The 277,466-nt window shown below is 49.6% G+C and overlaps 2 protein-coding genes across 3 annotated transcripts; one reads left to right on the top strand and one right to left on the bottom strand.

Moving 5' to 3' along the window:
• Window positions 1–14,827: 14,827 nt before the first annotated feature.
• On the bottom strand, window positions 14,828–74,318 carry Tubgcp3 (tubulin gamma complex associated protein 3). Of its 2 annotated transcripts, XM_032918747.1 has the most exons (22): window positions 74,170–74,318; window positions 64,035–64,142; window positions 61,420–61,487; window positions 57,416–57,493; window positions 56,278–56,483; window positions 54,635–54,804; window positions 52,856–52,974; window positions 52,235–52,360; window positions 48,895–48,963; window positions 48,450–48,582; window positions 47,426–47,592; window positions 41,897–42,007; window positions 41,497–41,605; window positions 40,303–40,492; window positions 38,561–38,696; window positions 37,611–37,679; window positions 33,285–33,420; window positions 25,967–26,055; window positions 25,752–25,883; window positions 22,469–22,609; window positions 16,526–16,642; window positions 14,828–15,837 (listed from the first exon to the last, which is right to left on the bottom strand). In XM_032918747.1, exons 1-22 carry the CDS (start codon window positions 74,243–74,245, stop codon window positions 15,679–15,681), a joined length of 2,709 nt encoding a protein of 902 aa, XP_032774638.1. In that variant the 5' UTR covers window positions 74,246–74,318; the 3' UTR covers window positions 14,828–15,678. The 2 variants fall into 2 exon arrangements, with proteins under 2 accessions (XP_032774638.1, XP_032774639.1); XM_032918748.1 differs by lacking the exons at window positions 14,828–15,837; window positions 16,526–16,642; window positions 22,469–22,609; ... (1 more) ...; window positions 25,967–26,055; window positions 38,561–38,696 and having other exon boundaries at window positions 33,399–33,420.
• Window positions 74,319–159,980: 85,662 nt separating this feature from the next.
• Atp11a (ATPase phospholipid transporting 11A) lies at window positions 159,981–273,476 on the top strand. Its single transcript, XM_032919443.1, has 30 exons — window positions 159,981–160,288; window positions 210,259–210,381; window positions 217,461–217,550; window positions 218,398–218,478; window positions 221,916–222,023; window positions 224,899–225,027; window positions 227,133–227,236; window positions 227,526–227,576; window positions 230,488–230,552; window positions 231,052–231,133; window positions 232,550–232,700; window positions 233,532–233,729; window positions 236,620–236,793; window positions 238,093–238,262; window positions 240,298–240,369; window positions 240,805–240,878; window positions 243,465–243,568; window positions 248,001–248,182; window positions 249,562–249,813; window positions 251,137–251,314; window positions 252,441–252,543; window positions 252,689–252,834; window positions 253,815–253,874; window positions 254,892–255,019; window positions 256,937–257,072; window positions 262,218–262,283; window positions 263,415–263,518; window positions 264,386–264,551; window positions 268,473–268,576; window positions 269,647–273,476. Exons 1-29 carry the CDS (start codon window positions 160,250–160,252, stop codon window positions 268,563–268,565), a joined length of 3,429 nt encoding a protein of 1,142 aa, XP_032775334.1. The 5' UTR covers window positions 159,981–160,249; the 3' UTR covers window positions 268,566–268,576; window positions 269,647–273,476.
• Window positions 273,477–277,466: the final 3,990 nt, after the last annotated feature.

Genomic DNA, 277,466 nt, shown 5'->3' with positions numbered 1-277,466 from the left:
TCGAGGATCCACAGTGGTTCCATCACTTCTAAATCCCAGGGTTACCCTCACACGCTGTGCTGTCACAGTGCGTCACAGACAAGTTAGAACACTGTGGCAGTTGGGGTCCTCTGCATTTTCACCCCATCCCATCAACATGATGAGCCTGCTGTACCTACTGCCCTCCTCCTGCATGGGTGCGAACCAGATTTGGGCCTTGGTCTCTGGACTACTCACCTCCACTCAGGATGACCACTAGGGACTGAGTAAATACCCTAAGAGGACAGGCAGGTCACGTGGCAGGAGTCACTTCACACACACTTTCTTTGGGGATCTTGACACCTGGAATCCTGAGTGTGAACAAGCTTGAATCACATTGCTGCTCCTGCCGTTGCCCTGAGCTCCTGGGAAGCTACCAAGCCTTGGGAGGTGAGTCCAGTGTCAAGTGGGCATCAGTACATTCCCCTTCTGAGGCTCGACCCTCGTGGCTTCTCTTTGTAAGACAGACAGACAGATAAATATATGATTGATAGATAGATGATAGATTGATAGCTGATAGATAGCTGATATCTAATAAATGTATATCATCCATCTATCACACAGTTTTCTGCTTTCAGCAGAATGACTAGACCAGTACAAACCAGTTCCCCATTCCAGAATTGGGACTCTATATTGACCCTAGCAGCTCAGACAGTATCGACAAATAATAAGTGAAAGAAAAAAAATTCAAAGGAAAACTCATGAGACCTGGCTATTTCCAGTCCTAAGAAAGGGGCTGGTGTAGGGGAGGGGCTGGTATAGGGGAGGGGTTAGTGTAGGGAGGGGCCGATGTAGGGGAGGGGCTGATTTAGGGGAGGGGCTGATGTAGGGAGGGGCTGATATAGGGAGGGGCTGATGTAGGGAGGGGCCAATGTGGGGAGGGGGCTGATATGGGGGGGGCTTATGTGGGGAGGAGCTTGTGTAGGGAGGGGCTGATATAGGAGAGGCTGATGTGGGGAGGAGCTGATGTAGGGGGGGGCTGATGTGGGGAGGAGCTGATGTGAGGGAGGGGCTGATATAGGGAGGGGCTGATGTAGGGGATGGGCTAACCTAGGGGTGGGGCTGATGTTGGGAGGGGCTGAGGAAAAGATTCCTCCTTATAAGTGATATTCTTTTTAACCTGGCTCCCCTGAAGGGGAGCACTGAATTACTTCCTAAAGGGGAATAGATTTCCTCGGGGTCACTCACTGACTCCCCACCTTGGACTACGAGAACCAAGAGTTCCTTGTCCAGCAGGCATCATTCTTCAAGCATCCTGAGACTGTGATGGCTGAAAGCTAGGCGAGATGTGCTGTAGTGCTTGCTCAGTGTTCCCCGGGAGTGGTGGGGGAGAAGGAAAGGATGCATTACCAGAGCTGCTGCAGGCCAAGCTCACAACTGTGTTGGGGGGGGGCTGGCGATTCAGAGCAGGGAGGATCCTGTTTGACTTGGTTTGTTGTGAATTTGTCATTGACTACCTACATCCAAGAAAAGTGGAAGGCACATGATGAAGCAGAGGAAGAGTTTCTCCCTGCTCTGATGCAAAACAAGTGATTCCCAGGTACAGGAGATCAAAGGGCATGGTGCGATGTGTCGATGTGTCTGGATTTAGGTTTCTCCTTTAACTGTATAAACGGATTTTAACTGGCTCAAAGCAACTGGTTGAGAACTCTGGATTACAAAGCAAAGCACAGATACTGTTTGATTTATTTACATTGTGTTCCATCCCCCAAACCACCCTTAATCGGGGAATAAGCTCCCTCCTGCACAGCACAGCTGAACAGCACAGGACACAGCACTCAAAGCGTATACATCAGAGTCCCATGGTCCCTGTGCCCCTAGAGGGTTGTACTGTGTATTGCCAGCTAAGGAAAAATTCAAAACTCAGTATACAGTTCTTGCTGAACGTGTATCATAAACTCAAAACATCATAAGTCCAAAACCATCAATATGCAGGCATTTACTAATCAAAGTATCTTCCTGATGGTATGCAGACATGATTGCGATGGCGGGCCTGGGCTCCACTCCTGCCAGCACAGCCTTACTCGGGCTTTGATGCACACACTCATTTGCCACAAGTGCACACAGCAATGTCTTGGCAACCCAAGTGTCCAAGGTGTATGGGCACCCACTTTGCCAGGTCTGTTTAGCATCATCGATGATTACAGGTCTGGGTGGATTTGCAAGTCTTCATGGCTATGATGGTTAATAACATCAAGGGATCGAGAGTCACCATGGAAACAGATCTCCAGGAATGTCTGTAGGGCACTCTCAGAAAAGGCTCAACAGAAGAAGTTAGATTCACGTTAAACGTGGCCAGCTCCATCCCGTGGCACGGAGGAAGTGAACTCAATATCAGCACTCATCTCTCTCTCTGAATGTGATGTGGACGGTGTCTCACCACAACGGCCGGTCACACCAATGATTCCAGGAAGGGTGAGCACGCAGGTATCCTTTGCGGGGCCTGGAAGGGGCAGCCTCTTTAACAAAGGCTGCTGCTTAGGATGGCTGAGTGCTGTGTCCCCATTCCCTCATCTGTTTGGGCTTCCCTAGTGACCTGCACTGGAAACAGCTCCCCGCAGAGTCAAATCCATCTGTGGGGCAGGGCGGGGATGGGAGGCGCTCTGCCCCTGGCTCTCACTGAAGTGCTCATGGCTTCTTTCTGGAAGGATTTTTCTCACTGTGTTCTCAGCCTTCCCTCTTTCAGGGATAAAGGACATGGCCCAGGGGGCACCTTAGCCTGCCTGGCCACTCTCCCATTGAAGGCTTCTTTCATCTGGATAAGTACACACCCTACACATGGCACAGGCACATACTCATGTGCACACTCCCTGCCCACACACTCTGAGCTTCGTGCATAAACAAATCCCTCGGTGCTCCCTTCTGTGATACATCCTGGACCTGCCCTCTCAGACTTCTCAGGAGGCCAGCGCTCACAAATCCTGTGTGACCTACATAAGGCCAGCCTTGGTGTGGTGCTGTCTCCTGCCCTCAGAGACATGCCCCGTTCAGGGCAAGGCTCGGGATAAGCTTTCTGAGCCAGAGATCACGTAAGGCTCTGCAGCTCAGCTCTGGGATGGCAAAGCTAGGGACAGGACATGAAGGTGAACGGGCCTGTGTCTGACGGGCTCTATTTCGGCTGACTGAGTTGAGGAGAAGCTGCAAGCATGGCCAGCTCTGACAGAGTCCGGGAGCTTGCTCAGATAAAGGAAACGCCTAGATTTGCACGGGAACTTTAAGTTCCGTGACTTTCCCAAACACTTCAAATGTGTGGGTCCCCAGAGTGGATGTTTTAGTAGTATTCGATTTTAATTTAAATCTAAGTGACCAACTGGCTGCTTGCTCTCCAGCTGCTATGAACGGACAGTTGGGAGGCAGCTTTACCTAAGCCCACTAAACATGCTCCTAGGTTAATTGGCTGGCTGTGGAGCACTGAGATGTTCCAGGTTGGAGCCAAATTCCCTTTCGTCTCCTGAAATGTCCATTTCTGTGTCTGATTTAACATCCACGTGACTACTGGGCAAATCCTTTTGAAACATACTGACCTCTGACTTCTGCCAATTCAACAGATAAGGGTGTCATCGACAGCATCTGAGGCCTGTCACAGAAGCTTCCCCACCTTCACGTAACCCACGGGCTTGGTTAGGGTAAACTATCGCTACAATAGAGCATCATGACCAAAAGCAAGTTGGGGGCTGGGGGAAAGGGTTTATTTGGCTTACACTTCCATATCGATGTTCATCACTGAAGGAAGTCGAGATAGGAACTCAAACAGGACAGGAACCTGGAGGCAGGGGCTGATGCAGAGACCATGAGTGGTCTGCTGTTTACTGGATTGCCCCCCCTGGATTGCTCAGCCTGCTTTCTTATAGAACCACCAGCCTAGGGGGCGCCACCACCCACAGTGGCCAGGGCCCTCACCCATGTAGCATTAAGAAAATGCCCCCACAGGTTTGCCTACAACCCGATCTCATGGGGGCATTTTCTGGATTGAGGCTCCCTTCTCTCAGATGAATTTAGTTTTGAGTCAAGTGGATATAATACTAGCCAGCATGACTGGCCTCTTGTCAGCTTGGCACACAAACACATCAGTGGTAAACCACATTTCCCTTCTTGTTCATCCCCAAGATCACACACTAATAAAGAGATAAAACATTGTACAGATTTTAAAAGTCCCACTGCCTTACAAATTCAAACGCCTTAACGATGGTTAGCTCTTTTAAAATATCTAGACTCTTTTAGAAACAAAAGTCTCTGTGAAACTCCCAAATCTCTTTTGAAAGTTTGAGTCTCTCAACTGGGGGGCTCCTGTAAAATAAAAAAATAAATTACTTTAGGAGAGAACTAGGGGGCAGTCACAATCTGAACAAAGCAAAACCAAACTTCAACAGCGTAAATAACTCAATGTCCACTGTCTGGGACTCACTCATCATCTTCTGGGCTCCTCCAAAGGGCTTGGGTCACTTGTCTGGCTCTGCCTCTGTAATACACACAGATTGTCTTGTGGGCTCCAGCTGGCTCCACTCCACCATGGCTACTCTTCTCGGCAGTCATCCCATGGTACTGGCATCTCCAAAATGCCGGGGTCTTCGGCTGCTAGTGGGCTACTCTCTCACCAGCAGCTTCTCCTGTGCTCTCTTCATAGCTCAAAGCCTCAACTTTTCTCAATGACCCCTAGAAATCCTGAGGCTTTAACTGACACTCCAGCTGCCCCTTTCACTAATGGCCTCTCCTAGCCTCTCACGGTGCCAAGCCTCAGCTGCTCTCCACGATCCCTTCGTGCCTTCAAAACCAGTACCACAGTTGGCTGCCGGCATGAGGTACAACCTCGGCCACCTCCGGACCACAGCTTCTGTGTGCTGGCCCTGAGCAAACACTTCCTAGAAGATTTCACCTCAGCCATGCTGGTCTCTCCTTAATCACTGCCAGTTTCTCAGCTCCAGCTGACCAGCACCTGTGTCCCAGTAAAGCACATGTTTTACTTGCGTGGTTCTGGATTCTTGTTAACCGCAGCTGAGTCTTCAGGTCCAGCTGACCAGAACCACAGATGCCTCACAGAACAAACCTGGTAGAATCTTTACTTTCCCCGAAGCTTCCTAAACCAGTCAGTCCTCTGTAGTCTACACGGCCCTCAACATTCCTGTCTTCCAAGCTCCTACAGAACAGCCACTGGCTTTTCTACCCCCACGTTCCTTCTGCAATCCTCCCCCAAACTACGTGGTCAGGCCTGTCACAGCAGTATTTCACTGGTGCCAATTTCTGTCCTAGTTAGAGGTGTCTTGGGGAGGAATGGGTTTATATAGCATGTCCAGAGCCATGATCCATTGAGGGAAGCCAAGACAGGATCTCAATCAGGGCAGGACCCTGGAGGCATGAACGGATGCAGAGACCAGGGAAGGGTGCTTCTCACTGGCTTGCTCCTCATGGCTTGTTCAGCCTCCTTTCTTATAGAACCCAGGACCACCAACTCAGGGGGGGTGCCACCCACAATGGCCTGGGTCTTCCCCGTGGACCATGAAGAAAATGCCCCACAGGCTTGCCTCCAGCCCCGTCTTAAATGGGGGCATTTTTCAGTCGAGGTTCCTTCCTCTCAGTCATCTTTAGCTTGTGCCAACTTGACATCAAATTCGCTAGCACACTTAATCTCAATACTTGAAATATTTTTAATTATCTGTATGCGTTCATCTGAGGGTTTGTACATATGAGTTCAGTACACACAGAATCCCCGTGTGTGTGAGTGCAGTACATACGGTATTAAATCCTCTGGAGCTGAGGTTACAGAAATGTGTGTGTCACCTGACTGGGGTGCTGAGAACTGAACCCCAGTCCTCTGCCAGAGAGGCACGCACCTTAACTACAGAACCAACTCCGCAATCCTCTTTGTTCTGCTGCTGCAAACATTTCATGAAACACTTACCATGTTGAAGCATGGGTACTGGGGTCTCCTGGCCCAGAGTGAGAATAAGCTCCCTCTCTGCCCTTTGTTAAAGTGGGGGCTTCACTTCCCATGTCCATGCTCCCCAGCACCTCTAAGCAGTTACTGTGCCCCACAGGGCCCCACGGCTCTCCTGGGACAAGTGTCATGGGTCCTATCCACTGCACCAGATGTTTTCCAGTTGTGTCTCCTGTCCTTAGAATTCCTTGGACAGCAGAAGCAGCCGCACTGCTTCCTATGGAAGACAATTTTCATCTGGATCTCAAAGGCTAAAAGCGTCGGGCTGGCGAGATGGTTTAAAAAATCCATCCGGCTGTTCAAAGTGGCTGACTACTTGTAAGAAGAGCTTTCTAGTTGAAGTTCCCGTGTTACACTCCGCAGCTCCGTTACAGTCGTGGGGATGGAGTGTTACAGAGGGCGGTTCTCCTGTAACAACACGCCATAAGCAAACATGGGCCTCAGGCACGTGGCTAGACGGGGTGTGTCTGGGAGGGGACTTCGAGGCAGCCCCAGCTCCCTCACAGAGTGACCTACATGCCTAGCCGACACGGTAACCTCCGAGCAGAGTTTGTCTTTCCTCAAGACTAGAGGTGACAATTGTGACTGTGAGAACCAATATAGACTGAGAAACAGAAGTGACACAATTAAAATATAATTGTAATAACTAATAGGAAAACTGGCGGGTGGCTTGCTAACTGCTGAGGCCGGCAGGTTCGACGTGGGGGACATGAACAGCCAGGCTCTGAGCTACAGTCACAGAAAGGAGACATCCCCTTCCTGAGGGTGACAGTCTTTCCCTCTGCTTGTCTAGTAATATTGTTAATTTGGGGACATCCAACTGGGATCCGAAAAAGAAAATACATGGCTGCTTTGAGCTAGCCGTGCGGACACAGGGACCTTCACGTGGCCCAGCTGCCCACAGCCCAGGTCACGGACTGGCACCTGAGACAAGCCAGCACTCTGCTTCTGATCCAGGCGCTGCCCTTGTCCAGGACCTCAACCACTGTCCTGCACTGCCTCCCCATGGATCCTCCAAAAACAGCAGCCACGTTGCCAGTCAGGGAGGTCGGATCTGGCAGGAGGCCACTAGAGGGCCACAGCTCACCTGGTCCTCTGGGTCCCACACTCCCACCTGAAGGCTTTTCATACCTGACAGGAGGCACAGGGCCTCCAGCACTCCTGCCCCTCAGCAGCTGTCAGGAGGACCTGTTGCTTCACATCCTGGCTTCCCAATCCTATCTCATTGTGTCTGCACCAAAGTTCGCAAGGGAGACAGAACAGCCCGCAGCTGACCCTGAGAGACCTTTAAGGACTTAGGGCTTGTCTGGTTTGCAGATGGACCTGGTTTGAGACCTTCCCCATCCCATCCCCAGAGACATGCTTTCATGGTGGGAAGGACCAGAACAACAGGCCCTGTGGTCGTCAGGTGCATCTAAGGGGTCAAGACTGGGAGGAGTCACCAAGGATGTTCCCCTGACACCATCCTTCCAGCTCTGTACACACCACCAGATGGAACCATGAAAAGTGATGCCAACATGGCCTTCAAGAAGGAAAATGGTTGAAGAGCTGGGAGCAGAACAGGGAAGCTGGAAGGTAAGAGCTAGGTGTCACTGGATGACCTATAATGATGTTTTCCCTCTCTGGGACAATGCCCCCTTCATTATAGCATAAAACCTAACAGGGACATAGGACAGCCCCATGGTGGACACCAAGGCTTTAGTGACATCCTCAGTGTGTCTACTCACTGCTGGGGATGGGAGTGGGGTTGGGGGACACTCTGCAGAACTCAGAACCTTCAGCAGGGGTGCTGGACACCTGGACAGGGTTCTGGTGATCGGGTCCTCCCAGGGTAACCCTGACCCTGTGGACTGTCTCACAGGGAAATAGGCAATTCTGGTCTCATCCTGCCTGTCTGTGACCTTGGTGTTCTCTCTGCAAGGGTACCCAGAGCTGAGACAGCTCTGAGGTTTTGCCCTCTGGAAACAGTGAACTAGCTGCCAGAGTTTCAGGGGTGCAGGCAGAGGAGGCTAGACTCCTCGTCACTCGGACAGAGGTACCCTGGTAGTTTCAGGGGTGCAAGCAGAGGAGGTCAGACTCCTCACTCGAGCAGGAGGCAAAGGCACCCCAACCTCCTGATGCAGAGGACACCAATTCTCTCTCTGAGTCAGCCTTAAGAATTAGAAGTCACCATCTCACTTTCTGAGCAACAGATGTGGCTGGACGGGGTGGGGGACATGCTCATAGGCCTGCTGGGCTGATCTGGGCACAAAGCCAAGGGGAGCCAGTTGCTCCATGTGCAATGTGGCATGAGCTGCAAGTGATCTCCATGATGAGATTGTGGCAGTGCCTGCAAGGACAACCTAGGGTCCTTCTACACTAAACATGTCCTCCTGGGCTGGGTACCTGCACATGGCCCCTCATACCCACTGCACTCCCAACACGTCCAGTTGTCCCTGCAACCTGGGTCTGGGTGCCAGTTGAAAGCGGTAGCTGTCCCTGCACTGTTTAGTGGCAGATGGAGCAGCCGTGCAGAGGGCTCCTGGTCCGCACATATTTCTCACTGTGTCTGCAGCACACAGCAGGTGTATGAGGACGGCAACCTCTCCTTCTGATGACTCGTGAAGGCTTCCAGCCTCTGAAACCCCACATTGCAAGACTTCCCCCATTCTGCCCCTGCCCAGCATCTCCTTGTATTTCTTGTCAAAGACACCCTGGTGTCTCTTCCCATTGCACTCCCTGGGGACTCAGGCCCCAGTCCATCAACCTTCCCCACCTGTCACTGAATACATGAGGACCTCCACACAGTTTCTACAGCTTCCATCAGAAGAGTTGGGTAGGGCACACTCTTACCTCCCCTAAGAAGGTCTGGGTAGTTTCTATCACGTTCGAGTCTATGGCTGAAAGTCTGTAACTTCAAGGATCTTAACACACAAAGTGAAAAAAAAATTGGCAAATCACAGTAGACCCTCGCTGATGTGCTATCTATCACAAAAGCTGTTTCCCCCAGATTTGTCAACTTAGATGCTTGTCAATGTGTTGCACAAACACAGCTCTGGCTGGTGCTGCAGTAAGGGGACGCCTGAGAGGAGCACGCAGATTTTCTGCTGCCTCCAGATCCCACAGGCCACCGTGTGCTGTAGGGACTCTACCCTAACCCCGTGTGCACAGACCTCCAAAGACCCGGCACTGGCAGCAGAGTTCCATAGAAACTCTCTTCGCTCCGTTCTTTCTCCTCAGGGTCCGTTAATTTGAGCACCATCTTTCTCAGGAGGGTCTGCTCTGGGCCTATGACTCTGCATCACCCACCAGGTTGGCCCCCAAGCTCATCAGAGAGAGCAATTCCACGCCTCGTCAGACAGGAAAAAGACACGTGGCCACGGTTTCAGCTTGGAGTTAAAGAAAAGGGCAACTGTTTAAAACATGCTCCCCTGAACGGAGACATACAGCAAACATGCTCTCCTCAACGGAGACATACTGCTCACTGCTGTCTGCCATACAGAAGGTATCTGTGGGTGTGAGACCCCAGGAGCCCTGGAAGGAGCATCTCCATCCATGGAGCCTGCGCCTCCCCTCGCCACCATTCAATACCCGATGGGGGCATTGACACAGCGCTTTGAGCCCTTGTTCTATTTTTAAACTCTCGATCTGCGCCTTCTCGGTTGGGTCTCATTCAGCTAAAGCCCGCACTGTGTGCTCAGCTGAGCAAGGGTAAACATCCCCGGGGCTGTGGCAATGTGTTTGCACAGACCTCAATTACAAAATTAACAGGGCAGATTGTACTGTCTGTTGAGCCGAAGAGATGACAATAAAAACCTCTAATGAAGGGAGACATGAGAAATAAGACCTAAGGACAAATACTCAAAAGAATGGCCTGTTTATTTATCAAATCCGATTTACTAGCCAGCTGTGTGACTCCAGTTTAGAACCCACCCACCCCAGAGAGAAAGGCCTCACTCCACTGCAGCAGAGCCCCAGCCTCAGTCAAAACAGGAGGGAGGGGAGAGGGAGGGCTGGGTCATACTGGCCCAGTGCAGAGCGTCACGTGAGACCTGACGCACTGGACAGGCCTGCCTGATGTAGTCGTGGGTCACAGGATTGGAGGGAACAGGACTGAGGCTCATTCTCTCTGGTGCACTGAGGTCAGGAAGCCTGGCTAAGAGAGCCATAGATTCCACAGTCCCACTTCGCAGTCCTGTCCAGAACGCCTCTCAGACTCAAGTCACAGAGGAACGCAGGTCAGGCAGGATTGGAAGGTACCCAGGAGCCTGACTCCCCACAACGGGGAGGACTGCAGGTCCAGCCCCAGTGGCATGACGGGAGCACACGCCTGTGTCCCGGGCCCCTAGCTTCAGGCTGCTCCATCCTGGCATCTCAGGAGGACCCAACTGAACTAAGTGGATGTTCTAGAGACATCCCAGAAGTTGGTCTCCTGAGTCCCTTCAGACTAGGCATCCACGCGGTCCTCTGAATCGCCTGATCACAGGGCGGCAGAGATCCTGATTCTCCAACTCCCCAGGACTCAGCCTGTGAGGGGGAGGCTGATCGCGGTGTCTGTAGACATAAAGAACACGGTCTCCGAGCCTCAAGACCGCAGCCTGTAGAGCCACAGAGCAGCAGGGAAGGCATAGGCTTGGCAAGGCGAGAGCTTTGTTCTCGGAGGTGCCAGGCCGCTCTCTGCTTAGCAGGAAATTAATAAATGTGTGTAAACTACACCAAGAGCCCCTCTGAGCAGTGAGGGTTTGAGACGAACTGTGGGGGAGCTGCCGGGTGCTGACTGCTAAGGTGTCAGGGACGGGGGGGCAGGTTCAGCAGGGACGTCCCCAGATGGACATTCCATGAAGCCAGCCAAACTGGTCTCCATCCCAAGTGTGGAGGCTCCACGGCAAATTAGGACACAAGACTGCTACCTAAACTGTACTACGTGCCTGTGTTCTCTATCCCATCCCGCGAATCCACGCGTCTATTCCTGTCTAGCATCATGGTATCTTGCCATGACTCCCCCTTGGGGACAGACAGACCACTGTTGGAAGTTATGCCTGCAGGCTGCCAAGACTCACATTCGTAACTGTGTGGACAGCAGTCTTCACTGGACGGCTGACTCTCAGAACGCCTCAGCGTGGTAGCTCTTCTTAGTTCTCTACTCCAAGCCCAGACCCCAGTCTGGGAACCGACTCATCCTGGGGTCACCTGCTTCACTGCCACGCACTCCTGACCCCTCCCCTTTGCTGTATGGACACCACTTCCAAATGCTCCCCCAAATGCCAGGTCAACATTTCCCAATTTCATCTCCAGGAAGAACCCCCCCGCCCTCCTACCCCAGCATGGCCTGGGTAGCCCAGTGGATAGATCACCTTCGTGTTCTCCATGTTCTATGTTCATCACATAAAACCCAAAGGACATCTCTGCCCACTTCCCCCTGCCTCAGGGACACCACCTGCAACCTCTGAGCCCTGCTGTGCTGCTTGGGGCGTATCCAGTCCTTTCCCAACCTGGAGCCCTTCCTCCGGCCTGAACCCACAAACACAAAAACACAGGGTGGGCCCAAAAAGGTTCTCCTGTGCACGGAGGGAAAGACATGAATACCGGGCCCACCACCTCCTGTGACTGTTCAACCCTGCTTGGACGGAATGAATGCACGCACATGTATGGGGCTGGGGACACGGGGCAAAATGAGCGCCATCATACCAGGTACCTTCGGAAAACAGGGGGATTGGAGAGGTGGCGATCTTGTGTGTATCTGGTGACAAGGAATGCAGCCATGGGTGACTTCAAGGTCTGCCCATCCAGGTGGTGCTTAAGCCCATCTCAGTGATTAAGCCAGGACGATGAGACTCAAGTCTGGTGTCACAGATGAGAAGAAAACAAGGGTTTGAGGTGACAATGTGTCCCTGGATACTTCATGAAGTGCGTTCCCACCTGCATGCATCAGATATGGAGGCCTCCAAGCTCAAAGGTGTCCCATAACCAGCTCCCAGGGCATCTTCATGCAGGCCCACTGGTTCCATCCACACGAGCCAGGTTCTGCTCACACAGAGGTGTCACCAGCCTAGTAAATAGTAGCTGTGTCTCCCGATGCCAAGCCTACACTGAGGACAACTGACTGCTCAGTCTAGCGAGACCGCATTGAGCGAATCAGCACCGGTGCACAGGAGGGAGATGTGTGCAGATGCCTTACCCTGCACGTTCCTGCAGGGTCTGAATGAACCATTAGGCCCCAAATACATCCAGAGTCCTGCTGACCAAGGAGGTGGGGACTGGGACAGGTCTTTCCCAGTGTCCGGCCTGAGATTTCTCCCATACCCTGAACTTCACCAAGAAAAAGGTCGGAACAAACATCGAAAGGGGAAGTGTGCTGCTCTCAGAATGGCCCTTGTCTGTCCACTCTGCCTATGGAGAACAAGCCACAGGGTGGCACGAGCCACAAAAGCCTGCTGCCTGTTGCCTGCAGTCATGCAGCGGCCATCGTCTAGAACATAAGGAGAGACAGAAGGTAGGAGACTGTACTATTTAACATTACCAATTCAATATAAAGGGGAGGAGTAATATCTTCCCTGCGGAAGAATCCTCACACTCCTGGCCCAACCGTTGCCACAAGCTCTGTAGGGACAGCTGGCGGGACGGTGACAGTCTGACTGCTCCAGCTTAGCACACTCTCGCTGAGTCACCCCACAGACAAGCGGACAAATACTGCAACCTATGAACACTGGGGTCCTGCAGTTCACCCCTGGAAGGTCCCAGGGTTGGGACTCAGGCCAGTAGGCGACAGACCTTCATACCAATTTCATGGGCATCATGGCTGCAGGCTTTGATACACTCTCCCCCAGAGACACATAGCGGGCACCGCCACCCAAGCCTCCCTCATCGCCCTGGCAATCTGTCCGTCCCTCAAGGGGCTTCTGGGGAGATGTCAAGGAAGGGCTCCCTGTTCAGGTTACACAGCACAGGGAGGGGACCACGTGCTTCTGGATAGCCCCGGCTGAGACGTCTGCCCCTGTGGGACACAGAACCCCATCCTCCCAAGATCCCAAACTGACTGACTGCTTTGAAAAATGTGAAGGCAGGGCTGGCACCCGGCTGTGGTCCTGGCTCCAGGGAGGCCCAAGGAGAAAGAAGGGCAGCGAGTTTGAGGTTGAGTACAGGAAAGCGTTTGTCGCAAGAACTGTTAGAACGATACACACACACACACACACACACACACACACACACACACACACACACACACACACACACACACACACACACATGCTACTGAACTAAAACAAACCCCCAGAGGACAAAGACGAAATTTTAAATCTTGTTAGCCGCCATCATTTCTTCCTTACAGGAAAACAAGAAGAGCGAGTTTAGTGGGAGCTGTTTAGAGGCTTTCCTGTCAGACACACCTGGATTAACACTGCAGCAGCGCATGGTGTGGACTGACTGATACGTCAGGCCAGTGGGTTTTACTCCTTGGTTCCCGTGACTGTGATGCCTCGGGGGTGGGGGTACGGCTCCCCAGAAGGACGGAAGGCAGGCCAGAGGAGTCATGCCTCAGCGACTGACTGTGCTCCAAACTCACCAGGTGTCCACCCACACCGCCAGCTCTGCTGGGCCTGTGTTGAATTGGACCAGTAAATATATCTATGCTCTGAGGTAATGTGCTAAGCTATAAATTTTGACAAGTAGTGGCAGCTACCAAAACTCACTGCCTTGAGCGTTCTGAATGAGTTTTAAAATTGCATTTCTGTATTTCAGAAAAGGCAGAGACACACATCATCTTTATCAAAAAAAAAAATCATAAAATTTTGTTTCTGGAAAACCATTTTCAGAATGTTTCTCATAGAAATGTGTCTGTCTTTTGAGAGGTGTTTTCTTCCCCGTTCACTGTCAAACCATCACCTGTAGCATCTACCCAGGGGAGGGGGATATGGTGTTTCCACGTTTTTCAAAACATCTGCCCAGGGGTTTACTCACGGTGCCATCTGCTACACACATAAGACTGGTGGTTTCTTTTCTTCCACACTTAGGTTCTGTGAGATGAAATGCCTGTGGCACGGCTGTCTCCTTGCCATGCCACCATGAGGCCGATGGCAGACCTGTTGCGTGCCCAGGAGAATGTCGAACACCCTCTCTGAGCCCGCACCTCCCTCTCTGTATGGTGAAGGTGTGTGTTCTTGTAGATCTTAGAGAGCAGTGGTCATTGGTAAACCCAGGTAGTGCATAGTCCGGCTGGGCCAGCCAGCCTCTCCCGACCCCTTGCCCCAAGGTTGCCTCTCAAGAGCAGGGCGTGGGGCTGTTATAGAGGACTGACCCCAGAGCAGCTGCGGCCAAGACAAAAGCAGTGCTCATCACAGTCGAATGACACTGGAAATTCCTTATGGAAATAAACCACACACCAGAATTTCTGGAAGGTCTTGCAGTAGGGAAACTTGCTTCTAAGTTCTGATTTTATGATTTTTTTTTCTCTTGAGGTCTCGTGTATCCCAAAGGTTTTCAAACTCCCTGTGTGGGAAAGGGTGATCATGAACTCCTGGTCTTCCAGCCGCTACCTACCAACTACAGAGGGCACAGGCACGTGCCTCCACACCCAGCTTTGCATTTGTAAAGTTTTAAGGTAAAATTAAATTAAAGCTATGTACTAAGAACTCCTGGTCTTCATCATGGATTCACTACTGGAATACCAAGACTTCCCAGTGCCCTGGAACTTTACACAGAGCTGGGCGTGCAGTCAGCTGGTGGAAGGGACCAGTGTGCAGTAACGACTGCTTGTGCTCCATCGACATTCCAAGTGATATACGAGTTTCACAAGTTATAAACCACTCCCCACTGTAGTACAGTCGATCAAACTCCATCACTTCCCATCCACAAGCCCAGCAAGTAGACAGTTTTTCCAGACTACTCATAAACCACGTGAAACACCTGAAAGATAATGGTTTTTAATTCTCTAAGTTATCACTTATGCAACATAAAAAAGGCATAATTATGTGACTGGATAAGACATTTTTACAAAAAAAAAAACAGTTCCCTCCATCATCTGGTCAGTAGTATATAAATATTTACAATGAAAAAATAGGCCAGGAGAAGGAAACCTTCAATATCCAAGCTGACTTCTTCCTAACACTCATCAGAACTTTGCCTGGTTCACACCCACTCAGCTGGTGGCCTGTGGCTGGGCGATCGAGGAAACCTCCCTCCACAGGGCTCCCGCTCTGAAATGTTTACGTGTGATCCGAAGGGTAAAGTAAATATAAAAGTGTAAACTCTGGGAGGGAGTGACAACAGTGGGGGCGACGCGTGGGTGGGTGTCCTCACGCAGTGTTCTAAACACTGAAGCCAGGTAAACAGCCTGTGTATTTCTCAGAGACATGTTTCATTTAGTGTCATGATAACAAAAACTGTCTCTACAGAATGAGAAAGAATAGCGGTGACATTACCTTAGTTTATGAACACACCACTGACCTAGCTTTTTGTGGCAAGAAACAGTTTGTTGTTGTTGTTGTTGTTTTTAACTGACAAATATAAATTACGTGGTGGAAGTAAGATGTTCCAACAAATCACAGCGTCTTTCGACTACGAAGACTACATGGTAGGTAAGTGGTCTGTTGAACTCGGTGGTGTTACAGACACGCAAGTCCAGTGGATAACAAGACTTCTTCCAGCGGGCATGGTGCTGAACACTGTGGCCTGTGTGCAGACAGGAGGCTCCTGCAGCTCGCACCAGCCTGAGGGTCCCGGCTTGAGTAAGCATCTACTAGCCCGAGCCAGCCTCACGTGTGGGAACTGCGCCGCCCCCGACTGCCCAGAGAAACCCGCAGCCTGGGTTCTCTGGCTTTGTAATGTTCATTGAAGTCCAATCTGAAGCTGAGAAACTGGAGACTTTCATCAGAGCTGGTTGTGAGCAACACCAGAAACTGCTGTACCACACCCTGGGATGGAAGCACAGGGAAGTCAGTCAGAACACTGCCCACCCACACATAGCCCCTCAAGACACACTGTACCAACAGGCCTCCAGCAGGAATGAGCATGGAGCCCAGGGGTTCACAGAGCCTGTGTTGCTCTTCTCGGATGCCGTCTGCACAGAGAGGTAAGCGGTGCACACATTCCGTGTCAAAGTGACTGACCACCTGACTTCCTCTGCACTCGCACACTACAGGATTAAGGATTAAGCAGTCACGGATGCTAAGCACCCTCCTCTGTGGTGAACAGAAATCTCAGGGCTCCCCTGCTAATCTCGTTCATCTCACTGGCTGACTAATGTGTGCTCAGCCATCATCTAGTGGGGGGGCAGACTCCAGGCCACTGTGAAAAGCAGCCTTCCTGTAAGACATAAGTTCTGACAGATCGTGATTTAGTAAAGTACTCATGGCTCCGATCTCTCACTGCCCACACACTGCCTGCACCATCCAGGCAACGGTGCTCTGAAGAGCATACGTCACAGGTCCCCAGTGCCTATCTCCCATCGAGGCTCTCTCATCCCAGCTGCACGGCTGCCCCGAGGAGAGCCCAGCACAAGGGCACCGCCCCCCAGGAACTCCATCCCTAGTGCTGCACATCCCCAACCTCTGGACACAAGCACTGGTCCCAGGAGACGACACACGCCTCACACTTACTCACCTGGTAGAAGTGCGTCAGTATTCGCAACTGGGAACACATTTTTGGTATGGAGTCCTGGAATTCTCGGATCCTCTTGTTCTCTTCCTCTTCCTCTGCCGCAGTCACTCCCCACTGGCCCTGGTTGATTGGAAGCAGCAAGTTTAACTGTTGGATGCCTCCTTGCTTCAGCACAATGTCACTGTGAGATCTTATCTTTGTGGCTTCATGCATCGTGGTACAGAGGGCCCCGTGTCCCCCCACATGCCCTTATTCAATGGGCACAGAGGGACTTGTCAGTTCTGAGTGCTGGCAGCCTGACTATCGTAGTAACACCAGACAATCTTACTGGACCTCACTTGTTGTTTCTGAGACATACACCTACTCTCCTTCTAAAAGGCCATTTTCAGTCAGACATGCATGTAGCCCACACCCACAATCCCATCGGAGGCACGAGAATGGTTAAGATGAGGCCAGACTGGACTATCTACAGTGAGACCATATCTTAACGCCCTTTGCCCCTCCCCTCAAAAAGAATGTTCAGTGAGTGGTTCAGCCAGCCTGTATGGGAGTTACCAAGTTCTCTTTTCATCTGTGAACACAGCAAATGCCATTTACTAGGTTCAAGATCTGAACCTTGGCATTCCTGGCATACACTCTGGTCTTGGGAACCTGTTCCTTTTGCTAGGGCCTCTTACTTGCACGCTATATGAGTTGCCCATTGGTATTCAGAACTCAGACTTGTTCTTTCTGAGTCTCACTGGCCTCCTCAGGTGCTTCACAGTCTGGCGTGGCCCTGTTGGAGCTGTGGCCTCACGGGAGGGTCCCCAGCAGGGCCAACTGTACTTTCAGCAGCTCGCATCCCCATAGCACAGCTTCCTGCAGCCCACTCTGGGCACCCGTAGACCACCCGTGTCCCTCACAGACAGCACTGTACCTCCATGCACTTAGGGAACTGACATGCTAGTCCTTCCCACTTTCTTACACGCGCACTTTCACCTCTTACTAGGCCTTAGACCAGTTCACAGCTTGTTTACCCACTCCCTCCACAACCCAGGCCTGGCTGCTGAGGCCTCCAAGAACAAGGACTGTGTGGACATGGGCCAGGGACAATCCTATGATATTTCCGTAAGAATCTGGCTTCATTTTGCCACCACCTTGAGATCTTGACTGAAGCCGAATTGAAGATAATGAACTATTCGTTAGAAAAGTGTATGGACAAGCTTCAAGTCTTTGACAAGGAAGTGCAGACAACAGAGCAGCTACAGGGATCAACACCATGAGAAACCTGGACATCTGCACTGGGACTTCAGGAAAATGTCTTCTCACGGTCAGCACACACAAGCTCAGAGAGCTGTGGTGCATGGTGGCAAGGCTGCACCTATAAATGGTGGCTCTGTCTGTGTGCTGTTGGTCTTGAAAGTGTGAAAGACACAAGAAGGAAGGAGTGGTGGAGAGCAGCTGGGGTCAGGCACCGTATGCAGTGTCGAGGTCCCCAGAGAGAAGCTTAAGCTGTGGTAGAGACCTAAAAGTGTTGGGGATGCCAGGATCACAGGACATGTGCCAGAGAAGCTCAGGGCTGAAGTGGGGCTGTCTGAACCCTCTGGAGCCCAGGCAGTTTCACCATGAGCCCAATGCTGGACAGGACGGCAGGGTTTCACCATGAGCCCAATGCTGGACATGGGACGGCAGGGTTTCACCATGAGCCCAATGCTGGACATGGGACGGCAGGGTTTCACCATGAGCCCAATGCTGGACATGGGACGGCAGGGTTTCACCATGAGCCCAATGCTGGACATGGGACGGCAGGGTTTCACCATGAGCCCAATGCGGGACATGGAACAGCAGGGTTTGGTTTGGCCACATTGGATGGGGATTTGGGTGATTATCCTCGCTGTGCCCTTGACTGTTTCACTTTAGAGCTGGATGTTCAGTCTGTGCATTGTATGCCAGAAGTGTGCAAGTTCATTTAATCTGTTTAATCTGTGCATTATATGCTAGAAGTGTGCAAGTTCATTTTGATCCTATAGGAGTTCACAGTTCAGTCTCTGAACCTCTAAAACATTGGAAAACTATAGAAACTTAAATTGAACTGTATTTTACGTTATGAGAATAACATAAGATTTTGGGGAGAAGGGGTAAATGGTGTGCTGGTTAATTTTATGTCAAATTGGCACAAGCGCTTGTGATCTGAGAGAAGGGAACCTCAACTGAGAAGATGCCTCCATAAGACAGTGCTGTAGTCAAGCCCGTGGTGCATTTTCTGTTAGCAATTGACGGGAGAGGGCCCAGCCCATTGCGGATGGTTCCATCCCTGGGCTGGTGGTGCTGAGTTCTACAAGAAAGCAGGCTGAGCAAGCCATGAGAAGTACTCCTGTAAGCGGCACCCTCCATGGCCTCTGCGCCAGCTCCTGCCTCCTGGCTCTTGCCCTGAGTTCCTTTGGTGACACAGTGATGTGGTAGTGTAAGCCAAATGAGCCTCCAAGTTGCTTCTGGTCACAGCAATAGTGACTCCAACTATGACAGAAAGGTGTGGCTTAAAGTAATGTGTCCATGTGTCGGGTGGACAAAGCAGGGAGTTGTAATGAGTCGTTCTAGTTATCAAATTGACAAACTGTGTGATCGCCTGGGTGTCAGTGAAGACCGCCTAGACTTGGCTGGTCTACAGGCAAGCCTGTGAGGGGTTTTCATTCAGTGAGGTGGAAGGGCTCCCCTGGCTGTCAACAGCACCCTCTATTTGCTGGGCTGATGCACAGGAAACCATGCACTGAGCCCTGGGACACACACGCTCTTTGCTCCCTCAAGCTTCTACCACTGTGACTTCACCGCTGAGAAAGGAAGCTGGCCCTGTGAGCTGAAGCTAACCCCTTCCCTGAGTTACTTTCATCAAAGTATTTTGGTCCACAATTGGAAAGGAAACTGAAGAGCACCAGGACTACAGCGGGATGGGCCCAGGCCCTGCTGGAAGCAGCCATTTGCGTTTCTTATCGGATGTGCAGGCTACATTGGTTTTTAGTGGCATTTCTTTTAAACTTTCATCCCAACTGCTACTGATACAAAGAAAACAGACTGTTGCATATTTGATTTACAGATACCCGAACAAACTCACTTTTACATTCCAATAATTCACCTCAAGGTTATTTTAAATTTTACCCACAACCAACTTTTGCAAAAAAAATCTGTTTTCTCTGTCCCGCTTCCCCCCCATGCATACACTGGCGGGACCAGCAGTTCCCACTCTCGCTCTCATCTTGCTCTCAGCTCTTCAGGATGAGCAGACCTGCCATACAGCTCTTTAATCGGGTTTACTTGGAATTGATTAACTTTTCTCCTTTATTTTGCAAATGTGGGTTATGACAATTATTAGACCAATCAAAGAGTTCTGTATTCTTGGATAACTTTGAACATTCTGTAACCTGTTTCCATTTGGTACTTCAAGTAGTAAAAGTCTTGGAGTTTCACATTCATGTTCTGCTACACAGAGAGCAACAGAAATGACGACAGGATAACGCTGCAGAATCACCACTACACAGGACAGGGTTATGTGGACTCTGAGCACACTCACCTGGCAGAGTAGCTTCTCAGCAAAGTAATACTAGTCACTGGATTTCAATCACGCAGCTGGTGCTGCTTCCTGAGTCTACTAACAGGGGCGTGTACAGAAGTGTGGGCGTGAAAGGCAGCAGGAACTAAGTATGCTAATGCTAAAACCCGGAGTGTCAACGTATAAAATGTATTTTTTAAACTAAAAGAAGTAAAAGCCCTTCAATCCTAAATTTGAATTGGAAATATCATAATAACTGAAGGTTTTGAGAAGAAACGTGGGAAGAGAGTGAAGAAGAGCCATGAATTGCAGAAGGAAGGCCTCTGGGACTGCCCCGCCAACAGCAGCATGACAGAGTGCGGAACCCAGCCCCCGTGCGAGGCACTCAGGATGCTGAAGCCCTGCCGGGAGCCAGCTCCGCCTCTCACAGGCTCAGTGGACCCACACCTGAATGACTGCTGCACACTATTTCACCTTTTGAATTTAAGTTTTGCAGGTGGTTTCAGCTTTATAGCTCTCCCAGGCAACCACGCGTCTCCGAATGAAACACAGCGGATGACCTGCACTTGGTGTGTGGCTGTGTCCCTTCTGTGCTGACCGCTGACATCAGGTGAGACACCACTGTGCACACAACTAGCCACCATGCTAGTATCACAGCGGCAAATCGTGTTTGTTTGTTTGTTTGTTTGTTTGGTTGGTTGGTTCTTTTAGGACAGGGTCTCACTATATACCTCTGGCTGACCTGGAACTCACTGTGTGGACCAGGCTGCCCTCAGACTGGGAGCTCTACCTGCCTCTGCTTCCTGAGTGCTGGGGTTAAAGGTGTGCACACCACCACTGTCTGCCTAGAACAACAGACTCTAAAGGTTGGTTTCAGTAGGTTATAATATACAGTAAGAACTTTCTAGAAGGGTGACAGTGAGGTCACACTGAGTATCATGATTACAAGTCATACCACCGATAAAAACTGTCACCATAGAGACGTAAATGATAGCTAGGGCAGAATCCTGGGTTTGTTAGTCACACACAGGCTGGGCATGGATCAGGAGCTCATGTGTGTGGAACCCCATGGCTCCTTAGGGTTACTCACAAACCTCTGCAGTCAAGAGCTATACCAGCAGCACCAAAAGGAGACACACTTCTGCTTCCAAACGTCACGTTCTGGCGCCTGTGATGTGGCTGCTAGACACGGCTGCTCACATGGGCACTGTTACTGCGACAATGCTCAAAAGTAAAACCAACCTGACTGTGCCAACCACACAACTTGCCTTCCACTACCCCAAGAGCAGGCGTCCAGAGAGAGAGAGCAGAGACCCAGAGAGAGCAGAGACCCAGAGAGAGCAGAGACCCAGAGAGAGCAGGTGCCCAGAGAGAGCAGAGACCCAGAGAGAGCAGAGGCCCAGAGAGAGCAGAGACCCAGAGAGAGAGAGCAGAGACCCAGAGAGAGCAGAGACCCAGAGAGAGCAGGTGCCCAGAGAGAGCAGAGGCCCAGAGAGAGCAGAGACCCAGAGAGAGCAGAGACCCGGAGAGAGAGAGCAGAGACCCAGAGAGAGCAGGCGCCCAGAGAGAGCAGAGACCCAGAGAGAGCAGAGACCCAGAGAGAGCAGAGAACCCAGAGAGAGAGAGCAGAGACAGAGAGAGAGCAGAGACCCAGAGAGAGCAGAGACCCAGAGAGAGAGAGCACCCAGAGCGAGCAGAGACCCAGAGAGAGAGGCAGAGACCCAGAGAGAGCAGAGACCCAGAGAGAGCAGAGACCCAGAGAGAGCAGAGGCCCAGAGCAGAGACCCAGAGAGAGCAGAGGCCCAGAGAGAGCAGAGGCCCAGAGAGAGCAGAGGCCCAGAGAGAGCAGAGGCCCAGAGAGAGAGAACAGAGACCCAGAGCGAGCAGAGACCCAGAGAGAGCAGAGGCCCAAAGAGGACCTGAGAGAGAGAGAGAGAGACCAGAGAGAGAGAGGCCCAGAGAGAGCAGAGGCCCAGAGAGAGCAGAGGCCCAGAGAGAGCAGAGGCCCAGAGAGAGCAGAGGCCCAGAGAGAGCAGAGACCCAGAGAGAGCAGAGACGAGAGAGCCCAGAGAGAGCAGAGGCCCTGGCTAGCAAGAACAAGAACCCCCATCAATTCCAGGTCACTGGGAACACACAGAAACGTTCTACGGAAACATAGCTCATGTGTGAGCCAGTAAACAAGTCAGGGTCCCTCAGCTTCAGGTAAGTGACAGAGCAGCAGGCTGACTGGAGGCTGCAGTAGACACTGGGGCACCACCTTTGTTGGTATTCTGAAGCTTGACGACAGCAGTGAGGGGAGCACTCACTGACAGCACGCAGAACTTCAGTAGACACAGTGGACCGCATGCTGCCTCAGCAGAAAAGCTACTGCCACCGCTCGCGGTGACTGGCCAGCCATGAGAAAGCATGAGTTAAAAACCTACCTCAGTTTCACGCTGTTTCTTCTTCTCTTCAAATTGCAGCCGCCTCTGCAGCTCCTCCAGAGCAGCTCTGTACATTGTGTCTTGGGCGTTCTGAAGTTCAATGATTTGATCAAACACAGCTCTCAGTTGGTTTAAAAGCACCTGAAAAACCAGCATTTTAAGTGAGCCTCAGATGCTAGCAAGGAGTCTCTGCTTAAATACACATGTGCTTTGGGGCTGTCTCCTCTAACACTCGGGGAGACACATCCCCAGTATAGCCATGCTGGAAGAGTGGTGGAAGAGTGGAAGCACTGGGCCATGAGGCCTCCACCCTAACAAGGCAGCTGATGCCGTTCACAGGTGGCTCTCGACGCTCACAGAACTGAATTCTGACTCTCGAGAGTGGACCACTCTAAAGTAACATCTACTGCACAGAGTGTGAACTGAGGACATAGACATACTAATACCACATGTGTGCCTAGACTTGTGTACACATCTCCAGAGCCTCACAGCAACACAAAAATGGACAAGTTCCTCCTAGTCCTTGCTTTGTGTCTGACACTGTTCTGTTGCTGTGTGGAGACACCATGATCAGGACAGCTCATGAGGAGTTTAATTGGGGTTTGTTTACAGTTTCAGAGGGTTAGTCTGTGACTAACATGGTAGGAAGCAGGCAGGCATGGCACTGGAGCAGTACCTGAGAGCGTTACATCCTGATGCCAAGCAGCAAGCGGAGTGGGGGACACTGGGCCTGGCATGAGCTTTTTGAAACATTGAAAGGCACTCCCAGTGACATACCTCCTTCAACAAGGCCACACCTCCTAATCTTTCCCAAACAGTTCTACTAACTGGGGACCAAGTCTTTGAGCACATAAGCCATCCTCATTCAAAGCACCACACTTCTCTCTAGCCAGCCTAGTCCTAGAGAGAAGGATATCCCACACTCCAGTTAATGAGCTATTCCTAGCACCCACCTCTAGGCCACAAGAGTGCCCTGTCTGTTGAGATGTCAGGCAACACCAATGACAGCTGAGCTACCTGTGTACCCAAGTGAGACCGCAACTCTGAGAGCATGATAACCTAAGAACACAGGTACTGCAAAGTGACCAGTGCACAGTTCTCATTTACTGCAATGCACTTGTGTGAAACAGGGCCTTCAGCCTGCACAGTAATGCAGGGAGATAGAGGGCCTGATCAGGTGATGCCACTGCATGACACAAGCCATGTGGATCGTGCTGAATGCAGGCTCAAGCAAGTGTCCTGTTCTCTGTCTAGAACACTGCGTTACCCCAAGGTCACTAACTGATACTTCATTTAAGTGGAGTATACGCTGTGGGCTTCTTCGTCTGCTCCAAGGGCCTGAACTGCACACTCTGAGCTGCCCTTTATACTGTGCTGCACAGGTTTTCTCCTCAATGTTGCACAATCAAAAGGGTATCTGCAACTGGATCATGACAACTGATTTTTCTCACAATATGAAAATATGAAAATACCATATTTAAAATTAATACGTCCAAAACAGATTGCCTTGTTTTCTATACTAGACTTCTGTCCTAGGAACAAATAATGACAAAACAGTCCAGAGCCAGTTGCGTGGCTCATACCTATAATCTCGACCCAATGGAGGCCAAGGCAGGAAGATCACAGGGCCCAGGCCACTCTCAGACCCTGTTTCTAAAGCAAGCAAACGACACCCAGTTGGGTTACTACACAGCCATAAGGCACAACCTCAAGGCTAATGGAGTCTAGGGCAGAGCTCCTTCAGTGCAGCTGGCTGGGACATGGACTTTGCTCACACCCACAGCTGTTCTACAAACTCAAGAACTAGGATGACCACCTTGGCTCACACAGACACTGCCCAATCGTGTATGAGCTCAGCCCCGCAGGTTAGCAGAGCCGTAGGGTACAGTGGGCCAGTGTGGGTGCAGTTCTTAGAATTCCAACATTTTCTGAAAAGCAATACACCTGGTGACTTTCACACCTGCTTCCTATGCAAAATGACATAAAATGTGACTTGTGCAGCTTGAAAAGAGAAGCTGCTACATTTATGAGTTGGTTACCATGGTATCATATAATTTAATTCCCACAAGTTTACACTGTGCCTCTGAAGACAGGAGAATCCTGGAGTCACAGCAAGAGGCTGGCATCTGCCTGAGCGCTGACTTTGACCATGTATGGGTGCTTCATGTCTTTGGCACAGAGAATGGCCAGGACCTGTGGGACCATTATGTGCTCACCACCATACTGATGTCCTCACCTTCATAACAAACATGGGTGCCAGGTAACAGATGTGAAACCCACCGTACTATCAACCTCACAGAGAGTGGACTTAGTAAGAATGGACAGCAGGACCCAGGCGACTTCAGATGCCCACTTCATGAGTTACTAATTCTGTTCAAAGGATATTAGCGCTCTATGCCACCTTTTCAGCATCTAGAAAGCAAATTCCGTACCTTCAATCACTAGACACTGATATACAAACTCTCTAATAATTAAGTTTAATCCAAACACTTCTCCCCAGCATAGGCTAATGCAGACGAACAGAAGACAAACAGAAGTCTTGGTAAAGTAGGCAGAAGCTAGACAGAGACCGGGAATGTGTCTCAGGCAGCTCACACAGTGAGAAATGCTCTCAGGGAGTCAACCTGAGGCAGTTTACCTGCCTGATGCTCAGAATGTGTTCTCTCTCAACCCAGACCTTTAAAGAAAATCAGAACTCCAGAAAGCCTTGCTACTCAAAAACATGCACCTTTCTAGAAGAGGCTCTCTACAAGAAAAGAAGCCAAGCCAAAAGCCCTGAGCTATCAGGTCCTCACAGCCCTGTGCACACAGTCTGTTTAAATTCAGGCAGCCACATGCCATTACCTAAAACACCACTATCCCTAGACTAAGAAAAGGAAAGCAGGAGTAGGTCACTGTGAGAACGCCTGTCTAGGAGACACACGGCCCTAGGACAGAGCCCAGCATGAAGGAGGAGGAAGATGCCGGAGCTCTAGATGCCTCCCTTTACACAGGCCACCACCTGTTCTGGTGTTTCGATGCCCTTCAGCGTCCATCCTGTCGCAGCTCCACAGGGTGGCATTTCCCATGACTCTCCTACTCCACACGCCATCAACAGTGTACTGCTGCTTGCCATGATGTCACAGCCATGTCAGATGTCAGAGCACACTCACTCACTACCTTTATTCCAGTTCTGCTAGGAAGTGATTCTCAAACCCCAGTTTAACAGACCTTCCTCAATCACTGACGCGGCAGCCCCGGACAAATGGCAGTTTCAGTCCTGGCAGGCAGGACTGAGCCTTACCCTGGAGTTGCTGTCCAGGAGACAGCGGGATGTGATGGTGTCCAGGAACGCCTCGTGTGCCGCAATAATGTGGTCCAAGTCCTGGGCCTGCTGCACTCTGTTCCAGAGCTCATCCCAAGAGCACTCGAGAACCTGGAAGGACAAGCTGAGACTGTGGGAAGGGCCTGCTGAGCTCATACCACTGCACCACACTGCAGGGCGGCAAGCTGACTCACCTCAAAGGTGATGTAGTACTGCATCTGATGGATGAAGTGCACCATCTCCGAGGCCAGGATGTGGCACTGGTGAAGCACCCCGGAGAACTCTGCAAAAGATGAGTGTCATCAGGGAAGGGGGTGCTGGTGCTTGTACAGACCCCTATGCATGCAAGCCTCCCGCTAACAAGGCCGTAAGTAAGCCTTACTCCAGATGTCAGAGACCAGAAGCTCTCCGCCCACTCTTGTGCCTTAGCGAAAGGGCTGGACTAAGAGTACTTGCTTTGAAGGCATGTGGACTTGACTTCACACCCCAGTACCCATGTAAAGGCCTGAGCATGGTCGTGCCCATAACTCCAGCATTGGAGGGTCAGGGAAGATCTCAGGGGCTGGCTGGGTGACAGCCTAGGGAATAAGGTGCAGCGTGACAGAGAACAGCACATGTCCTCTTCCTCTTCTGGGGCTCGCTCACTGTCACATGCATATGTATGCACACACACACACGCATATCTCACACACACACACACACACACACACACACACACACACGGCTAAATAGGAAAGTTTGAAATATAGAAATGAGCGCCATGTCTAACTAGAAGCCTTATTTTATGTTATCTGCAACTAGTCCATCTACCACGCAAGGAATGGCTATTTCTCCCTATTTATTCAGAGACAAGAGGGTCTCGGGTGGGCCCTAATTCAGTAGGAAGAAAAGGGAGGGATCCCAGGGAGCGGCCCTGCATGTGCAGCCCGAGGGAGCAGAACAGTACTGGCTTCGGCTGCACTGTGGATCTCTGGCCTATAGAATGTTTAACAGGATGAACATCTGACGGTTTACGTGACCCAGCTTGTAGTGCTGGGCCCTGATAAATAACGTCAGTCTTCACAAGTGACTATTAGGTGACAGGTGAGGGGCTCTGAGGGACTGCGGCTCCCAGAGAGAGGATGACATCAAAGAAGACGCACCTCTGGGGACAGAGACCAAGAGGCACTGCTGTCCTAGGGCAGTGAGCACATTTGCTCAAGAGAGGAGAGATCAAAACACAACCCCAAGTTTAAAACAAAACACAAACAAACAAAAACCTTAAATTCTTCGGTGACTGTACCCAGAGCGTAACACAAACCAGTGTGTGCACACAGACTGCACATGAGTGCACAGTCACAGGGACAGGCAGCAGCAAGTCTGACCCTAACGAATCTGATGAGGGGTCAGGGAAGCAAGCCTTTAGAAAGTGAGGGGGAAACACAGAAGGCGGACACTGCTCTCCTGGGCTTCCTGATGAGGGTGCCAGACACTGCAAAACCACCCTCTGGCCATGAGTGGCCGGTGCCATTTTCAATCAGAGCAGCTGTCATTAGCCAGACTCTCACAAGGTGAAGCCCACCAACAGCTCCTAGGGAACAACAGTCTACAACCTGCACTGAGTGTTTTCAGCCCTTCTCCAGGAACACAAGCGGTTACCAATCGCTGGAGGGAGAGGAACTCTTCTTGTTTAGCCACATGGAATGTGCCCTTACTCCTGGGTGTAAGTTCAGTAAGTTCAGTGATTCACCCACCTAGACTTCAGGGAGATTCTGCAGCAGCCTTCTCTGTCTGGGGTGAAGAGACTGCCCAGGAAGTGTGAGGCAGCAGATGGGCACAAGGTTTGTACAGAGGCAGGCAGTCCAAGGACTCCCCACTGACAGGCCCCAGGGTCCCCATGCTTCCCTGGTCAGAAGTCACAACTTAGTTGTTAGAAATGTATCTACACCTTCCTTAGCAAACACCAGAGTCCTCAGACCGCTCAAGAGAGCTGTGTGCCCACACCATAGGTGTCATTCCCCCGTGGCTATTAGTCGCCTTTGACCAGAAGTGTGGCCATCCAGCACAGGACCCTCAGAAGAGCAGCACACTCCACAGGTCTCCCCCACAACTTGGAATATCTATCAATGAATACAGCTGATCTGCAGCAATTTTCTTTGAATAGAAACAGTCCCAGCAGACAGAGGAGGGACATGAGACAGTTAGCAAATAAACTTTCACAGTCCAGGGAGGCTGGGAGGCCCATCTTTACAGGAGCAGTAAACAACTGGCCGGGAGGAGGCCTGCCAACCTGTTGAGTGGCCTGCATGTCGACAGGGTGCAGGCTCCAGGAACAAGCTCTGGTTAGTGGTACCTAAGCCAGGATGGGTTTTCAGTGATGCAGCTACATTTGAGTCACATGTGCTCCTTCAAGTAGCCTCTCACCAGTACCAACCCTAATAAACTCACTGCTTTGCTACGCTGGACTCAAGGTAACTGTTACTTTGGTCTGTCTTGGTTCCCTGTCTGGAGTGAGCAGACATCCGTTCCCATCTCCCTAGGAAAATGTCACACAATGATGATCTGACAAGGAGGGTACGCTTCCCAGTTCTCTTGAAGGTCTAGAACAGTGTGGTTTTCTCCATTGAAACTAGGCTATCTAACCCAAATCTCTAGTCATACAAATGACTTCTGTTTCCCACACAGAGGACATAGCCACTCTATAGGCATATGTTTTACAGCCTACTTTAACAAGGGCTCAACCCGCCCTCTTGCCCACCACCCACCAGAGGTTATTAGGATACGGGGGAAGTGGACCTGTTTAGAAATAGTTCTTTGGGGTGACTGCAATCTTTGTTGTCAGGATATCAGCAGTCCGGTCCTCTAGCAAACACCAACACAGGTCGGCAGCAGCAGAGCCTACTCAGCCTGATCACCACCCAGGGATCAGCAGGGCAGTTCAACCACAAGAAACCATGAGGCTCACCAACCCACCAGAGACCACCGAGGAAGCGGTAAGAAGCCACAGAACCTCACGAGAAGCTCTTCGGCCAGTTTCTCTATATAACATTACCACAAGCAGAGCTCAGCAGCACAGTGTAAGGCGAACCAATACATGTGTGTAGGTTAGAGAAGAACAGCGAGGCAGAGCAGAGCAAACCAATGCATGAGCCCCGTCCCCCATTGTCTGTCAGTCATATTTATGTTCCTTCTAAATATCACGTGTCCTTTCATGTGTCTGCTATAGCAAAACATCCTTTCACCCGCGTGCCCCAGCAAAACATCATTCGACATAACTAACTTCCAAAGAAACCGGAAGTTTCCACTTTACCACCCTCTGTCAAGAGGCACTCAGTTATGCACGGCAGTGCTCAGTTATGCACAGCAATGCTCAGTTATGCACGGCTGTGCTCAGTTATGTATAGCAGTGCTCAGTCACGCACAGCAGTGCTCAGTCACGCACGGCAGTGCTCAGTTATGCATGGCAGTGCTCAGTTATGCACAGCAGTGCTCAGTTATGCATGGCCGTGCTCAATTATGCATGGCCGTGCCCCCAGAAGAAAATACTCTGCAGATCTACTGTGAGTTTTCACCAAGAGCCAGACTTGGAAAGGAGTCTGCCTCTCCCACTTTGATGGAACTGTTCCAGGGGATCCTGAGCACGGCAGTGCACCCTAAAACTTCCTTGTGTACTGGGGTATGTCACCTCACGTTTGTGTACGGTGAGGTTCTGCAGCAGCCTCCAGGCTGGGCGATCCCTAGGAGAAACTATGCGTGCACATTCACCCCAGTCCTCAAACCCCGCCCACAGACCTGCGTGACAGAGCCAACACTCGTGCTCGTCCTTCAGTCTCCACTACGTGATGGACATGGTTTTCTTCCTAGGAAAACCTGTCCCTCAGCCCGTGAAGGAAACTGCATCGAGAACATGGCCCCCAGGCATGACTGCAGTCTGTTACCCTCGTAGCTGTCCTTGTGGCAGCTCTGTAGGCTCTGAGGACCATGGACTTGATTCAAAGTCCTTTAGCCCTTGAGATATAACCTGTTATCCCTTAACTCTCTACCCAGCGTCCTGAAAATGCGTACCAAATGCATGCTTAAAGAATGCTTCATGACTGGCCCAGAAGAACGGTCTTGGTCAACAGCCCACTGAGGGACAATGAACACACAAGTGTGCCCCACTGGCTTACCACACGGCTTTACACACAAACTTAGGAATGTCTATGGGGGCTGGAGACATAGCTCACACTTGTTCACCAGGTTCAACACCCACATGACAGCTCACAACTGTCAGTGATGCCGACTTCAGGGGAGCCGACTCCCTCATCTAGTTCTGAAGACATCAAGCACACACGCGGTGCACATACACGCATGCCAGCAAATGCTCATACTAAAATGAAAACAAGGACCATCCTTCCCTTCCGCTTACATAGCTAGAGATGGATTCATTCCTGGTTGTCTACCGCCCTCTAAAGGCCACTGAAAGACCTTCAGTGGGAGCTGAACCAGCAGCTCCGTGGCCCAGGCATGTTCAGCAGGACAAACCTGCAGCAGGAGACACATTACCACCCAAGGCCCAAGATTTCAGTTTAAAGAAATACCTTAAAGTAGTTTCATCACAGCTTCCAAATCTCCTCCACAACCTGCACTTCCCGTGGTGCTGCTCGTTTAAGGTGATGAAATAAAGTCCTGTCCATTTTCTTTTCCAAAGCTTTGGATTTAAAAGATGCTTTAAGAGCCAGCACTTTTCCGCATGTCTGCAGTTCAGCCCCCCTCACCCTCGTGCCCGTCCTAACGGCATTCGGCGTGTGAGAATTACAGGCAAGTGCCACTCACAAAGACAACAGCTCACTGTTGGGCTCAGACTGGGTCTGAGGACCTCTTTGCAAGTTTAATCCCAGCGACCCAAGGCAGTGACACTGTCAGAGCCAAGGCAGGCACAGAGAGCTGATTCAAATCTCCTTAGACGACACCACCTTTGTACGATGTGTGAGAAGGATCATCACTAAATACATCACCACATCGCCACAAAGGAAACAGCTGCCCAGAGGGCTGGTCTGTGCTACCCCCAGTCTGCAGCTCAGCCACTGCTCAGCGCCCGCCCTCTCCATGCCGCCATCAGTAATGCACACTGCCCTTCCTACACCATGGTCTAGAGCCATTGTGCTGCCTTTCCAAAGGCAACGGCCGAGGCTGCAGCTCGGCAGCAGCAGACACACCCTGAGAAGTAAAGGCAGAGCAACCATGCTTACTTCAGAAGTGATAAACTGTGGTTAAAGGAAAACCGACAGATGAATGTGGAGAGCTAACCCTTGGCTGCTATGGTTTCCGATTTCACCTTCCAATAGGCTTGAGAGTCGACCCTACATACAGATATGCAGCAACAGGATCCTGGGCCAATCACTTCCCTTGCTCAACCTTGGACTATTGTCCACTGGAAGGAAAGAAATGTAACAGTGAGGTCTCTACGACGCCTCCTGGGAGATGTGACTGACGGACAACGCACCTGAAGCGGTGCCTCCAGGGCAGACACAACTCTCAGCAGACAGCCAGCAAGAGCGAGCGTTATAGTGCAGTCAGAAAGGTCAGAGAGAGAGGACCATGTGGTACTTCATACACGTTATTGCAAACAAATTATTAATTTCTTTAGATTTATCTTTACTATTTAATGATTTGCTATTAATTTAATCATTAAAAGTAATTTATTAATTTTATTATTATTATTTTCTTATTATTGCACAGCTGTTCTTCCTGCATGTATACACATAGGCATCGTCAGGTACCAGAGGCTGTCAGAGAGAGTGTGGAATCCTCTGGGGCTGGATGCTGGGAAGTGAACCTAGGTCCTCAGGAAGAACAAGAGCTCTAAACCACAGCCGACTCTGCAGTCACTTCCACCTCTGAAGCTCACCGAGTTCTGCAGTCTGACTGCACTGCACTCACAGACTACACCCACCACCCAGTGGATTTCGTCACCAGCCACCCCAGAGGACTAGCACTCTCCTGCACTTCTCTAAAAGCCCTGTGTCTAGACACTTTTCATCTCAACAAGTAAGTGGGCAGTTTAGACAGAAGGAAATACAGCTGCAGGGTCAGACTTGGGGGGCGGGGAAGACCCACGACACCTCACTGCACAAGTCTTGCCTCACCTCCACAAGAAGACCTTGTGCTCTTTGACCTTGAGGACCTAGGAGACCATTTTCTCTGTGGAGAGAAGGCTCTGAAGAAAACCAGTTTGCCCACCACGCTGTCAGTCACCATGTCAAACAGGCAGAAAGCTACATTTCCTTACTTCCTTCTTGGCCACCAACAAGGAGCCAGCCGTCAGTGAGTACACAGAGTGGTAAGACCCAGGTAAAGGCCACTCTGCTGTGGCCATGCTGGCCTGGGTGGCCGCCACTGCCTGCAGTCTGCTGTAGCTGTCCGGACCTTTGGTATTTTAGAGTTAGCCTATGACCCGCCGAAACAGTAGCGACGAGGGAACCTCTTCCTTCAGACACCGGTTCCACGTTATCTGTAACAACTGTTTTATTGATCGAAGGGCAGGTTCACCTTAGTTGTTCCTTAGAGAGGTTTATGAAATGCTCTAGTAATCAACTTCCACATAACGAACTCAAATCATTCATAATCGAAGTCATTCAATATTGTAACATTAACAAAATCTTGACTGTCTAAACTATGATTCTAAACTATAAAATATAAAACACGTCCACATACTGGAGTATGCTCAAAAGAAAAATTCACAGCTCAAAGAGAATATAATTAAAGCACTAAGTGAATTTTGAATAACCCAGGGACCTAGTGAAAAGCATTCCTTCTTTGAAAATTGGTGATTAAAAAATTGAACTTGGGGCTGGAGAGATGGCTCAGCAGTTAAGAGCACTGGCTGTTCTTCCAGAGGTCCTGAGTTCAATTCCCACCAACCACATGGTGGCTCACAACCATCTGAAATGGGGTCTAATGCCCTCTGTTGGTGTGTCTGAAGACAGCGACAGTGTACTTATATATGTAAAATAAATAAAAAAAACTTTAAGGAAAAAAATTATACTAAGGACTAGAGAGACGGCTCAGTTTAGATTTCCAACACCCACATGGCAGCTCACAACTATCTGTAAGGCCAATTCCAGGGCATGCAATTCCTGCTCTGGCCTCCATGTGTACCAAGTGCATACACAGATTCAGGCACTTATACATGTATTCATCACCTTCATCATCATCATCAAACTACACCCATCGTCATCGTCATCATCATCATTAAACTATACACATGATCATCATCATCATCGTCAAACTACACCCATGAACGTTAGTGAAAACCAAATGCAATTTTAAAAGAAACTTCATGTTGTGAATCCAGTGTGACTTAATTTCCTCTTTGTAATGAAGTCCAGGCAAGGATACAAAGAAGCCCTCATAAACCAGACTCACAGTGCAACAGTGAGTCCGTTCCCTCGTGAGCCCGTTCACTCGTGAGCCCGTTCACTCGTGAGCCCGTTCACTCGTTACTTTAAGGCTTTAATGTCTGATGCAGACTCAGTTGGCCTCTGAATTTACCTGGCATGTTCCTCAGGAGTTTCGCATTGCACATGTGTCCTTTCCGGATGTCAGTGAGGATGTACTCCATGCGCTTGGCCCTCCACAGGAAATTAAACACTCTCAGGTAGTGGCTCATGCACTCTCGTGTGAACACCTAGAAAGACAAAAGATGGGTGTGGCTCTTGTGCAAAGAAGCTCCTAGCCCAGGCCCTAGCCTTCCGATAATCAGCAAACACAGTTCCAGCCTGGTCCACACAGCACAGAAGGAAGGAGTTGACAACAGCCACCTCGTGTCTTAGGTGCACAGCAGAAGCTGCCAGGTATGTCTGCTCAGGGTGGACACAGGGCTGAAGGTGGTGGGAGCACAGCTCAGTGGGACTTCTTCCCCTCCAGTTCTCTGTCCTGGAACTCGTATGCAGACCAGGCTGGGCTCCAACTCAGAGACCCGCCTGCCTCTGCCCACCAAGTGCTAAGATTAAAGCATGCATCACCATGCCCAGCTTTCTTTTTGTAAACTGTTTTATGCTTTGTATTTGCCGATATGTATGCCAATGTGCCACATGCATGCCTGGTCCCCTTGGAGGCCAGAAGAGGACAGTGGATCCCCTGGGACTGTAGTCACAGACAGTTGTCAGCCACTGTATGAGTACTAGGAGTAGAACATAGGTCCTCTGGAAGTGCAGTGATCTTCCTAACCCCTGAGCCAACCCTACAGCCATAACTCTCCAGGGCTTTAGACCCAGCCCACATCGGTCTAAACTTAAACACTTGACTGTAACCCCCAACCTGTAAGAGACACAGGCAGAGGACTCGCTTGCTTTAGTGATAACATCTCCAAGGGCAGAGGCAGGCACAGCAGCACTCCACCCTGACAAGTCTCAGGTCCCTGTCACAGGCCTATGGACTCAGTACCACAGACATGGCTTCTCAAGCAGGTGATGGGTCCTGGTATAGAGACTGTCTTCAGCCCTCCTGTCAGCCCTCCTGTCAGCCCTCCTGTCAGCCCTCCTGTGCTGGCCAAGTTTTCAAAGGAAAATACTTGCTATCCAATTATACTTCAACATCAGGAAACCCATGAGTAGTTTAAGTAAGTGCCCTTCACACTAGACAGTGAAGGAAGACACACACACACACACACACACACACACACACACACACACACACACACACACACACAGAGCTAATGACAGTTACAGCTGCCTGCACTGACTCTGCCATGGGACAAGGGCTCATTCCATTCTGAAGGAGCTCTGATCTCCAAGAAATCTTACTGCGCCCATGTCTGTCCTCAGGCCTTTCCACAAGATCCTGAAGTGCTCACCCTACCTTTTCACTTCACCACCTCCCAGTGAGCATAGAACTCAGCCAGTGAGCACAGAGCATTAATCATCCTTGCTCCTTACACTTTAGCTTATCTTGTTCTTCTGTGTACCTCATGCATCTGTGTAACAAGGACTACCTATGCATCCTCCCCTCTGACACCCAATGGTAAATCTGGGAAGGTGCATGATGAAGACGATGACAGACAGACAGACAGACAGGCAGACTGACAGACAGACAAGCAAACAATGAAACTGCTCTGAAGTAATTCCAAAATCAAATCTAAGGGGATTATCCTAGGGGATTATCTGTGTACTGCTTGCTTCCTACACTGTTATCACTCTTGTGATTACAGAATTAAGGATGGCTGATTCAGATGTTACCAGTCAGTCATGGGATTCTTCTCTATAGCCATGATACATCGTAGAGTAGTCTTTGAAGTTCCATAGTCCTATTGATTTCAAACGTTCAGTGAAGCCGTGGTCCTTTAAGCACTAACTATGTAAGAGGAAGACGTCTACTGCTCTGACCTGGAGCCACAGCAGTTTTACCAGGTGGCTACGCAGTTCACTTAAGGGAGACTACAGTCCAGAGATACAGTAAGCTTCAGACTCCTCATCTGCAGAGACCTCAACAGCAAGAAAGTCTCCAGCTTGTTCAGTGTGGGAGAGCAGCCCTGATGCGGCCCTGTTCTCAGCCTCCCTCACCAACCTCAGGCAACGCACACAGCAAAGCCCTCCAAATCAGTCTTCTGCAGCTGGAATCGAGACTCCGTGACCTCGCCACTCTTAAATCTGGATGGACTTTACCACAAATAACTTGAGACTCATGAAAAGCAGGGTCAACCAGAAATACTGCACATAGTTAACGAGCTGCATTTAGCTAATGCGTTCTTCTGCAACCTGGGTTGTGAATTTCACAATGTCCCAAATTAGACTAACCCAAAAATCTCACTGACATTTTACATCTTAGAATTAGTAGAAGCTAATGCTGCTATTATACGAGATATAATTATATGATTGCTACAGGATATATTCCTACTATAATTAAATTCTGTTCAAAAAATGACAACCTCAATTAATGAGAATAGAACGGAAACAGGTAACACACAAATTAACCAAGGGAAAAGCAGAAAAGGCTGTATTTATACACTAGGCTTCCCTTATCTTTTGTGTACGTTTTCCTTCTTGCATGTGTGTACATGCCTGGACATAGCTGCATGTGCATGCAGATGCCTTCACCTTCTACTGTTGAGACAGAGTCTCTCTCGTCCTTGAACCCAGAGCTCACTAATTCTGCTCAGCCACACAGTCCGCCCATTCTGGGGATCTCACTTCTGCTTCCTGTGCACTGGGACTGCAGGGGACTCCAGAACCACTCAGCATCTCCATGAGAGCTGGGGACCTGGACTGCAGTCGTCAATCCTGTACAGCAAACTCACTTAGCCGACTTCCTACCCCTCCTTTCCAGCCTCAGTAACATCTACAATTAAACCTGACAGACAACCACTAATGCTGGTTTGAACACATGCGCTTTTGCAATAATAAGCCCATGAGGATGGCAATGGCAAACTAATTCACCACCCACAAACAGAAACAGCACAAGTCATGCAGGAGAACGCGCCCCGCACTCTGGTCCTGACTAAGCTACCACACCACCCCTTCTTTTTCTCCATCTGGCAGACCAGGCTGCTGACACAACCAACTCAGCTGGTGTCTGAATGGATACCAGGGGGCCAGACTGGGCTGTCACAGATATGTCATAAAATGTTGTTCTTCAGTCCTGCTAAAGATGGATTCAAAACCTGAGTTTCGGCTATCCACAGTACACGATGTGCAACTGTGGCATGCCAGTGAGGTGTGTGACACCATCAATAAGTAATGGCCTGGGGATGGAGCGTAGGAGCCACTCAGACACACTAGGGCAGTGCTCCAGTACGGAGCTGTACCCTGAGCCTTACTGTGTCCTTTATGCACACAAATACAATACTACAGCCACAGTCTAAGAAAGCACCTATCAGTCCTAACTTGCTGACGTAGCACACAGCTGTGCACAGTCCACCACACAGAACAGCAACTCACGGCACAAGCCCAGGGCCACACTGAATATGGTAGTGGGTAAACTTAAGAGCAATTGTGGAGTTAAACTAGCAGCTCTGACCTGATCAAAGTCAAACATGGAATCCACGAGTCAAAGAAACCTCCTGAACAGCTCTCGGGCCCCGTGGACTTACGACACAGCTTTGGGTGGCACTCTGTGAATGTGGCCTCCACAGAATCATCATACCAAGGGACGCGACTTATCACACAGAAGGGACAGTCATGAAGCCACCTGCGACACCCACTAGAGAAGGGATTTTAGAGCCCAGTCATGCTTAGCAAATGTCCCCAATAATAAAGGAAATGTAATCTATTTCCCTAGCGTTTCAGACGCAGAAATGACTAAGTCTCAGTTAACCCTACAGGGCGGGAACACGAGCTGGAGGCGTGTGGAGGCAGCTCCTCCAGCCGACGCTCCGTGCCGCAGAGCAAACCGCCCTCCTCAGTGAGTGAGCGAAGGAGCGCCAACTACGGGACAGCTCTCGGCTCATCAGCCTAGATGAATGCTAGGTATCAAACTCACCTAAGGAGAAAAAATACGATTCTCCTAAAATATACTTTATGCTCCCTTTCAAATTATCCTACATTACTTGCTACAGTCTAGGAATAATGGCATAAAATGAACAATGCGTTTATTAAGCACCTGCTGCAACCTGTGACAGAACAATGATATTTCTAAGAATTCTTAAAATCACCGAGCGTTTCCGCTCTCATTAATAACTCTCTGAACACAGCCTTGGCTTATGCAACCCACTCAGCGGGTAGACCCTGACATCACAATTCCTTTGAACCTTAGCTTTTAGAAAAGAAAGCCAATTTGAAACAATAAAAAGCCCAGCAATCCAAACACTGCGCACACGGCACACAAGCACACTGCACACAAGCACACTGCACACAAGCACACAACCACACAAAATGGCCTTACAGTGGCAATTGGTCCATCGACGTGGTAATCCAGGCTGAAGACATCCCACCCAGTGTCACCAGGAGAGACCTAAGAGTAATAAAATAAAACAACAAATACTGGAGAGGCTTTGTACTCACTGCCTAGGAACCTGCCAACTGCTCTAAGGAAGGGGAGTACAGGAGGTGCAGGCTTTAAGACCAGGAAGCGCTCTGCTGTGGGATCAGGGATCTGCCCGTTGGCACCAGCTTGGAGTGAGCAAGGGGAGAGTAGAGGAGCACATCCCAGGCGCTCTGTGGTCATGTGGGAATCAGTGGCACTGTTCTGAATGAACAGTACAGACACACGCTCGAAGTTCAACCTTCGAGCCACACTGTCTCCTATCAAGCTCAGAAACTTAAGAACAAAAAGCCACTGGGTTTAGTGATGAGGCAGATCAGGCAGTGAAGACTCATGCTCATGCTAAACACAGCCCTCCTACCAGACCAGCCCCAGACTCCAGTGGTCTGAGGAGTAGACACAGTCCCCGCCTGCTGACCACGTGCATGCATCACCTCCAATGTACCATTAAATGTGGCTCACGCCACTAAGCACCGTGATGCTCCCATGACCTACGGGGACCTACCCCCTCAGAAAGATGTGCACGCTCACACGCCCCCAATACGCTCATGCACCCCAGCACCCTCACACGCCCCCAATACGCTCATGCACCCCAGCACGCTCACACACCCCCAATACGCTCATGCACCCCAGCACGCTCACACGCCCCCAATATGCTCATGCACCCCAGCACGCTCACGCCCCAACACGCTCATGCACCCAGCACCCTCACACACCCCAGCACCCCCTCACGCCCCCAGCACCCTCACGCCTCCCCCACCCTCACGCCCCAGCACCCCTCACTGCCCCAGCACGCCCCCAGCACCCTCACAGCCCCCAGCACCCTCACAGGCCCCAGCACCCTCACTTACTTCCAGCAGCCTCACATCTAGTCTCTTAAGGATCTCCGGGCTGTCAAACTGGGCATTGGTGGCTCTTACAGCAGTTTCAAGAATTCCCGTCAAGTTATGCTGATACAAAGTTGTTGCGGGCCGAACAAGTTCTGGTCTTTTAAAAAGGTGTTCAAAATTAAAGATACTATTACTTAAAGTTTTAAAAAAATTAATTAAAGAAGTAAAAGCTCAGAAATGGAAAAGGAGAACAGTTAGACATAGTTATGAAAGCACCATGGTCCCAAGCAATTGCTCTGTGGTCTCATTCAGGTTTCTGAGAAGGCTCTAAGAGCACCGCTCCAGACCTTGTATATGACCACTGCAAAGACAACAGAGAGACCCTCTGAGGCGCCCACACCACGCTTTGGAGTGTTTTATCGTCTTCCTGCATGCTTCTTTCTCTTACCCGTGTTCACAATTTATTAACATGCTTTTAAAAACCTCAATTCTGCTTCATTAAGAAAAGCTCATGATATTAACTGCCAATAAGGTTGTAGAAAGCACATTTCTTCAATATTAAAAACATTAATTTTCATTCAGCTTAGGCTGAGAGTACTTATATGTGCTGTAGCATTGTGACAGTTTTCAAATTATGGCTGGCCTACTACAGGATCGTTACAAATTCCTACAAAGACCCTAAGTCTAGGCAACTAAGTATGACATCATAGCTCCAGGAGCACGCCGTCATCCCAGCACCCAGGCACACATCCTCAAATAGACCTGCAGCCAACAGGAGACAGGCTGATGGCTCTGAGGAGAGAGCAGTGCCCCACAGATGACACACCAGGAGGGGAGACAGTAGCCGGGGAGCGATGCCCAGTGCCAAGCAGACCTGCGCTCTGCTCCGCCTGGCTAGGCGGCCTGCACTTGTCCACTCTGCACACCCAGGCCTGTGACTGCCACTGTGGGCCAGCACTACGAGAGCATCTCTCTAACAGCTCGCGTTCTCTTTAACTCTCTGAGGACCCCTCCTTTCCAGTGTGGAAATGCTCTACACTCGTGGGCTTGCTCCAGGGCACTACCACCCAGACTCCCCGCTGGATGAGACAGGACAGCTGGGGACATCCTGGGAAGTCAGATGAACCTCGAGGTCACAGGCCCAAAACATCAGCAAGGTGTAAAGGTTTCTGCCATTTATTTGTTCTGAGGGGAACAACTTATTATTAAGTTATTAAATTATTATTAAAGTGAATCCTGAGACACAGCAAGGATGATGCCCTTCAAAGGCTTCAGTGAAAGCACTGGACCTACTGTGACCACATGAGGCCACTCGCCATCAGCCCTGTGCAGAGCCCTGGGCTACCCCAGGTCTGGATGCTCCACAAGAGGAGGAAGGCCACGGGCAGTGAAGTGGGCAATGCTGTCAAGCGGCATAAAGCATGGACTAAGACACCAATGCAAAATACTTGTCTATCAAATTAATTTCAAACATTAGCCAAGCTAACTGTTACAAGCTCCTGACTCCACCCACGCAGGGAGCCACTGCATACATCGTGATATTCACAGGGACGTGAGGCCTCCCGTGAACTTGGCCTGGCACACATCTGATGGTCTGCTGGCTGCCCGACACAACTGTAAGGAATTAATCCATGAAACTCTTATCTATGTGGAGCTTGCTTTAAACACTGATTTGTAAAATCAACTCATTTCCCCCTGATGCCACTTGTTCCTTTAAAGAAAACCCGTTAGGTCCTTATCATGTAAAAGACGGAGCTTCTCACTTTAGCAGATCCATTAGGTGCCGTATGAAGTCTCCTTGGCCAAGTAGCAGGTACCGGCGCATGGCCTGCATGTGCTCCAGCAGACTGTACTTTCTGTTGAGGACATCCAACAGGTATTTGCTGGTCTCAAAATAAGCAGCATCAATTTTCCCTTGAAATGCGTTTTCTAAGTCTGTGAATAAGTCCGCAGCTGTAAAAACAAGAGGGACAGGCACACGTCCATATGTAGCATGTATCATAACAGAGGAACAGTAAAGGCATTATGGAACCCAAGCCAGCCCATCAATGTAGACCCAACCCAGGCACGGTCAACAAAGGCATAGCAGTCATGAGCCCAACAGGCCAGCGCACCTTGGACCAAGAGCAGATGCTGGCACTTGCTTTCCAGGAGGAGCGGCCCCAGCACTGCGCATAAGCGCAAGGCTCACCCTGCAGGAGGTAGCTAAAGTTGTCTCACTTATCTTGTCTCACAACCACAGAGCATCAGAGTCCCAGCAGGACTGAGACTCTGGGGGCCACCTGCACCTCGTGCACGATCTAAGCATGGTGGAAAGGTCATAACTCCAATACTACAATCTTCCAACTTCTTAACTGTCTCTATCTCTTAAACACAGGGATCTGCCCCAGACTCAAGATAGCAAGAACACTAGTAACCTGGAGATAAGCTGCTGGGAAAACAGAGGCTGAGGCAGGAAGCAAGAGAGAAGAGGGAGAGGGACGGGTGGCAGATTTCCACCAGCTGCCAAGGGAACCTGTAAGCTGCGGCAGGCGGATCCTGGAGTCACGCCTCCCACCTGCCTTACCTATCGACCGTCTTTTCATCCTCACGGGAATAAAGCCATGCAAATCACTAAGGAGGTAACAGCTTGCTTGATTCAATGCCACTAACTCCATGTTAAAAAATTTGAGTAACCACACAGTAATAGTTATTTCACACGTGTTCACATACACTCTGTATGAACGTATTTTAGTGGTCCAGGTATACAGATGCTATGCAGGAAAGAGCTTTAAGCAACATTATCATGGTTACCACTAGGGTTCCTACCACTGTCCATATGACCCTCTCACACCATCATAACCACATGACCAACCCACCCCATCCCTACCACCCCACCCCATCCCTACCACCCCACCCCATCCCTACCACCACCACCACAATCACCACCACCGTCACAACCACCACAGCTGCCATACCGTCACGAGGTGACTCTGCCGACTTGGTCACGGCTATCATTTTTGTAGTAGGTGTCTGATCGTGACAAACTTGGTGCAAGAAATTTATTGACTTTCCTATCAAAAGGACCTAAAAAGAAAAATAAGCTATGATTCATCTTTACACAAGTTAATGATCCAAACACATCGAATATTCCCACATTCCACATTAGCTACGGATTTTAAAACAAAGGACATAAGCACTGGATCTCCACCAGGTAAGTTCTAGGAGCTCAAACAGCACACCAACAAACACACATCACCATGGCCCACCAGCAGAACACAACCAAACTTCCTTAAGTGACAATCAGCTGCCACCCACCTAGTCCAAGCACTGAGCAATGGTGGTCAACACTGAATGGGGGTGTCCTGCCCCTCCTACCTTCCTAGACTGGTCCATCGTAATAAAGGAAGGGATCATTGATTTCCTCAGGGTGTACTTGTCATGCCACAGACGGTCGGTTTTAACTGTTGGATCTGACGCCACAAAAAACTAAGAGTAAAAGAACACCGGGCGTTAGAAATAGCTCCGAAAAGACGTGGTGGTGCACACCTTTAATCCCAGCACTTGGGAGGCAGAGGCAGGTGGACTCTTGAGTTCAAGACCAGCCTGGTCTACAAGATAGTTCCAGGTCAGCCAGGGCCAAACAGAGAAACCCTGTTTCAAAAAACCAAAAATTAGAATGAAGAAATACTTGTGAAAATACTATAGTAACAAGGACATTAATATAGTTACTCTATAAGTAAGTTCTTCAGACACAAAGAGTCCACTCACTTACACAATAAACTTATTTAACAAAGCACTCTGGACGGAAAGCTAGGCTGTGTTCCAGATAATTTAAACCAAACCACAACAAAAGCAAGTTGCACTTCTCCGAGAGGACTCAGGAGTTAGATCCAGAGTGAGGGCAGTGAAGCCTCTCCCTGGCAGCCTCCAGGACCCGTGTCCCGAGGGTTCTGCTGCCGTGGCATCTGCACGAAGCTCCAGCACTTTCTCAGCACTCAAGGCCAGGGGCCCTCGTTTGTGTGCTCATGACCACCTCCACCTCAGAGTGCAGTGCCACAGGCTGGAACAGCAGCTGAGCACAGAGTCCACAAACTGACAACACAAGACAAGAGTCCAAACACAAGAGCTCTCATGCCAAGGCCACCAGCAACCAAGCAGCCAAAGGGCGCTAAAGAGACTTTCTTATGAGCCTCTCCTGGCACTACCTATGAGAAACACACCTTCTACCTCATCCAAGTCACAGGAAGAAGATCCAGCGGCCACTGCCTCCCTTATCTACAGTACAAAGAGACCACTTTCAGGTGAGCTACGAGGCTTAGTACCACTGCTCTGATCCCTACCAACTCACTCTCCAGAAGCAGAACTGACGAGTGAGTTATGTCCAATTTCTATGTATCTGACACCACACACTTGTGTGCTAGCACGCCCACCAGCAGGGCACCTGTATTCTATACCCTTAGCTAAATGAAACTGAGCAGACGGCCACAGTGCTAATGCCCTTTCGTGGTTTCCTCCTGTGCCCTGATCTGGTTTGGTTGTTGCTGTTATAACTATAAGCTTCCTATTCTCAGACAATCATCCCACTTTTCAGATTACAGAAATAGCATTCAATGTACTTTTACCATTTTATTTTGTTCTGTATTATATCTATCATTATTTACCTTCAAAAAATATTATCCTTTTATTAGGAAAGCTTTTTGATTGAAATACATTACACTCTAACATGCTACTAAATGTCAAAAGCAATCCAGGGTAGTACATGCTTTAATCCCAGCAATTGGGTGGTAGACATATCTTTGCAAGTTCTAGGCCAGTCAGGACTACATAGCAAGATTTTTGCCTCAAAAATAAGTAAGTAAATAAATAAATAACCTGTAAGTGAGAAACTACTAGATTAATTAACTCCAACAGTGGTTTATCTTGGGTTTTGTATTTAAACAACAACACAGTTGATAATAAAGCCAGTGTTGTTGGGGAAATGCCAAGAACAAGCGAGCATGCCAATGACCCGTGACGACCATGTGAGCACTAACACAGCCTCCTACTTTGTCACAGTTTTCCAAGGACTCAAAGAAGAGTACCAATCCTTCCAGGAAAAACAAGATGCAAATTTACATTTATAAATACAGGGCATACTAACAGCTAGTCAGGATTTCAAAGGAACTTTATAAGAACTGGATGAAGAATAGCTGAGTGTCAGAAAGTGATACTCATCATTTACTTCCAAGAAAAAATGAGGTAGGACATGGTGCACAGTCCATGTGAAACTGAGAAAACACAGCATACTCCAAGTCTAACTTCTGCTAGAAGTGCTTATACCAGCAAGACATTTAAATTGCACAACTGTGTAAACCAGAAAAGCTTAATAACTGAACCAGATAAACATTTTGCTGTTTTTGTTGTTTTAGATGGCATCATTCTCTCAGAGCAGTTAACGAGTTTTCTTCTGCAGAAATCCACTCTGAGATGAGTAACTGTCATTTAAGATGAGGTCTCACCCATGGGTTTGCAGGCCAAGCTTTTGAATGCTGACACTCTTGTGACCAGAGAGAAGAGATTATTTGTTTCTAAGTAACTAATCTAACTTACACTCTTGCTTAAAATACATTACGGAGGCAGCTTGGAGAAATAAACGCTCCGTTAGGATGAGGTTATCATGTAGCACATACTGAAATAGGAAATGCTCTAAACCCACCGTAAGCATCTCCCTGGCGACCTTCACCGTGCCACCACTGCTCTTTGGCTTCCCATTCAACAGATTAGATTAATTGCATATAAATTATATTCCTGTGATTCACTTAACCACAAGAGCTAGTTTTTATAGACAGCACACCAATTCATCCTGATAGTTTGAGTGCAGCTGGGTTTCCATCAGTCTGAACAATAAGAAATTTTAATTTAAACTATTAAAAACCTCCCAGGCAATTCAGTCATCTTTGGAAGTCATGAACACATTGCTTCATCTAGGGCAGAGGAGCGTGCAATCACTCTACGAGCAGCCAGTGGCGAGCACAAAGGGTGTGCTCATCTTTAGAATATAATGAACTCTGTGAGACATATATGGTGGCAGAGGAAGGACCAAGGTCGGGATATAATTGCATAAGTCTGCACTGTAGTGATGCACTGCCCCTCAAGGTCCTTTAATTTCTACCATTGTGTCAATCACAGAAAGAATCTAGGAAAAAATAAAACGTCATTGTACCCTGATTTCTCATTAACTGCTAGACAAAGGCACACTCCCACCCCAAACAGGAGCAGAGGGGTGATCCTCAGCGTGCAGCTTCATTTCTAGGAACCAGACACATCGGCAGATGACAGAGGCTCCCACAGCAACCTCCCTGCTCCAGCACCCACCCGGGGCTCCAGCTTAGTTCTTAAGAGAGCTCACAGCCCCTTCCGAGGGTGAAATTCAGCAGCTTCCTGATCACAAAGGTCATGGACGAGGCAAATGCTCACAGAACAGTACTCAAAGGGCTTGGTGGGCTAAACTCATCCCGAAGCATCTCATGTGTGGGATGTGAGTGGAGCTGTTTTCTTTATGCCATGTTGGCAGCATTTACCGACATAGAGAAACAAGGGTTTCGGTCACTGTCTGATGGTCCGTTAGTCTGAGCACCTCCCTCCCCATGTACTTCCACACAGTGCTCGCCTAGGGTTTCCTCATGATAAGACCACGTGACCTAAGACGGGCTAAGCTGATTTCTTCCTGTCTTTTCTCCCAGACTGGATCCCTCTCCACTCCTGTCTTGCCAGAGTGAACACAGTGCTGAGTAGGAGTGATGGCAGCATACACACTGTCACGTTCTTCAACCAGAGACAAGGCGGACAGCCTCTTACCAGTCAGACTGTAACTGACTGTCCCAAAGCCAGACCTTTTCTGGTGAAGGTTTTACCACCCAATTGTGCTAAACGTCAACAGACAATTCTCTAACATCAACAGAGTAGACAGGGCCCCTAAATTCTTATCATGCCTGTCAGGATGGTAGACTAAGGTCCACACCTATGTAATGAATTACTGGGATAAATCTCCTTTTGGTAACAATGTTTTCAATATGTGGAATTCTAAATTCTGCTTTTAGAGGCTTCTACATCTAAGAGAATAGTCACACATTTGTCTTGTGTGGTGCTATGATGGCCTCATAAAATGAACTTAAACCTTCCTTCCTGTTGTACTTTCTTAAGTTTGATATGCAAACAAAGGGACTGGCAGACAAAGGACTAGGGACCTTGGTCTTGCCGGTGCCCTGTGTGAACTCGGGTTAGACATTGGTCTCTGACTGTAGAATCTTTAGTGTGGGGAGGTGTGGGTAAACTGATGGATCAACAGAGGAAGATGCTAGCTCTTAGCTAATCCAGGAAAGGGTCCAGGAGATATTTGCAGAACTCATGGAACTTTCTTAAACTAACTCAAAAGAAAAGCATGAAAACAATATAATCTTGCCGAGGGATGAGAACTAATTTTATGCTTGCTGAGTGCAGAGATGGACTAACTCTGGCACTCAGCAGGCAAACACGCTCACTCAGTAACACATAAAGCCCAGGGCTGGAGCCCTGGCTCAGTGAGGAGGGGCAGCTCCGAGCTTAAGAGCAGGTGTCACAGTTGCAGAGGACGGAGTTGACCCCACCACCCACAGTGGACGGCTCGCAACTTCCTAGAGTTCCAGCTCCAAGGAGCCAGAGCCCCCTTCCGTGGACACCGCCCTCACCCACACACAATTTACAAATGTGAAACAAGGCTCTTTTTTCTTGGTCTCACAGTCGTTTGCATAAGTGTTACGGTTTCCAATGCTGTTGTGAGATTTCTGTCTGTGCCTCTGCATCTTCATGTCCCGTGTCCTTCCCTTGGCTCCTCTTCTTCTGTTTGTTCACTTGTTTCTCCTATTCCAGCATATTTGTTTTTATTTTACCATATTTTATTATTTTCTAGATGCCAATTTGTATTCTAATGAGAGGAAAGGGTGGGAGAGGAGGTAGGGAGGACCTGAGAGAAGCTGGGGAGGGGAAACCATAATCAGAATATATTATATGGAAAAAATAGAAAAAATAATACTATCATTAAAAAACAGAAGCAAACACCCTGGATATAGTGACACATACCTGCAATCCACATACAAAGACACGCATGCACCCATGCATGCTCACAATAAATCAAGCCTTAAGTCTTACTCGTATTTCAAGCAACCAGGCATCTTCAGAAAAATACCCCACATGTATACCTACAGCGAGCGCATCAGTCTGAGAAACGTAATCAACAATTGTGTACGCACATTTCAGAAATCCAGACAGAAGCTTGGTGATACAGGTCAGTGGAGCGTTTGTCTAGCAAACATGGCCTGGATTCAACCCACCTCCCACCTAAAAAAAATCTTCTCCTACACCCACTTCTGTAGCAAACAGCAGGGTTTCTGCCATGAGTGCTGTACATTGTGTCTGTGCCTCAGCCTCTCAGCATACGTGGACTTACGATACAGCTCTGATCGTGTTTCCATCCTTCCTTTCTTACTGCTGCGGACAACACTTTCGAGTGCGTTGTCCCTGTTCCCCAACGGCCAAAGTCCTCTGGTTTACTACACGGTCTGTGCCAGGTATCTTAGGAGCTTATATGTTGCCTCACACGTAACTACTGTTTTCAAAAGGAAAACAGACATGAATGCAGTAGCTTGCTTTACTCAATCAGCAGCACCAAGGGACCAGGTTTATAAAACAGCCATGTAAGAAGACCACTGCCCTGGGCTGAGTCGCCAGGCCCCGGGAGAGCCGCCCTCCCTGTGCCATCAGTCCGCTGACTCCCAGCACTGACACTGGAGTGCGGGCACATTGCAGTTCAGAGGGGGGATAATGGCTGAGAAAGGCACACTGCAGAGGTGGTAGCCATGCCCCGTAGCCCCAAGCCCCCATACTCACTTCATGGTAAGTGTCCTCCAACTCCCCGTCGTATATCCATCGGTAGAGGAAGCTCAGGACAGGGTGAGACACTAAGCTCAGAATGTGCTGCACCAGGGACTTCATGTAGGGGTCCCCTGTCTTTGTATAGGCGTGGACAGCAGAGGCCAGCTCACCCCCTTTCCGTCCTAGGGGAAATGAGGGAAAATACACAGAAATAGCCAAATTTGAATTCATGGCACAAACCAATCACTAAACACTAACCAAAGACAGCCAAGTAGCAGAGATAAAATGCACCTGCTTTCTTCAGTTAGCGAGGACTTCCTATATTCAACACGGCAGCAGCGGGCCATGCACACGGCCTGGGCACTAAGATTCAGAATCTGGCTTTATACAGAAATACTCAAGGGAGAGTCAGCCAAGAAGTCTGTCAGTTGTAAAACCAGCTGCCCAGCCTAGACACTTGAGTTCACACTTCATGTTGCACTTTAGTTCACATCTAAGTACCCATGAGACGCAGACGGTGTAAGGATCAGGAGTGACAAGACTTGGGCTGTGGCACACAAGGCCCAACTCCCTGCAGTGCAGTGCAATGGTTAGTGTGACACTGTTCAGCAGGACCCTGAGGAAGGTGCAGAAGCCACAGAACTGGGTCCCGGCAACACAAGCACAGCAGTCATCAGTTTGTGTCAGAAGCTGAGGGCTTTGCATGGCCCCTAGTTTTATACAGACTGCTCTGATGTGCAAGTAAAGGAGTATGAACAGACACCCAGGATTCCAGGAGCAGGTCTTACAGCAGTGTCTGCGAAGACCAAACAGGACAGACAAGACTGCTGCAAGACACAGAGCAGCCTCACACAGAACACCTCCTTCCCAGCGTCATCTCAGGCTAATGGCAGGCTGCCCTGGTCCCAGGTTACCTTCCCTGTGAGCCTGTAGCTATGATCTGCAGTACCCTCAGCCAGAGCAGAATCACAGGCCCTACCTACAGACAAGTTTTCACTCAAGCATGTCTAGAAGCACAGAAAAGAGGAACTCAGGAGACCTTGGCAGTGATCTACCAGCGCAGCAAGGGTCTTTAATCTTATTTTGGGATCATATGTCCAAACCAGGAGGCGCCGCAGTGTGAGGCTACTCTCCAGTCCCACATTCACACCCTGATCATCTTCTAGCTGGAGCTAAAAAACAACAGGAAAGGTTAAGCAGAAGTGAGTGAGTACAGCCCATCACCCCTAAACCCACACACGGTGAGAACAAGGCCTCAGCTACCCTAACAATAACGTCACAGTCGTTTGTAAAACTACAGCACTCCCAGGCTACATATGGTAGATGGGCCCGGAAATGGACAATTAATTGGCTCTAGGCTGTAATGAACAGATCTGATACTATGGAAGCCATTACTCTTGTATACGTACAAAGTAACAAATCCTCTCTACATTACTGATTTTCTAACTCTTGAAACTTGAAGGACTCACAGGGGAAGTCCTTACCTGGGAGTGCAGAACAGAGAGGAGCCGGTAGTATTCTTTGAGCTCTTGGTGCAACGCAGCACAAAAACTCTGTGAGGGAAGGACAGGCAAGGTTAAAACACACACACACACACACACACACACACACACACACACACACGCCTCACTCTGCAAGAGGAGACGACGCCTTCCCACGGAGCTCAGTGCAGCTGAGATCCTGGACCTGTAGCATCTACTTTGATAACAAGAAGCTTGAACCTTGCAGAAGAGAAATGGAGATGTGTCGGGTTTTCATGAAGCTGCATGTGTGGGTCACTTCAGAGGACGGCCCTTTAACATGGCGTCCTTTCTAAGTTTTAGCAGTTACAATAACTTTCTTCAATGCTTTCCCAAGCATTAGGAACTTCTGCCAGCCTCAGTGTTGACCCGATTTACTTTCCCATGTAGAGCATTGAACACTGCCTGCTCTCTGCATCTCTGACCTGAACTAAACCGACTCTGTCAGAAGTGGGAAAGAAGGACCCGCTGGCCTGCATCCAGTGAAGTGTCCTCTGGCATGAACCCGAGGCTATAGACAGCACACAGTCCAAAGTGTGTCTGCAAGACATGCTACCATAAACAACCATAAGGCCTGAAGCCTTACCCCATTAAATAAATATGTGGGCTCCATGGCTCCCCACAGACCATAGGGCAATGCACCAGCTCATAAATCATGGGCCTGTTTTACCACTCAGAAGAATGAAATGCCCTTTTAGTTTTAAAAATAAACATAAAATACAAAATACCCTTCTGGTTAAAAAATGAACACAAAAGGAACATTTTAATGTCCTATAGTTATAAAAATAAGCTTTGCAAAACACACCAGCCTTGCAGACACACAGCAACACTTCAAAGGTCAGACTTGCAAGATGAACTGCCCCAACCTAGGGAACCACAAAGACCTCAGTGAAGTGCTGGGCTCCCAAGGAAGGCTGACACTTCCAAAGCTCCCACTCCCACAACCACACGCACACACGTGGACAGGTTTTATATACAGAAATAACTAGCATGGGGCATAGAAATCCTCACTGACTAGCAGTTTCACTAATGTTCACAGAGGCAGCAATACGGAATTTGTTCAGGTACAACATCTCATTTTACAAAACCACCACCCCAGAGTCCAAAAGGACAGAACCACAAACATATACAAAGGTTAAAAAATAAAATATAAAAATTTATCAATGATCAAGAGCTCACGTTGTAGTCTGACATGGAGAATGCAAACATGCAGACTACACAGCTGAAATTACTAGTGGGTCCACATCGAAATGCCATACAGCAGGGTTCTCTGAGCACATTCCTCTCCCACAGCCAGAGGGAGCCAGCTGGGCTGCCTGGGCTTGCCAGAGGAGGAGCAGAGCTGAAAACTGTCCTAGGAGCCAGTGTCCCTCTGCACAACCCGTCCCATGTTGAGTCTGAGAAGAGCTCTGCTGAGGCCTCAGGGAGAATGTGCATAGCAACGACCAAGACAGGCACAAAGAAGACACTCCAGCAGGAAGATGGACCCCCCAACAAGAGCAGTCAAGCAGGCTAACACGGACAGCCATAACTCCTTGACGGCAGCAGCAGCAGAACAACAGATAGAAAAGGCTTCATTCAGTACAGGAGTCACATCACCCTCCAGTGTCAGAGCACTCCAAGATGAACGCTGGTGCTGCAGCTCATGCTCTGCACAACAGTGGTAACAGATGTAAGACAACAGGACTTCAATACCTGTGCTGTGAGACGCTTATGATGCTACTACAGTGGTAAAGTATCTAAGATACACATCTGACAACTTGTCAATACCCAGGCTGTATAAAAGGGTGGAGAGAGCCACACTGTCTGAGTTTCAAAAGAATAGAACTGGACATTTCTCAAAAGACAAAGCCAATAAGCATATGAAAAAAATGTTCAAAATCACTAATCATCTGGGAAATGCAAATCAAAATGTGAGAGACACCCTAATTCCAGTAAGAGCCGGAATCATCAGGCGGACGGGGAGAGAGGGAGCCAGCACACTGCTTGTTGGGGCGAACCCTGGGTCAGCTACTAAGAGGCTCCGCAGGTAAGTACCCAGCACAACTTCAAGTGGCAACACGCCATGGGCCCTGCGGACAGTCAGTGTGCTGAGGGGACAGCGGCACTGTCCATCCTGGCTGCACTATTCACAACAGCCGAACGTGGACATGGGTGTCACAGACAAGACACACCACATCTTCCACACGACCAGAAAGGAGTGAGACTGTCATACAGTGTCATACATTCTCCTAGACAGGACTACGAGTGAAGCAAGGAATGGACTCTGCCTCTGTGCTACAGGCCCTGGCCCAGGCAGGCCTGCTTCTAATATCAGCCCTCAGAGGAGGAGAGGAGCAATGGCCAGCAGGCCAATTCCCTAGGCAGAACCAAGAGGAAACTGCTAGGCTCAAGGCCAGGGGCTAACTACGCAGTCTCTCCCCACCTTCAGTGATAGAAAGAAACTATGTGTAGGGGGACAATCTGTGCTGTCAAACCTGATGCTTCCAAGTCCTATTCCTGAGCACCAGCCATGCTGCCCTCCCATGCTCCTGACCACCAGCCATGCTGCTCTCCCATGCTCCTGACCACCAGCCATGCTGCCCTCCCATGCTCCTAAGCACCAGCCATGCTGCCCTCCCATGCTCCTAAGCACCAGCCATGCTGCCCTCCCATGCTCCTAAGCACCAGCCATGCTGCCCTCCCATGCTCCTGACCACCAGCCATGCTGCTCTCCCATGCTCCTGACCACCAGCCATGCTGCCCTCCCTTGCTCCTGAGCACCAGCCTCACTGCAGCATCTCTCCGTGCTGTCTCTGAGAGCCTCTCAGTAAATTTCTGTCAGTAACACCAGCAGCAATTCCTACCTAAGAGTCCAACTGAGACCAAAAGCATGGACCACTAAACCTGTCCAAGAGGCTGGGGCTTTGGAAGTACCCCACACTCACATTTTATTCTGCTGCTGCCTTAAGATCCAGCAGTCAAGAGACAAAGGTGCCTGCTTCAAGTGACACTGCAGTAGGTCCCTCAGTGCCCACCATGGACACCCTGGCAGTGACAGCTGTAAGTCCCCACTTCCCACATCCATGGCATTAGAAATGGCAGTGATTTCTACAGGGCAGGCCCAAGCTCTTCCACTTCAAAGTCCCTCCCCTTCTCAAGCTCTTCCCTCTGGCCTTGAGGGACCTCCCTCTGCCATCCCCTCACCAGTTTCTGCACACTCCCGGTGGCCCCTGACTGACACTTTCCTCAAGAAGAGCGCTGACGGTGCCTCACACTCGGACCTTACGTAGATGAAGCACCTGCCTAACGAGGATGAACATACCTGCCCTACAAGTCCAAACGAGCGGTCCAGACTCCTCTGGTCAGCATACTTCCTGATTTTATTATGCAGCCACCCCAACTCAGCAAGCCGGACCGCCGTGTCCCGCAAGGACTTACTTAGGTTCGCCTGAAAAGTAAGCACAGATAAAGTCAAAACTCAAAGAGAGCGGTAGGACTCATCGTCAGCCCTGCCACTTGTCCTAATCTTCTCACGTTAAACACGAGCACAAAAGGTGGTTAAGTCACCAGCACACCACAAGCTGAAGAGAGCACAGGAACAGGGAGGCCACAGAGAGCCTCCAGGCTCCCGCTGTGTGGCTCATGCAGGACCACTCTGGGATGCCCACCAGGAACCCTGATAGTCCTCAGAGACTTGGGGACGTGATGACCTCTGTCCTGCTGAGAAGAGTGGGGCAGACTCTCGTGGAGCAGGGATGTGGGAAGACTGCATCAGAGAAGCACGGCCACAGAGGGACTGTGACCTCAGCCACAAATGGTCACAAAAGAAGTCAAACCGGGCTGCGAAACTTGTTTACTGCCAAATCTGCCCAGCCCTAGGCACGGCACTGGGAAGACTGTGTGGACTCTGTCTCTGGACGATGCAGCGGGGCCTGCCGCTTACCTTCGCTTCCACTTTGTAACAGTTTTCAGTGCTGCTCATTTTGATATTTTTGCCATCAATGCCCTGGAATACGTAGAGAATGTCTCTCACAAGAGCTGCTTCAGTAACTTCCGATGTGCCTGCAGAATGATTGGAAAGACTGATTAGCGCCTCTTACACATCTGCTCCCAGATCACATAGACCAATTCGGGAAGTGGGCTCAAGAAACAAAAGAAAGGTCAGATTTCGGAAAGGTGAGGGCTTTCTGAGGGGCGGTGCTCCTACAGGGACCCCAGAAGGCCTCTTCCTGTGACCATCAGACAGGCAACAACATAAATGAACCAGAAGGAGTGTAAGATAGGGAGCTTGTCATACCAGCTTACTACATGGTGACATGGTGACAGCAGGACAGGATCCTCCTAACGCCACTACAAATGGAGTTCCGAGTTCAGAGAAGACATCGGCCTCCCCACTTCTTCTGAACAAATATCACAATAAACTTAGGGTGTTAGCCAAAAATGAGGGCAAAGAGGCACAGCACCCAGAACCCAGAACCTGAGGGAGCCCGAGACGGTCAGGAGTCAGCACTCAGAGCCATGGCAGAGAGAACAGCGGGGACACATCCTCACGCTGTGGAGAGGGCTGTTAACCCTCCATCAGGTTAACGGCGCCCTTCCCATCTCACATGGCCCTGTCCAACCCCACTGGGGCTCAGCTACTGAGAAGCAGCTCACATGGACTCCTCTGCTTTCTTTTCCCTGCTAAAGCTCCTTCAAGAGGAAACGTCCCTGTTCTAAAGGCCCACCTACACCTCGCTGCTTCAAGTCTCTTCTACAGAGGCTCTGCCCCTCTGTGGGTAGTTTCACAAGCATATATCATCCACCCATTTACTTTTAACCTGTTTGCAACTCTCTACTCAAAATATATCTCTTGTACGCAGCAGGTACAACTCTGGAATTATTTTTTAAAACTGTCATTGAAGAGAAGTATTTGTGCCTTTAACAAGTACACCTAGGTTAAAGCAGCCATATTGCTGTTGTTCCTACTCACCCCACCTCCCGCCCGCCTGCCCATTTCATGTAGTCCACTCTGGCTATATAGGAAGCACAGGTCTGAGGGCTGAGGACAGGCCACTGGTTTGCTCCACACACCTGAGTGCGCACCCTTACACACTGCAGGATAATGTGGCTGAGAAGCTGCATGAGGACAGCTGCACGGGCAAAGGCTTTCATATACCTTGAGCTACAAAGGGCACTGGCCCCTTGGTTACTCTTGAGGAGAGGAAGCAGCAACCCCAGCCTCAGGATCAGCAGACCATGAACCAAAGCAAAGCCCATTTCACAGTACTAGTGACTCAGAACAGGTGACCTGCCAAACACTGCTACATGTGGCACTCATGAAAGACACAACTCCCTGACAGCCTAACGCAATGGTAAAACCCTTACAGAGAGAGGTCTTCATCTCACGCCTCAGAAACACCTATGAGTTCCCTTCACAGTACAGGCACTGTGATAATCCCCACCCCACAAACGAGGTGGATACCACCCTCCTCAGACACAAGCAACCTTCCTGACTTCCTGTGTGGCTTCCCAGGAGGGATGACAGACAGACAGAGATGGGAAGGGGACTGGGTCAAGGAGGCATCAAGGACAAGAGAGGGAATAGACCAAGCAGACACCAGTGATCAACAAAAAGTGACCTCACGAGGCATCTGCCCACAGGGACCCCGGGTTTCAGTCCATGAACACTAAGGAATCACTACAGATGGGGTGCTGAATTCTAAATAACAAAACATCTTACCACCCGGATCCCCTTCTCTCCTTGACCTTGTCAGGTTTCGAGAAAGAGCATTTGGGAAAGCCTTGGAGGTAGGGGTCTGTGAAGGCTGATTTCCAGTCAGAGTCCATGCTAGACGAGGCCCCAGCTGCTGCCGAAGGCCGTCACCCACTCCTGGAGCTTGATGAGACTGTCTAGAGAGTAAGAAAGAGACATTTGTGGCTTCAGCTAAGCAGACTACCCACGAGAGAGAGAAACGTTCCAGGGATTCACCTATGTTCTTACACTAACTGCGTTACTTTATAGATCTGATACAGGGCTCTCCAGCACCACATGTCCCCATAACAGTTGGCTCCAGTCCCCTGCACTGCCCCGGTTTGCAGACCTACTCCTAACTGGGCATCTCGTCTGACATCCATACTTCTCCACTCGAGTCCTCTACAAACACACCACGCCTACACAGACAAAGTTTGAAACCCTAGTTTAACTACAAGATCATGGCCTTTCATTCATTCGACATTTCCCGAGCTGAGAGGTCTTAACACCTGGGCCCTGTCCCATCTGTGGTCACCAGCCCCCACCCCACCCTGTGTGTATACTATGAAAAGTGACCCTGCAGTTTAATCCATTTGAAAAAATATACAAATACATAAAATGAAAGGCAAAAGGAACCCAGAAAATATAGTCGCTCTGTGAAAATCTAAGAGCATGTTTATGTTTAGTGATAACTGTAACAAAACTCCTGCTTCTCAGGACTGAAACAACCACAGGCATTCACGGCACCTGCTCTCCTAGGGGCCTGCACACAGGGGGCCCGTGTACTGGGGACCCTCCGTATGACAACTACCAGGCCTGTGCTACCCTACACTCGGTGGGCACAGGCTTGGCAGCAGCATTCAGTAATACTGTGCATCTGAAAAAAAGTATAAATGAAAATGAAAGCCTAATTCTGCTCAGAATTGTCTTTACAACTTTTCACAACAGCAAAAGGCACTCCAAAGTCCAAGGTCACAGATGAGACGCTCTCAGCCAAACATGGTCCTTGGGTCAGCTGTAACTGCTGTTGATCAAGGTGACAGGCTTGTCACAGAGCAATCTGTGTGTGGTACACACAGTCTACCCTCAATACCATCGTGCAAGTTTAGGACTCAAAGTGACATGTGATTCCACTGTGCTCACGTGGAGAGCATCAAGCCTTTGACGCTTATTCTCTGGTCAACGCTCCTCTGGAAATCACCCAGCTCAGTCCTGTCACACTGTGATCACCAGGAGTGACAATGGCATGAAGCTCACCCTGCCCTGCTTGGCTGCACATCGATGGCTGCATCCTCTTTGCTCACAGCACCAACTGGGAGTCTGAGAACCTCAGTCTACGGAGGACTCACCTGCTACTTAAGACTTGAGTTCAACAAGAACAGCTTGCTAAAAGCCTGGGAACAGACCTAAAACACTGAGAGCCACACCCACACCCTGGCTGGTTTGTGTGTGCGTGTGTGCACACGTGTGTGCGTGTGTGCGTGTGTGCGTGTGTGCGTGTGTGCGTGTGTGTGTGTGTGCGTGTGTGCGTGTGCATTGTGCGTGTGTGTGTATTTCTGTCTGTGTGTGCATGTGTGTGCGTGTGTGTGTGTTTCTGTCTGTGTATACGTGCGCACGAATGCTCGAGTTACCCGGGGAGGAAAGGCTGCACAGGTGTGGGGCCGCTAAGGCCACACATGCCGATACTGCTGATGCCGCTGCTGCCCAAGCTGCCGGAGCTCTGTGTGCTGCGGTCCTGGTAGTTCAAGGGGAGGGTCTGAGGCCTGGCACAGTAGTAAGGCGTCGAGTGAGCATCTCTCGGTAAGGCTTGTGCAAATAAGGAGGCATAGCTAGTCACCTGGAATGAAGCGCACTGTAAGCACATAGGTCAGAGACTGCAGGGCAGCTCGCCCAACCCACAGGACTTCACATGCCTGTCCCATGCTATCTCTGCAATTGGATTTGAATTTCACACTTATTCAAACAAGTCAATGAAAATGCTCCTGAAATTCGTAAGTGAAAGTATCAGACATTCTCTAAACGCCACCATAAAGCACAAACAAGTTTATAAGTATACCCCAGCTACACTATGAGGAGGTTGGAGTGAATCCTCCAGTCAAACATCTGCAGAACGTTCTGCTGTGCTGGACCCCACAGCCGGGAGGAGCCTGAGGCTCAGGTAAATCCAGCATGGCATTCACAGCAGGAAGCCTGCTGGTAAGACAGGGACAGGCTCTCCCAGCTCAAGAGCTGCAGACCTTCCAGGCTGATGGTCCTAACATAAGTGTCAATTCTCTGACCACTCGGGCTGCTCAACGACACTGCTGCATCAAAAAAACAATTTTGAAACACATCTTCTGGAAGCTGCCGCTGGAAAAGAAGAAATGACGTGGCTTCCAGGGTTGGTGGGCCTCTTGCTTTGCTCCCGCTATTTTCCTTCCTATAGACTCCCAGAGCTCCCAGGGACTAAACCACAAATCAAAGAGTACACATGGGAAACCCATGGCTCCAGCCGCAGATGTAGCAGAGGATGGCGCTGTCTGGCATCCCTGGGAGGGGAGGCTCTTGGTTGATGTCGCAGTGTAGGGGAATGCTAGGGCAGTAAGGTGGGAGGGAGTGGGTGACTGGGGGACACCCTCATGGGGAGAGGGGGATGCAATAGGGGGCTTGCAGAGGGGAAACCAGGAAGGGGGATAACACTTGAAATGTAAATAAATAGAATGATCGATAATAAAGAAGAAAAGAAAACACGGTATAGCATGCCACAGGACTCTGCCCTCCCGCACCCACCTTGCTGGCTTGCTTCCGAGGATCCTCACTAAGGTTCAGCAAGAGGTAGAGGATTGACCATTTATTCTTCAAAACTCCCTGTTTAGGTAAAAATATCACAAGAGCAATTGTATCAACTTTGCTTTATTCTCGCTTGTACTTATCTCTGAAATAGAAAACCATTCTAAAGTCTGCCCATCAACAGTCACTCCATGGGTCCCGCATGGGACCACCCACAGCAGACTGGATGCTTCAGTCTTTTCTGGGGCCAGCACCTGGTCCTTCACTCCACAGGAACAAGCCCCAAGGTTGCCTGGCTTTGGATTAGCAAAGCCCCCCAGACGAACTCATGGCGAAAGGAGTATCAGCAAACAGCCATGGGTGAGCTGGGCATGCTGGTGCACACTTTTAATCTCAGCACTTGGGAGGCAGAGATAAGCAGATCTCTATGAGTTTGAGGCCAGCCAGGACTACTGTCACCTGTCTCAAGGGGGAAAAGTGAACTGGTTTTCTTGGTTTACACCCCATTTGGAGCAAGGAGTGTCAAGGGAAGAGAAGACAAGAATGGAAAGAACTCCGCCCTGGTGAGCACCCTGATGCTTCCAACAGAAACAGACATGCAGCAAATCACAGAGCTGGAGAGGGTCCTGGAGAGTCTCTAGAACTCGGCCATAAGGAGCAGGAACCATGAACAGATGCGTAGACTACAGCTGGGGCCCACACAGAAATCCAACGACAGGATCTGCATGGCACTCAGGGAAGGGCTGGAGCCGCTGCCGTGCTCCTCAGGACGGAGGGCTTCATCCAGCATGGGAGTGCGTGGAGGGCTACAGCAGCCTGAAAGGTGACAGGCCTCACAGGTCAGTGACCTGCCAGGACCTGTCTGCCCACGCAGTCCTCTCTCTCCCTCCCTCCCTCCCTCTCTCCCTCCCTCCCTCCCTCCCTCCCTCTCTCCCTCCCTCCCTCTCCCCCTCTAAGCTCATCTTCCCTCTCTGCCTCCCCAGTTCTGGGATACGGGAATGTGCAGTGTGCCACCACACTGGCTTAAGAGCAGCTCCTTTTAACACAGGGACAGGTGTGGTCAGCCAGGTGAAAAGGAACAGAGAACAGGAAAGGGGAACTACCATTCCAAGGAGCCAAGATGGCTTCGCCAGGGCCATCATCAAGCCATGGTTCACCCTCACCTCCATCCTCCTGACCCAGCTACCTCCCCGGGACTACAGCCACTCCCTGCTGAAGCTCAGATGGTAGCGAGCAATCCAATCCGCCTGAGGGAGCAGAGAGTGAGGACAGACACTGCGCTCCCACAGCCAGCCTCAGACCAGACACCTCAGACTCCTATAGAAGTGCCTTGGTACAGACACGGCTCCCTGCAGTGTGTCCACTTGATTCTCTGTGTAGACAGAAGCATCACCCTAACGTGAAGGGATATGAAAGCAAAGGTTTACCCAGCAGCACCTGCCCACTGCTGCCTTAACCCACCACACCACCCTGCCCCACCACTGCTGCCTTAACCCACCACACCACCCTGCCCCACCACTGCTGCCTTAACCCACCACACCACCCACCACCCTGCCTCAACCCACCACACCACCCTGCCTCACCACTGCTGCCTTAACCCACCACACCACCCTGCCTCACCACTGCTGCCTTAACCCACCACACCACCCTACCCCACCACTGCTGCCTTAACCCACCACACCACCCTGCCCCACCACTGCTGCCTTAACCCACCACACCACCCTGCCTCACCACTGCTCCCTTAACCCACCAAACCACCCTAACCCACCACTGCTGCCTTAACCCACCACACCACCCCGACCCACCACTGCTGCCTTAACCCACCACACCACCCTGCCCCACCACTGCTGCCTTAACCCACCACACCACCCTGCCCCACCACTGCTGCCTTAACCCACCACACCACCCTGCCCCACCACTGCTGCCTTAACCCACCACACCACCCTGACCCACCACTGCTGCCTTAACCCACCACACCACCCTGCCCCACCACTGCTGCCTTAACCCACCACACCACCCTGCCCCACCACTGCTGCCTTAACCCACCACACCACCCTGCCCCACCACTGCTGCCTTAACCCACCACACCACCCCTCCTGCCTTAACCCCCCACACCAACCCGCCTCACCCCTCCTGCCTTAACCCACCACACCACCCTGCCCCACCACTGCTGCCTTAACCCACCACACCACCCTGCCCCACCACTGCTGCCTTAACCCACCACACCACCCTGCCCCACCACTGCTGCCTTAACCCACCACACCCCCCTGCCCCACCACTGCTGCCTTAACCCACCACACCCCCCTGCCCCACCACTGCTGCCTTAACCCACCACACCACCCTGCCCCACCACTGCTGCCTTAACCCACCACACCACCCTGCCCCACCACTGCTGCCTTAACTCACCACACCACCCTGCCACCCTGCCCCACCACTGCTGCCTTAACTCACCACACCGTCATCCCCAGCTCCACACAGGGCTCACTCCCCAGACAAGCCAGCACCCACGACTTTGCTGCAGGCCACACTGGAACTCAGCTCTACTGGCCTGCCTTATGCCACACCAGATCCTCCCTGCTCCAGCTCTGAAAACAACCGCACCCTGACCCTTCCTCCCATGGCATACACAGCGAACGAGAAGCCCTCACTGAACAGAAAACAGGACAAAACAGTATCAGGGAGCCTTGTACTTTGAAGAGCTGTATGCTTTTTTTTTAATCAAAAAGATAGACTATTTATCTGGGCATATTTCCTGCTTTAGTATTACACCATTGTCTCCCAGTTCTTAAATAATGGTCCATCTCCAGACTGAAAAATTCAACTAGGCTTGTTTTGTGGGCTAGCTGTGGGAAGCTGGCCACCGTTCACAACAACGCTTAGGAGCCAGGTGAGGTGGCTTCTACCTGTAATCCCAAAACTCAGAGACTGGAGCAGGAAGACTTCCATGAGCTCAAGGCCAACCTGGGCCACACAGAGAGCTTCACACGGCCTGGGTTAAACAGACATCTAAGGAGGGCAGGGAGAGCCAAGCCAGCAAGCAAAGGAATAAACAGAGCTTCAAACGAACTTAGAAAACAACCTTCTTAATTCAATTTCCCAAGTGCACCTCCATCCTGCGGCCACAGTGACAGGCAGGACAGGCTTTGCTTCATAAAACTATCTCCGTGATCCCATCGGGGCCAAGCAGCAGCCCCCCACCAGCACACTCAACTCCTGCATCACTGCTCGGGTGCAGAAGTCATTCACAGTTGCAGAGACGGAGACAAGCAAAAGCCATGCTACAGGGCTGCACAGAAAGCTCGTGCTGCTCACTTCCTAAGCTCTGCCAAGATGGAGACGTATTCCTCTCCAGTGAGGAAGTAAATGAAGCTGCACTGAGAATCAAAGCTCTCCGCAAGCACGGAGCCCTTTCCAGGGTGCGAAGAAGCAAGGACTGGGAGAACCCTGGCTCAGTCTCCACAGCCCGGGCTGACAGCACTTGCCGAGCAAACATTAATCCTCCAGGCCCTTATTCTCTCTGCAGAGGTGGGGAGAACGCTGGGTGTACTCAGTTCCTTATGGTGAGAAGCCACAACATCTACCTTATGGTACAAGTAGCTCTTTGACCGAAGCTGAGAAATCTTTATCAAAACATTAGATTGGGAAAATCTTCCCTTTGGTTACCATGACAGCAATGAAATGAGCTCAGAGACAGCTGCATCAGTCATGGGAGCTTCTGCGTGAGGGGCCAGGTCTGGACATCCACCAGCCTACTCCTAGCAATGCCATCAAGGAATTGCAATGCAAACAGGAGAGTCCAATACCTACCCAACGGGACACACATCGGGAGTTTGACAGGAAGCCCAGCTAACACTTACTTCTAATACTGAACCTCCCAAATGGAAGCACTCTCTACGACTAAAAGTCTTAGTGATCGCAGGGAGTTTTAAAGGATAGCACCCAAGGGCATCCAAGCATTCTAGAGCCACTCTCCACTCACAGACTCCCAGAACACCTCACTGTACCTGCGAATGAAGCTTTCTGTGGAGCTCTGAAAACAGTGCGGCGTCCGCTTCTCTCCTTTGTCGAATAACTGAAAGTTTAGAAAAGGAATTAATTAAGCCTGTTAGTTGCACACCCCATGACTCAGTGTTAGGAAAGTAAAACATATGTAAAACATGGAGACTCTCAGGCTGGGAAAAAGACAGGTCTGTCTACACATACGGATCCACAGTGAGGCAAACTACCTTCAACCCTCCTAACTGGTAACAGGTACCAGGAGGGAGGGATGGAGAGTGAAGTATAATTCACAGGCTCAGCAAACATGACTTCGTCTGACTTAAAAAGCCACACTGTGGGCAGGTGTGGCACTGCATGCTTTAACCGCAGCACTCCGAAGGCAGAGGCAGGCGGACCTTCTAAGGTCAAGGCCAGTTCTACTGACCAGCACGGCTACACAGGGATGAGACCTTGTCCACAACAGAAGTCACATTCTAACATTTTTCCCCAGATATGCAGAAGTATTCCATCTTGCTTCAGGATAAAATAGTCACTGTTTCAAACTAAATGTCAATTCATTAATGTCATTATTAACTTTATTTTCGATATTATTTTTATCCATTTATCATTCTTGATTATTATGTGACTTCCTTGGTACTCTACAGTAATGACTTCATTATGACACACACTGGCAATAATCTTACCAGGAGGTCATGAAATCAGATTCACAAAGGAAATTATGATTATATGACACCTAACAGTCAGGGTTCTTGGTAGTAAGCTAGAGCGTAAGCAGTTTGGAGTTCACGAAAAGAATTCACATTTCCATGAGAAACTCGACAGGCAGAAAGGGAAAGTAAGCTTCAATATTGAGTAGCAGGCCAGATACCCACTGTTATTTCTACTTATTTAACCGGTGAGATAGGGTCTGAGAGCCAGGCCTTGGGGTGCCTGTAACCTCCGCCTATGCCAAACCCCAGTCTTTCAGTTGCAGAGAGCACTCTGGTTTGCTTTAGCATAACTGATTTACAGGGGTCAGTATCATTATGCGTTGGGGCCTCTAAGAAAAACAAGGCAGCCCACATGGGTACCTCCCTAGCTTCTGGGGAGGCAGCCTGGCTATGAGAAGCACGGAGCACTGACAACAGCCCTGGCTCTGGTGACTGAGAAGGTAGCAACAAGACTCGTGGGACAAGGTAGCAGCGCACAGAGCATGGGCATGCTGAGCAGAGATGGCCCCTAGGCCAGCAGGCAGCACACAGAGCATGGGCATGCACAGAGCATGGGCATGCTGAGCAGAGATGGCCCCTGGCCGGCAGGAAGCAGTGGGGTGGGTGGTATGAGATGTCGACACACACATCCTCAGGATGATAGGCCAGTTACAGTCTGTGCGCCATCTGTTTCTGGGGTGTATTTTCTCACCACTACTTTCCAACCATAGTGGATTATGGGTAACTTAAAACCACACAGTACAACAGCTGACAAAGCAAATGACACTGTAGGCTGCCATGCCAGCTGCTGGGTCCTTAGAGTGACCCTGTTCAAGTCCTCAACAGGCAAAGGCACTGGATCAATCATCGTGGGGCCACAGCCTCCACTCTGTCACCAGCCAGCACTCCCTGGCTCTGGTAAGCTCTGAAAGATAACATCCACACAGATCTCTGGTCCTCACAACTCCTAATGCAACAGCTCAGGGCAGGATACTATGCCATGCAGAACGACTTCCTATGAGTGCTGGGGCCAAACTGGCAAACATTTAGAACCGAATTTGAAGTCCACTTCATTTGGGAAGTTTAGCAATAGGAAGAAGCTGCAAATATCCAAGGCCTGTTTTAAGTCCCACTAAAAGGCCCCAACTGCACATGCTCACACACCCACAAAATACGCTCTCCAAACCAGGACCACGACGGCGCTCCTACAGACTGCTGAGGACTGCCTGCCACTCGGAGCCTAGACTCCACGAAGCACTCCAGGAGCGGAGAGGGGTGACAGAGCCAGGCTCACCCAACCCAATCCAAGCTGAGTGGAGGGGAGCCTCTCTCTCCAGGGGCTACTGCTTGAGAGAGCCTGAAGTGCCATCTCGGAAGCGAGATGCTCGCACTGCTCTAAGTGCTGCAAGTCTGACGGTGACAATGAAAGCGGCAGTGATGCCTCCGAGAGCAGTTAACTGTTCCGTTAGATATCGCAGATCGGAGAGGCAAGAAGTGACAGTGAGTCCTTTCATCTTTTGTATTCAAAATTAAATTACAGAGTTATGACAGTTAAAATAAACCTCCACTGTGTTTTAATAATTATAATGCCAAGGAAAAATTAAACTGCCCTTATTTTTAATAGTATCTATAATTAAAACATACTTGAGAATAGCATACACTCATAGCACATGCATATATGGGCATGCATGCAAACACGTGTAGACAGATATGTACATGCATAAATGTGTGGATTCACACATAAAGCCAGATAGACACATAGACATACATATGTATATATACGTATAATACACACATATATGTGACCACACATACATAGACACACATGTGCACATGTATACATGCACAAATACATAGAGACACACATACACATGTCACATAGGAATTCTTCAGTTTTTACAAGTTACATAATAGTTAAGAAAAATACATACGTTCTTTCTTGATTTTTTCGGCTACTAGAAATTCATCTCTTTCAACAGTTGGAGCGAAGTTGCTTCCGATGACTCTCACAGCAAACTGGAACTGCTGAGCAACATCGGCTGGAGGGGAGTGAAAGGGGCAAATTATAACCCGACAGTTGTCATCACCAGGGCATACGGATCAAGAGCAAACCACCCTCCCCAGCCTTAACAAGTGGGGAAGCCATATGAAATCAATGACCTGAGCAAAAGAGTTCTATAGAATTTGTAAGAAGAGAGCAGAGATATGGAAAACTCTAGAGGAAAATCAAACTGGACCCATAGCCATTTTAAAAGGAGCGGTTGAAGTCACAGGTCAGACAAGGGCTTAGAAAGGAAGCCTGGTAAAGAGCCTTTGAGCAGCCCTCAACTCCAGGAAGAAAGAGGCAGAACTTGTGTACGTGCTTCTAGTTTATGAGCTATGACATAGGTTTGTCTCTGCCTTCTTTTAAAACACACATGCACACACACACACACACACACACACACACACACACACACACACACACACACAGAATAAAGCAGCTTAAATAAGGTCATACACTTACCAAGGCAGAAGCGAAGGCAGAGAGAAAACTAGAGAACAGATGGACATGTGGCACTGACTCAAGGAAACCCAGTGTCTACAAGGTCAGGAATGGGAAGGGGAGTGGGACTGTCTTTCTTTTTGGTTTCCTCAAATACTGTAGCAAAAGTAACTCAAGGGAGAATATGTTTATCTGACTCAAAATTCTAAGTTACAGTTCGTCACTGCAAGGAAGTCAAGGGCTAGGGACTTCAACTGGTCACATTACATCCACTCAAGAAAGCAATGAATTTAAAATTGTATGCCCAGCTCCCTTTCTCTGCTCTTAATAAACCCATGATCCTCTGTTTAGGGAATGGTGACACCCACAGTAGGCAGGACTTCCCACAAATCAAGATAATTCCCTACTGACATTCCAACAGACCAACCTAGACAATCTCTCATTGAGACTGGCTTTCCAGATTATTCTAGACTGAGTCAAGATGATAAATAAAACTAATCATCACAATTTCATCTCTTGCCAAGCTGACCACAAACATATCATTTTAATCTACACCCTTCTTCTCTTTGTCCCCAAAGTCTAACGTTACCCTCCATGATAGTCTGAATAGAAATGGCCCCCAGAGGCTTATATACTTGAATGCTTGGTCATTAGAGAGTAGTGCTAATTGAGAGGAGGAATTAGGAGGCATGGTCTTGTTGGTTTCAGAAGCCCAAGCAGGAAATGGCCCTTGCTCTTCCTGATGCCTACAGATCCAGCAGTAGAACTCTCAGCTCCTTCTCACATACCATGTCTGACTGTCTGTAACCACAATTCCCTCCATGATGATAATGAATTAAACCTTTAAAACTATAAGCAAGCCCCAGTTAAATGCTTTCCTTATAAAAGTTGTCATGGTCATGGTGTCTTGTTTTACAACAATAGAATACCAACTAAGACAGAAATTGGTACCAGAAGTGGGGTATTGCTAGGACAGGCCTGACCATGTTGCTTATTAGCAGAATGTGGACTTTGGGATTTTGGACCAGGAAAATAGTTGAATGCTTTATGTGGCTAGATGGGCAATATTAGTAGAAATGTGATAGATAGTAGTGCTGAGAGCAATGGAGATTTTGACAGCCCACCCAACTCAAGAAGTTTCAAGAAGAAGAATATTAGTAAGTGTCCTAGAGACCACTTAATGATATTTTGGCCAAAAACATGGCTGCTTTTTGCCCTTGTCAGAAAAATCTTCCTGGTGGTAAATTAAAAAGTTTCAGATTAATGGCACTGGCGGGGAGATTTCAAGACAGTCTTGCATTGACTGTTGCATGGTTATTAGTAGCTGCTCTTATACAGATCTATAATGAAAAGGAGCATGCTGAGCAAGGAAAACTACAAACTGTACAGTTTGAGGAGAATAGGAGCACCAGAAAGTATAATGGAGCTAAGTCCCATGCTCAAGGAGATGAAAAACTTTAAGAAAAGCATGGAATAAAGGGAGTGGTGATCTCAGGATAAAACTGGACACAGTTAAGCTTCCAACTTGTGAAAAGGAACTAAAGAAAAGCTGAAGCAGTGAAGAAAACCATAGAAAACAGGAATCTGCTGAAAATACATTTGAATAAAGGGGCCAAGTTCCAGCCCTGGCAGCTTCGGCTATGTGGTTCTAGCTTTAGAGTCAAGGACAGAAAGGGATGTTATGGAATCTCCCTCCACAGTCAAGGAAAGCTGCAGAGGCCAGGCTCGTGTCAAAGGTATGCCTGCATGGAGACCCAGAGAGACCACTGTATAAAGCTATGAGAGTAAAATCTGGATTGCCCCAATTGGAGACCCTAAGATGTTGGAGATAGCAAAGCCATGGGGTGCCTGCAGAGGAAAGCTGCTATGAGGGAGTATAACTAGCCCAAGAAAGAAAGAGAAAGAGAGAGAGAGAGAGAGAGAGAGAGAGAGAGAGAGAGAGTGTGTGCTGAAAGAAGTTGGAGATCTGAAGTGCCTTTTAACATCAGACTTGGAGATGCAGAGTTTGGAGTTTGCCATGCTTGTTCTTGGTCTTGCTTTGGTCCACTCCTCCCTTTGGAATAATAATGTTTATCCTGTGCCATTGAATGTTGGAAGTACATGATCTGTGTTTTCATTTTGATTTTATAGGTGATGACAGTTAAGAGATTGGCATGAGTCTCAGAAGAGACTTTGGACTTTTGAAGTTGAACTGAATGCATTTTGCACTATGATATGACTACAAGCCTATGGGGGCCAGGGATTAAAATGTGCTGATTTGAATAGGAATACCCCCTCCATAAACTCATACAGTTGAATGAGGCCATTAGGTCATTAGAGCCTAGTGCTGCTTGAGAGGGATTAGGGAGGTGTGGCCTTGTTGGAGGAAGTGTGTCACTGGGGATGAACTCTGAAGTTTCAGAAGCCCAAGCCAGACCCAGTGGCTCTGCTCTTCCTGCTACCTGCAGATTCTTCCCCTCCACCACGGCTGCCTGCCTGCTACTATGCTTCCCCCCATGATGATAATTAGGGCTTAAACCTCTGAAACTATAAGCAAGCCCAAATCAATTTTTTTTCTTTATAAGAAGTGCTATGGTCATGGTATTTATTTACAGCAATAAACACTGACATCTTCATACTGTAAATGTAACACGCAGTCCAATTTTAAGTCTCCAAAGTCTTGAAAATTTTCAATATTTTAGAAATTTAAAACATTGAATATGGCCAAAACCAAATCCTGCAGTCCCATGTCCAGCATTTGGGCTCATGGAAGTGGCTGGGCTCCAAAGGGTCCAGACAGCCTCGTTCCTTCAGCTTCTCTTTCAAACTTAGTCCAGCTCCACTGCATGCCTATAGCTCTTCCTGACACATGTCCCATGATCCTGGCATCCCCAACACTCCTAGGTCTCTACCACAGCTTAAGCTTCAACTTCAAGCTTCTCACAGTGGCCTCTGAGGCCTTGCTTCTCTCAGGGGACCTCGACCCTGCACACAGTGCCTGACCCCAGCTGCTCTCCACCACTCCTTCCTTTTTGTATCTTTCACACTTTCAAGACCAACAGAGCCACCATTTAGAGGTGCAGCCTCGCCACCGTGGGCCACAGACAGAGTCACCATCTGAGGTGCAGCCTTGTGTGTGCTGACCGTGAGGAGACATTTTCCTGAAGTCCCAGTGCAGATGTCCAGGTTTCTCTCTCACGGTGTTGATCCCTGTAGCTGCTCTGTTGTCTGCACTTCCTTGTTAAAGACTTGAAGCTTGTCCACATACCTTTCTAACAAATAGTTCATTATCTTCAAATTCAGCTTCAGTCAAGATCTCTCACAGTGATGGCAAAATGAAGCCAGATTCTTACTGAAATATCATATTGTCTCTGGCTCATTTCCTGACACAATCCTTGTTCTTGGAGGCCTCAAGATGCAGGCCTCCACTGTCCTCATTTCGTTCAGCTTGTTTTCCAAGCTTTTAAGAGAAAGCCCACTAAACTCCACTCACAGCATTCAATGGCTTTTCTAGCCCCAAATTCCAAACTCCTCCACATCCTTCCCACAAACAGTTCCAAAGACCCAAAAGCCACATACTCAGGTTTTCCACAACAATATCTCCCATCCTTGGTACCAATTTCTTAGCTTCTTTTCCCTTTGCCATGATAAAATACTTTTACAAGTGCAATTTAAGGGAGAATGGGTTTATTTTAGCTCAAAGTCCAAGGAACAGTCCACCACAGAAGGAAAGTCCAGGCAGCAGAGGAACGGGATTCTTTACATTGTACCACACTCACAGTCAGAAGAGATGGACATGCTAGTGTTCAGCTCACACTCTCCACTCTTAGACACTCCAGGAGTCCATGTGTAGAGGATGGTGCCACCCACAGTGAGCAGGTCTTCCCATTTCAATTAATATAACTAAGACAGTTCCCTACAGTCGTGCCCATCCGGTACTGACACTCCCTCCCCAAGTGAGTCTATATTGGGTCAGGATGACAATTAAAACTAACCACCCACAGGGACAAATGTCAAGAAGAGTCGTTATACATTCTGCAGAAGCCCAGGTGGCTCAGCAAGGAAAGGAGTGCCACGTCTCTCAGGAGATATGTACCAAGGGAAGGAGCTGTCTGTGCGCAAGAACAGCCAGTGCCTGCCCAAGCCCAGGACTCCTGACAACCACTGGTCCCATTCAGGTAAACCTCAAAGGATACAACACACAGCAAGTCAGCAAAGAACGATCAGTCAGAGGCTGACCTCGGAGACTAAGGAAGCCAGGAGAAAAGGCAGTGGCAGGTGAGGCTCCAGCACCAGCTGGGCTCCCAACAATTCCACTACAAAGTATGACAGCCAGAAAAGGCTGCCCTGACCACCTCCATGCTTAAATACATTTGAGGACAGCACACAGAACAAAACAACGCTTCGTACAGAGAGGAGAGGGAAGGGAGGGAGGGAGGGAAAGAGGAAGCTCCTGGGCCAGCCTGGTGAGCACAGAAGCAGAGAGGTCATGTTTCAAAAAGAGAGGGAGGCAAGGACTGGAACCACAGGTTATCTTCTGATCTCCACATATGCATGTGTTCTCATTCTCACACATGAATGAACATGCATATCAATATGTGTGTGACTGTACACACGGGTGCATACAGAGTTTTAAAAAGTAACTGCATTAGCAATCATACATTCTCCAACACTAACAAGGTTACCCTGGACATCAGAATCAAGTCTGAAAACAAACCACCGAGTATATCAGTTAGGCTTATGATTGCTGTGCCATGACCAAAAGCAGCTTGGATAAGGCTTACAGTTCCACAGCGCTGTCCCTCAATCAAGGAAGTCAGGGATGGAACCCAGACAGTGCAGGAACCTGAGGCAGGAGCTGATACAGAGGCCATGGATGGATGCTGCTTACTGACCTGCTTCCCAGGGCCTGCTCCTCATGGCTTGTTCCACTTGCTCTCTTATAGAACCCAGGACCACCAGCCCGGGATGGCACCACCCACAATGGGATAAGTCCTCCCACACCAATCAGTAATTAAGAAAATGCCCTACAGGGTTGCCTACAGCTCCATCTTAAGGAGGCATTTTCTCGATCAAGGTTCCCTCTTTCAGGACTACAGACTGTGTTAAGTTGATACAGAACTAGCCAGTACACCAAGTATTTGGAGGTCAATCAATTCATACTATACATGCCCCCCCAAATCATAAAATTCCGAAAATAAACTTAATGAAAATGAAAGTCTGATATACTAGACACTCTTAAAGTCAATAATCTTTGTTTAATTAATAATAATAATTTGTTTATACAACAAAATCTACAAACCACACCTAAACTGAAAGTGTGCATTAGGAAATAAAACTATGAGGGGATAGTGGCACTGATCCCACAGAAACCTGAAAAAAGGCGTAATGTTAATATTCTTGTGGAAACACCCACACCAGGCAGAAAAGCCAAATGCTTGGTCAATGAGAGCAAAGACGCCTGCCTGAGTGAAGCTGTCAGGGCCAGCATTAACAGTGACAGTGACAGATCATGCTATGCTTGCCACCGTGTGGTGAAAATGGCACTCAAGGCCCATAATTTCCATCCCCAAGACAGAATCCCACTCAATCACTGGGAAAATATCAGACAAGTCTACAATCTCTAATCTTCAGAATTGTCAAGCTCGCCAAACAAAAATGAAACAAAACAAAACAAAACCAAGAAAGATCCAAGTCCAGAGGAGCCCAGGGAGACCTGAGTAAGAATAACAAACTAAGAATAAGAGCACGTGGTCTCCCACCAGAGAGAGCCCTGAGTACTAAGCAACACCTGAAGGACACTACACAGCACGCAGCGTGGTCAATACTGAGACCTGAACTTCCCAAGAAAGTCATGCACAACCATTTTAAAGACTACAAGGCTGACTGACTAATTAGACCTTCTGTGATCACAGAAAGCTGGACAGAACGTTGCAGGTCTCAAGCTAATATGCTGTCTTGGCCATCTATCCTTAGCCTTCTTAAAGGCCATTCACTGTCCACCTGTGTCGGGACTACTATTCACCCTTGAGGCTATTAGGTAAGTATTTGGAATGTAGAGAACCCAGCCTCCACCAACCCTGACATGAGACTGTCATCAAATAGTACCTGAGACCGATAACAGAGATTCCCACTTTGCTTAAACCCACCTACATTATGTTCACGCCAATATATTTGAAAAGTACCTTGATTTATGACTTTATGTTATTCTGTTACTAAACTTCATACAACTGTTAACCATGTTGGGATAAGGCATTAGGTGTAACCTGATGAACTAGAACTGTGTTCCTAGACCACAGTCACTTACAGTTCCAAAATAAATCGCCTCTGACTTCCTTTGAAGTGACAACTGTGTTTCTACATCAACCATATCAATGTATTAATCAACGTATTACTGACTGTGACACTGCAGCTCAGTAAGCGAGACACCGAGACCAGGAGAGATGGTGCTGGGCAAAGGAGAACCATGTGTGTATAGTTTTCTTGTAAATCTAAACCATTCTAAAACTTCATGTGCTTTTAAAACATGCGCTGGCATCAGGCCCTCTGCTTCACAGACACTGGCTCTTACTGGTCTGGAATGGACCATGCTATCAGCATTCTTTAAGGTTCCACTTCAACACTTTGTTTTCAAGACAAGAGTAAGACAAGCATAGTTGAGGGGAGGTGGGTCCTTGGGTAAGCTCAAAAGGAACCTCAGCTTGTACCATACAACAAAAAACTAACTCACACTGCACAAGACAATAGAATATAGCCTCCTCATATCGCACATGACAATAGAATATAGCCTCCTCATATCGCACATGACAATAGAATATAACCTCCTCATATCGCACAAGACAATAGAATATAACCTCCTCATATCGCACAAGACAATAGAATATAACCTCCTCATATCGCACAAGACAATAGAATATAACCTCCTCATATCACACATGACAATAGAACATAACCTCCTCATATCGCACATGACAATAGAATATAACCTCCTCATATCGCACAAGACAATAGAATATAACCTCCTCATATCACACATGACAATAGAACATAACCTCCTCATATCGCACATGACAATAGAATATAACCTCCTCATATCGCACAAGACAATAGAATATAACCTCCTCATATCGCACAAGACAATAGAATATAGCCTCCTCATATCGCACATGACAACAGAATATAACCTCCTCATATCACACATGACAACAGAATATAACCTCCTCATATCGCACATGACAATAGAATATAACCTCCTCATACCGCACATGACAATAGAATATAACCTCTCCTAGGGAAAAAGATGAAAAGAGAGAGATCTTTATGACTTTGGAGTTCTTCATGCAACACCCAAATCATAATCATTTTAAGTGGTTTTTTTTTTCCTCTTACTTCCGGGGAAGGAGTTGGGGGGCAGAGTAAAACTCAAAGGATTGCTTTTGGGGATCTATTCTTGCCTCCCTCCTTGTGGAGAAAGCAGCCTCTCCTGCTGTTTTTATCATTGGAGCAGCAACTCCAGGCTAGCTGGTTCTTAATGCTCTCCTGTCCATCTCCCATACTTCCTTAGGATGCTGTTATTACAAATGCACGCCACCATGCAAAGCTCTTCCATGGGTTCTGTAGACTGGAGAGCAAGTGCTCTTACCTGCTGAGCCATCGCCCTGCCCCCTCCCCTTTCAATATGGATAAACTGGGATTCATCACGATTTTAGGGCTAGGGAGAGGGCTCCACTTAAGAGCACTATTGCTCTTCCAAAAGAGTAGCATCCAATTCCCAGCACGGGGCAGCTCACAATCATCTGCAACTGGGTTCCAGGAGATCCTGCACCCTCTTCTGACCTCTGCAGACAAGGTGTACAGACAGATGGACAAGTAAAACACCTGTACACATAAATCTTTTTCAAAAATCTCAAAAAAAGAAAAAAAAAGCCTTTTAAAAAGTTTACTCTGCAAAGGAAAAAAAACTGTTAAGAGTTAAAATACTGGAAGGGAAAAAAAGTTTTCAAAACTCAAAACAAAGGACTTGGGCCCATATAAACAAAGAACATTAAAAATTTTAAGGGTAGGCAATCTAGCAACAACATAAGTTATGAAAAAAAAGAGACAAAATACAACCGTAGGGAGACCTGAATGGCCAAAGAAGAAGTCATGAAAAGACGCTGGACAGCATCAGGGAAGAGATGAAAACAGTAAGCTATTGCTACACACCTGTCGGAACAAAATGGCAACAAAGTGTGTGAGGACAGAGAATCCGGAAGACTCTGTGTCCCTCAACCCCATCAACAGCCAAGGCAGCATCATCCTTAATGAGTTTTACAGAATATTTTATCCTGGATCTCTCTGAAAGACCAGTGATTCACAAGACATGATCACAAATTGGGGGTGGGAGAATGGGAGGATGCCAAATTTCAAAGTGGCATTTCAATCACCTGTAGGCTGTGACGCTTCTATCAAAAGGGATCTTAGTGTAAAATTCAAATTTAGAAATTCATACTGAATAACTTCAAAATCCAGTTATAACCGCAAGGTTCTTTCTGGAAGGTAAAAATTCTGGACCCAGTGCAATAAAGGAAAAATGACAGTATGGTGTGTTAACTCATACCTTAGCTATCTGATTTCGCCTACGACTGGGTCACTTCCATCAGAAAAGTTAACTGTCCTCTCCACTCACACTCTCCCCAGATGCTGGAACGACCCTCACTCACTCTTACCGGGTCGCTGGAATAGGGGCTTAAATTCCCCATCTTACTTACTTTCCCCCCAAAAGACTTCCTTTCCCTCTAAGCTCCTCCTATCCACCCACCCCCAGCGCTTTATCTCTTATACTGTGTTCACCAACGCACTAGTCACATTCCCTCCATTAGATAGGAGCATTTCTTATGGCATAATAGGGGCGAGGGAGACTCAAAGATTTCTTACACGAATAAACTGCACAGTGAAACACTACAAGGTATAAAGCAAGAACTGTGTTAAGTCAACGGTTTAGTGGTGACAGAGTAATTCATCCTCTACCCCGACAAGTTGTTGCAAATTATGAAAGATCAAAAGGTTCCCTGAGTTTTTAAAACGCAATTCTGTTTAAAGTCTTCCTTGAAAACCGGAGCAATTTGTCTCTAACGTGTAAGGAACTTGTAACCCAGTCACGTCAATTACTAAAGCCTTCTCTCATTACGCGTCCCCATTCAACTCCAAAATGAGCTTCAAGAAACCAGATCCTTGACATTTTTTCCCCCAACTACCGCGGCAACAGTACGGATAAAGTAAGCAGAACTGACTTGGGGGTCTGGCTTCTTAGAAGCACTATTCGCTACTTGAACTCTGCAGGAATAAGCTAGCACCATCCAACCTGGACTCATCACCAGAGGCAAAGGTGACAGCAGAATGGGAAGCACGCAGAAGCAGAGCTGCAAGCCACGGTGTTCTCTGGACCCGGGAGCAAAAAAAAAACCAAACCCTGGTGCTAGAGCAGTTCCCGCCCTGCCCCTCAGGGCAGGGACAGCCCGCGAGCCGCACCCCTTTCCTTCCAGGGGGCCCGGGAGAACAGCACCCGGCCGGCGGGGGTCATGGCGCTCAGCCTCCACAGTCCTCGGCCCGGCTGCACGTACCTTCGCTCCGGCCTAGGATCCGGCAGCACAGGTTCTGCAGCAGAACATTGGGCGACTTCTGATCCGGGGTCGCCATTACCGCTCCCGGACTGCGCACTGCAGCCTCCCCGTACCCCAGGATCTCGCGCCCTGACTACGGCGCCGCCATATTCGCGGAAGCGGCAAAAGCGCGCGCCTCCCATAATGCACCGCTTCCCGCGCGAGGCGCGCATGCGTCTCCTCTGCGACTGCGCTGGCAGCTTCTCCGCGCCGGAAGGGTCACGGCAACGCCGGAGCGGTTGCTGGGCGACGCTCGCGGTAACTAGTTCCCGGGACTGCCGTGCGCTTCCGCAGCTTGCGGTCTGGGCGCCTCTTGTGAACAGCACTGGTTGGAGTTACATCTGGATGCCGAGTCCGAGCGCGCTTGAGCCCCAGGACAGTGACAGGAGCTAAGCTGCTACGCAAGGCTCTCACAAGTGAGTTATCTGGGGTCTGGAACCTCAGCACCTTGACGTCACCAGCAGGTAGTCCTGGAAACGGGGAGTTCTGAGATGGAGATGCTTAATGGAGATGCTCGCGGAGCTGTGCTGCAATGGAAAAATCGGACGCAGACATGAGAAGATCCATGGTGTCTGGAACGCAGGAAGAAGAGAGTCCTCTTCGCTTGGGAACCTAGCTCCGCCGCTCCTGCCGGGGTGCTCAGTGGTCGGCAAATGAAAGCTCCTTTCTTGGCCACTGACTCGGGACTATGATGGCAGCGGAACTCACAGGGAGTTTAATGGAGAGCATGCCCTTATTCTTCTTTTGTTCGCAGACCGCTTAGCCACCCTTCCCTGTCCGCTCTGTGATATACAGAATGCTAACGCACTCCTTGGACAAATGGTACCTAGTGGGGGCTCAGCCTGTTGAAGCCAACGATGGAAAACTGCAAGAGGAGACTTCCGGCTTCAGCCTGGAATCTGACTATGACTCTTAACAAGCTGAGACTCAACGCCTCTGCTCTCAGCCCATTCTTCCTCGCTGCAACCTACTTTGTATCACCCACACAGGTGATGCCCCAATCAGAAGGTCTAGAATAAGGCCATATGACTAACGTCAGGCTTTCCTGGTGTTTCCTCCACTCCGGGAGCAAGAGCAAACCTTCAGGTGTTCCACTTTTGTTTCTATCAGCCACATAACCAGATCTCCATCCGCCGTCTCTGTAGACTTTGTTTTGTTGACTGGGTCCTAGCACCTCCCTTGGTAATAGGAGTGATCCCAGCAAGAAGTCTTAGCATGGCTTTCTGAACTGAACACCCCCATATCTAACTGCAGATGTATTGACAATCTTTTGATTGAGTCAGGAAAAGCAAGAGTGGTTTGCTAGTCAGTGTGGCTATTTGAGGTGAAATGTCAGCTGGTAGATGAAAACACTTAGAAAGTTAAATAGCTGCTCCAGGCAGGCGTTTGGATAGGAACATGGTCTTGACGGCAGTTGGCGGCTGTCGTCACCAAGCCTGATGACTTGAGTTCCTCAGGAACCGTACTGTAGGAGAAAAGCAACTACTTCAGTTGGTCCCCTGACCTCCACACACACAAAATGAACTTTAAATTTTTTTTTTAAAGTAATGACCACATGACCTAGCAGGAAAATAGAAATGTGCATGGGCCTAGTCATGGCTTCAAAGAGCATGAAGCAAGAGAGGCTTTCTAGACACAGTGGATTAAAACATCATCAGACCCTCCACGCACAGTCCAAGTCAGGCAAGTCAGGTCAGGACACTGTAAGTCAACTAAGACAGCAACAAAAACGCTAACAAGATTTGGTGGCACATGCCTTTAATCCCAGCACTTGGAAGAGGTGGGTGATCTCCAAGGTCAAGGAAAGTCTGATCTACATGTTGAGTTCCTAGACAGCCAGAGCTACAACACAGAGAAACCCTGACTCAAAAATAAACACATGCATGCACACATGATGGGCTGGGGAAATGGGTTAGGGCTTAAGAGCACTAATCACTCTTCCAGAGGACCACATGGTGGCTCACAACCATCTTGTAATTCTAGTTTTATCTGTTGCCCTCTACCTCAGGCCTGCACCAGGCATGCAGGTAGGCAAAACACATACATAAAATAAGTGATTAGATCTTTATATATGTGAATATATAAAGCACTAGCAGCCCTCTTGGCTGGCTGCTCCAGCCCATCTCAAGACACAGTTGAGGACCACACTGTTTCCCAGTGGTCAGACTTGGCCCACAGTAAGCAGACTGAATAAGGGACATGTGGTCAAAGGTTCAAAGCTGTCCTAGAGAAGAAAGGCTTGCTGGGAGACTATAGATGCTCCAGTCCATAGTCAGAAGGACTTGCCCAGAACACACAGTCCTATCGGGGTCTTCTTGTTGGTTCCAATGGCTGGGTTCAGCGTCAACATGGGAGCTTCTCTGGATGATGTAAACCTTTGAATCAGCATTCCACTGCTCTGATAAAACACGTGAGAGAAACAATTTTAAAAGAGGAAAGATAGGTTTTGGCTCATGATTTCAGCCCAAGTTGCTTAGCCCTGTTGTTTTGAAGTCTGGAAAGCAGTACATTATAGCAGGAGAGGGCTGTTCACTTCATGATATCCAAAAGGCAAAGCAGGAGAGAAGAAGGGGAGGGGCACACCAGCAGTGACTGACTTCCTCTACTAGGCTCCTCCCCCCCAATAGTCCATTAAGCTATTGAACTCCACTGATGGGTATCATATTTCCTTCATCTCTATGATGAAATTTCCTGACTATAGTAACTTATGGGAGAAAGGGGTTTGTTTATTTATTTATTTATTTATTTATTTATTTAGAGTCCATTCAATGGTACAGTCCATCATGATCATAGGTCCTTGTGGCAGGAACTTGAAGCAGCTGGTCACATTACGCCAACAGAAAGCAAAGGTGTGAATGTCCGTGCTAAGATAGCTTTCTCCTTGATCCCAGTGTAGGACCCAAGCAGAAAGAATGGTACCACCACTTTGGGGGTGACTCTTCCCACTTCAGCCAACCCAATAAAATACATAGTCTATCACAGGCATGACCAGGGGCGTGTCTCCCAGGTGACTGTCGATCCTGTCAGGTTGACAATGAATATTAACTTCACATCCATTTACTGAGTCCTAGCCTTTGCAACCGCTTCTCACCACCGCTTTCATCGGACGCCAAGCCTTCAACAAGTGCGCTCTGGGAGGACATCTAAGATGCATGGCGAAGGTCTTTGAATAACATAGATCCCATCTCCCAGAAGAGTCATGCTTCATTCATCCCCCTGAAAACCTGAATAAAAAGAGCAAAAAGGGCTGACCTAAGCAAGATGGCTTCTACAGAGACCATCTATGCTGCAGTTAGCCCCACATGGCAGAGACAGTACCTTAAAATAGTCTCATACGCTTTCATACATGAATGTCTGAGATGAGCACCCCATAAAGTGGGACATGACTGGGACATCAGCAGGACAACAGACTTAAGGGAGACATAAGGCTCATTTGACCGTGTTCTAACCCACTCACGGAGCTGTCAGTGCAGAATGAAGTCACCCCAGGCTCTGCCTGAGTCAAGACATAAGTGCACAGAAGCTGTGCAGACACCGGAAAGACCCGAGAAGCCAGGTATAAAAATCAGATGAGAGTCTAAAATGAATGCAAAGAGCAGTCACCCAACACAAGGTACCAGTTATGCAGTCTGAGTCCAGGAAAAATGGTGTAAACTCACAGACACATGGCGTAATAATAGCCGGGGCAGCGTGGGTGTGGGGCTCAGCCCAGAGGCATGGAAATGAACACTGAGGACAAAGCCATGGGCACAAGCTACACTCCAGGCAAGTATACGGGTCCTTAAGTACACAAATGCCAGCCAAATAGGCAATAAAATCAAGAGAGCAGTGAGGTGCTGTGGCAGCCAGGGCATGAAGTAGGGCAGGCCCACCCAGAGTCCTAGTCAACCAGGGAAACAGGACATGAAGTAGGGCAGGTTCACCCAGAGTCCTGTTCTTTCCCATGAGGTCTCACTTCCCAGTCTCCATAGTCTTCCAAAGTAGTGTTACCACCAGCTGGTAACCAACTGTTCAAACACAAGCCAGCAGGTACCTTCCACATCCAAACCTCAAAATCATAATGTGCTTTTACGAATTTTAAACCTCAGACAAATATACAATACTGTCTCATTTTATTGGCCATATATACACACAATTCCTTTAAAATAAATGTCTTCCCACCAAACAACACATGTGCACTGATGAATTAGAAAACCAAATCCGGAAAGCTGAAGCAAAGGGTTCACTGTGAGTTCAAGGCCATCCTGAACCTATAGAGGTTAAAGGCTAGATTCAGCGGCTACCGAGGTTCTGGCACAAAACCACAAGACCCTGGGGAGATCTCCAACACACAGAGAAATGGAAAACCGTAAAAACCTGAAAGGTTAAGGCACAACCATAACCAGGCAGATGCCCACTGTGAAATTAGGTTTCACAGACTCTCCACGTGTATATATACACACATAATTATATTACTCAGAACATTCTAACTTTCATGTCTAAGATATTTCATATTCCTGTGTCATCAAATAAGGTAAGGCCTGACGGTTAATGATCCACAACATTTCACTGAATGGGTAAACTGTGATGTATAGGGCTGGTTGCTTTGCATTCTCAGGCACTTCCTGGGCTTCAGCATTATACACACACATAGACACACACAGACACACGCATACACACACAGACACACCATAGTCACACACAGACATACCACCATAGTCACATAGACACACGTACACACACACCATAGTCACACAGACACACACACACAGACCCACAAAACACACACACCCACACACACAGACACACACACATACACATATACACACACCATAGTCATATACATACACACCATAGTCACACAGACACACATATATACACATATACACACACCCTAGTCATACACAGACACACACACATACACATATACACACACCATAGTCATATACATACACACCATAGCACACACAGACACACATATATACATATACACACACCATACATACACATACACACACACCATACACACACATACACACACATAGACACACACAGACACACATATACACACACACCCTAGTCACACACAGACACACACACATACACATATACACACACCATAGTCATATACATACACACCATAGTCACACAGACACACATATATACACATATACACACACCCTAGTCATACACAGACACACACACATACACATATACACACACCATAGTCATATACATACACACCATAGTCACACAGACACACATATATACACATATACACACACCCTAGTCATACACATACACACACACCATAGTGTCACAGACACATACACACACATAGACACACACAGACACACATATACACACACACCCTAGTCACACACAGACACACACACATACACATATACACATACCATAGTCATACACATATGCACACACCATAGTCACACAGACGCACACACACACACACACCACATAGTCACACAGATGCACACACACACACACACACACACACACACACCTAGTCACACACACATCCACATCCACCTGTGGAGTCTCGAGGCTGTAGCTTCTCTCTTCCAGGTTTCTGGGTCTGAATCACAACTGTTTCTCTGAAGATGAATCCACCAGCCAGTGCAGACGCCAGGACAAGAGGGAGCAGCCCTGCCTTATGTGAGCCTTTGGTCACTCGGTCCCGTTCCCCTGTCAGCAGCACTGGGAAGTGGAGAGACAGTATTCAGGGAGGCACACTTATTCCTACTCCACCATCACCCTTCTGTGTGGCTGTCACAGGTAAGTACCCTGAAACATAGCTAACAGAGCTGTAGTGTGACTGCCACCAGCACTGTGACAGTTAATCCAAGACCTACTAAACGGCGGTGGAAACTGCGTCCTAACAGCCAGAACCTCCACTTTTGAATGCATCGCCCCCTGAGGAAGACCTGCAGGTGAGACTGTTTCTCTCAGCAAACACGGAAACGCAGGCCTCATCCTGTTGGACTTGCCTGTGGGGAGCAAGGGCTCCTGTCCTGGCAGAGCTCAGCTTCCTCGATTGGCCAGATTAACATGACCACCACAGCACAGCACAGCACACCGGAGGGGAACCGTGCCGCAAAATAAAACACCAAGAGTTTAATTCTAAAGCCCGCATGGAAGTCGCGATTGGCTATACGATACAGCGCTTCTCGTTGTAACACATTAATAATAAATTAGAAGCTGAAAGGAAAAAAAAAAAAAAAAACCTCACCAGGTGACCTCACCGTGACCCAGAGCTATGGGTGCTGCTCAGAGTTCTATAAAAAGTAACATGCGATCTTCCCAAAGCCCTCTGTGTGCTGCAAGGAAATTTCAGGTCCCCGCAACTCTTTTCCTAGCTCCCACATGTAGCCTTGCCATGATCAGAACTATTTTGGAAAGATGTCCTTTAACACAGTTCATGCATGGAAACCCCACACTCCAGCTACAACAGGACGAGGCAGAGAAGACCTGCTTGTGGTCCAGAATCTTCTTTTGTCCCATCTCCAGGGTACACCAGAAGAGAAGGAGACTTACCGTCTTGTAGAACCTGAGCTGTTGCAGCTGGGCACACCCACCCTGAGCAGGTTCCGTGGCTGCACCACTCTGTCCTGCTTCACACAGGTGGCTGAGGCTGGAGGCAGAGGCTCAGAGACTGATCCATCCATCAGCTGTCCTGTGCTGCCCTCTGCCGGCCGGTGGGGGACGATCCACCCATCAGCTGTCCTGTGCTGCCCTCTGCCGGCCGATGGGGGACGATCCATCCATCAGCTGTCCTGTGCTGCCCTCTGCCGGCCGATGGGGGACGATCCATCCATCAGCTGTCCTGTGCTGCCCTCTGCCGGCCGATGGGGGACGATCCATCCATCAGCTGTCCTGTGCTGCCCTCTGCCGGCCGGTGCAGACGATCCATCCATCAGCTGTCCTGTGCTGCCCTCTGCCGGCCGGTGCGGACGATCCATCCATCAGCTGTCCTGTGCTGCCCTCTGCCGGCCGGTGGGAGATGAACAGTCACCTAAGACAAGAGACCCTGAATAGGAGCCAGCTGACTGCTTTTACAAACAAACTGGTAAGAACCGGTTTTCGAAGGAGTTCTCTAACACGTGAGTCTTGGTCTCACAGAGAAAGGGTAAGGCTGGGAAAGCGACTTCTTTTAGAAAGTCTGTGAGGCCCTTCCACTCTGTCGCCGAAAGGGAGATCAGGAGGCAGCAGTGTTCTGAGAAGCCCTTTAACTATTGATTTCCAATCTCCCCATCAGTGGTAAAACTCCCAGAAGGCCGCAGCTTCGAGATTCAGGTTTTCCACCTTTAAAACAGAGGCGATTGTGAAACTGTGGGATTCTAAGAGGGTGAGAATTTCTGAAAAGTGCCAGTGAGGTGTGCAAGCCCCCTTCCCTTGGTGAGTGTAGCTGCCAGCGCTCATCAAAGAAGCCTCTCCTTACAGCTAAGGGAGACCATCCCAGAAGACTGCGCGATACAATGCAAGATCAGCAGATCCCAACAGATACATCTACACCACAGCTCCTGCATCTACGGCTGAGGAGACTTGGAGGAAGTAGTCGTGGGAGGATCTTAAAAGCCCAGCACCCCTGTCAGACTCACAGCCGCCAGTAACTGCAGACCCAACACCCTCTCTGGCCTCTGAAGGCACTTGCATTCAATATGCTCATACCCCACATGGACATGTTTTTTAAAATAAAGCAAATTTTTAAAAGAAAGAAACATATCAACACAGGGGTGGGTGTTATACCATTTCATGTATTAAAAACGGACCAAAGATAACTTAAAATGCAGCCAAGAACCTGCACCGGTGACCTGACTGTAATGGTGGGGTCAGCCAGCCCCGACTGGATGACAACTCCCAGACTCTGCCAATGACCCTAGTCTTGTGCACATGTCCTGGAGCCTTCAAAAGTCACAAATGACCGTCACATTGTCTTGGGATTCCTACTGCAGTGATGAAACGCCATAACCAGAGCAACTTGAAGAGGAAAGGGTTTATTTGGCTTACACGTCCACATCACAGTCGATCATTGAAGGAAGTCAGGACAGGAGCTCAAACAGGGTGGGAATCTGGGGCTGATGCAAGGCCATAGATGGGTGCTGTTTACTGGCTTGTTCCCCATGACTTGCTCAACCTGCTATCTTATAGAACCCAGGACAACCAGCCCAGAGATGGCACCACCCACAGTGAGCCAGGCCCTCCCTCACCAATCACTAACTAATAAAGTGCACTGCAGGCTTGCCCACAGTCCAAGCTATGGAGGAGGCATCTTCCCAACCGAGCTCCCTCCTCCAATGACTCCAGCTTGTGTGTAGCCGATATAACATTAGCCAGCACAGCTGTTATCCCGTGCACCTAGACCTCGGGTCTCCCACGAGCATATCATGCGTGAGGCCCACATTCACACTGAATTTTAACTTTTGCGATTGTCAGAGGTGCTGGGGCTTGCATCTAGGGCCTCATGTACGGCAGCCAAGTACTTTTAACTTTTGCAGACACAGCCTCACTAACTTGTCTAGTCTGGCCTTGAACTCTCTCTGTAGTCCAGGCAGATTTTCAGTCTCCAGAGTAACCTCAACTCTGCTGAAATATGACGTACAACCGCCAGGGCCTGGAACCTAAATTTGTCATTTTAGTTAAGGTTCCCCCAAAAGGAGTGCTGGATAGTTTCATGTTAAGTTGACACAAGCTAGAGTCATCTGAAAGAAGAAAACCTCCACTGAGAAAACGCTTCCGTAAGATCCAGCTGTAGGAAATTTTCTTAATTAGTGATTGATGGGGAGGGGGGGCTCAGCCCACAATGGGTGGTGCCATCCCTGAGCTGGTGGTCCTGGGTTCTATAAGAAAACAGGCCGAGCAAGCCAGGAGGAACACGAGAGTAATCGGCACCCTCCATGGCCTCTGCATCAACTCCTGCTTTCAGGTTCCTGCCCTGCTTGGTTCCTGTCCTGACTTCCTTCAGTGATGGACTATAATGTGGAAGTATAAGCCAGATAAACCTTTCTTCCCCAACTTGCTTTTGGCCACAGCGTTTCGTCGCAGCGACAGAAACCCTAACCAGGGCAGAAGCAGATACCAGGATTAAGGGATTTTGCTGTGTCAGATGTGACCATGTTGTTTGGGGGAGGACTGTGGAAGGACTGTGTAACTTTGGGTAAGAAAAAACATTGAGTGTTCAAAGCTTGATGAGCCGGTCTGTGGGAGTGTCGGAAGAAATCCAGACAATGAGAGCCTGGCTTGTGAAGTTCCAGAAGAAAGTTTGAGAGCTAAAGAGTTTCAGACTACTGTGTATTTGCTACGTGATTCTGGTCAGCTCAGGCCGAATCAGCCATGATTAACAAGAGACCAGCATCGCTGAGGTGAAATCTTCTGGGAAGTGTTTCCTCAGTCAGCACACAGTTGTGCCCCAGAGGCAGTCAAGGTTGTACTTTGCACTGGCAGCCAGAATTAATAGCGTAAAAGTCACTCAGGTGGCACTGATTTTGAAGGTGTGAAGGGGGCACGGAGAGCAGCTGAGGCTGGGCACTGTGTGGCAGGGCCGGGTCCCTGAAGAGAGGCCAGAGGGTGCTATTCTCTCACAGCCCAGTTGCGGCAAGAGCCCACGGCGTTTTGGAGGTGACAGGGTTGTGGAATGGCCACCAAGGGCAGCAGAGGTGCCACGGAGCCTGACTGAGCCTGGAAGACCAGCTGTGTGTTCTGCAGAAGGAAGGGCTGGAGAAGTGACCGAAGTCCCCAGGAGGAGCCCATAAGATCCCGAGGGAGTCCCAGACACGGGACATCGAGGTTTTACATTGTTAGGGTTTTGTTTCGCTCGATGGTGAGCGACAGCGCCCTGGCGCTTCCCTCTTGAGGTAAAGCTTTTAACTTATTCGTTATCTTACAAGAAGCCCCTACGTGAGAGACTTCGAGCGTCTAATGAGATTCGGGAATTTTACATAGAACAGTTAATCAAATAACAAACCTTTTTGGTAGAATTATCTGACCATGTGTTTAAAGGAACCATTTTTTTTTTTTTTTACTTTTTTTTTCTTTATTAACTTGAGTATTTCTTATTTACATTTCGATTGTTATTCCCCTCCCTGGTTTCCGGGCCAACATCCCCCTAACCTCTCCCCCTCCCCTTCTATATGGGTGTTCCCCTCCTCATCCTCCCTTGTTACCGCCCTCCCCCCAACAATCCTGTTCACTGGGGGTTCAGTCTTGGCAGGACCCAGGGCTTCCCCTTCCACTGGTGCTCTTACTAGGATATTCATTGCTACCTATGAGGTTGGAGCCCAGGGTCAGTCCATGTATAGTCTTTGGGTAGTGGCTTAGTCCCTGGAAGCTCTGGTTGCTTGGCATTGTTGTACGTATGGGGTCTCGAGCCCCTTCAAGCTCTTCCAGTTCTTTCTCTGATTCTTTCAACGGGTGTCCCGTTCTCAGTTCAGTGGTTTGCTGCTGGCATCCACTTACGTATTTGCCATATTCTGGCTGTGTCTCTCAGGAGAGATCTACATCCAGCTCCTGTTGGCCTGCACTTCTTTGCTTCATCCATCTTATCTAATTTGGGTGGCTGTATATGTATGGGCCACATGTGGGGCAGGCTCTGAATGGGTGTTCCTTCTGCCTCTGTTCTAAACTTTGCCTCCCTATCCCATGCCAAGGGTATTCTTGTTCCCCTTTTAAAGAAGGAGTGAAGCATTCACATTTTGATCATCCTTCTTGAGTTTCATGTGTTCTGTGCATCTAGGGTAATTCAAACATTTGGGCTAATAGCCACTTATCAATGAGTGCATACCATGTGTGTTTTTCTGTGATTGGGTTACCTCACTCAGGATGATATTTTCCAGAAAGGAACCATTTTTTAAAAATGTTTCAACAAGTTAGATACTAAATCTAGTATTCCAGAGCCTGAGATAGGAAGGTCAACCTGGGTCACACAGAGAAACCCTATTTCAGAACAACAACAACAGTGCTCCAGTGGCTGGCCTCTGTCCAGGGACCCCAGCCCCAAATTCTGTTGAAAGAAAAGAAAAATTGGAAAAGCTTAGGTAAAAAAAAAATAAGTTTTTAGAAAGGACCAAAGTATAAAACTAAGCCTGTGGATACAAATTGGTGGTACAGAGCTTGTCTGGTGTGCACAAGGCTGGTTTCAACTCCAGTATCCACAGGAAACAAAGTACAAGACTGAGCAGCAGAGTAAACAGGGAAGGCATGTGGAGCGAGCCATGATGAGTTAAAGACCTCAGCTGTCAGAGCCAGTGGTCCTGACCACACTCTACAGGATTCACTCAACCCAAGCAGAAGCCAGAGGGCAGGTGGACACCCAGGACCCTGCTCCAGGAATTTGCAACACAGTAAGAGGAAATAAAACTCCATATCTGGGATTGGGGACTTAGCTCAGTGGTAGAGCGCTTGCCTAGTAAGCGCAAGGCCCTGGGTTCGGTTCTCAGCTCCGAAAAAAGAAAGAAAGAAAAAAAAACCTCTATATCCTTGGAGTCTGATAAAGTGAGGAGAAAGGAAACTGCCCCTGAAATCTTCCAAGTTTGGCAAAAGACGCGAGCAAACAGACACAAGAACCTGTGTGAGGGAAGCGCAGAGGAGAAAGCCAGTATAACTCACACCCAGGCACCGTGAACAGAGCATCTCTGATGCTGTAGACAGAAAAACAAGCCCAGAAACAGCCATAGAGAGCTGCTGCAGAGAAACCCACCCAGACCAGACTAGAGCCGGTAAGGACCAGAGTCTGGGAGGAACAACATCCACATGCCAAGTGAAAAGCAGAGCTCAGCAAAGTAGGCTTAAAACAAAATGGAAGCAGCCCAGCTACTCGCTGTTAGAAACTTGTACAGAGTATTCACAGCGATGGGTGAGGGAGACCGGGAGACTGGGCTGGAAAGGACGAAAGACCTCTAAAGAGCAGGTGTGTCTTCAGAGCAAGGAAGTCGCCACAGAGAAGAGGGATACACACCGAAAGAGGCCTGGCCACCAAGAAGGCACTCTGTTCCTAAACGTGTGGACACTGGAGAAAGGAACTACGAAATAGCAATACACAAACACGGAGGTCTAAAAATAGCCAAACCCAAAATTACTTCTCAGGGAACTCTATGTCTCACATGCAAACGCTGACAAGAAGCCAGACAAGAATCAGCAAGGTTTAGAAGTACTGCCCTCAAGCAACAAGGTGTAGCTGATGCTCCTGAAAGCCAGCTGTAACCATCACAGGATGCACTCTCTCTGTAAGCACCATTCCACTCTGTCAAGATTAACCACAGCCTAAAGCTGTATCCAATCAACGCTGCTCAATTGATCCCAGAAGTGGCAGCGCTCCTCACTGCCACCCCAGTGTTCTGGGTTCTCGAACGAAAGACACATATATGCACATGTTATATCTTGATACATCTAAAACAGCTCAGTGGCTGGACCACTTTCTGATCTCTATGTGGCTAACCTACCTTCTGATACCCCCAACTCATCTTTCACTAAAACCTGTATCCATCTTGGCTGCCCTGACCCAGACCCGCAGCCCTCTTGGGCCATATTCCCCAACACCTACGTGTTTGCTATGTTCTCTGTCTTCTGCACCCCTTAGGTGGGGTGTCTCTCTTCCTTCCCCAACATAGCGGCTCTTTCTTTCCTTCCTCCTTCCTCAGTCCCTTGTCCAGGAATCCTAAGTCTTACCTCTGTCTCCCTGCCCAGCCACTGGCCACAAGCAACTATATTTCCCAACCAACTGGAGGCAGGGTCCCTCGGTGTCTTGTGTACAGATGTGCAGATTCTCATGTAGTTTGGGGGGGCAAATTGACATAATAAAAGCAGCATTAGGCTAAACCCACTAGACGCCTAGGTCGCAAACCTGACCCCAGTGAAGTCCATGGAACCACTGTAACGACAATAGAATTGAATCAGAGCTCGGCAGGGACAGGAAAAACTCCAACACACAGAAAGTAAACAACAGAACAATGGAAGGGTCAGAGGAACTTTCAAAGGGAAATCTGAGTCAGGCTTGGTGGACGTGCCTGTCCTCCTAGCACTAGGAGGCAGAGACAGGAGGGGTACCTAACGCTCTTCAGAAATCCTCTAAAGAAAACAGAGAGGAAGGAAGAGAAGGAAAGATAGGGGAAAAGGAGGGGGAGAGAGAGAGAGAGGAAAGGAGGGGCGGGGAGGAAATCTTGAAAATACATAAAACCATATAAGGACAAAAATGCAGCCGTTCAAACTCGTGAATGAAGCTGAAGCCGATGGGCTCAGACAGCTGTCAATGTTGATGTGGTAGGACTGAGAGAAGGCTGAGGGAAGGCTGAGAGGAGGCTCAGAGGAGGCTGAGAGGAGGCTGAGCCTCACAAACATGAAGGTTCCCCAGCACCTATGTTAAAAGCCAGGCACAGGAGTCCATGGCTACAACACCAATGCATGATGGGTAGAGACCGGTTGCTCCTTGGAGTCAGTCTGGCTGAATCAGTGAGACCAGAGTTCAATGACAGACCCCCTCCTCCAAAAAAAAATAAGGTGGAGAACAACTTAAAGACACCCAGTGTCCATCTCTGGCCTCTACTTGTGTACACTGTGCATTCGTGTGCATACGAGAACACACACACACACACACACACACACACACACACACACAAAATGTTTATATTGTAAAAGAAAAGAAATTGCAGTAATATAAGTTTCCAAGTCAAGAAATCTGGAAAAAGAAGGCAAAAATAAATCCACAGCCGGATGGAAGGAAGAAAATAACAAGAAATCAATAGGATTTTTAAAAGGAAAAAGGAGAAAACTGATAAATTATAAAGACAATTCTTTTTATAGAAAAAATCAATGGGCCTCTGGAAAGGCAGCCTCAGCTCACCAGCGCCAGGTGCCCGACAGCGAGCGCAGCTTCAGCTCCTGCAGCCACACTGCACGCATTCCTGCAACACAGAGCCAAAGCGGACTTTGGGCCCTACTTTGCACTTGCTAGAATGGCTGCAACCCTAAAGACCGATAACCTCTAACGCTGCCTCAAACACGAGGCAGCAGAACTCTGGCTGTGTTAGGACCATCACACGGGCACAACTACTGATACATGAGTCATAGTTTCGCACTAGACAGAGCATAAATAAAACAGTCACGGAGACAGGGGTGCTCAGAGCAGCTCCATCTGCAGCACCCCCAAAGTGAAAATGATACAGCGCCATCCCCAGGAGAACAGGTCAGCAGAGTACCGTAGATCACACGGGACCCTGCTTGGCGATTTAAAGAGAGAGCACAACAAACAAGCCACACGCAACAGTGCGCGCTCAAGTGGCCTTTGCTTGACCTTGACAATGACCCGCATTTCATCAAGGGTGGCAGGACTCAGAACTGGTGCTCATAGTAGGTGCAAAAAAACCTCTGAGGAGAAGTCGGGGTTCATCTGGATTGCGTGGATCCTGTGAGACACGCCTTCGCCAACCCAGCACTGGGTGTTGTCTGGACCAAGTTCCAGTTCCTGGTGTTCCCAAGTTCTTGATGTTTTAAAGAAAGACGTGGAGAATCTCACAGATTGCAAAGTAGCAAGAAAACGTTCCCCAGAAGCAGGCGGATGGCACCAACCACAAGCAAGCCCAGGGATCCTCCAGTCAGAGTGCTCAAGGGCCCCAGGCTACTGTTTGGGGGTCTCCATTTATGAGGATGGTTCTCTGCATTGAGAGGCTTGGGTTAGTTTTCTCTGCCTGTCCTTTCCCATAATGCATCTGACCTTAATCACGTACACTCCCAACTACACACAGATACGAAAGAAGATAAAGGTTTTCCCCCTGAAAGTTCACTAGGTGGACAGTTTGCTGTACCGCGCATGCGCCAAGACCAGCTCAGGCCAGCTTGATGCCTGCCTCCCTTACCCAGATATGTTCTGGGATACACGTGAATGGAAACCAACCTCCAAAGGGAAAGTTACTGTTCTAAAGGCTGCCGGGATGGAGGAGCTCCTTCTGTGGTTTAAAGTGGGCAGAGGGGCCTCAGGTTGCAAGGAGCAACATTAGGAGAAGAATATGTTTATTACCCAAGCTGTGTGGAGCCCCAGGCTGCTAACTCTTCCCCAGGCTTGCCTGCTGCAACCCTCTTGAGGACTAATGTTTTTCACCCGTGCCACATGCAAATTTAAGCAGATGCACTCAGCTTTAGAGGCGACATTTGCCTGTGTTATTAAATATATTCTCCCAGGGGTTGCCTATTCAGAGCATCACCAAGGGGTTTCTTTTGATATCAGAGAGTAGAATAAAGATGTCCCGTGAGTCTGCAGGCCCCAGGAAGCCCCAGGAAAGAAAGCAAGCCAGGAGGGAAGTGGAGAGGAGGACATTGCTTACTGGTCTGTGGTCGGTGTGTTTAACTAGAGAAGCCTCGCCTGTGCTAGCCCTGATGGGACACAATGACTCAGCTCCCCAACCAGAGAGAGCAATGGACCCTGTGAATCAAGGGGATGACAAGGGTTCCTCAGAGACACTGCCATCTCTCACCAGGCAGCTTCCTGCTGTGGTGTTTGTCTGTCTGTCTGTCTGTCCTTGTGTGGCTATAAAAATGCAGTAAGGTGTGTGAAGGAGGGAAGCGTTGGGTAGGTGAGAGACAGCCTGCTCAGGACGCGTCCTTGCCCTCCACCCCCAGTTCCTTTTAGCATCTGGTTAGGATGAAGAGAAAATGGCCCTCTGATATTAAATCAATATCCGAGCAGGCTGGAAAGTGGTTTGTGTCAGGCCTCCACAACGCCAATGTCGAGTATGCGATAACTCCAGGATGACACTACCAACAATAGACTCAAAAGTGCCATTTTGGCAAAATAAATAAAATGATTTTTTTTTAAATGGCTCTGTTTTTGACAATGATCTCATAGGACACAACGCTGGGAATCAAGGACAGATTTCCTGAAGGGCTTGTAGAACTGGGGGAGGTGATTAACGAATTTGAATAACAATATGGAGAAGGAGCAGAACCCCCCCCTCGCCCCATGCAGGCTTATGTGGTGCCAGATGTGGCACCCCAGGTAGTGCTGGGGACTGAGTTGGCCCGGACATGGACCCACCGTTCCCATTCTAGCATGACCAGTCCAGAGTGCGAGGCTGCCCCTCAGATCCTGGACTCGCGATCAGTTCTGAAAGCTCCCCAGGGGGTTTTAAAGTGCATCCAATGTTTGACTCTCAGTCCACATAAAGTCCACTCCACCCTCAGCCTCTGTTCCCACCTCAGGGTCAGGTTTCAGGCTCTCCCCTCCATCCTTCCTGGCACTGCTCTGCACACCTCTGTCTCCACTCTGACGTCTGGCTCGACTTCCCTTGAAGAAAAACCTAAGTTGTGTCTATGACTGTGTCTGCAAAGGTCCCTGGAGCCCTGTAACGTTGTCCTCTGCCTGGCCCCAGCCTTTCCTTTTCCATCTGAACATACACACTCACACTCACACACACTTACACATGTGCACACACACTCATATCCACACACATGCAAACACACGCACGCACGCATGCACGCACACACACACACACGCACGCACGCACACCCCGACCCCCAAGCAAATCTGACTGTGACACTCTTTCATCTGTAATGGGCAGCAGTGCGTGTCTGTCGACCAGGAAAGCACGTGCTCCTAAGATGAGAGCCAGTGGTCTTTTATTTGGAAGGCACTGGCCCTGTTCTGCAGTGACACACCTCTGAGAAACCAGGATGGCAAGAGTATCCCTGTCTCCTGGCATACGCATGGCAGGACAAGCGCAGAATCCTGTGTGAACGGAGGACGCCGAAGGCCCATGGCAGACCTTGTAGATGCGTGCAGCCAGGCTGTACACGGAAGGTACTGCCTGCCCAGCCCCCACACGCTGCCTGCCCAGCCCCTTCCTTTTCCTCTTCCTGACTAAGGCCACCTTCCCTCATCCCAGGACACCATGAGCTCCCACTAGCCTAGCTCAGAAGTCCACGTGCAGTCATCACCCAGCTCGAGCACCCCTCAGCCTCGGACCACGTGCATTCAGTCAGCACCTCCCGGTCTTGCTTGTGGACCACCTTCCGGGACCTTCTGTCAATCACCCCGGAGCTCAGGCTTCCCAGGCTCCCACCCTAGAGCTTTGTGGCTGTTATTGGAAAGACAAACTCTCGTGTAACTATCACTGCGTAGAAGACTTTGAACTTCTCAGACATTCAGCTCTGTGATGCCCCTGGGGTAATTAGCGCCAAGTCTGCAGGCTGCTTTCAAGGAGCACCCCCAGGAAGGAGCCCACGGCCCACCGCCGCAGCACCCACCCGCCTCCCTCCGTGGCAAGGCAGGTCCTGAGAGAGCACTGTGAACTGGTGTCATTTTCATACCTGACCGTGATCTCCCTGAGGGCAGAGGTCACACCTTATTAATACCTCAGTATCGATACATTGCCATTCAATCAGCATTTGCTATGAATAAGTAAATGAAGGCACTTAAGGGAGAGACTTTTGGAGAATTATAAATATTTAGAGGAAGGGCCAAAGAGGTACATACTCAAAGCACTTTATAAGGCTAGGATATTTTAACTCCCCGATTTTGGCCTTGTGATAGAGGGGAAGTGAAGCATGAGATGCATTTATTTGGCACAAAACTACTCACTTGCAAATAGCTATTTCCTCCGATTGAAAAGGATTTCGGTTTGCCTGAATACATGCTGTTTCCATGGAGACAGGAGCATCCTCTCCACGGGTCCACAGGTTATGTCGGCAGTGACCCACGATCCAGCCAGCCTAAGGCTCGGCTCATTAAGATAGGGACACGATGCTCAGTGCACTGACACACAGCACACCCAGTGGCACCATTGCTCTCTTGGCTGACGTGAGAACGTTAAAAAGCCGTGTTTTCCTCCACAGTGCTTTGTCCGCTGATCACGTACTTGCGAATGTTACTCCTTTAATGGTTTTCGTTAGCCATCACAGGGTGTCTCTATGGGGTTGTTGTGCACAGTGTGGTCCTTCTTGGAAAGCTGGTGAACTTGCCCGTCTAGTGGAAATCCTGGGATCCCCAATGGAACGGGAAGTCCTGGAGTGGGAAGTCTGTTCACGCTGCCTGGACCTCAGATTCCCAGAGCTCAGCCTGCCTGAAGGCTACTCACGCAGCCTGGATTGCCGGGCTCTCTGTTTCCCTCCTGCAAAGTGAGGCCATGCATCTGCCTGCAGTACCTGTTTGGTTTTAGTTTGGACGAACAGCATACAAAGCAACACGTTTCCTTGAGGATTCTCAAGCATAAGTTATTTTCGCTGGTTCTCCTCCACCTTCCTTCCCTTGTATTCTCTCATCCCCAGGAACCACTCTCTGCTTTCACGTGCTGTGCGCCCTCACTGTCTCCCTTCCTGTGAAGCCCCTTCTGTGGTCCCATTTCTAGTTTCACAGCCTATCCCCACCATCACCAAACACACATATTTAAACATTAAAAGCTAGGACCCCGCCCCCCATATGAGAGAGAAGATGTGACTTTTGTCTTTCTGGGTCTAGGTCACACTGCTGAATGTAGTGTTTTCTAGATTCGTCCATTGTTCTATAAACGGAAATGGTCCTGAAAATTAATTTTTCTTTATAGCTGGTTAAACGCCCATAATGTGCATATACTGTATTTTTGTTATCCATTCATCCACCGATGGCCATCTAGACTGGTGCGTTTCCTTGCTAAAATGGAAACAGCAACACAAGTATGGGTGGGCAAGTGTCTCTGTGGTAGGACGTAGCGTCTCCAAGTATATGCATAGGAGTGGGATAGATAAGCCATACAGTAATCCTATTTTAGTTGTGTGAGGAATCTCTACCCTGCTTTGCACAGTGTCTGCACCAGTTCATACTCTCACCAGCCAGGAACCAGGCTTGTTCTTCCCTCGCACCCCCCAGGGCACCTGCTGTCACCCATTTTCTTAATGGTGGCCGTTCTGCCCATGGAGAGATGGACTCTCGGTTGTAATTCCTGCAGTGCCTTTCTGAACCACTCTGCAGTCCTCACAAACTGATGTCTACGAGAGACAAAACACAGGTTATTTCTGTGCTCTGAACTGCCTCCCACGACATGCCCCCAGGGCACGCAGGAGACCTGGGCAGAGCCCAGACATGTTTTTGGTTTTCCAAAATGTATTATGAGTGAAACTTTCAAGGATAGAGGAACCAGAACCCGCAGGGCGGGGAGAGACCTTGGCCCTCCCTTCGATGCATTTTCCTCCTTCCAGCTGGACCTATTTAACTGACCACAGACAAGTAGAAATTAATGCTATCCTTAAAGACCTTCAGGGAAGGTGAGTCCACATTCTTCCTCAGCAATCAATTCTTATGGGAATGTCTCCTTCGTGTGACCCGAATCCATCAAGCCTGTCTGGAAGCAACATCTCTCCCAATTTGTCCAGTAACAGGGTTATATTTTTCTCTTACCGTTTGCTGAGTCAAGGTGGTAACTACACTCTTTCCTACCCTTTGTGTGAGCCGACTTCATCCAGTCCAGGGCCTGGGAGTCTACATCCTCTGGAGGGTTCTCCAACGTGCCCCCTCTTCACTTCTCTGGAAAGGACCAGTGATAGACGGGGCTGTGCGTGCATCAGACCTGGTCCCCATGCAGATTCCTCTCTCTGGCCTTCAAAAGTAGAGAAGAGACACTGGGACCTTGAGACCTTCTCAAAGGCCCTCAGGAAGCTGAAGCAGATGGGGTGGACAATAAGGAGCAGAAGTGGCCTGTCACAGCTCCCCTGAGGTGATTCAGATGCAAGTGCTGTCCAGTGGGTCAGTAACCGATTCCCACTAGGCAGTGTCTTCAGCCTTATGAGGTAACCCAGCAAGGTCAGAGCCCTGGTAGAATTTCCCTAAGTCTCAGAATTCATCCCAGCCCCTTCATGTGACCCCACTCAAGCAAGCCACTCCAAGCCACCTTCTTGAGTGGAGTCTCCAGTGGAGACTGGAATTAGCCTTCATAGCATGGAGGGACAGGAGGCAGAATGTGAGTCCCGTGGACCAGGTCCTTGATCGGTTCCTCAGCTATCCATCTGCAGGTCATTGTGATACAGAAAGACAAGGGTATGGTGGGCAGACATCTGTCAGTTGACAGCCACATCCTCTCGGCTGTCCAACCCCAGCTGAATTAGGTAATCTTTCTGAACTTGGGTATTGACTCTTGAAGCCGCGGGGTTCTAAGAATTTAGAGGTTTCCAACATTATGCACAGACGCCTTCCAACGTTGGTTAGTATACATTGTCGAGGTCAGTTCTGGCTGAGTGCAGGTCTGTGATTGGCAGGGTGAGTTCTGACCATGGCTCTATGTTTATCTCCATCGTGTCCTGAAATGTTCAGGGTTTCTGACTAGAGCTGCCTGTTTGGCTGTTGCTTAAGACGCCCAGAGCTGACACAAAGAAACACAATAAAATAGATGCAACATTCTGACATGCCCGTGTGTTAGGGGAAGGTCACTTTAAGGGACAGTTTCCATTATTGCATCGAAACCCCTTAGTTCTAGGAAGTAAAGAGCTCCTCATCTGGGAGAAGACCTAGGTAGCCACAGCTACTGCATCATGCCACCAAATCCTAATGGATTCCATGTTTGCTTGATCATCCAGAAAGCCTTTGAGATGAACACTCTTATTTCCTTTGTTAAAGCATGAGCAATGGAGGCTCTAAGAAGTTAAATGAGTTTCTGAGTCGAGATAGACAAGATGAGGAATGCTGGGGCAGATGGCCTCAGACAGTACAGCACTTTCTACTCAGTCTCCCCAGGGTGCTACAACACTACACCGAGCTTCTGTTAGTCTGAAGGGCTCTCTGCCTCGGCTCTTCCTCACCACTACCTCAGGCCTGTCAGGGCTCAGGACCCCTTCTATAAGGCATGCTAACACCAGAAACACTAAGAAAGACACTGTGCCCTCCCCCCAGGAGTATGCTGGTCCTCCCTGACTTGGCTTGGCCCTGTCCAAGCTCAGATGGGGGTGGGGTAGAGGTGGATGTGGGGATGCCATCGGCAAGTGTAGAATTCAGGCTTCCTTTGGCTGATGAAAAGCATTTTCCCAGAGTAAGACTCCATTGTCTTAATCGATTCAGCAGTTTTGATCTGACACCACGGACAACGTTGTTTAATAGAATAATGTGCCCCTAAATATGAGAGGTGGCAAAACAAAGCAGGAAAACGTCACATACAATGAAACAGACTCCAGGACAGGATGAAGACTTCAAAGCTCAGGATGCCAAAATGGCTTCCGGGAATCATATTGGGCATGCATGGCGTCATTCTGTGGTAGGACCCAGAGTGGATCTGAAGCCACATCTCCATCTCTGTGACAGATTGACCCTGCAAGTAAGTCTTCTGTGTGATTTCTTTTCTTGTTAGTGCTGACATTCATGGAGACAGTTGTTTTCATTTTTCAAAAATTACCTTTGATGGCGCATCATTAAATTGATCAGCTCATTAAACAGTGAATCAGCAGCTAAGACGGATTTGTTGAAAACAGAAGAAACATGCTCTGAAGACTGCAGTAATGGCGCTTTGTGTCCTCAATCGAAAGAAGGAATTGGCTCGGGGAAGCACAGAGCCAGCAAGGTTGTCAACGTTTTGCAGGGGGCACAATGAACCCATTATGATGATATTGCCTGCTAGAGTTTTATTGACTCAAGAGTCTCTCTTACTTGACTTGTTTTAAGTGTAAGGACTTCACAGTTGGTCACTAAGACATTTTTTAAGGAACAGCATATTAAAAAAACGTATGGTGGAACTGCAGAACTTTTTATTTGTCTTGTGTTTTGAGACAGGTGTGAAAAGCAATAGACCTCGCTTCATAATAGGAGCACTGGAGACTCAGCGTAGAGAGAACAGTGTAGAGAGAACATGGCTTTGCAAAGTGGGGTTTCGGCCCAGGGTGTCAGGTGCACTGACTGAACACAGAACAGTTGTTAAGCATTAACACAAGCAAAGCTGCTTCCTCCTCCCCAAGTTTGCCCAGTGACGGGGGTCGGAGGGAGAGGGGCAATCTTACACACGCATTATCGATGTCTTATCCCCTCCACTGCTTCCCTTTGTGTTTCTCAACAAAGACAGTGTGTGGCCTCTGGACTTCACACCCCTAAAGCTCATCAGACACGTGACCTTCTGGGCCAGCGCACCCATTTGTAACGTTCCGTTTAGGGGGCTAGCTTAGCAGAGTTTGAGCATGAGGGAATAGCTAGCAGACATTAGTAGAGGTCTTAGGAGTTCTGCTTTTTTGTAGCTGGACCTAACCTGGCTCTAGGCATCGTTGAAAATCAAACCTGAGATCTTATTTCTTACACAGGGTCTCACAAAGTAGGTCAGGGCATCTTGGAACTTATCACCATCCTCCTGCCTCAGCCTCCATCCACAGTGCTAGAATTCCAGGCATGAACCACTGTATCCAGCTTCCGGGACTTTTTTCTTTTGAGATATTGATATCTTGGGAGGTAGTTAAATTATAAAGATTTTGAAGCTTAGTATATGAGGTCATACTTCTTTTGTTTCCAGAGCTCTGCCCGCCTGGAGGGACGGGTGACTGGGACAGTTTGGTCTCTCTAAGGGTCAGTGGATGGGGAGAGATGCTGACAGGATTGAGCACCATAGGGAGTGATGTGTGGGTGTGGGTGTCTTCTTTCATTACATCACACTGATTCTGGCCAGACATGATGTCTGCTTTCCATGCAAGTATTGCTCTCAGTGATCCCTCCACCTGCCGCCATATTGCCCTATTTCCCTTGTGGTTTGAATAAGGATGGCACCTGTAGGCTCCTATACTTGAATGCTTAGTCATCATGGAGTGGCACTACTTAGAAGGATTAGTAGGTGTGGCCTGGGAGAAAGTGCATCACTGGGGGTGGGCTTTGAGACTCTAGAAGCCCAAGTCAGGCCCTGTGTCTCTCTTCCTGCTGCCTGCAGATCTGAATTTAGAATTCTCAGCTACCACCATGTCTACCTGTGCACCGCCATTTTTCCTGCCATGATGATAATGGACGACACTGTAAGCCAGACCCAACTTAATGCTTTCCTTTAAGAGTTGCCAGGACCATGGTGCCCCTTCACTGCAATCACAGACTGACTAAGATATCCCGCAAAGGACATCTTTTATTTGTCTAATGCCCAACTGAAAAGTCAAAACTTTTTTTCTCAAGGATGGGCAGGATGGTGAAAGCCTGTGGTGGCATTGCTTACGACCCGGAGACAGAAATATCAGGAGATCGGAGTCACCCTCTGCAAGTTCAAAGGCTACAGGGTCTACATAGCAAGTCTCAGGGTAGCCAAGGGTACATGAACAGATCCTACCTCAGAAAGCAAAGTCAGAGAGAACATAGTTGGGACAGTGAAGACTCAGAGGCATGGCTTAGTGGCTTCTAAGTCTAGTCTTTTCACAGAGGTCTCTGCACACTTGGGCTGAGGGCTGCCGACGGCCTTGTTACTTACTTCTGGGCTTGGCAGGAGAGACACTGCCAATTTCTGGGTGCAGAATCAGCCGGAAGCTCTTTCTTCCCTGCTTCCAAACGCTTTGATTCTCAGCCATCTCCTGTGGTGTTTCTTGTTGAGCACAGCAGTCCATGGGGTTTCGATTTCCTTGCCTCAGCTGGAACATTTGCTCCCAGGCTTCTCTTGACCCTACCCTGAACTGTCTGGGACGAGCCTCTTCCTTGCCACCAGCGTGCTTTCCCTGTGTCCGTCCTCCCCACCAAAGCGAGGCTTGTGACCACCCTTAATGCCTCCGACCTGATCCCTGTCACCCCCATTTCCTTTCTGCTTATGGCACCGCAGCCCAGATCACCCACTCTCTCATAAATCCATGCAGGAATTTATTGTGTTCCATGCCAGGGTCTGTGATGTACCAGACTCAAGACAGCAGAGCCACAGCCCTGCCCTCAGCCCCTCATGGGCTGGGAGAGCACAACAGCACATGGATGCTGTACAGAGTGGGAAACGGTGCTGCTTTTGCAAGTCATGGTGATGGGGTCTGTCTTGTTCCTCAGCCTGGTGCACAGAGAGCATTTGGACTGGATTTTTGTTTTGTTTTTAATACTTCCTAAGAAGCTTGCTTTTGGTGTTCTTTTAGAAAGTATCTTTTCTTTCTTTCTTTCTTTCTTTCTTTCTTTCTTTCTTTCTTTCTTTTTCTTTCTTTCTTTCCGTTCTTCCTTCCTTCCCTCCTCCTCCTCCTCTTCCTCCTCCTCCTCCTCCTCCTCCTCCTCCTTCTTCTTCCTCTTCTCTCTCTCTCTCTCTCTCTCTCTCTCTCTCTCTCTCCCTGTGTGTGTGTGTGTGTGTGTGTGTGTGTGTGTGTGTTACTATGCTTTTGTTTTTACTTTACATGCATGGGTGTTTTGCCTGTGTGTTTGTGTATCTGCATCACCTCTATGCTTCCCTGGGGAGGCTAGAAGAGGGTGTCAGACCCCCTGGGACTGTAGTTAAAGACAGTTGTGAGCTGCTATGTGGGTGCTCGGAATCAAACCCAGGTCCTCTGGAAGAGCAGTCAGTGCTCTTAACTGCTAAGCCATCTCTCTGGCCCCTGTTCTGATCTTGTGTATTTCCTCTTCCCACTTTCCTTCCCCATCCTGTCCTCCCTTCACATTTGTTGGTAACTCCTGTCTCAGAAACAAAAATGGTGAGGGGAAAAAGGTAAGGGAAAGACCATGCACTCAGCCCTAAGTGTCCTGTGACCAAGAGGATGGAGCCTGTAGGTTGAGCCATCTACTTCAAACTCCTCCCATTCCAAGTCCAGCAACTCTCTGAAGCCACCATGATGTCATCCCCTATGATGCCCATAAAACTATGACCAGGAACTCACATACTTCCAGAACAGAGTGGAAGAAAATGGAGGGTTAAGAGAGTTTCAGCCATGCCTCTGCCCTAAGACTAACACTGAAAAAGTAGTCTGTCTTGGTTCCCTTTCTGCTCCAAACAGATCAACAACATCTGCTCCAGGTACCTGATGATGCAGGTGTGTGCTGCAGATGTGTCTCATGATGAAGGGCAGACCTACCCGAGGGTTAAGCAAGAAAGACAATCACCCTGCTTTTTGTTGTTGTTGTTGTTGTTGTTGTTGTTGTTGTTGTTGTTGTTGAGGCAAAAGAGAGGAGTGGATGGGGGTAAGGGAGGCAGGAAGAACTGGGAAGAGAAAAGGTTGAAAACTGTGGTTGAGACGTAAATGAATAGATTTACTAAAGAAGAAGGGCACTGTCTTAGTCAGGGTTTCTATTCCTGCACATACGTCATGATCAAGACGCAAGTTGGGGAGGAAAGGGTTTATTCAACTTGCACTTCCACATTGCTATTCATCACCAAAGGAAGTCAGGACTGGAACTCAAGCAGGTCAGGAAGCAGGAGCTGATGCAGAGGCCATGGAGGGATGTTTCTTACTGACTTGCTTCCCCTGGCTTGCTCAGCTTGCTCTCTTATAGAACCCAAGATTACCAGCCCAGGGGCAGCACCACCCACAATGGGCTGGGTCCTCCTATCTTGACCACTAGTTGAGAAAATGCCTAATGCTGGTTCTCATGAAGGCATTTCCACAACGGAGGCTCCTTTTCTGTGATAACTCCAGCTTGTATCAAGTTGACACACAAAACTAGCCAGTACAGGCACTTTGGACAACTCAGTAAAAAAGAAATGGAGGAACAGATGAAGAAGCAAACAGCACCCAGAAAGGACACTCCTTCTCTGAGGAACGTTAAGTGCCATGCATTTTATGACAGATTTAACATCAGCAGCAGAAAAACAAAAGCGTGGGGAAGAAGAAAAAAGAAAGACATTAAGAAGGAACCCAGTTCTGAAGTCAAGTGCACAGGTGACACATGGCAAGACTATTTCCACACAAGCCCTAAGACGTATCCTTCGTGGGTTGAAATGTATTCTTGGTTGTTGGAAGGGTGTAGTGTTGGGGTGTACTGTGTGAAGGTTGTCTCTCCATATTGGATCATTGATTGCTGTACTGGCAGAGTGCTGAGTACTGGCCGGTTTTGGTATTTTGCCAGGAGCCATCAAGGAGAAGCTAAAAACTAGCAGGTGATCTTCCTGAGATGGTTCTGCCATGGACTGTAAAATTAATGACAGATTTTTCTTTAGGCAAGGCTGAGGAGATTACATCTGAGGAAAGATTCCTGCTATTAAAATGCTTTTCCTGTTCTTATCAAATGTATAACAATCACTAGGTATTAGCCCACCCTTTTGAGCAGATCTCTGCAGAACAACGAAGATGTACTTTCTTTTTTTTTCCCACATGGAAGAGGTTTGTTGAGAACGATGGAGACAGAAAGGGGAGAGAAAGAAGAAAAAGAGGAAGATGAACTTTCTTGTAGTGGTGCTATACAGACAAATTGATCATTTCTTAATTAATGATGGTTCTATAAGAATTCCTAAAACCATATTAGTAATTCTTAAGCTCTATTATTATATAAGTAATTATATTAGTAATTCTTAAGCTCTATTATTATATTAGTAATTATAGTAGTAAGTATTAAGCTCTTTCATAATAAGACTGCTATTAGGTTCTCTCTGATAATCAAAACTGCATTGAGAACTCTATCAGTCTTTAGTATCACAAGTTAATTGCTTCTGAGATAGCAGGCAGGCATTATGCAACTTAGAACAAATTCCAAGAAGTTGTAAAACAATTAACCAAAGGTCATAAAAAAAAATGAACTAACAATTTACTATAGGTGCAAGGACAGAGGATAAAATATCGACTGGGTTTATCTATACAAAACTTCAATGATAACTTAGTTATGGTCTCTCTTTGAACCTGTAGAGCTAGTGACAAATAGTGAACATCTAGTCTTAATGTATACGCACGTAAACATTCTCTATTGTAAACTTCTTGTCCAACTTAGGATTTGGATTTATATGTAAACTCGTGATGAACTTTTTATCATGTGATCATGTGTTCTGAAAGATGTATCAGTGCTGAGGACAGAGGCTGAAGACACACACCCTCCTCCTTTCCTCCTTTTCTTAGAGAACTTCCATAGGAAACTTTCTAGAGAGAACTTAGAAACAAAAGCTAAAACCACTTTTCAAAGTGTCCTTTTTTTCTTTCTTCAACCAGCAGTCTGGGTGTTAGAGCCCTGCAGTTCCTGCAGAGAGAGAACAAAGGCCACTTTACTTAATCCCCTGCTGTTTCACTAGGAGGTGTTAACCGCCAGAGATTGACATTTTTTGGCCTCAGAGGAACTCAGACAAACAGGTCAGCTACCTCAGCAAAGTGACTTAGATTTAAGACAGGTAGACATTATGAAACAGTGACTTTAAATATCTCACAAGACCAAGTCTTGTCCCCGCCACTCTTCCCCCTCCGCTACCTCCAAGAGGGAGCTAGAAAGAGGAACAGCCGGGGCTGGCCCCTGGCAGGGTTTCACTCTTATGGTTCATCACCTCCCTCAGTACTTTATAAACACTCTTCCTCTCTCACCTGTTGGTTGGCTTAATAAAGAGCTGGTGGCCAATAGGAAAGGGAAGGCGGGACTTCTGGGTGGGGAGTGGACGCAAAGGTGGTCAGAGGTACTAGGACTGAGGGAGAGGTAAGTGGTGGGCCATGGACTAGGATAATAAGGTTAAGTTAGTTGAGCTAGCTGGGAGGTAGCCCAAGCGATACATCTAAGTTATAATAAAAAGTTAATACGTCTGTATGTCATTATTTAACCTCTAGCCTATCCAGAAAGTCCTGCTATAGAAAGGAGCTTTGTCAACGGGGGAGGGAAGACAGTGATGGAGAGGACCCCTTCTCCTCTCTGCCCACAATTACTTTATGCTATTTTCATATTGCAACAACCAAGAGACACAAACTCCCAGAGACATGAAGCCACAGGGAGCATTTGGATCACACTGAGGCTTGGGCTAACACCTACGTCTATTAGTCACTTCCCTTATAATGGCAAAAGGAAGATGTAACTGGACCCATGCAGAGACTGGACCAGAGATGAAGCTGAGATCTTGCCTTTGTCCGTAGGGAGCAGCTGACACACAGTTAGACCAATACCATTGGAGGAACGATCGGGAAAGAGATGTGTTTGTCTGCTGTGTATCTGCCACCTGAAAACCAGAGCCCCACCCTCGAAAGGCAGGTATTTACTGTTGATTGGCAGCCTGACCCTCCTATGGGAGTGGCTCCTCAAATCGTAGCAGAGCTGCTTGCTCCTTTGCTTGACTTGAAAAGTATAAGCAGGTTCCCCTTTCCCACAGCACTTTGCAGCTAATCACGGGTGTGTGCTCATGTGTCCTGCCTGGGTGAGTGAGTGGCCAAGCGCGCTCCTGTCCCCACTCACTCCATGCCACTGCTGCGACTCCCGTGTCGCTACTCAGCCACGCACTGGAGGAGAGTTAGAACCCTGCTTGCTGTGGGCTGGTACCGGACGTGGCAGGAGCAAATTGGTCTTCGAGATACCTGAAGCTCATTCTCCAGAAGGAATACAGCCACTATCTAGAGATAGAGAAAGAGGAGGATGTCCTGTGTGGGACACAGAGCCCTCTTTCTGCCATGTCTGAGACCTGTCCCCACCTCAACTGGTTATAGCCAGGACAGTCACCTAGGCCTCTGGGCATCAGGTTCATGGAGGTGGAGGTGCCACAGTGTGTCTGTGCCCTGGGACATTGGACCTTGGATTAAGACTCACCCTTAAATTGCCAACTTCCTCCATCAAACTGCTAGTCGACACTTTTTACAAAGACTAAAGAATCTACAACTGGTGTAGAAGAAGAAAAGGAACGTGTGGCCCAGGACAGCAAGTCCACCAATCCTGAGGAAAGCCTTCTCAAAGAGGGGAACAGTCCCAAATCAGACTTCCCATGGACAGAGAGAAGCCAGAGTGAGTGGATGGCACAGACACTGGTGAGGAGGGATTCCTCCTTCCCAGGACAGGTGATCCTGTGTGGGATTTTGGCCCAAGGGTGGTAAGGGATACGTAAATGTTCTACACATGGTTCTGCCCTCAATGAGCTTATAGGGCCAGACAGGCTGGGCGCTCAACTTCCTCTTCACCAGCTCTCAGAACCTTCTTCAGTTTATGATTGGATGCTGGGCCTGAGGATGGACTCAGTGATTAATGATCACAGAACATGGGGTGGGATAATCTGCAGGGCAGCAGTGGGAGGTGCTGCGGACTTGGCTTTTGGAAATAGAGGTGTCTGAGTGCCAGGAACGGCAGGGTCTGGAGATGTAGGAAACAAGAAATCACTAAATTGAGTCAGTGAGGAAAGTATTTTGACCTCTTCCCCTCAATAAATATAGCATGAACAGAAGGGGGTACAAAACTGACAAGGGAATAATATCAGAGTCTCAGCACGTCACAGCCAGACAGAGTTGGAGTAGGATGTTGGATGTTGGAGTAGGCCTTCAGGTCCTACTGGAGAACCCTTGGGAGTGTACACAGCTGGACACAGGACATTACCGGGGCCTGGAACATCCAGAATGGTGGATTTTAGGAATAGATTAATGTGGATAATCTGGGTGAACAACAATGGGTCAACAACTAATTCTGCAAAAAATTCCAATACTTAAAACAGTATAACCACGGGGCAATGGTGGCCCATGCCTTTAAGCCCAGCACTCAGGAGACCGAAGCGGGTGGATCTCTGTACATTTGAGAGCAGCCTGGTCTTTGAAGTGAGTTCTAGGACAGCCAAGGCTGTTACACAGAGAAACCCTGTCTCTAGAAAATCAAACCAAAACAAAACCCAAACAGTATAATCTACTTTTGTCATTTTATCACCGAAATCAATTTTCTACTTCAATAATCAAGAAAGGTATTTGGGAAAGCACAACCCTCCCGGGGAACCGGGACTGGTAAGTGACACACAACGCAAGCACACACTCCACACTCCACTGCTTCTTCTCGAGTTCTCCCAGGCACTGTCACTCTGAGGTAGCTCAGTTGGTCACATGCTTGCCTAGTGTCCACGAGAACCTGGGCTCAATCCATAGAAGCACACACCTCAGCCATGGCGGCCCAGCCATGGCAGCCCACACCTTTCCTCTCCGCTTGGGCAATAGAGGCATCAGGAGTTCAAGGTCATCCTAGGCTATATAGTGAGTTTGAGTTCAGTGTGGCCTATATGAGATCCTGTTTACACAGAGGGACGGACAGACGGATGGACAGATGGAGGGACACACACACACACACACACACACACACACACACACACACATGAAGAGAAGCAAACAACGGAATCTCTTGGCGACTCTGAAAGACCTGAAAGGTAGGGCAGCCTTCCCTGGGTGAAGAGCAAGAGAACTGCTCCACACCTCAGCTGTGGCTGCCCCTTCCTGTGCGGTTCAGCGCTTGCTATTTATATTTCCAAACATCCTGTGGGCTCTGGAGGTACCAACTCCATCCTGACCATGCCCAGCCCCAGGAGGTACCAACTCCATCCTGCCCATGCCCAGCCCCAGAGGCAGGTAAAGGTCGGCTGAGGCTCTGAGTGTGAAACTCTCTGCTCCCAGAACCCAGAGTAAAACAGAACTCAGTTAACCAGGATGCTGGGATCTGAGACAGGAGGGCAGCTAGGACACTGACCCTGACTGTGACCCTGACTGGCACTGTATGCATGGGGCAGGGGGCTGACAAAGCCACTTTGGGAGTCAGTGCCTTGTTTAGTGGAAAGCCAGGCTGTCTGAAAGCTGTGAGAAACGCGTGTTGCTCACGGAGGTGGGCGAGCAGCTCCAGTAAAGCTTTAGGAGAGCTGAGACTGGAGCAAGTCTCCACAGGGTGGACAGAAGAGCCGGGTTCTCACTAAGGAAGGGCCAGGCGCCACCGACAGCGTGGAAATGCTAGAACACAAGGTCATTATGGTGGCGGCTCTTCCTTGTCCTGTCCTTACAAGGAACCAGGACAGCCAAGTGTAATGAATTGGCTCAAGTCAGAGAGCCTGAGGAGCCAGGACAGCCAAGTATGGCTGTCTGGCTGGCCCTCTGGCACAGAAAAGGGACCTTTCTAGGGAAATTGATGAGGTCCAAGTAACGCCTGGGGTGTAAGAGCAGCTATAAGCAATGCTTCCAGAATTGACCTTCCTGTGGGGTGCCAATGGACACGGCCTCATGCAGACAGCCCAGCCTCAGGATCTGTTCTGGCGGAAGAGTTTCCATGATACGTACCAAATCCCACTGGTGGTGGCATTTTTTCCAGGAGTGGGGTTGGGGGCTATGTCCAGCTCCTTGGAGTCATAATAGGAGGACAGGATGTATGCTAAGGTAGGGTATGCTGGGTAGTCAGAGGCAACAACCCCAGGGCTCACCAGCCATCAACAACCAATGAGCATCTGGTAAGTGAGACTCAGGGCTCACTTGAGCTCCTAGTTCACGTGGGGGCAGAGCTGTCATTCTATGCCAAGATTCAGGCTGGTGGGGATGAGGGATAGTTGGGTTGGAAAGGCTCAAAGCCATCACCGTTGAGTAAAGCTTGGAGTTCTTGAGTCCTGGTCAATGCCAAGGCTACCTCTGTAAAGCACATAAAAACAGAACACCGTGGTTCAGAGGGAAAGCGGAGTCCTTTGGACTGTTCCAGAGGGAAGTCCGGTATAATGTATGTCTCCAGCACTTGAACTCGGGGAACAAGGAAGTTGCTTGTAAACCAGCCAGTACGTGTATAGTTACAAGTTCCAGGAACCAGTGAGGAGGAAGTGTTCAGAGGAGGAATCCCGGGACACTCTGCTACCCTCCTTGGCCCTACCCTAGAGTGAATGACTCAGGAAGCCATTCCATAGGGTCCTCCTGAAGACCACTCTCTAAGCTGCTTGTCGAGCCTTCCTGTTTCCTTGCCGATTCACTGGTCTTCACGTGAACTGTCTCCGAAGAGCCCTTGTCTCCATCTCTACCCTCCGACACCCAGGCTGCAAAGTCCCAGTAAATGCATCCCTCGGGGTGGATTGGTAGACTCATTGCTTGGGTGGGTAGAGGAGTACCCACGTTAGCCCACGCTGTTACAGAAAAATAACCCTGGGTGATGAGTTGTTTCCCACTGTCCTGGAGGCTTGTAGACCAAGATCAAGGTGTCAACATAATGAGGGCTTCTGGTTCCTAGACAGCCACGTTCCCTGTGCATCCTCATGTGGTAGAGAGATGGACATAGTTATGGGGACCATGGGGACAGAGATGATAAAGATGGGAGTTGGGGATACAGATGGGTGGGGTGGACCTGGGGGTAATGGGGATGCAGATGGGTGGGGTGGAGCTGGGGATGAAGAGGATGCAGATGGGTGGGGTGGAGCTGGGGGGGATGGGGATGCAAAAGGGTGGGATGGAGCTGGGGGTGATGGCGATGGTGTAGATATAGATATAGAGATGATGGGTACCAGTTGATGCATACACAGCTAGGGTTGCAGGGTTGCAGGGGGATGGAGATGAAAGGTAAGAGACAGAGTCGGAAGTGACAGGACAGAGATGAAGAGATGGTGAGAAAGTCAGATAGTAGGACGGAGTGGAAATGGTGGGGGGCGAGGATTGGAGAGAGGGCTCAGCAGTTTAGGCGCCCGACTGTTCTTCAAGGACCAGGGGTTGATTCCCAACACCCACACGGCTGCTCACAACCACCTGTGACTACAGTTCTGGGGGGCATCCAATGCACTCTTCTGTCTCTACAGGCCCCAGACATCCATGTGGTGCACAGATAGGCAGGTAGGCAAAAGCTCATACACATAAATGGAAGAGACAACAGGGGAGAGGAAGAGAGCCGGAGCTATGGGTGAGAGACGGTGGGGTGTGGTCGATGATTGGTCTTCTCACAGGGACAACTGATCCCATGATCGGGGCCCCATCATCACGATTCACCGAAACCCAGTCACCTCCCACACACTCTGCCTCCGCTGGCTGTCACATTAGTTATGAGGTACAGGGTCTCCATCACGAACCAGAGAGGACACAATCGTGTAGTGGGTGGTGACACTACGGCAGATGTCGCAGCTTCACCAGGGGTGGGCAGGGCGAGGGCAAACAGCAGTGCATTAGCATCTGCGGCCTCTGTGGCTTCTCCTGGCAAGGAGGAAATTGCATTAGAAAAGTGCAATCGCCGAGTTTTAGAAGGCCCGAAGAGGAAAATGTGGGCCGGGATTAGCCAACCTCCGCTCAAGGCCGTTGCAGAAGTCAGAAAGCGCGCAAAGAGGGGAGTTTGCCTTCTGCAGCTGCAGGGTAGACTGCATGGGACACCGGGCACCTGAGTCAACAGCAGACAGCAAGTCCACCGTGACAAGGTGTCTAAGTCGACAGACAACCCCACAAGGTATTCACTGAGCAGAGCAGCCCCTCTCCTGCTGGAGGTACAGACAGCCTTCTGTAGAGACTGGAAATGTCAAGACAATTTAAAACAATAAATGTTTTCATTTAAACAATTATAAACTCCCTGAAGGGTCTGCACAGTGGCCCTAAACAGGACAAAACCTTGGATGAAAAGAATGGCCTCGTGGTGGTCTAGTTGCTGCACAGCCTATGACAAGGTACCCAGGTAGGATGACAAAAACAGTAGAGCTTCCTCGGTCTCCATCCTGGAGGCTGAAAGCATGAGCTACCGCTTACCAGGGGTGGGAGGCATCCTCATGCACTCAGCCCAGCAAGTGTTTGATGGTCTGCTAGTAACCAGAGGCAAGGTAAGGGGGCTTTCACCCACAAAGAAGGTATCTATGTAGGGTTTATTTTAAACCTAGACTTGTAAGAATTCGACTCATTTTCTTTTCTGTTTTTGTTTGTTGGCTTGTTTGTTTTTGAGACACTCTCTCTATGGAGCCCTGGCTGTCTTAGAACTTTCTATACAGATCAGGTTGTCCTCGAACGCTCAGGGATCCACCTGTCTCTGCCTCCAGAGTGCAGATTAAACGTAGATGCTGGCACACCTGGCCTGATTTGGGGAATTATGTGAGATAGAAATGCAAACCTTTAAGAGATGATCAAGAGCCCCGGAAATCATCGGCGTTTGGAGAAAAGTTTATTAACTGCGGACTGTGGTTTGGGTACTTACACACAGAATGCCTAAGACAGCCCAAGTGAAAGAGATGGGCATGGGATGTCTGGGGTATTCACGGAGGCACCGCTCTGTCTACATCCTAGAAAATGCTGCTGCAGTTATGACCGTAACATGGTTAAAAACAAAACAAAACAAAACAAAAGCCAGTGCACTTAGCCCTCAAATCAACCGCTAAAAAGTTAAGTTCAGATGTAAATGGAAAACAAGTGACATAAAATGGAAGTCTCGAGTCTCATCCAACAATCCTAAGGAAGACGTGGAATGGGGAACAACCAGAAAACCCAAACGGGGAATCCTAAGTCTATCATGACAAACCCTCTGGTTCGAAGATTATCAGAATGGCTTTCCAAAGCGAGGGCCAGCTAGCAGGGGCTACCCAGAGCCATTAAAGCAGGGCAGCTGGAACCCAGTGATGAAGACTCTACCATTCAAACGATCCTCACCAGAAGGTGCTGTTGGAGCTTCGGTAGTCTTCAAAGCAGAGAACTAAAGCAACCGAAGAGAGACCCTTCCCAATAACGAAGCAAACCACCACTCATATAGACAGAAGGAGCATAAATATAAATTTATCTGGTGACAGAGAGCCCAGCACATAGAGAAAATGTTGAGAGAATGAAAGGAACAGACACTTGCATAACAGTGAGCGGAGATTTCAGCAGCTGGTATAGAAATAGACGAAACAGCCAGACGTGAAGAAAGAGGGAGGAGAAAGGGACAGGCCCCAGACTGGGAGAAAATATTTACAAAATGTATCTGGAAAAGAGTCATCCAAAAATCCACACAGAACTCTTAAAACTTGATGAGAAAAATTAAAAAAAAAAACTCTGATTTTAAAAAATGGGCAAAAGATTTGAGCATCATCAGATGACAGACAGAGAGCGAGGAGGCTATGGAGGAATACGGAGGGGAGCTCGTGTATCGTCAGGGAACCTGCACACCCATAATGGCAGAAATCTGAACCCCCAATGACGGCAAGTGCCTGTGACAATACGAGGAACACCTGTGCGCTGCTCAGGGTGATGACGGCCCAGAAGGACAAGCAGACAGTGGTCTTCCCATTGGACCCAGCAGCCACAGCCTTAGGTACTTTCCCAACGTCTCTGGAAAACTATGTGCACACAAACAATTGCCACAAGTGTTTATGGTGACTCTTTAATCATCGCCATGATGTGGAAGCCTGCCCTCTGGGCATGACAGAGCAGCTGTGAGCACTCAGCAGATATCCTCATGAGATTGAACCACCGAACACTCCCTCCAATGACTGTGGAGGCTGTACAAGGGGGATCGTGAGGCCCTGGCCAGCTCCAAGGACACCCAAGGAACTAATAGTTGCTGTGGAGGGCGACTCTTCCTCTATGGCGTAACTACCTATAAGTTGCTCATGCCCGTAAGCCACCCTCCCCCCATGCTACTGTAAGTAATCCCAACTACGCTCGTTGGTTACTGAGTCAGGCTTAGGTCCAACCACTTCTTGATTCTTCTACTCGTGGAGAACAAGCTCCTATTGGGTGTGGTTTGTCCCCTCATATCAACCAACGTCCCCAATGCGGCAGACACAGAGTGGTGTTCTGAAACTCAAGCACAACGCTAAACACCCAGGACCAGGACAGACCACAGGGCCTGAGAGTTAGCGCCATAAGACACCCACTTCAGATGCCAACTGAACCTCTCTGGGTTGCTTCCAGTTCTGCCTAATTTGACTACAAACAGAGGGTTCCCTGATCTCCACCCCTCACCCCGTTATCCACCCCCCCCATCCTACTTTGCTTCTTTGTTGCTGACCTTAGTTAATGTGAAGAGACACCATGACCACGACAACTCTTATAAATGAAAAGATTTAATCAAGGCTGGCTTACAGTTCAGAGGTATAGTCCATTATCACCATGGTGGAAAGTGTGGTGACAGACACGGTGCTAGACAAGAAGCTGAGAGTTCAGTATCTGGATCTGCAGGTAGCAGGAAGAGAGAATGAGCTCAAAGTCTGCCCCCTTTGACACACTTCCTCCAACAAGGCCACATCTCCTCTCTATGAGCTTTAGGGAACCATTTTCATTCAAACTACCATAGACCTTGGGGAGGAAAGGATATATGTGCCCCATGACCCTGTGTTGACATTTGCCCCGTATCCTTTGGCAACTACACTCTCTATACTTTCTCTCTCAAGGCAGATACATGTGTTTTCTCTAAATGTAGAGTGGGCTGTGTACATCCTGAACACTTCTCCTCCAAACATTTGCCTTCTAAATATTTCCCAAGACCGTGGACACCCCCTAAACACCCACAGTGCATCTACCGAGTTCGGTAAATTTAACATCAATACGATATTCCATCAACTCTTCTGTCAGCATTCCACTTTTATCCCGACCCTGTGGTGACCTTCATTGTGTTTTCTCTCCAGCACCGATCTATTCTAGGCTCTGGCTATGCCTCATTCTTCTTGCTTCCTAATCCCTGGCTTGTCTCTGTCTTGATGACACTGACAGAGTGTTAGCCTTGATGATCATAAAGGAAGCATTTATGATACTGTGCTAGGAACAGGAAGAAAACAGCAGCCACATACCACAGGGGCTTGGGGGTGGCATAGGCCAGTGTGAGGCTGGCACATTCACAACTACACCTTCCCAGCCTCTTCTAGAACACCGTATGCGGTTCCCACCATGGACAGAACCAGCGGACACCTGGCTTGCAATCAAAGGGCTCATCCACTGGGTTTGACACCATTTCTGCTTGACCACCATTTCTGTTCTCCATGCTTAGAGAAGGCAGGGAAAGAAGAGGCGTCAGGGACTCGCATGCACCCCTGTACCTCACTTACAGGAGGCAGGGTCTTACAGCATCCTCCCATGTCAGGCCTGGCTGTATCCTGTGACCTCCTGGGCTCATGACACGCAGGGGTCAGACCAGCTCCCCACTTACCTGGAAGACCCATGCAACACTGTGAGCAGTCATTCAGGGAAAACACCTATAAATGGTGACGTGGGACATTTTGGTTATTCAGAACTATCTGAACTCCCGGGCCATACACAGTGTACAGAACTTGAAGATCTGAGGAAAAGCTGCAGGCCTGGCAAACGTGATGCCCATCCTAACATGAAGGATGAGTATCTTTGAAGGAGACATAATCTAGACCTTCCTCATTGCTATCTCCTATAACTGTGGTACTGGGGTGCATGTGAATCCCTGAAGCCTCTTCTTTTTTTTAAAATTGGATATTTTATGTATTTACATTTCAAATGTTATCCCCTTTCCTGATTTCCCCTCCTGAACCCTCCTCTCTCATCTCCTGTCCCCCTGCTTCTATGAGAATGCTCCCCCTCCCATCCACCCACTCTCACTTCCCCTCCCTAGCATTCCCCTACACTGGGGAAATCGAGCCTTCACAGGGCCAAGGGCCTCTCCTCCCATTGATGCCAGACAATGCCATCCTCTGCTACATATGTGACTGGAGCCATGAGTCCCCCCCCCATGTGTACTCTTTGGTTGGTGGTTTAGTCCCTGGGAGCTCTGGGGGGTCTGGTTGGTTGATATTGTTGTTTTTCCTATGGGGTTGCAACCCCTTCAGCTCCTTCAATCCTTTCTCTAACTCCCCCATTGGGGACCCCATGCTCAGTCCAAATGGTTGGCTGTGAGCCTCCGACTCTGTATTTGTCAGGCTCTGGCAGAGCCTCTCAGGAGACAGCTATAACAGGCTCCTGTCAGCAAGAACTTCTTGGCATCCTCAATAATGTCTGGGTTTGGTGTCTGTATATGGGATGGATCCTCCCTGGGGGGCAGTCTCTGGTCGGCCTTTCCTTCAGACTCTGCTCCCCGAAGTCTTCTATGCACCACATCTTTCCCTGCCTTCTATGTACAGCTGTCCTGCTCTGTGCTCCACGGTGGAAAGAATCTTGACTGTTTCACAACAGATCTTGGGTGTTCCTTCATTTGGTGCCTAGTTCCCTATCCTTCCGAACTGGTCCTCTTCTGGTCTTGGCTAACATGCAAGGCTCCCTTTGCCTCTGCCACACTGTTTCTGTCAAGCCTTGCTCAAGAATTCCGGTTACTTATGCGAATTCACCAAGCTGCCAGTGCAGAATTATAATTAAAAAACAAAACAAAGTAAAACCGAGGTCTCTTATTTTGAGATGGAGTCTGAGTGTAGTGGAAAAGGGCTGTCAGTCAGCGTGACCTCAGCAACAAGCAAAATCCCGAGCTTAGGGGTGCTGCTGGTGGGGTTCACTCTGAAAGAGAAGCGTTGCCTAGAGAAGAGGGTGAAGATGCAGACAGACTGGAGGACAAACAGCTGAAATGAAGCGCCAGTTTCTCCCTTGGTTGGCCACAGAGCATCTGAAGCCCCACGGTGCCTATGGAGGCAATGTGGGAAGAAGGAACCACAGCGATGAAGGGGCAGGGGCAGGCTTTTCCTTCTTTCCCTCACCTGGGCATTGGAAGAAATCCAAGAGACCCATGGGGGAGGGAGCTTGCTTGCATTTTTGTATGGTTTTATGTTCCATCATTTTCCTAGCAAGTGTGTGCTTTCCACAGTGACTTTGGACTCAATGTCTCACTTATTGCCAAGTTTTACTATGCACGTTGTCAGGTCTTGCTACCATACATTCTTAGCTTTTTAACTATTTTGCCTGTGTGTATGTGTACTATGTGCATGTATGTGTACTATGTGCATGTATGTATTCTATGTGCATGTATGTGTACTGTGTGCACGGATGTATACTATGTGCACGGATGTGTACTATGTGTATGTAGTATACTATGTGCACATATGTGTAGTATGTGCACGTATGTGTACTATGTGCACATATGTGTACTATGTGTATGTATGTGTACTATGTGTATGTATGTGTACTATGTGCACATATGTGTACTATGTGCACAGATGTATACTATGTGTATGTATGTGTACTATGTGCATGCCTTGAAAGCTAGAGAAGGAAGTCAGAACTGGAGTTACAGATGGTTGTGAGCCACTGTATGGGTGCTAGGAATCAAACCTCAGTCCTCTGGAAGAGCAGCCAATTCTCTTAACCACTGAGCAATGTCTCCAGCCCTATCACACCTCTCAGAGTATAGTTATTGTGGAGCGTGGGGCACTCATGCACACCATAGCACACATGTGGAGGTTTGAGGACAACTCTGTAGAGTTCATTCTCTTCTTCCACCATTACACAAGTTCTGGGGACCTCTCAGCCACTTTGCCAGCCCTCATGTATTATTTTGATGCCGTTCTATGACTATGGATCTAGGAGCTTTGTAGCTACGAAGACTATCTACTTATGAGCCGGTCCATCAGTTTGCCATGGTTTCACAGCTGCTGCCAGGAAGCACCAGTATCCTGGGTCAGCGATGATGGGCAAACAGCACAGCTTTCCAAATCGTTGTCCCCAAGCCCCTCAGTGATGTGGCCAGGTCTATCTGGATATCATCACACTGTGAGCACGGCTGACTCAGAGGGCTGGAGTCCAGATATTTGGTAACAGGCAGGGATCCACTCCTCTCTGGAGTGTCCTTTGAGTCTGTTTACCATGTAGGCCTTCTGGAAAGGACCACTTGGGACAAAGGGCAGTCATTTGAAAAATGTGCATAAATGTGAGACTCCCGTGAAGGTACCTAACGCACCCCACAGCCAGCTTTAACTAAGGCTTCGAAGCTGACAGTGTAAGAAACAGTCACAGTGCTACACATAGTGGCACATACTTTTAATTCCAGCACCTGGGAGGCAGGGATGGGTGGGTCTCTGTGGGTTACAGGCAAGCCAGGACTACACAGTGAGACTTTGTCTGGAAAAAGAAGAAGAAGAAGGAGGAGGAGGAGGAGGAGGAGGAGGAGGAGGAGGAGGAGGAGGAGGAGGAGGATGAAGAGGATGAAGAGGATGAAGAGGATGAAGAGGATGAAGAGGATGAAGAGGATGAAGAGGAAGGGGAAGAAGAGGGGGAAGAAGAGGGGGAAGAAGAGGAGGGGGAAGAAGAGGAGGGGGAAGAAGAGGAGGAGGGGGAGGAGAGGAGGAAGAAGAGGAGGAGGGGGAAGAGGAGGAGGGGAAGAAGAGGAGGAAGGGGAAGAGGAGAAGAGGAAGAGGAAGAAGAAATAATATAATATTAGTAATAATAATAATAACCATGATGAGAAGAAAGAAGGAGGAGGAGGAAGAGGAGAAGAAAAGAAGATGAAGCCACCACCATAGAAGATTTTATTAATCAATTTAGTCCATTTACACATTAAGGAGAATTAATTTGTTGGAGACTTAACACATGGAGAATTGAGTGAATTAAGGTCTTACCAGGGGAACAGGTGAGCTCTGGAGAGAGAAAATGCTAAGTGAGAGGTGATCATCTACTCTGTACTTAATGCTTGCCTGTTAGGCAACTTTGGCCTGTATCTGAACGTAAAGAGGCCTGCCCAGCCATGGGCCATACCACGGAGAGACAATTAATTGATCCAATAGCATTTTATGTTGTGCTGATATAGCAACCACGTGAGAACCAGCCAAAGGGGCTGTGCTTCTGGGAAGGGGATGGACTGAGCTGGCAGAGCAGGTCCAGGATTGCACCATACGGAGCACATGACCCTGGGCATTAAACTCTCCCTCTCCCTGCAAAAACCTCCCCTTCCCTGAAACGTGGGGCTGCTGTCTTATCTGGCTGGAGAAGTTGTTCTTTCACCAGGAGCCCCTTACAGGAAAAGGTGGAATGAGTGTTTTCCTGGTAGAGTGGCTGTTTTAGTTTCACTTCTGCTCCTGTGATAAAATGCTATGACAGCAACCAATTTAGTGGGCAAAGGATTTATTTTAGATCAGAGCTCCAGGTTATAGTCCATCACCGTGGGGAAGCCACAGTGGTAGTAGCTTGAGGGAGCTATTACTCGAGAATGGATACATGCATACTGGCTTGCCTGCTTGTTGGCTTGCTCTCAGCTTAATTTACCTCCTCTTACACAGTTCACTCCCTGTCAAGGGAATGGTGCCGCCCACAGTGGGCTGGGATCTTCTTACATCAATTAGTTTAACTAAGACAATTCCCTATAGATATGCTCACAGGCCAACCTCACTGAGACTCTTCTTCCAGGAAATTCTGGGTTGTGTCCAGTTGGCAAAGCTAACAATCACAGTGGCTCTGAAGCGCGAGAGCCTGGAGCTACCTGGGTCGCATGAACAATTTTCATACCCCATGCAAATATGCTCAGGATGGGGGTTGTGGTGCTGGGCACCTCCTGGGTATGTGCGTGCTGTGGGATCTCTTAAAGTTGATGGTTCTGCTTCTGACAGCAATTCGAAGATCTACAGCACAGCTTTGTACATTCTCTGAGGCAGATGTGTGTCCCTGGGAAGTTTGCTTCAAAAGTGTCTCAGGTGACAACCACAGTCACAGAGTTAAGAAACGACGAACAACCAGTGTCTCTTCTGCCCTGTGTTGGCACAGCCCACCAGCCTCGCTGTGACAGGGGAAGGCTGTAGTGACAGCATGTGGACCACGGATCTACCTTCTCTGAAGGAGCCAGGCAGTGCTGAGAGGACCATCCACTCACCAGAGATCCTGGTTCGTCCAGCTCACACCACATGAAGACTGGTGGCTGATGAAGCTAAATGCAGAACAAATAAAGGCATAGATGCATAGTCAGAGGGGTAGATGGAAAATGTGGAAGTCTGGAGAAACAAACGCAAAGCCCCTCTTGAGGGTGTCTCTTGCTCTGAGCACCATGAGCAAACACAGTTTGAAGTCCTGCACGAACTCTGTCAGCTTCTGTAGCAGCTCCGTAGATGGCTTAGGCTTCCCACAGCACAGGCCTAATGCGAGACAGTGTGTGCACCATCTACAAAATCTGTCCATATCTCCAAGAACTACCTGGGGTATTGGGATGGCTGTCACCCAGGGGAAGAAGAGGCAAGTGTCTGGGCAAGCACCAAGAGGACACCTTCTGTGGAAGATTATGGCTTGTCCAGCTTGGACATCTGAAGGTCGATCGGTGGATGGCCACAGGTAGAATAGATTAAATAAACAGAACTAGGCTTGAATAGAGAGGTGGGCATGTAAATGACAACAAAAGGGAGGACTAAACAAAAAGAATTTCACTCACTGGGGGAGTTTGGACTTTTCCTTCCTCTGGAAGAAATGAAGCGATACAAGGGCCATGAGGAGGACTGACTGAGCACTGAAGTGCACGGCACATCTTTGCCTTTCAGGGGTGTGTCCCTCTGTGTGACAGACACCCTCCAGGCTCAGCATCAGGTGCTCAGCCGTCTGCTGGATGCCATACCAGTAGAACTTCCAGAAAATCAAAGCAGTTGAGCCCTGAGATCCCAGAGAAGCTGAAGGGGCCTAGAAACCAACAGAAACACCATTCTTTGTCCTGCGTTGGTAAGCCTGGGCGCGGCAATCCTCAGAAGAATTCAGAGCCCCTCCACCACATACAAATTGATCCTCAGCAGAGTACAGTTCCCCCTGCGGAGTGGAGGCGGAGTTAGGAGGAGCTCTTGGCTGTTCCGGGCCTGCATAGTCTCAGCTCTACACTGAATGGCCCGCCCAGGTTCTGAGAGGCCTGGTGGGATCCTTGGTACAGTTCGTTCTATTCCCACAGAGTAAGCTCCATCTGTGTCAACCTGTGTGGCTATGAGCAAGGATATAAATGTCTCTTGGTGACAAGGCTCTAGATGAGTCTTCAAGGTAATTTTCTTGAAGATAGAATTACCCCAGTGATTTGTACTCCCAGTGTCCTGAGTGAAGTATTGAGTATATAATTTAACACATAGGTTAATTTTCTTGAAAGATAGAATTACCGTGAGCTGAGGAAGCCTCCAGTGTCCCGAATGAAGTATTAGGTGTATAGTTTAACACATAGGAAACAAAGTATTGAGCAAAACCAGAATTTTCTAGATCCGTGAAACCCACCTGAGCCAGGCAAGTTCTTCCCTGTGTTGACTTCCCCCATGGCCTCTGCTTTTCAGCATCCATCACCCTCCACTGCGGGAGGACTCAGTAGATGACGTAAAGTGCCCGACCACATCAAAGGAAAGTGCTCTGCGGACACAGGGTATTAAAAATAGACAAGAAACCAGAAAATGTTCGAACCAGAGATAAAAGTTCCCTGTGCATCTCAATACACTGTGTGTTCAAAAAGGACACGGTCATATCCAAAGATGAAGCCAGACAGTGCGCCATCCAGGCAAGGAAGGCAGCAAGGGTAAAGTCTGGGAACGGCTGTGGGCTAGAAGGCCTTGGGGTCACAGGTCATGCAGGAGAGACAGGGTTAAACACTGAAATGAAACGGGCTGTCATGGGGGATATTCCTGAATGGGTACCGAGGGACCAATCTTACCTCTGCCTACACCCTGGGCAGGTGACCTCTCCTCTCTTTGTCACATGTCAGAGGTGACACTCTGAATAATTTATCCGGCAGTTTCCACGGAGACCTCTGATGCTTTTGGCTTTGATCAAACACTGTGAAAGGTAGTATCTTGTGATGCTCAGGGAGCCGCCCCATGGGACAAGGATACGATGGTTTTCTCAGACCTGTGGCTTTTGAAAAATTACATTTGTATCTATTTTGTGTGCTCTGGGAGAGGGCCACACATATGTGTAGATAAGAGGACAACCATCGTGGATGGTTCTCTACTGCTATCACGAGGGTTCCAGGGATTGAACTCGGGGTTTAACAATGTCTCTGCTACCCACTGAGCCATCCTGCCAGCCCCAGATATATCACTTTGATCTTTCCCTCCAACGGTTTGTGGTCACCCACGCTAAACACACAAACAATGAAAGAACAAGGTTTAGTGAGCAACCATGTGCCCACCAGCATCTCCACGAGGTCAGCTTTTGGTGTGGAATCACCCACCTAGCTGCTGGTGCTTACCCTTCACCCTTCACCCTTCACCCTTCACCCTTCACCCTTCACCCTTCATCCTTCACCCTTCACCCTTTAACCTTCACCTGTGGTAGAGTGTTTCAACTGCACTTCAGACACCTCACAGGCCCTCTGCATCTTTCTGCTACATGCCAGGTACATGATCCTAGGAAAGTGTCCCTTCCTTACCTTCATAGGCATCCTGTCTCCTGCAACGAGGCTGACATGTAACCCCACATGAGCTCCGCACTGTCCCCAGGTACCTTCTGTCATTAAATGTCTCCTATACATTTCAAAGGCTGGTCCTGGTCCAGCATCTAGGGGATTCTGTCCCCAGAGTCCCAGAAAAGCGGCTTCCACAAGCTACCCACAGGACACCTAGTGGAGGTGGGCTTTGTGGAAACACCAGGGAGGTGGGGGTTGGTCGGCTGACTCAGCTTCCTGATCTTGTCACAAACAGTAGCAAACCTGGAGAAATTATCAGAAAACAACCCGTCGGCTAACCTTGGTGTTGGAGTTCACTCTGCCAACCTGACACAGCCCGGACTCATCTGAGAAGCATTGCCTTGATCGGATTGGTCTGTGGGCCTGTCTGTGAGGGGTTGTCTTATCAATTGATATTGGAGGGTACATCTCGATGGGCTGCTAACCTTGGACTGTGTAGGAAAGCTAGCTGAGCATGAACCTGTGGGTGAGCCAGCAAGCAGCATCCTTCAAGGTGGCTTTGAGCCACTGCCTTGATGTCCCTCAGTAACGGCTGTGACCTGAAGGTACATGCCAATGCTTTTTTATTGTTGTGATAAAACACCACAACCAAGACAACTTATAGAAGAGAGTTTATTTGGAGCTTGAAAGAAAGCAGAGAGTACACTGGATACTGTGGGTGGCCTTTGAAACCTCAACCTGCCCCAGGCATGCACTTCCTCCAACAAGTCCATAGCTCCTAAGCCTCTCCAAACAGGGCTACCAACTAGGGACCAAGGATTAAAATATCTGAGCCTTCAGGGTCATACTCATCTAAGCCGCCACACTTCCTGCTTTTGGTCAGAGTACTTTATCACAACCACACTAGTTTCTAGAAGGAACTAAAGAGCTTATGCATTTGCTGTTTTGTGTGTGAGATAGGTTCATGTTGACACGTTGGTTCCCCAGGGACTGTAGAAGACAAGGCACACAGCACACAGCAGTTAGTGTGATGACATCTAAGAAGCCTGGTTGTAATGCCCCAGGTATCCTTGGCCTGCTCGAGCTCGGTCTGTCCCATCTTCAGAAAAGTTCCTTACAGAGTCCAACCAAGGCTGGCCTCTGTTTTTACATCTGTGTCTCTTGGACTCTAGACTATTTCCCCAAACTTCAGGTCAGTCTTCCTGTGGTCTGGCCAGCATTCTGGGTTTGTCCAGCTGTACTACCTGTTCTCCTTTATTACCCACTGGATTTCTTGAACCAGAAATAATCTGTGGCAGTAATCTCCAGAATTGACTACAATAGCATGCTTTGTTTTTTTTTTTTTTAAATAAAAAAATAAAAAACTGAAAGTTTAAAAAACGGTTAAATTTATTATTGTGTTTGTACATGATGTTGGCCATAGGGGGCAGGATTCATACCTTATGTGAAGGTCAGAAGACAACTCTTTGGGGTCACTTTTTTCCTTCCACCTTTATGTGAGTTCTAGGGGTTGAAATTGTGTCACCAGGCTTGTGTGGCAAGAACTCTTACCCACAGAGCCATCTCACTGTTCTCTTGAAAGCCTAAAGGCTTAAGTAAGATTTTAAAGTGGGGGACTTAGGTAGGCACAGGTGAGGTTTATAAATTGACTTCTCTGTTTATGGAACTCAGAACTCGTGTCCCACCCCCACCCCACCACCCAGTGCTGGTTTCCCTTGTCTAAATCAGAGTCATCTTCTTACTCCAGGGGAGCTATCGGAACTGCCCTTCAGCTTGTGGGAACAGGACAGTAATCAATGCAAGGAAAACTTTGTCTTTAGGCAGAAAGGAATATTCCAGAGTATAGCTTTCTTTTCTAAGCCGAAGAGATCTTCCTTCTTTTGCTGGTCCTCCTTCCTCATTCTTTTTCATCTCTAACCCTTTAAAACAATGGAAACAGGAAAGGTTCACATGATCAGAAAAACCTGGAGCTTAAGAGGCAAGCCAGCCTCTACCCAAGCCAGAGGCTTTGGCACAGAGTTCCTTCCCATCACCAACAATGTGATTTTCTCCAGAGACGCTGGATTTGGTGAGAATCCCTGCAGTGCCCCCTCATTTCCCTGTTTATGGTATACAGAGTTGCCATTCATGACTCAACCAGTTGTCTAAATGCTTCCCTGACCTTTCTGAAAGTTTGGAATTTGCCTTTCATTATGTAAACATATTCTTCACTAAGAAGTAATCCTGCTTAAGCCGCAGACCATAATCTCATTAAGGGGCATGATTTGGAAGGCATGACAGCAGGAGCAGAGCCTGGGTGCCTCCAGGAGCAGAGGTAGCCTCATGAGTGCACATGCGGGTGGCAGGTGGCACTGCAACCTCCTGCCACTTAGTTCAGGGACTGGGAAGAGAAAAGAGCAGAACATGGGATGAAGTTTCTCTTCTAGCCCTGGGCACCCCTTTAGCCTCCTCTAGGCTAGAGCCCCTTGAGGCTCTGCTCAAAGGAACACCTTCAGCTTTCCCTCCCTAGTGGGAACTTGTGGGCCTGACACCATCTCCTGCCCTCAGGTCTCTGTGGTCATGTCCTTTCTCTTCAGGGTGGGGAGCCTAGTAGATACCCAGGAATGGATGGACACACAGTATCTCCCCCAGAGAACTGTCTGGTAGATACACAGGATGGATACACAGTATCCCTCCCAGAGAATTGATTGGTAGATACCCAGGAATGGATGGATACACAGTATCCCTCCCAGAGAACTGACTGGGAGATACACAGGAATGGATGGATACACAGTATCCCTCCCAGAGAACTGTCTGGTAGATACACAGGAATGGATGGATATACAGTATCCTTCCAGAGAACTGTCTGGTAGATACACAGGATGGATACACAGTATCCCTCCCAGAGAACTGACTGGGAGATACACAGGAATGGATGGATACACAGTATCCCTCCCAGAGAACTGACTGGGAGATACACAGGAATGGATGGATACACAGTATCCCTCCCAGAGAACTGACTGGGAGATACACAGGAATGGATGGATACACAGTATCCCTCCCAGAGAACTGACTGGGAGATACACAGGAATGGATGGATACACAGTATCCCTCCCAGAGAACTGTCTGGTAGATACACAGGAATGGATGGATACACAGTATCCCTCCCAGAGAACTGTCTGGGAGATACACAGGAATGATTGGATACACAGTATCCCTCCCAGAGAACTGACTGGGAGATACACAAGATGGATACACAGTATCCCTCCCAGAGAACTGTCTGGTAGATACACAGGAATGGATGGATACACAGTATCCCTTCCAGAGAACTGTCTGGGAGATACACAGGATGGATACACAGTATCCCTCCCAGAGAATTGATTGGTAGATACACAGGAATGGATGGATACACAGTATCCCTCCCAGAGAACTGTCTGGTGGATACATAGGAATGGATGGATATACAGTATCCCTCCCAGAGAACTGTCTGGGAGATACACAGGAATGGATGGATACACAGTATCCCTCCCATAGAATTGATTGGTAGATACACAGGAATGGATGGATACACAGTATCCCTCCAAGAGAACTGTCTGGGAGATACACAGGATGGATACACAGTATCCCTCCCAGAGGACTGACTGGGAGATACAGAGGATGGATACACAGTATCCCTCCCAGGGGACTGTCCACCTGGAACCTGTGACTGTAACATTGTGTGGGACTAGGTCTCTGTAAAAGCCCCAGTTGGGAATATTACAATGCACATGAGACCCTACTGAGAAATAAAGTCACCACCACAGCAAGGAGATCACATAAGGATGGCGGTAGAGAGATCAACCCACAAGCTCAGAGTCTCAGAAGACGACTGAGCATCACGGGTGGGGAGCCAGAGACCACACCTCACAGCAGAAGAGGAACACTCCAGGAAGCTGCTCAGCACAGGGCTGGACAACATGTCACTGTGGGTAATCAGTCACAAGTGACCCTGTGGAGAGTAACAGTCCAACCTTTTATGCCCAAGGAACTGACTTGTCTCCTGATGCCCTCCATGTCCCTGCCTGGTCCATTACCTGCTGTTGAAGAGAGGCACGACCACAGAGAGCAAAACCTCAGCCTTGGAGAAAATGCAACACTAAAAAAGGAACCATTTTCCCTTCGCTTGGGCCTCCTTGTTTATAAACCAAACCTAAGACTCCCATGCACTCACTACACACTTCTCTCGAATTGCTAAAAAGAACCATTTGGAGGAACTCTGGCAAGTTGTTACTTAAAAAATAACTTGCAAACAGACTAAACCCCGCCCCCGTGCTTTTTTTCTTCTTCATTTTTTAAAGGCAAGAAAGGGAAGAAAAGTTAAAATGTCCTTCTGCTACTCTTTCCTATAGGGAGTAAGCCTTTTAAATTACAGCCCACCCCAACTTCTGCTGTGCAGCGTTAGTCCTTTCTGTGCTGTGACCACGTAATGCAAGCCCCCAGCTTGTGTGACCTGGAATATCCATTTCCTAATGACCTCCCAGTTCAGGGCTAGATTAAATATTGAAAGCAAACTCCAGAAAGATCTGAAGGAAACTTGCTGGCGCTATTGCGCCTGCGCCAGACTGTTTAATAATTGATTCGCTCGCCGCAGTGTTTGAATGTACTGTTTACTTATCAACGCGACAACAGCCGGAGAGGGGCTCCACTCCCCTCCTGCTTTCTCTATGTCTCAGCTGAAGCTGCCTGGGGATGAGAAGAACCTACCTCCATGTGTCTGCACACACATGGGTCAGCGAGGAAGGGAGCGATCTATGCGGAGCCCCCCCGAGGCTCTCTGAAGAGTGACTGAGGCAGAACCCTGCACCAAGGCTCTCTACAGAGAAACCTCAGGCCAGAGCATCTTCAAGCCTCTCCCATGAACCTACTATCCCAGATTAGCCTGGAAGAAGGCCCCTCTAGGTGCTTGGGGGTTGGGGATGGATTATTAGGTGTGGCTGGTTATGTGAGGCCTTATACCAACTCATTGAGGTTTTAGCAGCAGTAGGAGGGACCCTGAGGTACTCAGCCACAGTAATGCTAAACTTCTTTGCTTGATGGGAAGGCCTCATTGAAGGATTAGAAGTTAGACATATCCCCGATAGGTGAACAGATAGGCACAGGGCCACAGATCAATAATAAAGACACAAAATTCAGCTTCTTCTGATTAGAAACAAGGGCCTAAAGACATTTTTCTCTTACTAGTGGGGTCCCACGTCTGTGGAGCAGTCTAGGCCAGGTCAGGAGATGTTAACCCCAAAGTCGTGGGCCTATCAATCTTCCTGTCTTTGTTCAAACTGACCAACCTTAAATTAGGGGAGGAAGAACCCTCAAAACCTTAAATTCACCAGTCCTCAAAGGGAGGCCCAATTTCAGGTTTCTGAATCTCCCTTCTCTTCAGAGGGTCTCTCCTTTTACAAGCCTCACTCTGTGTGTGCGTGTCTGTATCTCTCTCTCTCTCTCTCTCTCTCTCTCTCTCTCTCTCTCTCTCTCTCTCTCTCTGTGTGTGTGTGTGTGTGTGTGTGTGTGTGTCTCTCTCTGTCTCTCTGTCTCTGTGTGTGTGTGTGTGTGCGCGCGTGTGCGTACATGCGTGCGTGCGTGCGTGCGTGCGTGCGTGTGTGTGTGCGCGCGTGCGTTTCCTCATCCCTAATAAGAGACTGTCTTTGCCAGCTGATTCTGTCTGCTGTCCTTGGGATTCTCCCAGAGTCCACCTGCTATGCTTGAGATCCTTCCTGCCTTTTATCGCCTTAAGTAGCAGAACCAGATCAAGACCCCATAGACAATATTCTACTACACTACTAGCACCAAACCCTGTAGTGCTGCATGCATTTCCAGGGTTCCTTTCCATTGCAGAAGTGACCTCACCATATTCCATATCCCATGCCCACAGGAACATCTGGGCAGCTCTGGGTCCTCTAGATCGGACCCCACATGGGTGATTTGTTTCATAGCCACCCTGAGCTCAGGGAGGAGTCCCAGGATGTCAGAGGGAGGCTATTTTCTCTACTCTTGCCCAGTTCTTCAAGCCTGATCACATTTCTCGCTACAGCTGAGCAGGCAACAATGACCTCATGAGAGCTTTGCCAACAGGAAAGCCCTGGCTACTCAGCCTTGAGTTTGTTTTATTTCCTCAGCAAGTACAAAGAAGCAGCAGCTTCTCCATTCTCTCCTGCGGAGAGGCCAGCTCCTTTCCCACCTCTGGCTTCCTAGCTAGCCCACAGTAGCTCAAGGCATCAGGGCAGCTCTACCTAGGGCTGGGATCTAGGCTCCAACCCCAGCTATATTTGTGGGACTTCCCTGGGTCTTAACACATGCAACAAAGGCCCTGTGGCCTGGTGCCTGAGATTACTCTCAGGTAACTTGGGTGAACAAAAGGAGTGTGAGAACAGGAGTAGGGGTGTGAGCTCTAGGCACGGGGCCGGAAGAGCAAGGAAAGCAACAACATGTTCTAACCACTCATCCATCCATCCACACACCCATTCATCTACACATTCATCAATCCAAAACATTTATCCATCCATCTACCTACCCACACACCTGTCCACCTCGGCATACACACATCAGTACATACATCTATATATGCAAACACACATATATTCACCCACCCATTCACCCATCCATCTATACACACACACACACACACACACACACACACACACACACACACACATCTGGCCACCCAGGAATATACCCATTAATACACACATCCATATACACAAACACACATGGATCCGTCCACTCCTCCAGCCATCCATCTATCCTTCCATTCAGCCAGAGCTATCCAGCCACACACACACACACACATACACATGCATCCATCCATCCCCACATACATACATACATACATATACACATCCATATACACAAACACACATGGATCCGTCCACTCATCCAGCCATCCGTCTATCCTTCCATTCAGCCAGATTTATCCAACCATACACACACACACACACACACACACATGCATCCATCCATCCATCCATCCCCACATAAATACATACATACATACATACACACACACACCCATATATGTGCACATACATATTCATCCATACACACACAGACACACACACACACACACACACACACACACACACACACACCTATCCCATCCATATGCACGCACAGATACATCCACCCATGTGTGCATCCATTTGCTCAGTGTGTACTTTCCCCAGTGCTCACAGGAGGCCAGTACTGTAGTAAGCCTATGGTGATACCTGCGCTGGTGGCATATGGCATCTGAGTCCTGGTCACTATGCTGTTGGGACTTATCACTATGGCCGTGCTGGATATGCCTTCCAGAATTGCTGTATTCTAGTTCTCTGACAGCAGAGGGTCCCAGTCTTCTTTTTTTAATAACGATTAACTTTATTATTTTATGTGTACGGGTATTTTGCCTGCATGCATACCTACATAACATGTTCATGCCTGGTGCATGTGGAGGCCAGAAGAGGGCCTGGAATCTTCTGGAACTGGAGTTACGGAGTTGTGACCTGCCACGTGGTTGTTAGGGACTGAATCCACGTTCTCTGCAAGAGCAGCCAGGGTTCTTAACGGCAGGGGTTCCCATTAATCTATAACTGAAGAGTAAAACTGTGGCCACAGGAGAGTGTGCTGTTGTCCTGATCTCTGTAAGCATGAGGCCATGTCTATATTGAAGGGATGAAAAGTGAGGTCTAACGGACCCAGCAAGGGCCGTCTGATGAGCCACAGTTTGATGGGTCCTCATGGTCTGGAAGTGCTTGATCTCTCTGGAAACCTGTGGGTTGGGTCCTCACTACCATGGGGTCCTTTGGATTGTTTCGGAAAGACCTGTGACAGTGTTCCATTTTCCCTGTCCTCCTGGTTCTCGCTTGTGAAGCGAAACACAGTGACTGTCACTGCTGCATTCTGTCCTCAGCCCATGCCTCCAAAGAGCTTCCCTTATTCTGGTCCTGTCCTGCCAGAAGGCCACAGCCAGCCCTCTGTACTGTCCCTTCCCCAACACCACACTCAGCAGAGAGACATCTGCACAGGGGATCCAGTGTGTGTCTTTTGCCCCACTGCCTCCATGGAGAACCTCTTTCTTACCCCCACTGTCGTGACAGCTCTGTTCATTTTCTGTTCCTGCTCAACCAAAGCCCCGCCAACACTCTGCGACCACCCATGATGCCTCAGCGTGCTCCTTGGTGGCTTTAGCTTCCACTATGGGCAAAGCGAAACCTGGCTGCTGGTGCCTCCCCAGACCCTGCCTTGGGCAGCTGCTCACAGGTGTCCCATCTGTAGAGAAAGAATCGTGGTTATCAACTCCTGTCCATATCTAAGCATCAAAGACGAAGAACTTGGTGTACAGAGGTGCATGAAGGCCACAGCCTCTCGGAGGGCCATGGGATCGTCTGAGCAATTACATTAGCACCGTGAGTCCCCTAGACTCTGTCCTGTGGCCGAAGCCCCCTGTTTCCTGCCACAACAGCAAAGGTCCTCTGAGTACTAGGCTGACTGACCCGATGAGTCTAAACAAAGGACTTTAGCTTCATGATCACCTCTCTGTCCTCTTTAGGTGGAACCTGTAGCCTTGTCCTTTTTAATCTGTGATCTGCTGGCCAAGGAGGTGAGGCTCCTTCCTGATTGTCTCCAGTGAAGGCCACAGAAGCTTGGGGCTTAGCGTTGGACCAGATAAAGGTCACCGCCTAGCTATTCCCAGCTTCTGGGCAGAACTTTTCCAGACATAGCCAGAAGGTGTACCTGTCCAGCCAATCAAAAGATTTTGGAATTCAATAGCCAGTTGAAGGCAGAATTCAAAATAATATAAGCCAGTGTCAAAGTGCCTTGGGTGAGAAGTTATGTGCTAATTTCCTGGTCTACTGCTTGCAAAAGCCTAGGAATATATATCTGTACACACACACACACACACACACACACACACACACACACACACACACACACTTCTAAACCTGCTTGAGAGATGTAGGTAGTGGGCTGAGGTGCTAAGCCTGGTGAGCCCTGTGCCTCCTCTGTGGGCAAGTGCTGAGTCCTAATGGCTGCTTTGGAGCCTTCAAGGACTTAATAAAACAGGGACATACACATAAATCACCACACAGTACACCAGGCAGTTCTGAGGCTTCGAGTCTTGCTATGCAGACAAGGATTGGAGAAAATTCAGGATAATAATTAGCATCTTGCCATTGAAAAAAATCATGCAAATTCCAGGTGGAAGGCACTGGCCTTTGGGAGCTGTGGTCCTGCAGCCTCTTCAGCTGCAAAACTCTCCTGTTTGCCGAAATCTGAACCTTCGTGAGGTGCACAGGCAAAGCACAGTGACAATGGGACAGACAGCACAGAGCAAACATGGAAATGGCTGCAGCACACTCTCCCGGTCGTCATGTCTTATTCATGAGCACTTCTCCTCAGCCCGAGACCACAAGGAACTCTGTACTCTAAGAAGAAATTCTAGAGAAAATGGTGAACTTAAAACGTCTTCCTTTAACCAGCTTATGAATAATGCATCTTGTCCTATCCGAAGGCTTATCAAGTTTGACTGGGAAAATGAGGAAGCAAATTTACCAAAATAAAAGGAAAAGAGATGTTCTAAATCATTCAAGTTCTTGAGACATTCAAACAGAGTATTCCAGAAATGGAGAAAGTGGCCAGGAGAGATTCCTGTCCTTAGTGTGCCACTTCTCCTCCTCCTCCTCCTCCTCCTCCTCTTCCTCCTCCTCCTCTTCCTCCTCTTCCTCCTCTTCCTCCTCCTCTTTCTTCTTCTTCTTCTTCTTCTTCTTCTTCTTCTTCTTCTTCTTCTTCTCTCTCTCTCTCTCTCTCTCTCTCTCTCTCTCTCTCTCTCTCTTTCTCTCCGTGGTAGTGCTGTCATATGAAAACTGTCATGTAGCATATGTATACATGTTGGGATCCTTCCAGATATAAAGACTGTCATTGAGCATGGGGGAAAGGCAGATACTGTCATATTAAAAAAGTCATTTCGTGATGTTAACTTTCTCTGTATAAAGCCTTCCCTGTCCTCTGTCCCAAGACAAGAATACGCTCCTGGGGTGAGGAAACTGGCAGTACTTACTGTGCATGAAGACCTGGTTTGGATCCCTAGGGCCTGTGTAAAAGTTGGGTAGGAGGGGCTCACTGGCCAGTGAGTCTCACTGAATTAGTGAGCTCCAGATCCAAGGAGAGACCCCATTTCAAAGGAACAAGGTAGAGAAAGACACGGACATTGACCTCTGCTGGGTCCATCACTCTGGATGAACACATACACACACACACACACACACACACACACACACACAAACACACATACATAAACACACAAACACACATATAAACACAGACATACATAAACACATGGGTATAGACACAAACACACACAGATACACAGACACACACATAGATAAACACTTACGTGCACACACAAACGCATACACACAGACACACATATGCACAAACACATGCATGAGTGAGAGAATGGTGGATTCAGGCCAAAGAAATGGTGGCCATCAGCAGAGAGTAGGCTGGGCCTAACAGTCTGTGCCACGTGCCTATAATCTTGACAGTTGAGAGGCTGAGGCAGGATTGAGAGATGGAACAAATTAAAAAAATATATTATACCTCAATATAAAAAGCAAAAACACAGACACATACGATCTGTGTTCAGCTTCCTCATTTAACATCCGATCTCAAAGGCCGCCCATGTTGTAGCACACATCATTGGCCCATCTCTCTTCAGAGAAGAGTGGTACAGTCCCGAGGACAGCTCATTACACTTTGCATGTCCATGCATCAGTGCACACATGCCATTTCCCCACCTTAGACCTGTGGTCAGTAATTTCTTTATGAGCACTTCTGTGCAAGGTTGTGCGGTACATGGATGTGTTTCTTTGGGCGTATGAGTGACTCTTGGAATCTGCGTGACAGAAGTCTTGTGTCTTAATTAAAATAGTTTTAGAAGAGCTTTGCAACATTACATTTGTACTTATTTAGGAAGGAAAAAATAACCACTAAACACTGTAAATACAGGACAGAAGATACAGTTCTCCCAACTCACCCCACTGGCCACTTTGCAAAGCCATGGGAGGGTGACTCAGAACTATCCAGTGGAGTGGTGCTTGGCTTCCCAGTGCCGGCCTCCTGCTTCTGCCCTTCTCATAAGAGAGGGCTCGGTAATCAGAAGGAGTGAGCTTTCTCTCTACAGTACTAATCAACCCTTCTGTCACCTGCAGTGCACTAAAGATTGGAGCTGACCTCGCTCTTTATTTGCTTTTATTTACTTGATGGCTGGAGCTATCTGGATGTCACTCAATCCCCTTGCCTTGCTACTCTGAGCAACAGAGCAGAAATAATTTGGTTTAGAACAAAGAACATGTACTTCAATCAGCCTTCAATCAGAAGCCAGGACTGCTTCTATCCCGGAGATATACGTATGAAACATGCGACTCAATTCGTGGGTTTTTTTTTTTTCTTTCTTTCTTTCACCTGGGCTAGTGGCACATCCTACTGATCAAATCCTTGAACGTAGTTATTTTGGGAATGAGGCAGGAGAGACCTCCCAGCAGCAGGTGGAGTTCTGTCAGTGACTAAGACTAGAGCCCTGAGGTATAGAGCAGGCGGCTCCACATAAAGAGAAAGAAAAGCTCTGGGTGACACACTTGGGCTCCTTCCTGTGTAGGTAGAACTGCCCAGGCTCCCTGCAAAGAACTGTCCTTTGAGGTTATGACAAGCCTCTCCTCTGGAGGCTGCAGGACCAAGGACATGGATACTCTCTTGGCTTCTTGTCCCAGACAGATGCCCTGTCCCTCCTCTTCGAATCTCTACAGGACACCCTTCGGAGCCAGAAGCTGAACTACCCAACCACTGTTAATGTAATTTTGACATGAGACCTCTACAGAGACTCATATGGCTTTGCCACAACACAGAAGTCGGAGCCAGCTACTAACAGTTGGTTAGGAACAGCAAACTCAGCCAAGAATTCAGGTTCAAACAGAGAACAGGTTGGTTGTGGCAACAGAAACGGTTTGGTATTGGTGGAGGGACAGGCGCTTGGACTTGGGGGTGGGAGTGCGGGATCACCCCAAACACATGAGTCAATGCATGACACAACTATCATTTAAAGCCATGAAAAATGACCCAGGGTGTTCACGCTCTGGTCTTGAGACCTCAGGCCACTCTGTATCCAAACAAGTTCAACCGAATTGTAGAAACAACATAAAAATGTCGCAACAGATTTAATCCAGAAACCACAGAGGAAAAAGAGAGATAACTTTGACTACCAAATCTTGGTAAAATACAAAAATACAATGGGCACATAACAAGAGGCCGATTAATGAGTACAAAAAAGCAAAAACAAAAATAAGCAAACCAAAAGCCAAAAAGCGCAGGACCAACACCCGCTGAACAAGCTGCCCAGAAGACATATACCGGCCAGTTGAGTGATTCCACCCTGAGTTCTACCTGTCACATCTTCCCTCTCTCCTTGGGAGCCTGAGGAGACACCCATACACAGCGCTTTGTAAATGGAGTAAAGCGGTTCACCACCATGGGGAGGAATTTAACTAGATGGTCAAAGCTTGAAAATCACACTCCTGGCTGGAGAGATGGTCAGCAGATAAGAGCACTGGCTGCTCTTGCAGAGGACAAGGCTCTGCTCCCCACACCCACTTGGTAGCTCACATCCATCTGTAATTAACGTTCTATAAGATCCAACACCCTTTCCTGGCCTTTTCTGGTCACCAGGCACACACAAGTGGTGCATAGACATACATACATACATACATACATACATACATACATACATACATACATATATACATACACACAGGCAAAATACTCATGAATTTTGTTAAAAAAGAATTCAAATAGCATACTCACTCTTGAAGATTCTATTTATAATTTACCCTCAAATGGCCAGAGAGGTTTATTTAAAAGGGGGGGGGGATGCAGCAAAATATCTATTCCAAGAAGACTGGAGAACTAAATAGGATTTAACTAGAGAACCGTCTTCAATATCTCTACTTTAGAAGAAAAAGATGTAGGTCTAAGTACGAAAAGTGTCTGGGATGTTTCCTTAAGGGAGAAAAGGGCATTATGTCAACAAAGGGCAGGTGCACGGGTAGAACATGCAATTGAGGACGTGGGAGAAGCAAGGGCTGAAGGAGGAGCCTTTAACCTTTTTGCTCACTTGTCCTTTCTTCAGTTCTAAACACGAGGGCATCGGTCTTCATCAGGGTTTCTACTCCTGCACAAAACATCATGACCAAGAAGCAAGTTGTGGAGGAAAGGGTTTATTCAGCTTACACTTCCACATTGCTGTTCATCACCAAAGGAAGTCAGGACAGGAACTCAAGCAGGTCAGGAAGCAGGAGCTGATGCAGAGGCCATGGAGGGATGTTACTTACTGACTTGCTTCCCCTGGCTTGCTCAACTTGCTCTCTTATAGAACCCAAGACTACCAGACCAGGAACAGCACCACCCACAAGGGGCTGGGTCCTCCCACCCTTGATCAGTAGTTGAGAAAATACCTTACAGCTGGGTCTCATGGAGGCATTTGCTCAAGGGAGGCTCCTTTCTCTGTGATAACTCCAGCTCGTGTCAAGCTGACACAAAAACCAGCCAGTACAGAATCTTTCAGTAAGATATTTAGATATAAGATATAGATGTATAGATATAGCAGATAGATAGATGATAGATGATAGATAGAAGATAGATGTCTGGATGGATAGATGATAGATAGATAGATAGATAGATAGATAGATAGATAGATAGATAGATAGACAGACAGACAGACAGACAGATAGATAGAAGAGAGGGAGAATATTTCCCCCTAGCTCTCCCATGAAAACCCACCAGAAGTCCCAAGTCATCCCTGTCTTAGTTCCTTTTCTATTACTATGAAGAGATACCATGACCAAGGTAACTTACATGAGAAAGTGTTTAGTTGGGGGGCTTGCTTACAGTTTCAGGAGATAAGTCTATAACCATCGGGGCAGGAAGCATGGCAGCAGACAGGCAGGTAGGCACAGTGCTGGAGCAGTACCTGAGAGCTTACAACTGATCTTCAAGTTGGGGGGCAGGGGGCTGGATCTCAAAGCCCATGCTCAGTGGCACACTTCCTCCAACAAGACCACGCCTCCTATCCTTCCCAAAACAGTTCCACTAGCTAGGGGCTAAGCATTCAAATATATGAGCCTATAGGGACTATTCTCATTCAAAGCACCACATTCCACTCGGTGGCGTCTATAGGCTTATAGACACATCAAGATTCAAACTATCACATCCCATTCCATGGCCCCTATAGGCTTATAGACGCATCAAGATTCAAACTGTCACAATCCATTCCATGGCCCCTATAGGCTTATAGACACATCAAGATGCAGAATATACCGAATCCAACTTCAAACGCCTCCACAGTCGTTTGTCTCGAGAGCGTTGGAAAGTCCAAAGCCCAAAGTCTCTTCAGAGACTCGAGGCAATCTCTCCACTGTTCGCCCGGTAAAATCAAAGAGCAAATTAATACTCCCAATGCACAACGGCACCATTTTAAATGGAAGGGAAGGGAACACGGTGAGGAAGTGCTGGACCAAAACCGAAGGTTTCAAGAACAGAACTGAAGGCGACAAAGCGCTTCCCCACAGATCCAGCCCTTGCCTGACATATCCCTGAGCTTCAGGGCCTCATCTTTGCTGGGCTGCCCCTGCAAAGGCCAAGGCCACAGGCGGTGCAACCCAGGTGGATTGGATCATTGAACAAAAACACCTCGAGAAACTGCTGCTGACATAACCAGGCATCTGGCTGAGCTCCACCACACACACTAAAGGCACGGCAGACACTTCTCTTTGTTCTTACTCAGGGACCTTTGGGATAAAAGCGCAGTCTCTGTACACACCCACATTTAAAATAGGTGCTCAGCTCCAGTGCATGTGCAAACTTAAAAAGGAGCAAATTCTTTTCGGTTCATCTTTCCTTGTATCTGACAGTACAAATTGGCTTTCCTGCTTTCTATTTCGTGCTCTTTAATGATTTTTAGTCTTGGGTAAATGTAGATTATTTTTACTACAAAGATGGATCACAAAAGGATCCCAGGGGGGTCTGAAGATTAGTTGCCTCTGCTACAGGATGGAGCTCAGGTTCCCCCCACCCCCAGAGACATTGCCGCATGCTCTGTCTACAGAGGAACTGTGTCCTAGGCTGCAGATTGCATAATCCTTTATTGGCCATACATTATGAATTAGTCTTTTAAACTTTTTAGGGAAAAGAATTGGAAATTTTTATTGATTCAAGGGCCAGCAAAATGGCTCAGTGAGCAAAGGCACTTGCTGTAAAAAGCCTAGAGGTCTGAGTTCGATTCCCGGAGCCCAAGTAAAAGCAGAAGGGAAGAATCAACTCTACAGAGTTGTACTCTGGCCTCAACACGTATGCTGTGGCACATGCGTGTCCTCGTCCCCTTATCATCTGCACACAGCAACAGTGATGATCAAGACAAATAAATTAACATCTGAAACACTAAATCAGGTCACACCGAATGGGGCTTAGGCTCCCTGACTGAGGATAACTGCATCATTTTCTATTTTGAGTTAGATCCAAACTAGGGCCCTGGACATCCTAGGCAGGCCAGTGCTCCACTGCTGAGAACATAACCCAGGCTGGACTCAAACTTGCGACCCTCCACCTTGTCCTTGTCAGCTCACTGATTGCCAGTGTGTAGCACCATGGCTAGTGTGTGTGTGTGTGTGTGTGTGTGTGTGTGTGTGTGTGTGTGTGTGTGGTGTGTGTTCATTCATCTGTGCACAGGTGAGCATGTATATGGAGACCAGAGGTCAACCTTGGGTGTAATTCCTCAGGAGCTGCAGGAGGTAAGATCTCTCTCTCACACCGGGACGTGGATCGTGCCAATTTGACTGGGATGTGGCTGGTTGGTAAGTCTCAGGGATTCTCCTGTCTCTGCTCCCCCAGTACTGAGATCATGAGTGTGTACAGCATGCCCTTGTTGTTGTTGTCGTCGTCCTCCTCTTCTTCCTCTTCCTCTCCCTCCTCCTTCTTCCTCCCCTCCTTTTTCTCTTCTTCCTCCTCATATGGGTTCTAGGGATCAAACATATGCCCTCTGCTTGCAAGGCAAACACTTTACCTACTGGGCTATCTCCTCTGCCCCTTGAGTCTTCTTAGTTTAGTTAATTTGTGAAAACAGAAGGTGCCAAACAGACCAGGAAATGTCTGGTCCGTTTGTTTTTCAGCCCCTTTTCATTTTCAAAGCAAAAGCATTATGGATGTCTAGCAACTCGGACTAGGTACTGACCTCAAGAAGCTGTTGACAAGTAGTTTGGAGATTTACGACCATTCTCTGTGCGTAAAACAAAATCCTGTTTGCGGATTCCATTACTAAGTCCTTTCCATTTGCCCGACAAGCTTCCTGATCTATTTCCTGGATGTTCCTCAGTGGAGCCTGTGAATTATGTGCTGACGTGGGAAAACCCGTGATGTGAGGATGGGAGGTGGGCGTGTGCGGCTTCACCCAGAAGCAAGGCTCCCATAGCCCTGCCACTACCGCTGTGTCCCTTTCAGGCACCGTGGTCGCCTCCTGGGTCATTGTCTGCATCCATTACTTTCCTCATTGCTGACTACTGAACGCATACAGCGACTGAAGGGAAGAAGGATTTATTTTGGCTTACAGTGGTACAGTCCACGATGGCGGGAAGTCACAGCATCAGGGATATGAAGCGACTGGCCACCTTTCATCTGCAGTCAGGAGGTGCAAAGAGGTGGAAGCTGGGTGCTGGCCAGTCGTATGTCAACTGACACAGACTAGAGTCACCTGAGAGGAGACTGAGAAAACGCCTCTTTAAGATCAGACTGTAGGCAAGCCTGTGGGGTATTCTCTTACTTAGTGATTGATGAAAGAGGGCCCGGGCTACTGTGGGTGGGGCCATCCCTGGGCTGGTGGTCCTGGGTTCTATAAGAAAACAGGCTGAGCAAGCCATGGGGAGCAAGCCAGTAAGCAGCACCCCTCCACGGCCTCTGCATCAGCTCCTGCTCCAGGTTCCTGCCCTGTGTGAGTTCCTGTCCTGACTGCCATGGAACTGCAAGCGAAATGAACTCTTACCCCCTTGCGTTGCTTTTGGCCATGGTGTTTCTTCACAGCTACAGTCATCCTCACTAAGACCCTGGTGCTCTATTTACTGTCTTCATTTTATCCAGTCCAGAACCCCAGCCGTGGTGGTGTCTGCACTCAGGGCAGGTCTCCTCTCTCGATTAACCTTTCTGGAAACACCCCCACTAGACACGTCCAGAGGGGTTTCCACGGCGATTCCAAATACAAACAAGTTGACAATGAAGGCAAATCACCACACTGTCCCTACAGAGGGTAGGCAGGGAAGGAACAGCAGACCTGCTTGTCCATCTCTCTCTCTCTCTCCTCAGAACAGCATCTCACCTCACAAAGGATGGAGAAAGGGCTCAGCCTGGCTTCCCAGGCGTTTAAGATTCAACATCAAAGAATTGATGATGAAACCCTTGCCTGAAGGAGCCAAGCTCTGAGGCTAAACAGTCTGTGTGCAGCTTTCAAGGCTCCAACAGAAGATGACACAGTGATACTTCTACACTGTGCCAACTCCGGGAAGAATAGTCGGACTTAGCAAAAGCCTCTTCGTGAAATGGTCCCGATTTGCTCTCGTGTGATGCTGTGCTTGTAGTGAAGGTGTGCCTGGAGAACGGACTGCTCTTATATCCGTTGGTGTGCATTATGTAAGTGTTACAGTTGGGTTTCTACCAACACCTGCTTTATCTGTTCTGAAGACTAAGGACTCTGTGGTTTGCTACTGACCCATATGAATGCTTATGGAAGGAAGGGACTCGAGCCAGCCAGAGCATGGCAAACATGTCTTTGACAGGCCTTGTCCTTCTGCCCCATTCCCTCTACCTTGCTAAAAACCATTCATTTATGTCCCTAAACCTAACCGCCCTTATTTGGCCTCTCCCTTCTCACCCTATCAAAGGACTGACGTCCAGCAATCAAAAGCCCACTTTGGCTCACCTAATTAACAAGCCCAATTAAAACTGAACACCGCATCCTAATACAAGATTTCCCATTTCCTTTATAAACACCATTTGCTTAGAGACAGCATCTCTCTCCTCTCTATCCTGAAGCAGTCCTTTGTCCCCAACATCCCCTAGGACAAATACCCCCATGTCCTGTTCCTTGACCCTTTCCCTTCTCCTTAGACCTCTATAGCTCTATCACCCGTTTTTGTCCCTTATTCCCTGACCTCTGTTCCTCTGGGGCAAATACGTCCCCTTCATTCTGAGAACTTGGCCTTGAAGTGTCCTGAGTGAGACTGGTTCCTACAGCCTGCCTGGCCACTGTCTGGTATTCATGTGGGATCCCCCAAGGAAAAGCACCTGCCCTAGGTATTGGCTTTACCCTTCCCCGCCCTCACTCCAGTTCAGTGCTGGGTTTGGAGCTGCCTGCTGAGACCTCTTTGCTGCTCCTGGACCATTGGAAAAGCAAATCCACACTAAACAACACGGAGCTGTTGGTCCTGCACAACAGAGTGAGGTAGGTGATCTCTCAGGCTTCCCCAGCACAGCCTTCTGTGTCACAGGATCCTCAGAAATGATCCCCGAGGGTTAAGTCTGATGAGGTGGCACCTTCCTTGGGCTCAACTGCTGTGAGGATTTTCAAGGTGGCTTTTACCCAGGTCTCCCATGGGCTGAGAGGGTTCTGAAAACCACTTTTCCTGTATGAACTCCCGATGTCACCAGAACTTCACAGCCTTCTTGGTAGAAGCCTCTTGTCACACGAGGAAGGGAGCAGAGGGTGTTGTTTCATGTATGAATTGCAGATGTCCCCAACCCCGTGGCCTTCCTGGTAGAAACATCTTATCACACAGGGGCAGTCATGTAAACCTCACTGGGAAGGAGGGACCTCAGAGTCCTCCCCAGGCTTGAAAGACCTCACAACTTGTCAACTTGTGCTCATTCCACTCTCCTCGAAAGCTTTCTCCCAGGACAGAGACTCAATCTGTTTCTACAACCCAGTGGGTAAGCGGTGCCAAGGAGCAAAGAGAAGCCTCACGCCCCAGGGCTCTGTCTGCCCAGGACTGAGAGGGAGGCCCTTCCTAATTAGGCTTCAGAACCTATCTTTCTCATTTGCTCCAACCACGGTGGTGAGATTCCACAGTGCTAAAACAAAAGTGTCTCTGTCTCACCACAGGGGCTGGTAGGTGCTTGTCCCTCCTTCCCACACTCTAACGGACAGCTTTAGGTTACACTGATTCCCGCCATTGGCTTACATGGGTTAGATTTCAGGCCCTCCATCATCTGGGTACTTTTAGCAGAGGTTGCTCCTTGGAAGATGCACTAGTGGGTGGGACCCACACAGCACACAACTCCGCCCTTGCCTTGCTGGTGCTTGTGTGACAAGAACACCTAGCTCTGTGTGTGGCTAAATCTCACACGTTAAATGATTTACAGTGCCAGTGTGCAGTACTTAAGAGAGTACATTCGCAAACGCTGCGGGCTTCGTTTTGTTTCCAGACTTTGATTTGAAAGAGTGAAGTTTTAAAACATAAACTTCCAGGCTCCTCCCTTCTCCAGTCAGGGTTTTTCCTAGGATGGCTTTATAGGGAGTTGTTGAAATGCAGGTACAAGAAATAAAGTGGGAAACTGATACCTGCCGCTGTACGGGGGAGGAAGAAGCAGGGGAGAAGAAATAGGAAGGAAATGTTGCACCCCTTGGGGGATGGGACTCCCCAGTGTGAGACGTTTTATGCACTGAGCCCAGCTGATACAGGTGCTGTCCAGCTCCTATTTTGTCTGAACACGACTGTGAGCACCTGTGCCAGGAAGAGGGGACGCTGCATTGAGTTGTCAGTGGGTGGTCTTGTTCCTGCTGGTGGAAGGTGGGCAGATGCGGTCAGCTCAGCCTCCACACCTGCTCTCTCTGGGGTTTACACCCTATTCTGTCTGAAAGCTCTAGTGGTCTCCATGTCATCTTCTCCAACTCTCCATTTCCATAGGATGCCGGTCACAAGGGCTGCTGTGTGGATCTCTACAGCACACACTACACACCACATCACATCCCACCCCCCCATCCCCCCACCCCCCCCCCCCCCATCACCACATCACATCACATATCATACACCCCCATAGGATGTCAGTCACAAGGGCTGCTGTGTGAATCTCAATACCACACACCACACCACACATCACAACCGTACACCCCATAGGATGCCAGTCACAAGGGTTGCTGTGTAGATCTTAACAGCACATACCACATACCACATACCACATACCACACACACACACACACACACATATAACACACAACACACCACATACACTTGCTACACACATATACAACACAACACACAATGTACACATATATAACACTATACACACACACACACACACACACACACACACACACACCACACTCCAGGAGCCTGATCCCAACTGTGCTAGCCTCAGAGTCCATACTGCCCTCCCATACAAAGTCACATACCATCTCCAAATACACACACACACAGAGAGAGAGAGAGAGAGAGAGAGAGAGAGAGAGAGAGAGAGAGAGAATGCTAACTATTGGAGGTGATGGACATGGCAGATTGATTTTATTATTCCATAGTATAGTCAAACTCACATTGCTACTTTGTACTTAAGAATTACAGACAATTACAATGTATCAGTATATAAGAAACAAACGGAGAAAGAAGGCTCCCACAGAGATACTGGGAATGAGGACTGTGGTGGGCAGGAGATCTACAGCAGGCCTGAGGATGAGGATTCTGATGGCTTCAGCAGCTGTCTCCCAACTGCTAGAGGAGGGCAGGGCCTAAGGGGAGCCATAAGAAGAATGGGGTGGGGTGGGGATTCAGCATAATGGGGTTACATTGAGGGGAAGAGTCTTGATGGGCAGGGCCTGAGGAGGGTGGAGTCATAATTGTAGGCTATTCAGAGGGTGGGATGTGGAAGGGGGCGGGACAAACACTTACAAATGCCCAGGTCTCCAGCCACTGGACCAATGGCAGAGCTTCCCATCATGAGGTTTAAGCCAGGTAGGCAGGTGTATGCTGAGCATGGCTGGCTGCATGTGGAACCCACAGCTTGGGGAGGTCTGGGACTCAGCCTGGGTGGTCTGAACTAGACAGCCCAATGTTTACAATAGCCATCCCCTCTAACTTTGACTTCCTGCTTCTCTCCCACAGCCTGCGAGCTTCCTCACCTTGTACCTGCTCGTGATGAGCCACCTGGGTTCAGCAGCTCCCACCCAGAATTCCCAGGGAGAGGCTTCCAGTCACTAGCCTTCCCTCTCCTGGGGAACAGAAGCTGGAGAGATGGCACTGCAGTTAAGAGCACTTGTTGCTTTTGCAGAAGACTTGGGTTCAGTTCCACAGTACCCATGTGCTGATTCAAAAGCTACACATAGATGTGTAACTCCAATTTTAGGGGATCCAACACCTGCTCCTGAACTCTACAGGCACCAGGCATGCTCACCATGTGCACACATACATACATGCAGGCAGAACACTCATAAGCAGAAAATAAATCTATTTTTTAAAATGAAAACTAGCTTCTCTTGGTTCCCTAGAGGAGGGTGAATTGAGATCAAGAAAGTTATCATCTGTACTTCACGAAAGTTGACCAAGGCAGGAATGGAGGTGCACACCAGGATTACATGGGAGACACAGAAGTAGGAGGAGCACAGTAAACTGGAGGCCAGCCTGGTCTACACATGAATTCAGATCAGCCATGGCTACATAGTGAGACCCTGCCAAAAGGAAAGAAGGAGGGAGGGAGAGAGGGAGGAAGAAAGGGAGGGAGGGAGGAAAGAGAAATTGCTGAGGAAGATATACGAGGTTTGCTCCCATCTCTAGTTTCAAGACTTGAGAGGCTGAGGTCAACCTAGTCTACACAGTGAGTTCTAGACCAGTCATGGTTATATAGTAAGACCCTGCTAAAAGAAACACACACACACACGCACATGCACACACACATGCACACACATGAAGGATACATCTATAAATTCAACACTTAGATACCACCCTGGGCTATGTGAATTCCTGGCCAGCTTGAGATACAGAGTATAAAAATAGTCTCAAAAAAGAAAGAAAGAAAGAAAGAAAGAAAGAAAGAAAGAAAGGAAGGAAGGAAGAAAGAGAGAGAGAGAAAGACATTTTTAAAAAGAAAATTGACCAAGGAAAACTCCTTATTTCCCTCCGTTATTCCAACAAAGACCAGAATTGCTTTGCATGTGAATTTAGTTAATATTAGTTATTAGTGCAGTGGGGCTCTGTTGGAACAGTAATTTCATCCTGTGTATCTCCTCTGAGGCTGGGGCTCTAAAACGCACAGAGCCGGACTGATCAATACTGTTATAATGAAGACTAAATGTGGCCTTTGGTTCCTGAGCAGCCATTAGAACAATGTATCGTAGCTGCCTGCCGCTCCCTGTAAGCTAGAGGAGAGAGGGAGTCACTAGCCTGGGCATCGCAGTGTAATCGACTTATGCATATTAGTCTGTCAGGGTTAAATATTTATGGTTTCAATTGAAAACTTTGGTCTCTGCTTTTTGTACCTTAAAACTAAACACACACATGATTAATGTTTTCTCAGATTATTCCAGAAAAACACTTGAGTGCTGACTAGTGCTAGTACAGTTCATAGTTTTTTAGTGTTTTCCTAATTGTATTGCTCTTTAAAATTCAACCATAATTTGTATGTATCCCTGTTCTCCTTTTTGTTTATTTCAAAAGAACCTTAGTTCAAATTTTACTTTATAAATCAAGAAGTGAGTTTGACCGTGTAGCCCTGCCTTTCAGCACTCGGAGATCAAAGGACAGCCATGTGATGTGGCATTGTGGACTCAGTGCTCATTTCTGAGACGAGGTCTCACGTGCCCAGGCTGGCCCTGAACGCATGGGAGCACTGCAATGCTCTGACCCTCACGCCTGGAATTGCAAGCATGCGCCACAGGCCACGTTCATACAGGACTGGGGCTCAACCATGGCTTTCTATGTGTTGGGCGAGCACCCTGCCAGCTGAGTCACATCCTCTGCCTTGTGCCGGGCATTTCCCAGAGCCAGCTCACTTTTTTTTTTTTTTTTTTTTTTTTTGGTTTTTTTTTTTTCGGAGCTGGGGACCGAACCCAGGGCCTTGCGCTTCCTAGGCAAGCGCTCTACCACTGAGCTAAATCCCCAACCCCGAGCCAGCTCACTTTACGCATCACATTTGACTGGAGGCTGAGGTGAAAAAAATCAAGCAATTTGCCTAAAAAAATCAGTGCGGCAACAGACAAGGCAAAGGGGTTCCTGCACATGCGCCAAGGGGTAAGCCAGTAGGAACACTGACCAGCCGCTAGGAGCCCACCTGGAGCCGGCATCCACCTGAGCAATGGAGGTTAGCACAGGACAGGTTAAGATCTAATGACCTGAGAACAAGGGACTCCTAAAGTGGCCCTCAGATATAAGCCTGACTCTAACAGGTCTGATGTGGCAAAACCCTGTACTTGGGTGACATTGTGGGGCCAAACACAGTGTTAGGATGGGGGTGGGGGGCTGCGGGGAGAGGAGCTGAGGCCAGGAGCTTCTCAGATCAGGACAGAGTCTCCGGTAGGGAGGAGGCGCGAGAGGAGAGAACGCTGTACTGAGAATGGGTGGGCCATCTTGATTTCCCACTCTGTGGGAACCGAAGTCACTCGAAGGGAAGGAAGAAGGTAAACTGGATGAAGTGGTCAAACTCTAGAAAAACAGAAACTCCTAAAGGAACTCAAAAAGAGATAGGACGTTGGCCGAATCCATAACTACCAAGTGATTTAGTCACCCCTGAACCTCCTCTTCAGACAAACCCAGGGCCACCTGGTCTCAGTGGCGAGCTCAAGGAAACATGAAGAATTCATATCAGACTTTCACGTGCTCAGACAAAGCTTTTGCCACAAGGTCAGTTTTATCTCGACACCCAAACTAGGCAAAGACAGGTGCTCAAAGGAAAGACAACCGTGGATTAGTACCTTTAATTAGCACGACACAAGATCCTCTAAGTCTTGTTTACATAAATTATCCCTGTTTCACTGGAACAAAACACTGGTAAGCCCAACCCAGAAACATATAAAAGGGCCACACAATCCTGAGCTCGTGGGATTTATCTCAAGAATGCAAGGAGGGGTTGAGCAGTCAGAAGTGAACAATGCTTATAGCACTCTCTCAGGATCAAAGGCAAGACGACAAGCACGGCCACCTCAAAAACGCTTGGCCTGCTGTAGCACAAGTAACACCATACTTCCTGGTAAAAGGCTCAGCTCTTCAACCCTCTCCTTCTAAAATTACAAATAAACCTGGACCTGGTCAAACTGGTTTATGATACCAGGTCTCAGGAGGCCCGGGTAAGATGGTTGGAAGCTCAAGGCATTCCTGAGCTACCGAAGAGTTCAAGTTGAACTCGGTCAATTAAGTGACACCTGTCTCAAAAAAGAACAGAGAAACAAAACAAACTTGGTTTCTAGCTCAGTGGTAGAATGTTTGCCTAGCATGCACAGGTCCAACCCCAGAACCCATACAAACATACACCACACCACACCACACAACAAAACAACAAACACACAACATCAGCAGAATTGTTGACAGTTTGTCATTGCTAGAGTAAAGGTTCAAGTCAGGGGGATGGGTGCCCTGAGTTAGAAGTAAAAGTGAGTTTGTGTTTGACATTACCCCACTGGAGGTGCAGGGTAGGCAGTGAGCATTTTTCTTATTATTTATTTGTGGGCAGTAGAGTTGGCCCAGTGGTGAAGAACATTTGTTCCTCTTGCGGATGACCCAGCTTCCGTTCTCAGCATTCTCATCACAACCCACAAGTGTCTGTAATTCCAGTTTAAGGGAATCTGAGCTCCATAGACATAGGCATCAGGCCTCTGTGTGTATACATCACACACATGATATATACATATACATATATACATACACATACACATATACATAGCCAAGCAAAAACATTCATATACATAAAACAATAAGATAAATAAACCTTCAAATGTTGTAATTTATTTACGTTTATTTTATGTGTATAGGTGCTTTGTCTGTCCGTATGAATTATGCACACCAGGTGTGCATCTGGTGCCTGCGGAGGCCAGAAGAAAATGTCAGAGTCCCTGGGATGAAGTGACAGGTGGGAGCTACCTGCTAGGTGGGCCCTGGGAATCGAATCTGGATTCTCTGCCAAAGCAACCAACCGGTGCTCTGACTGCTAAGCTGTCTCTCCAGCATCACTGGTACAATTAAATAAATATTACTCTGAGACAGGATCTCGCAATGTAGCCTTGGCTGGTCTAAAACTCAGCACGCAGACCAGGATGGCTGGAACTTACAGAGCTCCAGCTGCCTTAGCATCCCGAATGCTGAGACCAAAGGTTTATACCATTACACCTGGGTAATTTTTATGTTTGAAAATTTGCAGTTTTCTTCTTTAAAACTTAATAACATTGAAAGATGATGACGACGATGACGATGACGATGACAACAACGACGACGACGATGATGATTGACAGAGTCTCACTTTGTAGCCCTGGATGGCCTGCAACTTGCTATATAGACTAGGCTGGTCATAAACTCACAAAGGCCCACCTGCCTCTGCCTCCTGTGTGCTGGGATTAAAAGTGGGTGTTGCCGTACCCAGATAACATCCAAAGATTTAAAAATTGTTAAAAGATAAACATCCCCAGAAATTTTAACCATTTTTACCAAAAGGGAAAGTGGATATGCATCAGTACACCTTATTCTTGCCGTCTCTGAGAAAGGTCAGTCCCAAGTGAGCCCCATTGTTGCTCTTTCATTAGTTAAGGCCACTCATTAACTTTGCCTGTCACCAGGTAGCGGCTGGAATAGTGGCCACTGTGTTTAGCAATAAAGAATAATTTGCTAGCGATTTTTAAAAAACCACTCACTAGTCCACACTTACCGTATTGGAGGAACTGACAGGATGGCTCAGTGGTTATGAGCGGTTTCTCCTCTTGGAGAGGTCCCAGCTTCAGTTCCTAGAGCCCATAAGGCAACCACATGTAACACTAGTTCCGGAGGATGCAATGCCGTGTTCTGGCTTCTGAGGACACTGCAACATGCATGCTGCACAGATACATATGCAGGGGAAACACTCATACACATAAAAGAAAACAAATCACAGAAGAAAAAACCTCTCCGAGCTCCGTGCTTACACTTTGTTGTGTTTGTAGAGGTCTAAGTTACTCCTACTCCTCCACACAATCAAATACAAGAAATCTGCCCATTTATTTCCCCATCCTTTCTTACCTATGCGGCCAGTACTTAACCTAATGAACTCTCTAGAACTCAGTCTAGGAATCTCTCTCAGAGTCGGCCCCTGGCTTGCCAATCTGCCGGAGACCTTCCGTGATTGGCAGACGGCTTCACGTCCCTGAATGGTCTCTCTGTCTCTGGAGCTGCCTGTGGGTTTGTCCAAAATGAAAGACTCACTACTCACCCCCGGATGGCCCAACAGCCCCAGCCCAGCATCTGACTTTACCCCAGCCTGGTCCTGACACAGTCCACGTGGGTGGGTGCCTGCTACCCGGCCAAGGCACCGGTGGAAGGACGGATGGATTCGCTACAGCTGCTCATCGGTGTCGGCCCCTCATGATTTTAGAGACTACGGTGGTTTTTCTTTTTCTTTTTTTCTTTTTTTCGGAGCTGGGGACCGAACCCAGGGCCTTGTGCTTGCTAGGCAAGTGCTCTACCACTGAGCTAAATCCCCAACCCTGTTTTTTTTTTTTTTTTTTTTTTTTATTGAAAAACCTTTCCACTTCTACCATCATTATGAATTGTGTCAACTTTGCCTCGGAAGTGTGTGCCTTTGCTTTGCGACCTGTCTGTAATCTTCAGACTCCTCTGTATGGTTCATCTCTCGTCGCTTCATATTTTAATTAATTCGACCATTTCATAATTTAGTCAATTTGCTCTCCAGCTAGACACGCCTTCAGTTCCTGTTTATATCAGTACAATTTTTTGAACTTGCATGTAGTTACCATAGTGACCCCTCACGCCTGAGGAGCCTTCTGCATAGAAACTCATGCACGGTCACTTGGTGTATAATTGTTGGTATACAAGTTGGTTTAAACTTAAATCTTTATGGAAAGTTTCCTTCAACCTACTGACAAATTTCCCAGGAAAACCCCAAACTTATATCACCCCCATGAGAGCAAGCAGCAAGAGAATAAAGAAGCACATTATTAATGCATGCCTGGGAGCCCACAGGCCACCCGTGCAGTGCCAAGGCTCTCAGTGAGTTAATAATACATTAGCCATTGTCTGTGGCCTAGACAGGTTGCATGACAAGAGAGAGACCAGGATGTGAACTGCAGTTCCCGAAGTCCGTGGTGCTGCTGCTGTTGGGGACAACGGTGTTGGCCCATGGCTTAGGCTACGGAGAGAGTGAGGTTATCTCAAAACTACAGGAGTTGGATATGAGCAAAATTGAGTTTCCTTTTATCCTATTGCAAAGGCCACAGGTCTGCAGCCCAAGCCCGGGAGGCAGCTTTCCTGTGTTTTGTCACGTGCTGTGCAGAAAGGGGCAAATCCTTGCCCAGCCTGGCTCCACCTATCACAGTTATACAACCCCACCCCCTCCTTACAGCCAGAATCTCAGCACATAATTTCTAGCTACCAGACGCTACTGAGAAGAGTCCTCACCTTGTGGTTGACTGACAACTTTTCAAAGTGGAAGAAAAGGGGAAAAGAAGCTAGGCAGGGTGGTCCATGCTTCTAATCCCAGCACCCAAAGGCTGAGACATAAGGCTTGCTGTGAATTTGAGACTAGCCCAGGCAACATAGGTACAGGCCAGCCTGGGCTACAATGTGAGACTGTCTCAATAAAAAGAAAAAAAGACAGGAAAGAAGGAAGGGAAGGGTGTGGTGGGCAAGAGAAGCCGGAAAGAAGAGAGAATTGAGGACCAAAGGAGGAAGAGAGAGAGAGAGAGAGAGAGAGAGAGAGAGAGAGAGAGAGAGAGAGAGAGAGAGAGAGAGACTGTTTCAGGCCATCACAGAATGAGCACTGAGTGGGGTCAGCACTATTCACCCATTACACAGATGCAAATTGTGGGCCCTGTACCAAATACATGAAGGCAATTATTAACGGGTGGCCACGATCCCAGCCACAATCCCAGGGCAAACACCCACCAGCCAACATAGAAAGCAAATGTCAGATCCAACTCTCCAAGGCCAGCAGGCACCTGGTGATGATGCAGCTAAAGATGTGGTAACCATGACCACAGATGGCGGTGACTGGGGTGTCAGTGCTGTGCAGGTGTTGCTCCATCTTCTGAGGCAGGGACTGTGGGTGAGTGTGGTGAGCCAGTATGGAAGATGTCTGCTGCAAGGGCTACCCTGTTCTAGCTTCGGCCTGCTTCTACGATTAACACACTGACCAAAAACAACTTTGAGAAGGAAGTGGCTTATCTGGTTTACACAGTCTGTCACTCTCTGTCACGGAGGGAAATGGGCAGAAACCATGGGGGAGCACTGCTTAAACCATGAGGGAGCTCTGCTTAAACCATGGGGGAGCACTGCTTAAACCATGGAGAAGCACTACTCAAACCATGGAGGAGTACTACTCAAACCATGGAGGAGTACTACTCAAACCATGGAGGAGCACTGCTTAAACCATGGGGGAGCACTGTTCAAACCATGGGGGAGTACTACTCAAACCATGGGGGAGCACTTCTCAAACCATGGAGGAGCACTGCTCAAACCACGGGGGAGCACTGCTCAAACCATGGAGGAGCACTACTCAAACTGTGGAGGAGCACTGCTTAAACCACGGGGGAACACTGCTCAAACCACGGAGGAGCACTACTCAAACCACGGAGGAGCACTACTCAAACCACGGAGGAGCACTACTCAAACCACGGAGGAGCACTACTCAAACCACGGAGGAGCACTGCTCAAACCACGGGGGAGCACTGCTCAAAACATGGGTGAGCACTGTTCAAAACATGGGTGAGCACTGCTCAAACCATGGAGGAGCACTGCTCAAACCATGGAGGAACACTGCTTAAACCATGGAGGAACACTCTTGCTGGCTTGTTCAGCTGCCTTCCTTATACTGCCCAAGATCACCTGCCCAGGGAATGATGCCACCTACCATGGGCTGGGCTCTCCTACATCAAGTAACAGTCAAGACAATCCCTCGCAGACCAATCTTATCCAGACAACTACTCAACTGAGAGTCTTCCCCCTCCCCTGAGGTGATTCTAAGTTTTGTGGTGTTGACAGTTAACAGGACACTTTGCCTGTAGGAATAGTGTTAGCATTTATTGCTGTCACGAAATGCCAGATGAGTATCTTACAAAGTCAGGAGAGATGTATTGTGGTGTACAGTTTAGAGGTGCCAGTCTGTGGTCACTGGGCTTGTTGCTTTGGGGAATGGACAGCGGAGGAGGATGTTCACATTATGGTGGCCAGGAAGGAAAGAGAGAAACAAAATCTCCCCTCTAACAGCAGGTCACTATGCCCCACTGCTTCCTGTTAAGTCCCATTTCCCAATATCTCTACTAACTACCAAGGTCCCATTTAGTTATGAGTCTTTAAATGAAGCAATTCATCCACGCAGTCAGATTCCTCATGACCCACTCACTTCCCAAAGGTGCCATTTTGGATGCCGTTGCATTGGAAACAAAGCTGTCAACCCATGGGTTGGTGGAGGACATTACAGATCCACATTACAGCAAAAGCTATCAATAGAGACTTTCCCCCAGGCTGTTAAATAATCTTCGGTTTCCCTCTTCTACTCTTGATTCAGCTGCTGTATTCAGAGTGACACTGTAGAGGGACACTGGTCTGTCCGATGGTTAGTTACAGCTGGTGTAGCACTGATGCTGTCCTGCTTGTTCAATATTCTGACACTCTCTCCAGCTGTGCCAACTCTTGTCTCTACATATGATCTTCATAGATAAATACCCCTATTTCCCCTAGGTCAGAGGAAAGAGCTTAAGCCTGGATTCTGTTGCCTACATCATGAGGAGAGTCGGGGTTTCTCTTGGAGAGAATACGGGGTGCACAGGTCACTAAGCAGTGGCATCATCTACGTCACACCTCTGGTGAGGTTCTGAGATTCACAAGTAGGTTTGTTTCACTGGGGGGAAATCCTGTAGCCACAGATGCCACAACACCTGCACTGTAGCAGGGCCCTGTGCCATGAATCTGAAGAGAGTGGAGATTAAGCATAATACCTTTCCTAAAACATCTCTGCCCTAGAGGAGGAAATAGTAATGAACTAGAGAATAATGCTGTCTACAGTCAACAACGCTGTCTACACTCAACAATGCCGTCTACAGTCAACAGGATGAGTCAACAGCACACGTTTGCAGAGACCCAGACTCAAAAGCTTCGTGCATTTCAGTTGTTGACAATCCTAGACCTGAGGATGGTGCTGACCCCATCACAGCCAGCCTGGGAGAGCTTGAGCCCTGTAGCTGCCCAAGTGATAGCCAAAGAGAGTAAAACCCAAGGTTTGACCCCAGCACCGCAGCTCCAGTGCCTGCAACTCTCTCTGCCCCAGTGAGCTGTCTCCAGATTACGTTGTATGCCACATCTGCTGTGGATGATGCTGGAAAACATCCAGAAAGGACAGCAGAACCAGGGAAGGTGAACCAGGGCTCTAGGTAACAAGTAACCGAAAGAAATCCTTTGCTCTGCTTAACAGCGATCAATGGACCTCCGTTGTTCTTATAGTGTGTTTCACTATGATGTATTGTGTGTGTGTGTGTGTGTGTGTGTGTGTGTGTGTGTGTTTGTTGGGTGCTTTGGGGTGTCTACACTCCCAGTCATCCTTCCTTACCCCCACTACTCTACCCCACCGCATGTCCCTGCGGTTCCCCTCCTATTTCTGGGTGATCTTTTGTATCCCTCCCCCCTTTTACTCTAAGTGAGAGAAGTTGGTTAGTGTCTGGCTTTATGAGTGTGGCCTGTTTTGCCTCACATGATGACTCTGGCCACAGTCTACACACAGCACAATTCCATTCTTCTCTATGGCTGAATGGAGCTGCTCTGTGTGTTCTGCTACAATTACTTCCCCCGTCGTTCTGATAAGGGCACCTAGGCTGGTCTAGAACTCGACTATGTGGATAGTACAGCAGTAAGCACGCTGTACAGGTCTCTGTGTCATACGCAGGGTGGGACAGCCGGTCATGTGGAGGACCTCCAGGAGTCAGTTTACACCTTCCACATGTTGGTTCAGGAGTCAACCATGCTGAGACGCCATGCTGGCTCCTGTACTTCATGTTTGCATGAGCGCACGCTTAGATCATCTGTCCACGTATTGGTTGGCTTACTTGTTCTTTTGTTAAGTTTCCTGAGTTCTTTACATATTCTGGATATCAGTCATCAGGTATCAGTGGCCAATCAATCATGGCTTCCGTTTTGGGGGTATTGGCATCCTGGCCAGGAAGTTACTGCTTTCCTCTAGCAGCTTCAGAGATCGGGGGTCGTTCAGTAAGGATCTGATGTTATCTACAGTGAGTCAAACGGTTCTAGGAAACGGCATAGTTGGCATGAAATATTGAAACAAGACCCTTGCCTCTCATCCTGTGTAGACACACCACTCAAAATCAGTCATTCTTGAGAGACAGAGAACTGACTGGAAAGCTACAGGGCTCACAGGACTAAAGGAAGCTGGAAGGGCAACGACAGAAAATGGACTCAGTCAATGACAAGGACAGGCTGAGACCTGGGGCCATGGTGAGGCCACATCACAGGCAAGTCCATCCTGTTCTGAGCTGGGAACACCACCACTGCCTTTGGGTCACTCACCCAAGAGGGAAAGCCATCAGCTCTAGTTGACAAGGTCCGCTGGCTGTCCTGGGGGCAGAGGAAGGATGTAGATCCCACTATGCTGGTCACACACTAAAGTCCCCTCCCCTAGTCTACTCCCAAAGGGGTAAGAGGTACATGGCTACCAGCAACCACCCCCACCCTAGTAAAGATGAATGATAACGTGTTGGGAATTACCTTTTACTCTGGAAGTGCAGAACTGGAAATCCCCCAAGTTAGCTGAGTTAGCAGGAAGCCATTGGGGTGCTGGTAGGAACTGGTAGGCAGGCGGCCCTATGCAGACCTCCCTGACTGAGGAGGCTGAGCAGAGACTTGGCTGGGGGTGGGGGTAGGTATAAGAGAAGGAGAGAGGGTGCAGAAGGGGCTAAACTTGTCCAGCTGCATGGTTCACATGCACTGGTCGTGCTCAGGGTGCTGCCTGTTGCAAGGTGTTGATTCCCCTCAGTGCATGCACAGAAGCATGAGAAGGCCGTGCTGAGAGCCACGGCATCTCTGTTATTTCTTGCTTCTGCACCTATGTTCTAGGTGATTCATGCATTTTAAGGGGAAAGCTCTGAGTTTAGCACATGGACCCTGCTGGGGTAGCCTTCAGCTTGAAGTTGGAGCACTGGTGGGATGCAGTACCCTTTGAGATCAGGGAGGCCTCCCAAGCCCACTGGCTCCTGTCTTGTAATGTAGGACTACTGTCTCTTGTTGCCTGAAACCAGGACTTGTTCTTATTGTAGAAACCATTTACTGTTCCGTACCAGGTGGCCCTTCCCATAGCCCAAGATCAGCCGCAAACTTGCCACATACTCTTGCTTTAGCCTCCCTAGTGCTGGGATTCCTGGCCTGGGCTGCCACACCAGGCCTGAAAGATCTTACAACTTTTGTCAGAATTTGGTTGTGAGCTAATGGTAAAGATGTAAGAACCAAGAAAACAGAACAGGGAAGGAAGGCGACAATCGTCTTTCAGAAAGAAAATAATCTGGGAGGAGGAGGGCACAGTTGGAACAGAAGAAGACCCCATGTAGCCTATGCCTCGAGCACCAATGCTCTGTCAATCTCAATGATATCACAGATCAGCGACTTAGTGGGCACTTGCTGTGTCATCCCTCAAGGCTGTGTCAAGGCCCAGGGAAGAATGAGAACGCTTCCCATGATCCCAGCCCCCAGGAGCTTCTTTAAGAAATTCCAGCATGGGTTCGGTACTTAGAAATATGGAAACAGAGGAAGGAAAGGCAAAGAGTGTAGTGAGATTTGTGGGATTTTGGTTTCTTTTTAAAAACCACAGAAATAGTATAAAAATGTGCTTACTCTCTAATCCCAGGTGTGAGGATACGGGGCTGCTTCGGACTGTCTGCAGCAGCTGACTGTGATTTGACTCCTGCTCTAGCAGGGGTGTGATTTTGCCAGCTGCAGATGGTTTCTGCGATTGTGTGATTGATGCTAGGGACTCTGGGAACTTTTCAGAGGGTAGACAAATGCTAGACCCCCCGTGAGTCAGGGTTGGGGGTTGGTGGTTGTTGGGGGGAGTTGTTTGCAGTTTGTAAGTGGTTCTGCTCAAAGAAGAAATGAAAGGAAAGAAATTAGATTCAGGGAGCTCTCTGTTTCTGTCTCTCTGTCTCTGTCTCTGTCTCTGTCTCTCTCTCTCTCTCTCTTTCTCTCTTCCTCCTCCCCCTCCCTCTATCCCTCCTATTCTTTCTCTCCAATCTAGTGATAGAAAATGAAACCAGGGGAATAAAGGGTGGGAAGAAGAAGAACCACGGAGCAGCAAGGATCAGGGCTGTGAGTGGCCATCTTCATAGGGAGATTTGGGTGGATCACATTATCCTGTCGTTTTAAACAGTAAAGCAGTTGTATTTGTTTGGCAAAGTTAGAGCATACTTTTTCATATAACAAAATTCATCGTGATACAGAAAACAAACTTTCGACACACTTACAGGAATGTGTAGAAGAAACCTAATTGTCCTTGACCTTTCTTGTACAAACACCATCCCTTGAGAAGACAGGAGTCTGACATAGCCATCTGCATGGTCTGCTTGACTCACACACACCTTGAGGACATGTCTTCTGGGGTCCGAATATCAGGAAACATTCTGGGATTTGCTAAGATCCATTTACCAGAGTGTCTTGGCCTCCTGCCTAGGGGGGCTCATTCCCAAGGACCATCCTTGAAGGGTGTACTATATGGTTTCATGAAGAGAGGGAGGTCTGTGTGACCCTGGGACACAGCTACAGGTCAGTGATTGTTCAGAAGTCACAGGAATGCCACCCTCAGGAAGAGTCATCTATCTTTTCCAGGTGGGAGGCAGATCTGGGAGGAAGCCTCAAACTGCTGTGGTGTGAGAAATTACAAAATCTCAGAGAGGGAATGGGAGTTACTTGGGAACACTATACGATGATGGTGTGGCAACCAGATGTAGGGTTCTTGAAACCCCAACAAGGGCACTATACATAAAGAAATAACTACTTCCCGGGCATCCATACCCTCTGGGCACTCTGTTCAGGGGCGTCATACGTGTATAGCTGTGGCCTTTCTGCTTAATGCTGACTGTGCCCATTGAACCATCTTCCTTTGAGTTGGGGAAACTACTTCACCCTGATGATCTTTAGGCTTCCGACGCACAGACCGGTGGGTCTCTGTGTACCAACCCTACATGAGCCCACATGACCTGCGGTGTGGGGTCCTTGGTCACCTTCTTCCGCAAGGCCTTCGAACCGAGACTGGTGCTAACTTACTCTTCTGCCCAATGCCTTCCTCCAGACTCTGAGCCACCCATTCAAAGGCTCAAGCAAGGGTAAGAGAAGGCCGGCTCTCTCTCTCTCTCTCTCTCTCCCCAAATGCTGTGTTCCTGATCTGACACTCTATCTCTGCCTTGGCCTAGTTCCTTTTGGAGTCACAATCTGAGTACTGTAAGGAAGAGCAGAGATGGCAATCGGGGCTCTCCCTGCCCCTAAGCCTCACCCTCTACCTCTGTGTGCAGTGGCCAGAACAAAGGGCACGGAAATGAGATCCGCATCAGGACTCAGTGGACGTCAGGGACTCATGGTCAGTTGGGGAGATGGGCCTGCTTGGTGACACTGCCAAGCTGCTTCTCAGCAGAGTCCTATGCATGGGAAAGCAGCAGGACCCCAGCACTAATGAGAGAACGTGGGGTGATGAATCTGGAGAACAAGGCAGATGAGACCAGCACTTGCCCTCAACAAGGGCAGGAGGGCAGTGCGCAGCAAGAATGGTGAGGTCGCTTGGCTGGGTGCCCGCTCGGGCTAGGCCTTGAGCAATTCATTCACTTGTCAGAACAATCCAGGAGGTAGGTGGTGTCATTGTCTCCAACACATGATGGGGCTTGAAGTCCTGAGGGATTTGTTGAAGGGCATCTGGTTCCTCTGGCCTGGCACCAAAGTCACATTTGTGGTTCTCTTCCATCCAACTTCAGGAAGGATGAGCCTGGGGGTAAAGCTTTGGAAAGAGGTTCCCGTCCAGCCCTCTCGTGTCCCGGGGCTGAACAGGTGACAGAGACTGACTTAATGCCAGTGGGTCATGGGTGAGTAGGTTTGGTGAGCGGGGGTGGGGCTGGAATGGCCATAACTGAGAGACGTCACGTGACTGACTGATGGCTCTCTGAGAGACTTGGTGTAACTGGAGGCCTGGTCTTAGGAGCCAGTGTGGCTGTGGGTGAGCTCTGCCTTGGCCAACTTCCTGTATAAGATTGGAGAAGGGGGGAGGGGGCAGATGCCTCCTCCCCCCAGGATCGACATCGATATTTCAGGTTTGCATGTAAAAATACCCACTTCCAGACAAGCCTCGGGCACTGGCTTCCTTACCCACCCTAAGCCATTCAGGTTGAATTCCACCCAACTTAGATGTCAGTGTAACCTCATGAGCATCCTGGACCTCCCTCCCCGTATTGTCACGGCAGAACCATTGTCTCCTGCTGGTTTGTCTTTGAGAACCGGCAAAATTCCCCAATGGCTGAGAGGAGGGAACAGTCCAGAGCCCATCCACAGATGAGAGGATAAAGAAAATTCAGTGTGCACACACAGCAGGTGTCGTCAGGCCCAGATGCGACCCTGCTCCTTAGAGAAAGATGATGGAGCTGCAGCGAGAGACAAAGGCCTTATGTTCTTTTCTAGGTGGAAAGCCAAAGACTCTGAAGCGATCAGAAAGAACGGCAATTACTAGGTATTGGGGGTGGGGATGGGGTGGGAAAGAGTTGGATTTGATGTGTGATGGCTTCATGACTGGGTAGAATGTCTGCCTAGAGCCCTACTCATACGTACTCTGTTTCACCTCAACAGAAAAAAAAAAAATTTATAGCCCACGAGCTTTGTCTTCTGAAACTGAAGCCAGAATAATAGAATATTAACACATAAAGTTATCACTCTCGTTCTAGGACAGTAATTGACTTCAATGTGATAGAAATTATGTAACATTAAACATTTTGTCTTCAGAGTCATCAGCCCGGTCACGCAACACCACAACAGCTATCCCGTTTCTCTCTGGGACGTTCTGCTTTCCCAGCTGAAACGGCCTCATTAAACACCAATTGCCCGTTCACCTCAGCTCCTGGCACCCACGGCCTGCTCTCTGCTCTGACTTCGGTAGCTCTAGGGCCCTTAAACTTTTATAAATGAAATCCTACAGTTCTCCTCACTTCATATAGCCTACACACACACACTTGCAAGCCTGTGCTTGTGGTAAATGCACAAAAACATGTGCAAACGCCTAACGATAGGCTGATGTCAGGTGTCCTCCTCTATCTCTCTCCACCTTATATTTTGAGACAGGTCCTTACTGGACCTGGAGATCCATGTTCCTATTAGACCTGCTGGCCAGCAGGCCCGGGATAGCCTGTGTCTGCCTCCCTGGAAGTGGAGCCCCATGTCCACACACTGGGTTTTCACTCAGGCGCTGGAGATCTGAACTGAGGTCCTGGTGCTTACGCACCCAGCACTTTGCCAACTGAGCCACCCTCCTTCTGTCCCTTCAGTTTTGAGCTCCCTCATGGCCTTGAACGTGGCTGAAGACTGACCTTGAACTCCTCAATCCCCTGCCTCCACCTTCCGAGGGTTGAGATTTTAGGGGACATTTTTGGCATTTTCAATTTATCTTTTTTGATGTAAGTCCTCCCTCTGTGAGGGAGACTGGCCTTAAATTCTTGTCTTTCCCGCCTCAGCCTCCCAAGTGTTAGAACTCTAGGCACGCACTGACATATCCAGCACGTTCTGAGTACACTTAGGTCATTTCCAGTTAAAACCGATAAAATATTCTCACAAATTACAATAAATGGAAGGTATTTTAAGGAATAACATTTTGTCTTCCTATTTATAAGAGTAAATAGGGCAAGGGAGACCATTTGCTTTATTTTCTGGAAAGTCCCCATAAATAGAACATCCTTTAAAGCCCTGTTAGGTAATATCCAAGAGGCTTGCTCAGGCACAAACCCAAATCACCTCGAATAATGACGGGCGCTAATGACCGTCCAACCCCTATTCCGGATTGCCTGCCATTTATTCAGTCTGTCAGACAAGTAATGACAGTTTGTATTAAAACTACTTTTCAAATAAAGGGCACGGCAGATTGCTTTCATTTACTTTATTGGTAATTTTACACACTGCAGAACTTGGTTTTGTTTTTCTTTTTAAGAAAACTGGGATTAAAAATCATTGATCCTTTAGAAGCTAAGATAGGGGCATGCAGAAAAATTAAACAATTCCTAGCATACCTTTTTTTAAATTTTTTTTTACATAGTCTCTGAAAAATAAGAGGAAAATAGGATGCAGAGAAGCAAACTAAGCCCCCAAAAGTCTCCCTTGGGGGACAGGCAACCACTTGGGTAAACAGAGCCTCAGGAGGCACCATGGACCCCTCTGATACTTGAGGAAGCAAAGACCCATCATACAACAGAGGCAAAACTTCAGAGGCCCATCAAGGAGAATTCCTGGATGGGCCATATCTGCAGGGATCAGCTGATGAGACCTGGCAATTGGGAGAGGTCGGAATGTGGAGGGTCCTTTAGTCCCCTGAATAGCCTTCTGTAGCCGTGTCCTGTGATTAATAAACACCTTTCAGAGTCTATTGACTTAGCAGACCACCAGCTTCCACCAACCCCCAAGCTAAGTATAACATCAGATAGCATCTGAGGCATAGGGAAAAGCTCCCCCATCTTGCTGTAACCATCTTTCTGATGTGCTCACAGATGTGTTTCAAATTTGCCTGGATTTATGACTCAGTTTTGTAAAACTATTAAACCTTCATGGCCAGCTATGGTGTACACTTTAAATCTCAACACTTGGAAGATATAGGAGGAAGAAGCAGGTGGATCATGAATTTAGGGCTAGCCTAGATGTGCTAGGCTTTTTAATTAATTAATTAAATTTTTTTCTTTTTTCTTTTTTTCGGAGCTGGGGACTGAACCCGGGGCCTTGAGCTTGCTAGGCAAGCGCTCTACCACTGAGCTAAATCCCCAACCCCAATTAATTTATTTATTAATCTATTTATTCATTTATTGTTTTGTCAATTTGACACAAATCTAAAGGTACCTTGGAAGAGGGAATCTCAGCTGAGAGACTGACCCGTGGGCATTTTCTTGATTGATCCTTGATGTGGGAGGGCCCAGCCCATTGGGGAGTAGGGGAGGAGGGCAGAGGGTAGTGCCACCTCTGGTCAGGCCATACTGTGTGGTACAGAAAAGCAGGCTGAGCAAAGCATGAAGAACAGGCCAGTAAGCAGTGTTCCTCCATGGCCTCTGCTTCAGTCCCTGACTATAGCTTCCATCCATGATAGTAGTGAGCTGAGAGCTGTGAAAGTATAAACCCTTTCCTCCCCAAGCTATTTTTGGATTTTTGGTCAGAGTGCTTAGTCCTCCTATCTGTAGAAACCCTAAGCAAGGCCCTGAGCTACGTGGCAAAACCCTGTCTCAGAATAAATGAATAAACTCTGGTATCACCCACTACTCCCTCCTGGGTACATCCCAGGGAAGTGCTGCAGAGCCTGGCTGGCTAGCATGATCCAGAGTCTGGGCGCTCGCCCCACAGTGATGTTACACAGCCGCAGGGCCCCCAATGGACTGCTGTAGACCGTAAACTTTTCTTCTCATTGGCAAGGCTTCCCGACCTCCCTTTGCTTTTCCTGCTGAAACTCAGTGGCTGAAGTGGCAGTCTATGTGTAATTTAATCTTTTCACAATTTGTCCAGAACCTGTACATACAAGATCCCTAGCTGTGCCAAAGAGTGGAAGATCGATGACAGTAGCCATCCCCAGTGAAACCTTCCTCACCAGCTCAGGGCTCAGTAGCTGTAACTGCCAGCTTTCAAAAGCCCGGAGGAAAGTGCTCAGGACGGAGAGCGGCCGTCCAGGGCAAACATCACTAAAAAAATACTTCCCCACATGATCACCATCTATGAGGGTTAGACAAGCTGCTGTGAGCAAACGAGTCCATGGTCTCACTGGTGCCACTAAATGTGAGTGACTATAAGGGGAGAAGCCATTACCTGCAACTAAAAGAGATTGAAAAGGTGGAGGGGAGGGGGACGTACCAAAGAAAGATGATCAAATGAGAGTTTATTCTGAAGAAGAAGAATTCGGACAAACGGTCAGGGAGTTGGAAGGGATTGTACGGGGCACAGGAAACAAGATGTCCTCCTGTTGGTTGTGGCCTGCTGTCTTGGAGCAGAGCAGCAGTGTTGGCCAGAGGCTCTCGTGGAAATATGGCTTATTCGTGCTCCTTGTGGAGGGAGGCAGAGGGCATATGATCTCTCTCCAGAACAGTGTGGCAGAGGGAACACTTCAGGGCCTCTAAACGCAGCCTTTAGTGGTTCTGTAATGTTCATTTTGTCTCTTGAGAAACCCAACTGCTGTGTGAAGAAGCCCAGGCTAGCTCACTGACTTGTAAGAAACCATCTGAAAAGAATAGCCTGCTCTCCCAACCCCAGTTCCCATCTCAGGGACACTGCACACGTGACTCAAGCTATGGTGACATTCCTACCTTGGCAGAGCCTCCAAAAAAATACAGTAGCTTTGAGATTCCCAGCCAACACCAGGGAGGGCAGACCAACCTGCCAAGCCCGGGAGAACTGGCCAGCACTGGCTTCCCCACCTGCTTCAACACCTCCTGCATGGGTAGTGGCTTGTTACACAGCAATGACTAACAGGTTCCCAGAATGAGTTGGAGTTTCTGTTATTTTAACCACGTCCTAAGTTCTTTTTGGGGGTTCCAAGTTAAAATGCTGACGTCTGTTGGTAATAGAAAACCCAACTCAACTTGGTATTGCATTGACTCTTTACCAAGTCTTTGTTTAGGGTGGGTTAATGGGTCTATGACACTTCAGGATCTTCTCACCAGAATCATGCTTCTGTCCCCAGCATGAACACTTTCCTCTGGCTACCACCTCTGGTCCTCTGGTGTCTGAAGGGAGCAAAGCAGTAGGCATCCCCTCCAGACAACGGCGTCCATTCTTAAAAGGGAAGCCAGGTCCTTTCTTAAGAGCAAGGAAACCTTCACTAAACATCCAGCATGTTCCTCTCGGTATTCATTAGCAAGTCAGACACTCGCTAGAATGAATAGTGCCAGCTGGAGGGAGCCAGAGAGTCCCCCACAAAGGGTGAAGGCTCAGAGGATGAAGTCCCTCACTCCTGAAGCACCACTAGGAAAGTGCGTTGCTCTGTATGAGGAATAAGACATGAGGGCTCACTGTACTCCCAACACTTCAGAGGATGAGGCAGGCAGTTTGCATGGAGTTTGAGGACAGCCTAGGATGAAGATTCTGTCTCAAAAATCCAAACAAGGAAAAAGGAAGGAAAGAATAAAACATGCCTCCGAGTAGAACATTCTCTAATGACAGGAAGGCTTTATCCCGAGACAGGTCTGTGCCAGGAATACCCACTGTAATTGTAATTGGCCACTAGAAGCTTACAATTTAGCCCAGCAGTACGGAGTCACCGTAGGAAAGAGATAACATCACCAGAGACACATGCATGAACAGCACAGTCAGGGCCACAGGACTATGGCCATAACGCAGAGGCCAGCTGCTAGTCCCTAGACACAGAGGCCTCAACAGTCTACACCACAGCTAGGAGTATCACTGAGAGCCGGCCACCAACCTAACCAGGCTCACACAGCAAGTCCAGGAAGGCCAGAGAGAGAACACTTTGCCCTGAGGCTGTCTGGGTGTCTGTAGCTGGTGTTACATGGTGAGACACTGGGGTAGAACTCAGGTGGACAGCAAGACTGTGGTGTCTCAGGAGGTCTGTTTAGTCACTGGCGCTGGTGTCATCCGTGTCTAATCCAAACCGTAGCAATGCCAGATCTTCTCCAATCCCTGTCAGAATGGTCTCAAATACATTCCTAATCCCCGGGTCTGGTACTCCTGATCGGCCACTGCAGATCCCTAGTCTCTGGTTCTACAGTCATCTGAAGCAAAAGCAAGAGATATAGAACCAGTAAACATCAGATAGATTAGGGCTGAGCCTGAGGTAAGGAAGGTTGTACAGCTGCGTGCCACTTCACAGCTGGGCAGTAAAGAACAACCTTCCCCGGGACTGGAGGTGCTAGCCGAGGTGAAATAGTTGTAGGATATAAGCAGGAAGCGCTTAACAGGGCGCTGGACCATGAGGTAAAACCCAGGCCTGGGGAGGGAGGGTCTTGCCAGAGGCCTGGTTCTGGAAGGTAGGACAGATATCAGGCCCCAGCAGCAGGTAGAGTAGTGAGTCACGTCACCAGAGCTGGATCAGGACATGCTTGGTTTGGTCTCCCAGGGAGGAAGTCCCAAAAGGGATGGTAGTGTCCTCACCCTGTAGCCACCTGAGGATCCTGTGTCTTCTGTCCACCCCCAGGCAGGAGGTGTGACCCACAGGCCCAGGGACCCAGGCCCACCGCACCCGCCATTGCCTCGTAGGCCCACAGCCAGGCTTCCTTTTTAGAATAGGAGTGAACGGGGAGGAACCAGCTGCGGGGAGAACCGGCACCCGACAAGCCACGCGGGGGCGATGACAGCTCCCTCCCCGCCCCGCAGGGAGGCGGAAGCAACAGGGCGGGGCGGCGCGCGCTAGGGAGTCGGGGGCGCGCGGGGCCGGGGCGGGGGCTGCGGGCGCGCATGCTCACACGCGCCCGTGACGCGCGGGGCGCAGCGGGGCAGAGCCGGCTCCAGAGGCGCGGCGGCCGCGGGAGGAGCAGGCGCGGAGTATCGAGCGCAGGCCGCGCCGGCCCGACGGGGAGCAGCGACGGGCGCGGGCCGCCTTCCGAGCCGCCTGCGCGCGGGCCGAGTCCCTTGCCGCCGGCGGCGGGGCATGAGCGCGGAGGGGCCGCGGGTTCCCCCCGCGCCGCCCAGGCCGTGACCGGGCGGGGCGGCTGCGCTAGCGCCCGCAGCCCAGGGGCTCGCGGAGCCGGGAGCGACAACCATGGACTGCAGCCTATTGAGGACGCTCGTGCGCAGATACGTGAGTGGCGCGCTAGCATGGGGCTGGGGTCGGGGTCGGGGTCGGGTCCGGGTCGGGTCGGGTCGGGGTCGGGGTTCAGGCCCGGAACGTCCTGCGGACGGGTCCCCGCAGCGCTCTACCTGCGCTCGCCCGGGCCCACCCGGAAGGCAGTTGTAGCCGGGTCGATCCCGGGGTCGAGGGACATCCATCCTCGGAGGTTGCGCTCAGCTGCAGCGGAGCGGGCCCACGCGGGGACGGGGACCGGCTGAGACATGTGTACGGGGCTGCGGGGAAGCGGAGAGCCTCCACCGGGGAGTCAGAAGTGAAGTTTGCCATCTCTGAAAGTAGCCAGCCAGGTCGGAGTGCGCAGTTCCCGGCTCCCCTGGATGCCGCTGCGCGGTTAGTGACGAGTGCCTCACCAGGGGAGACCAGGGAGATGGCAGCCATCAGTCGGGACGGAGCAAAGTGGGTGTGTGTACAGAGGAGAGAGACTCTGCCCCAGGACAACTTCTCTTCCCTAAGCTGGACACAAGGACCTATTGTCCCGCAGCTGGCGCCGGGTGGTCACAGGTTTGAAGAGCGCGTGCCGAGAGAGGGCTGGGTACGGAGGGGACCAGAGCCGGCTCTTTCTGGCTTCTCTGTCTTTCTGGCTTCTCTGAGCGGGACACTTGGCCTTGGATGTGGGTTTTTCTGAAGGGGAATTTACCCAGTTTTTTTTTTTTCTTTTTCTGGTTAATTTCCTTCCAATTTCGGCTTTCCAGTAAGAATGAGACTAGAAAACTGCAGCCCTCCTCCATGAAATGAAAGGGGGAGGGGTGGTCCTCTTGGTCCCCGTAAAGACTCTCTGTGGACCCGCCTGCTTCCCAAGGCCACAGGACTCGGTTTTGTTTTGTTTTGTTTTGTTTTTTAAACTTGGTACTGTCTTTTACTTCCATACTGTTCTTAGGCAAGCCTTCAGCTACCTTACATTTCCTGAATCTAGGTAAAATTTCACGTTCGTTTCTTTTTGCCATACGATTTTACTTTCCAAGTGATCTAGGCTGCAGGCTTTCCTTAACGAACTTTGCCACTCTTAATTATTTGATAATCCATCTGGAATGTAAGTTATGGGATGTCATTCTTTCTCTCTCATCTCATTTTTTACCTCCTTGCTTGCTGTGCGTTCTCTTGACTTCTCTGCCACACTCCTGTGCGTACACAGCCACTTTTACCTATGGTTTTAAACTAGAGTCTAAGCCACGGAATTAGTTTGACTCTCCCCCACCCCTGAAACAGTTATGGTTTGTTTCCTTGTATTCTGGTTATCTTCCAAGAAGTGAGGCCAAATTATATTTTCTTTAGTAAGAGGAGAAAGAGAGATTGGGTATTCTCGTCTCATGGTTTATGCAACCTACTCTACAGAAATGAGCCTCTCTTCCTCTGTAGCCTGCTGCCCTTCACACAGTCAGAATTCCTGAGGTCAATAAAAGTACCACTGCTTCCTCTGAGGCCCGAGGTTGCTAAAGGTGGAGTCGTCAGCCCCTGGAGAAGAACATTGTCGTAGGTATTTTGTGCTGGGTCAGTTTCCGGTCGTGAGTACAGGCAGGTAAATGAAAGAGAACTCTTGCCTTGGCGAGGCCCAGTCTAGCTCCACACTACACAGTGCTTGAACAGTCACATAGCCGTGTGCACAGCTCATGAACCATGTAGTAGCCGTGTGTAGTCTACATCATAGCATGCATCTTAAATATTTTAGGGAGCACGTGTGGACCCAGTGACACTTCCTCTTAAGTATGTGTGGTGAGGAGTGTGGGTCTCAGGACCCTCTGAGAGGAAGCATCTTCGGAGTCTTCCCACAGAAGCTAGAAGAGGCCTCCATCTGTAGCCATGTACCCGGCGTGCACTGCCTCAGTGCTCTTGTCAACTTGCGCCTTGCAGGTCTTGTGAAGATTGAGTGTCTTAGTCTAGAAAAGGGGTAAGGATGGGGCCTGGATCCCAGAGGCTCAAAAAGTTTACCAGCACCCACTGCTAAGGAAGGTTTCCTGCAGCTCTAGGCAGGCCGTAGCCCCAGCTATCAGTGAGAGCTCAGCTGAGCAGCAGTGTGGGGGGTTCAGGAACCCTTCAAAGACTTATTTTTTTGAGAGAATCTCCCTAAGTGTGGCTCTGCTTGGCCTGGATCTCACCATGTACAGTAGGCTAGTCCTGGCCTCACAGACCTCTGCTTGCTTCTGACTTCCCAGTGCTGGGATGAAATGAATTGGCTACTTGACCCCCAAGACCTTTGAAAAGGGGGTGGGGTTCGGTTCCCTACATACAGGGCTTTCCCGAGAGAGTTGTGGGGAAGGAATTGGTGGTGGGTATAATTCATACCTTGGCAAAGATAAAATAATTTAAAGCAAGGTGTGGAACAGGGACAGCTGCACAGGTTATCTAGGGCCAGCCTTCCCAGCCAGGCCCCTCATGGAGGCCCTCTCCCTTTCCTTTCCTGCTTCATGCTGAAGGGATTTGATTTCCTCTCAAATCCCTGCGGGTCAAAAGCTCCATCTTGTCGCGTCGGAGTGATGTGTTTCTGTGATGGGGGCTGGACCTCGTTTATTAGGTTTCACGTCTTGTCAGAGCCTCTGCCTTCTAAAATTTGCTTTGTAGGCAGCACTCGTTGTCCAAGACAGAAAACTCTGGAAAGCCTGAGGCTTCCCTCCCTTTCCCTTCCTTTCTTGGTGACAGTTGGCGATTGACCTAGGACTTCCTACATGCTAGGCAAGTGCTCTACCTCTGAGTTATGTCCTTAGGCCTTTCCACTTCCTCGAGACAGGCTCTCCCTAAGTTGCTCAGGCCTGCCTTGAACTCTCTTTGTATCCAGGTGGGTCTTAAGTGTGAGCTCTTCCTGCTTCACCTTCATCATGGCCGGAACAGCAGGCTGCACCTCCATGGGCTGCTCATTTAGATTTCCCTTTTATGCTATTTAATGTGAATGGCCTCTTTGCCCGAACATATGTAAACATGTTATGTTCATGCCTGATGCCTGCCGAGGTCAGAGAGGATCACCGGCATCTGTCTGTTTGAACAGTCTGGAGTTACAGACCGTGTGAGCTCACATGGATGCTGGGAGTCAAACCTCTGGAAGAGCACCTCTTAACTGCTGGGCCACCTCTCCAGCCCCTACATTTCTTTATATTAGAAAAAGACAATTTGGGCTCCTGAGGACTTCAAGCATTTACTTTATACTTCTCCAGAGTTTAGAACTTTGTAAGCATGCATGTTTCTTCCTCCTCCTCCTCTTCCTCTTCCTCCTTCCTCTTCTCCTTCATCTTCTCCTTCCTCTTTTCCTTCCCCATCCTCTTCTCCTGCTCCTCATTGTCCTTCTTTTTGGACAGGGTTTTACTATGTAACTCTGGTTGTCCTAGAACTCAGTACACAGATCAGTCTGGCTCTGACTCCCAGGTGCTGGGATTAAAGGCGTATGCCACTACGTCTGGCTTCTTCATTTTTATTACCAAGTAGTTTGCATCACAGACATCAGGGTTCACTGTGAGCTTGCCTGTTCTGAGAGACTTAACTCACTGGACTTCCTGCTCCTAATCCAGCTCTGGGGATGCAGATCTTCCTGTTCAGCCCCCAGAGTCCATATTCCCGGATACAAAGTGAAACCACTTAACCACCAAGGCCTTCTGGTATTTGAAATAAGTGATTCCTTAGGCATCAAACCCCAGGCTAATGGACGGTCCATGTCCAAAACAGTGGTAGCAATCTATAGGGTGGACTTGTAAAGTTTATAATTAACACACATTTAAACGAGGCGGCAGCTAGACAAGTTTGTCTGGCGCCCGCCTGCCTTCAGAGGCCAGTGTGCTCTGATTGGACGTTTCTGAGCAACCGCCTCAGCTGTATATGTAACCTTTATGTTAAATGTTAAAGGTTGAATAAATAACCTTTCTGTTATTCCTTGCCCGGAAGCTTTCCCATTGTCCTGTGGAGAGCTCTATCTGTCGAGTGTTTGCTCATTAGGACAAGCCATCCTCGGATGCTTTTACTTCATGCCAGAGACTGCATTTAGTAACTCAGGGGAGAAAGGCTTACATTGTTACAGCCGTTAAGTTAGAAATGAGAACACCGTCCTCGGTTTACAATTAGCTGAGGTGGCGCGACCCTTAACAGTCACGTGTAGTGATCATTACCGGGGAATTCTGCTTGAGGATGTGCTCCAAACTGAACACACAAGCTGCTCATGGGCGCCTGCACCCTATGCTTGACACAGACAGGCTGGATGCAAGATCCCTCCGTCTCACACGTACAGACGCTCTTCTAACCAAGTTGAACGCAGGTAAGAGTACTATTTATTTGTAACACAAATCAATAGAGCCGTTTATACAGCACTGGAAATATGACAAGATCGAGTAGGTACTATTTTTGCCTGGCTGGGATGCTGATGGCTGAGGAACTCCGGGTGGATGCAGAGCTCTGGAGGTTAGGCTTCTGTCTCTTGGATCCCCACTCACATTCGGCTCCACCTCCCTGGTCTGTAAAGCAAGGGCTGTCAGTGCTGCCCACTCCTAGGCGCCCACAGTGTTTAGGACATGGTCCTCTTGTGCGGTCGATGCACCGTAAGTGCTGTCCTCCTCCTCCTCCACAGACCTGTGCTCCCTCTTCATGGGACAGCTGAAAACCTGCCTGGATGTTTGGAGAGGAAGCAGACTGCATACACCTATGCACAGCCCACAACTCTGCTGTTTCTGTCCCAGTCTCCTCCCTGGTTTGGGACAACAGATCCCATTCTGACAGAGACCAGTTCTGTAGGTTGTACTCTGGATCCCTCCCCAACCCTCCCCCTATTTAGGTGACATCATCTACCCCATGGCACATAGTCAATGTCTTCATTTGCCCGTTGTTATAATGGCTCACCAAGTGGGGCTGACCAGACTCTCCTCCTTCCCACCTCGTCTTACCCCTCTCCTTGGGGGCGTTCATCCTAGGATCTTGTTGACCTCAGTGGCACCCCTCAGCCCTGACTAAAGCATCTCCCAGTGTACATTCTCACACTTTATGTCAGATGGAGACCCCCATTCTTGGGCAGCCACCTCAGAATGGAGAGGCAAACAACACAAGCCAGTATTACTGGGAGACGTCACAGACAACAGTTGAAACATTTTTAGCTTATGGTTTCAGACCATGAAAACAAGGTCCACTGAACATTATGGTGGGATTACATGAAGGTCGAAGGGCTAGCTTCTTGGTAGTAGCCAGGAAGGAAGCGAGGGAGGAGAGAAAGGAGAGAGACAGAAGTGGGGAGAGGAAATGAACCAGAGACCAAACCAGGAGTCCCAGAGACCAGGTACATCTTTGTCTCTCCAGGGCACAATCCCAGTCACCCGATTTTTTCCAGTACCTTCCAGGGACCCCATGTATTTGAATTCATTACCATGTTAATCTATTGATCAGGTCAGAGCCATTATAGTCTAGTTGCCTCTCCTGACTGACGAGCAGCTGGAGGCCAAGCCATGAGCCTTTTGCCAGGGGATGTGTTGTATTCAAACCATAGCGCTGGTTTAGTGGGCCCCATTGGGAGCATTCTGAGGACTTAGGGACTGACTGAGTCTGGGCTGGGTAGTGTGTCCCAGCAGTGTGGAGGTAGTGTGGAGGAAAAGGTCAAGTGCAGAGACTGTGGGGCCAGAGGCCATGGGGCCCTGAGCGTCTGGTGCCTGGTGCCTGCCTTGTTGCTTGCCTATGCACTCTTAGGTGCCTTGTGAACTTTTCTCCCCTTGCTAGCACCCTGGCCCCAGCACCGATGCCTCCTGTCTCTGTTGCTCTCTTATCTTGGGAGGAGGTAACCTCCCTGTGCGTGCCAGGGATCCTGTGCTGAGGCCTGTGTACAGCTGCTCTGTGACCGCCAATGGCTGACTTGCACCATCTTCTTAGTTGTGGTTGGAACAAGCGCTGCAGGGCAGTTCTGAAGGGAGTGTTGCTAAGAGCTGGAACCAGCAGCTAACGTCTCTAAATCTCCATCAGCAGAATCGCACACGGCTAGGTTCTCCTTCCTTAGCTCATTGCATACAGTCCCAGGAATGTGGGGCAGACTGGACCTAAAGGCTTCTGGCCCTTCAAGCCAAGTTCCTGAGCTCTTAGCCCTCATGCCTCTACTGCTGTCCTGTGCTTCCCCTGTGGACTGCTGCCACCCCACCGACGCCACCTGACTGGGCTCTTGGGGCTGGGTTCCAGTTTTCTTCTGTCATTTCATTGGAGTTCAGGGCTTGGGGGCTGGGAGCGCAGCAGCCTCTCAGAACCTGGTTTAAAAACCACAGAGTTTAAATAGTTAATCCCCCAGAGTTAACTGTGACCCTTTGGAAGGAATTTTCCATCCAGTTCTGTGTCTTTGAGGACCTAGTCCTGGATTAGGCTGTTAGACTAATCCATACTTTCTGACTTTCCCAGAATACGAGTGGATTCTTTCTTTATGGTCCTGCTGCTTGCTGGAGGGTACAGCTACCAGTGCGGGTATGGTCCATTCTGAGCTACCTAGTCTGTCTCTGGCTTGTGACCTGTCTCTCACCCACTGATAAGGATTCAGGCTTTTCTGGTTTGGGCCCCCGTGTGATGAGGGTAAAATAGTTTGCATGCTGCTTTTCAAGTTCTTATTGTACTGACATGGTCTGTATCTCTCTCTGCCTGTGTGTGTGTGTGTGTCTGTGTGCGTGTGCACACACTCTCGTTCTCTCCCAAGCTTTAGTGCTGGACTGAGGTGGGGAGGTCCCTCTCACTGTACCTCCTGAAGAGGAAAGTGATGTGGAAGTCAGTGGCCAGCACTGGCCTCAGTGGCCGGGCTCCTGGTGGACCTGGCACTGTGAACACTATGCCCATTAGTCACTCTCTTCGCTGTCAGTCCCTTAACTGGCCGTCAGCATCTTTAAAGTGGAGTGGGGAACCATCGACATTTACAGGCAGCAGCTGAGTCCTTCTTCCTCTCATTTCATGGGCAGGAATTGTTAGTGGCAGACCCCACACAAAACCACACTGAGCCAGACAGACGTAATTCAGAAAACTTTATTTTCACATTTCTGTTCTAAAACCTGTAGTAACCACCTTCTACTCTTTCTGACGCTGTCATAAATAATTCCTTTGTGTAGTTTTAACGTTTGTGGGTGTCAGAACCGGCCCCTTCTCTGGATGCGTCAAGAGGCTCGTGCACATTGGACATCTGGTGAACACTCTGCAGTGACTTAGAGTACTGCAGTGAGCAGCCCTCCTGGGTTGAGCCATGCTGCTCTTGGGGATGGGCTCTGCTTCCAGGGTGGGGGAAGGGTACACTTCTGGAGTGACCCAGGCTTCCAGAAGATGGCATGGTACCCAGTGCGCCCAGTATTAGTTTAGACTCTAAAGGAGCATCAGTACTTGGGGTTGGTGTCACTGAGAGTCTGACCCAATCCAAGTGTTTCTTGTTGTTGAGACAGGGACTTACTGTGTAGACCCTGATGGCCTGGAACTTTCTGTGAAGACAAAGCTGGCCTCAAACTCAAAAAGATGCATCAGTCTCTGCCTTCCGAGTGCTGAGGTTAACGGTGTGTGCCGCCACTGTACATGACCCTGTCCAGTTTAAAAACCGTGTTCCCAGGCTGGCCTTGAAATCCTTCCTCAGCCTCCCAGGAGAGCCAAGAGGCACTGTGCCTGGCCCAGTTTGTGACTCGGGTACAGATAATTTCTCACAAACAAAGGTGTCACTGGCAAGAACACCTATGCCCCTGCATGTCCTGACCTCATTCACCTGGCAAACGCTGTCACGGTCCTCGCCCTCCAGTCCTGTGTGAGCCACTCTCTGTTGTTCTCAGGTGCATCCAGGTGGCCTTTGAGCTCATTTTCTCTCCCAGGGGACTGAAGGAGAGCCAGATGGCAAACGCAGCTGCTTCCCTGTGGGTACAGGTCTGAGGGTTGATGCAGACCCACTGTAAAGTGCCTCCCCGCCGGTGCAGGCCTGAGGGTGGTGCAGACCCACTGTAAAGTGCCTCCATGCGGGTGCCGGTCTGAGGGTTGATGCAGACCCACTGTAAAGTGCATGTGTGTGTTATAAAGAATTGTTTTCCAACTTGAAAAGGGAATGAAAACAGCTTTTTTTAAGTTGGAAGATAAAAAATTTTAAGAGAAAGTTTGTTCTATGAAAACTGAATTTGATCAAAAGCCAGTGGGGTTCTGCCCTCCTCTCACTGAGCCCACCTCAAACAAAGGAGAAAAGGGCCCAGGAGAGAGACATTGATAGGTGGATCTGGGCCCAAAGGCCCACACCCTCGGGCAGGAGCACTGCGTTCTTCCACAAGAACCCCGGGTTTACCCGTGTAATGGAGTGGTTGTAGGCTTAGGAGCCTTAGAGGAGGCCACACGCCCATTGGTGACCCTCTTGTCTTTCGGTGGGGATGGGCCCAGAGCATTGTGGTGTCCTTCCCCCAACCTTGCATGCGACCACACTGGGACCTGCTAGCCATGCTGCCAATTTGAGGTAGCTCCTCTTACCTTGTTGGAGAAGTCACCTCTCTGTGTGCCCCCTTCAGTGTATGTAGAGGAGAGACTTGGTGTCCTAGCTCCTGATAGTACCAGCCTGCTGCAGTCTCCGTAGTGTATATATAGGCAGGTGGTCTCCATAGTGTATATATAGGCAGGTGGTCTCCATAGTGTATATATAGGCAGGTGGTCTCCATAGTGTATATATAGGCAGGTGGTCTCCATAGTGTATATATAGGCAGGTGGTCTCCATAGTGTATATATAGGCAGGTGGTCTCCATAGTGTATATATAGGCAGGTGGTCTCCATAGTGTATATATAGGCAGGTGGTCTCCATAGTGTATATATAGGCAGGTGGTCTCCATAGTGTATATATAGGCAGGTGGTCTCCATAGTGTATATATAGGCAGGTGGTCTCCATAGTGTATATATAGGCAGGTGGTCTCCATAGTGTATATATAGGCAGGTGGTCTCCATAGTGTATATATAGGCAGGTGGTCTCCATAGTGTATATATAGGCAGGTGGTCTCCATAGTATATATATAGGCAGGGGGGCTCAGGGCGGCTTCATGGATGTGGCGGCCTCACTGTCACTGCTGTGGTATTTCTGCACCATGTGTCTTTTCCCTTCATGGGACCTGTCTCACCTCGGGGATTCTGGGGTGCTAGTCACACATTGCACCTCTCTGAAGTCATGTTTGTGGCTTGCTGTTGTCTGCAAGTGCCGGAGGAATATTCTGGTTGATATTTGGTTTCTCCGACATACCACAGAGACAGAGTCAGGAGGCATGGCAGGCCCTGCCTTCTGCAACTTGAGAGAAAAGTCCAAGAACCAACTCCAGACCAAACTGCCGAGAGCTGCAGAGCAGATGGAGTAGCAGTGATGGGCCGAGGACAGAGTGGAGCCGGTGCCTCACAGCTGAGGTGCAGACGGCACTCCCAGGTGGGGACAGCCTGCCGGGCTCCTTCCTCCATGTGTAATGTTTAGGGCCTGGCCAGCTGCCGATGGAAGCTGCCCCTCTCTGAAGTACATAAACATCATGGACAAATGATGGGTGAGCCCGAGGAGCCCTCATTGCTCTGGCTGCCTCCATCCCTCTGTGTGCTGCAGAAGCCTCATCCCTGTCCCTTCTGTCTATGTCTGGGACTCCTGCCCCTGTCCCATGCCAAGTAAGGTGCAAAGCCCTTTGGCCTTTGAGTGTTTGACCTGGTTTTACAGACTTCTGGCTGCCAGTGTCGGTCCCCGCAATTGTCAGTTAACTAAGTTCATCCTCCTCAGGTGAAGAGCAGGCCAGCTGTGTGGACGCCCTAGAGGAGTTTCTGGAGTGGATGGCCATCTAAGTTAGACGGCTAAGTTCACCAGTGCTCAGGGCGGGTAAGAGGGACACCAGCCTGAGTCTGGGCTGTTGCCCCCAGCTGTGTGGACGCCCTAGAGGAGTTTCTGGAGTGGATGGCCATCTAAGTTAGACGGCTAAGTTCACCAGTGCTCAGGGCGGGTAAGAGGGACACCAGCCTGAGTCTGGGCTGTTGTCCCCAGCTGTGTGGGCGCCCTAGAGGAGTTTCTGGAGTGGATGGCCATCTAAGTTAGATGGCTAAGTTCACCAGTGCTCAGGGCGGGTAAGAGGGACACCAGCCTGAGTCTGGGCTGTTGCCCCCAGGAGGTCTCTTCCAATGGTCAGCTCAGTTGGTGCCCTGAGAGCTTATATGCAACACTGCACCCCTCAGCGACTGGACCGAGGCCTACACAACCTCCCTTAGCAGGAAGCTAAGGGTCGAAGGCTGGGCTATTCCCTCATCTGACCTCCCATATTAAGATGCCACCGTCTTCAGGGCTTTGTTACCGGCCTAATCTTCACGTACGTTACACACTACCAGAGCTTCAGCACCCGAAGCAGCAGCATACAGTAAAGGAGGTTCAGTTCAGTGTTCAGATGGCAGTGGATTTCAGAGCACACACAGTTTGCTTTTTACATTACCAAATAAATGATAACACATTCTACAAAATCTGGGAAGCCTCAGCATGGACTCAGTTTAGTGTATGTGTGGCATAGGGGCTACCTAGTGACACAGGTGACTCACCCGCTATTGCATGTGATCTAATGACGTGATCCTCTCTTCCTAGCGATCTGGCGACGCAGTGGGAGCTGGAAAAGGCAGTAACGAGTGTAACACATTGCTGTGGTTTGTGTTGTAGTCCAGATGCATAGCATCTGCCTTACTGGCCAGACAGATGTTGCTCTTTACGTCAAAGTGGATTGGGCCTGCCGACTTAGTAGAGCTGTAGTCATGTGACCAGTAGGCAGCGTGGCTCCAGTTAGTGGGCTTGCTACCTTTCTCATCTTCAGGCCGATGGTTTTTGTTGTTGTTGTTGTTCTTGTTGTTGTTGTTTTCTGCAGTAAAATCAGGATTGGTTGTTGAGAGGTGGGCAGGAGGTAAAGTAGAAGAATCAGCACACACCTGCACACCACAGCCCTCAGGGCCTCAGGGATAGCCGTAAGTCCCTGAGCTAGCTCTCGTCTGGCTGTCAGTGTGCTTAAAGAACCGTAGTCCCCTTGTCATTTGATGAGACTGTTATTTCAGAAAACATCATCAGCGTGGTTCTCTTCTAGTCAGATGTCATCTGGCCTCTGTGGATGTTGAATTTTGGAGACTTTTCAACCGTTTGACTGAAAACAAAGCAGGAGGCCTGTGTTAAGCAGAAATTGCACCCGGCTTTGACACTAAACCCCAGACCTGGAGACTTCATGTGCTACCTGGAGGCACCCAGGACTTCTGCAAAGCGTGGACCAAGCCAGGCAAGAACTGCTTGCCTAGGTGTTGGGCCCCACGGGAGAATGGGAAGGGGCTATGCAGACTTCGTGTTTCCCACCTCAGATCTGTGGCTTCATGTACCTTCCTCCTGCCCGGGAGGAGGACATGCCGTAACAGTTAAATATTCTGTGCTCAGGGAAAAGAGGATTTCCTCAGCCTATTTTCAGCAGGGGATTAGGGACAGCAAACTTGTGCTGCGAGGATTTCATCTAGGTTTTGTGGGGTCTCAGTGATCACCTAAATGTGAAGGTGGGAGAGAAATGATATGGAGGTCATTGACGTGGTCCTCTGAGGCTGGGGTCAAGTCTCACCTGCATTTGTCACCTTCAGATGAATGCCGTGTGTGCAGAATCACTTTTGTCTCTAGAAAGTATTGGTACAGCTGTTCTGGTTCAGAAAAATAAGAAGCATTAAAGTCGTGAGTTTTTCTAGTCTTGACTAACTTTGGTATAGATTGGGAAGTGTCATGCATATGAAGGAGGCTGCTGTGGTGATCATTCCTGATAATTTAATCTCACCATTCCTTGGAGGAGGAATACAAATAAGACATTGGAGCATATCTGCAGGTGCCCTGTGAACTTTCCACACAGAAACCTGTGAAAGTCAGCCTTGACCTCTGATGCTTCTCAAGCTCGTTGAATGCTTGCTGTATGCACTGCACAATCAGGGGAGCAAACTGGAGACTGGCTACCACACAGAGAAGAACGGAGGGGGCATTGTGTGGTGGTATTAGAGAAGGAGGGGTACTGAGGCGGGCAGGGGTGAGTACTAACGGGTCTGGGCTTGCAGCCTTGCAGCTGTAGATCAAGCAGAGGAAGCCTGAGGCGCAGAGCCTGGGTGCTATCTCTTGGGGCTGGGGAGACACAAGAATGACCCCTGACTTGTCTGCCATGGAGTTTTATGTCTTAAAATAGGTAATATGCGTGTTGCATTTTGAGGAAGGTTGGTTTGATTTTAAAGCCGAAATCTGACTTTGTAGACTAGGCTGTCTTCAAATGCAGGTTTCAGCTCCCTGAGTGCTGGAATTCCCAGGGTGCACTGTCATTCCTAGCTTTTTATTGCAAGCTTTAGTTCTGTCTTGAATTAATATGGCCAAAGAAATAAAATTACATGATAGGAAAATCAGAATAATTAAAAAATTAAATCACTGTTAACATTTTAGATGACATAGTATACGTGTGATACACAGGTGATATAGTTAGTATATGTGTTTGTGGGGCACAGCATGACACTTAGTGCTTATAGAAGAGCAGCTCATGAGACTGGTGTGTCTACACATATTACTTCTTTATGTTGGGGTTGATCGTCATGTGCAGTAACTTCGCTGGTTATTTTGAAATAGTTCCCTGACTGTTGTCAACTCCAGTCACCCTGTGCTTCCTGTCTCTAGCCTCAATGCCTGTCCTCGCTCTATTCCTGTCCTCGCTCGCTCTATCCCCAAACTCCTCCAGGCTCTGATGCTGCTCTTCTGCTCTCTCTCTTTGAGGTTGGTTTCAGGTCACACGTAAAAGTGGGAGCCACAGTGCTTGCCCTTTTGCTCCTGGCCTCATTCACTTAAGGGGTGGGTTTTTTCAAAGGTATGTACATATGTGTGTGCTTGTACCTGTGTGTATGTATGAGCAGGTATGTGCCACACAGCACAAGTTGAGGTCAGATGATGTCTGTTCTCCTCTTGCACCATGTTGGTCCTAGAGATCAAGCTAGGATCACCAGGCTTGGAGGCTGATCTGATAAGCGTCTTGTCAGTCCAAGGAATGATTTTTAATAGTATACGGACAGGTTAACTTGTTTATTATGAACAGTGTTTGTGGTAAAATGGCACTCGTGATACTACATTTATTTTTAACTGTCATTTCCATGGTGTCAGACAGCACTGTTTTTTGCTGCCATCAACATAGTCCATTTCCAGAACTTAGTTCAGAATAAAGTTGATTTGTGGATGGCTTTAAATAAGAAATTTTCTACATTTGATACCACATACCTTCTTTTGGGGAAAAAAAATTTTTTAAAAAATCTATAAAACCCAAAAAGATGACTGGGCATGGTGGCAGAGGCAAGTGGATCGCTGTAAGTTCAAGACCAGCCTGATCTACAATATTGAGTTCCAGGCCAAGCAAAGTTACACAGTGAGATCCTGTCTCAAACAAAGAACCAAGAAAGGCTTCATACACTGCCTAATGCCCACGTGGCCTGAGGGTGGTGAGTGGGGATGCTCCAGGGAGGAACACTTGATAACCTGGGTGCATTTAGCCGCTGGGACGGGTTAGGAGCATGGAGGCAGTCACTTCTGTGTTACAGCGAGAGGTTCCTGTGTTTTCCTTTCTAATACACTTGTAGCAATTGGAGCTGTGGCCTTCTGTGTGATGATTCTTCAAAAACCCCTTTCTAGTCACTCTTGGCTTGAAGACATTTTTCTTTGAATCTATAACTTTGACTCTTTTATGATACAAAGAAACAGTAAGAAATGGATTAATTACACTTAAAATTATATTTACAAGTAAAATTGTTGGTTCTGTGATAAATTTGTCAGGCTGCTTTGAGATTTTCGTTTTGTTTCCTGTCCTTTAATTGAAGTGTTTTTTTTTGTCTCATAATTTTTTTAAAGCAAAATATTATTTTAAAAGTTCTGAGTCTTCTTGTTCCTAGTAAGTTTGTGTCTCTGTGGGTGTACATAAGAAACTTAAAACATTGGATAGTTGGGCTAGGTGGCAGTCAGAAGAATAAGGGTTACAGCGTTACTTCTGTGGTTGAGGTTCCCACCTTGTAGCCCAGAATTGAACTGAGTCAGATGGGCACGTTCCCTGGTAGCCAGGGAGACACTATCACCCTGCACGCCCAGCTGAGGACTTCCTCCCTGGGGTTAGCTGCTTTGTGACTGGCTTTGCTCAGTAGCCTCTGTGCTGGATGCCTCAAGTCTGAGTTTGTATGGAGAGCTTATCATTCCTTGTGTCTGATTTTATTTTATTTCAATAGGCAGGTTAAAGAAGAGAAAATTTGGTTTACATCTCAGTGTGAAGGCCAGTAACAAAAGCTGGACCAGACCCTGCAGCTCCAGAGAGCGAAGATGAAGTGTTTATTGGGTAGCCTGTTTAAGAAGGAAGGTGACAGGAAGCAGGACAAGACAGGACACCAGCCAGCTTTGTAGAGAGCAAGTCCTCCAGGTGCAGAATCTGTGGAGATGCCTTGCCCCTCTGCCTCCTTTACACGATGAGGCTGTCCCCAAGGACGGGATTGCAGATGCTCCTGGGTGCTGTGTGCTGTCCGGCCCCACAGAACTTACCAGACAGTCGCAGGGTACTGACTGTGGCCTGCAGGTGCCACAGGTGCCCAGCCCTTGTGCCCACCAGTCCCCACAGTTCCCTAGAACTAAGATCAGGGATACAGAGAGGGTCTGGATGAGCCATTCATAGAGCTCACAGCTGCCCCTTGGCAAAATGGGGTTGCAAGGTATATTGGACGGCAGTAGCACTGGCTTTCACACAGTCGCCCAGTCACAGCACTGTGATTGACTCTGTGGGTGTTTTCTGTAGTTTTATTTGGAGACATGCAGGAGACCATGTCTTCTAGTCCACACCCACAGGCCTTGTGGGGCCTTCTGGAAAGACACTTGCTCAGCACCTGGCTCTCACATGTGCTTTGTAAGTTTGGTCTGGGGCAGACACCTGCCCTTTCTGCCTGTCTTCCTCCAACACACACCTAAAATACACAGTAGTCACCCCTATATCTGGCTGGCGTAAAATTGGTTTTTTCTAGCAGGGTATAATGATCTTGGAAGAGGCAAGCACAGCCACTCCCTAAAAATTAATGGCCTGGGATTTTCCTGTCTCCCCTTGGTGCCTGTGGGAGCTTCCACAGCACAAGAAAACTTCGAATCAACTCACTGCTATAATTTTAGCAATCAGGAAGGAACCGGGGGAAAAGAAAGGGGTGGAGTGGCTAAGCCTTTCATGGTCAGCATCACCGGGAGAAGTCCCAGCAAGTAGGACCTCAAGTTGGAGACTGACTCCAACCTGTAGGTCAGTTGCCCTGAGGTCACAGGAAGCCATGGCTCTGACATCTTCACCATGGTATGAACCATGGTGAGGGAGTGTTCCCCAATGGTAGAGAGAAGGCCAGTTCTGAGCAAGTACTAGCCATGGCTCTAAACACGCAAGCAGGGAGGTCATGGTCAAATGCTGTTATGTGGTGAGACTCCATAGAGGGCTCCAAGGCCCTGATCACATGACCAGAGAGTTCTCTAGGGATCTTCAAATGGGACATATGTGTCACCTGGGGCCAGGGAGAGCTACTGTACACCTGGCCCATGGCCCCAAAGTCACTTAAAAGTTTTGTTGTTGGAATTTAGACTTTAATACTTACAGTACAATGTTAAGCTATGGCTTGAAACAGTTGAGAAAATTGTGTCACGTTGTTGCGTTGTTAAGAATAAAACTCAGAGAAGAGGAGCCTGGGCAGTGCAGGGGCAGGAAGAGGAAGACATAGATCCAGGGCCACCTTCCTGGCTTTGATGGGGGCATCTTGGTACTTTGGGTTTGCAAATGACAAGCAACCGCAGGTCCCTGGAGAGTTGGGTCTTCAGGACGAGAGACTGCTGAACTCAACCTGCTATGAAGAGGTTGGCAGTGAGTCCCCCTCTCTCCTCAGCATCTGTGTGGAACTGAAGGAGCAGAGACTCACTCTCTGGAGGTGGAGTAGGGTGAGAATAGAGGATGCTTAGCTGGTGTCATGGCTCCAAGCACCTACAATTGCAGTCTGGAAGGGGCAGCTCCTGTTGATGGTTCTAGAGCCTGAGCAGAATAGGAACTGCCTTGGCTTGAAGCCTTCTTAGTGTGAGGGTCTTCACCCCACTCTAGGTGCAGACCACCAGCACCTCACACCTGTCACATCCATACACTGCCTGGTGACAGACTGTGTCTCCAGGTGCCAAAGAGTAAAGTGCTTGACACAAGAGCACAGAAGTTTCTCCACTGTGACCCTGGAGGCCCCGATAGAGTGACAGCCTAGCTGTGAGACCAAGGAAGCTCACCAACCTTCTAGTGCCCTGTGGGAAAAGGGTACAGGCAGCATCCACGATGGGGAGCTACATTCCTGATGGACTGTGTGGTAGAGTCTGAGGCCTGGGAGGGAGTTTGCAGTTCTGCAGTGACATGAACTGCAGAGGCCAGAAGAGGCACAAAGCTTCCTCCTGACCAGCTGGGGTAGTGAGGGGCTCCCTGATACACTCCCAGGTGATCATGATCATGGCAGTTACAGTGAGTACCCTTCAGTCCCAGTGCTGAGAAAGGAGAAAGTGTGTGTGCATGTGTCTGTTGTCTCTGTGTGTATGTGTCTGTGTGTTGTCTCTGTTTCCAGAAAGATGGACTGGGGCTTTTCTCTGCTAGGAAAGGTTGTGGGCTCTTCTCTGTCTGCAGTGAAGGGACTGGGAGTTCTGTCAGAGAAAGGCTGCAGACACTCACCTCCAGGGAGGAGCAGCCCAGCTGGAGGGAACCCCTGATAGTAGATGACTTCTGAGCTCTTGCAAGTGGATTTCCAGATGAGCCCAGCAAAAGAGCACAGGCTGGTCATTAGCCTGGCCCCTGGCCATAGCTCTTACTTTCTGTCTGCCCTGTTTTAACCCATGAGTGTCCTGGTGCAAGGGCTGCAGAGAACAGAGAAACCAGCTACCCTAGCTTTGTGAACTGAGAGCAGTTTCCATTTCTTTGGGTTATTTGAAAGGCCAACCAGAGCAGCATATCTGGGGAGGTTCAAACCCTACAGAGCTCATATAATCAGAGGCAGAAAAGCAGTGTTCAGCAGGTCTATGGAGTCCAGTTCTCAGGCCTCTTCCTCAGGCAGTGCAGAGAGGAAATTCCCAGGTACACAAGCCTTCCTTTTACTTAATGTTCTGCTCTAGAGCTCTGAGTTCTGAGCCCCATACAGTGACTGGTGTAGGTGCGGCTGAGCCTGGCCGGCCCCAGGGACAGCTTGCTGCTCTGTTTTTTTTTTGTTTTTTGTTTTTTTTCCTTCCCAAGCTTGACTATACTTTATTTAGTGGCTACTGAGCGTCCTCTCAGGGTCAAGTGTTGCACTAGCACCAGAAATATTGGCAGTGAAACAGAAGACTCAGCTTTTCCTGCTGGAATTTAAAATTTAGTGAGGGAATCACACAGTTGCCCTAAGTAACTGATAAGCAGCAAACCTGTCATTGCACATGGCAGATGGAGCCCACACAGGCAAAGCTGGAGCAGTGTGTTTACCTGTTCGCTAGAAACGCTAGGAGGCCTCCTCCATCTGTCCTACACAAGGCCACTGGCCCAGGTGACAGTCCCATGACCTGAGCTTGCCTGTATCTGCCTCTGGTCTGACCCCAGAGCACATTGGCAGGTCACATTTAGAGCTTAAGTAACCCAACAAAGGGTGTGCCTTCAGTCCTCACATTCCTGGGGAGGGAGTCCTTAGGCTGCAGCCGGGGCCTCCTGCTGCACTGAAGGTCACAGTCCTATCCTGTTCTGAAAGGAGGATCCTGTGGTACCCACTCTTATCAGTGCAAACACAGGCCGGGTATGAGGAATGTGGAAGTCCCAAGCCCAAAAGCCTACTTACAAAGCAGTTGACTGTCCAGAGAGCAGGTGTGGCTGCTAGGGACAGTACTGACAGACTGGGCTGCATGTGACCCTGGGTCACGTCACTGCCTGTTTGGCCCTTGTGGTCTTCCATTTTTCTCATTGCTTGGTTATTTAGTGAGTGACGGGGATTTAGTGAATGCAGAAACACCGACCAGTGAGGATGTACAATACCACACCATCTCTGCTGTTTGTCTCCATTCAGCTGCTCCTGTAAGGCCATGGTGGCAGCATTTTGAATGCTCTGTCCCCGGCTTGAGTTGGTCCAGGATAGGGGTCCGGGCAGCATTAGAACTCAAATGACAAGCTTTGATTTTGCAAGACGCTTGTTAGCACAGCACTGGGGCCTCTGGCACACCTGTGTGATCGCTGTGTGGATACAGTTCTCATGCCATGTCTGTGACTTCTCCGGGGTGTGTCACCCTTCTTGTGGGCTCCCCAAGTTTCTTTCCTGCTTGTTGAGGTACCCAGATCCAGCCAGCTCTTGCTTCTGCATTGCTTTGGAGTGGTCAGAAGGCCACAGCAGTGCCCTGCTATTTTTAGTGACCCCACTATCTTAGCTGATGTTTCCCATCAAGGCCAGCAACTGCCGTGTCTAATGAGAGGGAACGCAGTGCTGGCCGTGCTCCCTCCAGAGCCAGCAGGGAGGTGACCACTGTATGGAGAGGCTTGCACACCGTGGTCAGTAATGATCAAACCTGCTTGGAGCCAGTTTGCTAGAGCTGACCACTTAAAAATAGCCCGTAATATTGATTTTGTAACAAAAGAAACATCACTACTTACTTTTGTAGCTATTGTTTACTGCTAGATTGGAGACTGGAGGACATGCCACCTCTCAACTGTGTCCATCTGCGTGTCCTGAAGGCCACGTGCCAGCCTGTTTCTCTGTGGGAACTTTAGTGGCAGTAATCATAAATCCTCGGCCTTACAGGACCTTGGTCAGCTGCCCTAGGGTGGAGACACTGTGCAGTGAATGACAGGTGCTGCCCAGAGGAGCCAGTCTGCGAACATGTCTACACTCCCAGAGCTCCTGACTCTGAGACAGACAGTTCCTGTACTGGTCTGCATTACTGTGGTGTTGCTCTAAGAGATCAGAGATGAGGACACCAGATCAGAGATGAGGACATAACCGTGTCCTCTTTGCCTGGGAGCAGTTGCTAGCACAGGCTTGGCTTCCCAGTGACTGCTCTGCCCTCAGTGCTGCTGCACTGTCAGTGTAATGCTGAGAACTGAGATCCAGGTAATAGACTGCAGGTTCTGGTAGTGCTGACGGGGCCGGGCCTCGGTGCTCCTCTAGAGCAGCAGGCTGGAGTGCCACTGGATCCAACACGAGTTAGGGAGAGTGACTCCTGAGAGGCCTTCACAGAGAAGCACAGAGGAGGGTAACAACAGGGGGAAGAGAGTGTCATCGAGGCTTAGTATTCCATCGCTGTGAACAGACACCATGACCAAGGCAACTCTTATAAAGGAAAACATTTAACTGGGGCTGGTTTACAGTTTCAGAGGCTCCGTCCATTATCATCAAGGCAAGAAGCAGGGCAGCCCCCAGGCAGACGTGGTGCTGGAGGAGCTGATAGCTCTACATTTTGATCTGCAGGTAGCCAGGAGGAAACTGAGTGCCACTTCCTCCAACAGGCCATACTTCCTAATAGTGCCACTCCCTGTGGACCCATGGGGGCCATTTTTATTCAAACCACCACACAGTGAAAGGCTACAGGTGGGCCACAGTAGGTTATTGATCTGGCTGGATGAAGTACAGAGGTATATGGTGGTCAAGGATTAGACAGCTGGCTTGTTCTAGAATCTTAGAGGTTGTTCATGGTGCTGTGGTCTCCTTAGACTCCTGTCTGGGAAATGGCTGTCTGTGTTGCTGAGTAAAGCCAAGTGTAGCATAGTCTATAATTAGTAAACAGACCTTAAAGTTTAAACACTTAGAGGTCTTTCAGATTGTGTGTGTGTGTGTGTGTGTGTGTGTGTGTGTGTGTGTGTGTGTGTGTGTGTGTGTGTAAATTTGTCAGTTGAAAGTTAGTTGGGGGTTGGGGATTGAGATCAGTGATACAGCACTTACTTGCTAAGTCCTCAGCTCCTCGGGGAGGGGGCGATGGGAATAAAAGTTAATAAGGATCTTGCCTCTGTTTGCAACATGGAGAGCTTTACTCTAATTAGCCTTGCATACAGTAGGGCCATACATACAACTTCAGCATGGAGAGCTTTACTCTAATTAGCCTTGCATACAGTAGGGCCATACATACAACTTAAGAGCTTTCTTTATTATCACAGTCAGCCAGCTTGTGTGGGAAGTCAGGTAGCATTGTGTTGATGAGACAGGGGACCATGTTGGGGAGGTTGCTAAGGACTCGCTTGATCTGAGGCCACATGAGCAGTGGCCTTCTAGCAGTGGCAGTTTGTGTGTACCTGGTAGGTGCATGTTGATGGTTCATGAGGGACAGCCCCTCTTGGAGGAGAGAGAAGCAGAGACAGAGCTTATGCTCGTGGCTGTCCCACAAGACTCACTGTATCCTCCGGGGCAGCCCTTGGCGTAGGCACAAATGCAGGTGTAGGTGAAGTCAGAGGGAGACAAGCAACCGTCCGGGGAGCAGCAGAAAGGCTGGCTGGAGTTGCTCCAGTATGGAGAGGTGACTTACAGTCAGGAAAAGGGGTTTCCCAGTGTTTGGAAGCATGGAAGATAAGACCTAGCCCTACCCTGTGTGGAGCAGTGGCCTCGTGTAGGGGTAGCTGTGGCTAAGGTGTTATGTGGAAGTTAGGTGCTCAGGCAGAGTGCAAGGTCTGTTGTTAGGGTGGGACTGAACCTTGGAGTAGTGCTGGAGTGCTCATGGTGGTAATTACCCCAAACTGCCTCTCATAGAAGGAGCTGGTAATTTTGTGGGGATGAGAATAACCTGGATCTGAGAAGCCATGTATTTAAAATATTTTAAATTAAAACAGATTTTTACAGCATGACGTGAAAGAAATTGTACAAAAATGTAAGGATAAACATAAGCTCACAGAGGCACTGCGCTGTTGGGGATCATCTGGGGGGCAGAGCTTGCCTTCCTGACCCCTCTCAGCTTCCTCGCCCCTCCACCATGGCGGATGGTTAGGCCCAAGAAGTGAACACACACACAAGCCTGCCACTCTGAGCACACCCGGGTGTGGTTAACTCCCGTGAACATTTGACTTGGGCAACAAACGTTGGATTGCAGAGTGTGTTAGAATCCTTTTGTTTGAAAGTTGGAGCATTAGACACAGTATTTACAACCTACTCATATCAAAACTCATTATACCTTCTACATATTTTCTTCTAGAAATACATGCTGCATTGTTAAAGTTGCATTAGGAGAGTCATGGTACATGGGCCAAAGACTGTTGTCAGTTCAAGCACAGTTAGGCTTGAGGTCAGAGATGTCCCCTCAGGCCCATTTCTTAAATACTTGGTCTCCATTTGGGAAGGCTGAACCTTCAGGAGTGGAACCTTAAGGTGGAAATGGGCACCAGAGGTGGACCTTTGAGACTATAGCATGACCCTTGGTTCTGGCCTTAGTCTCCGTCCAGAGCAGCCATTGCTGCATGCTTTGACTGTCAGAGACTAGACCTTAATCTCCCTTTCTTCCTCACTGTGATAGCCTGCAACCCTACAGGAACCATGAACCCAGATAAACATTTCCTGCATTAGCTGATTCTGTCAGACATTAGGGTTATATTGATGCAAAGTGACTGATAGGAAGGATTTGCACCAGAGAAACAGGGTCCTTCTGCGACTAAACATGGGCCTGTGGAGCTTGTCTGTGGGAGGAATTCTTAACAGTTTGGAGCTGAAAGCGAGTGGATCCCTAGAATGCTGTGTGTGGTGCTGACGTGGTGGGTGGGCGCTGGAAAGAGTAAAGCGACGACAAATGTAGACAATGCTGTGTGAGCTCCAGAGAGTTCCAATAGAAAGGAGGGTGTTCCTGGGAGCAGCGGGGATGAAAACATGAACGAGGCAACCAAGGTTGGGGTCAGGAACCTTGGATAAGCTGATGCTCGTGCCAAGCAAGTTTGTTAGCAGCAGAGCACTTTATATACAGTGTGCAATGGAAAAAGTGAGGAAGACAGCTGAGTCCCACCATACAATGGGGTGATGTCACCAGGAAGCTAATCACGTAATGTTGCACAACAGGATATCAGGTGAGTCACAGACCAAGCTCACAGCAGCTTTGGGGCAGATAACCACAGCCCTTCAAGTGGGGGAAAAGTCAAGATTTTAGGACTGAAGCTCCCCAAGACACTGCCAAGGTATTGGCCTTGCCAGGCATGTTCCTGGTTTCAGATAAGGAGCACATTTCCTTCACCAGACATCAGGGCCACAGAGAAAACCTTGGGTCAGGTCAGCCTGGGAATTGGCCGAGAGGCCTTTCATGCTTTATCCTGACAGAGATCACGCATGCTCTGCCTATGTCCTGAGGGTTTTGGTGAGACTGAGTTCAGAAGTAATGGTGACAGCATAGCAGTCAAGCTGTGGTATGGGTACTGCCTGCTGCATTTAGTCGGAATTACAGCGAGACTCCTGAGGGGACAGCACGTAGAAGGATTTGAAGGAAAATGTGCATTGTGACTAGCAAGAGCACATTCATATTTTGGAACAAGTAACTATGGGCTACACCACTGTGGTCATTGAGATCCGTAACTATGGGCCACACAGCTGTGGTCGTTCAGATCAGTGCCATGAGCAGGAAACCATGTGCTTGTACTAAGACCATAGGAGGATGAAACCCTACCCATCGAAGGCTCTAGTGTGTCAATATGTAACTGTGCCCGAAGTATTTATCTTTTAAAGAGGGGTGCTGCAGGACCCTCTGCTGGAGAGGGCTGCCTAGGGTGCTTTCCTGGGCTCAACTCCACAGACACCTGATACAGTCTCCGTCCGACACTTGCTGAGTTGGCGAAAGGACACAGCATTGTGCATGGCATGCTGCATGTTTAGGCATGAAGGACTCAGAAGTTACCAGGCCACGGAGGCTTGTAGCAGGAGTTTTAAAAGAAAGCCTGAAGACCAGGCAGTGTGTAATGGGTTGGGTTCTTATGAGCCAATAGAAATTCTTCATACCTTAGGGTTTGTTTTGTCAGGTATTGTCACTGCAACATAGTAGCAACAGGTTTAGAACATAAGTGTTCATGTGCCTCATGTCTGTACCTCCATGTGAAATCTGAGAGCACAGCCCTAGTATTCACGTAAGGCTAGTTGCCATGGTAGCACTGGATATAGATGCTATCAGAACACAGGCACACATCGTCCAGACACAGGATTCATGATACGTCCTCTTCGGTAACTTTGTGTGCATATGTGTGTCCCCATCTGAGGTCTAATGCATCCTGCCCTTGACCTGCCCTGGCAGTACGAGAACATCTGTACAGCCGTCAGTGACTTCGAGGAGCATCCTCCTGAGGTCGCAGCACGGACTGCCAGGCACGGCTCTACGTGTGCTCAGCTCTGAAGCGCAGCACTAAGCAGGGCGCTTCACAGCTTGGAAAACTCAGCTGTGCCAGGGAAGGGGTTCTAGACAGACATGGCCTGCCTCTTTTCAGGAACGATTGGAAATTGGTTGTGTAATTATATGCAGCATAAGGAGGGGGGAACCCAGAACAAAACAAAACAAAAGCAGAAAGCAAACAAGCAAGTGCCAGCAAGCCTCTGAGGTGAGCTTAGCTGAGACTACTGAGAGAAGGACATTTCCTTCTCTGTCTAATAGTACATGGCCATACGTTTGTCTGGGGAATAAACTTTTCATTCAAGAGAGAATTAATTTTAAAAGGTATGAGAAATCCATGTACTACAAGCTGTAGTTTTGTAATGTTTTTAGAAGTGTTCAGAATGAGTTTCTTTCTCTTTAAATAGTGAGTTAATTTTTCCGACTTTCCTGAAAGTGTGACATCCCACATAGCTTGGCTGTGACATTCTTTTGTGTGGGAGAGGGCTGAAGTTCTCAGCATGTGGTGAGCTGTCAGGTTAGAAGCATTCGACAAGGTCAGAGGCCACAGTGGGACGTAACCTGGCCCTCTGTGGGGAGGTCAGCAGTGCTGACTTCACAGTTCCCCTCTCTTACCTGGTGACCAGATACCATTCTACCCACTCCTGACAGATCTTTTGGGGACAAGATTAAACAGCCACCATCACTGTTCTGTAGAGGGAAGAGCCGCTGTGAGTGCTGACACTTCTGAAAACAGTGTCAGCATTTTTAATCCTCAACGTCAGCTGCTGGCTTACAGTGGGACTTCATTAGTTCTTACCTTATTTGTTGAAACACCTGAGGACTGTGACATTGTTAAAGTATCCCTAATACACTGGAGATGAAAAAAGATATGGTATATGGAATGGTTATTCTGAGAGCTTTAGACATTTTGGGGATTAATTACATCATTTGGGTGAGATATCTGAAACTGTAGTAATTTCTTCAGACAGTGGAAGCTTGAGAGATAAATTGTCTGTGACCTCTGAAGACTTGCCGTCAACCCCAGACCTTATCCACAGTTGAGTAAACCTCTGATTAAGTCACGGGAATGTGGACCTCAAATATCATGCTTAGGCTGTGTGGAGAGGGGAAGGAGTCCTTTACAGCCACTGCCATGCACTGCGCTGTGCTGACATAGTTCCCAGAGTCCCACACCGGTCTGATAGGAAAGTTGGCAGAGGTGACTCACACATTGTTGTAACAGTCCAGCAAGCCACCAGCTGACCTCATCATCTGCCCTGGCAGTAGTAGGCCAGGTTATTCCATCGGGTCACACTGGCCACCACTCTGCCTGGATGGCACACACCACATGTTGTCAAGTGTGCTGGAGAGCCTGTGGAGGCGGTAGCCACCCACCTCTTGTGAAGCTGTGACAGTGCCTGCAATCGTGGGCTCTTCCCTCTGTGAGCTTGGTAGACGGGGCGAGTGGTGCTCAGCCTCTGTGGCCCTGGGTTTCTGAACCATAAGTTCAGAGTAATGGTGTCCATAGTGATAACCACACACACTTGTCCACGGTCGTGAGTGGTGGTGATAACCATATGGCACTTGTCCACGGTCGTGAGTGATGGTGATAACCATATGGCATTTGTCCACGGTCGTGAGTGGTGGTGATAACCACACCGCACTTGTCCACGGTCGCGAGTGGTGGGCTGATGCCATCCTGTGTTGCCTTACCCCTCGGGGAAGCCTGTTGTGCTCTGGACTGGACTGGCGGGAGGGAAGCTAGCTGGGGTACAGGCTGGTGCAGGCAGGATCTTGGTAGTGAGTGTTCAGGCAAAATGCACGCATGTGCGCGCGCGCGCATGAACACACACACACACACACACACACACACACACCTCTACCTGAGAGCAGTTTTGGAGAATTGGTTCAGTTTAATGGAGGGGAAAAGAGCTATTTATGTCCCTGGGGAGGTGGCCAGGGTCTTTGGGGCAAGGTTTGTGTGTTGACCAGGGCAGGGGTGTTGGAAGATGCTTCATTTGCATATCCAGGGCTGTAGGTTCGGGAAAGGTGGCTTGACAGCTATCAGGTAACAAAGTCTCACTAGGGTTGATGGTTGACAGCTAACTTTATGGTGCCAGCTTGGGAGAAGGGAGGGGGCCAACACCCTGTCATCCTCATCTGAGGTATCCAGGGTTGAAGCTCTCCTCAACGCTTCCTCCATAATGCAGTGCCATTCCAGTCCCACAGGCTGACAGCAGCCAGGGCACGGGTGTGGAAGTGGAACATCCTGTTTACCTGATGCCCTTCCCATCAGTGGGCACAGCTCGAGCCTGCAGGTGCTGCCTGCTCCCCACACTTCTGCCCCTCCTACTTCCTACCCATTGTTGCCCTCACCACCTGCACACTCACACCATTGCCCTGCTGAAGCAGAGCAGAAGGGTGGCTGCCTTCAGTCTTCCCTCAGGTGCCATCTGTACACAGTCAGGGCATGGAGGTGTTGCTCAAAGACCCGCTCCCCCCTGCACTGCAGTGCATAGGATCTGGGTCTGCGGGTTGGTGGGCTTCTCTCTGGGTGGTTTTCACAGATAACTTCTCCACTCACTCTACAGCAGGCATAGGGGACTCCACTCTCCCGGCACCGGCCCACCATCTCTCTTAGGGCGTGACAGCAGGCCACTGTGCTTGTTGGTCTCCTGCCCGCACCTTGCCTGGCTCCTGGCTCCTCCTTCCTCCTCCTCCTCCTCAGGTCTAGCTCACTGCCAGAAGGCTCTGCTGCTGCAGATGTGCCTCCTGTGTATTTTCCATCCTTCCCACTAACCATCCCTCTTTGTGGACCTGAGCATGTCCTTCATCCACAGGAAAGAGAAGAGCAGGACCTGGGCTTCACAGGTCCACCGTGCCTACTACACGACATCACCCTGCTGGGTACAGTGTGTAGTCCTACACCTTCAGGCTTGCCCTCAGTAAAGCTTCACACTCACACCTGGGGGACCCTCCAGTGAGCTGGGGCTTGGACACCTTGACCCTCCGTGCTGCTGGATGCTCGGGGTCCTTACTGCAGACTCGCCAGGACTGCCAACACACAGTGCTAGGCGAATGGCTGGTAGGATACACAGGTGCTCATGGCTAGGAAGACCCTCCTGACTGGCCCCTGAGGGGTCATAGCTGTGTCACCCCAGTAACTGGGACCCATGCCACCCAGGCACCTTCAGAGGCCTGTGATACATCTGTGATCCTGTCCAGCCAGAGTCTGGGCTGTGTTGAGAGTAGCCTTGACTGGCAGTGTGGATGGCATCCCATCGGCCCCACCCTCCACTGTGGCCATGGACTGGCAGTGTGGACGGCATCCCGTCCACCCCACCCTGCACTGTGGCCATGGACTGGCAGTGTGGACGGCATCCTGTCCACCCCACCCTCCACTGTGGCCATGGACTGGCAGTGTGGACGGCATCCTGTCCACCCCACCCTGCACTGTGGCCATGGACTGGCAGTGTGGATGGCATCCCGTCCACCCCACCCTGCACTGTGGCCATGGACTGGCAGTGTGGACGGCATCCTGTCCACCCCACCCTGCACTGTGGCCATGGACTGGCAGTGTGGATGGCATCCCGTCCACCCCACCCTGCACTGTGGCCATGGACTGGCAGTGTGGATGGCATCCCGTCCACCCCATCCTGCACTGTGGCCATGGTCAGTTCCTTTGACTTATCAGGAGAGCTTCTGTGCTGTTTTTGACGTTGAGTTCCAAGCCTTTCACTAGTGAAGAGCTATTTGTTAGAGTAGCAGCATATTCGTGGACTGTACCTAGCACCAACTGAAGACTTACTGAGTATTTACGGGGAGTTGCAATGTTTTTATTAAAAGCCCTAGAGGTAAAATAGGCAAAGGAGGTACACAAAGTCAGAAGGAAAAACTCAAGCTCAATACTAGTATACTGGAGGGAAACAGGGAAGTCGGTGTCTGGGAAGGTGGATACTGTGTTGGGGAGTAAAAAGGAACTCTGTATACCAGGTTGGCCTTGAACTCATGAACCTCCTGCCCCAGCTTTCCCAGTGCTGGTACACAGGTTTATGCCACAGGCCTTGCTCGGGGTCTTTAAGACCATCTGCTCTTTTCTTGGCTGCAAGTCTCCAGACCATTGCGTTCAGGAAATGTGACCGTGGCCCCTTCCCAAGAGCATGCTGATTATGCCATACAGTGGTCCCTTTGGGACTCTCAGGTATTAGGCTTGGGGTCATGGACTCTGACAGTCTTCTGATTCTTAGGAAATGCCTTGTCATTAGGGGTGTGGTAAGAAAACGTGAACAAGTGCCGTACGGAGTCCACCTGCTTACTGTGGAATAAAGACATAGACCTTGGCAGTTCACCGGGTGTCGAAGGAGTGTGTGCGCATAGGCCCTCCACTGGTGTGTCTGAGCCTCCCGCACGGACCCTCACTGACTGTGTGTGAGCCTCCTGCACGGACCCTCACTGACTGTGTGTGTGAGCCTCCTGCACGGACCCTCACTGACTGTGTGTGAGCCTCCTGCACGGACCCTCACTGACTGTGTGTGTGAGCCTCCTGCACGGACCCTCACTGACTGTGTGTGTCTGAGCCTCCTGCACGGACCCTCACTGACTGTGTGTGTGAGCCTCCTGCACGGACCCTCACTGTGTGTGTGTGAGCCTCCTGCACGGACCCTCACTGACTGTGTGTGTGAGCCTCCTGCACGGACCCTCACTGACTGTGTGTGTCTGAGCCTCCTGCACGGACCCTCACTGTGTGTGTCTGTGCCCCCCGCGCGGACCCTCACTCACGGTGTGTGTGTGCCTCCTGCACGGAGCCTGTGTGTGAGCCCCTGCACGGACCCTCACTGTGTGTGTCTGAGCCTCCTGCACGGACCCTCACTGACTGTGTGTGCCTCCTGACGGACCTCTGGCTGTGTGTGAGCCTCCGGACCCTGAGCCTCCTGACTGTGTGTGTCTCCTGCCCCTGCACGGACCCTCACTGACTGTGTGTGTGTGAGCCTCCTGCACGGACCCTCACTGACTGTGTGTGTCTCACCCTCCTGCACGGACCCTCACTGACTGTGTCTGAGCCTCCTGCACGGACCCTCACTGACTGTGGACCCTCACTGTGTGTCTGGCCTCCTGCACGGACTCCCTCACTCAGCACGGGACCCCCTGCCTCCACGGACCCTCACTGTGTGTGTCTGAGCCTCCTGCACGGACCCTCACTGTGTGTGTCTGAGCCTCCTGCACGGACCCTCACTGACTGTGTGTGTGAGCCTCCTGCACGGACCCTCACTGTGTGTGTGTGAGCCTCCTGCACGGACCCTCACTGACTGTGTGTGTGTGAGCCTCCTGCACGGACCCTCACTGACTGTGTGTGTGAGCCTCCTGCACGGACCCTCACTGACTGTGTGTGTGAGCCTCCTGCACGGACCCTCACTGACTGTGTGTGTGAGCCTCCTGCACGGACCCTCACTGACTGTGTGTGTCTGAGCCTCCTGCACGGACCCTCACTGTGTGTGTCTGAGCCTCCTGCACGGACCCTCACTGACTGTGTGTGTGAGCCTCCTGCACGGACCCTCACTGACTGTGTGTGTGTGAGCCTCCTGCACGGACCCTCACTGTCTGTGTCTGAGCCTCCTGCACGGACCCTCACTGACTGTGTGTGCCTCCTGCACGGACCCTCCTGCACGGACCCTCACTGTGTGTGTGCAGGCCTCCTGCACGGACCCTCACTGTGTGTGTGTGTGAGCCTCGTGCGCTCACCCTCTGTGTCTGTGTGTGTCCCCCTCCTGCACGCTCCCTGACTGTGTGTGTGTGAGCCTCCTGCACGGACCCTCACTGACTGTGTCTGAGCCTCCTGCACGGACCCTCACTGTCTGTGTGTGTGTGAGCCTCCTGCACGGACCCTCACTGACTGTGTGTGTGAGCCTCCTGCACGCACCCTCACTGACTGTGTGTGTGTCTGAGCCTCCTGCACGGACCCTCACTGACTGTGTGTGTGTGTGTCTGAGCCTCCTGCACGGACCCTCACTGAGTGTGTGTGAGCCCCCTGCACGGACCCTCACTGTCTGTGTGTGAGTGTCCTACACGGACCCTCACTGACTGTGTGTGTGAGCCTCCTGGGCCTCTGTGTGTCTGAGCCTCCTGCACGCTCCCGCACTGTGTGTGTCTGAGCCTCCTGCACGGACCCTCACTGACTGTGTGTGTCTGAGCCTCCTGCACGGACCCTCACTGACTGTGTGTCTGAGCCTCCTGCACGGACCCTCACTGACTGTGTGTGTGAGCCTCCTGTTCCCTCACTGACTGTGTGTGGACCCTCCTGACTGTGTGTGTGTGGGCCCTGCAGCCTCCGGACCCTCACTGACTGTGTGTGAGGCCTCCTGCTCCCACGGACCCTCACTGACTGTGTGTGAGCCTCCTGCACGGACCCTCACTGACTGTGTGTGAGCCTCCTGCACGCACCCTCACTGACTGTGTGTGTGTGAGCCTCCTGCACGGACCCTCACTGACTGTGTGTGTAAGGCCTCCTGCACGGACCCTCCTGACTGTGTGGAGCCCCTCACTGACTGTGTGTGCCTCCTGACCCTGCACGGACCCTCTGTGTCTGGGCCTCCCTGCACGGACCCTCACTGACTGTGTGTGTCTGGCCTCCTGCCGGACCCTCACCTGTGTGTCAGCCATTTCCTGCACGGACCCTCACTGACTGTGTGTGTGAGCCTCCTGCACGGACCCTCACTGACTGTGTGTGTGAGCCTCCTGCACGGACCCTCACTGACTGTGTGTGTGAGCCTCCTGCACGGACCCTCACTGACTGTGTGGACCCTCACTGACTGTGTGTGCACGGACCCTCACTGCCTCCTGCACGGACCCTCACTGACTGTGTGTGTGTGCGCCTCCTGCACGGCCCCTCACTGACTGTGTGTGAGCCTCCTGCACGGACCCTCACTGACTGTGTGTGTGTGAGCCCCCTGCACGGCTCCTGCACGGACGCTCTGTGTGTGTGTGTGCGCCTCCTGCCCGCACCCTCACTGTGTGTGTGCCTCCTGCACGGACCCTCACTGACTGTGTGTGTGAGCCTCCTGCACGGACCCTCACTGTGTGTGTGTGAGCCTCCTGCACGGACCCTCACTGTGTGTGTGCCTCCTGCGGACCCTCACTGTGTGAGCCTCCTGCACGGACCCCCTCAGCCTCCTGCACGGACCCTCACTGTGTGTGTGTGTCAGTCGCACGCACGCACTCTCTCTGTGTGTGTGTGTGTCTGGCGCGCACGGACCCTCACTGTGTGTGTGTTTGCCTCTTGCACGGACCTTCACTGAGTGTGTGTGTGAGCCTCCTGCACGGACCCTCACTGTGTGTGTCTGAGCCTCCTGCACGGACCCTCACTGACTGTGTGTGTCAGCCTCCTGCACGGACCCTCCACTGTGTGTGTCTGGGCCGTTTGCCTGCATGTGCAAGTGTCACCTACTGACTTAGGACTCAGATTCCCACTCCCAGGCTTAAGCTCAGCATTGGACAGGACCTGCTGCAGCCGATAATTGTTTGTCCCGCTGGCCTCCAGAGACCAGAGGGAAGTGGTGCAGGCCTCTTCCCAGCCTGATGACAGAAGACTGGAGAGTGAGGGTTTCCAGAGGTTGGAGAGACTTCCCCAAATCAGTAGTGACTGAGCACTGGCTTCTCTGACATTCCTTCTGTGAGTCATGGGATGGAGTGACAGGTGAGGACATTTATCTGATAGCCCAGTCCTCTCGTGATGCCTTCAAAGGAAAAGTGAAAATTAAAAATTTACTAATAGCCAGTTTTAGCAGCAGCACATTAAGCAGTTTGCTGGCCTAGTTCATTGCCTATTAATTGCATGATTAAAAAATAACACGTTTTATCTCATTAAAAACTATTGTAAGCTGGTGAGACAGCTTGGCGGTTAAGAGCACTTACCACTGTTGCTGAGGACCTGGGAACAATTCCCAGCACCCACATGGCATATGGGGCACAGCCCTCTCTAATTCTGTGTCCAGGGGCTCCAAAGCTCTCTTCTGCCCTCCGTGGGTGCCAGGCATGCACATGGTGCACATACTCATTTAATTATCTTATCTGGGTTAGTGAGGGCATGTATGTGTGCACACATCCACAGCATGTGTGGAAACATGGATGTGTGTGCACATCCACAGTGTATGTGGAAACATGGATGTGTGTGCACATCCACAGTATGTGTGGAAGCATGTATGTGTGCACATCCACAGTGTGTGTGGAAGCATGTGTGTGTGTGCACATCCACAGTGTGTGGAAGCATGTATGTGTGCACACATCCACAGTGTGTGTGTCAAGCATGTATGTGTGCACACACCCACAGCGTGTGTGGAAGTCAGAGCTTGTCCTCTCCTTCCGCTGTGTGGTCTTAGGAAATGAACCCAGGTTGCCAGGTTTGGTAACAGGTGTTCTTACCTGCTGAGCCATCTCACCTGCTCAACAGCCACACTTTAAAGCTCAGTTTTGTGTTCCACAACAGGTGAGCACCTGCGTGGGAAATAGCGCACTGAGTGCCTGACATTTGTTTGGATAGAGGATGCAAACTTATGACTGAAAGCGTTTGAAATGTTGGGAGCCCACAGCACACATGAGCTCCTGTCCGTCATAGAAGTGGAGCAGTACAGGACAAAGCAGCTGTATGTTCCCCGTGTTCTGCACATGGCGACACATGCAGGAGCCGTAACTCTGAGCTGACCGAGGTGCAGAGCCCCCAGTGTGCTTCGGTGGCCTTTGTCTCTGAGTGCAGGCCGTCCTTGTCTTCAGCTTTCCCTGGCCTGTCTTAGTGTGCTACACGGGAGTGTGAAAAGGAGGAGGTGTGTTCAGATCAAAACTAGGCTCTCGTTCTTATTTTGATTTGATGTTTTCCCATCTTGAGCTGGATTTTCCAAAACTGGGGAAGGAGAATTGATTGGAGCCAGGAAAGGCCTCAGGCTGGTTCCCTGTCAGAGCCAGACCATCGAGACCTGTTGCCTTGTGAGCACTCCTCCACGGGACAGCACTGAGGTAACGTCCCAGTGAGGAGTGGCTTATACTCTCAGGAGCCTCCGCCCACTGTTGCTCCTGCACCCGCAGTTGCTTGGCTCCGTTGTTTTGGACCTTTCATACAGACATGCCATTGTGTGGAACACGTAGGCAGCTGCCAGATGTCCAGTAGTCGTAAGTCCATCATGAAAATTAAATTAGATGGATGAATAATGGAGAAAGGTAATAAAGGCTAGGAGCTTGCGCTTCCTAACCCTGTCGCTAGCCTCTGTTGCAACTTCTGCTTTGGGAGATGGCCTCTGAGCCTGCAGTTTGTAACACACTCATTCACCTCCACATATCATGTGCCTTCCAGGGCCCTTTGGCATTGCCTGGGCAGTGTTTCCAGAAGCAAGCCCCATGGCACCCCTCAGGTTTTGCCTGGAGCTGAACAAATGGGCCTGGTTGCTTGGCTTTTATGCAGTTCCAGTGTTTTCTTTCTTTTTATCTGAAGAACTTGAAATACAGTGAGCATACACATTCCTAGATGAGCCCGACTGATTCCTCTCACCGGCAGCTAGAGAGCTGCTCCATTATGGCTGCTGGTAGTACCCACTGTCACATCTACTGTCAACTTCTGCGAGATGATGTGTGTAGGCGGAGTGAAGGAGCATCTTACATAAGAGCTGTGAGCACAGTTGGGCTTGGGCCTTGGGACACTGGACTCTTCACATCAGTGTCCGATCTCACAAACAGGGATTCGGATGCAGCAGTTGGAGAGGAAATTGGCCCTAGAATTCTTAGTTTTGTAGATTACATTTCGATTAAAATGTAAAAATTAATTTGATATAAGACACGGGTGGATCTGAGGTTTGCCAGCCCAGTGAGCAGATGCTGCCGAGTGCCTTCTTCTTCATGAAAACGGCAAAGGTGCTCAGGGAGAGTTACACCATGTTTGTTTCCTTCCTAAGACAGAACGCAAGGCTGTTCTGGAAGGAGGCCGGCTCAGGCTCTGCTCGCTCGTGAAGTTCCACAGGAGAGCTGAGAGGGAGCTTCAGTGCAGGGTGAAGAAAACAGACGGATGTCACAGAGAGGCAGGAAACCCACATTCCTGCCTCTCTCAGGGAGAGAGGAAGCCTGGACTGAGGCTGGCAGCCTTGGGACAAGTGCCTGTAACTGTCACCCTCAGAGGCTGTGACAGGACACAGAGGGCCACCTCAGCTCCCTCCTGGGCTGAGTGTTCAGAGCTGTCACATGGCTCCAAAGGATGTGCTGAGAGTCATGGGTGTCTGTAGGTCTGCCTGAGAATCAGGAAACGAGAGTAATGTGTCCATCCCTACGCCATGTATGCCCTCCACTCGGCGTGGGCCTGGGCTCACCTTCCCAGGTCCATGGGTCAGTGGCTTGTTGTAAAGACTGGCAGCTGTGCACCGGTCACCTCTGCCTGATTTGGAGTATTCTTTTCTGACATAACAGTCAGCCTCTGTCTCGTCTGCTTCAGCCCCTGGTAACCTCTGCTCTGCTCTGCACCTCTATGGATTTGCCTGAGATCTGCACTTAGAAATAACTGGAATGGTTCAGCAGATGTTTTTGTTTATGTGGTTTTGACTGGTTTCAGTCAGCACAATGTCCGCAGGACTCGTGCACGAGCTTCATCCCTCTGTATGACTGAATGATGTTCTGTTGTAGGAATATACCAAACTCTGTGCTCATCAGTCTGTAAACATTTTAAAGGGTTCTGCTTTCTGCAGTTGTTTCGAATGAAGAATTCAGCAGTGAGCATTTGTGTCTGCTTCTTTGGGGACACCATGTTAATAACTTTTCCAAACTGCAACACTTCTATGCCTAACGAAGGAACAAGCCTCCATTGTCACTTCATTCTTCAAACATTTAACACATATTGTTCTTCATAGCCATGTGTATGGCTGTAAGGTGCAGCCTCTTCCAACACTGTACTCAGACCTCAAGAACTGAGTTCCACTGATACTAGGAGCCATACCCTACAGCACCACTCTGCCCCACCCCAGTACATTCCCTTGACCCATAGCACCCCCACTCCTCCCACACTCTGCAGCAGCACCCCCAAACAAATCCACCCTAAAGTACCCACCCACACCACCACCCCTGCAGTGCCCCAACCCCTGCGGTGCTCCCACCCCTGCAGTGCCCCCACCCCTGCAATGCCATCTAGTTCCTCAGGTACACTCATTTAAACTTGAATCCGTTCTGCTCCGAGGCAGAGATTTTTCAGCTGGGAGCAACTCTGCCCCATCCCTCCCATCCCCAAGACATTTGACCTGCGTCTGGAGACTTTGGTTGTCCATTGTCACTGTGGGGCAGTCAACATCCATGGAGGACACTTGTGCCCTGTGGCTGGTGCCGCCTTATGATTCTGCACCTAGGAATGCTGTTGGGAGCCTCTGCCCGAATCCAGCAGACACCTATGTGGATCCCTGGTGTGACCGTCCCTGCACAGTGGCAGCAGTGGGCGATCCCTGCCTTTCTCCTGTGCTGAGAGTTCACTGAGATGAGAAGTGAAATCTCCACCATCACAAGAGGCTCCGCATGCTACTTTTATTTAAGGAAAATAGAGACAGACACCTTTTCATTTGTTCTGTTAGAGGTGATCATCTGGAAGGTCTGCAGTAGTTTTTCTAAGCTTTTCCTCGTGCTTTTGTTTTTTAAATTAAACAGATTTGTTTTTCTCAACCAGACAAAAGGACTTCTAAAACAAAGTCTAATTGCACAGCACCATGTTAGTTTAACAAGCTCTTCTTGGAGGTGCGCAGGCTCGGCACTAGTAAGGGGGGAGGGGGATTTCAGCCCTGCTCAGCAGGAGGAAGATAGAAGCACGTTCAGGTTCAAGCGCTGTCACCACAACCTGGTCGTTCGTTCGTTCGTTCGTTCGTTCGTTCGTTCGTTCAGTGTCTTAGGGTCTGCTCTGAACACACCTGGTGGAAGGGCTCTATCTCAGCTCAGACTTGGCCAGGTGTTACAGCCAGCTCCCATGGAGCCCAGCCTTTGTCTCCTAGGAGCTCAGGGTCTGGAGCCCATGCCCTTGTCTGTTAAGATACAATTATGAGTCAGCACTGCCAATAAATAAGTATTGCTTTGACCCTAGTTTGATAAAATTCCAGCTGAGGTTTGAAATATGGTGGCCTGTGAAAAATGAGAGGCCATTTTCCCCAGAATTAACTTGAATTTGTTCATTCTACAGGGCGTGGGACTCAGAACAGCTTGTTTGTACCCAGTAGATGTGGTCACAGCTGGATTTAGTAGCCTGCTCTGGGTCTGATTTTCTAGAGCCATGTGACAGGGAGCTACAGCAGCCAAGGCAACTCCCACCACATAGGGTGACCTTCCACCATGCTCGGTGTAGGAGCCTGTCTTTCATGCCTGGGTGGCTAAGACCCTTGAAGAAAATGGAGAGTCTAGCCGATAGGATTCTGTCAGAGTTCGTTTCCTGTGATTGTGGCTGTGAAAACTTTTCCAGCTTGGTTCTTCTAGCGTTGTATCTCAGTCTTGTGGTCTGGTCACCTGGGAGGTGTCTCTGACCCTTGCAACTTTGGTTAAGGATCCAGATCCAAACCCCATTTTTGGGAGGTCACTTCAGCTTATCACATGGTTCCTTCAGCTGCTCCATATCAAAATGCATATCCTCTGGGAACAAGAAGTTGATCATTCTCCCTTTAGAAATACGAAGGTCTCAGAAGTGTTTCCTGAAACTCTGATGGGCCTAAAGTGCTGTCCTATTGTAGTGCCTGGCTACCCCATGATGAGAGGGAAACCAAGTAGAAAAGGGGAAGGAAAGAGGATGGCTCTGCCTGCCGTGCAAGAGAGAGGACCTGAGAGGACCGCATGCCAAACCCATCTGACGTGTGCCTCTACCCCCAGGCCTGTGGAGGCAGAGACACGCATGCGGGCCGAGGCATGCTGGCCAGCCAGGGTAGCCTAACACACAAGCTCCCTGGGTTCAGAGAGACTTTCTCGAAAAGTATATGCTAGACCTCTGCGTGCATCCAAACGTGTGTACACATGTGAGCATGTGTACACAAAATGGTAAGAAACGCACATTAGTAGAGCATGACCATGAGGCTTGCTGCCGGGGTCAGAGTGTGGGGCCATATGCTAACTATCTCGCCCTGTCACTCACCATGCCTAAGGGTTACAAGCCTGGATCGTTGGCTAGTGAACCTTAGATGCCTCTATACCTAGCACTGTTTGCAAATGGGGAAGGGTAGGTCTGTTAGGGCTGTGTAAATAATCACCCGTTGCTGCTCTGTAGTATTGGACGCGGGTTGAAAGGAATGGCCTGTGTGTCTGTCAGTGCAGATAAGCTGTTATCTCAGCTATGTTGATATAAACGTAACACTTGGTGACAGCGTCTCTAGTGTGCACAGATAATGCCTGGTGAGCCACGTGGGTGAACAGGAGTGCAGACACATCCCAGCCCAGCCATAGACAGATAGACAGATAGACAGACAGACAGACACACAGCAGCACAGTATGGCACTCAGACTGCAGGACAGCTGAGCTTTGTGGGCCAGGGTGAGAGTGGACACAGGGACCAAGGGCAGCAGCTTCGTTTGCTGTGTTGTTGTTCTTTTTTTTTTTTAAGATTTATTATTTTGGGCTGGAGAGATGGCTCAGTGGTTAAAAGCACTGTCTGCTCTTCCAGAGGTCCTGAGTTCAAATCCTAGCAACCACATGGTTGCTATACATCTATAATGAGATCTGGTGCCTTCTTCTGGCCTGCAGGCATACATGCAGGCAGAATGCTGTAAACATAATAAATAAATCTTTAAAAAAAACAGATTTATTATTTTATATATGATTACACTGTTGTCTTCAGACACACCAGAAGAGGGCACTACAGATGTTTGTGAGCCACAGCCATATCGTTGCTGGATCAGAGCACAACTTGCAGGAATTTCTTTTTGTCTACCATTTGGGAGATTGAACTCAGGTCGTCAGACTTGGTTGCAGCCACCTTACCCACTAAGGCATCTTGCTGGCCCATCTTGGTAGTTCTTAGAATGCACAGTCAAGGCAGTTAAGGCATAGGCCTGTAATCTGAGCTCTCAAAGACTGAGAAGAATTGTGGGTTTGAAGACAGTCTAGGCTGCATAATGAGACCCCTTTTCCAGTATCCCCTGACAGTACCCAAAACAAAACAAGACACCAGATGGTGTTAGCATTTGTGGCTCTGCCAGTGGAGGACCTGTGGGAGCTTGTCCCTTGGCGATCGTTTTCTTCACCAAGGAAGTGTAATGTATTACTTCAAACACTGGTGCGTGGGTAGGCCTGAGCCTTTCCTTTTTGTATCTGACTGGGCCACCCTAGCAGATGTGGCAGTCCGTTTGTCCTCTTCCTCTTGCTATCCAGCTTCCTTCACTGTATGCTCAGCCCTCTCTCCTAGGGGTCCTCTCCGTGTCCGTGTGTTGAAGTACATGACCTCCCAAGGCCCTGGCTCAGACTGCATGCATCAGCCAGTAGATACTCTCTGACAGGCCTGTTGCCTAGCAACGTTTGGATTCTTGAGCACGGATGCTAGACCTCTGTGGGGTGTTTTTCACTATCCCTGAAGTTGCTCCTTCTAATCTGAGACAAAGTCTCATTACGTTGCCCAGGCTGGCCTTCAATTCACACGGCCCAACTTTTCATCCCCCTGCCTCTGAGACTCCTGAGGAGTTGAGGTAACAGGTGTCCATCACCAGGCCCAGCTAGAATTGACAGAATAAAACAAAACATCTTAGAAAAATCTTGGGACTCTTTAACTTGGTCACTCAGGTCAGTCACCCTCACCTGTAAGGATGAGGCTGAAAAACAGGCCAGCCACTCCCTTCAGGAACAGATGTCGGACAAGAACTAAGGTCCTTCCAGATACACTGGGATGAGCTGGATGTCGTGAGTACATTTTCTGCTTTACCTAAAACTCCCCTCAGCCATGTTTCAATACAGTAAACCAGTTGTGTTTACACAGAAGTGCATAGCATCTCCACAAAGGCTGAAGTCTTAAATTATCGAAGCTTGCCTGTCTCCATGGAAACAGCCTCATAGACACAGCTGCCTTCCAAACTGCTGAGGTATGTCTGCAACCCTCAAAGCTATTTACCCTCTTCCCTGGCAGGAAGCCTGCAAACTGAGGCCTCTGAGGACGACTCACAGGGAGAGACTCCAGAGTGACTCTCGGCCATTGTCTCAGCTCCCTTGCCCCTGTTCGTTATGGGGTCCTGAAAGGAGAGATGCGGTCAAGAACAGTAGTCAGCAGAGCCACCCAGCAGGGGCCGCTCACGGTCTCCTTGTGGGTTACAGGAGCCAGGGCAGCCCTGCCCTGAGGTGGGAGCTTTGATGCTCAGGGTGCCTTGGGCATCATGGCAGTTGGCATTTGAATGGCAGGACTGGGACATTTGGCCTCTCATGGTGCTGGGGACAGCTCACACACCGAGTCATCTGTGCTAGAGTTGTCCTGAGTCAGTAACCCAAGTCACATGTAAAGCGGAAGCCCGATTCAGCCAGTTTTCGTGTACACCATGGTCCCAGGGACACTGCTGTAGCAGGCACATGGCTCCCAGTTCTGCCATGGCTGTTGGAACTTGCTGAGGGCTACCAAGGCCTAGGAGAGACCCTTCTAGGATGTGGCATTGAGCCACTGTCCTCTGAATATACCTAACAGCCTGCCCATCCCAACATGTACACTGAGCAATCTTCACCTGGAAGGAGCCTGGCTTCCTCTCTCTCTGTCTGGGGCACAGGGGGTGTGGGAGCCACCACAGGTCCATGTTGAAGGCTGCCCATGGCAAGGGTCCCTGGAGTGTTTGCATACAGCGCTCTCCTAGCCTGGATGTTCCCACCCATCTGCACTCCCAGCTCCTGTTTGTCCTTCAGATGAGGCAGCTACTCTCCAGTGGCAGGTGACAGTGGCCTTGCTCTGTATGGAAGCCACAGAGTCTGCTCAGAGAGGAGAGGGTTCCTGGTCACAAACGATATGTGCAGAGTCCTGACAAAGCCACAGGGTCTGCTCATAGAGAAAGAGAGAAGCTGGCCACAGGTGCCACTCATGACACAGGAGCCCCAGTCAGGAGACTGTCAGGACTTGAGGGCCAGAGCAAGAAGTCTCAGAACACAGATGATTCTTGCTGTCTCGGGGCAGCGTGTACCCTACAGAGCTCCTAGCGTGGACTAAGGTCTCTGGGTGCTACCCTCCACTGACCCCATCCTTGACACCGACAGCCCTAACTGGATCAACTGTCCCCTGCGGCCAGCGTCTGGCTGAAGAGTTGGCCTACCACTGTGTGAGTGGAGCAGGTAAGGGACGGCTCACCTGTTGGCCCATCTTAGCCGCCTTTCTTGTGGTACTCAGGCTGACCTCCTTACCCAGTGGCTCCAGCCTCTCCCATCTCCACTCTGCTCAGGCAAGGGCATCCTCAGCTGCGTTCCTTGTCCACTCTGGGCCTCCAGTGTGATAGCTGCTGGTATCTGGTTTCAAGGTAATGTCATCGTGCAGACTGATATTCTTTAACCTGTGAGGGAGGAATGGGCACATCTGAGGGCCTGTGGTGTCTGTTCTCTGACCTCTGTGAAGTAGGCCCACCTGCTTTCTTCTCACCCACAGGCTGTGGAGGAGGACAGTAGTGAGGAGGGAGTGCCCTGCGAGTGTGTCTGGTGTTGCCGGGTTGTGGAGGCGCAGCCCTTCCCCACACTGTTACATGTGTTCTGACTGTATGGCCTTAGGCCTCCGGGGAGGACGGGCCCTCCAATTTGTGGGTGCCCTGACCAGGTAGCCCCATCTGGACAGGGGGAGTCCATCAGCTAAGACCTAGGTGGAGCTGGGTCCAGGCTCCTCTTTGGAAAGAAAAGGTCTGTTATTGTTTCATCTGGTTTTGTACTAAGCAAGTCTGGGACCAGATGCCCCCTTCTCATCAGCAGAGACCAGACAGAACTGAGTAGCAGAGAAGATTTCTATGGAAACATGGACACATTTGCCTCCCCGTGGCCTCCTGCTTCTTAAGGGAGGAAGCCACTAGATAGAAGAGGTCTGTGCATGTGAGTGTTTCTGCCCTGTAAGTGTGTCTGACTTGTCTGCTCCTCCCACTGGCCTGAACCCCACCTGGCAAGAGGTAGCCATGGAGCCGCATGAGGCAGACCAACTCCAGGCTGGTACCCCTTGGGGAGTGGGGTGTGTAGGAGAATGTGAGCACTGGCGCCTCAGGTCCGCTTGGGCTCAAAAGCCCTGCACCGAAGTCTGGGGTTGTCCTGCCCGGAATCACAGGCTCACTAGTCTGTGTCTTTTGTCCCACCCCTTTTCATCACCCTTCAGTCAGGCCATTTGTCCTGGTCCTTGTTTGATTGGCATTCCTCAGAGTGCGTTTGTATGACCGCCTCAAGATTAGGAAATAGTCCCGAGAAGGAAGCTGGCATTTCCTAAGTGAACTTCAAACACAGGAAGAGATGTTTAGCCATACTTTCATGGTAAACAAACATTTTGTCATATTTCATGGTGATTCGTGGTCTTGGAATGTGAAGACCTCTCTGACTGAAATACGCACTCGCTTCAGAGCAGGTCCAGGTGAGCAGCTCACTGGGTGCTGCCAGATTCCAGACAGCTGAGAGAGCATGGGGACCTGAGTGAAACCTTTCCCTTGGTGCTGAGCTTCACAGTAAGTTAGCTACCATGTTCATGAGTACGCATGGAATGCCCCTGCCTCAGCTGAACTGTGGCTTTGAAAGCCCTTCTCTGACAGCACTGTGGCTCCAGGACAGCACCTCAGGCCTGAGCATGGAGATACACTATTAAGGTTGGTAGGGACTAGAGGGGATCTCTGAGGTATGAGATCTTAGGAAGGTGTTGGTAGGCACAGCTGTCCCTTTATCCTGGTGAGTTTCTCCTGTCTTCTTAAAGGGAGAACACTGTTGTTACAAGGCCCTGTTGGCAGCTTATGCAAGGCCCTCTTTTACCAGCCACTCCACCCACCCACCCAGGAGAGCATCCAAAGGGACATTGTCTGAATCATTGCCACACATGGATGGGTCTGGCTACGATGGCAGCGTGCCTGAGGTCAGAGACTGGGACGGTACTTTTCCTCCAGTTTCTCTGGGATAGGGATGCTCTGTGGGATGGGATGGGACACAGGCCTTTACCTCCTGCTTCCCACTTCAGTACAGAGTCTCGAGTCTGATATGTGGCAGCTGATGAGACAGATGGAGCAAAACCTCTACAGCGAGTGTCCTCTGAGAAAGGGGGGTGCAAGGTGTTATCTGTGATCCTGTTAACACAGGCACACGTCAGGGTAGGGGCTACCTTTTAAACACCCCATGGGTGAGTGTTTCAAAGGTGGGGATCTTATGGGGTAGATACATAACTGCATATCTTTTAGAGAGGATCCAGTTAGCCCGCCCATGGGTATGCATGCAGGACTTTGGAGCTATGGACATCTTCCCTGCTATTTGAGTGTCCTCACACCATAGTTACTGATACAGTGACTATAGATGAACTTTGGCATGTCCTAACTACTACTACACCGTGCTACTGATGTAAGGGACTGCCAGGGCTACTTGTAATCCTTGGTTCTTACATGCAGATCATTGCCCACTTGGCAGCCTGCTGTCTAATGGGTGGTGCCAAGTGCAGTCTCTTGGATGCTACCTTTCCTTCCTGAGCTCTGGCCTCCCTGTCTGTCAGACACCACATCTGTCTCATCAATGTAGGCTTGGGAGAGGATTTTAGGTGTATGCTCGCTAATTAGTCTGGCTTCTGCACTCAGAGCGTTCTTGTACCAGCATTGGTCAGCCACGTTCCAGGCTGCATGTAAGCATGAAGTGTCTGACCTAACTCAGTGCTGCCTGAAGGAAGAAGTGTGGGGGCACCAGAACTGGGTGTCAGGATGCGGGGAGCTGGATATGAAAAGCTCTGCAGAGTTGGGCCAGGACAGGGGACACTTTTTTGGTGTCCTTCAGACATGCACACATGCCCTGAGGTGGACCTGGCAGATCATCACCTCGCTGTGGAGTGGATGGTGTTAGCCAGGCTCTTGCTTACCCTTCTGTCTTTGCTCTCCGTGCAGCAGCGCCTTCGGTTCTCAAGTCTGCTGTATAGTTTCTTCGTCCCAAGGCTTTGCTGAGTATGCGTTATTTGCGGTTTCCTTCCCATCCTTCATATATTTTAATTCCAACCATAAGATGTAGTTTCCCTCAGAGCTGCCTCAGGGCCAGGGACGGAGGCCGCAGGAACCTGCAGCACTGCTGTCTGCTCAACCTGGCTGGCAACCCGTGCCGTGGCCATCAAGCCTGCCTGGTAGCCTCCCTCGAAGCTGAGGCCCAGCCCCAGTCCCAGTACAGTGTGGTCTCCACGGTGCAGTCTCAGCTCCGGATTCTCGGGGATTGGTTGGTAATTGCTGAGCTGTCTGCGGCTGAACTGTGCTTTCTGAAGTCACTGTGTGTTGTCAGCCAGTGTGTGTTTTCACTAAACTGTTTTGTAATTACTGACTCAGCCCTGCCCTCGTCTCCATTAGATATATATTCAGTGTTTTGTAAATATGCCCACAGTGCAATCGGAAGGTATGTAATTTCAGTTATTTTTAAAACTCACATGTGTGCCCACGATGTTCTGGTTTTGAATTTGGACACGTTTGCCGAGCTTTCTGGCTCATTCGCCTCTAGGAGGAGGGAATCGGTTGTGGGAGGTGGGTAGAGGTGGTTCTCACACCCGGCACTCAGGCCAGGCTGGGTGTGGCTCTGGAGATAAGGAGCTGGGTGCCTGGTGTGGGCTATCGTCTCACACCTGACCAGGTTTGTGGCTTTCTGAGGGGCATCTCCCACCAGCCCACACTCTAGGTCCGTTCTCTCTCTGCTGAGTCCTGTTGGCTGCATCCTTGCCCTCCTACGGACATGAGGATCTGTGTGTAGCATGGTGAATGGCTCGTGGGCAGGTCTGTGCGTGGGGACATTGGTAACACCTTCTTCCACTTCCTCCTGTGTCCTTGGCTTTCCGTCACCACCACTACCGTACCTGGCAGGCATTGGATAGGCTCATGCTTCTGGCCATAGGCAAGGGCACCAACAGCACCAATCAGCTAACTCCAATCCATCTTGGTTCTGAGGCTGGGAGGATAGAGACCACAAGACTGGAGGCCCAGACTCTAGGGTAACAGAACCAGCATTCATATCATCTATAGATAATCAGGCATCATGGCCTCCGAAGAATACATCCCTTTGGCCAGTGATGGTGGAGGTGAAATCCCGGCCTTAGATCTGACACCTGGTTCATAGTCCTCTAGCACCCTTGCCCTGCTCTGCCAGCACGAAGCTGAGCAGAATGAAGCTTGGTGTTCATGTTTGTGAGACACAGTCATGTGGACATACTATTAGTAACATGGTTATTACAGCCGTGTGCTTAGAACACCTCTCAATTTCCTGATACTCAGCCTGCAGTTGCTGTCAACTTTCCTCAGTCGGCAATAGCAGGGACCCTGTCACGGCTCAGTTAGCAGTGGGAGGTGAGGGTGGGGTCTGTCGTGGTTCAGTTCACAATGGTGGGGGATCTGTTGTGGTTCTGTAGAGACTGTGATTAAGCAGTCAGTGCTTTCTTAGGAGTCACTTGGGGCCAATGTGGGAAACTGTGATGCACCCCAGGGCAGCCGCTCCCTTCCGTACATCCTCACCAGCCTCCTCCCCAAGGCTAGAGGGAAGCTGCAGCCAGTTTGTACATGTGGCAGTCAGCCCCTCAGGCTGTCCACACGTGTCAGTCTTAGGAGGTCGGTTGTCTTGGCCAAGTGCTGTTCCCCTGAGCTGTACTGTCACTTGAAAATCATCCCCATCCCAGCATGCTTGCCATTCTGTGCAGTTCCTTCTGTCAGCCCCTGGTGACCCTGTCACTACCAGTAGAGGCCCTAGGAGCTCAGTGAGCTGCTGCTGCTGCCCAGGGGCAGGTGAACCCAGAGCAAGCCAGAGTCACTTGTGGCTGCAGCTTCTGTTCTATTTGGTTCTGGGTCCAGGAAGATAGAGCTCGGGCAGTGAGTGATTAATGGTTTCCAGATTGACTGTTTTCCATATCAGGCGGGCAGTCAGTATACTTTTGTGATCTAGATGATTTTATGTCTAGAAACCATGTTAGTAGCAGAGAAATACCCCATGAGCCTTGCAAATAGCCAGAGGGAAAGTCGGAACTGATGAGTGTGGTGGGGTAGATTTGGGGTTTCTGCTTCCTGGGTTTCCACAACGCAGAGGGTACCCGACCCTGAGAGCTCTGGGCCTTGAGCAGGCTTGTTGGGTCCCCCCTCACTGAGCACCTTGGACCTTGGCCACAAGTCTAGACATGAAAAGGCTGTGAGGGGACCCTGGCCAGGGCACCGGGCCTCCTGAAGGCTGCTGAAAGCTGCCTTTGTACTCACTGTACCTGAGGGAGCCTGCCGCCTGGATGAGGAACTCCCTCCCCCTATAGAGGGAAACGATTGCACAGGCACTGGCCTGGACTCTGGGAGCCAGGGGGCACACTGGGGGCGGGGGTCTTCACCCCAGGATGCGACTGTAAGGGGACAGGTGCATGCTGTGTTGAGGCCACAGGATGGGGCTTTTCCATTTGTAGCCGTAAGCAGACAGCATGGCAGAGGAGGAACCGCCTCTGTAAAGTGATGAGGGATTGAGCTCAGTGACATGTCTGTCCTGTCATCGTGGTGTAATTTGGTTAGTGGGTTTGCTTGTTTCAGCTGAAATGTGACGCTTCCATTAGGTGACTAACGATGGCCAGATCGACTTCCTGTGTATCATTTAAATCCCTTTGCTAACGTCTTTATCTGGGCTGGGGCAGGGTGACTGACGAGTGAAGGCAGGCTGTGGAGATACGGGCTTCGTGACTGGGTCGGTTGGTCTTCAGTTGAACTTTAGTTTCTGTGCATTGTCCCTCCTGGGGCAGCAAGATTGTCATCTGCTGCGCTTGCAGAACAGCGGTAAGGATCCTCGCTGCCCTCCCCCCACCCTCTAACTGCTGGCCTCCCTCCTGTCTCCACTCGGGGCGTCTCCTAGGCACCCGCTGAACTCACTGAAAGGCCTCACTCAAAACTAACTGTTGGGCCTGGGGGTGCTGGTGCACTCCTGTAGTCCCAGTACTCAGGAGGCAGAGGCAGGTGGATTTCTGTGAGTATGAGGCCAGCCTGGTCTACAGAGTGAGTTCTGAATGCACTTCTAGGCAGTGTTTTGTGTGATGAGCAGGGTGCGGCCAATTTCTGTGTTCTCCAGTGGAATGTTCTTAAGTGAGTTTCACTTGATTGAGTATCTTTGACCTTTGACCTGGCTTTACTGATAACTGGCTGGCGATCTCTCGTTCTCTCTGTCTCTCTCTCTCTGTCTGCCCCCCTCCCCCTCCTTCTCTCTCTCTCTCTCTCTCTCTCTCTCTCTCTCTCTCTCTCTCTCTCTCTCTCTCTCTCCTCTCTCATCAGTCTCTTCACACCGAAGCCCAAGTGTCTCTGGCCTTGGGAGGGAGCAGGCCCTGTGGTAAGCCGACTTCTCTAAGCGGTGCCCAGAGATAGTGCTTGTATTGAGATAAGGAGATGACACAACCCCACGCTGTGTGCACAGTGCCCTGTGGTCAAGGAAAGCTGTGAATCTGATGTGTGCCTGTCAGAGGCCTGTGTAGTACCAAGACCATCACTGTCCCTGGACAGCTGCCCTTTGTGGTGCGTAAGACCTGCCTACAGATCCCTGCCCTGGGAGTGAAGTGAAGTCATCCTCCAGCCTGGACTTCCCCTCCCAGGAGAGAGCACCTAGTGGGTGTGCAGGGGCTCTACACCTCCCAGGAGAGAGCACCTAGTGGGTGTGCAGAGACTCTGCACCTCCCAGGAGAGAGCACCTAGTGGGTGTGCAGGGGCTCTGCACCTCCCAGGAGAGAGCACCTAGTGGGTGTGCAGGGGCTCTGCACCTCCCAGGAGAGAGCACCTAGTGGGTGTGCAGAGACTCTGCACCTCCCAGGAGAAAGCACCTAGTGGGTGTGCAGGGGCTCTGCACCTCCCAGGAGAGAGCACCTAGTGGGTGTGCAGGGGCTCTGCACCCTCTTTCAGGATGGCTGCTGTTCATGACTGTTCCGGAGTCAGAGTGTAGGGAGGGACATGTGTACAGCACAGGCCCTGTGCCTGCACAAGAGGGGTCATGGGAGCCTCTTCAGCCCTGCCTGAGTGATGCCCCTCGGGTGCTGGCAGTACTCAGGTTCTCAATGAACCTCAGGCTTGAGGCCAGAGGAAGAGAAAGGGAGGTGCTGCTTGTGTTGTCTCACAGCAGCCTCACCAAAAAGCAAGTCGTAAGCCCCTTCTCTGTATGAGCCCATTGAACTGCTGGCTAAATGTATGTTTTAGAGCTCTGCTTGCATCTTTCTTCGAGCAGGGCAGCCTGCTCAGTCTGGTGGAAACCCAGTCTCGTCTTCACCAGACCCACTAGAAGGAACTCAGGTTTGTCTGGAGACAGTCATCAGTGGATGAGCTGTCCCCTGAAGGGTCCAACACCACCTGGACCAGGGCACCCTCTGGGAGAGCCTGCTGAACGTGCTGTTCACCCTCTAGCAGCCCTGCAGCTGGTCTTTGATGTGACGGTGTGACAAAGATGTGAGGTGAGGCCACAGTTCTCAGAGAAGCACATTGCAGTCCGGGTGGGAAGAGGACCCCAGAGACTTGGTGAGGTCGGATGTGGTGCTGGGTCTAGCAAAAGCTGCAGCGCCCCATCCCGAGGGGACACAGGAGCATGGTATGATGCCTGCCTGAGGAAGGCAACAGAGACTGGTAAGGGAATGACAAATTGTACTTCTGTGGTTTTTTAAAACCCATTCTAGTGTCTTTGAATGGTGGCAGGATAATGTCTTCTTGTTAGAGTGGCTTTGTGTTTGGGGTATTTTGGAACATTTCTTGTCCTCCTCGTATGAGCTGCACCAGTAGGGTCCTCTCCATGCTTTAAACGTGAGTCACACAATTGTGGTTAGAGCTAGCATGGACAGTGGGCGTCTCTACCCCGACCGTACCCCTTAGGCATGTTAGGTCTTACATGATTGCATGGTCTTCTGCTTCCTCATCCAGTGCCACCAATGACAAATGACTACTCGGAAAATATGTATTTTCATTTTCTTCCTTAAAAATTAATCTGGCAGCAATATATCAAAGAGGTTAGTCTGGATGGTTACTTCTACACTCAAGAGTTCTATTTGAGTTGTTTTATAATAATTCTCTCCAACAGTCTGAGTGGCAGTGCAGACTGTCATTAGGAACAGTGATGGTAGCAGGTCTTGGCAGGACCCCATCCCATTGCCCTGCCTTACTGGGCAAAGGCCATTGAGGCGAACACAGCAACATCTGTGTTGGGTTCCCTCAGTATGTGGGTGCACTCCTTAGGCAGCTACAGGCGGCCCGTGGGGTCTCTAATATTCCTCACTGGGCCCCTGAAGTGCTAGCTGACCTCGGTGCGCACAGGCACTGCGTGCACAGCCTGCCTCCTCCTATTCCAGAGTCTGCCTGCCTCACAATGATCAGTGTCAGTGTCTTCCTTCCAACTTGTCACCTCCCTTCCAACCTATTAGTCCCCTCTGTCTGTTCCCTTGCTGCACATGAGGGAGCCTGGATCCATTTATCCGTGGAGGTCTGCCTGCCTCACTTGCCTCTGATTTATTGACCTGTTCTTTTTTTTTTTTTTTTTTTTTTTAAGATTTATTTATTTATTAATTAGTCATGTGATAACAGAAGAGGGGCCTGAGTGGCTGGGAATTCTATGACTTCAGTTGTTGCTGAGCCATCCCTCCAGCCCTGACCTGTTCTTTTTTAGTCCAGTTTGTTCTGGTCTTAGACTTCAGCTGGCTAAATCCATTTGTTGTAAGGCTAAACCCTAATGGTAGTTGTGTGCCCTTAAGGTCTTCCTGTTAATCTAACACTCTTGCTGGGATCTGAACCTCTGGTGGTTAACCTGAATTGTCGTCTGTCAGAGAGAAGTGCTTATGGGTTTTATTTTAAAAAAACTCAGGCGGTCAAATGATTCCTGGGAGCAGCTCTGACTCCTGGCCTTGGTCAAGAAGAGCAGGAATTAATATTTAACTGCCTGCATTAGCACACGGAGAGCCGAGCCTGGCCTGCAGTGTCTTGGCCCATGTTTCCCTGTAGTTAACCCTTCCCTGGAGAGCTCCCTACAGCTCAGCTCAGAGCTTTCCCTGGCCACTGAGCATGCATCTGCCACAGCTTCCTGCACAGCCAGGTATGGGAAGGAGATGTGTGGTCTGGGAAGAACCTCAGAGCAGCTGGGAGGAGCGAGATTCTCCAGGAGCTGCGTGTGTGGGCACAGGCATTCTCTTCAGGGATCCTCTTCTACACACTTGAGGTGTTTTTACCCCAAACCTTCTCTCCTCCTAAGGGTAGACAGGAAGGTGCTAGTTCCCCTCTAAGTGATGCCTCTGAGGCCTGGCGTGACTTCAGTCTTCAGACTCCCAGTGGGGACTCATGGCTACTCCTGAAACTTAATGCAGAGCTTTCTGGAAGTTCACCAAGCACTGAAAGGTATTTGTGCTGCTTCCCCTTCCCATGAGTTTATAGCACTTGCCTCAGGCATCTCCGTGAGAGTAGGTAGAGCCCTCCAGACTGTTGTAAGGTATTAGCTCTTAGCAAGACCTTGGTCACCGTCCCCTACACTCACCCTTCCCACAAACCAAGGAAGACTGTGCATGAAATCCTCTCTTACTGGGAGGGGCTGCTGGGCCTTTGTTCTGACTAAGGTAGCGCCTGCTGGGCAGCCACTGTGCCTTCGAGGACTCAGCACCTGTTATGCTTGAGTTGGAAGAAGCAAATCCTGAGATTCTGATGAGCTTTCCTGGCTCATCGTAGGGTGAGAGCAGTCACTGCCACAGGAGTGACAGTTGTATCTGACCCAGGGCTGGAAAGTTGGCTCCTGTGGCAGTGTGGTACTCATTCTGCCTGGCTCCTGGGAATGTGGCTGCAGTTTGAGCTGTTTATTCAGACTGCTGCACAAGCAAAGCCAGTTCCTGTGGAGGAAACGTGCAGGCACAGGCATACACAGAAGCAAACGTAATGCCTGCCGCAGAATCGTATGCCATGCATGCAGCTTTAGCATAGCATACGGGGACACGTGGGAAGGGCTTCATGAACCCAGCCAGCAAGGACCTAAACAGAGGGACTGGTCATACTAAAGGACTGGAGAAAGCCAGGAAGGAAGTGCAGTGGAGCAGATGTCCTGGTGCTGGGCTGCCCACACCACCTCTACTAGCCTCGAACGCAAGAGTTTCCCACGCGGCAAAGATCACCCACGAGGGAGGTGCGTTCCAGGCCCTCCATCTTCTGGGCCCAGCACCTCACCATCTATTTTGTGTCCCTTTCTATGATTTGAAATGCACAATCCCCCTGCCTCATGTTGTTTCTGCCAGCACCCAGTGTTAAGAGTTCTTTGTGCTTCTCTCTGAGCACAGATAGCCTCTTACTGTGTCAGTGTATTCCTGGGGAGTTGGCTACAGAACTGAAACCCCTCCTCACCCTTAGGGCTAAGCCAGTTATGTGTGTGGCCATGGTAGGGAACCTGGGAGTCCCATGTGACCCTCTTTAGAACATACGTGGGTGCAGAGCAGGATGGGACTGTGGCCTCCATATCCGCAGGTTGGTCTCTGTTTCAATCTGAGGGCATTGTGGGGAAGATCAGCACTAGAAGCTTCAAGCACGCGCTGATGATGCTCTTCTATCCACAGTGTGCAGGGGAAGAGAACTGGGTGGACAGTCGGACCATCTACGTGGGACACAAGGAGCCCCCTCCAGGTGCAGAGGCCTACATTCCACAGAGATACCCGGACAATAGAATCGTCTCCTCCAAGGTATCCTCACTATCTGCTCTGAGCTGCTACCTGAGAAAGGCTGCCAGAGGGGACTGCCCCTTCTGAACAGCATTGGCACCCCTGTGCAGCTGTCCTAGGGTGCCTCTGCTTTCCCAGCAGCTGTGGTGCTTTTGCACTGCTGTCCCCGTGCCAGGCAGCACCTCTCTGCTCGCACAGGGGTGTCAGGTGTGCTTTGCAAGGCCTTCCCCTCTTCACTTCTCTTGGGCCACATCTCACCACTGCCCCTCACCTTACATTGCCTGGCTCTGTGTCTGGCAATGGGGCCTGCCAGCTGGGTGCACCAGACAGGGAGGAAGAAGTGCAACTGGATCCCTTCACTTGAGGAAAGTACTGTGTCGTCAGCAGGGTGTGGAAATGTAGTCGCACGTAGAGAAAGCTGGCAATGTCTGAAGAGTGGGAGTGAGCATTCATGGCTTTTCAGAGGATGAGGAACGCCTTTGCTCAGACATACCTGCATGCATTTGTGTACCATGTACATGTATATTATGTGTGCACTGCAGGTGTGGCATGTATGTGCTGTATGCAGGTGTGTAAGTCAACCCAGATGTTCAGAGACGTAGACTTGTGTGGTGGGTCTGCTTAGGTCACATAAGGCTCTCAAGAGAGAGGTCTCTGTCATTTATAGCCAGGTGTTTTGTCCTGCATATCTCTGCGGGGAGCTACTTATGTCATAGAACCCAACAGTTAAAGACTTTCTGACCCAAAAGCTTGGCTTCTCAAGGTCTTTTTTTTTTTAAGATCAGAGTTAAAGTATTTACAATAGCTTTTGTCCAGAAACACAGCATAGGTAAGTAAAATACACGAGTGTCTCCTGAGGTGACATAGTACTTGGTAGTGAAGAGACGGACAGAGAAACACACTTTAGCACTGTCCAAAAGCACACCCTAGCCCCTATGCTCACAGACCACACTGACACTCCATCAGCTCTCTCTGAAGGTGGTTCTTTCACTGACAGACCCACCAAAATGTGCCTGCCTCTGTGTGTGCGCGTGTGTGCGTGCGTGCGTGCGTGCGTGTGTGCGAGTGTGTGCGTGTGCGTGCGTGCGTGCGTGCGTGCGTGCGTGCGTGCGTGTGTGTGTGTGTGTGTGTGTGTAGGAGCATATGTGCTCGTGCTATGCATGGCTGTGGGGGGGTTGCAGATCGATTCTATCCAGACTGTACAGGATGACTATGAAGAGCAAAGCATCCTGACTAAACTCTCTGAGAGGCTGAAGGATTTTGCAGCAGTAGAAGCCCCAGCATGTTTGGAGAGATTTAGAGCCTTACCCTCTCGCCTTTGCTCTTTGCCATTTGGGGCCTGTTGCCCACAGTGACTCTCAGGCTCTTTCTTCTCTGGGGAACATGAACTACCACAGCCTTCTTGATTTCTGGAAAGGAAATCCACAGGGAGGGTGTGTGGGAATTGCAGGTCCCAGGGGTATTCAGAAGCAGTTTCTCTGAGGGAGGCTCCTTCATAGCAGGAAGCTTTTGAGAGGAACCAACAGAGTTAAGTCAACACTCTGGGCAGAGAGTGGGCAGGGGAGGACAGACCGGGAATCAGCAGGGCCACTTGAGCTCCTTTCCTCTCAGCTTCCCAGCAGGCTCAGCACGAGCAGTGGGCACCTGTGTGGACACCATGCTTTGGCTCAGTGGCAAGGAGACAGTGGTATTTCAGGGAGGAGATACACATCACCTGGCCCCTGTACCACTCAACTTCAGGAAGGAACAAGAGGCCAGGGCCCTAGACCTCAGCTGACACTGAACTATAAGGCATTGTTAGGGGTTTATCACAGTTTTTGGAAAGTGCTAATTTGTTCAACAGGCATACAAAGGTTTTGTAGAATGTCTATAGTAATGTGTCTGTGTCCGAGGAAATTTTGTTTCTATCTTAGATATATCAAAGAATGCCTTGGAGCCTAGCAGCCTTACTAGGCCAGGGAGCTGTGACAGTATTTGTCCTGTAAAGGATCACAGGGACCGTAATTTGCATTAGGCCCCAACCTGTGTGACAGGTTCCTGGTGGTCAGTGTTTGGCCAGAGGCCCATTTCATCTGTGGGGCCCCTGCCTTATGGAAGAAGACAGATGAAAATGGCCGCCCCATGGTTCTACCTGGCCTCTGGCCACACAGAAGTCCCCTGTGCTCTGTCCTGGGGAGACTGTGCTCTCGGGAGCAGTGACTTGCTGCCCGCTGCCTTGTGCAGAATGATCCTAGGGAATGAAATTCACAGGGACCCTTGCTGTGCCTTCACGGGGTGTGGGGGGGGGCTGCCAAAGTAAACACTGGCTCCGTCAGCATTGCCTGCTCCCCACCTCACACCCCGTATGTCCAGGAAATCGACTCTATTTGCTGTTACTGTGACGCTGACTGCCTCTGCCAGTCTGGACACAGAGTTCACTGATGGTATTTACACACGTGACTTCCACATTTGTCCCTTCACACTGAGCAACCCTCTGTGGCTACAGCGTATTATGAAGAGACTAAAGCTTAGGGGAGGAACATGTCAGTGGCCACAGAAGGTACGTGCCCTGTCGCCATGCTGTTCCCTGAGTACAGAGCTCTGTGGGGCCATTGTCCCCAGGACTCTGTCCTAAGCCCTTCACTGTATACCCTCATCTCTCAACACCAGCAGTCCTGCATAGCATTGAGGTTCCCATCCTTCACAGCCCCTTTCCCAGTCACAAAGGAAAGTGACGCCGTGACTCCATTGGTTAAAGACCAGCGTCTCGTCCTGGCGTTTCTGTGGGATAGTCAAGTACAGACCTGTGGGCCGCACCCTTTTTAAGTGAATAATGGCAGAAGCTTTGGACCTTCATCTTATTTCCTAGCTGCTGGCAAACAGAAGAGTGCCCAGTTCTTCCCAGTGTGTCCCATTGACTTGTGACAGCATGCAGAATAGCTGGGACTTCTGTGGGCCCTCCTCCATGCCAGCAACAAAGCTAGAGATTGGCATACCCAGGGAGAAGGAGACTATGAACAGGAAACTCACATGCAATGGGCACCCACTGTTCAGTGTGAACACAGAGAGGCCTTTGGTCATCCTCAGCTCAGTGTGAACACAGAGAGGCCGGTGGTCATCCTCAGCTCAGTGTGAACACAGAGAGGCCGGTGGTCATCCTCAGCTCAGTGTGAACACAGAGAGGCCGGTGGTCATCCTCAGCTCAGTGTGAACACAGAGAGGCCGGTGGTCATCCTCTGCTCAGTGTGAACACAGAGAGGCCGTTGGTCATCCTCAGCTCAGTGTGAACACAGAGAGGCCGGTGGTCATCCTCAGCTCAGTGTGAACACAGAGAGGCCGGTGGTCATCCTCAGCTCAGTGTGAACACAGAGAGGCCGGTGGTCATCCTCAGCTCAGTGTGAACACAGAGAGGCCGGTGGTCATCCTCAGCTCAGTGTGAACACAGAGAGGCCTGTGGTCATCCTCTGCTCATTGTGAACACAGAGAGGCCGGTGGTCATCCTCAGCTCAGTGTGAACACAGAGAGGCCGGTGGTCATCCTCAGCTCAGTGTGAACACAGAGAGGCCTGTGGTCATCCTCAGCTCAGTGTGAACACAGAGAGGCCGGTGGTCATCCTCAGCTCAGTGTGAACACAGAGAGGCCGGTGGTCATCCTCTGCTCAGTGTGAACACAGAGAGGCCGGTGGTCATCCTCTGCTCAGTGTGAACACAGAGAAGGTCGGTGGTCATCCTCTGCTCAGTGTGAACACAGAGAGGCCGGTGGTCATCCTCAGCTCAGTGTGAACACAGAGAGGCCGGTGGTCATCCTCTGCTCAGTGTGAACACAGAGAGGCTGGTGGTCATCCTCTGCTCAGTGTGAACACAGAGAGGCCGGTGGTCATCCTCTGCTCAGTGTGAACACACAGAGTCCAGCAGGCATACTCTGCTCGGGATGACAGATGGCCCAGCTGACCCTGGCCCAGTTCCCATGAGCATGAAGAGCAGACTCGTTGGCTGCTCTTGAGGTTCAGTATGCACAGGGCATCTTCATGGAGAGACATGGTGTCCTCATTATCCCAGCCTCTCAGGTGCAGCCGCCACCTTGTTCTTCCCCATGGTTGTTGATAGCAGAGTTTTCCAGGCTGGGATACTTTCCCCTGCTGATAGGAGAGTGGAAACAGAACACGATACCTGAGTGTGGATGGCAGCGAGACCTGTGCTGGCCACATGACTAAACAGATACGAAGATTTTTACAGATCAGCAAAGACAGAAGACGTGTGGCTGACTGGCCGCTCTCACTGTGCAGTACAGGCTCTTAGGAGGAACTGTTCATGTATGTGAGAGCACGAGTGTGGGGCAGATATGCACATATGCTTGCCGAGGTCAAAGTCAGCTGTCCTCCTTGATGACTCTCCATGGTCTTTTTGTTTTTGCTTGGTGGTGGGGTGGTGGTGGTGGTGGTGGTGGTGGTGGTGGTGGTGGTGGTGGTGGTGGTGGTGGTGGTGGTGGTGGTGGGTGGTGGCTGAGCCAGAGTCTTTCCCTGAACATGGCGCTTACTAATTGATTAGATTGGCTGGCCAGTGAGCCCCTGCCATCTCCCTGTCTCCACTTTCTCTCTGGAGTTGTGGTGTGCACTTCTGTGCCCTGTTCTTTATTCAGTGTTGGGAATCTGAACTCTGGTTCTCATGTGTGCGTGGCAAGCGTTTGATTTGGCTGGGCCATCTCTCCAGCCTCTTGTTTTATCTGCTACAGTGATGTCACCTACTTGTGGACATTTAAATTATTTGTCTTCCTGTTACGTACAGTCAGCAGCGATAACTATTAACAGTTTGAGAACCGCAGGGTCTTCTTAATGGTAGCACGCATAGCAGGGAACTGGAGTACAGATCCAGATGTGCACAATGCCCTCTGTGGGAATGCACCAGGCACACCAGGGTCACCTGTTGTAGCTCACGGTAGTGGAGCTGAGCAGTTCCATTAACCCACTTCAGGAGCAGCCCACAGAGCCAGTTCAACCACACAGTGGCTCTGTGTTGAAACCTGTTTCATTTAGCAGATTCAACAAAACTACCATCTGTGACCTTAAAACCACCTGGACATGGTGTCTGCTGCAGCTTAGTAGTTCCCTCCCACAGTGGCCTGCATCATAAAACCCCAGGCCCCTCTGTTATCTAGACACACCAGAGGCTGCACTCAGTTCCTCATCTGGATCCATTTCTTTATTTTCAAGTAAAGCTTTCATTGACTGATGGGAGAGTATATCATCAGTGTGTTTATAAAGATTCTACTCAATCTTCCCAACACACAGTATTTATTTACTTATTATAATACTGGGAAATGAATTCAAGGCCTTGCACATCCTAGGTAAGTGCTCTACCACTAAACCATGTTCCCATCCCCACCCCCATTAACAAAAACTATAAAAACAGAAACATAATACAGCTCTTTGCGGTCATACAAGTGGTTTTGTCATCCCATACTGGACTCTGTGCCTCCTACTTTACCTGTCTCTCCCTTTAGCCTCTGATGTCATTTTAAAGGAAATCCTGATATCAGGTGATTGTCACCTATAAATATTTCAACAGAGAAAACATTGGCTATTAAGTAAGAACTTCCATCAATGTGACTTTGTTGCTAAGTAATTTTTTTTTAAGTTTTTTGTTTTTTTAGACAAGGTCTCTCTATGTCACCCTTGCTGTTCTAGAACTTACTATGTTGTCCAAGCTGTCCTTGAACTCAGAGAGCTCTGCCTCTGTCTCTGCCTCTGCCTCTTGAGATGGAATCGTGCATGAGTATGCATGCATATTTGCGTGTGTGTAGAAAAATGTGCATGTGTGAGTGCAGGTACCCATGGCGGCCAAAAGAACGTGTCAAATCCTTTAGCACTACAGTTACAGGCAGTTGTGAGACACTGGGTGTGGGGTGCTAGAAATAGTTTGACTAACTACTGTGCAAGTAATGGATTTTGGCCTAGGTACAGAGAGAAATAAGGTTGGCTTCATAGAATAGTGCCTTAAACTAATTCCATTGGCAGTGGCAATGTATGAAAACAAAAGGTATAAAAACCAAGAGAAAGGTCCTGTGTGGTCCCAGAAAGGTGAAGCAAAGAGCGCAGAGAGCCCCGCGGGTGCAGTCTGCCACTGGAGTCCGCTTGTGTCTTCAGCAGAGAGCACCACGGGTGCAGTCTGCCACTAGAGTCCGCTTGTGTCTTCAGCGCCCCCCTTAGGAAGCTGGTGGAAGAAATGTAGGTTCCATCAGGTCTGAGAAGAGGCGGCCTGTACAGCTTATCAAGACCTAGAATCTCAGCCTCCGTCATATTTGAGTGCCTGCTTTAGCTGGGGCTCTGAGCTTGTTTAAGTCCTTCCCAGCTTGTCTGCACACAGACTAGAACACTGAGACTGGAGTCATGGAAACCTGCACAACTGCAATAAGAGAAATGAACGACCCTCTGAGCACAGCAAGACAGCCATGTGGATGGGCAGGAAGACGGTATTGTTAAAATGTCGATCCTGTTGACATGGTCAGCATGGCTGCCAAAGTCCCCAGCAGTGACTTTGAAGGTCTCCTCATACTTGTAAACGTTGCGAAAAGACAGATGAGCTTGGACAGCAACCCAGTCTAAAGAACATGGAGAGCGTTTCAGTGGATGCTGAGGAGTCCGTTTGGAGAGTAGGCAGTGTGGGAACCACTCTCTTCTCTTACCTGGTAAATCCAGCCAGGGTCCTTGTGTGTAGCCACAGATAGGTACACGCCTTGCAGTGTGGACACCATGCCCTGCCATCAGGGAAGCAACCTTGAGACAGCTCGGACTCTGTCCCTTCTGCTGCATCTCTTTATTGTACCTGATGACAAAGCAGAGATGAGGAGACATAGACCCTGATGTAATGCTCTGTACCTGCACAGTAACTGCCTGAGTGCTTTGCTCTCTGCCTTGACACACTGGGCTGGGAGATGTGGATGTCACTACTTTAGAGGGTGTATTCTGTCTTAGCAGTTTGTCTTAGGAATTATAAAAAAAGCCTGACAAAATGTCAATAATGAAATTCTCATGAGTTTGTATTTACACTTGCACTCCCTCCTGCTTATACTGCTTATGCACAGTAGTGCACAAAGTGGTCCACTCTTGCCTTTGTTTTCTACAGTACACCTTCTGGAACTTCATACCCAAGAACTTATTTGAACAATTCAGAAGAATAGCCAACTTTTATTTTCTCATCATCTTCCTGGTACAGGTAAGGACAGTACTCGCTTTCTGTCTTTGCAAATGCCATTTGATTCTCAAGTGACACACAGTCACTAACATCAAGGACTTAGCACCCTAAGTGCTGTCATTCATTCTTGTGTTCTCAAGGCTTAGCCCAGCTATGTCCCTCCAGATCCTTATGCGTGCATGAACCTTCCTGTGCCCACTTCCCAGCCATACAAGGAGACAGGGCAAGATCTCCAGCCATATCTGGCATCTCCACTTCCTACTTTCTGGTACTCAGAGAAAATGCAAAGCAGTTGTACATCCAGAGAGGCAAGGATATGGCAAGGATGTGGGCAGATGCTGTCTGTACAGTACACATCCTAAATAGCAGTATAATATTTTTCTAAATTATTCTAAGTATGACTATAAAGGACCTCAAACTTCCTAGCATAATGTCTGTCAGAACTAACTCACTCATGACACCTGTAAAATGTACTAAATGAAACAACGTATCCTGTGTCACACTTGTGAATGTACTAAATGAAACAATGTGTTCTGTGTCAGACTTATGAATGGACTAAATGAAAATATGTATTCTGTGCCAAACTAATGAATGGACTAAATAAAACAATGTATTCTGTGTCAGACTTGTGCCCTAGCCACATACTGATATGGTTTCCTTTAGCACACCCTTTAAGGAGCCTCCCTCAGCATTATAGTCACTAGGACAGGGTGGTTACCCTTCTGTGCATGTTACTAGGCAAGGAGACATCCAGCAAAGTGCTTTGAGGCAGGAAGAAGCTGGATTGGAAAAAGGCTGGGCTGGACCAGCTTGCTATCAGATTGCTAGGTGTTTGCAAGGTGACTCCATGACTCTCTTTTTGCCTCAGCTGATCATCGACACACCCACAAGTCCAGTGACAAGCGGGCTCCCACTCTTCTTCGTCATCACTGTCACAGCCATCAAGCAGGTAGGACTTGGATACTTATTTGTGGTTTCTTGTAATGACTGATTTTTGTCATAGTGAGTTTGGTGTTAGATGGTGGAGAGGGTGACTGCAGATGTGCAGTACCACCCTTTAATATCACAAGTATATGTCATCAGTGTGACTTAGTGTGAGGGTGTCAGTCAAACTCCATTATCTACCTGTGATCCAGTTGCTGCATCTCCTTGCTGTGGAGTGGGTTTGCCTGTCCCCCTTTGTGTGTTCTGTGCTTTGGAAGTAATTACTAAGTGCAGCCTAACAGTTAAGGAGTGCAGACATGCTTCTCCTTCATAACCAAGTGTGTAAATTATTGCAATTCTTACTCAAGGTGATTTGTCTAATACCCCGCTATCTGTATTTGGTGGTTTACCAATATCAACATGGATTTACAAATATTTATTTTAAACTTCAGACTATAATCCAATAATGTTTAAATTGTTCTTACTTAAGCCATTACTAGTTCATCCCGTTGGATTCTGTCTTCCTTAAGCATGCCTTTCCTTTGGTTATTTATTTACTATTTCCTGCGGGGTTGAGGGGATTTCCTTCTCACTTTCTGAGCTAACATTAGCCATGGACAGCATAGCAAAGACTGAGACATAATTTAAGTGCCTTTAAATTTACCCTATTTTTTCCTCAAAAGTCTTACAATTTTAGTTGTTTAGGTAACATTTCATGATAATTTTAAATACAGTACAGTATATAAGCTAAATCGTATTGTGTTCATTCTGCATGTAGGTGTTCAGTGACAGTTAGTGAGAGCCCGTGTCCCCCATTTCGAGGGTTTGTGTCTGTGTCAGCTTTGTTCCACTGACTCATCTCCATCACTAGGTTGTTTCATGCACTGACTCCTTACTGAAGCTCTGTAGTACAGTTTTGCAGCTAATGTATAAACGGAACAATTCCGCTATTTTGGACCTTGATCCTTTGCATTTTCACATAAATTTTTGGATCAAATGTTAAGTTTTTAAAAATATTTGTACATTTTTTTAATTAAAAAAAAAGTTCTCATAGCCAGGAAAGCAAGTAGCTATGTTGCACCACGGGTTGCCTCCATTCTAGGTGGGTGGCCTAGTTTGTTTCAGCTAATTCATAAGGAAGTTAAGATTGTAGAGCAGTGGTTAGGTCTCAGCCTCCTTAACGCTGCAACTCTAGTATAGTTCCCCATTATTTTCATTGCTACTTCATAACTGTAATTTTGCTATTGTTATGAATCATAATATAAATATCTGTTTCCAGTGGTCTTATGTGACCTCTGTGAAAGGTTGTTCAATCCCCAAGGGATCACAACCCACAAGCTGAGAACCACTGCTATAGAGAGTCAGGTTTGCTTCAGGTTGAAACAAGTTAGAATCAGTCGGTCACTGGTTTGGTGTCTTTGGATTGGAGAAGAAAGTAGGTCTACATTCTGAGCCAGCCAGAGCGGCTGAACTCCAGTGTACTGTCCGTCCTCCCAGGCCCACTTTACCTCACCCCTGAATGTGCTTCTGCCCAGGCCTGGCCTGCTCACCGTTGTGAGATAAAGGGAATATCTTCTCAACCTCAGAGAGGTGGCCAGGGAGTGTCCCTGGGAAAGCTGTCTCAGGAACATGCTGTCCTTTCTGACTGATCTCTTTCTGGCAGTGTAATGTTTGAAAGGCTTGTCCACACTCTAGCATGTCAGAGCTTTTATCCATGTCATCATGAGAGGCACTCTGGTGTCTGTGTGTAGACCTGACTGGTTTATCCCATAGTCTGTGGGAACACTTGGCCTCTGTGCTTGTCATCCCTGGTGATGCACACTCCTCAGAGTCTTTGTGTGGACACTGGTTTGTTCTGTTCCTGGTTCTTTATATACTTATTTATTTTGCTTTTCTCTTCCCCTCCCCCTATGTATAAACGAGATTGTGGATGTAGATCCTTAATTCCTGGGGTATACCTACAGGTAGAATTGCTCTAAGCTTCTGAGGAACTGCCTAGACATTCACCCTGAACAAGCAAAGCCATCGTGCTCATGGCCCACGGGCTCACCCTGATGTGCTCGCAGCCTGCCACAGCTCCCTCACTGTGTGCCTGGTGGCCAGTAAGGCCAGGGATCTTTCTACAAACTTGCAGGCATCTGTAAATCTCTAGAGACCTGTCCCCTGCCTGTTTCACATGGTCTACATCCTTCTGCACAGCACTGGATGGCATAAATTTGCATTTCTGCATTTAGACTTCACGTTTTCATTTGAGATGTCTGGATGATTTGCAGAATGTCAACTTCTAAGTAAATTCTTTCCCAAGAGAAAGCAGTGTAGCCAGCCAACAGCAGGTGCATCAGGTGGCTGGCTTTGGGGTTTACTCTACAACCTGATGGATGTGGGGTCTCCACATGGGGCGTGTGTGTGTGTGTGTGTGTGTGTGTGTGTGTGTGTGTGTGTGTGTGTGTGTGCGCGCGCGCGCGCGCGCGCGTGCATGTGCTCTGTTTGTGAGATCCTTGGCACCGGTTCTTGCCATAAGACAGTAAGGATGTGTTTATTATCATCATCATTATTGCTATTACTTGTTTGGGGAATTTTGAACAATGTGAAGTAGCAGGAGTAGAACCTCTGTGAGTTCCAGGCCCACTTAACCAGGCTCTGGACCAGGCTTAAGTACATAGTGATCCCACCATCTTAGTTGCTTTCTGTGGCTGTGTCAAAACATCACGACCTAAAAGCAAATTGGGGAGGAAAGGGTCAGTGGGAGCTGTGGAGGAGGGCTGCTCACTGGCTTTACGTGTCCAGGGTTGCTCAGCCTGCTTCCTTATCCAGCTCAGGACCACTTGCCCAGGGTGGCACCTCCCACAGTGAGATGGGCCCTCTACACCGGTTATTAGCCAAGAAAATACTGGACAGACTTGCCTATAGGCCAGTCCTGTAGGAGAACTTTCTCCATGATTCTACCTTGTGTTAACTTGCCCCACCCCAAACAAAACTAAACAAAACCCAAGCAAGCAAACCAACCAGGGAGAGATCTTATCTAAAATAATAATTTTAAAAAAGGAAAAAGAAGCTAAATGCTGTTGGTTTATCTTTGTTTCTCACTTGGCAGTCATCTGGAAGCACAGGTTGGAAAACAATGCACCTCTGTTTTCAGAGCCTGCCGCTGAGCGTGGTTGGCCAACACAGTCCGTACCTGGGCCCTGCCGAGCCACTGAGGAGGCTGGGTCACTGCAGGGTCCTCGCCTGACTCCCCTCTTGCCCGAGTCACTCCTTGTGAAAGAATTTTCCCAAGCAAAGGTTCTATATAGAAGTGTTAATTACAAAGATTATACCAGCAGCTATAATTGCAGAACCATAAAGTAGCCTAAACGTTGGTGAGAATCCAGCTGTGAGGACAGGGGAGTTGAGAGCACCCAGGCTGGACCGTGCTCAGCCACAGCTGTTTTAAACACACCTTCTCTGTCTCTCTGGGTTTAGGGTTATGAAGACTGGCTTCGACACAAGGCGGACAGTGCCATGAACCAGTGTCCCGTGCACTTCATTCAGCATGGCAAGCTGGTGCGGAAGCAGAGTCGGAAGCTGAGGGTAAGGGCACAGCTCGTCTGCCTGGCTTACCAACATGTGTTTCAGAATCATTTTTAAGGGAACTTTTCAAAGCAGTTTGACCATTAATGCCCCGGTGTTGGTCTCAGGAGGTGGCCAAGCACCCAGCCACATACAGTGGGGTGGCATCCCCTTCTAAGGACCACAGACATACATATGTTTGCTAGTCCCATTACACTTATTAGTCATGGCTGTGTGCATGTTTGTTTTAAGCATGTTTGGTGTATAAATGTCATCTCATGTGTCCGTGCTTCCGAGAGACCCTTCTCTTCTGGGACAGAAGCTTGGAAAGTTTTCCTAGAGTCAAGAGTCAGGAGGCTCAGTCCCAGGGCAGATGGGCAAAGCTTAGGCAAGGCTGCCTGGTACCACATCCACATAGCAACCGTACTTGGGTCCTAGCCTGAGTGCAGTTCCTGTAATGATGGGCTCTCTGCTGCAGGGTCTCCCATACTTGTAGGTAGACACGGCTCCTTTCTTAAAGCAGAAGTAAATGGTGTCTGCTGCAGGAAAGTGTATCTGCAGTGTAGTAGCCCCTGAGGAGAACCATGTGCTCAATATCTCATATCCAGGGTTTAGAAGCGAACAGCAATAAACTGGTTCCTTGGGATGATGCCCTTTTCTTAGAAGGTACAGGAGGCTCTTAGGAAACCAGTCCTGTACTTTGTGTCCCTCCTAATCTTTTGTTTTGGATCAGGTGATGGAAGCAGTAGAGGAGGCCTTCTTTGTACTTGTCCCAGCCTGTGTCTGGGATTTGCTCATTCCACAAAGGCTGTGTCCTCTCCACCCAGTCCAGGCCCCCACTCCCATCTGCCTCTGCACAGTGAACAGCCGCAGCTCCTTCTTCCTTGCCCCGAGCAGAACCCTTGGTGTGTGTTCTGAGCACACCCATTCAGACATCCAAGCTCACACGGCTGCTTGTAGCCTCTGCCACAAAACGGCTGGGAACTTCTGTGTGCAGGATTTTGTATGAAACTCAGTTTTGTTTCTTTTGATCTAAAACTCAACTACTGGTTGAATTGTGAAGCCCTTTCTGGTTGAGGAGAGACCACCCAACACTTTCCAGAATGGCTGCCTATTCCAGCTTGCTAACGGCCTGCAGGTGCCCATCTTGGGGGCCCACCAGCTTAGGGGTGCATTTGTTTCTCCTTCAGTTGCTCTGTCGTCCTGGTGATGGGTTTGTCTCCTGGGGCCATGTGCCTGTGCTCATTTTCTGTCTGGAATCCTTTTATTCGAGGCAACAATTCATCCCTCACTGTTTCCTCATGTGTTCAATGAGGCTCCTGTTACTGTCAGGTTTGAGAGTTTGTGTCTCTGCAAGAGTATTTAGTTCAACTGTGTGCCTGTCACTCTCTTTACAAGGCTTTCTGGAAGCAAGAATTTGTAAAGGAGGAAATTCCCATTGCTCGGTTTACCCTTTAGGGGTCTCAGTTTTGATATTGCGACTAAATACTCCCTTTAAAAAATTCTTTAACTTTATTCTTCTCTTATATATTACATCCTGGTCACGGCTGCTCTTCCTGCTCCTCTCAGTTCCTCCCCATACCATCTACCCCGGCCCCCGATCCACTCCTCCATTTCCCTTTAGAAAAGGGCAGGTGTCTCATACATATCAACCAAATATGGCATAATGATTAAATATTCTTCGCCCAGCCCTGGAGCCCAAAAATTTGCCACTAGGGCTTTCTAATTTCTGATTTAATGTTTTCATTTGAGTTCTCTGAGCTTCTGTTGTTGTAAGGTATGAAGTTCAGGTCAGAATTCTGTGTTCAGCAATCTTAATTTCCTCCTGCACAGAGCTTCTTGTACTCCTCTATTAGTAAAGTGTGTGTGTGTGTGTGTGCATGTGTACATGTACATGTGTGTGTTTATATGTGAGTGTGTGTGCATGTGCATGTGTGTGCACCAACATGTGTATGTGTCTGTGTGTGTCTGTGTGTGTCTGTGTGTGTGTGTGTGTGTGTGTGTGTGTGTGTGTGTGTGTGTGTGTTGTATGACACACTATCACTATAATGACTCAGCTCTTCATGATTGGGATGGCTGGATCAACTGCAGTTGGCTCCATCACGATGCTCCAGTATTCTAGAACCCATCCTTCCCACTCAGTTTTTAGTTAGCCACTGTACTTGTCAGATCCCTTGTTATGATGAGACATGGGTTTCTCTAAACCAAGGTGTCCATTTGGGAAGAGTGACTCTGGTCTTAGACCCTCAGAAGTCACTGTGAGCGTCTCTCACTCTCAGTTAGAAATTGACAGGCTTGGGATGCTCTGATTCTGCACAGGGCACCATGAGTCCGTCAAAGCAACAGGGAGGTTCTGCAGCCACTACAGCCACCCTGTCTGCTGTCATAGAAATGCCTACACCACTGAGGAAATAATGGAAGACACAAAACAAGGTTTAGTTAATGGTCACATATAGGCTAACCTGCAGTTGAGCTATCCATCTTGCCAACTACCATGGCAGCTCAATGAGGGGGCCACTGAGAGCTCTCAGAGCAAGCTTGGAACCCTGTCAGATTGAACCCCTCAAGGGCTACTTCACTCTCAAGCACTCTAACCAATCATGAGCTCAGCCTTCTTGGTCTGAATTAGTGATAATCTTGTTAGAGAGTTGTCTGTGTTTTCACTGAGACAATGTGCTGTCCTGGTTACCCTGGAGCTGCTCTGGTTTGCAGTGGCCCACAGAGGCCCAGGGCAGCCTTGTTCCAGCAGAAAGCCCCCACTGGATCTTTGCTAGAGTCACATCTGTATCCTAGGGCACTGTGGTGCAGGATACAGGAGGAGAACGAATTCCAGCCCAGGGTAAGCCAGGGCACAAAGGTGGCCTCTCTGTGACCATACTGTCTCCATGTCTTGCAGGTTGGGGATATTGTCATGGTGAAGGAAGATGAGACCTTTCCCTGTGACCTGATCTTTCTCTCCAGCAACCGGGCAGACGGGACATGCCACGTCACCACAGCCAGCCTAGACGGAGAGTCGAGCCATAAAGTAATGTGTGCCTGGATCTGGGTGCAGCTCAGTCTCGGCTGACTGATACCCTGTGTACAGACTAAGCACGTCTGTGCTCTCCAAGCTCACTCAGGGCTCATCGCAGGGTCATCCTAGGGGTCAGCCCTGGGCCCTTCCCTTTACTTTTGCTGTTTCCCATTTTTACCTCTCCTTTCCTCCCTTAATGTTTGTGACAACCACAGTCTGAGGTGAACAGACACACCTGCCATTACCCAGCCTTAAGCAGATTGTTTGAATACCAGTGTTTTCACTCTCTTGGTAAAAATCCATGTTTTTCCTATCCTAGTGATAATCTTGTTGGAGAGCTGTCTGTGCAGGTAGACCTCTGCAGATAATAGCTGTTACTTCAGTGTCTTTTTAAATTATCCCAAGTCATTTTCTGGAACTATTAATTAATTGTTTGAACTCCATATGGAATTCTATACTAGATTTAAAAACTTTGACAATTAGGTGAGCAAAAAAAATTAGTACTGTTAATTTACAGGATTGTTTTTTAACTTAAAAGTCTGGAAGGAGGTACTTCTGTGGGAGAGTGAAAGCTGACAACTGGTGCTTCTGGCAGCGCCTCATGTCAGCCTCTGAGACCCTAGAACAGATTCCTGCAGGTGCAGGCAGCCATGCTGCGAGACAGGACACTTGTATGTGATTAGCAAAGGATGTGGCATCCTTGGGAGTCACCCATGGTACTGTCGTGCATGGCCTGCAGGTGGTTTCATATTTCCTAGGCCATCCCAGGAGGATCAGCACCCTTCCTTACGTACTGTGGAGCAGCGCTCCCTTGGGGGAGAGGCTCCTAGTACTTGAGTTGTTGAGCCTGTGAGCCGCTCACCCTCCTGGGCAAAGCCTGCTCTGTGGACCTGTGTTCCGTTCCAGGAAGACTATGACTGCTCAGACAGAATGGCCCAGTATCAGATAGATCTGAGACCAGGGGCTTAGTCCTGTTCTGGGCAGTGTCGGCAGCGGCAGTAGCAGCGAATCTAGGAAATGCTGGGGTCCTGCTGCTCTGCACCCCTGTGTGTGCACGCTGCACCTGCTGGCTCATGCATCATTTCTGTACATTTGGTTTGGCTCTGGGGGCTGAAGGTATGTGGAACCCTTCCTTGAAAGAACAGATTATGGGAAGGCTTCTACTGACCTCAGGGAATCTTATGCCGGTCACATGACCTCAGCCTGGCCTTTCGGGATGTTTTACATCTGTGAAAGGCTGTCAGATCCCTGATTAGAAACCTCCCCCAGATTCTCAGTGCACAACAAGAGCTTGAATGGCACAAACAGTGATGTAGCCACCTGTATACTTGAGCCACGTGGTGCCATGCATCCCAGCACTCACTATCAGAGCTGTAAGCAGAGACGAAAGGGCACCCTTCCTCCTGACCAGACCCTGGCACACGCCTGTGCTCCCCTCTTCTCCTTCCTAGGTAAAGGAGATGCACCCCACGTGCACCTGTGCACAATCCCACAGGTGCTAACTGGGCCACATGGCCCTGGGCAGCACCACGTGCCAGCTGGCATCTGTCTAGAAGTGCAGTTCTTGGGCCTCCTGCTCTGACTTGCTGCCCTGAGATCTGAAGGGTGACCTTACAGCAATGGCCTGGCAGCCTCCCAGGGATTTAGATGCACTTAGTTCAGAGTCAAGGGACCTTGTGGTTTAAACAGTTGAACAGCTTTGGAGAGCAGTGACAGGAGGACGTTTGGTGGCAGGGTTTGGAGAACAAGACCAACTGATGCTTCTAGCATCTCCTAGGAGCTACAGTACTTTGCCTGAAGGAAGAGGAACACGTGAGTGATTGACAGCTCTTCCAGGGCGGGTGCATCAGGTTTAACGAAGTCCCAGGCTTGCCCTTTATCCTGTAGTTCTGAGATGAGGATGCTGGGTAAGCATGGAAGTCAGAGTTCCTGTCATCCACCAGTGGAGCAATAGCCAAGTCTCATCTTTCCATGACCCTTTGCATCCAGACTCACAGTAGGACATCCAAACTCACAGTAGGACTCATAGGAGGTGCATGAAGATTAAATTCTGGATGGGTGCCAGAAACCAGAAGCAGTGAGGTTCACAGTGTGGCTTGTGCTTCCTTCCTCTGCAGACTCACTACGCAGTGCAGGATACCAAGGGCTTCCACACAGAGGCGGATGTTGACAGCCTGCACGCCACCATCGAGTGTGAACAGCCCCAGCCCGACCTCTACAGGTAAGCCGAGCACTCTGGCCAGGAAAGCCCGGGGCACTGCTGCGAAGGCCACTCTGGCTGTAGCCTAGCACCATGCAGACAGACCTGCAGCTTCTCCTAAGGAAGCCTCGCGGTTCTTTATGTCTGTGTGTTAAGAAATGTCACGTAGGCCAGGAGAGAGGAAGTGCAGAGAGTAAGAGGAGAAAGTGGGAGGAGTGGGAAGGCTGAGTTCCTCCAGTCCTGCGTGTGAGAGTGTGCTGAGCTTGCTGTGCTGCAGACTGAGTAATGAGGTGAGATTTTCTGTTGCCAGGTTTGTGGGGCGCATCAATGTTTACAACGACCTCAACGACCCTGTAGTGAGGTGAGTCTTCTTGGGAGGCCAGGCCTGTTCTCGTCTTTGTTCCCACAGAAGTTGGAACTTTGGTGGGTCCTACCATGCCACTTGGTGTAGGAGGCAGGGCCTTGCCTCGTCAGCACTTCCCACTCTCCCACGGTTACTCTGGGGTTTGTCTGCACATGTTGATGTAATGAGGACCCTGGAACCTCGCACGTGACACGACCAGTGTGGAGCCTCCCGAGCTTCGCCAGGTCAGAGGCCTGTAGGCGCAGACCTACTGTGAGCAGCACCGCACATGCTGTGCGATCAGAAGTCTCCTCCAAAGGCCTGTCCAGCAGCAGGTTGGCCTGCCCGTGGCCGTTACTGGGTTGAGAGGCTCAGGGTTTCTTTCAGGCCCAACCAGGATGAGGGAGACACTGTGTGCTGGCCAGCCTCCTGCTCTGTCATCCGTTCCTCGGTGCCTGCAGTCAGGATGTGCATCTAAGAGAAAGCACCACTGGTCACTGATGAGCCCAACAGCCAGCCAGGGATTGGTCCTGGGAACCACCTCACATGTCCCCATCTACACCACATTCTGCCATGCCACCCATTGGAGACCTCTGTACCTCAGGCTGTTGTCTCAGCTGTGCTTGATGACAAAGTGTCTGGGTTTATTGCTTAGGAAATTGGCTTTTAATAGGTTTTGAAGTTGTCCTTTTCTTGCAGCTTAAGCAGTTCCAAATTATTGATATCCTGGTATCAATCTATGCTAAAAGGAAACATTTGCCCAGAAGTAGAGGCCGATTTCTTACGGGAGAAGTACCATGGAGTAAATAGTCACTGGGGTGTTCATATCTGGCCTGTCCCTCATGGGACTCGGCAAAGCACTGCTTTAAGGCAACATCTGTGTGCCTCTTAGCTTGCATTGTTAATGGTTTATTTGTTTGTTACTTTGTTTCTGAGACCGTATCTTACTATTAGCTAGAGAGGCCTTAAGCACTAATCCTCCACCCTCCACCTCCTGAGTGCTGGATCACAGTCTGGTGCCACTGTTTCGGTCCTGTCCTGCCTTTGTGGTGGTTACGCAGCAAGGTTGTAGGACACCAACTTGTGGGAGGGGGAGGCATTGCTTTGATTGCAGAGATGCGTTCTCACGGCTTTGGAGACTGGACTGCGGATGACTGACTGATTTTGGATGAAAGAGCACATGAAGGGCTTTCTCACTGCCCATGGATGAATCCGAGGAAGCCAGTGCTATGGACCCTGAGCTTCACCCTGACACAAAGCTGGGCCCAAGTGGGCACCGTGGTCCTAATGCTCTGATACTAGCTATGCTAGCTGATGCTAGCTATACTAGCTAATGCTAGCTGATGCTAGCTGATGCTAGCTTGAACTTAGCCTTTTAACATCAAAGTTGTTCAGCTTGTCGTTCGGATTTTTACTATGTTGATAAATGTTTGGAGTAATACAACCAGGAGGCAGATGTTTGCTTTCCTCAGCTCCCCCTCCAGATTCCACTCAATTATATTCTTCCTCCATCTGTCCACACTAGAAGCAAAGTATTTCGTCAAGTAAGTTATTTTTAGAGCTCTCAGAGACCCATTTAAGGTGAGGCCATTTGTTTTCATTAACACCTGTGACATGAATTATTGTCAGCAAGTTGCTAACAGAAGCTGACAGCGTGCACAGGCAGCAGAGCCTTGTTGTCAGTGGCTGTCAGACCAAAAGGGCTGCCAGTTACCCGCTGACCACTTCTGTGAGGTGCTTGAGCAGTTTGCAGCCTTCCCTGCAGGCCTCCTGCAGGGTGCAATCTGATCTACATTGGCTAAGCACACTGGCCCTCTAAGTGTGGAATACTGTGCACATTTGTATCTCTGCGAAAGTGTGGATGAGTGGACACATAAGTTAAGGCAGGCAACGGGTTCTCCCGACACTGTGGGTCATGGGGATACTAGCAGTCCTGGAATCTGCACCCCGACAGTGTGGGTCACGGGGACACTAGCAGTCCTGGAATCTGCACCCCGACAGTGTGGGTCACGGGGACACTAGCAGTCCTGGAATCTGCACCCCAACACTGTGGGTCACTGGGACACTAGCAGTCCTGGAATCTATACCCCAACGTCACTGGGACACTAGCAGTCCTGGAATCTATACCCCGACACTGTGGGTCATGGGGACACTAGCAGTCCTGGAATCTGCACCCTGACACTGTGGGTCACGGGGACACTAGCAGTACTGGAATCTGCACAGTTAGTTTACTCATTTGAATTTCCCTGAACTGCTTGAAGGGAAGGCTCACAACCAGCCACTACCTGCAAATAATCTTTGCATGCTGAGCTCCCATTACCAGGCCCGAGTCCCAGCCTCCCTTCACACTCAGAATGTGCATCCACCGAGTAGGAGTCTCCATGCCCTGAGGATGGGAGAGAAACAGCTGAAGAATGAGTGAGACTCAAAGTTTGAGCCTTTTCAGACCATTCTGAGGTCCCAGTCCAGCGGCTCTCACAGTGGAGGTGTGTTGGGAGAGGCTGCTGGCCCTGCCTTCAGGTCTCTTTTGTAGCAGATCTAGGTGACATTTCTGGTGTCCCCAAGTGTTTTAGGTGGCACAGATAGAGACCCCATCTGAGGGTTCTGTGACCTCTGGTGGGACATCATCGAACATTCACGCTCTTGGTTATTTGAGAGTGAGTTGCAGGTGATCTACTTCCCTGAGCCTCTCCAATGGTCGGTGTGAAGCTTCAGTCCCTGAGAGTGGCAGGCCAGGAAAACATAGGGCTAGATACAGTCCGGCAGACAACGTCTCCACCTCAGGGAACCCAGTGCTTATGCAGACGGACTTGACTGTCTTCAGTGTAAGCAGCGTGCACTTGCAGCTTCCTGTTGGGAAGACTGGGTTGATTTTCAGTCTTCACCCCCACCTCTCCACCCCCCACTGCATGGTCTCCTTGTCTTCCAGGCCACTGGGATCAGAAAACCTGCTGCTCAGAGGAGCCACACTCAAAAACACTGAGAAGATCTTTGGTAAATATTTTAATTTTATAAACCACTGGCAATCATTTCTAAACTCCAGGGCACACTAAGCAAGCTGAACTCTTTCGCAACCCCCTGAGAGGCCATTAGAAGCCTTAAAGTACGGCAGATGTGGACTTGGTGCTGTTGTGTAACCTGAACCCACAGAGCCGTTCAGTGAGGACTGCGGCTTATTAAGGACCTCAGTGCATGACCGTGTCCTCGGAGCTGGAATGCAGGCCATTTCACTAAGTCTGCACATCGCTGTCAGTGCCTCCCACTGACAGTGCTAGGTCCTGCTTGGATGTACTGAAGTCACTTCTAAGAGCCACATTGTGCCCTGCTGCCAGATTACCATTTGCACTAGAGAATATAAAGTGCAGATGAGATCCTACGCAGGCAGAGTCCTGGTGTGAAGAATCCAGCCATCTTGGGAAGCTTGCTTGCTGGCTAAGGTAGACGTGTGACCTCTTTGTGTGGGCAAGCATCTCACAGACTCCTCTGCTTCCAGGTGTGGCTATCTACACAGGCATGGAGACCAAGATGGCCCTGAACTACCAATCCAAGTCCCAAAAGAGATCTGCTGTGGAAAAGTAAGGCAGCCCAGCCATCACGCCAACCTTCCAGCTAGCACTGGCCCCTGTAGATATAGTAGTCTTCTCTGGGCCGCCAGTGTCCTTGGGGCCACTTCTCCAGGGACTCCAGAGCCCATTACTCTGGAGACTTGCTTTCTTTCCTCTCTGCTAGCCTGCTACCTACGCTACCTGTAAGTCATTTCCCAATGTTCTAGTTCCCCGGATCAGTCACAGATGCCCATATCCTCACTGACCCCACTGATCCAGGCAAACCTTTAACGGGGGGACTTGACGGGAAGCACATGTGTTCTGACATGGTTCTACTGAGGTCATAGTGAGCAGAGTGAACATTTCCCTACAGACAATGGAATCCTGACCACTGTCAGGACAGTGACTAGACTTATGAGAAAGCGGAGTCTGAGGTTTTGTCATCTCTGCTGCTTGTCAGAGTTGTCCTGTTTGAGACCATAGAGTGAAGCACAGGAGCTAATTACCATGTGTGGATACTGCCCCGGGCCTGTCTGCACTGTGTGACATGGGAATGGACTCTTCATAAACCAGGGTACTCTGCTTGTAGAGGGGTGTGTGTGTGTGTGTGTGTGTGTGTGTGTGTGTGTGTGTGTGTGTGTGTGTGTGAGAGAGAGAGAGAGAGAGAGAGAGAGACATGAGCTAAAGAAGCAGACCTGTGTGTGTGTGTGTGTGTGTGAGAGAGAGAGAGAGAGAGAGAGAGAGAAACACATGAGCTTCAGAAGCAGACCTGTTTTGTGTGTGTGTGTGTGAGAGAGAGAGAGAGAGAGAGAGAGAGAGAGAGACATGAGCTTCAGAAGCAGACCTGTGTGTGTGTGTGTGTGTGTGTGTGTGTGAGAGAGAGAGAGAGAGAGAGAGAGAAACATGAGCTTCAGAAGCAGACCTGTGTGTGTGTGTGTATGTGTGTGTGTGTGTGTGTGTGTGTGTGTGAGAGAGAGAGAGAGAGAGAGAGAGAGAGAGAGAGAGAGAAACACATGAGCTTCAGAAGCAGACCTGGAAATCAGAACCTCCCCCAAATCTACCTCAACTTGATTCAACCCCAAGCATTCTCAGCCTTCTCTGGGTCTTCCCTTCTCTCTCTCTCTCCAGAATGATGATCACAAAATTCTGAGTTCCTTTGGTGGTGCCTGATGGTCAATAAAGCTGGCTCTGGCTGTTCCTGTTCTATACAGGAGAGTTCCTGTGCAGAGAGGCTAGCCAGCCGCTGGGTAGCATGCAGCTTTTCTCCCATCCCGTGGCTCTGCTCCTGTGTCCTGAGCATTGGCAGTGGTGGCTGCAATGAGCTGGAGTCTGGTCTCACTGGGTGGACTGGACACCACCCACTAGGGCACTGCTAGGTTCCCTGTGCCGTCCAGTGTGGTGAGGAGGACCAGGAGCAGCCTCTGAAGGCTGGGCTCTCTCGTCTAGGTCGATGAACACATTCCTGATCGTGTACCTCTGCATCCTGGTAAGCAAGGCCCTGATCAACACGGTGCTGAAGTACGTGTGGCAGAGTGAGCCCTTCCGAGATGAGCCATGGTACAACCAGAAGACGGAGTCAGAGCGCCAGAGGAATCTGGTATGGAGGCATCCCCCTGTGTAAGGAAGTGACCCTCAGGCCATTGTCATACAACAGGCAGTGCAGCCTTGCAGGCATGGGATGGGGCCCTGCCGGCAACTGCTGTAGGCGAGTGTGGCTGCCGGCCGTCTTGGGGACTAGAATGTACAAGCCTGGAAACTACTCCTTCCCACAGGACATGTACAAGGACAAATCAGCTTGGTGTCAAAGCTCAGCACACCACCGTCCAGATAAACACTGCTTTTGTGGTAACCAGATAAACAAGAGCTGTGACCTCAGAGCAGGCCAGTGTGCACCACGGCGCTCGGAGGGGCTGTGTGAGGCTGTGCTCCGTCTGTCAGAGGGCCTCGCTCTGATACTTCACAGATATGACTAAACTATGCAGAAAACCCATTCTGAGCTGAGTGTGGCAGTGCAGTCCTGCAATCCCAGGGCAAGGACGAAGGGGGTGGGGTGGGGGATCGTGATTTTGAAATCAAAATCACTGTATAGAAAGAGCCCATCTCTTCACGAGCTTGGTGATTGTTACAGAAGGACATCATGAATATCAGAAGTGGCCATTGCTCCCTACTTAGCGTGGTCTCCTCATCCCTGATGGTGCAGTTTTATGAGCTCCTGTCCCAGGCCCTCCCCACAGACACCAGCCTTTTAATTCCACTCTTGATCTTAGCAGTACATCATGGGCAAGGAACTACAAGGCCACATAGGTGTTTGTCTTTTGGGTTGGGACACTTGTCTTTGCTCATCTGGCAGGGGTAATGGATGACCTCTCTGAGGTTTTCTGGCCTTGCTTTGTGACCTGTAGCTTCCTTATGAAGCCCATGTTCTCAGTTCCTCAGGGCCTTCACTGACTTCCTGGCCTTCATGGTCCTCTTCAATTACATCATCCCAGTATCCATGTACGTCACCGTGGAGATGCAGAAGTTCCTCGGCTCCTACTTCATCACCTGGGATGAAGACATGTTTGATGAGGAAATGGGGGAAGGGCCTCTGGTCAACACATCTGATCTCAACGAGGAGTTGGGACAGGTCAGTATCTCCTAGGGACTGCATGAGCTCATAGCCCTGCATCAATCCACTGTGGCCTAGTGGCCTGGGTTCTCTTTGATAACTGGTAGTTCATCCGGGTCATGTGTTCAGCAAGTAGATATGCTGCAGTGGGTGACAGCCATGCAGGAATAGCGTGGAGATGAACTGATACTCCGCTCCTTCCCCAGAGCTACAGAACAGTCGCTGAGGTTGTATAAACCTTGACAGTGTAAAGAGCATTAGCTGATTAGAAACACTGTCAGTCCTTGGCTTTCTTAGTTATTCTGGGCCTCACTGTTGAGTGAGGTGAAGCCCAGTGAGGCACTGTCCAGCACTTGCTTTCAGGCCTGGCCTTCTTCTATATAGATGACATTTTGCAAATAAATGAGCAAACAGAAACCTGAGGCAGTTTTCTGGGCTGGGCAGCTACACGGCACAGAACCACGGCTCCTTAGCTCAGGACTGGGATGTCATGGTGCACAGAATAAATAAGTAGCAGACCTGCCTGTCCAGACTGCTGCAGAATGAGGTGACAGATGTGTGGCCACAGTTAACACCACCTGGGACAGCTGTCCGGGGACCTAACCTGTGAGGCAGGCTAATGCACATAGCTGATCTAACGCACATAGCTGACCTAACGCACATAGCTGATCTAACGCACATAGCTGACCTAACGCACATAGCTGACCTAACGCACATAGCTGACCTATCTAACGCACATAGCTGACCTAACGCACATAGCTGACCTAACGCACATAGCACATAGATCTAACGCACATAGCTGACCTAACGCACATAGCTGACCTAACGCACATAGCTGATCTAACGCACATAGCTGACCTAACGCACATAGCTGATCTAACGCACATAGCTGACCTAACGCACATAGCTGACCTAACGCACATAGCTGATCTAACGCACATAGCTGACCTAACGCACATAGCTGACCTAACGCACATAGCTGATCTAACGCACATAGCTGATCTAATGCACATAGCTGATCTAACGCACATAGCTGATGAGCTGTGCTCTACATGAGGCCACAGGGTTCCACGGAGTGAGACAGCTGATATGCCTCAGACTGCTGCATAGAAAAGAATGCTCCAGAAAGGCCCATTCTGCATCTCACCCAGCCTCACAGGGAGCCTCTGACCTTTCCCAGCCGTATGCCATGGGAAGGGCATTTGGCAAATGGCAGTGGATTAAATCAATACTCGTGTTGAACTGGGCACTGCAGTCTACCCTGTAGGTGCCTGGCAAAACCATGTAAGCAGTCTGTAGGCTGACGGGCACAGGTCCGCCTCCTGCCGTGGCAAAAGCATTTGTCACTGAAGAGGATACGGTCAAGGCTCCAACTTTCTGATACATCCCTCTGGGATATTTCACGTGCCATCTCCTGTGTGCTGCGTGTGGTCTGTTTGAAGAAGTGCTTTGTAAGAGGAATGTCAAGGGATACTCTGGGGCAGGATGCTCTCCCAACCAGAGTCCCGCACAGAATCTGACTCTGCAGCCTGTGCTCAGTAAATGGGCCACTGAGGTCAAAACCAGCTGATAAATACACAGAGCAATGGCTTTCCCAGCTGCTGAGTGAATGTGGGTGAGCCTGCCTCTCAGTGAATGTGGGCAAGCACGCCTCTTAGTTCACACAGCAGAGCAAGAGGGCGGCTCTGTCTGTGAAATAGGAAGTGCCCACCACAGTGTCTCTGTACGAAGCAGAGACGACTGCCTTCCAAGCCCACCTCACGCAGGTGCTTTGTACACTTCCCGTGTGACCTCCCGCCCCTGTGGTTTCAGCAGAAGCCCAGAGTTCGTAGGGCAGCGTACAGTCACTTGTCATTCCAGCCCCCAGGGATCCAGCACCCTCTTCTGGCTTCCACAGACACCTGAACTTACGTATATACACCCAGACACACACACCCATATATATATATATAATTAATTTTTTTTGTCTAAGAACAGTTTTTAAACCTTTGTTTTAAAACTGGGTAGCAGTTGATGTGAAGATCGCCCAAGGTAATATCCAGTGCCTGGCATAACTAAGACCTAATAAATATCCATTGTCATCTTTGTTGTCATAGTCACAGACCCTAGAAATCCACTACCCGCTGGGCTCTTAGGGATGCAGCCTGCACACCCTCCCCGGCTGGGTGACCCTGGAAGAGGTTCCCATGGGCTTTGGCCTTGTGTTTAAACAGCGGGTTTGTCTTAAATACAGTCTCAGTACAGAAGTGCTCTGATTGGTGGTTTATTTGATAAGGATGAGCACATTATGGAAAGGGCATTTTCTGTTGGGGTTAAGAGCATGTTCCTGGGAAGACTTCATAGAGCACAGAATGGCTGTCCCTTCTATACCCTGCCCCCAGTGTGCTTCATTCCTACACTAAGCCCATGTGGACCAGCCGAGCTGTGTGGATGGCTGGCCCTTGCGTCCCTCTGTTCAGGGGTCCAGGGCGGGAGTATGTCCTGTGGTTCCCTTGCATTTAAAGCCAGAGGCGTCTCCAGCACTCCGTGGTCTCTTTCCAAAGTGTTTTATCCTTCTCCTTCTGTGTATCCTGTCTTGTAAACCTCTTCTCCTCCTGGGAACTTTGACCTCTCAGACTCCTAGAGAAAGTTCTTCCTTCACCCATCTGCTGCTTCACAGATGCGTGGAGCCCTGGCTCTGCAGGGCCACTTCCTACTGTTTCATACGTGTCACCAGTGTGAGGCCTCTTCCCCCCAGATTGCACTTGTCTGGATGATGGGGGTGCCATGGGTACCCACACCTAACATTGGATCTGATCTGTCTGGGCAGACTCCCAGAGGTTCCTGTCCTACTAGGATTATAACAGACTTGGGGTAAGATGTGTCACCTGCCTAAACGTTGCTTAACTTGGGTGTGTGGTACCCTCAGGTAGAGTACATCTTCACTGACAAGACCGGCACCCTTACAGAGAACAACATGGCCTTTAAGGAGTGCTGCATCGAGGGCCACATCTACGTACCCCATGTCATCTGCAACGGGCAGGTCCTTCCTGACTCTTCTGGCATTGACATGATCGATTCTTCTCCAGGTGTCAGTGGAAGGGTACGTTGTAGCTCCTCAGGGTGGTGGGTATGGCCCTGCCATGTGATCAAGGATACAAGTAGGTGGGGTGCTTTGACCCACAGAAGCGGCCCTTTCATTTGGACAGCACGACAGATCCTCTGTAGGACCTCAGTGAGGAGGTTATGGTTTGCATCCACTGTGGTGCTGTGTCCCCTTCCAAGAGGCAGGAGGTCTTGATAGCGATTCCTCTGCTAGAATTGACCTGGGAAAACAAAAACAAAATAAAAGGGCAAGTGGAACAGGCAGCATGCTAAAAGTAATGTCATACAGAATCTGTATGTGTACAAAGCTGCATGTGCATGCAAGTGTGTGCACACACACACCTAGACACATGCACATGTATACATCTGCTATGCTTGTTTACACATGAGCAGGGCACGCATACACAAGTGTTCAAGTCGTAGTTTCCCTGGTCAGGGTTGGGTTCCAGCACCTGCTACACAGAGACTAAGGGATACATCATGGCTACAGAACCTGTAGAGATCCACAGAGCCAGAAGAGAGCATTAACGATACAGGAGCTGTTCAGTCAGACCCCTGGCTCCTTCAGTGTGAACTTCAGTTGCTGTCATTTTCTCACAGACCTTCTAGCAGTGTCACACCCTCTGTTTCCCACCTCAATTCTCAGGGACCACACTGGTTGTCAGGGAAGCCCACCAATGGCCACTGTGCTGCCCAGCTCCTGGGGACCTCAGAGTTTTCTAACTGACTTGACTGCAGGGTGCAGTCAGCAGCGAGGAAGCCGAGCTCAGATCTGGGTCAGCCTCCTATGAGCTCTGCACACTAGCTCAGCTCTGGCACAGGGCTCCTAGCTCTGCTCCCGTAGCTGTCACAGGTGAGCTCCAGCCGCAGGCACACAGCTGGGGCTCAAGTCGTGGGGCGTGCAGGGCCTTGCCTGGTGCAGACTGCCACCACCAGGAAGGTCATGTGAAGGTCATGTGGCCAAGAACGCAAGGTCAGGGCTGAGCGTACCACTGTATATGTAGGTGGCCCGTTTTCCCATGACATGGCCATTCCCGAGTGTGCTCATAGCCATGCCTTGCTTGTTCCTTGGAGCATTACGATGAGCAAAACCCTCAGTCTTCTCTGCCTGTACGAGTTGCCATGGCAACTCTGGAGCGTAAGGAGTCACGTGTGCTTCTCCTTTGCAACCACTGAGACAAACTAAAACCAGTTCACCCCAGGAGGTCCTAGCCTCCCTCTGTAGGCCTGCCCAGTCCCTCCTCCTGTCCACATTCTTCCCATTGCAGCAGAGCTGTCAGTCTCTCTGTCTCTGCAGGAACGGGAAGAGCTGTTTTTTAGGGCTATCTGCCTGTGCCACACTGTCCAAGTGAAAGAAGACCATTGTGGGGATGATGTCGATGGTCCCCAGAAATCTCCAGATGCAAAGTCCTGTGTGTACATATCGTCCTCGCCTGATGAGGTTGCACTGGTCGAAGGTATGCAGAGGTAAGTCGTTGAGGTAACGGGTCTGCAAACCAGCTCAAGACTTGTTCTGGAAAACCCTGTTTTGTGCCCCTTTAACCTCAGGTCTCTTGCACCCTTTGTAGAAGTGGCTTTCCTGGACAGCAGCACAAGCTCTTGTTGCCGTGTTTCCTGAGCTTGCAGCCATTGAGACCCCTCCCCAAACCCTGCCAGTGAGCCTAAGACACCAAGGAGATCTATCTCAGCTCTCCCTGAGACTGGACTAGAGAGCCAGCCTCTGAGCTATCTCAGCTCTCCCTGCCCCTGTTTTCCTTGGGCTGGATCATTCTGTCTGTGAAATTGCACTGATGAGGGTCTTCCTGAGTTCTTTCTGCTTGCATGAGCTGTGGCGTGGTAAATCAATACCTAGAAAAACACTCCAGACATGGCCCAGTCTCAGGTTGGGGACATCTCTAAGAGCCTCAGCTCACAGTTCTTATGGAACAGGAAAGCCCTGGTGTCCCCTTTGCTGCACTAAGTAACGTGTGCAACCTCCCCAGACTGAGGATGATGGGAGCGCATTCTTGTGCCTCTCACCTCCTGGAGCAGGACTGTGTTGTGACTAAGCAAATCTGCTTTTCCTGCACAGTTTGGCAAGCTGCAGAGGTGTGTGGATGAGGTTATCCTCACTAGGTGTCCAAGCCACCCCAACACACGCATACACACAGCTTTTGAACTAGGTTTGGGAACATTTATAGCAGTGGTTTTCAACCTGTGAGTCTCAACTCCTTAGGGCGTGTCATATGTCAAATAATCTGAATATCAGATATTTATATTATGACTTTTAACACTAGCAAAATTATAGTTATGAAGAAGCAACAAAAATAATTTTATTGGCTGGAGAGATGGCTCAGTGGTTAAGAGCACTGACTGCTCTTCCAGAGGTCCTGAGTTCAATTCCCAGTAACCACATGGTGGCTCACAACCATCTGTAATGAGATCTGATGTCCTCTTCTGGTGTGTCTGAAGACAGCTACAGTGTACTTAAGTATATATAATAATAAATAAATCTTTTTAAAAAAACTGATGGTTGGGGGTCACCACTGCATGAGGAACCTGTCTGAAATTCAGGGTGGCAGTGTTTGGATGGCTGAGAACACCGGGTGCTGCATAAAGTAAAGGTCGAGTCAGGCTCTCCCCCACCCCTGTACCTCTCCCTCCCCGGGGTCTCTGTCAGCTGAGGCCAGCTCTCAGCCACACTCACAGCGCTTGCCTGCTATGACAGCTGGTGTTGGGATTCTGCCCCATCTTGGGTAAGCTGCTTCAGACCCAGCCGTCTTCGCTGTCCTGGCAGGTGCCAGGGCTGGGGGTGTTAGCTTTTGCAGTAGAGGAAGGGTGGGGCAGTATCTCTATGAATAGCCGCATGGTCCCACGTCCTGTCAGATAACTAGGTTGACCAAGGGCAGACTGTCTTCGCTGCATAATTTATAAAACAGAAATAAAACAGACCCAGAATGGATTTCTCACGGTTTGGAGGCTGGGCCGTCAGGTCAAGGCACCGGCATCTCGGAGGGTTTCATGCTATGTCCTAAAATTATGGCAGCATAGAGAGAGGAAAGGACAGGATTACTCTGTGTATGAGGAGCCCTCTGCTGTGGTGGCCATGTTAATCACTTTATGAGAGGTAAAGTGTTCCTGGCCAGCTACTCTTGACAGCTGTACTAGGGTTCAGCTTCCAACCCAGGGTTTTGGTGAGTGTTGACACTATGGTGGATTGACTCTGGTCAGCTACCGAATCAGCTAAGGAGCAGAGAGTGCAGTCCAGACACCCGGGGCTGACCTTCCATCAGCTACAGCACCACAGAGGGCACCGCTTTAGTGTAGGGTGCACACTGTTGGGTCATTGTGTGAGGCAACAAGTGAGTCAGAACTCCTGTGGCCTGGCTTTGTAACATACTGAGCAACCTGTCTTACTGAAAAAGTGCTTTCTCTACAAGAAAGTGCCTCCTTGTGAGGAGAAGGCCTACGGGAGGAGGCTTGTCTAGATGTCAGACAAGCACTGGCTTTGCTTGTGTTGCAGGCTTGGATTCACATACCTGAGACTGAAGGACAATTACATGGAAATACTGAACAGGGAGAACGACATAGAGAGGTGAGACACTGCCTGCATGTTGTGTCCCTGGAGAAGAACAAGTGAGGCTCCCAGGCCCTGTGTGAGAGGCAGGTCTGCATGCCACAGTGCTTCAGAGACCGAGTCTGCACTGCCTCTGCACTCCGTGGTAACTCCAGCTCCAGTGGGGCTCCCTGAGAGGTTTTCAGGCGTGATATGAGAGTTGAATATTCCAAAGAGACAGAGATATTATTACCCTTCCCGGAGGAGTCAGAGCTGAAATGACCTATGACCACTCTCAAGCACTAATCCCAACCTGAGGCTGGAGAGGGGCATTCCATGAGGTCCAGAACATCCCAGGGGGCATGCACACAGTATGGGCAGGGCCCAGGGAGAGATGAGAATGTCCCCTTCCTGCTGTGGCAGTCATTTGGAAACCATTCAGAGAAGAATGTATGCGTCTCACTTTTGTTTCAGATTTGAATTGCTAGAAGTTCTGACTTTTGACTCTGTGAGGAGAAGAATGAGCGTGATTGTAAAATCTACTACAGGTAAAGTTTCTCCTAGCATTACATGGTAGCAGTTATACTCTGATGGATAATTCTTTTGGATCATTAAACATTTAGGACATAAGAACGATTTATTCCACTTTTGTGTATGTGCATGCAGGTGTGGGTGCGTGCGTGCGTGTGTGCGTGTGCATTCATATGAGTGTTTGTGTATAGACCAAAGGTCAACCTTGGGTCTCATTCCTCAACCATTGCCAGAGTCTCTCACTGGCTTGGAACTCACTGAGTAGGCTAGACTGGTGAGCCAGCAAGCCCTAGAAACCCTCCTGCCCCTGTCTCCCCAGCTGTGAATTTGCAAATGCATGCTACCCTGCCTAGGGTTCTGGGAATTGAATCCAGGTCTTCATGCTTGCAAGACAGAGCTTTACCACCAGAGCTGCCTCCCACTTTTCCAAAGACACAGGTAAACTCTATGACAGCAACCTTGGTAAGGAGTGAGTTCAGGGCTAGGCCTCCATCAGCACTCGTCATCATCCGGGAGCACCTGCTGCTGTGCTCTACACATCTGGAAAGCTGCACACGTCTTTAACCGGACTTATGGACATACAGACTTACGGACATACAGACTTACGGACATACAGTGTGAGTTTGCAGGTGTTTCTGTACGAACATTTAGGCTACTAATTACACCGATTGCTTGGCTGGTTGGTTGCTGTGACAATGGATATTTATTTGAAAGCTGTACATTCTTGCTTATGGTTAGAGTGTGGGATGGTGAAGGAGTGAGTGCAGTGGAGCCCTTTGACTGGGTGATTCTGGTTGACCTTGACATGTGACCTCCATGTGAGTGGGCACTTCCCTGGCAGCATCTTGTCTAGAAGGCCATGAGTTAGCCCCGTGACATCCTATCCAGAGGAATCCCCACAAGAGCAGATACGTATGTGCCTCCTCCCCCTGCCCTCATATTGATCTCCCCAGCATTCACAGGGCTGCCCTTATGGCCACATAGCTCAGGAGTCAGAGGCTCAGTACTGGGCTTCCGGCCTTCAAGCAGCCTGCACTTGGGTGAATCCTCAGGTCCTGTCCTTGCTGCCCTTCTCCTTGCTTCCCATAGACTACTTGTCCGGCTGTGTTTCCTCTTCCTGGATCATGGTATGAAGTGGCACACCCCCTCCCCCAAATGCCTTCCTAGATACCCCCAGGTATCCACAGCATTCAACTGGGAGCTGCCTAGTATCCTCCTGCCTCATGCAGACGGTTCCTCCCAGGGCCACATCACTCTTCTGCACCTTCCAGGAGACAGTGACTGGACAGCGTCCGTCGTGTCTGCTGCCAGTGTCTTCCTGTGTAGGCATCTTCAGCACTAATGCTTCCCACAGTCTGGAAAGAGGGCAAGTGGTGCCTGTCAAATGGTTTGCCTTGGAAATTCATCCCCGTCTTTAGCCCAGAAGTGTGCCCTTCTTCTTCCCACTCCAGACAGCTCTGGGTTTAGTCTCCACAGACTTCCAACCACCCTCAGTGTTAGGGGCTTAGGAGCCTGTCCCTATAAGGAACCTGGATATCCTACCTTCCTGGGACCATAAACCATGCTGTGTCCTTTCTACAGCTTTGCTGCCATTGGGATGCACAGTGGTATTTCCTTTCTTCTTCTTCTGTTGTTGTTGTTAATTATTATTGTTATTATTATTTGTTTTTTTAAGACTATGTATCTCCCTGTAGCACTGGCTGTCCTGGAACTCACTCTGTAGACCAGGCTAGCCTCAAACTTAGGGATTTGCCTGTCTCTGCCCACAGAGATTAGAGATGTACATCGCTGGCTTACTGCAATGTTTCCATAGCTACTCCCAAATGTTCTGTTCATCACAAGCTGCAGACACTGCAGGCCTGAGATTGCACTGCTGCTGGGCAGGGTGACTGGGCGTGGGCCTCAGCTTGTGTTTTACAGCAAGGCAGCGGAGGGTTGGACCTGAGACAGATTGCAGAGCACCTGGACCAAGCAAGCCACGTCAGAGCTGCTTCTCAGTGCCTCAGTCATGTCTTTGCTGTCTGTTAGTGTCTCCGACCTGGAAGGAGGAAAGGCTTTGTGTTGAGAAAAGGAGCATGAAAAACCAGCACAAAGGTGCCAAAGCCCTGAGGACGAGACTAGAGATGTCTGGAAGACAGAGTTCCCCAGGACCCGTGTGGTACAAAGGGTGGATTGTCAGGAAGACCTGCTTTTGGGAGGATTCACCCTCGCCTTCTGGTCTTTCCTGAAGTTTGAGCGCTCCCTTCGGGTCAGCTGCACACGCTGTGTTCCTATGCTCACTCCACCTGCCCAGCCCGAGTGCCAGGAAGAATTCACTTCTCACTGGGAGTCTGAGCACCCAGACCCCTCACTGTTCCAAGGCAGTGGGAATCAAACGGGGCTGAGGTCCGCATGCTCCATGGACCCCACTTCTTTTGGATCTTAACGTATTAACTGCTCCTTTGTTATAGCCTTTAAAGTGGTCTCCACGCTGGACAGCGACAATATATCACATATATAAAATAAACAAATTAGTCTTTTAAAATAATAAAAACGAAAAGTAAAGTAAGTTTGTCTCCCCATGCAGTAATTAAACTCAGCATATTTTCCTCCTCATCTTCCAGGAGAAATTTACCTGTTCTGCAAAGGAGCGGACTCTTCAATCTTTCCCAGAGTGATAGAAGGCAAAGTGGACCAGGTCCGGTCCAGAGTGGAACGCAATGCGGTGGTAAGCTGCTGGCCCTCCCGTCCCTCTCGTGTCTGCAGACCGTGCTTTCTGACTCTGCTCTGAGCCACAGTGCTTCCTGACATTACCTCTCCTTGCTTGCTGACGTAGTGAGAGGCCATCACCCTCCTGTTTATGCTGGAGGCTGTTCTGCTGTCCCCTCAGCCTCTCAGCCACTCCTCCAGCACGGAGAGCCAGAAAGACCCCATGCTTGGCCTTAGATGGCCTTAGACTGTAAGCCTAGGCTGTGCTACATTGACATTCTGGATACAGCGCTGTCATTCCCTTAGGGACAGTCCCCACAGGGTGCCACAAGGCATGCACTGAGCTTCACTGAACTTATTAGGGCAAAGTTCTTGAATTCCTGATGTTAACTCTAATTTCAAATGGGGATTCTGACCGTTTCTACCAAGGGTCACCCCCAGGACCTGGAGACACATTTTGTGCTAAAGACCACACTGCCCTAGTCCATGCTTCATTTGTTCTGGAACATTCTCTCTCACCTCAAAATCATTTTCCCTAAAAGAAGTAATATGTTAATTATGATTAAAGTACAGCTTTTTTTTTTCTTTTTTCTTTTTTTCGGAGCTGGGGACCGAACCCAGGGCCTTGCGCTTGCTAGGCAAGCGCTCTACCACTGAGCTAAATCCCCAACCCCAAAGTACAGCTTTTTAAAATGCTGTATTGAGCGATGGTCAGTAAACATTAATGTGTTCATATTGAAGATCTAAAAGTAGGTAAGTCTGATTCCTACTTGTAGAAACTTTGTCCCAGGAACCTTTGCGTCCCCTCCCGCCAACCCTCCCACAATGTACCACTGTTGGCTGTCACTGTGGATGAGGTTTTGCCTTCCGGAGTGTTCTTGGTTAGCAGAATCCCAGGTCTGTTACTTACCAGATTCGTCTGAATGGGTGTCCACCTCGGCCAGGTGCTCCTTTTCTTACTGAGCAGCCCATTCCTGATGCCCAGCTTCCCCATCGGTTCACCTGTCGGTGAGCATTTGAGCCCAAGTGCCAGAGTGAATGAACTGTGGGTTCTGGTTCACACACACTCACACGTGCACACACACACACAGACACACGCACGCACGCACATACACACACACACACAGACACACACACACACACACCCTTTTCTGAGAGCAACCATGCCTTGGCTGTGCTCACTTTCTGTGTTCATCTTTTTTCTTTGTTGTTTCCGCATGGATGATATCTGGTTGTGGTAAGTTAGGTGCAGTAATTCTCATACATTTTCTGTTCGGACCTCTGAAGTGTGTGGTCTGTGGGCTTTTACCACGACTAGAAAGTTTTCAGTAATGCATTGCAGTGATGGGCGTCCCCCTCCGCCTGCCTCCTCACTTGTCTACCACAGCTGTAGTTGATCCCTGTCATGTGGACTGTCCACATGCTGGTCACAGCTGCAAACTTTCCCCATGGGCTGCCAGATCTCTCACACTTCCTTCAGATCTAGAATTAATCAGAGATGCGGTGAACTCCTCAGAAACCGCTTGCTCCTTCAGGCTGTGGCTTCACACCATTTGCTGGATTTGGAACAGTGCTCTCTGCCTGGAGCCCTTGGGGATGCTGGGAATATGCTGTCTGCTGGCCTCTGATGGTTTGTGCTTGACCTCTGGGCCTGTCGTCCATTGTCCTCTTCCAGATCCCTCAGAGCCTTTGAGTGTAGCAGCATCTTCCTCAGTTAGTTTCTATTGTGGTAAAACACTTTGACCAAAAAGAACTTGAGAAAGAAAGGTTCACTAAGGCTTACACATCCCTGGGGCCCCACCCACAGTGTGCCAGTGATGCCTTAGACTGATTCTTTTCATCGTATGCTCCCTTCCTCCTTAGAGCAACTTTCTTTCCTTCTAAGCAGCACAACTGAAGAACTAAAACAGACAGGAAAGTACAGATCAATCCTAATGCTATGTAAAAATGTTACTGTGAAGCCGTTCACATCTGTCTTCAAGCATCAGCCAAGCAGAATCCAGAAGCACATTGACAGTAGACATAGTGTAAGCTCATTTTGACTCCAGAAACAGATCATTTCCTACTTGTATCCCACTCACACAGTCATACTAATAGACTATTGAGAAAAATGGTCCTTGGCCACCCCAAGATACAGAGAAGGGACCTGACAAAAACCAATGTCTACTCTTAATTTTGGAATAGCAGAACAGATGAGTAGATTGACGTTTCCTTAACTAAATGCATCCTGCTCCCAAAGGCAGCATGAGCGTCAGTGGGGAGCGCTGGCGACATCCCCATTGGTGCTGCTGCAGAGCAAGGAGCTCTCACACGTCCGTCACTAACTAAGAAAAGGCCCCCGAGGCCTGCCTGCACGCCACTCCCAAGGTATTTCATCAGGTACAACCCTCTTCCCAGATATATCTACGCTTGTGTCAAGGTGACCAAACCCAACCAGGACAGACAGCATCCCTCACACTGTCCTGGAATCCTGAGATCTATCCTGCAGCTCAGCCAGAGTTAGTCAGCACTGACTCCTCGCTGAGCAACCATTTCAACAGCTAAAGCTCTGTCCAAGTGAAGACAGTCGTAGGTAATGCCGGGAGGACCATTGTCTGCTAAGGCTCTGTCCAAGTGAAGACAGTCGTAGGTAATGGCGGGAGGACCATTGTCTGCTTCAGACCCAGTTACTCCTTCCATCGCTTGCTTTGGGATGTTTAATCACAATTAAGAAATGGACTCCAAATGTAAGCTTTTGAAGACTTTACCCTCTGTTTTTCTAAGAACTTTATAGTTTTAGCTGTTAAATTTAAGACATTGATCTTACTTTATGTGTGATGTGAAGGGAGCTGTCTTATTTTTTGTTAAGTGGGTGTCAGTTTTTGAACCCCATTGTTGCATGGCTATTTTGTTTTGCTTTGTTTTTCCCTGTTAAATGGTCTCGCTTCTCTTGTTAAATCATGTGGCCAGATGTTCAGGATTTGTTTCGAGTCTCAGTTCCATCCTGCGCCCCTCTCCCTTTCTCTGTCTTCACACCAGCTCTGTGCAGTTCACTGCTATGCTTTACAGCGTTCTGCCTGTGAGATCTGCTCCACTGCACATCAGAGTTTGTGATGCGAGAGTTGTGTTCAGGCAAAGGCAAGGCGCCCTGCTGCTCCTCACCTCCAGCAGTTCTTGGGGGCCCACTGTGAGGACTACTCTGTATTGCTCCCAGTGTTGAGATGTTTCCTCTTCATCAGTTCAGAGCATTACAGAGCATTCATCTGATAATGTCACATGTCGCATTACCCTGTTTCCTATGCCGAGTCCGCCTGTCATTCAGGGAGGAGTCCTGTTCATGGCATGCCATCGTTTCGTAGCTGTTGAGTTCCATTTGCTCTAGTGCAGCTGAGGATTGCTTTCTCTGTGCTTACAAGGTTAGCACTAAGCGTGACTGTGTTTGTACAGCTTGGCAGTGTTTTATACAGGACTGTATGTCATGCTTAGCAAGGCTTGTACATGCCATCACCCCACCCCTGTGTCACTGCAGTAGAAAGTCCCTGAATACCTGTACAAGCAAAGGCCTCTTCACTTCTGAAAGCTTTACTTACTGCTCACACACAGCACCTTACATCCTGGACAATTCTAGATCGTTCTCTTTAGAGACTCTTCGTGTCTGATGAGCCTTCTGACTTGTTAATGAAGCAATGTACTTTGCCTCTGTGCCCTTCCCTCCCTCTTGAGGGATTATGTGAACAGTTAACCAGTGCGGCCATGTCCTTCACAGAGGGAGAGGTCGTGAGAACTGTTAACCAGTGCAGCATGCCCATAACACCAGTATGGAGGCCTCTTGAAGGGTTGTGTGAACTGTTAACCAGTGCGGCATGCCCGTCACACCAGTAAGGAGAGCTGAGAAATAAACTCTGATCTGAAGAGCTGAGAGAAGTGCTGACAACACAGGAGACATTTTTGAAACCTAACATCCAGAGTCGGAAATGCTTGCTTAGGAAGCCTATGAGTGGATTAGGGTGAAGGGGCAAGAAACCCCCAAGAAACCCCACCAGTGGCTACCGCCCAGTGATAGTTTGCTGTGCCATGGCAGGAGGGAGGCCCATGCTCCACATGTGTTAGATCCCCTCATCCCTAAGGCTTATTTTAGTCTCTCCTGTACCCAGCATGAGGGTGAATAACCTTGCAGTCTTCCATCTACCAACTTCAAAACACTACTACCACAGCACTGCAAATTATTATCTCTCAAAAGTGAAACTGAATCTGTTTACAGTTCAGTGCATGTGACTGTCTGTGTGGACCAGGCATCATAGGTTACAGTTCTAGAGAGCACATGACTCTCTGTATTTAATGCAATTCGGTAATTCCTAGAGGATGACTGGGTTATAACTCATTCATCCTCTTCAGAGATGGGTCTGATGAAAACCTGAGGATGCATTCAGCAGGTGATGAGATTCACATTAACACTGACTTGTGTTAAACAGGAAGGGTTGCGAACCCTGTGTGTTGCCTATAAGAGGCTCGAGCCAGGGCAATATGAAGATGCTTGCCGACTGCTACAGGATGCCAAAGTGGCACTTCAGGATCGGGAGAAGAAGCTAGCAGAAGCCTACGAGCAGATAGAGAAGGACCTCATTCTGCTTGGTGCTACAGCTGTTGAGGACCGGTAAAGATGTCTCCTGTGTCTGTGTTCAGGGGGAGGGTGTAAGAGTGGGGTAGAGGGCAGATAAGATAGCACAAGTGTCCTGTGCCAGTATATTCTTCCCAAGGACAAGGCTCATCTGTTTTCCCTCACAGAGAGTGACAACCAGATTATTACTAGGTGATATGTTACTGACCACAAATAGGATGCCTGGAAGGACACTTTCCCTCCAAGTAGTGGAAGTACCGTCTTCACATTGTGTCACATATGGAGGGCCAGTTTCTCCTCATACATAGAGAGGAATCAGTAATCGTCTTCTAGCTGCTGCTGGCTCTTCGGAATCTATGACAGTATAGCCCAGTGTCCTCAACGTGATTGTCTTTGTTTGTCAAAGACAGTTACAGTAATGAAGTGGGTTGTTGTAAAAACCTGTGAAGTCGCTGAGAAAGTTTCTGGAATTCTCAGTTACAAGGTAAAGACCAAGGCCTAGTGCAGTGACCTGAGGGCAGTGGGGCAGGAAGGGGAGCTGGACCTGGGATGGGCTCTGACTGCCTTTACACGGAGCCATTGTGGGCAGCTGGCGTGGCTAACTTAGGTCATGGAGCCCGGGTCATACAGGGATGAGTGGCAGTAAAATGAACTTTTCCTGTCAGGGTTTCTCTGTGCAGCCCAGATGACATAGAACATGCATCCTCCTGGGATTTACAGATACAGTGTCCTGTTGAAGTGATCACAAGCTACTCCTTTAACCGAGCCAGCACATGAGCAAACATTGCCGCAGGTCCTTACTATTGTTTCAGAAAATGACAGGGTTGGAAGTGGTTTCCCTCATCTGTCTGTGCTGCTATAATAATAGGATCTCTGTACCTCGGGCCACAGACTTCTGCCCAAGGACTAGTCTGACTTCCAGGGTTCCATAGAGGCGAAAGGTCATACCAGATTTCACACAGTGCTGAGCCACTGATAAAGTTTGGCCATGGGGCCACTGGCATTATTACCAGCACCTGATCTATTACTTAGAGCCTGGATTCCTGTGTATTAGAACACATGGAACCAAAGAAAAGATAATACCTTACTTCCCACCTCCATTTCTCCACTTTATCTCTGGTTGTAATGATTCTTCTCCTAAATGGAATGATACTGGATTGTAGGATGTGAGGTTCAGCAAAAGGACATCACACAGAACAGCCTCCCTAAATAGTTCGTCCATGGTTGGAAGAGCCTTGCAGCACATCACGTGTTCACTTGGGCCTTTGGGAGCGGGCTCTGGTCCTTTCCGTAGACCCTCAGCCACTTTGTGCATGCTCCTCTGTAGAGCCGCGTCTTCTGATGGTGTTGTGCTTCTTGACGTTCTACATTTTGGTGCTGTTTGGATCCTGATCCCATGGGTCCCATCCTCTTAGGCTCCAGGAGAAAGCCGCTGACACAATTGAGGCACTGCAGAAGGCAGGCATCAAGGTCTGGGTGCTCACCGGGGACAAGATGGAGACAGCCTCGGCCACCTGCTATGCCTGCAAGCTGTTCCGCAGGAGCACGCAGCTGCTGGAGCTGACCACCAAAAAGCTAGAGGAGCAGAGCCTGCATGACGTGCTCTTCGAGCTCAGCAAGACAGTGCTGCGCTGCAGTGGAAGCCTGACCAGGGACTCCTTCTCAGGGTATGCAGCTGCCCACCGCACAAGACCTGGGTCTGTGGCATACGAATGCCTGCATCCCTGTGGGTCAAGTGGATGCTGTGGGTGAGGCCAGACCTTCTCTCCACAGCCGGACATGCCGAGGCAGCCAGTTTCGAGCTGCTGGGAAGGGAGAATAGAAAGACGTTCTGATGCTAGGAAGGGAGTGTGGAAAGACGTTTGACTGGGACAATTTCCATCTGCTGTTGTGCCCCTGGACCCATCATGGATGCCTCAGGATGCTGCCAGAACATCCAGAAGGCAGTTAGTAATAACGGAGGCTTTTACTGCTGAACTTGAGTCTTTCCAAGAACATCCATGGTTTATTCATGCATTTTACAGGGGCACCCATACCACTGTGGGCAAGTCGTCTGACTGGCTCTGACCCAGTATCTTACACTTTGACTTATTGTTCTGATTGCCAGTACGCAGGTGCCACAGCGTAATTTGGAGATTAGAGGACACCTTGCAATGCCTTCTCTTCTTCCATCAGACGTACAGGTCCTGGGGATGAACCAGGGAGTCAGCTTGGAGCAGGCACCCTTACTCACTGAACAGTCACTGGCCATCTTGAGTCATAGAAATTTGGCAAAACAAGTCAGCTCTGTAGGCCTGCGCTAGAGTCTGTCTTAAGAACAGCACAGAGTCATTTCCATGTTGATCTGCAGAGTTTGAGGTCATAGATGTGTTTGTCATCTTCAGACCTAGCAGAGGGCCTTGGAGACAGCTTTGTGGTGAAGAATGCACTGCTCTGGCGGAGGCCCGACTCTAGTTCCCAGCACCAACGTGAGGCTGCTCCCAACTCTGTAACTCCAGCTCCTGGGATCAGTTCTGCTGGTCTGTGCAGGAGTGTGCCCATCCTACCCACAGATATACATACATACACACACGCACACGCACACACACACACACACACATGCACGCACGCGCACACACATGCACATGCACAGGCACACGCACACACACAAGACTTTGACCATGTTCAAACAGTGAGGTCACCAGGGCAGAAAGGTAGACAGAGGAGGTTGGAGACCTGTACGTCCAAGGCTCTCTTTGTGGTGTCTCAGTACTGAGACTCACACAGACTTCACAGATGGCTGTGGCTGCTTTGCTTGAGCCAAGAAATGTGGTTAAATGAGATTGTCAGTGTAGTCAGGGAAGTGGGTCCAGAATGTAAAGGCCGTAGTGAAGGACGGAGACCCACAAGCATCCTGCTGCTGGGGGCCAGCACGGTGCCAGCGCCTGTGTGAGGTGTTCTAGACTGCAGATGCAGCAGTCGAGCGGTTTTCCCTCTTGTGTGCTCTAAAGCCTCTCCACAGATATGCACGACTATGGTTTAATCATCGATGGAGCCGCACTGTCCTTGATAATGAAGCCGAGAGAGGATGGGAGCTCCTCAGGCAACTACAGAGAGCTCTTCCTGGAAATCTGCAGGAACTGCAGTGCCGTGCTGTGCTGCCGGATGGCGCCCCTGCAGAAGGCCCAGGTCAGGACTGACCCACCGGTGGGCCATGGGTGTCAGGGTGGGGAGAAACCTTTTCATGAGTCTCACTGTCTGATTGTTACACAGTTAGGGAGAGGTAAACATTGAAACCCAAGGATTGGACATCTACTCGAGGGATGGGAAGGAAGCTTGCATTCACTGCACCTCCTGTGCCAGGATCAGTCTGGATTTGTCTTCCTCCCTGTGGACTCCAGACAGTCCTCGGCACTCTCCTGTCCTTGTGGGAGCCTCCCTAAACTGTCTTTGTACATACATCAGATGTGTTGTGTGATGCCTATACGGATATGGTATTTTCCAAAGTTCATCAACCTGAGTGAGGTGTAGCTTCACTGTGGCCTCTCTGGGTGTGAGGCCTGGGAGCCTTGAGCTGCTTATAAGGAAATGAGAGCTGCTCGTGTGGCCCAGCCACAAAGGTCGAGTGCATTATGCACTGTCCAAGAGTCAGGTTCAGGGAGGTGCTCTCTAGCAGGTGAGCTTGCTGCTCTAATTAGCAGTGTCCCTAGACACAGCAGAATGTCCCTGGGCAGTCCTCAGAGGAGACAGGCTGGGGTGCAGGTACTCGTGAGTACCCCTCCCCCATGCTTGATTCCCTGACGACAGCCTGGAGTTCCCAGTGCTGTTTCTGGTTCTCCATTGATTTTATACAAATGCAATCTGTAGCTTCCCTTCTTCCCAGCCTCATATCTTAATGTGCAGTGCATGCAGGGAAGTCCATAAAGAAATCGGCTTAGAAGTCAAACAGTAAAGAGAAATCATGAAGAGTACTCATTGCATTAAGTCGACATACTTGATTAAAGTAGCATTAAAAACAACTTTTTGAAATTGTGATAATAGGCGGCATGGAATTCCAACACCTTTGTGCAGACTACAGTGCTGGCACTGGCTCTAGGTTTTATTGATACCTGAACATACCTCTAATTTTGTCTTCATGCATTTGTGAAGTCTTATTGATCATTGCATGAGTCTCTGTGGTCCTCTATGGAGGAAATGGTCTGAGGGCCAACAGTTTCCCTCCTTCCTGTACCAGCTCTATGTCTTTGTTAGTTCTGCCCACTTAATAACAAAACCGAAACAGAGAAGGTAAACTCCATGTTTCTTTCTTTTCCAGATCGTTAAGTTAATCAAATTTTCAAAGGAGCATCCTATTACCTTGGCGATTGGTGACGGTGCAAATGACGTCAGCATGATCCTGGAGGCCCACGTGGGCATAGGTGAGCCATGGCTGCTCCAGCTGGGTGCACTTTGGGTAGACTCAGGCTCCACCTGTGACGTGTGCTATGTCAAGGGGACATATTGGGCAGAGGTCTGCTGGACTTAGCTGGCTCGGGCTTAACAACCTGTTTGTCCTTACCGTAGGCGTCATTGGGAAAGAGGGCCGCCAGGCTGCAAGGAACAGCGACTATGCAATCCCCAAGTTCAAACACTTGAAGAAGATGCTTCTCGTTCATGGGCATTTTTATTATATCAGGATATCTGAGCTTGTGCAATACTTCTTTTATAAGGTAAGAAGTCTGTCTTTCCTCCTCTCACAGTTTTCGTTGCATGAGAACTTTGTCAGGTAACTTAATGCTTCCAGGGTCCTTTATCACAAAAAGAAGTGACCATAAGGAGTGGGTTGTCCCTCTAACAAGAGGGTGCCTTGTAGCCAGACTGGTGATTTGTGGGTTCTTCTCCCACCCTTCTCCACCCCTATCCTTCCACCCTTTCAACTGCCTAACACTAGATGGGGGGAGAAAAGAGCAGGGAGGGCCGTGTTGCTGTTTGGCTCCTTCCTGTTGATTAGTATCTCTGAGTTCCCTGGAGCGAGTTTGTCTTCACCATCTGTTTATTATTATTATATACCTAATTATTTCTCCTCCTCTTCCTCCTCCTCTTCCTTCTTCTTTTCAACCCACAGCAAACAACCAGCAACCCACCCTGCCTCTTGGGGACTTAGCGTTTATCTACCCTCTGAAAAGTTCTCAGAATTCCAAACATCACACACTCAGAGACTATCAGCAGCTGGCAAAATCATGCCCCTGCTAGAGCATGAGGCAAATCATAGTCACCATAAAATCCCCATACCTCACACCTAGGATTAAAATGAAAACATAGTCTTATAATATTTCTGTGTCTTTCAAAGAAACCACAATTCTTGCACAATCCCTGGCACCTGTTTGACCTTGTCAGAGTGTGACATAGATGGTTGAGGGCACTGTCTTCAGCCCTCTCCACGTGGGCAGGTCCTTGCTGTCGACGTTATTACCACCACCTTTGCTTGTGAGCCAGTACAGCTGCCTTCTGCTGCCAGGGGTCACCAGGGCCACTATAGTTGTGTATGGAAAAGAAGCATTTCCAACGCCCATGCGGCTGCTGTGTGGATGGTGGCCCACTTGGAACAATCCCCCATATGAAGCATAGTGTGTCCACAGTGGCTGGTGGCTAGGCAAGCCCGTGCATCTCTGCCATGCCCTTGAACTAATGACCATGACTTATTTTCCAGAATGTCTGCTTCATTTTCCCTCAGTTTTTGTACCAGTTCTTCTGCGGATTTTCACAGCAGGTCAGTCTGATGTCATAAATTGGAAGCTCATAATAGTCTTGTCTTCTTCCCAATGGGGGCCATGGTGAGGAAATAATCTTCAGGAATGTGCAGGCAGACCCCACGGAGATCTGGTAGGGGCCCAGGTGCCATCCATCCTGCTGTCCCTGGGTCCCATCGATAGACAAAGGTGAAGGAGCAGTCCACAGAGCTGAGGACTCAGTCTGGGTGTCATGAGGCTGGGTATGTCCCTAAGCACAGCCTGGAATGACAAAGCCAATGGTACTCTGGGCTGGGCTGTCTGATGATGTCGGGTTGTGCATACACTTGAACCTTCATGGGTCTGTGGGTCGTCCTTGAAGTCAGAGGCATGGAAGTATGTGGATGCAAACGTGACCTGGGAGAAGGGCTCCCTGCTGCCTGGACAGACACTTTTCTGCCCCATGTACTCAGATGGACAGTGGCCAATAGCTTGTATCCAAAGCCACTACGGCCAAGCTAATTGAAGCTAGAAGATGTGAAAGTGAACGGAATTGCAAGTTTTTGGGTCTGGGCTCTGCCTGACAGATTTCCTTCATGAAGTTTAAAATCTGTCTCTGTAGAATGGTAGCTTTTATGCATTTTAGGTACACTTTCTATATATTTAAGCTTTTTGAGAATTAAAAAAGTAGCATATTCATGGCCTAGAGAAATGGCTCAGTTGATAAAGTTTTTGCTGTACAAGCATAAGGACCGGAGTTCAAATCCTTCAGCACCCATGATGAAAGCTGGGTATAGCCACATAGGCCTGAGCTTCTGGTGATGAAAAGATAGAGGCAGAGGATACCTGGGGTTCATTGCTATCCACTCTAGCTGAGCCAGTCATTTGATGCTGCCCGCTGGCTTACACACACACACACACACACACACACACACACACAGAGAGAGAGAGAGAGAGAGAGAGAGAGAGAGAGAGAGAGAGAGAGAGAATGTGTGAAAGCATGACATCAGTGTGTTAAAGCCACCTTGAAGTGCCACTCGAATTGCTTCTTCTTACAGACTTTGTATGATACTGCGTATCTGACGCTCTACAACATCAGCTTCACTTCCCTCCCGATTCTCCTGTACAGCCTCATGGAGCAGCACGTGGGCATTGACGTGCTCAAGAGAGACCCGTCCCTCTACAGGTACAAGTGTGCGCCCTGCAGCTCTTCTGCACAGCACAGGAGAAGAGGGAGCAGAGCAGACTCCTCCAGGCAGTTCTCGGGGGTGGGATTCTAAAGTTGGGGTGTACATGCTTCCACAGGATGGTAGTTAAACAGGCAGTTCTCGGGGGTGGGATTCTAAAGTTGGGGTGTACATGCTTCCACAGGATGGTAGTTAAACAGGCAGTTCTCGGGGGTGGGATTCTAAAGTTGGGGTGTACATGCTTCCACAGGATGGTAGTTAAACAGGCAGTCTCGGGGGTGGGATTTTACAGTTGGGGTGTACATGCTTCCACAAGATGGTAGTTAAACAGGCAGTTCTCGGGGTGGGATTCTAAAGTTGGGATGTACATGCTTCCACAGGATGGTAGTTAAACAGGCAGTTCTCAGGGTGGGATTCTAAAGTTGGGGTGTACATGCTTCCACAGGATGGTAGTTAAACAGGCAGTTCTCGGGGGTGGGATTCTAAAGTTGGGGTGTACATGCTTCCACAGGATGGTAGTTAAACAGGCAGTTCTCGGGGGTGGGATTCTAAAGTTGGGGTGTACATGCTTCCACAGGATGGTAGTTAAACAGGCAGTTCTCGGGGTGGGATTTTAAAGTTGGGGTGTACATGCTTCCACAGGATGGTAGTTAAACAGGCAGTTCTCGGGGATGGGATTCTAAAGTTGGGGTGTACATGCTTCCACAGGATGGTAGTTAAATAGTCAGTTCTTGGGGGTGGGATTTTAAAGTTGGGATGTACATGCTTCCACAGGATGGTAGTTAAACAGGCAGTTCTCGGGGGTGGGATTTTAAAGTTAGGGTGTATATGCTTCCACAGGATGGTAGTTAAACAGGCAGTTCTCGGGGGTGGGATTTTAAAGTTGGGGTGTGCATGCTTCCACAGGATGGTAGTTAAACAGTCAGGCGGTGTCTTGGAGTATGCTCCGTAGGTGATGGGGTCTACACGAGGCTTGAGCACATATATGAACCTCCTCGGTACCTCACTGCTCCATAGAGATGTGAAGCCCTTCTGCGCTCCATTGCTTGATAGAGTGGGGAAGCTAGGAGTGTAGCTGGCATGTGCTCTGCTCATTTCTTAGTAGGAAAGTGATAGCTTTTCTGCTGTCAGAGAGGCCCAGATTCACTGACAGATACAATGTTTCTTTGTAGGCTTTGTCCATCTGAGGCATGAAAGGAGTTTCTGGTGCTTCTGTCCGGGTTCTCCCAGTAACAAGGAGTGAGATGCTACAGTGTAGCCACCAGCTAGACTCACATTATCGTTCCTCACCTACCTCAGTTTGCCCAGGGTTTTTTGTACTCATGTGTGTGCACACCCTTATGCACTTAGTTCTATGACACGCATAACATCAGACAACCTTCCCCTGTCCAGTTCCTCAGAACCTGGTCACAGGCTTTGGGGTCTTTATTACAATACAGTGAAGCTAGAGAAAATAGGTGTGTGTGTGTGTGTGTGTGTGTGTGTGTGTGTGTGTGTGCACGCACATGCACACACACACATACACACACACTTCGGCTGACCTACTTACTCTTATAAAATGAACAGGCGTAGAAACTCAGTGTAGGCTGGTAGGAAACCCACGTCCTCACTCTGATAGTCAGTATGTAGACAGTCTGTGCTGTGTGTGTTAGTTACACTCAGAAGACAAGAGAGCACCAGGTTCTCTTTGACAGTATTACAACTGACTCGGAGAAAGAATATTCAAAGCCAGTGGAGAGCACTGGGTGCAGCACTGTGAAGTCTGAGGAGCGTGTGAGCTTTGCCAGCCAGGGTTGCAGATGCTGTGTTTGCCACTCACAGTTGATGCTGCTTAGGAGCGTGTGGACAGCGATGCCACCGCGAGGGGCTGGCTGGCCAGACCTCGGCCTGATGTCCGTTTCCCCTCTCCTCCTCAGAGACATTGCCAAGAACGCGCTGCTGCGCTGGCGGCTGTTCATATACTGGACGTTTCTCGGCGTTTTTGACGCTTTGGTATTTTTCTTTGGTGCTTATTTCATGTTTGAGAACACAACCGTGACCATCAATGGACAGGTCAGTACCGAGCGCGGCCTCCTGCTTTACTGCCTAGTAATGAGCCCCACCGTGTGCAGCCGTTGTGTGGAGCAGTTGAGTGAGCACAGGGCGGCCTGTGGGTCGGTGAGCAGCACTAGGTAGGATCTGTGGAGCCACTGAGAGGAAGGGATGCGTCACATTTACCAGCGGCAGGGCGTTGAGGTCGGTCCTGAGGGTTCCCTGACTGGTCCCAGGGGCTCCGTGGTTTCATCCAGCCAGTGTCCTTCCGTGTGGGAGTTAGGTTGTGTGGGTGTCCTCCACAGAGCGTGGGCGTGGCCCCTCACAATGAGCAGCTCTGTGGTTCTCTGATGGACTGCAGCCTGTTGTTTGCCTACCTTCTGGGGTGTGTTATATTCCTATCTTGCTTTTTTTCTTTTTGCCACTTGCTTCCTTCCCACCTCAGATAATGACCACCAACACAAGCATGGTAAGACACTGTGGGTTTGTCCTCTCTGTGTTTTGGAGTGCATTACAAATAAAATATTTCTTGAAAATATTTTCAAATGTGACCTCTTCTGTGTGCTTTGTGGGTAGAAAAGCTATTAGTCATTCCTGTCCTCTGCTGGTGTCAGAGTCACCTGACCCTGCAAGGTATCTTTGCCCTGGGTCTCTGTCAAGGCTTTTCTAGAAGGGGAAATGGCCGCATAGGTCTGCATGTCACTGTAAATTGAGGTCAGGAGGCCTTTTGGACCTGGCTTTAGTGGTGTACCCGTGCCACCTGGGGAGAACCAGAGGCATCAAGTAGAGCCTAGATCCTGTCCTCATAATCTCCTAAGTCCCAAACTTACTGTTCGGACCGCTAAGGTCCCTGGTTCTGAGGTGACTGTTCAAAGAAACACTGCAACTGACATCAGAGAAAACTCCTCTAGACCGCCCTCCAGGGAGACTGAGAACAGAAAGGCTTCTCATTTCCCGTTGAACCAGCTCCCTCTGTCCAGTGCTGTCTCCCCCATGCTGACCCTCGGACTCTCGGCAGAGTGCCAGAGTCTGGCCTGTGCCCTGGTAATTTGTTTCCCTGTGCATTTGTCTCTGTTGCCTCATAACTGAAGGTACTGATCTCTCCTCATGAAAGACAAATCAGTCTTCACAAAATTCGACGACTGTCCTCTTTTATTTTCGTCAGGCAATGCCTGCCCATACACGTGGTGCAGTCCTCTGCGTCTTAGGTGACTCGTACCCTCTTCCCCATGAGTCAGCCTCTAAGAAGCACCTCACAAGTGTCTTAAACACTCAGGCACCAGCACTCAGCTCTGTTCACTGTCAAACCTCGTCTCGCCATTCAAGGACCCTGCTTCTGGCCGTCACTGCCATAGGAGGTTGAGGAAGGAGCTTGCACAGGCTGGGAAACTGGTGTGAGGCCTAGCCAGAGCTCAGACCCTGACCTGTGTCAGCATGATGCCCTCCAGCCCAACCCGAGCTGTCCCTGTGTCTTAGAGAACAGTAACAGACTCCCCAGGGGGTGGGGCTGGACATGGAGAACTAGGGAAGGACCTGAGGGGGAAGGGAGGACAGCAGCAGTGGGTTCATTTCCCAGGCTGTCCCAGACACTCTCTTCAATGTCCCCTGCCTCTTACTGTGCCCCTAGGGTTTTGGCAAGTCTCCTGCCAGGCCCTGCTAGTGTGGGTATTGAGTGCTGCCTGTCATGGGGGCGCAGAATCCTTGTGTTCTTTGCCTGCACTCCTTGTCTTCCACCCCTCAGACAGCCCTTTAGGCCTGCGTGGGTTACTAGGAAGATGCTTCTTGGTGGCCCTGCAATGTCCCCCCTGCCCCCATCACACACTTGCCGTTGTTGAGGCAGAGGCAGACTCACCTGAGCCTCCTGCAGGGCCACCTTTGTCAGCAGGTGTGCTCCATTCCAGAGGAGGCTTCCAGAGTCACCCCAGTGCTCAGGGCAGGCCACACAGACTCACAGGGCTACATTCAGACTCAGGTATGATGGGGCATGTGCTCTGGTCAGGTGGAGCCGAGATAGCAGTCACCTTGAGGCCCCTCCACATGTATTTCAGCAGACACGGTGACACCAATCTGTGAGGTCGGAATGAAGGGATTGGGATGACCAAGTCCACTCCATGTTTTCAGTCATGCAGGCCACCCTCGCCCTCACCCTGGCCTAGGCCTCTGGGACCCCTACTCAGCCTGATTAAGCCGGTGCTTGGGGGTAGAAGGTGTGAGAACTAGATCCACAGGACTCAGGTGCAGAGTGACCACATGGTGATCCTCCTGGGTCTGCTCCCCATGGACCCAGGGCACATCTTCTAGATCCTTCTGTTTAGAAGCTCGATCTGTTGATTGCTGTGAAAGGTTTCTCGAAAAAGCGCTGCGACAGTCATGGAGACAGTCATGGGTCTCATGTCTTGAGGACAGTGGAATTATGAATAACTTCTGAAAATTCGCACCGACAACAAAATCCACAAAGACTTCTTTTTGATGCTACTAAAGCAATAATCACCACCCTCTAGCCGCCCCCTGGAATTTGATTTGGAATGTTACAGTAGTCAGGAACCACCTAGTGGGCAGCTTAGTCACCCGTGGGAAGTGAGCACAGCACACAGCCGGCAGATGCCATGTGGAGCTGGGCCAGAGGGGTGCAGAGGTGTCCTGACTCTGACCTTAGAAGCCAAGCTCTGTCAGTTACGGAATATTACTGCACATAAAAATTAAGTTGGCTGTGGTTTAAAGTTTTAGTGGATAGAAAATGCCTTATGCGAGTGCCCCTCGTCAGGCAAGAGGGAGAGCCAGGTATATAAGCAGGCTGTCTGGGGACTTTCCTACAGGGCTAAGGCTGTCGGAAGTCAGTCAGACCACGGATGGAGGTGTATTGTTGAGTTTTACCTTAGTCAGCTGGACAGTGAAGGTGCGTCATTAAGGCGGTAATTCCTCAGACTTTTCCTTTAGGGGCGTTGTTGAAGTATGAGTCATCAGTGGAGCTGTGTTAAGGTGTGAGCGGGCCAAACATCAGTCAGTGTCGGTTTATTATGGAAATGCAAGTCAAATAGACATCAGTGGAGGTGTGCTGTCTGTGTCTGTCGTGAGTAGGTCAAGCACGGCTGGGGCAAGTGTAAAGTGTAAAGGGGCTGGTGTCAGGGAATCTAGAACATGCTGAGTGACTCTGCATAGTGACCAGAAAGTTCCTACTGGAAACAGAGGCGGAAATGAAGATTACACAGAGACGGCTCTGTGGCTGTCTGTCTATCCCAGTGAGCAGCACTCACTGACCAGGAGCCATGGGCACAGGGAGGGAGATGACACACGTCTCCTAGGCAGTTTGCAGTTTCTCATTTGAGATTATTACGTTTCATCTTCCTGTTGAAGTGATGGTGGTGATGGTGTGTCCTGTAGGGACTCCGGGGCCTGGTGCCCATCATAGGTCTGCCATAACCCACCAAACTCAAGGAAACCTGGAGTAAGGGAAGGGCACTGTCCTCCCTGTAGCAGTTGTGGGAGTAGCAAGTTGCTGAGTTTACTGTGGCCTGGTGTGTGGCACTACTGGGATCTGCTTGACCCTGTGCTTGTCCCCTGCTTACACCTGTGCCCGTGTCATGCTGACATCTATATCTTAAAGAGTTCTCTCACTCTTGGGCCACCCTGTGGCACAGAAGAGCTTGGCAGAGACATCCCCAACCCCCAGCACTGAAGCTCACCATTTGGCTAACACTGATAGCTTCTGATTAAACGAACCAGCTGCTTGCTCCCCAACACCCTGTTAGGTACACACCTTCATTGCCGATATAGCTGTGCTGCCCCTGGGTTGTAAAAATATTCCTGCCCCCAGGGGTCAAGCATGTGAGAGTGTGTATGACCCCTTGCGTCAGTCCTGCACTCTGGGCTTGGCGTTGGCTCCCTTCCTGTGGACCCAGCAGCTCTCTCGGTTCTCCCCACTCGTCGCAGCAGTGCCACTCTGAGGTGACCAGGTGGCCCCTACTAGAAGCCGCTCACATGAAGGCTTAAGGGCTTCTATTGGTGCTGTTTCTACGCCCAGGGAGAAAGGCCTTTCCCTAGTAGGACGAAGGACAGACTTGGTGGCATCCCTGTATGGTTGATGTCTGCACAGAATCCTGATGCGTCTCTTCTAGCATGCTTCATGTATCCTGGGCTGATGCCCAGGGCTCCTGCAGGCCGCAGGGCCACAGAAACCCAGTCTCACAGTATGGTTATAGGCACATGTCTTTGATTCAAACTAACCATAAGCAAAGTGCTGGACCCTAGCCTTTTGGTTCTTTGTGAAATAAGCTTTTAAGAAAGTTCTGGGAACATTCCTCAGAGAGGCACAGTTCACAGAGCACAACTGTGCCCAGCTCATGTGGTGTGTGGGGGAACTTTTCTTGTAAAAGGCTTTCCTGAGAGAAAGGGCTCACAGCCACTGAGCTCACATGTATGTCTGTAGTTGAGAAATGTGTTAGCTTTTTAACATGTAACTGTGTCTGTACCTCCCACCATCCTGCCCACCCAAGTTCCCGCTAGAAGGAGGGCAGCCCACAGCTGCTCATCCTCTCTCCTCACTGGTCAGTTGTGAGCAGCTGTGGCTGTGGCCAGAGCCTGGCTGTTGGAGGAGAAGCCGTTGTAGCCTCTGTCTAGTTTGTGCTACCTGCCCACTTCCTCCTTGTCCTGAGGTTAAGCCCTCCCTGATGCTGTCACCTCTGTGTTCTGGTGTCTCCTCTGGCTGTCTCCTGCAGTGTTCTAGCAGCTGTCCCTCAGCTGTGGGCATCTCTGTCACCAGAAGCAGGTTCCCTGAGTGTGTTTTTGAGCAAACAGGCAGAGCAGACCTGGGAGCTATGGGAGGCATATAGTCTCTTCTATAGAAAGCATCCTAGCCAGGGTCCAAGTCTGCACCGTGCATACTGACTCCCGCTGTGCAACCTCTCCCTGCTGGACCTGAAACCTAGTACCCAGCAGGGCCAGTGCCTGGCCAGCAGGACACCAGCACGAGTCATCCTTGACCCAGGCTTAGCCCTTATACTGGCCTGGGGCCATCTGAACCCTTGCGTTCCCTTCAGTAAACTAGTCTCCACATCCTCGGGCTGAGGCCCAGAGGCTGTGGGTTATACTCTCTGGCATCCATGTTCGGGATGAGGGAGGGAGGAGAGGGGAATGGCACAGGTGCTTACGTAGAGTTTGTCTTCACAGATGTTTGGGAACTGGACCTTTGGGACTTTGGTGTTCACTGTGATGGTGTTCACTGTCACACTGAAGGTGAGTCGCTGCTCTGGGCAGGTGCCAGTCATGGCCAGCCTGTCTGCAGCTCTCCGTGAACTCTTGGACTCTTAGGTCCATGCTGACTGGCACCCGCATGCTAGATTCCCTGAGCTGTCTTCTTCAGTTCACATCCAGGTCCCAGAAAGTGAACGCTGCCCCTCACGTGAACCTCAGAATCCCAGAAGATAAGGAAGAGCTGAGTGTTCACAAAGGGAGGAATTGACACTCCCTATGGATCCAGAGCCCTAGCCGCAATAGGATTAAATCAGCTCTGTTTACATGAACTAATGTATTTTTAAAAATTTAAAATATTTGTTTTATTTTACTTATTATGTGTGGGAATATTTTGTGTACATGTATACATGTCAGTATACCACATGGGTTCCTAGTGCTCTTAGGCCCCCTGGGACTAAAGTTAAAGTTGTGCACTAACATATGGGTGCTAGGAATTGAACTCAAGTCCTCTGGAAGAACAGCCAGTGCTCTTAATCACTAAGCCATCTCTCCAGCCCCCAAAATTCAGTTTTTTTAAGTCACGTTAGATTCTGTAAAGAACCTCATTATGAAAGTCCCCAAACCTGTTACACTGGGTCTTTAATAGTATGCACACTTCTCATATTGCCTTCTTAGATAGCAGCGTGTCAGCATGAATGATACTTCATGATTGTACACACACACACACACACTCACACACAGACACACACATAGACATACACACTCACATGCACACACAGACATGCACACACAGAACACACACATAGACATGCACACATACACACACACTCACACACATAGACATGCATACACACAGCACACACACATGCACACACAGACACACACACTTACACACACACAGATATATATACTCACACACACACAGACATGCACACTCACACACACACACAGGACACACAGACATATATACTCACACACACTCACACTCACTCACACACATGCTCCAGCTCTCTCCTCCTGAGGAAACTTGGGTTTCCCCGTGTGGTGTGATTCTCTTGTGAGCTCTTGCAGGCACTGTGCCATTGTGTCAGTTTTGATCACTTCTCATGGTTTTCTGACCCTCCTTTTGGCACGCTTGGACGACGGCAGTGTTCACACCTCCTTCTCTTGTAGCTCGCACTGGACACGCATTACTGGACTTGGATAAACCACTTTGTCATCTGGGGGTCGCTGCTGTTCTACATCGTCTTCTCCCTGCTCTGGGGAGGGATTATCTGGTGAGAACCCTTAGCCCCTATGTGGCCCTAACTGCCCTACTCCCTGCACAGCTTTCAGCCTCCTGCACTGGAGTTGCTGTCAGAACATCCATGTCCCTGGTGTCACAGTGCGTGTTTTGGAGCTCCAGCAGACAAGTGTTTCATAGTGACTGAGTGAACAACCGGTGTGGTTCCAGGGCTGAGCTTTGTCTCCCCCTCTGATGCTGCTACACGGACCCAAACTCAGGACCTCAGTTCAGCTTCATTACCCACCTCAAAGTGCCACGTAGGGACCTGGTTTGCTTTCCATGTGTGTTCTTGGGGGACACTTTCCACCTACAGCCGTCCCATATAGTGTGGGGCAGGACCGTATGGCCCATAGTACTGTGACGTGCTCAAAGGACTTGAGCATCTTAAACTCCCATCAAACCCCAACTCCTGAAGGATGCAGTGTCCCCTTTAGCTGAGTGACACCTGTGACCTGAGAGCCCAAACCAGAGAGTAGTGGGAGAGGCAGCCGCACAAGAGTTTGGCCCGACTACATCATGCTCTGCTTGGGTAGGCTGACCGTGCCCTAGGCCTGGACAGGCTGTAAGGCCCAATCAGAGTTCTCCTCACTCCGAATCACAGTCCCTGTGGAGGAGCAGCTTTAGACAAGACCATCCTAGCCTCTTCCTCCCTGGCATTCAACCGGGGAACCTTTGTGAAGGCAGAGAATGCTTTAGACATGAATGCTTTAGGTGTCTTCCAGCCACCACTCCCTAACAAGAAATCCAAAGCTGGTGGCTTGGTCAGGCCCTGGCAGCACTGAGGTGGCACCTGTGGGGAGGGCTGTGGCGTCGCTCCTGGCCAGGCAGGGGCTCACCAGTGTCTTCCCTGTCTAACCAGGCCGTTCCTCAGCTACCAGCGGATGTACTATGTGTTCATATACATGCTGTCCAGCGGGCCTGCCTGGTTGGGCATCATATTGCTTGTCACAGTCGGCCTCCTCCCTGATGTCCTCAAGAAGGTCCTGTGCAGGCAGTTGTGGCCCACGGCAACGGAGAGAACTCAGGTAAGGAGTCTGCCTAGCCAGGCCAGCCTCTTTCCTCTGTCTTATGACTGGGAAGTTACTAAGAGATATCTCAAAAAGTCTGGGCACCATAGAACTCGCCAGCCCACACCTTAGTCTTTAGTTCTGCAATGACACGTTTTAAGTGTTCGAACTATCGGTAAAACTCAAGATGAACAATGTTTAATTTGTTCTTTAGACCAAAACAGTTATCTGAACTAAGACGAGAACAAAGATAAATAGAAAATAAGTTATTTTCTGTAAAGCCACAGAAAACATAATTGTTCCTCTGATCATTGAACTGTAGTCTCGTCTGGTGCCCAGTGATATAGGTACCCACTTAGCATGTGCAAGACCCTGGGTTCCTTCCCTAACTCTGGGAGGGAAAAAAGATTGAAGTTGTGCCACTTTTAAGGGTGTTGAATTTGGCTCAAATTCACCTCTGCAAGAGTAAGTGGTGGGTATGGGGAACTGTTTCCCACCTCCCAAGCCGGCCATCAAGCTGAACCCTCAGCAGGACCCTGTGACTGGGGCAGAGCACGAGACTGTCTCTGTGGCCTGCCTGGAAGTTCATGAAGACGCAGATTTTCCACTTTGCCCGTGAGTCTTAATCTCCATGAGGCAGGGCTGTGGGATCTATATTTCCAGCAACTTCCTCATAACTTGTGGTGCTACAGCTTGAGCACACAGGGCCCCTGTGCTCAGAGGACTGGGCTTCTGCAGAGGGAGAGAGCTGGAAGGAGCCAAGGCGGGCTTAGGTTCCCTCTAACCCGGATGAGCCTACCACCCTTGGATGGAACTGGAGTCTAGAATGAAGAGCTGACCATGTTTGGGGTAGGAAGCAGAAGGCCCTGCCTGGGCGCTGGTGTGGCTCCACCCCAGTATTCCCACCTCAGTTCTTTCTACTCTGTGCCTCCTGCAATGTTTGATAAAATCTGTTGTTAGAACTCGTACCCGAGCCTTCAGTCAGGGAGTGGACATGGTCACTCTTCTGTTAACGGTCCCAAGTCAGTGCTTCTCAACAAACGACAAAAGGCAGCACTGGCTGCAGAGCCTGGGACCCTCAGTTCACAGCATGGAAGTCCTGCCCCTGATCACCCCACACACAGAGCTGTCAGTGCTTACTATCCGGTCTCCCTCTGTGGGAGTAGCACTCCTCCCGGAGCCAGCAGCCCAGCCTGTGGGGGCGGGGAAGCTGCTCACCGCTGTCTTCCACACACCAGCCTTGGCAGGCTCGTCAGCTGTGCAGTCTGAGGCTGACATGCACGTTCCCAGCACAGACTCAGTGGGCACACGGTTGTGAGCATCCCTGTACCCAGGGTTACAGTGGACATGGTGTCCCAATGGTGTCCCACTACTAGGGACACTGGATGTGTGTGCTCGTTGGCTGCCTCGGGCAGAGAGGCTGTGATCATGACAGCACCCCATGTATTAGTTGGGAAACGCTCAGTTGCTGTGGGGAGACTCACCCCAGCCGCAGTGCAGGACATGTAGAGCTAGGAAGAGCCAGGTCTGGGCCCGGGCAGGGAGGAGCAGGCAGTGGGTTCTGGCCTGGCAGCACCGGAAGCCAGGGCAGTGGTGTTACTGTGTGCCAGGATGTTCTCCTATAACCAACTTACCTCTTGTCTCTCTCTCCTGCCTCCCTTACCGTCCACTGCTTTGCCTAAATAACCCCTCCCTGTTCACCCGCTCCGTGTGCGTGCGTGGGCTCCGGACTGCGGCCTGCAGGCCAGGAACAAGTGCCTTTCTGTTGAGCAGCCCACCGTCTTTATGCTCTCGCAGACCGCCAGTGGTCTGAGTTTCTGACCAACAGGTGACCATCTCCGCTTCTCGCATGTTGGGGTGATGGCCGCAGGACCAGGTGGACAGGACTTAGTGTTGAGGCCCACCACACTCTGGTACTGTCAGTCAGGTAACATGGTGACCACCGCCACCTGTGAGGGTGCACTAATGATGGGCTTTGTCTTCCTCCAACAGCTCACGGCAGCCCCCCGTGTCCATCACGGGGGGCAGGGCCTTCAGCATTACTTGGCCCAGGTGGCTCAGCCCCTAAGCACCTGACAGTCAGTCAGACTACACACAGTCAATCCAGCTTGAGCAAGGCGACTCCAGCATGGCCGTTTGCCACAGCCGTGGTAGAGACGGAGACTTCTTCCCACATGTCCACCCTGAGAGCTCTGTGAGGTGGGGTCACACTAACAGTGACCTCTACTTACCAATTCCTGTTCTACTTTTCAAAATAAAGACCTGTTTTTAGAAAACTCTGTGATGTGCTGCTTTTAACGCCCCTGTGGCAGCACGGATCTCCACCCACTGTGGCAGCACAGAACTCCACCCTAGGGCCCTTCCTTTTCCCCCTGGTGGCTGCTATAGCCAGGATCTGCTCCTCAGCCACATAATCAGGAGACAGACAACAGCATCATGTCGTGCTGTGGTATTTTGGCTGGCTCTCCCTGTGCCCCAATATGACATCCACATGTGCTCCTTCAGTGAGGCTCGGAGAATGACCTACATGGGACTCCTGCCTCACCGGGGCTCCTGCTTAAAAAACACCCAAAGCAGGAAAAGAAAGGCAGTTGCCTCCTATCCAATACCTTAAACACCATATGTAACAAGATGATACATTTTGAAATACTCACAACCAAATGTCTCTAAGTTAGTGCGTAAGAATAGAATCTGTTAGAATAAATTCCATCATTCCAGCTGCCGTTTACACTCTTGAGAACATTTTGGAGGAAGTTTTTCGGGAGACTAAAATGTCACAAGTACTTGGTAAACACTGCATAGACCAGCTCAGCCTGCACCCCTGTTCCCTGGGATGACACTTGTTAAGCACCGAGGCTCTTGGACCGGTGCAGAAGCAGACTCCACCGCTGGTGAGGTGCACTGGGGTCCAGTCTCCTGTAGCCTGAGTCTCAGCCCCAGGTGTCACAGCAGGCCACACATGTACATAGCAGGCCACACACACACACATGTGCACAGGCCCTGTCACTGCACTTCAGGCACAGCAGATAGACACACTGCACTGCAAAGCAAAGCTTTGGAGGAATAAACATCCCACAGGCCTCAGCGGGGCAGATTGACATCAGTTTCCTGGGGTTCGGGTTCAGCCTGTTCCCAGTACAAGGCAAGTGTGACGGACACTGGGCATGTTATATATGCACGCGTGCTCGCATATATAACATAGTGCGCACCTCTGCACGGTCTCTGCGTCCACACACTTGCAGCAGCCTGCCTGCCCACCCCTGTGCCTGTGTGGGCAGCACCACCATCCTCTGGCTTCTCACTGGACAGTTCTGCCTTCTCTTCTGCCATCCGGCCCTGCACTCCTTCAACTCTGAAAGCTCCCCCATTCCTCGGCGCTGAGGGACTGGTGAATGAGGATTGGAAATGTCTAAAGGCTATGCCACGCCAGGCCAGGAGCCAGCAGCCTTCAGGACGTGGCCTGTGAATGTCCGTCTTCCAGGCAGAAAGTCAGAGTCAGTGGCTCTGCAGAGGAACCAGCACACAGGGCCCTGTGGCAGGATGCAGTTTTACAGTTCTGGACGCAACCTCTCTGTTGGGAGCAGGAACTTGTTAGGATTTCCAGCTGGTGGCCCCCTCGTGTGGTGCTGCAGCATGCCCTTTGACCTTGCCACTTCTTCTCTGGGTGCAGCCTTCTTCAAATGAACCTGTTCAGGGTCGTCTGTTCCCCTCCAGGGGTCTTTGTGCACGCTGTGGACAGGTAACCCCTGAAGCCGGCTCTGCCTTTCTTGATGGCCTCGTGACGGATGCGTGCAAACCTTGCCTGCCCTGGCTGAGTGTGGGGATGGCATAGGTCAGTGTAGGTGTGGCCCTGGGCCACAGCAGCCAGGGCACACGTCCTGGCCTCCTTCCCCAGCCTCTGTGCAGACAGCAGCTCAGTGTCTTTCCTCATCCTTGCAGCAGAGCGCCAGACTCAAAGCATTGGCCGATGCCACTCCGAACACCGACAGGCCCCTGCTGAAGGACTTCTTACCGCAGCCAAGACGTGTCTAGCCCCACGCTAGGTAACAGTATGGCTGCCTGCTGGGCACCAGGCCAGTGTGCTGTGACTCTCAGACTGTTCTTCCTCCAAAGTTTTGCTGTGTTGTTGGTTTTTCAATGAGTGGTTTGCTTTGAAAACAAACTATACCATTTTTACACATGCACACACATACATACACATGCACACACATACACGGGTAAGTAGTACCTGCGAGTGAGCTAAGCACATAGGGGAAATGTTATAACACATGTCCAGTGTTGCCTGACAAGCTGGCCCCTGTCCTTGTGACAGACACAGCTTCACTTAAAAGCCACTGGGGAGAATCCTGCCTGGGCATTGGAAGTAAAATCTCACACAACAGCACGGGACATGAGCCCAGGGAGTCTCTGGCTGAAACCATAGCTAAGCACACAACCGTGTCTGGACAGCCCTGGGGCTCTGAGGCCCCTACAGTATTTGTGATCCAGCCTCATCTAGTGATGCTCACCAGAAGACAGTGTAATGGGAGATTGTCACCCAGGAGAGCAGATCCACACTGCAGCCTCTTTGTCCCTCCCTCCTGGCTGCCAGCTGCTGTTTGTGCAAGCTGTGTCTGTCTTAAGGGGCAGCACCAGCCACTTCCGTTCACTGTAAGCTGAGGGCATGATAGCTTGATGTGGTCAGCATGACATTGACCTAGGTCCCATCGGGCTAGGACATGCTAGTCCGCACAGGTGAGTCCTGGCTTCTTCCTGGGGTAGTGCTAGAACCCTAGTTCAAGGATGTCTGGGGCCTTTGATCACTGCATGTGCAAGTAGTGACAGGGAAGATGCACAGTGTGTTTAACACTTTGCCCCCCGTCCTCCTATGTTGTCACCTATGTCAGCCATGTGGGGTGGCCCCTCTGTTGGCACTACAACATAGTATTGATCTCCAGACCTGAAGGCACATTGCCTCTGGGCCCAGTTCCCATGGGTCGGGCCCACTCACCTGCCCCTCAGGATGAGATAGTGGTCCAAGGTAGGCTAGCAAAGCTACAGGTCTTAACGTTGGTTTTAGGGGCTCCTCAGAGAGATTCTGTGACTGACGGTGGGCCTTCTGTTCTTTTGGCAGACTGTACAGCTCCGGGACAGCATTTCAGAATTCACCCCTCTGGCCTCTCTGCAGAGCCGGGGTGCTCAGGGCACCAGACTCTTGGCTGCCCAATGCAGCTCCCCCTCTGGGAGAGTTGTATGCTCCAGGTGGGAGAGCGAAGAGTATCCTGTGCTCCCTACTCACCCAGGCCTTCCCCACAAGGCGAGGTATGGGTGCTGTAGGCCCAGCCTGGAGACACCCACTTGATGGACAGACAACCCCTCTGTCCCCACCTCTGAAAGAGCTCTGTTCCTGGGCACCTGCGTGTGCCTGCGCCTGTCCCACCCTTCATCCTCAGGGAGGGGAGGGTGGGGTCACAGGTTGCCCACTTAAGCACAGCACACTGCAATCTGGACCGTGTGTGACCTAGACCTGGTGACCGTACGTCCGTATGTCCAGTTGGGCTGTGGACAAGGACATTATGCTTGGCCTCATCTTAAGCCTTGCCAGCCTGAGCATCCACCCTGCTGCTGCTGCTGCTGCTGCTGCTGCTGCTGCTGCTGCTGCTGCTGCTGTCACTTCTGCTGTCTCTTGAGAAGAAGACCCTATCCCTTCGTCTGCAGCCCTGTGCACAGCACATGGCGTTCAGCTCACACTATATCCCGATGTTCCCAACCCAGTGTTTCCTGTGTAAACCATGCACACTTCCCACCGGGGAAGTGGCTGTGTCAGACACTAAGTGGTGTGTCTCCTGGACCTGTGGCCTCGCTGTGCTTACGTTCACTGTCCCCTCACAAAGCCGTCTTTCTAGATCATGTCTGAGTCAGTTTGCTGAGATGCTGACCCTACACATGGGAGCTTTTGAAGATGTCAGCCTCCCCTTCCTGTCACCGCTTGCCTGTGGAAGATGACATTTATTTATGTGAATAAGTCACGCGGTTAGCCAAGTCTCTCAGGAGTGTAGTGATTTCCGTCCCATTCTGGAATTATGTCAGTTACCTATTGGAAAACATTTGTTTCATGGGTGCTGGGAAAGGTGGAGGTTTGGGGGTGCCTAGGCAGGCAGGTATTTATCTCGCCCAGAGGTGAGTCCCGATAACCAAGCTGTCTGGGGCTACTGTGGATTCGTTTGTTCTAGTCTGCTGCTCAGCCTGCCTCCCACTGGTGTCACGCAAGTTCCATCCAGGGCTTCACCTGGAGCCGACAGGCCGTCAGGAGGCCACTGTACTCTGTGGCCACTGTGAATCTCTGCTGCTGCCCGCACTGGCGGTTCTGTTCTCAGCAAAGCACCCAACAGCGCTATAACGGGCCTGACTCAAGATGTTTTAGTGTGATGTGGCCTTTCAGAAAGTGCCAGGCAGAGCCTGGGAGCAGTGTCCCCACTCCTGTGGAGTCATGTGGTGGGCCTGGAGCCATCATGAGGGTCTCTGGCACTTGAGAGCCTGTGTTCTGGGAAGCACAAATTTTATACCATGATTATACAAGGTTTCCCTGTAAACCGTGTGCTTGAACTGGGGACCAGCCAGCAGTAGGAACAGTTGTTGCACCTGGCAGTTGAGGGAGGTTGGGGGAACATAAACGCCACACCAAAGATGGGGAGGGGGTGGCCTTGAGCTTCGACCAGACAGAGGGCGTCCAGCTCCGCTGAGGGCTGTCTGTGCCTCCACACCCTCATGCCCGTTCACCCACCTGTCACCGTGTGTCAGAGGCCTGGAGCCCCGGTCCTCAGTAGCCCTTAGTGTGTGTGTTTTTACAGACCTTTTAAGAACCCAGATGGGTTCAAATATAATACCTGTGGGGAGGGGCGGATTCTCTCTGTGTTTAGTTAACAAATTATTTGTAATGTATTTTTTTAGGGATCTTAAAATTACCTTTGCACTAAAGTATTTTCATAGCTGTTTCTATATCTTACTCATTCGTTGATGTACCTTCTGATTTTTAAATATTTTTAAAGCTTTCACATTTTAAGTTGAAGAGTTTTGGCCACTGTAAATGCTGGTGAGTGTTTCAGCAGAATGTTTCCTCTCTGGCAGGGACCTCCCTGATTCCCCTGTGTGCCTCTCTCTCTCTCAGTTTCCAGAGACTGACGAGCTGAGGCGAGCTGAGGGCGAACCGTTCCTCTGCTTGCTTCACCGCAGTTCTTTGTCACTTCATGGTTTCTATTTTGTTTTTATCTTCATCCTTCAGCCTTAAACAATGTTCTTCGTTCAGGCTCTTCATGCGGCCCTCGCTGGGTGTGGGGGACACTCTCCTGCACCACCCCCCAGTAGCTGAAGTTTACATAGGAACATCCCAGACTGTGTGCACACTCCAGTGTCCTGTAAAATTGTGCTTAGGAAATTACCTAATGAAGTTGCCTGGGACTTTGAAATAGACCTGGGCACCGGTGAAACACAGAGACAGAGACCAAACACACATGCGGAAGATCGTCCCCTCACCTCACAGTGGCTACTGTTTACTTTTCTTAAAGCAAGGAACGTCAACTCAAATTAAGCGTCTTTTTCTTAACTCTGTTGCATAAATGAGCATCCGTGGCTTACTACATTGGCCGGAATTCATGGCTCTGCCCCCTATGAGCAATTCATCTCACATACGTTCAAGGAGCCCTGGCTTCACGTGTTCTCTTTCTTTCTGCTCCACACACACTCGTGCCATGTACACGCGTGTATACCCGTATACACATGTGCATACACAAACACACATGTGCATTCTTCTTCAAGACCATGTACCAGCCTGCCCTCTGACAGCCCTGTGCAGAGATGTTGCCCTCTGGACTGTCAGGCTCCTTACACACACACACACACACACACACACACACACACACACACGAAGAGTGCTTGGGCTGTGCTCACATGTGGGCTGTGTAAGAGCTGTGCTGGACTGAGCGCTCCCCTCCCAGTCAGGACCTCCCCTTGCTGCCTCAGTCCAGCAAGCAGGATTCAGGCTAACGAAAGCTGCATACCATCCTGAGTACAGGTGCCTGCCCCTGCCACACACTAGCTAGGAAAGCCTGTCCCCAAATCCCAGCGATCCATTCCTGAGTACAAGCAGACCAAAGGCCCCACCCAGGGGGATGGCGCAGCCAAAGCTAGAACAAGGTAACCGAGTGTTCATCTGAGCACATTTCCCAGGGTCAGTGGCTGAAAGTCGTGAGTGCCATTGTGGCCACCCAGGTTGTTAAGCATCACCCAGGTGTCTGGTGTCTGGAGGAAGCTCCAGCCTGGGTCTCTGAACCCCCAAGTTCAAGGCATATCTGCACCGACTGGTACTGGACCCACCCATCCACACGTCACCTTAGTGTCACTTATTGGCAACGCCATAGAACAGCGGGCCCTTGCATTCTACATTTCTTTTGGAAGTTACCCATTCATGAGTAAAAACAGGAAAATGTCACTTGGTGAATGCAATCTTTTTGTTTTAAAACCTAGAAGACGGGTGAATGGGAAGGGGAGTGGTTCTGATACTGTGTCTGAACAAAGCTTTAATGAAGATATGTATGTTGGAAGTATTATGAAAGTGTGATTCTAATTTTGCAGAAAAATGTCTATCAATTTATATAGCTTTATTTTTTACCTTATCAAGAGATACAGAATTTTAATATGCATATATTGTCTGACTTAGAATCATGTGTGTCTGCATTACCACTTAAAATGTTCATCTAGTATGTAATGTATGAATAAGAGAGAATCGGAGATGTATTTAACATGAATGGTTATCTGTAGCTGTCGTTATAAGTACTGGGATTTATTTTAAATTATCAAATATAGCAAGCACATTAAACGTCATTCTCCAACACTAATGTTTAACTGAGAGCCCAGTAACCTGCTTTGAAAAATTAAATTGTGAATTAAACCAGATCAGACATCTCATGAGGTTTACTTGTGCTGCTGATTTGCCTCTGATTTCTGTAGGCAATCCTGGTACACGGGGCCTTTCTGTAGGAAACTCCTGTTCACTCCCAATAACTGAAAAGATGCTCTGTTTTCTTCCCAGTGTGTGTGGTAGCGCATAGGCTGCACACACACTTTCTGCTAACAGAAACCATGGTTAACACTCCAGACACGTGTGTGTTTTTCAGGGCAGGGGCTCACAGTGTGGGCGTTACTGAAGGAGGCAGAGTAAAGCTGTGGTGAGCACCACACCTCACTTCTATAGCTTAGCGTTTCAGGACCCTCTGAAGCCGGAACGCAAAACCACACTGACAGCCCTGGCCAAAAGCCATACACCCGTGAGTCTACCCAGGACAAGAAGCAGCATCAGAACCCCCAGGATCCTAAGGCTTGCTCACTAGGCCCTCTAATCTTGGGTCCCACCTCAGGGACCCCTCCTCCCCTGTATCTTCTGCCAAACTTGGGGCTCAGCAACCTCAGTATCACTATGGGGCTTTTAACTGCCCCATGCTCTTCCAGTTGAGGCAGATTCTGCCTGCTATGTGGGGAGCCTCAAGAAAGCCCGAGTCTATACTGGCCCTGCCACCCTCTGCAGCTGGATGTCCCAGATGCTGGCACCTGCACAGACCATATGAACACTGGGCTCCTCTCCTGAGCACCAAGGTCCAGCTCGTGCCTGAGCTTTCAGAGTATATCTCCTCAGAGCTGAGTGGAATGAAAGGCCACTTCATTCACTTGAGTGGTGTCTTATTAGTGCGATCTTCAGGCTTTGGTTTGATGTGTTGATGGTCAATTCCTCCTGGCCATCTGAGTGATTCACACCACACAGTTCAATCCTGAACTTTGGGACTCTCCCTTTGGAGCAGCCTGGCCATACCTGTGTGTTTGTGGACCGGAGAGAGAACCTGAGAAGCTTTGCAGAACTGACTGCCCAAAATCCAAATAGGCACTCACTGCCCTGGCAAAATGAGCCTAGCATGTTGATTCTCTGACTAGAAGGCAAATCAGGGATGTACCCAGCAAGTCCCTCTGGGGTTCCATCTGCTAGAAGTCTCGTAACTAAGAAGCCCTTGGTGCTGCCCTCCATCTTCTCTGCAGACATGGGTTCTAAGCAGGTGTGACGGTTTAAATATGCTTGGCCCAGGGAGTGACACTGTTGGGAGGTACGGCCTTGTTGGAGTAGGTGTGTCACTATGGGAGTGAGCTTTAACACCCTAGTCCTAGCTGCCTGGAAGTGAGTATTCTGCTAACAGCCTTCAGATGAAGATGTAGAACTCTCAACTCTGCCTGCACCATGCCTGCCTGGATGCTGCCATGCTCCTGCCTTGATGGTAATGAACTGAACCTCTGAACCCGTAACCCAGCCCCAATTAAATGCTGTCCTTATAAGAGCTGCCTTGGTCATGGTATCTTTTCATAGCAGTAAAACCCTAACTAAGACAAATCAGGGTAACTGATACAGGCTATTGGACGTAGTTCCTGGACCAGTGTCCTGCCTCCGCTCTGCCCAGCTCTCCTGACAACTGGGGCCTTGGCTTCATATGATGTTCTGATATTACCACATATCAGAACATCCTACATCAAGCTTGACTCTCTCACCCAGAGTCGAGTAGTTAGTAGATAGATAGATAGATAGATAGATAGATAGATAGATAGATAGATAGATAGATAACGGCACAGTGGAGGGTAGTAGATAGGAACTCCAATGGACCAAGGTAGAGGCCAAGGCCAGATGCCCTTTCTTTGTGTCCACTGGGGCTTTTCTGACCCCTGGTCCAGTCTGGGTAAGGGTTCTTTTGAAGGCCCTTGTGTGTGCCAAACTCTGGGACCCACTTTGGGTTATCCATCCTCTTCCATGCAGACCTTAGCTGAGGAGTATTCTATTCCCGCTCTCACGACTGACTTATCCTGTATGTGGCACAGAACACCCTCAGGAAGAGATCACAGGGGGGCATTGTGAAGCGGTCACATCATACCGGGTACTTGCCTGCTGACTGTGTTCCAGGGCTGCTCGGCCACTGCAAACTGTGAGACATGGTGGAAGAGTCCACCCTCACAGTTCAGGAGGACAGAATTCCAAGGTCATGGTGTGCAGCCCCTGCATCTCCCCTGCTCCTGCTTGGGAACTCTACCCTGATGTCCTACTTTTCCTCACCTGGCATCACCCTTGGCCTGTGTCTTCCTAGGCCTCTGTCCTACTGTGTTGGATCTAACCCAAGGATGGCTTCACACCTTAAAGGTGTGCCTAGTGACCTGGAGGTGGTTCCACACCCTTTTAGGCAGGCACATCCCTGGGAAAAGCCTGTCTGACTCTCCATCTTTCTCTGTCTCTCTCTCTCTCTCCATCTTTCTCTGCATCTTTCTCTGTCTCTCTGTCTCTCTCTGTCTCTCTCTGTCCCTCTCTGTCTCTCTCTGTCTCTCTCTCTCTCTCTCTCTCTCTCTCACACACACACACACACACACACACACACACACACACACACACTTCTGCAAGGATCCCTGAACTGATTTGATCTTTTGTGATGCTAATTTCCTGAATCTTGCTCGGGACTCCTTGGGGCTCTTGAAGCCCACAAGCACAAAAGGCTTACCCAGCTAACAAGCCTGACACCAGCAGGGCGCTGCTGGGATGTGTTAAGGATGGATGGGGCTTTGTTCTTGGCTGTACCAACTCCCTTCCTCACACCGCCTCCCTTGAGACTCAACCTGACATTTTCTGTATGACTGGAAGCTTGCTCTCAGCCTCCCAAAGCAGAGAGCTCTCCAAAGAGCACCGCTTGCTGTGTGCTCTGGTTTCCCTTGTTACCAGAGCCGTGCCAGTCACATTTTAGGCACCTGAGGCACAGTCTTCTGGTTGTCAAGGGATGCTTGCATGTGACAGAGACCGATTTTATAGTGACGTCATTAGTCCTTGTATGAGAGGCCGTGACTTGTGCGGTGCCACCTGTGGGAGGTCACTCTGCACTCTTAATGATAGTTGTTTGTGTGTCCTGCTGAAACTCTATATCCATGGGGACCATCCCTTTTGCACTTTTTGGACTTTTATTGTTCTATTAAATGGCACTTAATACAGCTATGTAGAGAGGGTCTTTGATGCCATCTTGGAAACAGAAACTTCGCCTTTTAAAAGTTAAAGAACTTCATTCAGAGGATGTTGGATGGCCCAAGGGGTGAGAGCACTTTCTATCTATCAAGCCTGATGACCCGACTTAAATCCCCAAAACAGTGTAAAGAGAACAGACTCCCACAAGTTGTCCTCTGACCTTCACGTGTGTGTCTTGGGACTTGCATGTGCATGTGCACACACAGACAGTAATTTTTTTAATTGTTCCAAGCTTCCCGAAGGTCCAATCTGACCTTTTTGGGCGTGGAAACCTTCAGGAGGTAACCCCAGGTCTGCCTCTCGGTAGCTTCTGGCAGTCAGTACAGGACAATGTCTCCTTCTCCTCGGATAATTGAAGAACACTGCCGGCTCTGCCAGAGAACCCAGGTCCACTTTCTAGAACACATGCGGCAGCTCACATGTGTACTGGAAAATGAACCAGTTACCATCTGTAACTCCCAATTCCACAGGATCTTACATGCTCTGGCCTCCCTAGACACTAGGCACTCAAAGCCCCCAGACATGCATGCAGACAAAACATGCATAAAACAATTGAAAGGAAAATCTTTTTTTTTTAAATCTAAATATACCAAAGAAAGAGTGCAGTAAAAGATTCCAGAGGCTGTCTTTACAGCCCTCCCCAAGCTGTCCCTTCTCCCCCCAGCCCAGCCTCTTTCCTGCTCTCTGATTGGTTCTCTTTGTTCCCTGATCCTTTCTCTGCCTATCCTGTCAAGTGTCTGCATCGAGGGCCGAGCTGGGCACATTCCCCACAGAGTGCTGAGGCTGGCCCAAGAATACCCACCCCAGGAATGACATACCCACACAAGATGAGGGTCCTTTGGTGTGGTCACCCCCAATCCCAGATG

This window comes from Rattus rattus, chromosome 13, assembly GCF_011064425.1.
Source record: "Rattus rattus isolate New Zealand chromosome 13, Rrattus_CSIRO_v1, whole genome shotgun sequence".
NCBI lineage: Eukaryota > Metazoa > Chordata > Mammalia > Rodentia > Muridae > Rattus > Rattus rattus.
Note: the sequence above shows the minus strand (reverse complement) of the source record. Positions and strands in the feature narration are given on the sequence as shown.

Excerpts from the sequence above, each read along its gene's own strand:
- Tubgcp3 (XM_032918747.1), bottom strand. The coding sequence starts at position 74,245 with ATGGCGACCCCGGATCAGAAGTCGCCCAATGTTCTGCTGCAGAACCTG. Across the intron at positions 38,697-40,302 it reads CACCTAATGGATCTGCTAAA|ACCAGAACTTGTTCGGCCCG; the intron begins GTGAGAAGCTCC and ends CCTTTTTAAAAG. Across the intron at positions 33,421-37,610 it reads TCGATGGACCAATTGCCACT|GTGTTCACACGAGAGTGCAT; the intron begins GTAAGGCCATTT and ends TTGTCTTTCTAG.
- Atp11a (XM_032919443.1), top strand. The coding sequence starts at position 160,250 with ATGGACTGCAGCCTATTGAGGACGCTCGTGCGCAGATAC. Across the intron at positions 253,875-254,891 it reads TCTGCGGATTTTCACAGCAG|ACTTTGTATGATACTGCGTA; the intron begins GTCAGTCTGATG and ends TTCTTCTTACAG. Across the intron at positions 255,020-256,936 it reads AGAGACCCGTCCCTCTACAG|AGACATTGCCAAGAACGCGC; the intron begins GTACAAGTGTGC and ends TCTCCTCCTCAG.